The sequence below is a fragment of the Acanthochromis polyacanthus genome, chromosome 17, assembly GCF_021347895.1.
Source record: "Acanthochromis polyacanthus isolate Apoly-LR-REF ecotype Palm Island chromosome 17, KAUST_Apoly_ChrSc, whole genome shotgun sequence".
Lineage (NCBI taxonomy): Eukaryota > Metazoa > Chordata > Actinopteri > Pomacentridae > Acanthochromis > Acanthochromis polyacanthus.
This window is the reverse complement of record NC_067129.1, coordinates 15,610,535-15,893,982: the sequence shown is the minus strand read 5'-3', so window position 1 is coordinate 15,893,982 and position 283,448 is coordinate 15,610,535. Positions and strand designations below refer to the sequence as shown.

The 283,448-nt window shown below is 40.5% G+C and overlaps 8 protein-coding genes across 24 annotated transcripts; 5 read left to right on the top strand and 3 right to left on the bottom strand.

Moving 5' to 3' along the window:
• The first annotated feature begins 10,315 nt into the window (after window positions 1-10,315).
• On the top strand, window positions 10,316-71,050 carry LOC110962532 (cell adhesion molecule DSCAML1-like). 3 transcript variants are annotated; one of them, XM_022210528.2, is made up of 33 exons: window positions 10,477-10,714; window positions 20,912-21,232; window positions 23,593-23,739; window positions 44,436-44,582; window positions 44,674-44,952; window positions 46,118-46,393; window positions 47,418-47,714; window positions 48,227-48,499; window positions 49,154-49,438; window positions 49,584-49,703; window positions 49,805-49,981; window positions 50,535-50,734; window positions 51,636-51,732; window positions 52,846-52,974; window positions 53,063-53,230; window positions 53,361-53,431; window positions 53,698-53,938; window positions 54,868-55,014; window positions 55,664-55,819; window positions 57,584-57,723; window positions 60,738-60,891; window positions 61,421-61,538; window positions 61,643-61,806; window positions 61,917-62,015; window positions 62,321-62,509; window positions 63,766-64,053; window positions 64,153-64,308; window positions 64,444-64,474; window positions 64,578-64,696; window positions 64,796-64,948; window positions 65,632-65,832; window positions 66,453-66,764; window positions 68,012-71,050. In XM_022210528.2, the coding sequence occupies exons 1-33, from the start codon at window positions 10,492-10,494 to the stop codon at window positions 68,443-68,445; spliced, it is 6,312 nt and encodes a 2,103-aa protein (XP_022066220.2). In that variant the 5' UTR covers window positions 10,477-10,491; the 3' UTR covers window positions 68,446-71,050. The 3 variants fall into 3 exon arrangements, with proteins under 3 accessions (XP_051794044.1, XP_022066220.2, XP_022066219.2); XM_022210527.2 differs by having other exon boundaries at window positions 54,868-55,053; XM_051938084.1 differs by lacking the exons at window positions 49,154-49,438; window positions 49,584-49,703; window positions 49,805-49,981; ... (20 more) ...; window positions 66,453-66,764; window positions 68,012-71,050 and having other exon boundaries at window positions 10,316-10,714; window positions 47,418-47,707; window positions 48,227-48,397.
• Window positions 71,051-77,767: 6,717 nt separating this feature from the next.
• Window positions 77,768-88,622, bottom strand: arhgap35b (Rho GTPase activating protein 35b). Its single transcript, XM_022210516.2, has 7 exons — window positions 87,916-88,622; window positions 82,143-86,054; window positions 81,735-81,876; window positions 81,273-81,350; window positions 80,951-81,082; window positions 80,627-80,732; window positions 77,768-80,523 (listed from the first exon to the last, which is right to left on the bottom strand). The coding sequence occupies exons 2-7, from the start codon at window positions 85,860-85,862 to the stop codon at window positions 80,112-80,114; spliced, it is 4,590 nt and encodes a 1,529-aa protein (XP_022066208.1). The 5' UTR covers window positions 85,863-86,054; window positions 87,916-88,622; the 3' UTR covers window positions 77,768-80,111.
• A 3,827-nt stretch (window positions 88,623-92,449) lies between these two features.
• On the top strand, window positions 92,450-107,185 carry myo1ca (myosin Ic, paralog a). Of its 4 annotated transcripts, none has more exons than XM_022210522.2 (33): window positions 92,450-92,584; window positions 94,190-94,421; window positions 97,396-97,554; window positions 97,655-97,770; window positions 97,986-98,184; window positions 98,317-98,397; window positions 98,576-98,755; window positions 98,853-98,951; window positions 99,288-99,401; window positions 99,497-99,568; window positions 99,662-99,781; window positions 99,897-99,979; window positions 100,111-100,216; window positions 100,320-100,400; window positions 100,485-100,576; window positions 100,649-100,743; window positions 100,884-100,930; window positions 101,071-101,151; window positions 101,389-101,494; window positions 102,137-102,254; window positions 102,342-102,455; window positions 102,580-102,656; window positions 103,548-103,616; window positions 103,966-104,050; window positions 104,147-104,306; window positions 104,400-104,483; window positions 104,581-104,674; window positions 104,767-104,822; window positions 104,912-105,047; window positions 105,921-105,991; window positions 106,073-106,170; window positions 106,269-106,368; window positions 106,484-107,185. In XM_022210522.2, exons 2-33 carry the CDS (start codon window positions 94,404-94,406, stop codon window positions 106,508-106,510), a joined length of 3,138 nt encoding a protein of 1,045 aa, XP_022066214.1. In that variant the 5' UTR covers window positions 92,450-92,584; window positions 94,190-94,403; the 3' UTR covers window positions 106,511-107,185. The 4 variants fall into 4 exon arrangements, with proteins under 4 accessions (XP_022066214.1, XP_022066215.1, XP_022066213.1 ...); XM_022210523.2 differs by lacking the exon at window positions 92,450-92,584 and adding an exon at window positions 93,856-94,019; XM_022210521.2 differs by lacking the exon at window positions 92,450-92,584 and having other exon boundaries at window positions 94,026-94,421.
• On the bottom strand, window positions 106,760-109,746 carry LOC110962531 (uncharacterized). The gene is made up of 5 exons (XM_022210525.2): window positions 109,486-109,746; window positions 108,247-108,402; window positions 108,048-108,152; window positions 107,573-107,761; window positions 106,760-107,459 (listed from the first exon to the last, which is right to left on the bottom strand). Exons 2-5 carry the CDS (start codon window positions 108,400-108,402, stop codon window positions 107,265-107,267), a joined length of 645 nt encoding a protein of 214 aa, XP_022066217.1. The 5' UTR covers window positions 109,486-109,746; the 3' UTR covers window positions 106,760-107,264.
• A 9,766-nt stretch (window positions 109,747-119,512) lies between these two features.
• Window positions 119,513-127,652, top strand: epd (ependymin). Of its 6 annotated transcripts, none has more exons than XM_051937445.1 (6): window positions 119,513-119,671; window positions 126,355-126,386; window positions 126,494-126,631; window positions 126,720-126,906; window positions 126,988-127,069; window positions 127,149-127,652. In XM_051937445.1, the coding sequence occupies exons 1-6, from the start codon at window positions 119,593-119,595 to the stop codon at window positions 127,309-127,311; spliced, it is 681 nt and encodes a 226-aa protein (XP_051793405.1). In that variant the 5' UTR covers window positions 119,513-119,592; the 3' UTR covers window positions 127,312-127,652. The 6 variants fall into 6 exon arrangements, with proteins under 6 accessions (XP_051793405.1, XP_051793409.1, XP_051793408.1 ...); XM_051937449.1 differs by lacking the exons at window positions 126,355-126,386; window positions 126,494-126,631; window positions 126,720-126,906 and adding exons at window positions 120,529-120,560; window positions 120,672-120,809; window positions 120,899-121,085 and having other exon boundaries at window positions 119,517-119,671; window positions 127,185-127,652; XM_051937448.1 differs by lacking the exons at window positions 126,355-126,386; window positions 126,494-126,631; window positions 126,720-126,906; window positions 126,988-127,069 and adding exons at window positions 120,529-120,560; window positions 120,672-120,809; window positions 120,899-121,085; window positions 121,170-121,251 and having other exon boundaries at window positions 119,518-119,671; window positions 127,185-127,652.
• Window positions 127,653-131,505: 3,853 nt separating this feature from the next.
• On the top strand, window positions 131,506-154,293 carry stag2a (stromal antigen 2a). Of its 2 annotated transcripts, none has more exons than XM_022188309.2 (34): window positions 131,506-131,730; window positions 136,813-136,939; window positions 137,098-137,176; window positions 137,443-137,601; window positions 137,843-137,939; window positions 138,038-138,114; window positions 138,197-138,401; window positions 138,508-138,659; window positions 141,010-141,083; window positions 141,356-141,479; window positions 142,685-142,783; window positions 142,954-143,033; window positions 143,350-143,457; window positions 144,972-145,080; window positions 145,383-145,500; window positions 145,636-145,739; window positions 145,835-145,927; window positions 146,011-146,100; window positions 146,200-146,403; window positions 146,505-146,575; window positions 146,753-146,840; window positions 147,791-147,871; window positions 148,361-148,453; window positions 148,561-148,735; window positions 148,847-148,986; window positions 149,072-149,173; window positions 149,344-149,492; window positions 149,607-149,735; window positions 149,828-150,036; window positions 150,546-150,777; window positions 150,905-151,015; window positions 151,138-151,264; window positions 151,654-151,731; window positions 152,143-154,293. In XM_022188309.2, exons 2-34 carry the CDS (start codon window positions 136,896-136,898, stop codon window positions 152,164-152,166), a joined length of 3,825 nt encoding a protein of 1,274 aa, XP_022044001.1. In that variant the 5' UTR covers window positions 131,506-131,730; window positions 136,813-136,895; the 3' UTR covers window positions 152,167-154,293. The 2 variants fall into 2 exon arrangements, with proteins under 2 accessions (XP_022044001.1, XP_022043994.1); XM_022188302.2 differs by having other exon boundaries at window positions 137,440-137,601.
• A 527-nt stretch (window positions 154,294-154,820) lies between these two features.
• thoc2 (THO complex 2) lies at window positions 154,821-182,692 on the top strand. The gene is made up of 39 exons (XM_022188318.2): window positions 154,821-154,964; window positions 157,098-157,153; window positions 157,975-158,066; window positions 158,573-158,624; window positions 158,732-158,802; window positions 159,092-159,213; window positions 159,335-159,468; window positions 160,644-160,804; window positions 160,993-161,085; window positions 161,236-161,391; window positions 161,847-162,019; window positions 162,222-162,417; window positions 162,503-162,541; window positions 162,662-162,792; window positions 163,740-163,841; window positions 165,361-165,445; window positions 166,233-166,326; window positions 166,468-166,548; window positions 166,658-166,754; window positions 169,453-169,570; window positions 169,704-169,883; window positions 170,024-170,188; window positions 170,440-170,715; window positions 170,963-171,104; window positions 171,475-171,632; window positions 172,100-172,228; window positions 172,339-172,470; window positions 172,589-172,773; window positions 173,449-173,624; window positions 174,000-174,102; window positions 174,248-174,633; window positions 174,854-174,912; window positions 176,416-176,451; window positions 179,388-179,519; window positions 179,692-179,758; window positions 179,847-179,992; window positions 180,101-180,177; window positions 181,653-181,699; window positions 181,801-182,692. The coding sequence occupies exons 1-38, from the start codon at window positions 154,900-154,902 to the stop codon at window positions 181,678-181,680; spliced, it is 4,695 nt and encodes a 1,564-aa protein (XP_022044010.1). The 5' UTR covers window positions 154,821-154,899; the 3' UTR covers window positions 181,681-181,699; window positions 181,801-182,692.
• Window positions 182,693-186,993: 4,301 nt separating this feature from the next.
• On the bottom strand, window positions 186,994-280,164 carry gria3a (glutamate receptor, ionotropic, AMPA 3a). Of its 6 annotated transcripts, none has more exons than XM_022188326.2 (16): window positions 279,673-280,161; window positions 279,098-279,256; window positions 260,080-260,319; window positions 239,281-239,468; window positions 220,606-220,659; window positions 220,154-220,315; window positions 219,592-219,759; window positions 218,602-218,706; window positions 216,369-216,476; window positions 214,155-214,361; window positions 212,226-212,599; window positions 208,801-208,999; window positions 200,085-200,332; window positions 199,224-199,338; window positions 190,622-190,870; window positions 186,994-188,462 (listed from the first exon to the last, which is right to left on the bottom strand). In XM_022188326.2, the coding sequence occupies exons 1-15, from the start codon at window positions 279,758-279,760 to the stop codon at window positions 190,625-190,627; spliced, it is 2,661 nt and encodes an 886-aa protein (XP_022044018.1). In that variant the 5' UTR covers window positions 279,761-280,161; the 3' UTR covers window positions 186,994-188,462; window positions 190,622-190,624. The 6 variants fall into 6 exon arrangements, 5 of the variants coding, with proteins under 5 accessions (XP_022044018.1, XP_051793672.1, XP_051793674.1 ...); XM_051937712.1 differs by lacking the exon at window positions 199,224-199,338 and adding an exon at window positions 192,039-192,153 and having other exon boundaries at window positions 279,673-280,160; XM_051937714.1 differs by lacking the exons at window positions 199,224-199,338; window positions 279,673-280,161 and adding exons at window positions 192,039-192,153; window positions 279,367-279,476.
• Between the last annotated feature and the right edge of the window lie 3,284 nt (window positions 280,165-283,448).

Here is a 283,448-nt window from a genome sequence, read left to right as displayed (position 1 = left end):
GCTCTTTGGATACAATTCGAACGATCCGTCTCTTCAATTTGTCATCAATTTTCCTCTTGCGGCCACGTCCAGGGAGGTTGGCTACTGTCCCGTGGGTCTTGAACTTCTGAATAATATGAGCCACTGTTGTCACAGGAACTTCAAGCTGTTTAGAGATGGTCTTATAGCCTTTACCTTTAAGATGTTTGTCTATCATTTTTTTTCGGATGTCCTGGGACAATTCTCTCCTTCGCTTTCTGTTGTCCATGTTCAGTGTGGTACACACCTTTTCACCAAACAGCAGGGTGACTACTTGTCTCCCTTTAAATAGGCAGACTGACTGATTATGAGTTTGGAAACACCTGTGATGTCAATTAAATGACACACCTGAGTTAATCATGTCACTCTGGTCAAATAGTTTTCAATCTTTTATAGAGGTACCATCATTTTTGTCCAGGCCTGTTTCATTAGTTTGTTTTTTTAAATAATTATGTTAATCAACAATTCAAAAGTAATGGCTGTTTTTGATTATTTAATTTTCAATAAATTTTTATTTATTGTTACTTTTGTGAGTTTCAAGTGATTTCAGTGAGAATTGTGGGTTTTTCCTTCTTTAACTGAGGGGTACCAACAATTTTGTCCACGTGTGTATGTCTCATTTCTTTTATCCATACTCCAATTGTCTGTTCTTTTAGCTTCGTTTCCATTATGTCACTTTAATAGGACTTGTTGCTCATTTATTCCAACTTTACACTGACGTCGACTGTCAAAGGATGCATCGATGCCCCGCTTTACATGTTTTCTTACATGTTCTCCAAAGAAACTGAGACACCTCTTCCTTTTCTCTCATCTGCTTATTATCTGATTACTGTCAATGAATCAAAAAATAATGACTCAGAATGTTATTAGATATCGATTCATAGGAAAAAGGAAAATATTTACATCACCTCAGTAAAGCAACAAACTGTGAGAAAAAAATGCATGACAAAGAAAAGCATACAAAAGCTAAAACATGAAAATGTCAGCTGGTGGTTTTTGTGCTGGATTGTTTTTGGGAAGCAGCAACTTTTTAGTGTCTCTTTCAGTTGCCTGGCAACTGTAAAGTGGCACCACCACTGCAGGAATTAAACAAACATCATATAGAGTTTTGATTAGTGGCATACGCTGGTAGGTTGATCTCTTTAATTTATGAAGAAAGCAAGTCTGACTACCCAACCATCTTCTGACTCAAGCTTTATTTTTGAGAGACCAGATTGAGAGTTTGCATCAACTTACTCATCTAATTCTCAGTAAAAGAGCAAACAAACTGATTTCCTATTTTCTGGAATTTTTGAGAAAGAAATTGCAGTTTCTAAATGTAAAAAAAAATATTATGGGCAATATACTTTTGTCATATGTGTCTTTGCCATATTCATGTTTTGCTTTAAAGAGAAAATCCAACTTTGAGTGAGAGAATGGATTCTGCTATTTGGGCTGCTGTTGTGACTTTAGAAGCATGAATAGAAAATTAAACCAAATTGTTTAACTGCAATAATTCAATTTTAACTCTAAGAGTGGGTTTTCTCTGAGTGCACAAGACTAAATCCTGTCAGTTATTGTGAGCTGAAAAAGTTTGAATGAGCGTCTCACTGAAGCTTTAGGTGGATGCTGAGACTGTGTCAGCGAGGGCCTTATGATGACAAGCAACTCTATGCAAATCGCAGCAGTATTTTATCCTCTGACAGATTGTCACTTTGCACCTGTGACTTACTGTGACAGTTCTGTAAGCAATACAACAGCAGGAGACGTCCTGGATCAGGGAGTTGTGATGATGGGATGCAGAGTGAATGGGGAACATCCAGAGAGGAGCACCGAGTTGACCGGAGCCCCTGTACTCAGTCCGACCCTGCAGAGCCTGTAGACTCGCCAAGTCATCCTCCACCGCTGCTCTCTGCACACAAATAGACAGCTGCAATGCTCTGGCTCGCTCTCAAATGATGTCCCCATTTTCAACCTCTCATTCATGCATATCAACTCTTGATCTCTTTATTATAGAAACATGGAATCTAATAAAGTTTGGAATAAAATCTATCTTGTCTTCCTGTTTGTATATGAAGAGGTACAACAGTAAGCTCTGACAGCTCTGCCTCCTACTGGGCAGAGGCAGGGAGAATGATAAAAACAGATCACTACAAAGGTGAACTGAAAGATGAAGATACCTGTTTTAAAGAAGCGATCCGCTGATTACATTGATTTACAGTTTTCTAGTTGTGGAAAAAAACCACCCACTCTGTGAAAACTATTATAATTTATTCTGCAACTCTGGAGAAGCTTTACCAAATTTAATAGTTTGGTACATTTAACACATAATATATACAAACTGTAGGCAGAGCTGCTGCTACAACGCCACACTTCCACTATAATCAATGGCTGCACCAAGGTTGAGAGCAGTAACTAAGTGCTCTGCAAATGCAAAAACAGGTCAGTCTCTATTATATTTTTATGCGAGGTGTGTCCACAGAAATGAATTATGGCGGGTCCATTTTTTTTATTCACTAGACAGGACCACACCATCAATTTGAAGCTTGATTGTTCATTGGATGCAAATGAGTGTTATGTTGGTCATGACTGAGTTGATCTGATGCATTGTGAGGGAAGAACTTAGCTTCCAGTAAGAATGAAACAAGGAGTGGACATTTCTAATGTGAGTTAATGTTTCTAATGTTTGATGATTTTATGTAAAGCATCTTTGAGTGTTTTCAAAAGCGCTATGCAAATAGAATGTATTATGATTATTATTATAACCTGAAAATTCTGGCCGAAGTAATTTCTTTTTGGACGTGCTATAATCATTTGTGAAAACATCCCATAAGCAGGAACTCCACATCCAAACAACATGCAAGTGTGATAGTATGTGACTTAAACTACAGTAATGTATAGTGTCAGTGCTAATAATAATATAATATTATTATAATATAGATGGACAGTTGATGTGTTTGTATGTATTTTTTGTTTTAAAAAGCATTTCTTTAATCTTAATATGACGTAAAATAAAAGTTTCACTGTTTAAATATCATAGTTTTTGAATTGGCCCTTGTGATTACCCCCCCCCCCCCCCCCCCCCCCCAAGTAAAATTAATCTGTAACTGAACCAGAGCCACCACAAATGTAACACTTTCACGCTGTTTTTGGATTTTTCTCACCAAAAATTTGCCATGTCTGAGAGGCTGTGAAATAAACTAAATTAATGTGATTAATGAAGCTGTTGCTGTGTCATCCTGCAGATAAGGCTCAGCTGATCTCACATCTAACTGGTAAAAACAAATAAAAACAAACGTCACTGTCTGGAGGTTCCACATGTTTCAGGTCAGAATCTTCACTCCGGTAAAACTGTGGATTTTTACGCACATGATGATGACTTGCAGGATGGAAAAACGTGACATGTGACGTTAGGGGCGGCCTTGGTTAATTGATGACCCGGAAGTCCACCTGTTGTTGTTTATATAAAACAGCTGGATCAGTTGTTCTTCTCTCGCTCACCAAAATGATGCCAGAACAGGACAAAGCCACCTCAGAAGGTGCTGCTGTATAAAAGCTGAATTTACCAGGACGCCGGCTGGAAACGGAGCCTTCTGAGTCTGTTGAATTTCAGTGAAAATCAGCTGGTTTAGGCTGAGTTTGAATTGTTTGTATTTTGGCTTTTAAAAACGTGTTTAAAGCGTCTTCCTGTCTCCAGCAGCCTCAGGCGCACAAACGGACACGACTCTGCTGTTAGCGAATGGATTTAAAACATCACCGGACAGCATGAGGAACCCGAAGTTCCAGAAAACAGGTCAGTAAAAGTGTGCAGGTTGGTGGACAGTTTGGTGGAAAGGTTGTGAAGGTGACCACGTGTGAGTGAGGCCTGCTCAGGTGTGTTGATTGCTTGCGTGTGTCGCGTTCACTTCCAGGTGTAAACGGTTTGATTTTGCTGCGCTTCGAGTTTCTGCAAACTTTTCTGATGTTTTTATTGACTGAACTTATTGAAGTCTGATTTGAAATGGAGTCAGTTTGGAGAGAATCTGGCAACATCACAGCTGTAGTCGATCTGAAACAGCTGAGCTAACCAGAGAGTCTGACAGCAGCTCTGCTAACAAACAAACTTAGCCAGCGTGAAACCTGTTGCAGTGAGGCCTAGTTTTCTTTGGTTTATCGTTTGTTGCTCTGGCCAACTAGTTTATTTTACTACACGTTTTGTTTGTCTGCAGGTTCTTGTCCTTAATCTGAATGTTTCACGGAGGGCTTTGTCCAGTTCTCATTTACAGGCGGATTTCTAAAATGTTCTGAAATGATTTTAAAATTTCTAGTTTAGTGCCTGGAGACGCTGAACTTGAATTGTTTGAATTTCTTAACTTCAAGAACTCAAAAAGCAGCAGGAGAGACGACTCAATTGCTCTAAAGTGGATTTGAGACTTGCTGAAATAGTTTAGTTCCATATTCAGTTCTCAAAATTCCAATGCATTTCTTTTGACCTCTTAAGCCCTGGCCATATTTTCAGAAAAAATTTCTTCGGCCCGCCTGTGGGCCGACCAGGCTTAAAAGGTTAACTAAATGTGACAGACATCCAGGCCAGCAGAGCCATTATGTGCATTTTCAGAGGAACATAATTCAACTTGACATTAAGAGATTCAAATTAAATTCAAGAATGCACATCTAAATTCAGCTTCTTGTTTAAACCTGCTAATTAAAGTCTCCTCTGTAAAATAAGGGACTGGAACATGTCTCATACTGAGGAAATCTGTGTTTTGGTCCTTTTGAAAGTAGATCAATGCTGTTAACATGACTCTAACCTGAGAAAATATTCCAATATTGAACCACCTTCTTTGTCATTTATTTAAATTATGGTTGTTAGAAATAAATAGCACTACAGTTGATCTAATGCCTGCATCATGACTTAGTTTTAGGAGGTGCTATAGAAGCAAAAGTGGATTGACCTGTACTGCTTCTTTTCTGCTTCAACGGGTGCAGAAGCAGAAAAAGGCACCAGCAGAGGACAAGTCATCTTCTGCATTAAAAAGTCTCTTTAAAGTGCTGGCTGTGGAATGAGTGTTGGTGAGGCTCAGAATGTTTGAAGGATGTCGATGAAAACGCCAAGCTTAAACCCCTGTCAAAAGGAGGTCATTTTATGCGCACAAGTTAAGATGTTGCAGAGCAAACAAGTTACAACCAGTTGATGACAATTAAACATCAATATTTAGTTGTTACAGCTTGGATCCAAGTGCAGAGAACATGTTTTAACTGGTACAAACTACATGTGTGGTTGTTTTTCTTTGGATGCAATTTGAGTTGAACTGTAGACGAGGACAGACAAAAGCCAGCTGTAGGGACATGGTGGAGAGTGCTGTTAAATCTGTCCAGATATGGACTGAATTTATCCAGTGTTTTTGCACCAACAGCTGGGCAGCATTTTAGGGTTTTTCCAGGTTGTTGCTGCAGCTCTCATCCATATGCATGCTTATATCAGGATTTTTAAACGGATTCAAAAAGTCTAAACCTCTCGCCTGTCTGCACTGACTCACCAGTGGTTCTTTTTCTGTTTTTCAGGTAGAATCTACAAACTGTGAGCGACTTTGTTTATTATTGGCCACTGTGGCCTCTCCTTTATTTTCCATTTCCTCATTCCATCTCTCAAAGTTAGGACGTGATCAGTGTGCTGTTCTAACTTTTCCCTTCCAGGCCGTTCGTCTCCCCGTAGTTTAGTCATTCGTCCCAACACTTGCGTCGTAGATGATCGATCTCCAGTAAGTCCCGGGTTTACTTCCTTATTTTGCTGGGTTGTCTGTCCTCGGCCGCTGTGCCGACCTGTTCTGTCATTCCAACATGGCCGCCGTGCCGCTTCTTCAGTCCTTCTGTCCATTTCATTCATGTCATGCGTCGTCCAGCATGGCCGCCGCTCCGTAGTTTGAAGCGATGCTGGAGAAGACATTTTATTTCGATTGACACAAAGTGGTATCTGTCTTTAAATGTTGGTTCTGGTGTTGGATTTTATCTTGATCATTCTCTCTCTCCTTCCTGGCCGGTTTGCCAAACAGAACTGTGAAGACCGTCACGTTTAGTTGCTACTATCGTGTTGTACAAATACCCTCAAGTAATATTGGTCCATCTCCTGTCCCAACACTGACTTGTTGGTCCTGCTCCTGTCTGTCTAGCATGACCACAACCTTCTTCGGTTGCCACACCCCTCTCCCTGGCCACCATGTCATTCTAATCTTTCAGTAATTTACCTGATCAGGCCATGATTCATTCATCCTAGCTTCAAGATGACGGTGCTAACCACTGATCCACTGTGCAGCCCTGAGTCAAATCAATTTAACAAATCAAACAAGCTGAAAGATCCAAATATGTCCTGCAACAAAATCCAGTCTGAATTGAATCTCAAAATGAAATATTTCATTTTGGTTGCTGGCTATGACTGGTATTTATATTGTAAGTGACAATTTTATGGTATTTTCTAAGATTCACAAGCGTCATGGTACTTGTGTCCAAACTTATGGCCATGGCTGTACAGTAGATGAGGCTCAGTATCCAACCACTCTGTCTCTGAGTGGTGATCATCTGGTCAACTTATCTTCTATCTTTTGTCATTTTATTTCTATTGCCTGGGGAGTTGATTGGGTTGTAGGAGGGACAAAACCTGACAGTGACAACTTAAAGCTTGGTCCTGCTGAAGTTTAGGTTTATTTTCTGGTGATGAGAACAGCAGCTCCACCTGGGTAACCTCAGACATGTTGAATAATGTTGTCCTACTCATATCTCATCACACTGAACTGAATTACAGCACATAGTCTTATGTTTTTAGTTGACTGTTTTCTAGTTGAATTGGCTATGTAATATTATAGGTTCTTTACCTGTGCTGTTTTAAATGTTGCTCTGTTTGTAAATGTGATTTTTTTTTTTTTTTTTTTTTTTTGTCAATGAAACTGATTTGTTTTGTTGTTGTTTTTTTTTTTTTTGGCTTCCTATGCAAACTTCTGACTTGTCTTTGCTAACAAATGGAAAAATATAGTGCTTGGATAATCATAGCATGACTGTCTGATGGAAATACTGATTTCTGTTGAAGTTCACATTGCAGGTTTGTTAATGTTTAAACTAACTGGGGATGAATAAACCATTTTTGAAACTGAGGGTGTGTGTTTTTTTTTTTTTTTTTTTTTTTTTTAAAACATGGGTAGTGACCATACTTATAGGACATGTGGACATTTTTAAGCATATTTAAAAAAACCTTTTTTTTTTTGACAAGGGAGACATTTGTTAAATGTGATTTGGACTTTATTTTATTAAGGGTGGACATTAAGAACATGAGAACATCCTGAACAATAAGGCCTAAAAGAATTAAGATTGAAAAAATGAGGACTTTTCTGGCACATGCTCAGAAAATGTAGACATTTATGACCGGACAGATCGGCTAAAGAGACCAGAACTGTTTTTAGTTCCAGGCTGTAAACATGTTTGTTTCTGCTGTAAAGCTGGACATCGGAACACGGAGGTCGATGAGAATTGACTTGCTTTAGGAGCCAGTTGTAGTTTCTCACAAGTTCATTTAATTTCCTTCATACGTATATGTTAAAACAATCTTTTGTTGTAGAATGAGGCCTTTATACTATGTGGAGTGATTCCCCCCCCCCCCCCCCCCCTGCTCTCTTTGTGTCAGTTCCTTGATTTCTTCTTCAATTTCCATGATATTACTTGATGGTTACATAATCACTGAATTACTTCATCCTGAAAAGGACTCCAGTGTAAACAATCGCGTCTCACAATACAAACACTAGACACAGCAGTTCATTCTTTAAAGAATATATTCAGACTCAAAGTTTTTCTCTCTTTAAAAAACAAAAAACAACTAAATGGGTGAGCTAGAGGTAGCAGCTGGCATCACGCTTTGGCGCGCAGCGGCCGGATGGAGGATTGTTGTGATTTATCACGTGATCTAGCTCTAAAAGTTTGTCAGAACTTTGCATAGCTTAACTTTGCTGTCCATGCTGTGGTGGATAAAGTCTTTCTCTTTGCCCTCTGAAGTCCGGAGGTTTCTTGTGGAGGAACATAATCAGAACATCTGTAGGTGGAGCAGCAAAGCAAAAGCAAATAGCTGAGGTACTTCTTTGACCCCACAACAGCACACATGGGTGTCTGTGTAGGTTCTCATTCATCCAGGTCATGGTTATTCAAAGTAGTTTAAAAAAATCGACTGGACTTTAAGAAAGTTCCTTGAAGATGTTTCACCTCTCATCCAAGAGAACTGAAGAAGCCTCTTGGATGAGAGGTGAAACGTCTTCAAGGAACTTCTTAAAGTCCAGTGGATTTTTTTTTAACTACTTTGGATGAGCACACATGGGTGGAACAACACCATGTGCTTGTCAGTGAATTACTCTGCAATCAAATAAGCCACACTACTATTTTAGGTAATTATTTTTCTTTATTTTCATTGATCAACATGGCACTCCATCTCTTGGATAAATAAAGGGCTGACATGAGAAGCCTATGATCATGTGATTGGTTGGAACTTTCATGAAAGCTCTTTGGCAAAACATGAATTATCCAGTTCAAATGTGTTGTTTGCCAAAGCAAATGTTTTACAAAAAAGAATACACAATAATTAAATCTTAATTATTTTTTTTTTGCCACATCTACACAACTAATTATACACAATTGTGTATAAAAGTGTCTGGTGTGAGTTTCAGTCACTGCCGGTTTTAATCTGTTGTGCCAGCTCTGCTCACTAGAGGTCGCTCTTATATTTCTGTGAGACAAAGCATCATATATTACATATTTAAGGGATTTACATTTTAAAAAAAGAAAAGAATATATTCCAATTAACATTTGAGGATTTCGATAATTTTTCTTTTTTGGCGTCATTGTCAATGCTATTGCTTCAGAAAAGTGCTGTTGGCTAAGCTTTCCTCAATTTTCCTATGTAATCTACTAACATTGCTTTGAAAAATGACTGCTGCAAACTACCACTTGGTTAATAAAATCCTCAAGCATCTACATCTACGTCTACAAGGTCATATAACACTAATTCACTTGGGAGTGATGTGCAGAAATGGGCCCACGTTGCATGTCTGGTTCAGGATCGACCAGCAGATGTCAGCAGTGACTTGACTGTGCAGCAAAGACCTTAGATCTCAGGTCAGACAAGATCGCAGCAGCTGCAGATCCACTGGAGGCCGGAGAGGAGGTGCTGCTGACCTTTACCTGGGGTAAATTTCAAAGACTGGCAAAGTTTTACTGAGTGAGAGAGTCACAAAGTCATAAACATATATAGAAGTTTGACACTTTTATCTTAATGACAGCTATCGATATCTCAGATTTATGATCTTAAATGGACACAAAATTGTCTTTTCTGCATGTTATAAGGATTTTTACACTTCTGAGCCGCTGATTATAAAATAAATTTTACCTAATTTCATAGCTACAGGTATAGATAATAAATTAAATGGATGGAAAATATGAAACTCTAGCTCTTGTTTATTATCATTTCATTTAGTGGAAAAAATGAAAACCTTCAGTTCATGCCAACCTCTCAGGGCCTGCTGTGTGATGTGTCTGATGTGTTATGAATGAAATACTTAATTTCTGTGCAATAAAATAAAAATCACTTAATGCGATATTTAATGATAGGAACTTTTTTTAAAAAAAAATTTCATTGACAGTCTACTTTATCAGTCAACTTAACCTAAATTTCTGCGCAATTGAATCACTTTATCACCGTTTCTTTTTTCTCTCTTCCTTCTGGGTTTATGCCGAGCAGTTGGGTCTGAAGCGCCTGTAGCAGCAAGAGGATCACTTTTCAGATTCACCACAAGCCTCCTCAGTGACTTTAAATATTCTATGAACTGGGAGTGTCCTGCAACTTGCCTTCCTCCATCCGTTTTACGCTCATGTGGTGGAGCTTTTCGCATCAGAACGGGGTGGAAAGAGGGGCAAACCGGCGATGCACAAAGTTGCTCACAACCCTTTGAAACCTTTTATTACCGGTTTGATTCACCTGCTGTGCTTTACCTGCTGCGTGGAAGTGCCATGTCCCACACCCCGCTACTCCTCTCTATCTGCAGTGCATTTCTGTGCGCAAATGTCTACGCACGTTTCGCGGCTCCGAAAAGACAAAGAGAAACAGTTGTAGCCTACTCTGTCCCGTGGCTCCACGGCCTTGTGATTAAAGCCCAAAACAAGAGGAAAAACAAATGAAAACGTTTTCTTTTTCTGAACAGTCTGAGCGGCTCTTGTAGATCCACATTGCGCAAAGAAACGCGGTCATCAGGGGCGCACAGGTGGGTGCGCTCTCCAAGGTGCCAACAGATCTGTCTGCGCAGCTCCACCGCCCGCAATAGGCACCAATTTTGGAACCAACTGGACCAAAAAAATTTAAAAGAAATGCGCTGTTCGGCTCAAATCAAACCCTCTGCTTTGCTGCTGATTTATCGTTCCGCGGTGTTTGATTAGTGTAGGGTGGGATGGATTTGTATGCGCGGTAGTGTCGGGAGGAGAGGAGGGGACATGGGCGGGGCCGAGGCGCCTCTCATTTCCCCTCCATGCTTAGCGGGGCAGCAGGGCTGGAGAGACCTCCGGGGAGCACAGTCGCCAGTCCAGCACGGAGACCCGCCTGGCCAAAAAAACGCGCCTCACACTTGCCAGGATTGCCAAATATTCCTGAAAAATATACCTGCTATTTATGGCATGTGGCTTGTAACTTTACTCCTGCTGTACTCTCTCCAAGAAGGTAAGAGGAAAAGAGGGGGAAAAAAGAGAGAAAGAAAAGAAATGCCTGGAATATTTCACACCTTGCACACTTTGTGTTTTAGGAGTTGAATGAAAAGTGACAGCGGGATTAATTGGAAGCTTTGCATGATGTGCTTTGCGCTTCTGGTGTGTCATCGAATGTGTTGTGATGGGAAATTGGTTGAAAATGATGCTTCTAATCAAAATGTGCAAGCCTGCATGCGGATGAGCAAGTGGAAATATTTGGAAAGTGGATGCGTAAAAGTGCTTTTTCGTGGATTGTGCACGGGTGTTTGGCGGTTTTGAGCAGCGGAGCCTGAGCCCTGATAGCACGGATTGTTTTCGCATTACCAACTCCAGTTATGAATATGTAAAATGGCTGAATAGGGAGAATGAGGTGCAAATACAGAGGGAGGGTGAGACAGGAATGAAAACATGCATCGGCCTGCAATTACATAAATTGACTGGCAATTTTGGAGCGAATGCCCTCCAAATGCTGCACTCTTGCAAAGTTTTCAGGTGGATGCTTGTGATTTTTCATATCTGGATGCTTTCATTGTGTAGCCTTGTGCTAATTGCAGCTGTTTTGATGGTCTGGATTTGGCACAGGCGCTCGCTTCCACAGAGCTGCTCCTATTTGTGGATGAGATTTTAAGGCTTTTTATTTTTTTCTCCTTCTGACTAATTGTTGCCATTTTAATTTGGATGACCAATAAAAGGCCCCCTTTCTCCCCTCCGCAACGGCCTTATTAGTTTAATAGGTCTACACCCACATAAAGGCCACAATTAGTGTATTCAGATTTGTCCTCCTTATTTAATTCATTTGCTCTTTTGAAAATTTCCTTTTGTCTAATTTTGCTCGTAAATGTAAAAAAAAAAACAAAAACAACAAAACAAGGCGGTTCATTTGTATAAATGGATTCGTTTTTCCCCTCCTTTCTTGTTCAGTATATGCAGCAAATCCCTGACCCTATTGCAAAGTTGATCTTGTGCTATTACAGTGCATTATAATAATCCTGAACAAATCTGCGTCGAAAATAACAGAAATTCAACACTGTCTCCGCACCAGAGCATTTTCTAGGCCTTTGTACGTGCAGCCTGGATGTTCTGCTCAGACATGTGTACATATTGTTTGTCCTGATTAGCACAGGCCCCAGGAAGGTGCAGATTTATTTATTAAGAAAAAAGAAAAAGAAAAAAAAAAGTCTGGGATGTGGTGAATTGGAATATGGCGTTTTACAGACCTAAAACAGGCCATAAAACCCGTTTATTTCTTTAGTTTCTGGTTTTTTCCTCGCATCGGGTTTCATTTCTATCAATTAGCAGGTAGTTAAATATGAGCTGCTTGTGTTTTAAATCCGCTACATTTGTTTGCTGTTGATTTATTGCATTAATTCAACTTGAAAGATCTCTGAGCCTCGATGGGTTTTTTTTTTTTTTTTTTTTGTGGCTTCATATTATTAATATGCGCAAATTTATTTCACCAAATGAGGAACTCCAGGGGCATTTGCACACATTACAGACTTGCCCGGTCATGTTCCGCACTAATAGCGCACCTGGACCCCGCATGGACGTGGCCGCGCGCGTGCGTGGGCTCGTGTTTCTGTGTTTGTGTTGACGGGCGCGCGGAGAAGGGCAAGTGACGGGGGCGCGCGGTCTTGTTGTTAAACGCTTTTGGATGTTCTTTAAAGCTGGAAGTTCATTTATTGTTTGTATTTTTTTGCAAGAAAATTTATTCAAAAAACACAGTAAACAAAATTTCTACTAGAATAATGTTTAAAAATGTTTCTAAATTATATCAGATTATAAAATAGAGCACAGTGCATCTATATTTTTTAGTGATTTGGCATTAAATCCAATTAAAGTAGGATTTTCTTGTTGTTTTCAGTTGCTGATTAGATAGTAAAATCATTTGTTTTCTTCAAGCTGCCATTTCATCCCAAATCAGATTCACAGACTGTATTTGCTATAATAATCACAATCAAGTTTAATATACAGAGGCCTCCTGTAGGCCATTTATCAGCTTGAAATTTAAAATCTAATTAATTACACCACATTTTTAAAAATTCTGTGTATGTAGCTCAAATGGTAAAACTTGTATTTTAATTAGAGGTGCAGCTCCAAACCAAGGTGATCCTTCTCCCTGTTTCCCCCACTGTTCACCCCCCACCCCTACAAATAGAAATATGCAAAATCTCCCCCGCCTCCCCTCCTTCTTCCTCCCCAGTCCAATTCCCTGTGCTTCCTTTGCAAGGCTGCACAATTAAAGCTGCAATCTGAGCTATATGCACCACTCAATGACAGAGCTGTGTGGTCCACAGGGGTGCCAATCATTACTCAGGCAGGGCACAGGCCTTCCATTATTTTAAACAGCTCAAACCTGGTGTTATTTAATTTTTGCATTTGAGAAAACACCCATTTTAAAGAGGGCTGAAGGAGAAAAACTGAGCTTTCAGTGTGACTTTGACATGAATTTGTTCTCTGCAGCAGCCTGGATGCATGATTCTGGTTCTTTTAATTGAAAATTCAGGAACTGATTTCCAGCAAAAATCTAAAATGTTATCCACAGACCTTTTTTAAAATGGAAAATGTCATGGTGATGATTAGTTAGACAGATTCTTACAGTTTTAACTCCCAAAAAGCAGCCGTGAATTATGGTGGCACGAATGTCCTTCACAAATTAGCAAAGAAAAAAATATCTGCAGTCAAATTTGTGGCCAAATGGTGGGTAAAGTGTTCGGTGAGGAGACTGTGAGCGGCAGAAAGGGGCTCATTGCACTTTCAGCTCACCAATAGGACGTCACAGCTCTGTCACTGGCTTCCCTGCTCTCCCATTCGCCCCTTAAATCTATTATAAATCCAAATGAGCTTATGAATAAGAACTGAAAAAACAAAACGGGGAAAAAAAAGAAAAAACGAAGATGCCAACGAGAGTCATCAGCTGTAAGAAATTAACATTTTTTTTTTCACCAGCAAGAAGTCTGTGCAACAACACACTGATGCTAAATTGAGCCAGACCTCCTCCAAATTTTTATTGGATGCCGGAGCTGCACATTTTCAGGAGGAGGGAGTGTTTCAGCAAATGTCAAATCTCTGAAGCAAGTAGTTGTTTTTGTTGGATCTCTCTCTCTCTCTCTCTATCTCCATCTCTCCCTCCCTCCATCGCTTCCTCTCGCAGTAACTCCCCTCCCTCTCTCTCCCTCATCACTAGGCAGAATTAAAGGCTGGGGGAGGGGCAGTTTATGCAGACTGTGCTGGGACTTGTGATCCACAGATTTGATATTCACATTATGAGAGAAACTGGCTGCTTTGATGTGAGGGGGAGCAGGTCCCAGGGGACTGCTGAAGTAGCACACTTTTTTTTTTTTTTACTGACACAGCACAGTCCAGGGGGGGTTGGTGGTGGTGGGTGGTGGGTGGGTGGGGTTGGGGAGCAGATTGTTGGGGACAGGGTGTACAGAACGACAGTGGGTGGGGAACAGCGATACCCCTCCGTTGATTAGATGTAACCTCCGCAACCTCGCCCCCCCGCCGCCCATACTTCTCCACCCACCGACCACCTACTTATGCCAGACCCCTGAGGATTATTCATAAGCTTACACCTAGCCTATCTTTATGCCCCCTCTCCTCCTCCTCTTCCTCCTCCTTCCTATATCTCACCAATATTCAATTCACACCCCGTCTTACTGTGCGTCTCCCTTCCCGGCGCCTCCTCGGCTGCTTTATGTTTCCACGCACAGTTGCAATCCTTGTGCCCTCTTATCAAAAAAAAAAAAAAAAAAGACAACTCGCAACTTTTCAGTCCCCAAAACACCTGAAGGATGAGTGATGGAGAGATGGCAGGCCCAGGAAGGGAGAGAACGTTTGAGAAGCAGGAGAACTGGCTGGAAATGAAGTTGTTTCCAAAATAGCAGGAAGTGAAAGAGAGGTGTCTGACAGATGGCGTAGCTGATGCGCACGTCTCATCTCTCAATCCTACGCTTGACCTTTTGCTATCAAGCAAACATCAACGCAAAGCTGCAAGAATTGTTTTGTCATTAGACGGAAGTGAAAAGATGGTGAGAGAGGAGGAGGGCAGCAGGTGGATGTTCCATGTCTGAGGTTGGGCACAGGGACATCTGGATGTGAGAATGTGTGAATGTGAAACATTGGGGGTTCTGGAGTTTGTTTACCTCCTCATCACAATACAGTTGTGAACCTCAAGTGTGTGTGTGTGAGTGTGTGTGTGTATACACTTCTGTGCACACTCACATCCTGGAGAGGTGTAGATCAGCTGCATTATGCATGATGAAACCTTGCATAGGTTATGACTTCTGCCTCTCTGACATACATATTCATGCGTGGCTCTCTGGCAGGATGTATAAAATAGTGGCTGCGTCTCTGACAGCCTAAGCTGTAGCTCCAGCGGTGCCATCAGCATCCTCCAGCACCTTCCAGCGAGGGCTGCTTTTCTCTCTGGTGCTGTGTCTGAACGAGGCTGATGAAGCCTCCTGGGTGCAGGTGAACTGCAGTAGCAACAACAACACTGAAAACCCCACAGCTTTGGTCAAGACTATCAGGCTGCTGACTGTCCACATGCTGCTGGAGTTTGATCCTCATGGAAATCACTGAGGAAGGGGGTGTCACTGAAATAAACAGGGGCACCAAGTGTGCAGTCAACAGTAGTGTGAAGCTGTTAAAGCCTGCTTGAAGTTGTCTTTGGATTTTCTTTGGTGAATAAGAGTAACTCATTGCCTAAATGATCAGTTGATCACACAGCAAAAAATGTCTGTGGCGTTCTTGATAGCTACGTTGTTGTGGTGCAGAGACATCCTGGCCAGCTTGTAGCTTTCCTATATCATTCCCCTGCTCTCTTTCCCAAAAAGAGACAAAAATGCCAAAAAAAATAGAATAAAATAATCGTTGGCTATTTGGGAGGTAATTTTTCAAAAAGAATAATCTAATTCTCAGTATCCAGTTTCTCTAATACCATGATCTGCAGTTTTCCTTTGTTTTATATTGTCAACAACATGTTTATTGAGTGGATGTACTGAGTTTTAAACTGTTAGCATGACCCGTGATAAACTACAAGAAACTACTGCTGAAGAATTCATTGATTTCAAATCAAACTCGCAGTTTGAAGCAATGCAATTAATGAATTGCTTTGGCTGCAGTTAAAGATACGTATCATGCTGCTCATCAGTCAGGGTTTAAACTGTCAAATCTATGGTTTTATAAATTCACGTTTTCCTTCATGTGTGACAGTCACACTCTTGTTTGTGTCTCATCACATGTAAATCTATTACATAGTGAACCGAAAATTACTTAAATCACAACACAAATCACAATGTGTCAGAAAAAAATGCACTGAGATATTTTCCTCAAATCATTCTGCCCTAGAAGAGCTTAATAAATAATAATATTTGCGATTCACCGCCCAAGAATAATGTGACCTGATGGAACTTTCTTGTAAATTGAGAGCACCAACAATGAGCTGGCATTTATTTAATTGTGCTAACTGTGTTATTTTATCTCTGACAAACAGTCTATTATGAGTTGGATTCAGACAGGAGTAAAAATACCAACCTTTACCTGATGTAAGTTCACTCTGGTGGCCTGTTAGTCTGCTGTTGTGACAGGATATTAACTACTCAACACTCTTTTTGTGGCATTTCACCGATTGTAATAATAAAAAACATCCTGCCCTTTATCTCAATGATGAAGCAGGAGTTTGTAAAACATTACCTGCCAGGTTAATATGCCAAAAAAGAACTTCAGTGACGGTTAATGGGCCCATTAATTAATATTACACATTATTGACAAACCTCTAATTAATCTTGTATTGTTTTAACAAAACTTGAGCTTATACTGAACTGCATGCTACGTTATTTATGTATTTATTTTTAAGGTTATTTATAATTTATTTGATTAGAGGTTGATGGAGATGTTTTTTTCAAGACTACTACTCTTAGTAATTAAATGGATCAATAATAGATATTTTGAGTCAACATGCACTACAATTTAAAATTCAGAATATCTCAAACTCCATCACAAAACTTCACTGAAATGCCTTTGTTTATTTACGATTTACACACGTTTATGTGGGCGGGATTTTTCTTAAAACCTGAGTGACTACGGAAACAGAGAGACGGATGTGTCAGAGCAGAATAGCACATTTTTAAATAAAAAATAAATATATAATATAAATATATTGCTTTTATTTTTAAATAAAAATAAAAGCAATATACCAATAATGTCAAAAATACTGAACACTGGATCTTATAGTTGGCCTGAAATCAGTCAATCTGTCAGACAGATACAAAGCAAAACTGAAAACATCCATTTAACTTAAGTGTCATAGTGAATGTTAACTTGAAACACTTGGCCCTAGAAGGACTTTTATGAGACAAAAATGTTCAAACAATTAGAAAAAGAAAACAAACAGAGCTACCAAAAAAACGGATACCCAAAAATTTCAGTGCAATAGGATGCCCTTTTGTTCAAAAAACATTTCAGTGTGACATTGAACCAGCTGAGGGTCAGCATTGACTGTGGTGATGATGATGCTCCTGTATAAGATAGATTTAAGATTGTCATCAGTTGTGTGTGGAGCAACTGGCCAAAGTGGACCATTCTGCAGTTTTATTTGAGGAAAGTCTTTACGAGCATTAGAAGGATGCAGCCTGTTTACCTGCAGTCTTTATTGTGCACCTCTCTGCTGGTACTTTGCTGACATTTTGTTTTCCTGCCACACAAACCATCGACTGTATGGCGGTTAGCACAGGTGGCAACGTTTCATCTGCTGGTTTTAAATGGAGTGGAAACTGTGCCAGTCCAGCACAAACCAGTGCTGCGCCAGTTGAGCGTTGGAGTGCACCTGGTGTGAAGTGATAATGATGCTGCACCCGACACACCTAAACACACCAAACAGCAGTGTTTTGGTGCGTCAGACACTGACACACGATCCTTACTAAACTGTACACTCAGTCTGTGTACACTTTCTGTGTAGGAAGCTCACTTTTGGAATATATTCCACTGATGCATGTTTGCTCACTTCAGCTGCTTTTTTTTTTGCTAATATTTGAGTCGGCGTGACAAAAAACTGGGGAGTGGTGACTTAGAGGTGCTAAATTTAGATTGTTCAGTGGGTCACTGTTGTTAGGTTAAATTGTTGCATTGTTTTTTCATTCAGTTACAGCTTTCAAGTGCCAGCGCCACCATGGCAACCCGCTTTGTCTTCTCCCAGTATGACTGAGCGCTGAGAGCAGCTTTCCGAGTGTGTGCGTGAATGTGTTTATGTGTGTGTGTGTGTGTGTCAGCTGGGTACATGTGTGTGCATGTTCGCCTGCTTGTGACAGACTCTTGAGTGCTGGGAGTTTGCTCTGATCCCCTTTCTATTCCACTTCCTGCTCCATCAGTCCCAGCGCTCCCCTGCCCCCCCAGTGCCCAGGCCCCCAGGCCATATAATCTACTGTATGAGAGGTCTTCCTGCTGCCCAGCCCCCCAAGCTCTCAGGGTGACCCCCTCACTCCTCTACTTTAGTGCTGTCCCCCCATTGGGAGATTATAGATATTGCAATCTTTAATATGGGCTTTATGCTCAGGGGCCATTATCAGTAATCTGCAGAGGGGAGGGAGTCTGACCTGATTTTTGCAGCCCACCACCGGACTGCCAGACACATTTTCATATACCATCTGTAACATGCTGCCCAGCTTTATCAATCTCCAGACCAGAGGCAGTAGCACTTCTTAAAAAGGAAGCTGGAATTATTGACTGACCCCCCTGCATGGATAAGATCGCTGCGTCTTTCTTCGATCTGTTGCATTGAGCTCAGATCCAGCACTGCTGATGGAGATGATTTGTTCTGCCAGATTTTAGGTGTTAATGTTTATCTGTGAACATCACAAAGAGCTTGAAGTATAGCTTCATTGATGACGATAAAGTGTGAATGTTTGGATGAGCCACTTAAAGAAATGTATCAAATGATCAGAAGCAATGTTTGTTTTCGCTCCTGATTTGGCCTCAATCGTCCAGACGATCTCTTTGCTTTCAGCCTCAAATCTGATGAAGTTTGTGACTGTCTGCAACAATATCAAAACTCAGAACTCACATAGATGTTTTTTTTTTTCTTGTCACAAACTGCTTTGGGTTTGCTGTGAGCGTTATCAACAAAAACAACAACAGGGATGTTTTTCCTCGACGTTACAGTTTGATCACATGATTAGTCCAAAATAATACCATGGTAATGCCGTTATTTACTTAGTGCAGCATAATTGCCATCATAAAGATGGAATTAACAATGTAAAACAGTACCACAACAAGCAATCTAAGTACCAAAACTTGCAAACTGCAGGTTCTGGAGATGAGAGCAATCAGCTGTTGTTGTGACAAAGTGTCACAATGTGAGATAATGTTGTAAAAAGGTATCCTTATCTTCCATTATCTTGCCTCGCTACTTGTCAAATGATTCAGTGCAGTGTTTTAACTCGAGAACTCAATCAGAAAAATCTGTCAGACAACAGATGATCTCGACCACAGAGGCGTCACCGTGGTTTTGATTGGAGTGTCGGTGTCGCTTGTGTTCTTCAGGCTGAAACAATTGATCAATTAGTCACTTGACAGAAAAACAACAAGAAATTCTTGCATAATCTAAGCAGAAATGCCAAGCATTTTCTATTTATAGCCTGAATTTAAAATTGTGATGGGTGTTTTTTCACATCAGAATGATTAAGCAGTTGTTTCAAAATATCAAAATAAAAAGTAGTTGCAGTCCTAGTGTTTATATCCTTAAATATACACTACATTAACTTTACATGTGTTGTCTATATTTCAGTCTTAGCTCATTGTTTTTGTCTCACATTTCAGATATTTCTGCTGAATTCTAAAAAAGAAATGGACACATTTTTTGATCCATTTGAGTCATAGACCTTCAACGTTTTTGTTATTTTCATGAGCTGTTATGTAACTGCACTGAATGATGGACTGCGAACACGTTATGTTGATATGCACTGAATAAGAGTACTAAATTGATAAAAAGATATTAAATAATGAAGCATTAAATCCAAGGTATCTATTATTAGACACCTGATGCCTTGTTTTGAGCCATCAAAAAGGTCATTGATTGTATCTAAATGAATACATAAATTACATTTTTAGTACATACAGTAAATATAATGTCAATAAATCTAAACCTGCAGATTGTACTCGTAAAAATGACATTTATTTTGATTAATTCTAATGAATGAATATTGTCATCACAAGCAACATTTACTGCCAGGGAGTTATAGTGGATAAACAATCTCCATTTTGTGTAAAGAAAACTCTTAGCTCTGCCGGAACAGCCGCTACACTACACTGAGTGCTAATTTGATCCTATTTGGATCAAAATCTTCGCTCTTTTATGATCTTTTAGTGTCTTCAGTGATGTTTTAAAATCTTTTTGTGCTGCATTCAGCTGTAAGAGGGTGAACATGTGGTGGATGGCGACTATAAGATGACATAATTTAGAATCCGTGGTGGTTAACATCTACATCTGTCCATCAGCGGTGCCCCCCCAACAATTTCTCTTCTAATCTTTCCCATAATGACTCCAAATTTGAGACAACCCCCCCCTTTCTCTTTGCTCTCCTCACTCTCCTTTCTCTGCTGGAGGTGTATGTGTTTAATCTGAGTGCCAATGAATTACATTCCTGTGTGTGTTTGTGTTTGTGAGTGTTTGTGAGTGTGTGCGTGCATGTGTGTGTTAAATATGTAAGGAGATTAAATAGACTTAAATCTCTGCGTCTGGCATACAAATTCCAATCACATAACCTATCAGCATGTTCCCTCCCACTCTCACTCTGTTTGTCTTTGTGTGCATAAACTGTATGGAGGTAACAGGCTCCTCCCCCTCCTCCCATCCACCTAAACCATCACAGGCTTTAGCCCAAATCCCTGGCTTTCTGCATCACATGACTGATGTTTGCAGCTGGACATTTGACATACATTTGTTATGATTATTTCACCACACATTTGAAGGACATTCCCACTCTTTCTAACTTTTACCCCCTTACTGTGATGCATATTGCTTTAAATCAATGGCAGTGAAATCCGATTAGCGTCTGTTCAAACTTTCAGGTGTTTACGTTGTGTGTGCAGCAAATAACAGGTGCTCGCTGTTGGCCTTTCACTTCCACCTCAGCCTGTTAAGTGATGAAATGCTGTCTGTTTGTCCCTGCAGTACACAGTGAGGATGTGGGCTCTACCAGGCTGTACTTTGTGAATGCCTCCCTGCAGAGGGTAACCTACTCCAGCTCGGTGGGGGTGTCCCTGCCCTGTCCAGCAGGGGGCACCCCCAGTGCCATACTGCGCTGGTACCTGGCCACCGGCGACGACATCTACGACGTGCCCCACATCCGACATGTGCACGCCAATGGCACCCTGCAGCTGTACCCCTTCTCGCCCTCCGCCTACAACAGCTACATCCATGACAACGACTACTTCTGCACAGCCGAAAACCAGGCCGGCAAGATCCGCAGCCCCAACATCCGCATCAAAGCTGGTGAGTTCAACGGGAAGTTACAAGTAAAAAGAGGAAGCAAAAGGTCAGCGTGGGCTCCAACACGGTTACGTTCGGAGCTAAAAGAGACAGTTGCATAAAGTAGAACAGATGTGATTGGCAGCTGCAAAAAGCCCAACCCACTCACAGAATCACCTGCCCTAAAATAGCCCGCCTCAACCTGAACACAGATTGACCTAGAACAGAGTCTACAGAGAGAACATCTGCATCGCATTCTACATTAGGCCTCGGCCTTTGCTCACACCTAGCTGACTGAGCTGGTGTTGAACCAGTGCACTTTACCTTGACATAACCCCTTCGTCTATGGCACGGCACCATCTGGAAGCACGAAATCTAAAACACAGCTTTTGCAGTGCTTTGAATTACGTATCGCATCCACTGTGATTTTTAGACCAGATCAGATATGGAGGGAAATTGAGACTGTAGGTTTTCTTGGTAAACTGCCTCATCCTCCATGACAGTCCTTCACTTTGTTAAAGGTCAGTACAACAAAGGCCACCAGGAACTTGACAGCCACTTGAATTCTTCTCAAACAATGACTTTCAGAGGTTTGTAAAGGTGTTAAAAGCTGTTTGCTGGCTAGTAGAGGATGCGGTCATAACTGTTAGAAAACTTATCACCATTTTTATGTCAGCTAGAATTTTTACTCGAAAAGTATGCATTGTTTCTGTACATAAAAATATCTCATATCATCTCTCAATAAATACAGATTTGTAGCTAAAAAATCTATATGTATTAATCTCGATTAGAATAAAGGATCCATCAGTAAACACTAGCAGATATTGTAGGTGGTCTATTTTTGGAAATTTTGACCAGAAGCTGCCTCTGTTGCCACCATATTCTCTTTTCTGTCCTCCTTCTCCTCCCTGCTCCCTCGTTCTTCAAACTGTCCTCTTGTGCCAGACTAAATATAGCCACAGCACACTTCTTTAATTATCTCTCATTAACAAACCTAATTGGTGCTTTCCATTGATTAGACCAAGTGAGGCTGCTTTAATACGCGAGACCTCATCTAAAGTAAAATGGTACATCTGGGGTTTTGGGCTCTTCCAGCTCAAGACGAGATTCATGAAGGAGAAGATGAAGCAAAATTTGCCCAATGAAGAGACAGAGCAAAGCACAGCTGGATCAAACTACAGCTGGATTATATTTACACTGCGTCTTCTGTCCCGCCCTCCCCCTTTCCCATCATTCATTCAGGCCAGTGGGTCCCTCCCCCTTCCCTCCTGCCATCAACATCTGTTTTCATATTCTGCCTCCCAACACCGACCTGAACTAATACTCATATTCATTCTAATACTAATACTAGTGCCAAGTTGAGGATTTGAGCCAGGACTCTGAGCTGCATGCCAGCCGGTTCCTGCCTTCATTCCCACATGACCCAAAAGCCCGGCCTCAGGAGCGGAGGGATTAGGATGAACCTAACATCCTGCAGCCAGCGTCCTCTGTCAGGCCCTCCTAGATTTGGCGCACAGGTTACGGTCAGACAGGATGCGGCCGTGGCTTTGTGCTCGGCGTGCCATTGAATGACTGACCGGGGTCACGTTCGGATCTTCGGCTAACAACAACAACGTCAAATTCACATCAGAGGCGGCTTCGTTCTATTCAAAACAGCTCAGCGGATCGGCTTTCTTGTGCTCATCTACTTAAACAAGATGTAAATTTCCGTGCATGTCCTCCCAGGGATGTATGCATGCTGTCATCGTGTCTGTTACCAGGGAAGGGATTCCAAACCAGTTTCTTAGCAACCTTCAGATACGTCCTAGCTTTCATGTGATTTCGCTAATGAGCCCCCTGCTCATTCAACAGAGTGTAAAATATTGCATGAACCTGCATAAACCAAAGCGCCAATAACCCTCCAGTTTGTGCTGCTCGCTCTGAAGTTTCTGTGCAGAACAACAAAACAAAATATTGGGTCCGTGTTTCATGGTGATGTCATGCCAAAGCTAGAAAATAATTTCCATGATTATCCTGCTTAATGGCGGCTTGTGCCATTTATGGTGAGAGCAGGGGCAGGATTAGAAGAGTTCAAACAATACACAAGAGCAGTCCAGCAATGTCCGATGAATAAATGTGGAGCGCGGTGGTAATTGATGAAAGGGTGTTTCGCTCTGGAGTGTTAATGTGTTGTTTTTGATGATGCAAACACGGATTGATTATTGCTTTTGTCCTGGAAGAGGACTAATGCTGCTAGTGTGCTGATAATGTTCACCCTCTGTCAACACATCTTCTGTATGGAAAATGTTCAATTTCACCTTTTATATACAACAAAAATGTGTTCCTCCTTGGTGTAAAATCCCATTAAATGCCACTTAGACCACATGTATGCTGCTTGTGTGTAGTTTTCAGGGAGCCCTACACCGTGCGGGTGGCGGACCAGCGCTCAATGCGGGGCAACGTAGCTGTGTTCAAGTGCCTCATCCCCGCCGCCGTGCAGGAGTATGTCAGCGTTGTGTCCTGGGAGAGAGACACCGTTTCCATCGTCCCAGGTAGGACTTCATACAGTACATGAACGGATTTGGAGCAGTGGACAGTTTGATTGATTTGTTGGGTTTAGGTATGTCTTTATCTTCTGTGTGTGTGTGTATTTGTCTGTGAGGACGGTTGATGCACCGCTGTGTTTGACCGAACTCTTAACTCGTGTCTGCTGTCTGCTCACTGTTCTGGATCACTGATCTGGTCCTCCTCCTCCTCCTCCTCCTCCTCCTCCTCCCCTCCTGCACATATCTTCTTCCTCTCTTATTTTTTTGGACATTTCCTTCTTTCCCTTCTCTGCTTTTGCTGCTGTTCTCCAAATTCCTCCATCTAATGTCAACTCCTGCCTTTAAATGTGCTTGACACGAAGAAAACCAAAGACAGGCTCCTTTTCCAAGTGACTGTTCCACAAATTCTCCTCATCAGATCTATTTCTGTCCATTCCCTGCTTGTCATGCCACCTTGTCCTTGAAGAACAGGGCCACAATTAGAGACACAGGATGTCAATAGGACTGTGCCCCTACATTCATCTTCATTAACCTCATTTGTATGTGAGTGTGTCTGTGTGTGTGCAGCAGACTGAGACGGAGAAATGTCGAGTTTAGTCTTTATGTCTGTTGTCTAGCTCTTTGTTAATGCATTATGTGCTTTTTTATCAGGTGATTCTGTGTTTGAGATGATTGTTTTCTGCATTTAAAACCCTTACAGTAACAATGTAGGGGAGAGGGAAGTGAGATAGAAACAGAAAAACAAACCAAAGGAGGGGAAGCAAGGAGGGTAGTAGGGCAAGAACGGCCTCAGGTCCTGGCAGATGGCGTTTTATATTATATGTATGCAAAACACACAGACACCGTGTTACACATATACATGCACTGTGGTTGCAGTCGTTTATCATTTTTGACATTTAAGTGTATTTTTTAGTTCACTTTTCATGCACAATATTGCAGCATTTTACTGTACTTTGTATTATTTCTTTGACTTCAGTTACAATCTAAACAGAAACGTGTGGCATCAAGCAGCTACACGTTTTGTGTGAATGACAAAACAATGCTTGAATTGCATTTTTATTACTGTAAAACTTTGATTTATATGTAAACAACAATACTTCAGTTTTGGAATTCACTATTAGCACTTACAAAATCACTTTTATTAAAGCCTTATTTTTCCACACAAACGCACAAAAATTGCTCATTTTCATATACATCAATCAACCAGGTGGAAAAAAGTTTCTATATAAGTCATATTTTTTTTGTTTTCTGTGTTGCATTGCTTTCATAATCTCCTTTAACCTTCCCTCTGCTTGACTAATTCACTCTTGAGCTGCTGATGTCGTGTTCAGTTCACAGCGACCTCCTATGATTCCTCAGCATAAACATGATCGAGTTTGGATGTTTCCTCAGCATAAACATGATCGAGTTTGGATGTTTCCAATCCTCAGTGTGTATCTTCACAGTTTCTTTCTGTGGACTGTTTCGGTGTGCGTCGTCGTAAGGCTGCTGTGTGTAATTAGGGGTATATAGGTCAGTTGATGAGCAGTGAGTGTGAGGATCAGATGCTGAACATGATGAGCTGCTCAGTGAACTCAGCTCCGTGCAAACACGAGCACAGTGAACACTCGCAGCGTGGTCGCATCTAACCTTGACCCCCGCCGATCAAAACGGTGACCTCACCATCCTTACAGCCAATCAGTGTCATCTGCAGAACAGATCGTAGAATGTTGTGATCGCACTTTCACATGGATGCACAAAATACATGCAAATCTATGCAGCAGATATGCGCGCTCATACAAACAGTCCTGTATGAAACATCATTGCTGCTGATGTCCTGCTCCTCTGCTTCGCTCTGCCCCAACTTGTCCAGCAAAGGACAGTCTGGATAGATGGAATGAAGATGTGAAAATTAAAATTGATTTTGTGACTGAAAGCTCTACATGCAAGTGAGAGGGTGATTGCATGTATTGCCGATCACAACCTGCTGGGTTTGGCTTCAGAAAGAGTACAGAGGAGATGTGGAGGTTGATATTGAGTGAGTAAATCCACTGTGGACCTCAGGGTGATGAGAGGCTGCAGAGAAACTGGACAGTCATGTTCACAACAGCTTATTTGTGCTGATCTTTACTCTGATCAAACCCCTTTAACTGCGTCCATGGCAGGTACTCTGCCTACAATGTTATCTGCTGTTGTATTGATGAAGTGGGACATTGTCTGCTGAAAGACACTGCAAACCGCGAGTCAAAGCAGTCAGCCATCAGTGCACTCTGTGAATTGAATCTTTGAAACAATCTTTTGTCTCAGAGTTGGCTTTGATTGGCTCGTCGCATGGCTGCAACACAGAAGAAAATAAATCTATTTTCCAGCAATGCAACTCTACGGCCATAAATGTCTGAGATGCTTTTTTCCAAAGTCGAGTTCATCACTCCATTTGCTTTCTTTGTTTATGCCTTGATTGAGCTCTAGCAGAGGTAGGGACCCTTTAAAGTCACCCACCTTCAATGCAGCACTTGTGCCACCACTGACCCGAGGCTGAATCCCTCCATAGTTCCTTCCTATATCTCTCCACTCTAATTTCCCACCAACCGAATGCAAAGTATGAACACACAAGTGACTAAACTGCCCTGTTTCTTTTGAATTAAAAGAGAAAAAATGAATACAAATTGTGTATTTTCACTCCGTTGCTGTGTAGGAGTCACAGTGTGCAGTCTCTGATCAGTAGCACAATCACACACTGGTCTGAAGGTTGAGTCGATGACATAACACAACGCAGTCCTGCCCTTTGAACCCCAACAGGTTCCATTTCATCAAACACACATGTTCCCCATCTGGAGCATCGTATGCGTGAGTGTGTGAGCGTGTTTGTGTTTATGTGCATGTGTGTGTAACTGTCCCCTTGCCTGTCCCACTTTCCCGTTCAGCCAGGACAGTGAGGGGGCTGTAGAGGGGAGGGGTGCAGGCAGACTGACCTATTTCCCTCTCACTTCCCCGTCCCATACCATGCCTGTTGTAGTTAAGCTTTGTGTGTTTGTGTGTGTGTGTGTTTGTGACCCTCATGAGACAATGGAGGCCCGCGAGTCTGAGCAGTGATCTGAAGGAGGAGAGCTGGAGCGGAGACAGAGAGATGGAGGGTTTGTGGACGGGAATAAAAACAACAGTGGGACACAGAGAGGGTTCAGCTTGCAGATCGAGGCCGTCAGTCTAACCAGCAGAAAGCTAATGAGTGGCTCCGATGAATAGAGACTGGACCAGCAGATGGCTGCAGCCACATGGTGGTCGGCAGAAGATGCCCAACCATGCTCCATCTAATCCACCTGCCACACAGTTTGGCCTTGTTTATGTATTTGCACAGTAATTTGATACACATAGGCGTAAAACCCGGAGCTGAAAAGCACAAATAGGAGGGAAAAAATGAAATCAGATAAGCAGGGTCGGTAAACTCTGCTCTTCTACTCTCGTTGTTTCCTATTCAGTCACACTCTAAACTTACGGATGCATATAAAAAAAGTGAGTTTTTGCAGAAAACTGTAAAATAAAGAGTGCACGATCACATCAGTGTATTTGGACCCTGTGTGGTGAATTTAACCTGCGTTTAACCCGCCAGTGCGTAAAACGCTGAGTTATCAGGTCTTAATGCGAGCTTGGATCCTAATGGGAGTCACCAGGTGGCGAGGTCACTTACAGGCTACATTACAGATCAATCCTCTGCCCCTCGGGTCCCTGCTGAGTGTCAGCAGGTTCAGCAAATGCGATGACACGCAGCCAAATACGCACACTCTCACGTTCACATTAACACCTAGAGAGTCACAGATGAGTTGATCAATTTGTAGGATAAGCTAGCTGCAGTAATTATGCTGATTTATGGGTAGAATGACTGACTTTGATGATGTTAAGATGAGCAGCACTCCCTCTTTTCCTATTTCTATATCAACTATTCGAGTGATTGTTTGTGCCATAAATTTATTAATTATGACAGATATATTTAGATCTACTGCTAAAACATATAATTTTCTTCTGTCTTAAAGGTCAACTTAAAGATCTTGTTTTGTCCAGATGACAGTGTGAATATATCGGTGTCTGTATTACATTCCAGAAACTGGAACCAACAAGTTTGGAGGGCTTTTTGCCAGCATGGCTTTCCCTCAGAGGGAAGGGTCACTGCAGCTCAATACAAAGTTGTATAAGGGCAAGAAGGGTCACTGAATGGTTTGATGAGTATGAAAATAAAGTAAATAATATGTTATGGCTTTTGCAGTCAACAGAACTTAACCAACTCGGTCTCACAAAAGTTAGGTTTCTGTACAATTAAACTGCGTTATCATTTACATTTTAGGGGAAAATGACACATTCCTTTCAAGTCCTTGTAATTTACTTTAATGCTTTAGTGTTGCTCCTTCTTAGGCAACTATTAATAATAATATATTTGATGGAGTGGGACTCATCACCCTGGCAACCCACAATATGGAAGAGACGCTTAAAAACACTTTGTGAAAAAGTGATTTTTTTTGTCCAAACCATGATATTATCTTAAATCTTCATCTCACCTTAACTAAACCTTCAACATGTTGCTATCATTGTAAAAGTTTTAATCTAAGTGTGATATTTTCCTAAATCTATACATGAGACTAAATCTAACTACATACTTTTAGTGTCTAAATATAGCTAAATAGAGTGTGAAAATGAAATTTAAGTCTCAGAATAATGTTCCCACATAGGATGAGAGCCCCAAGCTGCTGGATGAGGTTCTGTTGCTGACCATCCTCAATTCCTAACTCCTTACATTCACTTTGTGACTCCTTCAAATTTGAAGCCTTTCCCACTACATCTCAGTCTTACCTTTTTGGGAGAAAATACATTTCTTTTAAAATGTAAATGACAATGCAGTTTAGTTGTACAGCAATGTAATTTTTGGGATATTTTGGGCCGACGGGTTAGACATCACAACAATTGAGGAAAATTCTTATGGAAAAATGATCTTCATCTCTCCAGTCGAGTTAAAAAAAAAAACTAGGGAGCACTTAAGCTGTTCTGACAGTACATGGTGGTCCAAAACCTTAAAAAAAACACTTGATATTGGAGATTAGATTAATGCTAAGCTAAAAATAATTTCTAAAATAATACAGAGAAATGAATTCTCTCAGCATATAGATGTCTCTTAACCCTCTTGTTGTCCTCATTTACAGGCACCAAAAAAAATTGTTTCCTTGTTTGAAAAAATCTAAAAATTTAGCAAAAAAAAAAAAAACTCCCCAAATTTCAAAAAATTTGAAAAATCATGAGGAAGAAATTCCAATAATTCCTTAAAAGTTTCCCTTAAAAATTGTATTTTTAAAAAATCCCCCAAATTTGGCAAGAAATCTGATCTTAAAAAAGAGTAAAAAATCTTTCCAAAAAATCCTAAAATTGTCTAAACTGATTACATACATATATCAGTAAAACATCAAATATTCTCTTTAAGAACATTAAAAAAGTCAACCAAAATCCAGTGAAATTTGCTCCATTTTGGTTGATTTTTTTGTGCATGTTCTTAAGAAACATTTTTAACATTTCTTTTTTCCACCAAAAAATGTTCGAAAATTTCCCAAAAATGTTGAAAATGAGGACATCAGAAGCTTCACTGTGAAAATATATTCATATTTTTTTCCCACATTTTCAAACTTTAAAACGGGTCAATTTGACCAGCAGGATGACACAAGGGTTAAACATAGTTAAATTAGTCACAATATGTTGTGTATATATAGCGCTTCTTTATTACGACTTGCACATCGTACAATTTTTCCTCTCAGTAATTAAAAAGTTAGTGTCATGAGGCTCCACACAGGTGCAGCAGAGAGGTGACAAAGGCACGGAGACCTCATGGAGAGCAGCAGTGTGTTAGGACACCGTGTGTGTGTTTGTAAATCTGTGCTTGTGCACTCGGAGCAGGAATACATTAATGGATACACTTGTCTGGGACACCGCAGACTCATGTAAACACCGGTCTGACACACACACTCACTTCTAGTAAGTACAACCGGTACAAGCCCTCCGACACGCACGCACACGCGGCAACGCAAACGCAACACAATAAAGCCATTTTCAGGTTTTGCATGAAGCCGCCTGAATACGGAGCGCTCATTAAACATTAACTCGGGATACATTAGGGCTGCTGGTGCGCTCCGCTGTGCTGTCCTGTTGTTGTGCTCGGGCTGCCTGGGTGCATCAGGACATTGTGTGACAGAGGAGAGGACGGGGAGCACGTGGCGTCCCCGGGGCTCTTGGAACAGAACCCCATCGACTGTCGCCCTCCGCCCCCCTCCCCTCCATCACCCTTGGGTCGCTCATCATCCCTGTCTCACCTCTCCCTCGTCGGCCCCTGCCTCTGTCCCATGTGGCTCACAGCAGGCCATGAGGCGGGGGTTAGTGGGGGACTGAATCATGCAGATGAAGGTGCTGCTGCTGCTATTATGTACGTACACATGCAAACATATGGCGGCGACACCTAAATCTAACAGTGAGCAGCTTCTTGCACAGTCTCACCGCATAGGAAATGAGCAGAAAAGGTGGTATTCATTCTCTACCATCCAAATCTGCCAAATAACTCGATTCCACTTGGCCTGCAGCTCGCTCACCTCTTCTCGCTTCTTCTCTCACTTTCCCCTGATATTCTTGCCCCTCTCACATTTGCCCCAGTGTGCGCAGAGAGTCGACTGAGAGCGGGGCAGGAACAGATGGGGTGCTGGCAGCCATCTTTTACTCAGTTTGGTTGAGTAGGCACGTGGGTGGGTGTGTTAATTAGCACAAACAAGTGTGTGTGTGTGTGTGTGTGTGTGTGTGTGTGTGTGTGTGTGTGTGTGTGTGTGTGTGTGTGTGTGTGTGTGTGTGTGTGTGTGTGTGTGTGTGTGTGTGCGTGCGTGCGTGTTGTCTGTGTGCGCATGGGTCACAATAGGCATAATTATCTCTGCTTGAGAGGCCCAGTTGTGTGGTGGGAGGGTGGGAGCATAGGGGTGGGGTTGGTGTGGAGAGGCAGAGTTCAACAATGGCCCAACCACAGGCTTTGTGTGCACAGAGCAGAGGGCTGACAAGTGTCGCCTATTATTGACTATTTACACACTGCTACACGCGTCTGCTCACGTGCACTTAACACAGAAATGCACAAACTCCGTCGCCGCCGCCGCTGTCGCCACCCCCCGCCTTCTCCCTCCTGCCTTTTTTTCCTCTTTGTGTCTCCATCAAACGCACACAGGCGCACACACACATGCGTGCAGTATGGGCATGTTTACAGTGCATCAGTGTATCAGTGTCACTCAGTGTAAGAGGGAAGGATGGGAAAGCCCCCGCGAGCACATCACTCTGACAGGAGTCTGGCCACGATCTCACCCTTCAAGCCAGCCAGTGAGAGAGAGCAGAGACACAGAGAGGAGAACGGAGCGAGTTTGGGAAGTTTGGTTCACAGAAGAAAATCACAAGGCTTTAAAGAATGATAGATTATTAAAACTACACTCTTATGTGCAGACTTTAACATAATTCATTTTGGTCTTAGTAGCATGTTGTTTACTATAATAAAGCTGAAAGATGACAATATTGCAACCAGAAATTAATGTAGGGCAAACTGAAATATATAGATTTTTTTCTTTGTAACTTTGCCATTTAAACTTGATTAACCCTCCTGTTGTCCTCATTTGCGGGCACCAGAAAATATTGTTTCCTTGTCTAAAACAAATTCAAAAATTCAGCAAAAAAAAAATTCCACAATTTTTTGGAATATTTGCAAAACCTTCAGGAAGAAATTTCCAATAATTCCTTAAAAGTTTCCCTCAAAAGTTTTATTTAAAAATAAAATCCCCCAAATTTGGCAAGAAAATTCTTGTAAATATTTTCAAAAAATTAATATAAAGCTTTCCAAAAAATCCTAAAAATATCTAAAGTGATTACATGTATGTCAGTAAAACTTCTAATATTTTCTTTAAGAACATTCACAAAAATCAATCAAAATCCAGTGAAATTTGCTGGATTTTGGTTGATTTTTTTTGTGAATGTTCTTAAGAAAAATTTTTAACATTTCTTTTTTTCCACCAAAAAAAGTTCAGAGATTTCCCAAAAATGTTGAAAATGTGGACATCAGAAGTTTCGCTGTGAAATTTTTTTTTCTCCACATTTTCAAACTAAAACGGGTCAATTTTGACCCGCAGGACGACACGAGGGCTAATAGTAAAGGAACTCATATATTATTATTATTGTTATTTTGATTAGGATTACACTTTTCGCAGTCTCACTGTATCGATGATTTTAAACTTGTATAGTATAGTAATATTCATACATTCATGCCATCTTGGTAGCGCCTCCAGTCAGTTATTTGGGTTAACAACAGGTTGCTCTCTAAACGAGTGGAAAAATAGTCATAACTGTAATTTCAATCGTCACTGAGACAAATCTGCAAAACAAATGCTTACAAATTCTGGGACTTTGCCCCAAAATATAATATATTTAAATAACGTTTGTCTCCACAAGTTATTCATCTAGTGCACATATATACGGTTTCATGACATCACACTTGTGTTGGTAAAGCTTTGCTTCCTGAGATAATGAACAGGACATGTGTCATACAACCACAGTCTTTGGTGACCCTGAATTCTTCCATAGATGTCTATTCTGGGTTCTTTGAGTGGCAAGTTCTTCCTCTGTAAAGCCTCTGGTAATGCATCACTCCCAGCACTGGTCATCATCCCGGTAAACTTCACGTAAACTAATTAAACTGGATCAATATGTCAGACAAGAGCTAACATAAGAGAGAAAGCACTGAACAGTGATTTTTTTTAAAGGTAATTCATAGATTTCAGGCCAAACCATACAATTCTACACAATTTTATGCTTTTTTTTTTTACATTTTATTTAATAAAAGTAACTGAGTAGTGTGTCCTCAGTAGCTCTGAAGGATAGCTGTTAATCTGCTCCTCTAACCACATCCAGAGTCATTAATGAAAGTGAAAGCAGGAAGGCTTGTGTCAAGGCTTAGAGCAAAAGAGTCGGAGGGTTTATGTGGCCTGGATTGGGTTAAGAAATAGGATTTAACGTAAAGAGGTTTTACCCCTTTTCTCCTTCTTTCTTCCACTCTTTTGTTTAGGCTAGCGAAAGAGGGATTAGTGAGAGGAGATTACAGAGGGCTCTACTAAGAAATTGTATTTAAGGAAATGCTTATTTACTCAACCGCTCGCAGCAGTGCCAAGAAGTTTGATTCCGATTTCCCCCCTCTTCTTTCCCCCTTCTCTTTCTTTTTTATTTCTGACTTTTTATTGTATGAAAGCAGTGATTTTCTCTAAAATCCAGTAGCTCAATGGTTTAAAGCAAAAAAATTTTAAAACAGATTCAAAGATATTATTACAAATACTAATGTAAATATATAATTCTGACAAAATGCATACTATGTGTAATTATTAACTCTGCTGACACTGAAGGTCAAATCAGATATAAATTAAGCTAAAAATAGACACATTCATGGTGTTATATAAAGCAGTAAATCTCACTTCAGTGACCCTGATGGAGAGATTTCTGTTTAATGATGTTTCTGTGAATGCAGCCGGTCGGTCGGAGGCCATGAGGAGACATGATCGGGGATCAAACGGGATCCCTTGTGGTCATCAGGTGTCATGTTCCTACATGACCTCTCAATCAGACCTATTGATCCGCCGTGCTATTAGCTGTCCAAACACACACAAAGGGCAGATCAACACCGCAGCCTTCATTGACTGTAGTAGGAGGAAAGCAGCTCTGACATGCTGCTGTGGGGACACAAATGTCTGACGGGAGGCCGGTGTGACGTCTGTCAGCTGTTTGTGGATCAGTATGAACATACAAAATGTCACGTGTGAGCAAGTCAATAATTCAGCATTTTTACACCACGTGAGCTGTTTGATCCCTCTGTTTTTCTCTAAAGTCAAGCCCTCTTAAGGCTTTAGTCAGTTGTTGAGGATATAATGTGTATATTCCAGGGATGAAACAAATAACACTCACTGTTTTGAAGGATTAGTATGTTTGGTGTGTTTTATGTAAGTTTATGATTCATTCTAAATGTGATCATAGGATATACAGTCCAGCCCTAGAACTTGCAACAATTTCAAGCTGTATGAAAGAAATTTAGACCAAATACTTCCATTTAAAGAGTTAAAATGCGTCATTAACATCTCTAACACAATGTTTCACTCTCTTCGGCCGCTTGTTTATGCCATTTCCAGGCAGAAGGAACCCATTAATCACATAAAAATTCACAATAAATCAAATTTTGGTTTAACAATATAAATAACTCTGGGCTTGTCTGTATCATAACATATAGCGTGGAACACATCGACTTATGAGTTTAAGTGAAATGTTGCATGTAAGGTACAGAAGCAGCTGACTTCATAATCTATCCATCGATGATGAGTATTTATTTTATCATTATTATTTTAGATTACCTTGAATTACCGACCATGAAAGAGTCCTGAGGAGGCGAGTGTCCATCCATTATCTATACCCACTTGTGTTGTGCAGGTGTGCAGGGAAGCTCAAGCTTATTTTACTAAACTGTGGCCTGGTCAGTGGTTTATCACAGGATAAGACAGACACATACAGAGAACCAAAGCTTTGGATTGTGGGAGAAAATCAGTGCAGATATGAGGAGAAGGTACAAACTCAAATGGTCTGAACTGTGAGCGCAGATGTAGAAAATAAGTTCTGAGAGGCCGTCCAGGCCACTGACTTTTGTTCTTCAGGGTAGCAAAGCTGTGACGTGCCTTACTCTGCTTCTGGCATTCTTACTCTAACCCTAACCAATCTCGCTCCTCACATCTTCTTTCACCGACCAATCAGGTGGCACTTTCCTCATGAATATTCTTGAGTTTTCCCTGACCACCAAAAAGAAAACCTGTGACCAGACTTCTCCTGGCTGCTGGAATCTGCAGACTCAGACTGTACATGTTAACAGAGTAGAAGTACAGTACACTACATGTGTGTGAAATTAAAAGAATCTCCCTCTTGACAAGCTGCACAATTAAACTCTTGCTTGCACAGTGTATATTTAGTCTTGAATTGTGGCTTTTTGTTTACATCAAAATAGTGAGTTGTAGCACTGAACTTTAGCAAATGAATTTAATGTCTAGAGAAGCTGTAAACAAATCACGATTCTCCAGATTTGATATTGCTGCTTCTTGGATGATGACTTCCTTTTTTTAAATTTGGTAAATGGCAGATTTTGATATTTGATGCTTTGATTCTTTGTGTATTTTACTGTAATTTGAAATGATGCTCGAGGTTTCAACTGTCTTTTCTGGTAAGCACTGTAAACAAGCATGTGTGTGTGTGTGTGTGTGTGTGTGTGTGTGTGTGTGTGTGTGTGTGTGTGTGTGTGTGTGTGTGTGTGTGTGTGTGTCCATGCCGGGCAGTGACACTCCTCTGCCACCAGCACTCTAATAGGGAGGGACCAGGCAGCTCACTCAGTGCCGCTAATGCAGCTCACTGCCCCGGGCCATGGGCTAAGCTGGAGTACACTGCATCACACACATGCACACAAGCACACATATGATGGCAGACACACACCATACATCCAACTCTGCCTCTTATCTGCAACTAAATCAAAACAAGGTGGAGGTTGAGGGCTTTCATTTCGCCGTCAGATGTTTACTTTCACTGATGTTATCGAATGATCTGAGTTCTTCACTGTTTAAGCTTTAGTGCACAGACAATTAGCTGTTCGATGGGAGTTAGGGGTAGGTGTTTGGACCACGGTGACACGCTTCTCTATGGTGTGTTGGGATGTGTGTGTGTGTGAATGTGTGTGTGTGTGTGCGTCTCTCGCGGGACTCTCATTATCACTGCTGTCCCAGATGTCACAAAGCACATGAAACACACGTCATGAATAATGGAGTCCTATTTCTACATCTCTCCCCATTTCTCTCCCATCCGCCCACCCTCTTTCCCCTCCATCCCTCGTTCCCTCTGATGCTTCTACTGATGCTTAATCTCCTCGCCGCTGTTTCTATCTGAGATGGTCCATTTAGCTTTATGCAGCATCGTCGGCCTGTCTGGTTAGGATGGCTTTATGGGGGGAACATGGCGCCTCTGCAGCGCTGTGTTGAGTTATATCCACGCAAACGACGCCTTTTTGCATACGATCGGTTTTTATGCCTGTCCCCGGCGGTCCACTCGGGCTCCCCATAGGCCTCTCCGCGACGTCCCCTCCCCCAGTGTTTACTGTTTAAAGTCACACAGGGCAAATTGGGACAGAGCAGCCAGTGGAGCAGAAGAGACATGGTCCCATCGCGGTGGAAACTGGACTCATCCCTCTCTCCGTGTGCCTCCTCCTCCTCCTCACTCCTGTACCTCCAACTTTCCAACATCCTCCTCGTGCAACATGACACAGCGGCAGAGGGGCAGGGCAGGGAGAATATGATTGAAAGATGAGGTAAGCAGTCAGAATTGGTTAGGAAGGAGGACAGCAGTTAGGATTAGACAGTGAAGCGTGGCTTTTTAATGAAAACATGACAGACAGAGCTGCGGCTTCCTCAACATCTCGACCCCTCTCTGCAGAAAAATGAACAAGTGACAAAAGCGGCGAGTTGGAGGGGAAGGTGGGGGAGAGAATCGAACGGCGAGATTCAGATATTGCTCATGCGGCGTTGGTCTTAACTGGCAGGATTGACTCATGCTCCGTCTGAACAGTTTGGTCGTGCTAACAAAGTCTCCTTTATGGAGGGGATGTGGCGGGGTGGGCTCCCGTCGCACAATTAGTTGTTGCACATCAGTTGTGCCAATAAAACCTGCTTTGAATGTGAATTGAAAGGAGTTAAGAGGGCGCCATTGAGAGATGTTAAGTAAGTGTGCGGTGGAATAAAAGACACAAAATTGTATATATTTAATTGGCCGACACCTGCTTCTACTTGGGCTTTTAATGTACACAGCGGAGAGAGGGGAGAGAGCAAAGGGAGGGTGGAGTGGGCTCTCGCTTTGAATACAGATGTAACACCCCTTTTTTGCATAAAGGTTTAAAAGAGAGGAGAACACAGACATGGACTGTTATCTCCTCCTCAGTTTACCCTCCATCTCTCCCTTTATTTTTCTTTACTGTTTTTTCTTCCTTCATCCAGATCCACTCATTCAGTCAATGGTGCCCATCTCCTGCTTTAACACATTCCTCTACTGCAAAACTGGACTACTGCCATTCACTGACTGCACGCTGCTAATTTTAACGCGTAGTTTATTATTTTTTGGTGCCAGCAGGGAAATATTTTTTGTCCTATTTTAAGCCTGGTAGGTGTTTCTTGTGTGTGCGCTCCTAAGCATGTCTGCATTTGTGAGCACCGAGCATATTCCGGCACTGCAGAGAATATCTCCGGAATACGCCGCGTTTTTTTCTTCTTTTCTTTTCTTTCGTCTTCTTTCTGTGACAGTCACAAGTCTTTGATCCGCTCCTCCTCCCCTCTGTCTTCCCATCTTCTTTCAAATTCTTCCCTGCGACTTGCCGTTGAGAGCAGAGGTATATGGTGGAGATGCAGAATGCCGTTTTTCTATACTCAAAATGTTGACGACGGGAAAAAAAACGACTTAAAACCGGCATGTTGCTCATTATTTGCAAAATTAAAATGACAAACAAAGCAGCTGTATTTGTTGTTTTTTGTGTTTTTTGGGGAAACCTAGTGATCAAACTCAACTTTGTCAGCACCCAGGTGGAACAAAATGTTTGCACTCTATCAAGTTTCATCAATTTACTGCTGCTTTCATCGCATACATTCTTAAAATCTGCATTTTTTTGTCATATGTTTCATCTCGGAAGCATTTTTCATTCACTTGTTTCCTCTTTCGAATGATTTACTTGTGGAATAAACTCTGCAAAATGTGACTTCACAAAGACAAATACCCTTTATGGGATTTTCTGTAAGAATCTAGTGCATATTAAAGCCTCAGGAGCTCAGTAGAGTAACACAATGAAAACTCCTTCTCATTTTTCTTCTCAAGCATGAGTCTAAAGACTGTTGTTTGAAGTCAATTTCCATGTAATCTTCTAACCTCAATCTACAGCACTTTAAAGAATAAACATGATGGGCTATGGCCATCTTTCTGACAGTTTGTGGAGGCCTCTGACCCTCAGGTGCATTCCCACATTTGTTCCTTTTGCCATCTTATAGTCTCCATAATGAGCGCTACCCTTCACTTAGCTGGGAAAGCCCCTCAAGGCGAGAAACCACTGCCTTTGACCATCAGCACTGTTGAGTAAGATGAAGACTCCAGGGATCAGATTGTAGTGATCTGCCAGAAGGAAAACAGGGATGAGAGTTCGATAGCTCATTAGCCTTTTCCAAACTGATTAGATATGGGGTCCATATGAAGGATTCCCACAGGAACACTGGTGTTTTTTTCCTTCAAGTTCACACAGTTCTGTTTTTTTTAACTGCACAGGAAAACTTTAGCAGGTGAGTGTCATGAAAGACCTCTTGCTGGGAGGGGAAAATGTCTGTCTCTTTCAATACACTGATTTTGTCCAGATAGTGTTGAGATTTGCCCCTCTGAAGCGTGTAGGTCAGATCACTTCCAACAGCTAAATTTGTCCATATTAGTTTCCAAATTGCCCATAAAAACTGTTATAGATATGCCCCAAGTATTTTCGATGACTTTCTGAGAAATTTGTCTTTATTTTAAGGAACACAACTGCATGAAACCATGTCTAAAGCGAGTAAGCTTCAAATTGAGATGCAGGAAATGGGAAACTTACAGGACAGCGTGTAATGTTGTTAAAATATTTGTGATTGGACACAAAAATACTTGCATCCGAGGAGCTAAATTTAGCAACTTCGCACTGATCCCGCTTTTAAAAAAAATCAGTTTAACAGACTTCTGCGGCCAATTTGCCGATGCGATTTATGCATTCGCACGATGCCGAGGGTTTCACAGCTCCGTCCTTGACTGTTGTAAACACATTGTACTTTAATATTTGCTGAAAGTACACCGAAAATCGTAGCAGGATGGCAGCGAGAAGACCCTAGCAACAGGGAGAGGATGAAGAAAGCGTGAGAGTGGGAGGGAGGGGGAAAGATGCAGAACATCAATAAATAATGGCCCCACTGAGGAGGTGGAAATATGGGCCTCGTTATCTTTGCGCCGACGCCTTCATTTGCATGTGAGAAAATGAGGCTGCTACCAACTCGCACACGCAGCGTGCATACAAACGCACACAGACACACACTTCTGGACCCACATGGGCTACAGTATATCCTATTTATAGACTGTGTCATGCTTTTATTTTTTCCTATTCTCTCTCACACATTTATACTTCCATTATTTCCCCTTTTCTTACCTCCTCTTTGGAATTTGTCATAGCTGCAGGTCGGGTCTGTTGTGTGACTGCGAGGCTGCCGGCATTTTGTTGTATGAAAAAAAATCAAGTGAAAGCAAACCTTTATTGCACAACAGGGGTTTGCGAGAGACATTAATTTGAGTAATGGCCTCTTTTTCTTATATTGCAGAGGATACAGTTGGAGTACAGGCACAGTCACATAGCAGATTCTCAGGGAAACACCGCTAAGCTTTCAGCTAGAGCAGGTGGATTTTTGCTGCCTTGCTCATGGGTCTCTGGATTTAAGTCAGTCAAGTCTGTTGTGGATTTTATGTACAATTTTAAGTGTAAAATTGCACTTGGGAAGTAAATGCAAACATTTAAATAATTTTGGAAAAAGGAAACATTTTTAAGTTGGAAAACAATTTGAGAAGGTGCAGGATAGTTTTTTTGTTTTTACGTATCGTCAAAAATGGGAAATTTTTGTCAAAGATTAAGAGTTGGTCTTCCATACCATTAAGCTTTTGCAAGTCGTCTAGCAGTTAAAAATATTGAGATTAAATTACCTTCCATCTGCATCAGGGAATCATGGACAATTTTACACAGTTTTTTCCCATGAATGCATCTCATTGAGACTGACCCAACTCATACAAGACCCAACAATGTCGCCATCCTCTAGGCGATGCAGCATCTTTCAAAGAGCTTCTTTTCGGGTGAAAGGACTCTTTAAAGAACCGTTTAGAGTTGATATAAATACTTTAACCTCTAAATTGTTCCTTCAGAGCTTTTGTTGGGATTCACAAGTTCTTCCATTTATTTGGTCTCGTGGTCTTTTTGGTTTCTTTGTTAATCAGTGTTTTGTATAAAAACAAAGATACCACTGGGTTTTAATCCCAGATTAAACCATTTCCCCCCTATTTTCACAATATTTCCTAGATATTCTTAGATGTTTAGTAGTATACATGGATGTGCTCAAACTAATGGCAAATTCAGGTTTCTATAAAAATGTTCAGTACTCCATATGTGGAAGGCACAAAAGTTATGCAGCATAAACAACCGTAGCATTTTTTTTGCCTATATGCATGGATTTCTGCGTGCTTTTCTGCAGCCTTGTGTGCATTTAAGTGTGTGAAACTGTGTGTGTGATGCACATAGGCTCTGTTTCTCGTTATCTAGTCAAGTCAGCATGAATAAAAGCTGAGGGAGCACAGTGATTTAGGATTTAGTAATTAATATTTTACTCCGTCTGCCACTCTGCTTAGAGACTGAGAGCAAGAGACAGAGAGAGAAAGTGAGAGAGAGAGAGAGAGAGCGAGAGAGAGGGAGTGAGGAAATGGGTGAGACAGGCGCTAAGAGGGTTCACACAAAAATGTGAAGAGAGCCGACTAAAGATAGACTGATTCTATCACCAAACCACTCAGTAAAGATGGACAGATAGCGAGGGGAATAATGTGATGCGCATTGTGTAATCAGCGTTGTTTCAGAGGCTGCAGATGGGATGAATTCAGTCCTCTGCTGAAGACGGAGACAGAAAGTGTGGCTTTGACAGATCCAGCTGACTCTCTCTCTCCTTCTCTCTCTCTCTCTCTCTCTCTCTCGCTGCCTGTGTCAGAGTGTTGTGACAGGCAAGTCGTTGGTGTTGTGGGAGTAGCAGCCTTAAAGTGCTCATTATCCTGTAAGGCCTCGTTCTGGGGGGCAAACAAAGGCTGCTGTGAAATTGCAGCCTGTGCCTCCTCTCGGGTCATGCCGTATATTCGATGCAAACACATGCACAGTCTATAACTGCTACCTTCAGTATGTGTGCCCTGACAAACACACACCTTGTAGATAAAATATTGATGCTGATAAACACACAGGTGCAGGCAAAGGCAGCCGATGCAGCTGCTGGCCTGTAGTTTGGATGCTAAGAGGCACGAGTTATAATTAATACCTTAACTAACCTCAAGCGTGTCAAACCTTAAGTAACCTTATTATGCGGCGATACAGCCATTTTTACACATGCCAGACTCAGAGTGAGCTGTGAGATAGTTGCGTTTAACAGTACCGTGAAACTGTGTGGATTTATTTATGCATTTTCTTATGAATCAGGAAGCTGGAGTGGTGCATTTAGAGATTGAGGGATCAAACTGATCTTTTAATTGTGTGGAGAAAAGCTGTTTCATCTGTCAGAAAGAGCAGATTGTTGAAAAATGAGGGATGATACTCTGTGTTCCAGGAAGTCACTAAAGTGCTTTTAAAGGACTCCCTTGATTTATGAGATACGTCCAGTGCGGATGTGTCAGGATGGGGCATGTGGGTGTCATGGCATTGTAAATGTTAAAGAAGAAACAAAAAGGAAAAGACACAGTAGATGCATTTCCAAAATGTATTTTCATTTGCATCTTGAAGTATGTATGTTCATATATTTTGCCAAGAAGTTTTTTCCCTCGCTGGAGGTGGTTTTTGACCTTTTCGTATGCACATTCCATCCATACAAGAATCCATCCATTCCTTTTTTTCCCATTTTTTTGGGTACCAGAGGGCTGTGTCACAAGCAACATTTTCCAGTTCCTCCTGTGGGGTTCCAAGGTGTTCCCAGGCCAGATAAGATATATAATCCCTTTGTTTTGGGTCTCCTCTCTAGTTGGATGTGCCTGAAAAACCTCCAAAGGAAGACGCCCAAGAGGCATCTTGATCAGATCCCTTAACCCCTTCAATTGACTCTTTTCGAGGTGAAGGAACATTGTCTTTAGTTCGAGCTTTCTCCGGATGTCCGACCTCCTCACCCTACTTGTAAGGCTGAGCCCAGACATCCTACAGAGGACCCTTAGCTGCTTGTATCTACGATCTCATTCACTACACTGAACTCATGACCATAAACAAGGGTTGAACCATAGAGGGACTGGTAAATCGAGATCTTTGCCTTCAGAGTCAGCTCCACTTTCACCAATACAGTCTATTACAGTGCCTACACCACTGCTGACATTCACCAGTGAATCCGCCATGGGCCTCATGAAGAAGATCTTGATAGTTTAACTCCTTTGTTTGGTGCAACAACTCACCCCAAACCCATTAGTAGTGGTCCACAAGTTTCCACCAAAGAAGCGTGGCCTCAGACTGGAAGGTGCTGACTCTAATCTTGGTTCCTTCACACTAGGGAGATGGGAACAACTTTTTTAAAATAAGTTCAGGTGTGGCGAACATATAACTCACATGACTGGTCAGCTGTTTCCGCTTCTTTCAGTGCCTTCACCTCTAGACAGCATGTCCAGTGCCAGCTTCAGTGAAAGAATCATTACATCTTGCCCAGTTGAAAACAGTTCCTTGAAACTTTTCCATTTTGTCTTGTAGATTGCCAAAACTCGGTTTGTTCTTCTGGAGGTTGGCAAGCAACAAGCTCTTCTCATTAGTCTATTTTGAGGGACCTCCTCTCCTCTGCCTTTGATCAAAAATCAATCTCAGAGTTTCTCTAAAGTGAAGATGTCTCATTTTGTTAAACACCTGTTACCTCGACTCCTCCCTCCTCGCATTTCTTCATTCTCCACTTGTATCCTTGGTGGGAGGGACTAAGACATGAAGAAAAGAACCAACAATGTACAAACTGAGAAATTTGAAGGTGGTGGTTGTTGGTTTTGGTTCCATCTTCTTTCATTTGGTGTATTACTGGCATGCCCAGTGTAGTGTACACCGCCACCTTCTGATGACACGACACCCCCAAGATTATTCATTCACTCCAAAGTAGTTCATGGAAATAAGCCTGGTTGTCATTTTCATTTTGTCATATTTCTGATATTCGCTTCAAATTTACTCAACAATTATATTGAAATAGTTTGTGTTTATGTTAGGTTTGGGTGGTATCCAAATTTTGATACCGTCAAACTTCCTTCACATTTTAACGGGGTATACCGTATTACCGTGACTATTACTGTTACTGGCTTGTGCCTTCACGTTCAGAAACTGAATACTCGCAGCAGTGAGTGGGTGGTTGATTCGGAGATGCGTCCTTAGGTTAGAGGTGTTTCCATCTCTCACGATCACCTTTTGATTGCAGAATTTACAAACTGCTTCATCAGTATTTACCGGCTCTCCTTTCTCGTTTGCCTGGAACCCGAAATACTCCCAAACTGCAGAAGTTGTGTTCTTTTTTGACACCAAGTCACTGCGGGATCTGCCACCTCCCCCCTCTCTCTCTGTCCTCCGCGCTGTCACGTGACGACGTCTCGTTCATAAACTTTATGGAAAGTCTCCAAAAGTAGGCTAAAACATAACTGTTTAAGTGCTACTTGACAGAGAATCAATTTTAGGCATTGAATGACTTTTATTTAATATTTGATCCTTATGTTAACCTTTCCTGCTCAGCTCCCGAGCACGTTCGGGAGCAGGGGGAGGACAGTTCTCCAGGGCCGAAGTTACTGTTGTTACTTTGGGATTAACCCCCTTCACTTCCTCAGCAGTCGTCGAAGGCAAAGACACAGCAGCCCGGCCTGATTGAAGAATACTGCAGCCTTTATTGTAAATTAACAGCGGCTGAACCATGCAGTCGCGCTAACCCAGCAGCTACACATCTCTTCTCTCTTCCTCCCCGAATCGACTGCCGTCTTCCTCGCTCGCGCTGCATTCAGGGTCGCTCGGACATCTCACTCTCCTAGGAGCCTCATAAGGGAGCCACACACTCTCATAACACTTATCTCCTGTATAGGAACATTGCATTTTTTTCATGACGGTATTGGAACCGATACCGCTGCTATTTTTAAACACTGGTGGTATACGGTATTACCGTAATACCACCCAAGCCTAGTTTATGTGCACCTGTATGAAAGAAAGAATACATAATGTTGGCAGCTACACGAAAAGAAATGGGTAAAAGGAGTAGTGCTCATTACAAACTAACTTGTCTCTTCCTCCTACCACTCTTTCTCTGCTTGGTGGGCACAGCATGAAAACTTTGGAATATTTACATAACCACAATTCTTTGAGTATAAAGAAACAAAAGCTCCGAAGGAGAACAGGCAGATCCTGTCACATCCAGGCACACTTGGCCTGCCATTTTGTTAGCACACTTGAACGGAAGAACATTTAGATAGTTTGATGATGAGAGTAGTGTGGTGCATTAGAGTTATACATTGTGTGCGGAGGGAGGCAGTAAATCTGTCTGTGCTCTGTCTATGCGTGGTGGAAGTGACCGCTGTGTGTCCTCCAGGTCTTGAAAGAGTGCCAGGTTTTGGGAAGCAGCATTATTAGGCAGGTATTGCCAACTGTTCAGGCAGCTGTTTGTTCTTGGAACAATACGGTTTTGCAATAAGCACAATGGATGTGTAACAGAGTGATCATCTTAAGGAAGGGTGAAAGCGGGAGGGTGGTGTTTTTGTTTTTTTACTTTATCAAGCCTTTTACTGGATGTTCCTGTCTGTCATCAGGTCTCCTTTGGGAAAAATAATGTTTCTGAATTGGTCTTCCTCAGGTAACAGGTTCTCGCTGACCTCCTTCGGGGCTCTTTACATCTCTGATGTTCAGAAGGAGGACGCCCTCTCCACCTACCGGTGCATCACCAAGCATAAGTACAGCGGCGAGACACGGCAAAGCAACGGAGCGCGGCTCTCTGTCATGGGTGAGCAGCTTGGTGTTTTCAGTTTATTCTTGCTCTTTGTTATGTTTCTCTTTCTGATGACCAAACATTTAACCCAATCTCTGCCCTCCAGACCCCAACGAGTCCTCACCAACCATCCTGGACAGTTTCCAAGCAGGGGAGGTGTATGCAGGCCAGAGTATCGAGCTCCCCTGCATAGCAGGAGGTTACCCTAGCCCTACAGTGCGCTGGCTGAAAGACGGTCGCCCGCTGCCCTCAGATGCCCGCTGGACTCGGCGTTTGACAGGGCTAACCATCAGTGACCTGAGGCAGGAGGACAGCGGCAGCTATGCCTGCGAGGTCACCAACAGTTTTGGCTCAAAGGAGGTGTCTGGACAGCTTCATGTCATAGGTGTGTGGGCACGATTACACACTCACACATCCACCAAGAACCTGACAGACTCCCACGCTGTCTGTTCGGTGAATAAGCCTGGCAGACGGACACATTTAAAGACTCAAATCTTTTTGGTTTCAGGCGCACATATAAGCTGCACCTCGAGTGTGTCTGTATCAAAACATGTGTGTGAGCTGCATGATGCCCCATCATATCAGGCCTCAAATAGAAAGACAGGGTGGTAATTCGCTGAGGCTGATTCCGTAACACAGCTGCCAGCACCGTTCACCATCAGATAGAAGCAGGGTGAGGAAGACAGAGATAAAGACGCGGGGGTCACACAAGGGACTATCAGTCACCCAGACAGTGCTGGAATGACATTATCTACAATGTAATGACAAGATAATAAGAGCGGCGGAGATAAATGCGCATTGTGTAAAGTATACAAAGAAACAAAGGGAGAGAGGCGAGACAGAGGGAGAGAATAGAGAGGCGGTAGGCTTTGCCAGTGGGCACATCATGGCAGCACACTCTGTGACTCTGACAGGGTGAGGGGGGTGGGGGGGTTGGGAGGCACAACGATGCCCCCCAGCATACACCACCAGCTGCCTTATTGCTCACTGACATTTGCACACACACACACACACACACACACACACACACACACACACACACACACACACACACACACACACACACACACACGTACACGCATACTCTGCCTCTCACACACAGACACACTAACACACACAAGTGGACAGAGATGTGAAGAGATATCTCCAGCTGCTTTTTTAATGAGTGCGTCGAACTGATTGAGTCACCGCTGCTGATTGTAGCCGCTCGCTCTTTCTCCCGGCCCCTGTGAATGTAAACAGCTACTGTATGCATGAATCCATGTGTCATGTTTTGAATACAGCTTTAGAATTGTGGAATTACTTAGGAAATGAGAATAATTGGCATCCCTTGACACCTAATTAAAGCTAAAATTTGCTTCTAAATCAGTTAATTAAAATTTTTACTTACAAATCACAATATGTAATTCTTACATTTAGCCATGATACATTTTTGCAAATTGCAATTGTATATCAGTAGAGCTTTACAGTAAATATATACAGCAAATGAATGAAAATTTTACTCCTTTGTTTCGTATTTTTTGTGATTTTTTTCTTCGACCTTTTCTCAGATCCACTACGAGTGACCTTGTCCCCTAAGAATCTGAAAACGGGCATCAGCAGCACACTGTTCTTCACCTGCACTGTGGAGGGTTCTCCAGAATACACCATCACCTGGTACCGGAACACGGAACCCATCGTCCCTGACCAGCACATTTCCATCCAGGGGCAACACAACGACACCCTACAGATCACTGCAGCACAGAAGTTCCACTCTGGAGCCTACCAGTGCTTTGCTTCCCGAAAGGGCCACACTGCTCAGGATTTTTCCATTATTCTGCTAGAGGGTATGTGGACAGAGAGTGTTAGGGGAGTAAATAAGTGCAGTTTTAATTTAAAAAGCTTGAAAAAAATAGTGTTATAGTGGTTGCAGCAAAAAATATTGAATTAAAGCAACTTTTACTGAATTTATGTTCAACCAACAACCTACACTGAGTTGAGAGAATTAGGCATTTTTAATTAATCACTTACTAAATGATTAGCAGCATAAACACAAGTCTTGATTAGTCAGAAAAAGCTGTTCAGGCAAGTTTTTCACATTATTTAAGAAAGTTTTGTGTGCTACGTAGTGAATTTCCATAATTTTTGGTTCTTGCAAAACTTCAGTTTAATGAACACACGATTTTAGGCAAGAAAATTTGGCAAGAAAATTCTTGTAAGTATTTTAAAAGTAGTAAAAATCTTCCCCCAAAAATGCTAAAATTATCTAAAGTGATTCCATATATATCAGTAAAACTTGTAATATTTTCTTTAAGAACATTCACAAAAAAATCACGTTTTTTTGTGAATGTTCTTCAGAAACATTTTAACATTTCTTTTTTCCACCAAAAAATGTTCAGAAATTTCCCAAAAATGTTGAAAATGTGGACATGAGAAGGTTCACTATGGACTTTTTTTTTGTCCCACATTTTAAAACTTTAAAACCGGTCAATTTTGAACTGCAGGACAACATGAGGGTTAAGTTAAATAAGTTTAATTAAGTCAGATAACATAGGCATTTCAGTTTAAACTAGACACAGTATTAAGTTGATACAATTACCAGCATCATTATCCAGGCAATGTTAAATGGTTAATGTAAATCAGTTAATGAGAACTTTTATCTTGCAGTCATGCACTGAATTAAGTGGTGGGATTAGGTCCCTTTAGTGTTGACCTGTATTCTTTGTTTGAATACAGGCAGAAGTATTCAACACAAATCCTTTATCTTGTTAAGTTATTTGTCATAAACACAACTAAAAGCCTATCTAAATCAAAATGTTTAGAATTTTGCTTTATGTCTTTATTTCCACCTCTCTTTCCGTTTCCTTTCAGATGGTACTCCTCGAATTGTGTCTTCCTTCAGTGAGCGGGTGGTGAACCCCGGTGAGCCTTTCTCCCTCATGTGTGCTGCCAAAGGAGCCCCGCCGCCCTCCATCACCTGGACGCTGGACGACGAGCCCGTGGTGCGCGACTCCACCTACAAGACCAGCCAGTACACGCTGTCCGACGGCCTGACCGTGTCGCACGTCAACGTCAGCAGCCCGCTCATTCGGGACGGAGGAGTGTATCGTTGCGTCGCACGCAACTCGGCCGGTAGCGCCGAGTACCAAGCGCGCATAAACGTAAGAGGTGCCTGTCTGCTTTTCAATATAAATGCACTCTACACCTGACTCTACACAAACACACAGGGGTTAGAGAGAGGCACAGATCACTTTACATTTCACACACACACTTCTTTTATCTATCTATCTATCTATCTATCTATCTATCTATCTATCTATCTATCTATCTATCTATCTATCTATCTATCTATCTATCTATCTATCTATCTATCTGTCTATCTGTCTATCTAGAAATATACACACGATCACTTAGATACACAGAATATCTGATTAGGCTAAAATCAACCAATATCCTCATTTAGATTTGAGTAAAGGGGGCATAACTAACCTCCCTCTCCACCTGTCAACTTGCCCCAATCACTCTATCCCTCAACCTTTATCTCTTCACCTCCTGTCTCCGTGGCTGCTCCCTGACTCTGCCATGACCTCCCTCACCTCATCTGCCCCTTTTCTCCGACCTCTGTGTCTCTCTCTCTCTGTCCTCCCTCCATCCCCTCCCTCTCTTCCCCGTGTCTCCAGGTCCACCTCGAATTAGACCCATGCGAGACATCACCGCAGTGGCGGGCAGGAACACCTACATAACATGTCGAGTGATTGGGTACCCGTATTACTCCATCAAGTGGCTGAAGGACGGCATGCAGCTGCCCGATAATCATCGTCAAGTGGTGTTCGAGAACGGCACCCTGAGGCTTACGGACGTGCAGAAGGGTGCGGACGAGGGCACCTACTTGTGCAGCGTGTTGATCCAGCCCCAGGTGTCGATCAACCAGACCGTCCATGTCACTGTTAAAGGTACGCAGGGACAGAAGGTGAAGCTGCCGTAGGAGCAGAGTGAGTTGACCCTGTTTACCAAAAAGCTAACGCAATGGGCATGGCAACAGTGTTTTCTTTGCCTTTTAGAGTGGCTGTGTTGGTAAAAACTGAAAAAAAAAAATGTGGAGAATTTGGAAAAATTATTACCACAATTTCTAGACATCAATGTGCAAAATTGTCGAGTTCAACTTACCAGGATGCTTTCTGACACAGATAGAAGGATGGATTCATGTTTGTGTCTGTATTTTGTTTAGTCTGTGAGCGGGGTAACGATGGCAGCAGGGCAGCTGCAGAGGTGTTTAAGGGTGTGTGCATGTGCCTGCGAGTGAGTGTGTCTCTGATTTAATTAGATGAATAATAATGAAGCCTAGATTAAATCCCCCAGATGTCTCAGCTGTAGTACCCCCACCTCAACCTCCATTACTATGGCAACGGAATGACTTCCCCCTGCCAATTGGACTCTAACCAGAGCAGCTATTATGGGCTGCAGGAGAAGGGGGGTGAAGAGGGGCCCACTGGCCAATGACCTTCTCTCTTTCTCAGCATTGCTCCAGATGGCCACATTGCCACTCTTAAACATCCATTGCTGCTTTTATTCCGCTGATCCTCTGCACTCTTCTCTCTTCCCCTCAGTGCCACCGCTCATCCAGCCCTTCGATATCCCCTCTACCTCAGTGGGGAAGCTCATGTACATTGCCTGTGTGGTGTCATCTGGGGACATGCCCATACGCATCACCTGGCACAAAGACGGCCAGCTCATCGTGCCAGGCTCCGCCTCTGGCGTCGGAATAGAGACCAAAGAGTTCATGAGCTCCCTGCAAATCTCCAAGGTGACACTGAAGCACAATGGAAACTACACCTGCATCGCCAGCAACGCTGCTGCCACCGTCAGCTGGGAAAGACAATTGATTGTTACTGGTGAGGGACTGAGTGGGGAGAGAGTGGCATAGCGACAATAAACTAGGGCATCTCAAATGTGGCCTGTAATGAGCAGGAGCTAAGAATTGCATTTGATTGTTGTTGCTCCTTCCATTTAGGTTAATCACATCTTTTTGTTTCTCAGTGCCGCCACGTTTTGTGGTGCAGCCCAACAACCAGGACTGTATCTATGGTAAAGCTGGAGTTCTCAACTGCTCTGTGGAGGGATACCCACCTCCAAAAGTCATGTGGAAACACGCCAAAGGTAGAATCAGCAAATCATCCGTATAACTTCGCTGTGACAACATCACAGAGATGGAAAAATAAAGACAATGACATGCATATTCTTTGTGTTGTGTCCTGCAGGTGTAGGAAACCCTCAGCAGTACCATCCTGTCCCACTAACTGGACGCATCCAGATCATGTCAAATGGCTCTTTGCTCATTCGACATGTTCTTGAGGACGACCGAGGGTACTACCTCTGTCAGGCCTCCAACGGCGTAGGCTCAGACATCAGTAAAAGCATGATCCTTACTGTCAAGAGTAAGTGTCAATCGTATTCTCTTTGGCATGAACCCTTTTCCTTTCATAGCCACAACTCCTGGATTGTACAGAGATAAATCTTAGCTTTCTGGACAGGAATCAGCTCTTCTAAGATGCACTTTTGCCCCAGGCTAGTGCAGCCTGAACTGAACATATAAAACCTTGTCTCTGTCCTGCACATTCTGAACTGGGGGTGTCTCTGCTATTGATTGATGTGTTCCAGCTGTCGGTCTGTGTGCTCCTGAATGTTTTGTGGGGAAAAGGCCTGATGAATTAGTAATGAAAACAAAACCACAGGAACCCCTCCAATCAATAATCTATGTCTAAGGAGCAGAGGAGACAGTATGGGAAGAAGAGGGAGATAGGGAGGAGATCTGAGACGGCCAGTGGGGCTTGAAGCGTGAAATGAAAATGGAGAATGAAGGGTAGAAATAGAGATGTCTATACATCTGTAATCTATCCTCAGTTTCTAGTACCACATCCCCATTCCCTCATCTCATTATTCCATATCATACTATTGGTCACACTGACACGTGTCTGTGATTCTGCTCAGTTCCTGCCATGATCACCAGCCACCCCAACACCACCATGGCGAGGAAGGGCCAGACCAAGGAGCTGAACTGCACGGCACGGGGCGAGCAGCCTATTATTATCCGCTGGGAGAGAGGGGACACAGTCATCGACGCAGAGAGAAACCCCCGTTACTCCATCACCATCAACAAGAAGGGAGATGAAGTCATCTCCACCCTAAAGGTCAGATACAGAAAACACATCAGAGCGTGAACTCAGCCTAATGCCTTTACACCGAGAGGGATTGTTTGATGCTGTAAAGAGTTGTAAAGATCATATCTTCAGTTGTTTCAGTGTATTTTCCAAAATGTCAGACTATCCTTTTAAAGACCCTCAATGTCAGTTTTTTTTTTTTTACCTCATTACCATGTCCATATGGTGTTTTTTATGTGTTGGAATACACATCATGAGCAGCATAAGCACAAAATGTCATGACTTGGCATTTCCACCCCAAAACTGCAGTGTAAGGATGACAGTTTCAGAAACAAGGATTCGGACTTGTGGAGTTTCATATGTAACAAACCTAAGAAGCCAATCCTGTCTGATTTCAGAGTGGGAGTTTCCATATCATTCCTCTTCTTCAAAATCAATTTGTGGGTCAAACATGTATGACTGAATTACTCCAACATAACAACCCGTTCTGGTGTAGCATGGAGTAGTTTAACAGTGTTTGAGCAGAGGCTGGGGGAGCTGGTGTGCTCCAGCTGCAGTGAGTGGACATGAGAGGGTGAACGGAGAGGCAGGGACTTCATAAATTCACAGATTCTAGAGAAATTCCAGGAAGATACTTCTAAGCTGTTTAAGACAAAAACAGATCATTTTCATTAAAAAGCTTCGAAATATGTAACTACAATACAAGGAGGTGACTTTCTAGAGCATTAAATAACAACCAGTGAGGGACTTTAAAGAAACATCAATGCAGAAAATGATGTAATGTGCATTGTATTAAAAAGAAGTAAAGGAATTGACAGAATGCTTACATGAATGCAGCACTGCAGAAGATTTTGTGACCACTGCTGTGATCCATGTTGTGTATATTTTGTTTCATACCGTAACCTTTTCCTGTTTGTGCTGATGCTTACAGCTGAACCCAGCCGAGCGAGGAGATTCTGTCTTCTTCTCCTGCCACGCCATCAACTCCTATGGAGAGGGTCGAGGACTCATCCAGCTCACTGTGCAAGGTAAAAGACTCTACGCCCTCTTATGGAAATGTGACATTTTAGACTTGCTGTACCTCATGCTTCTATACATCTTAGTAACCTAAACCTGTTATCCTCATTAGTAGTCATCTCTTGTACCATCTATTGGTGGCAATAGCACAATGAATAGTTGGTGTAAAATGCCGGAAATCGTTGTGGAAACATTTTGAAGCCGAGATCAAGACAAAAGTGGAAAAATATTTTAAAATCTGCAAATTTCAAGGTCAGAATGTGTTGTTTCTAATTTAAATGTAAATAGTTAGATGTTGTATTTGAATTTAATCTAGTTATAAGCCATATGAGGGCATCATTTAGCCTAGCCGCGCTAGACCCATGTTCTGAAGGCACAAGGGTCTAGGGAAGCTCGACAGGGAGGGAGGCGGGCTAAAAGGTTGTCTTTCAAATCACTCTGCAGCAATTGGGTAGGTATACAACCAATCAGCGCAACGAATAGGCTGACGTAGTTCCGAGAGCGCCGGCGGATTGTGGCTAAGTCCCATTAGCTTCCCAACCAGCGGAGTCGCGGAGCCAACTGGTATATTAAGGATTTACCATATCCCGTCGGCATAAGTCCCAATACGTCTTTCTTCTCAATGAAACACTTCAGTGCCGTCCTTTGTTTATCTTTCAAGTTGAATTTTAGCTTCAAATCTTTAAGGGCTGTGGCCAAAGCCGAGTCGAAAGATAACTGTTTATTGTGCGCCGGTTGTTTCTGTCAGAATCGTTGTGCCTCTGTCGTCACTTCGTTACGCCCGCCTTCTGACTCTACACTTCATGGTGATTCGTCCGGCCAGTTTTAGGAGAATCCAGCCTCGAGCCTTATGGAGGGTAACTAGACCCACCCTGGCAGAGAATTACATTCGTTGCCGTGGGTTGTCTAGCGCGGCTAGGCTAGGCATCATTTCTTTCGAAACTACTTTTAGCTCATAGGTAATGCTTAGTCCTAATGTTCTCAAATAGCCAAGAGAAACTAAAAATGTGTGCAAAACTCAGCTCGAAGGAGGACACATGATTAAGTCTTATTTATAAGCATCATGATGGTGATAGAATGAGATCTCCAGTGCTGACTTTGGTGATGATCCCCCACAAACACAGAGCCACCAGATCCCCCAGAGCTGGAGGTGAGGGAGGTGAAGGACAGGAGCATGAACCTGCGCTGGATCCAAAGGTTTGACGGCAACAGCATCATCACCAGCTATGACATCGAGTACAAAAACAAGTCAGGTAGGGATTATAAAAGTAACCCAAACCTCGACCCTTAATGTGAGTTTTTTTTCATGCTAAAAATCTAAACTGTGACTATATTTTTCAGACTCTTGGGACCACATGTACACAACCAGGAATATCTCACCAACCAACAATCAGGCAAACATTGTGGAGCTGCACCCGGCCTGCGTTTACAGCATCCGCATGTACTCATACAACAAGATAGGCCGCAGCCTTCCCAGCAAAGAGCTTACCATCAGTACGGAAGAAGCACGTAAGGGATCGATTTCTTCTTTAATTGCCACACTTGCCTGTTTTGTCTTGTCTTGTTTGTTTTTTCTCTCTGCATAGAGCAGAGCTCTGAATATTGATACAATGTCAAATACTCTATCTGACATCAACAGCACCTGACGGGCCGCCGATGGATGTCATCCTCCAGCCAATGACATCCCAGAGCATACGAGTTACATGGAGGGTAAGATCAATACGGTTGATCACAATGTGTATTATCACACAGTCCTTATTTCTGATTAGCATAGGTTTAGTGCACAACACTGGAAAAGACCAGTTGAACTGCAGCCATGTCTGCATAAAGGTATATTCAGCTATTTATATGACAACTAACACATCGAATATCTCTTGTGTATTTTTGGTTCTTACAGACCTTTGAGTTATGCATGACAGTTAGCAGTTTTACTCATACCGAATGCTCTTGTGTTTGGTTTTATTTTTCCTTTCCAGGCTCCGAAGAAGGAGCTGCAGAACGGGGTGATCCGAGGTTATCAGATCGGTTACCGAGAGAACGGTCCAGGTAGCAACGGCCAGTACAGCATAGTGGAGATGAAAGCTACCGGGGACAGCGAGGTTTACACCTTGGACAACCTGAAGAAGTTTGCCCAGTACGGGGTCGTGGTCCAGGCCTTCAACAGGGCCGGGACCGGCCCATCCAGCACTGAGATCAATGCTACCACGCTGGAAGATGGTAAGATGAGATAAAGGAGAGTAGATTCATTCTATTGTGGAAGGGACTGGGGGAAGGCAGGAAAAAATAGAAATGTTAAAAGCCGTGCAATGTATAATATAATATCGTCCAATGCAACAAGAGGATGGAAGACATAAATTAATGCATATAGACGTGTAGACACACATGCTCAAACAAAATGGTAGAAATGAATTTGCAGCACATCCCCCATCATTCTTTCTACTTTAATTAGCACCCTCATTAGGCTGGTAGAGAGCGAGAGATGAACAAGGAACCCCATTACTCTCTAAATGTCTGCCCACTCTACCTCCTGTTTTTCCTTCCTCTCCTTTTCTTTATCCTCCTCTTCTTCTTGCCGGTTCCCCTTCTCATCCTCCTCACCGCTCCTCCATCTATTTAATTTGTTTTTATTTCTTTTACTTTTCAATGAACCTTAGAGGATACCAATGATAGACAGACACCCTGAGTGATGGTAATTGCTAGAGCAGGTAGTCTGAAGCTGCCCCTACAACTGCAATTACCTTAAAGATGAACATTGTCTTCCTTCAGATTTCATCCTGCAGCTCACTCCACCCTCCTCATATGCATATTAACCCCTTAGGTGTAGCTGTTTTGCTATTCATGTTTCTCTCTCGGTGCTTCTCCTTCTCGTTCGCCCCCCTCCACCATCCCTTCTGTCTAAAAGCTGGGAGTGAACAAGGAGCTATTCAGAGCTAATTTGAGCTTATTTGACTGATTTATTTCAGCAGAGATTTCCTGCGGTTTGGGGGTGTTGAGTTATCATTAATTATCAGCGCTTCAGCTGCCATGCCACATCAGTCAGATCGTCTTAGTGAGGATTTTTGACAAGGGGAAGTCATTAAAACAGCTCCAGCGCTCATATATTTGACCCGTGCAGCACTAACACTCCCCCTCTGCTATCTCTCCAGTACCCAGTGAGCCTCCACAGAACGTACGAGCCATCTCGGTGACATCGGACGAGGCGGTGATCACATGGGCAGAGCCTCCACGGCTGACGCTGCACGGTGTGCTGAAAGGCTACCGGGTTGTGTTTTGGTCCCTCTTCCCTGACGGAGGTGGGTGCTGTGGGGGCCAGGCCCAGTGGCCAATGCAGAGTAATTATCACCTATCTCATTCTAAAATTTCACCGACCCACCCTCCCACTCACCTACCTCTCTGTCAGTGCCGTGAGTCAGAACGTGTTAAAGTGTGTCCACACCTTCCTCATAAAGCACTACCTGTTCCCACGTATTTTTGAATTTGTCCGTGCGTTTGTCCTTGTGTCTTTGTACAAGGCAGCATAGATATTTACCAAACTGGTGCTGTGTGAGATTAGAGTCAGCGTGTGTGTGTGTGTGTGTGTTGTTTCTATGTTTGCAATTCTGTCTCCTAAAAATTTTGTTAGCATCCAAATAATCAGCATTTGCTAATTTTTGTTTGTAAAAATACCCAGATAATACTTTTCTTTTAATCAGCAGAAGCAATAACTTACTGTTCAGTGCCAGTGTGTTGTTTTTTTTCTGCTGCTATCAATAAGAAAAGTGTAAAAAAAAAAAAAAAAGACAAAACATAAATGATCTTTAGCTTTACTGTGTTTAGTTTGGGAAACTTTGGCAAAGCAATTTAGTTATCTTTAAATGTCTTTTGTAGGAGACAGAGTTGGTCTGTGTTTTTTGTCCAGATAACCATGAGTGCTCTCTAAAACTAAAGTCTGTCCTCCCTCAGAGTGGGGAGAGATGCAGAATATCACCACCACTCGTGAACAGGTGGAGCTGCGAGGCCTCGAGAAGTTTACCAACTACAGTGTTCAGGTTCTGGCCTACACACAGGCTGGAGATGGAGTCCGCAGTAACGTCCTGTACATCCAAACCCGAGAGGATCGTGAGTATACAGTTTAACGTCTATTTGTCCATGTGCAGAAAAGTGGGCACAGCACCTGAGCAGTGGGTAAAGGGGGTAATTGGGAGGGGAAATGGGAGGGTGGGAGATAAAAAAAGAAAAAAGAAATGAAGGGGTGCTGGGTTGTATCTCAAACCCATGACAAAAGCTCATTTCTGCTGGGAAGCTCCATTAGCAGTGCTAATGAGAATTAAGAGGCTTTGGGTCCACGGCTCGGGGCTGAGGGAGGGCTGGCGGGAGACACGAGAGGAGGAGGAGGAGGAGGAGGAGGAGGCGCTCTCTCGGTGCATATAGCATCCAGGAGTCAGCCATCAGCCGCTGCCTGCATCCTCTCCACCAGCACTCTTGCCATAGGCAGGAGGATTAACTCCTCTTGGATTAGAGAGAATTAATTTTGTGCTTACACCATTGGAGGCGGGATTACAGCCAGATCCATGTCTCTTTATTGAGGAGGGGGAGGGGTCAAGGGGCGGAAGATGGAAAGATAGAAAGGTGATCACACACTTTGTTCTTGACTGACAACAAATAAGGAAAAAATATAATAGAAATGTCAGAGCCGATTTTATTTTTAGCTAATTTAAAGCCAACTGCTCGGCTTTTATTAGCGTATTAGCAGTTTGCTGTGACATCACCTCCTCTGCCACAGTGGCGTATAATGTATTTATGTAAATGTGGTTGTTCACCATTCAGCACCATTGTGCCTCTCTTCCTCATCATCACTTGGGTCGTGCTGGCTATGCGGCAGTCTGTCTGTCTGTCTGTCTGTCTGTCTGTCTGTCTGTCTGTCTGTCTGTCTGTCTGTCTGTCTGGAGTCCTGGGCAGATTTTGGGCACCAGATGGGACTTAACTCTCCCCCCTCTCTCTCTCTCTGCCACTCCTACTTTGACATGGAGGTCCAGTTATGATAATGATGGCTGCCTCCCCTGCTCCTCCCCGCTGCCACCACCACCACCACCAGCCATCATCACTCCCACAGGAGCTGCACCTACCATCCCCGCCTTCCCTCTTTTGAAACCTCCCTTCGTTACATCTATCGTTTTTGACTTTGTGTTGTTTTCCCTCTTTACTCATGTCAAGTGAAGGAGTCTTTGAGGCAAAGTGGTTAAATCAGGGGGCCCCTACGTAAAAGAAAAAAGAAGAATTGGAGGAAGGATTTAGAGGGTTGGGTCCTACACTGTGGCAGTCTTCTTTTGTGGACCCCAGATGAGGCCCACTGTCAGCCTCAAATTATATTTATGGCTGACTATGAATGGGTTTGATAGTGTGAACCCTGTACTGTAAGACCAATGCGACAAAAGCATCATTGTTCACCTTTCACAGGATCCGGCGTCCTGATGCGTTTTTGTAAAGTGTGCGTCTTTTGTTAAACCCCTCTCATGCCATTATCTTGTAATCTGCGAATTAAGTGGTGTCCAGCACCGAGCCGAAGTGGCTAGCAGAGGATCAGACGCTAATGTCTAATCTGGGTTGGAGAGTTAAGAGAATGCTGGGTGTCACAGAGTCAGAACTGCTGACCAGCGTCTGAATGAACATATGTCGCAGCCGTCCACCCAAAGGGAGTTCTTCCAAGTCCTACCAGAGCGGCTTAGCGCGGGATAAGGCTACCAATCTGCAAACAAGCCTGCTCACTTTAATAGGCATCCAACACTCAGCGTGTGCATGCACAAACACACACACACACACACACACACACATCATATATATATGCATGCCCGCCCTGCTGATGTTGCTATGTGCTTTCTCCAGTTCCTGGTCCACCGGCTGGCATCAAGGCGGTTCCCTCCTCTCCGAACAGTGTGGTTGTGTCCTGGTTACCTCCCCACAAACCAAACGGTGTTATCCGCAAGTACACCATCTACTGCTCCAGTCCAGGATCTGGACAGCCAGTAAGTCTTTCCTCTGTGGGTGTGACTCATAGGGGGCCAGTAGAAAACATCAGAGGAGCCTGGGAAGGAAGTGACTAGATAAAATCTAGCGATAGAAATAATTAATTTGTAAGCATGATTATTAATTGCACCTGAAGGTGTGTGTGTGTGTCTGTGTGTCTGTGTGTCTGTGGGTGTGTGTGTGTGTGTGTGTCTGTGTGTGTGTTGTGTGTGTGTGTTTGCGCATGTCTCTCTTTCACTGTGTTTGCACCATCGCTTTATTTCCTGCCCTCCCAGATGAACAGATGAGGTTGTCTTGGCAACGTGATGAGACGTAGATATGCAAATGAGGCAGCGAACAAGCTCACACATGCACACTGCCGCATCAGAAACACTCACACACACACACACACACACACACACACAAACACACACAGGCATCACATTTCAACATTTTCTATTTATACACGTACGTGCGGCATTTCAATTGTGGTTAGATCATGTGCACACAAACACCAGCGCACGGCGAAGTCTGATATCACGCTAGAATCTCACTTTCTTATTATTCACAAATACTCCTCCCTCTCTGTGCATGAGAGCCATGCAAATGAGCACGGGCAGGGAGGAGGGAAGGCAGGGGGAGGAAAAGGAGGTTGAGAGAGAAAAAGAGACACACCATTAGAGGCAGGGAGAGACCGAGGGGAAATGAGGGGAGAAGAGAGGGATGAGGGGGAGAGAGAGAGGGAGAGAGAGACGGGCAGGGTGGAAGGGAGGAGCAGGGGAGGGTATCAGTCACATCGAGATGAGAGTGCTTTTGTCCGTCTTTTCATTATCTCCCTGTATCACTCCCTGGATCACCACAACACCGGCACGATGCTGGAGGAATGTTCGAACCCCCTCCACACACACACACACACACACACACACACACACACACACACACACACACACACATTCAAACGCACACTCAAACACATCCTCCCTCCCTCCCTCCCCCCTCCTCCCCCCTCTGTCCCTCCATCCTCTCCTCTTCACTGAGCTAGGCAGAGAGGGATAGAGGAAAAGAGGGAAAAGCAAATGGTGAAGGAATTGAAGATGAACACTGAGAGATGAGCAGATTAAAGAGATAGAACAGGGGATCATCTTGAGAGACAACAGTGTTGTTGTGCACGAGCTGGCTTGTGTGTTTTTGTGTGTATGCAGGTGCATGTTCTGATGTTTTTTGGAGGAAAACTAGAAACAGTAATAATCAATAATTAATTCAGTGTTTAAATATTCCGTTATAGTTTGTGGAGGTACATTTGCATCAAGTTTTTTTTCAGGCTGGTGGAATTTTCTAGACTGTGTTTTAAAAGTACTCACAATAAAAAAGGGAGAGCAGACGCAATCATGATGCTTAGATTTCTAAAAAATTCGTTTTAACTCTCAAAATACTCAACACAATTAAAAACACTTAACATTTATATTAAAATGATAGTGATAAGCAATTTACTGCCAGCGTAATACTTCCCTTCATGCTTGTTTAAGTCGAGATAGTTGATATTCTGCCCTTGCCTACTTCAGAATTATTCCTGGCAGACGTCTGACTGTATTTATTAAGATGTAACACTATAGTTAATTAAATCAATGAATTCACACACGGTTAATGTGAACACAAAAATCTAAACCATAAAGATGCTAAAAAAACGTCAGTATTTTAAGAAAATAGCAAGATCCTATAATGTGTGAAATATTTCACACAATATCATGAATGACACCGCTAAATAAAAAAACGATTTTGGAACACTGAGAAATAAAAAAAGGTACAAACACAAACGAATGTAACAGACATAAAACCTCTCAGTGGACTGTGAGCTACACTTGTCCTGCAGTGTATCATTTCTGACTTTACTACTTTCATACTTCACGAACGTGACATTTCCTCATGATAGTGATCTATAGACAAGATTTTTTGATTTCTCAATACTGCTAATATATCTTTAACTGCAAGCCTGGACTAGAGAATAATAGTGTGCTTTCCTTTAGTTTTTAATTGTTTGCTGACTTTGACATTTGGATTGTTTGAGTGATTTAATTGTTTTTTTTTATCTGATTCGATTGCTCTTTATTTGTTTATTATGATGTCTGTATTTTAACATGACGTACACTTTTTATTGATGTTTTTATTGCACTGCAGTCACTGGTTGAGAAACAAAATTTTGTTCTCTTGTGTATGAAAATGCATAATGAAAATGACAATAAATCTCTTTTGTCCTTTTTTTGACCTTCTGACGTGTCCTAATAGCAAAAACACGAGTAAATGACATGATCAATGATGTTTCAGTTTTATTTCATAGGGTCCAGTTGTGCCAAACAAAATATTTGCCCGTTCTTTAAGCCTCCGCCTATCTTTTTTAAACCTCCATCTTAAAAATCAAACTTTGTCAGTTACAGCTGAAACACTGTTTCAGGCCAAAATGAGCAATTTCTGGCCCTATGGATATGAAACATAAATGTCCCTATCCTTATAACCCTGCCAGAGTGAGGTCAGAAAAACTAGATGGAAGCAAAAATCAACATTTCTGCTTCCATCTAGTCAAAACTGAATATTCGACAGTGAATATAAACCTTGTAGCAAGGAGTCAGTTATGTTATTGAAGCTGTTTAAAAAATTCTCAGCGGCAGCCCGACCAAAACTGTTGTAAGAGAAATGAAGCACAACAAATGCTGCATCGCTTTCAGTCGCAGCACTACCAGGAGGCCTATTCAGTGAATGTGCCACACTTGGTAACCTTCCAAAAGTGGGACCGGTTCTGTTTTTGTAACAGATACGGCCTGGACCCACTCCACAGTCCTCCAGGGTGGTACCTTTTCCTACTATGACATACATCTTTGTGCTGCTTTTCAGTGCTTTCCCTAAATACAAATTTAAAGCCGACAACTTGTAACATTTCTTCAGTCTGGTCGAGTTTTCAGCACACAAGCTGCCTCCCCACCTGTCATGTTGTTGTGTTGTCAGAGTTTGCTAACATGACATTGCCTGCCCTCTGTCCCAGGCACCCAGCGAGTACGAGGCCAACCCAGAGATGCTCTTCTACCGCATCACGCACCTCACCCGTGGCAAACAATACCACATCTGGGCCGCCGCCGTGACGACTGCCGGCCGAGGCAACATCAGCTCAAAGGTCACGGTGGAGCCTGCTGGGAAAGGTGGGTGCTCGGGGCGAGCCTGTAGCCGAAGAGAAGGGTAAAGAGATTCATGCAAAGGTTATGAGGCAGAGCGCTTTAAAGATGGCTATGAAGCGGCAACATGATCTCTTCCATCGCTCCCCCTCCCTCCGTCTGCGCCCTCTGCTATTGATTGACAGCCGTAGTATTGATTGAGCAGAGGCTATGTTGCAAGAAACGCTGTTGTTAATTATGTGGTGATGAACAGAGCCTATCCAGTAAAATGACCCTTGGGGAGAGAGGTAGCGGGCGAGAATCGATAGAGGGGAGGATCTATGGAAAAAAGATAGACTCAAGCTAAGAGGTTTGAGGAGGGGCAGCGCTAAAACACCACGCTACAGCTGTTTTTTTTTTTATTCCTTCAGCACTAAGTAAAGGCCTTTTCCCTCAGGCAGGCTGGGCAACTCATTCAACAAACAGCAGACTTAAAGTACGAAGAAAGATGGTGTATTTCTTCTCATTTTAGTGCGAGAGTATATGTCAAAGATTTATGTTGCATCTTTGTGTGCAGTCCCAGCTAAGATCCTTTCCTTCGGGGGCACCGTGACCACACCCTGGATGAAAGAGGTGCGTCTGCCCTGCAGCTCGGTGGGAGAACCCGCCCCCACCATTAAATGGACCAAAGACAGGTCAGAGCTCATCATATAGCTTTTATAAGTCAGAGGGGAAAACATAGATCAAATTAACTCATAGAAAGGGTTGTTAACTCTGTAACCTGTCTGCTCTTCATCAGCGAGGACTCTGCCATCCCCGTCACAGCCGACAGTCAGCGGCAGATCTTATCCAACGGCACGCTGGTGCTCCGTTCAGTCAAAGCAGAGGATTCTGGGTACTACACGTGTACGGCCACCAACACTTTAGGCTTTGACACCATCATAGTCAATCTAGTAGTGCAAGGTGAGAAGAAACTGGAGTTTTATCTGAGTGTTGCTCATTTGTTGAGAGTGTGTTTGCTTTGTGGTGTTTGTACTCTCCTGCTGAGTCACTGTCTGTGTGTGTTCATCCAGTTCCTCCTGACCAGCCTCGTCTGACGGTCTCCACCACTTCTACCTCCTCCATCACCCTGGCTTGGATCCCTGGAGACAACGGAGGAAGCTCCATCAGAGGTATTCTTCTGACCGACCTCCCTGTGAGCAGACTGCCCACCTTGCAGCTGCCACGAGAGAACAAATATCATCCACAGATCAGTTTCTGTCTGCTTCCCCCTCCTGCTGTCAGTTGTACTTATGCAGTTGTACAATGAGCTTATGTTTCTGGGTAAAAAAGAAGTCAAACTCCAGCTGACTGGAGCTGAATTGTAGCTGATCGTCGCCCCCTGGTGTCTGAAAGATGCAGCCACACCAAAGTTCCACCAGAATCTTTGATTTTTGTGTAGTTGTGTTTGACGTGAAGTTGTGCTGTGTGACTGCAGGATTCGTGCTGCAGTACTCAGTGGACAACACAGAGGAATGGAGGGACGTGTTCATCAGCTCCAGCGAGCGTTCCTTCAGGTTGGACAATCTCCGCTGTGGAACGTGGTACAAGGTCAAGCTGGCCGCCAAGAACAGCGTGGGCTCAGGACGCATCAGTGAGATCATTGAGGCCAAGACACATGGAAGAGGTGAGGAGTGGAGGCAAAGTATCATTGACAGATTTAACATATGGATATTGATAGTTTTTTTCTATTTCTTAGACTGTTTAAAGACAACACAAATCAAGCCTGCTGTCGTTTGCATATTATGAACACTGAAAACATTGTAAGCAATGTAACGTACATTGAGTTTTTTTTTTTAATTTGATAAGGATGATGCAGTTTAACATAGCGTTAAGCTTATGTGCTGCACTGATAGTTTATAGCTGCCCTTATTTTTTCCCTCTTGTTGCTTGATGGACCTTTACATATGCAGTACTATTAAATTATACATCTTTTATTCTCTCAAAACCACAATACACCACAGATGGAAAACATGATGAAATTTTTATAACAAAATACACTAACTGTGATGTGTAAAGTGGGAAAAAACACAACATTCAGCTAAAAATGTCTGCAGATCTGGGTTGCTTGAATCCAACCCTTATATATTTTTTAATGAATGGATTTTAGTTTGTAATGCGTTCCACAGGTGACAGTCGTTCATGGAGAAAGCTGACAGGCCAAACTGATATCTGTGATGTGATATTTTGCAGTTGCAGTTAAACAAGCTCCTGTTCATTCTGTTACTGTCTTGTCTATGAGAAAAAGATTCTGGGGCTAAAGGGAAGGCTAGTTTGAAAAAATGTAAATGAATGACACTCTTAAAGCTCAGTAGATTTTTCTGGATATGTCAGTGATGCTGCTGAGCAGTCTTTTGTCCAGTGTAGTGTTTTTCATGTGGAGTCAATTTCCTTGAAGTTTTCTATTTATTTGATCCTTTTGAAATTCAAAATCGCATCCCAGAAGAATAAATAAATACAACAGAAAGACACAAAAAGATATTGAGATGTCAAATCAGATAATATGTCGATCTCTGCAACATTCAGAATCAGCAATGCAACAGCTCTAACACTCGCATTAATCAGATTTCTAACGGAACGACTTCTGGTCCATATTTGCTCTTTTGTATATATTTAGTCTATGTTTAATATTCCTTTATATAGTTTGTTTTGATGATGCTAAGATGGAGAGTGCTAACTGATTTTTATTGTTTTTGTAACAGTGACAATAAAGATCTATTCTATTCTGTTCTATTCTTATTTGTTGTTCTCAGTGTTTTTGTGTTTCATGTTTTCAGGAAATAACACACACCCTAATATCTTTTCTGCCTTCTTCTGATATTGCTTTGATATTGCTGCTCTCTTTCTAACCCGCTGCTGTTCTGTGTCTTTGCCTCTCTCCAGAACCGGTGTTCAACAAGGACCAGCCGCTGCTCACCCACATCAACTCCACTCATGCAGGACTCAACCTGCAGGGCTGGACCAGCGGCGGCTGCCCCATCACCGACATGATGCTGGACTTTCGGCCCAAAGGTACCTGGGCCTGGCAGAGCCTCAAGGCCAACTCCACCACTCAGCTCTTCCTCAGCGAGCTGCGCGAAGCCACTTGGTACGAGCTCAAAATGAAGGCCTGCAACAGTGCAGGGTGTGGAAACCAGAGCTCCCAGTTTGCTACCACTGACTACGATGGCAGTAAGTCTATCCTGCTTTTCGATTGTTGTATCTCTTTGGCGTTATCTCTTGCTCTGTGATTGAGTTTTCTGAATTTAACCCATGTTTGACTCTCTTTAGGCACAATCCCTCCCATTAAATCAGCCCGTGGAGAGGGGGATGATGTGAAGAAGCTCTTCTCCATTGGCTCTCCTGTCATCCTGGTTACTCTGGGCGTTGCTTTGCTCTTCATTATCCGCAAGAAACGCAAGGAGAAGAGGCTTAAACGACTTAGAGGTAAGAGAAAGAAAAAGAGAGTTCAGAGAGAAATCAGTGATAGTGTTTAATGGATTAATGTAACACAGAGTGACAAGTTGAAATGATTATCTTCACAGCCGACTGTAATCTAATTAAGATATTGTCTTCTTATAGATGCTAAGAGCCTTGCTGAGATGCTTATCAGGTAAGAGTCAACTAGTGTGAGTGTTATTTCACAGAGGTCAGCCTCATACAGTTTGGAATTTTTGGAATCACATTGACTGTATGCATCATTTGTGTGTGTGTAGCAAGAACAATCGCAGCATAGACACTCCTGTGAAGGGCCCTCCTCAAGGGCCGAGGCTCCATATCGACATCCCTCGAGTTCAGCTGCTCATTGAGGACAAGGAAGGCATCAAACAGATAGGCACGTGGCTGCAAAGCAACACCACTGTCACTCATTATGTCGTTTTTAATGAACATTTCTATCTAACTGGTTTATTTCCTCACATCTCTCCTACAACAGGAGAAGACAAGGCTGCAGTGCCGGTGACGGACACTGAGTTCAGCCAATCCGTGAATCCACAGAACTTCTGCACAGGCGTTTCTCTGCATCACCAAGCTCTCATCCAGAACTCCGGGCCTTTGATTGACATGTCAGACATCCGTCCTGGCACAAGTGAGTTTGTTTCTCTTTTAAAATACGTATTTTTGTAATAAAGTTCACAGCTTTGAATGAATCAGGCGGATAAGACTGAGTGAAAGCTTTGACCTTTTATTGAATTACACCCTGTTTTTATTGACTTTACTTATGCAAACAGAAGCGATGAAGATGATGAAACAATTAAAGACAGTCTTGATAGCTAATATAAGGACTCAAAGCCTCTGTAATGCCAAGCTGTCACTAATGAAAACATTTGTTTGCATAGCGTAAGTCCTGCATAAATACCAAAGTGCCTAACAGAAATTTTCCTTAAAACAATAATTATAACCACAGAAAAAGAACAAATTAAGCAATATCTAAAGGTCAGGTAAAAACATTTGAGGTAGAAGCAGCGGCTGAACAGATGCATCACACGATTGCACTTTAAACTCTCAGTAGATTGTGAGTTATGAAGACACGAAGGCATTTTTACGAAGTTTTTGGATGTGATTATCAAACACTGGCTCAGGAGACTCCAGCAGGCATATATGTGAATCACAAGATAAGACAGGACAAGGCCATTCAGTGACTTAAAAATCACTAAATTAATTTCAAAATAAGTTTCTGTGGCAGACACGTAGCCAATGCATCGATTCAATGCAAAGCGTTCTGTATAAACTGTAACTGACCTGTTCCTTAATCTCTGTTACTTTTCTCAGATCCTGTTTCCAGGAAGAGCATAAAATCAGCTCACAGTTCGAGGAACAGATACTCGAGCCAGTGGACTCTGAGTCGACCGAGTCAGAGCCAGTCGACGGCCTCGGCACGAACTCTGACCTCAGACTGGAGGACGATGGGCTCTCACGGCATCACGGCCACGGAGAGCGACAGCTACAGCGCCAGCCTTTCTCAGGACACAGGTAGGTCAATCCCAGCCACTGACACAATAACACAACTGCTGTGGTACTGCTTTTATGAAAAAAGAACCATTCAAAAGTTTGGGGTCATTTAGAAATGTCCTTATTTTTGAAAGAAAAGCAGTTTTTTTCAATGAAGATAGCATTAAATTGATCTGAAATACAGTCTAGACATTGTTAATGTGGTAAATGACTATTCTAGCTGGAAACGGCTGATTTTTTTAATGGAACATCTACATAGGAGTACAGAGGAACATTTCCAACAACCATCACTCCTGTGTTCTAATGCTACATTGTGTTAGCTAATGGTGTTGAAAGGCTCATTGATGATTAGAAAACTCTTGTGCAGTTATGTTAGCACATGAATAAAAGTGTGAGTTTTCATGGAGAACATGAAATTGTCTGGGTGACTGTAAACTTTTTAACGGGCGTGTACATTCTACATATATTTTTGTCAAATTTAGAAGCACGAAACACAAAACCTTTTGGAAAATCTTTCTCCTAAATATGAGGAATGTTGCAGTGATACCAAAGGTTCTTCGATACATTTTTGATTCAAATGAACCAAAACTTGATGCGTCATGTTTAGAAGTTGTTGACACATGTATATTTTTCCTCTCCAGATAAGGGTCGGAACAGCATGGTGTCCACGGAGAGCGCCTCCTCCACCTACGAGGAGCTGGCCAGGGCCTACGAGCACGCCAAGCTGGAGGAGCACCTGCAGCACGCCAAGTTCACCATCACTGAATGTTTCATCTCCGACAGCTCATCTGACCAAATGACCACGGGCACCAATGACCCGGCGGACAGCATGACCTCCCTCAGCACGCCGTCTGAACCGGGCATTTGCCGCTTCACCGCCTCCCCACCCAAACCGCAGGACTACGACCGTGGCAAAAATGTGGCTGTGCCCATTCCCCACCGCGCCAACAAAAGTAAGCAACCAAAGAACTTATCCTTTTATTTAATTGAACACCTCTGATAAATGTTCTTTTGTTTCAGTTCACATGTAGTACTACAACATTTAGTCCAAGCTGAAACATCCAATAAATATAGCCGATTCCTGCTTCTCTTACCGATATAATGTGTGTCAGCAATAACTTAGACTAAGAGTAACAAGTAAGCCAGTGACTGCTTAAGCAAAAGTAAAGAATTTCATTTACAGTGATTTTAAAATGGCTACAAAAAATGGCCCGAAGCCAAATGCTAGAATGTAAGCCAAAGAGAATACACCAAACAAATACAAACACATAGTGGGGATAAACTGGTGTTAGTGTAGGGATGTGCCACGGAGCAGCTTTCCGTAAACGATAATTTGGCAGATAAACATGTAAACCTCATCTAAAGCCAGGGGATTGCTGTCACTGTGGAGCTGAATCAAGAGATGTTTTATCCCACTCAGTGATTAGAGGTACCTGCAGACAAGAGGCGGGAAAAAGCTAAAGCTACGCAAAGTTTTTTTCATTGCACTGCAAAAACTCAAAATCTTACCAAGTCTGTTTGTCTTATTTTTAGTCAAAATGTCTCATCCCACTTGATTTAAGAGAAATTCACTGAACAGGTGACATTTCAGCAAGATGGAGGGACTTGTTTTAAGACGATGCATCTTAAATATTTTGTTAAGTCAAACAATCTTGACTATCTTGTTTTGAGTTGAATTTTACAAGAAAATTCAAAATAAGTTTAATACATCTCAAATTTGGTTGCATGAAAGGAAAAATCTGTTTTTGAGTGAAGAACTGCTATTTTTTTTTAGCACCACTGGCTTATTTTAAGATACCTAAGCTTGAAAATCCTGGTAAAATATAGCTTGAAATAAGACTTCCCAGTTAATTTTAAGATCTCAATATTTTAGATATCATATCTTATTTCAAGAAATCCTACCAAGCGATTTTTCTCTTGTTCTATTGGCAAATTTTTTCACCTATTTCACAGTAAAAGTTCCTTGAAATAATTTTTTTTTCTTGTTTTGAGATTGGCATTTTTTCCAGTGTGATACCTTTCTCACCATACACGAAGAGTCAGGACAAAACCACCAAGACGTGTGTTGTATATATATATATATATATATATATATATATATATATATATATATGAATAATTTCCCTTTGGGGATTAACAAAGTTGTTGTGTTGTCTATAAATTTGATAACAAGTCCTGACTCCTCTGTTGCCATTCTCAGGTGAATTCTGCAATCTACCCCTCTACATGAAGACAGATCCGTTCTTCCGCAAGCAAGGGGAGCTGCATGACCCCTGCCCGGCTGTGCCACCGCGGGAAGCCTCGATCCGCAGCCTGACGCAGCGGGCGTATCACACCCAGGGCCGCCACAAGACTCTAGACCCTGCCAAGCAGCAGGCCCTGACGCTGGGCCACTCTGGGCTGGGCAGCTTGGGTGCGAGCTCGGGCACCGCCACCTTGCCCCAAAGGACTCTCACCATGCCCAGCTCCAACAATGCAGCAACAGCTTCCACTTCCAGCACGAGCAGCAACCCCACCAACAGTAACAAGGTGGGGGGCTCCAGAGACTCACTGCTCGAGAGCAGCTCCTCTGCACTGGGGAGACTGCAGAAACAGAGTGTGGGGGCCTACTCCAAGTCGTACACGCTGGTGTAGTTGCTTCTCCTGCACAGACTCGAGCTGCTGTCCCACTCCTCAGCCGGCCCAATCTGGCACTCTTCAGTCTGGGCCAGAATGGGCAAGCAGCCATCTTTCTTTAAACCCAACTAATGGTGAACTGCCCAGCATCCTGTCTAATTCTCCTTGGGAAAGGTGTTCTCCCAGACAGAGACCCAGCTAACCCTTACTTTTCATGTCCACGTGGGACTCTATAAAAGAACTACTAACTCCAACTAACAGTTCCAGCCGGCTGGTGCTCAGCTCCGCTCAGTTTTCACAGGAGTTGCACAGCAGAAAACAAAAACGAAAAAAATGAAAAAAAAAAAAACAGGAAGCGATTCTGTGGTCATTTGGAAATACTGACTTTAACCGAGGAGCTGAGAGCTCTATGTTTATGATGATGAAGACTACAATAGCCAGTATGAAGCTGTGTGGCCATCCTGTCTCTCATACGCACACACATACTGTCCTCCATACTTTGAGTATTATTGTCAATTTGCAAGACTTCCAGTTAAGTTCCCTATTCTTACTGTATCTTTCACCCTCTTTGTGTCTCTTAAAGTCCCACATTTATATTGGCAGATTCTCTCTTAAAGGTGATTCCAAAAAAAACAAACAAACATGATTCAGGTTCACTTCCGAGAAGGATGAAACTTCTACCACATTAATGTTCTCCACACATCGCTCTGCAGCTGAACAGTGTCGCAACTTTTACAAATCATGACAACCCAAATGAACCAGCTATAATTTCTCACATTACAAATAGAGAATATTTGGTATTATAAAGAATTTACATATATATTTCTATGTAGGTATATTATTGACATTTAAGTGAAATTATGACAAAGTATAAATTGTATGTACTACAATAGTGTAGTAGTATATGCAGCAATTTAATGACAAATTTTAAGAATGAGACAATCGCTCAATCATGAAATTTAAAAGAAGAGAAATTTAGAAAAGGTTGGACTAAAGAAAGAAAAGTATATATGCGGGATGTTACTGTATGTTACTGTATGTGGGCCGACTAACAGAAGAGTGTATCGCTCTGGTGTGGTCAAAGAGTGGAGCTTTTCCAGATGAGAAGAGCCAGATAGGCAACAGATCACTGGGTGAACAACTGGAAAAAAATCATGATGCAAGGCCTTCAAGGATTTATTATTTACTCATGAAGATGTAGGCTCTTTGGCTTTTTATTCATCTGGTCGTCAGCCTGAGTGGTTCGTAAATACAATAACATTCAGAAACCAAACGAGTGTCTCAGAGGATCCTCAGATAAGTTTTGTGCTGGGAGGAGGTTTGCTGCAAAGTGGCTCCAGACGTCAGTCGTCGTTTCAGTATTAAGGCCTCTGTTTTGTGGCCTGGATGACGGTCACAGACACAGTATTGCATCCTACCGACTTCTCAGTGCCACTCAGCCGATCTTTGCTCTTCAGAGAAACAGAGACAAGTAGCTGAAGGAATCCCAGTCATGATGTGAATGAAGTAAAAAAATAATTTAAGATGTTATATGTCAGGGAGTTCAGTTTTGAAAAATTATATAATGTTCACTCAATTGATATCTTTGTTGTTGTCCTGTCTGAAGTACTGTAAATGTCCCACTTTCTTTGTCTCCACACCCCTCCAGTTTGCGCCAGTGTACATTCACACAAGAACCGATTGGAATGTCTTTCTCAAGCATCTCCATGATAGTGTTTTGTGGTTTATATTTTATTTATCCATTTGCTTTGTTTGCTTGTTTGTTTGTTTTAGGGGAGGGGAATCTGTTGGTCTGTTGATTTCGATTTGTAATATTCATTTTTTGTTTTTTGTTTTTTTTCCATTTGTTTTGGGGTTTTGTCTAAATTTTAGTTCCAGAGGCCAAACAGTACTAAGCTATGTGGCCTGTGGATAAAACTAGTTCAGCCAAGTGAAATCAGGGACTCGTAGCTCTTTTGGTCACACAAACTACTATTGTACTGTGTATATACTGGACTGGAGTCGGTCTGTAAACCTGAATCATTCAGGCTCCCGTCATTTCCCCCGTTCAGATAAATTAAAGTAAAAATTCACCGCCCTAACCATACTAGATCCATCATCTCTACCTTTGTCAGTGTTGTTTATAGATTAAGTCTTGTACATAAAACACAGTTTTGTATGAAGAGCTATTTTCGTCAGAATAAATCAGGGGACACATCAGGGTTGAATGCCCCACTTTCAAAATTGAAATAGTATCAAAATAAAATATTTTACTTCTGAAATGGGCAAAAAACATTTTTCTTTCCCTTTATGTTTTTGATACTAATTTGTTGAATTTTTATTCTTTTTTAAAAGTCTTTTGATGTTGTCATTTGTCCTATTTACTTTTTTATTATCATTATTTTGTATTTTCTTCATCCTCAAAAAAAGTCATTGCATGCTTGCTAAAAGGGAAAAATTGAAGGAAAAAATGTATGAAAATCAAAAACTAAAAAAAAAAAAAAAATGTTGAGGGAATCCCAAACATTTGTTTGAGTTGCTTGTTATAGCAATTGCTTGTGTTCAAAGGTACATTTTCTATGAAAAGAAAGCAAAAACTAAAAAGATCATTCTAACACCTTGTGCAATAAAGCTATCTTTCATACGTCATGGCTTCTGTCATTCTAAACAGGTCTGTTTGAATGTCATTTGAAGATGTTTGAGCTAGCCGTCACATTAAATTAACAGATAAACAACTAAAAAAGTATAGCAGGATAGTAAACAGAAAGTCCCTAAAAGGAGGCAGCAGGATTATTCAGCCAATCAGTGAGAGACATTACATGAAAATGAAAATCAGGCTGTATTATTTTACCTTGTTACATGTATATATGGTGTGTTACTTTTTTGTTTTTTGCTGGAAAACACATCATGAGTGACATAAGCAGCCCACACCATGACTGACATAAGGACAGATTTAGACTTCTGGGGTTTCATATGGAACAAACCTTTCTGTATTATTATTTTTCTTCGGAATCAGTTTGTGGTTGGAACACGAAGGGCTGAATTACTCCAATATTACAACTTGCCATTGCATAGAGTAGTTTTATAGGGTTTGAACAGAGGTGTAGGCGAGCTGGTGTGCAGTACGTGAGGAGGGGTGGGTGGAGAGAAAGACTCCTCAAGACTGGGGATTTGACAAATTTGTGTGTTCTAGAAGAAGCAACGCTGCGAGAACTGCTTTCATGGAGGTGGGGGAATGAATTCTATACATAGCTTTGATACTCAGAGATTAGTTTTTAGGGATTAAATCAATAGCCAGTGAGGGACCTTAATCAAAAATATAAGTATAAATCTGAAAAATAGAGTATATCATTAGAAATACAGTAGCGGCAGTAATGGTCAGCGGATGGGATAGATAGAACATTAAAAACTCAACCTTCACTCCATCTGAAACTGGCAAAACCATGGTGATAAGGAGATGTGGCGATCACATATCAGCATACATGTGAATTTAATAAGGAATTCATGTGTAAATATGTCAGTTATACTATATAACTACGCCCCAGTAACTACATCCCACATACTCCAGCGACTTAGTGTTTTACTTCGGTAAGGTTGCGAGACACAGATTTAACCCTTGTGTCGTCCTAGGGGTCAAAATTGATCCATTTTAAAGTTTGAAATTGTGAGGGGAAAAATATATTTTCACAGTGAAACTTCTGATTTTCTCATTTTCAACATTTTTGTGAAATCTTTGAACATTTTTTGGTGGAAAAAAAGAATTGTTAAAAATTTTTCTGAAGAATATTCACATAAAAATCAATCAAAATCCAGTGAATTTCTAGCCTAGCCGCGCTAGACCCAGCTCTTAAGACACAAGGGTCTAGGAACGCTTGACAGGGAGGGAGGCGAGCTAAAAGGTTGTCTTTCAAATCACTCTGCAGCAATTGGGTAGGTATACAACCAATCAGCGCAACAAATAGGCTGACATAGTTCCTAGAGCGTAATGAATTGGGGTCTATGGAGCAAAAGCTTTTTGGAGCCAACCCTAGCGGACAGTGTGATATTGCAAATTTTTGACACTTCCGGGTGGGCTTCAATTTTGGAGCCAGATGCAACATCCACTTTATATACAGTCTATGGAGCATAGACATGAATCAGATAGATATCTATGGCTGCAGCTCACAGTGAACAGAAGGATTTTATTAGAGGAAGTCATACACAGTCACACAAAGAAACATTAGACCTCACACTGAAACGGAGATACAGCTCTGTGTCTTGGACAGGATTTATTTTCAAAGCTACATGAGTGACGGTAATAATCCATGCCAGAGCAGACCTCATTAGCACTTCCGCTAGGTCGGCTAACTTCCGGTCACTCAGAGATGCTGTTGTCCTAATGTAGCCAGAATATGGATTAATTTGTCATTTGGACTTGACAAAGACGAGAACAAAAATATTCAGAGCAAGTGGAGCAGCTAGCTAACGCTTATCACAGTTCGACTTACATTTTCAAAGACACATTTTTGAAATCATGTAATTTTTCCGTAAAACAAATCACGGCTTTTATTTGTCAGAGAAGCCTGGAAATGTTGTTTATCTGTAATTCCGCTAACTTGACTGAACGTGAACTGCAGTTCCCATTATTTAAACATCACTATGATATATAAATGCAGGACTTCATAGATTTCACTATGCAGACATTTTTATTGATATCCAGTATATTTCAAAGGTATAAACATATTTGATAGAAATATTAGAAATGGATATCTGTTTCCTCATAATAACTGAGTTAATGCCATTAAATGTTCATCAGTGATCTTTAGTGTGAAACTTTTACTTTGCACCTATATTTTCTAAAAATGTTGGTCATTTTAAGGTAAGACATCAAAGGATGGTTTTCTTAGGTAAATGAATTTAAGGTTTAATTGACTGAAATCTTTCAGTCAATGTTGTGTTTCTTTCAATTTGAAATATCTCAATTTAATTAATACAGCTCAGTCAGTTACATTTTATATTGTTAAGAATTCTTATTCAATTTAACACTAGACGCATCAGTTCACTGAGTATTTCAGAGCCTGTTTTTTTCTTTTCAATTATCTCTATTTAAAGTGATATTATTAAAATATAATTGCAATGAAACAGCAGCAACATAAGAAACGACTAAATATATAAAGGAAGTGCAGCTATTTTAATATAAAAAGTTCTATCAGTGTGAACATGATGAAAATGCAGCTGAAGTTAATTTAGCGAAACTACGGATAAGCAACGTTTCCTTTTACTTCCAGAAAAATAAAAGCCTCATATTTGCTATTTTTAAAAAAAAAATCACTAAAAGCAACACTTCCACCAAGTTTGTTTGAGTTGTTGGTATTTATCGTCGGAGCAGCAGCACATTTTCCACAGACAGTTTTACTGTCCGTTGTCTTGTTTTAATCAGTTTTCAGTTCAGTAATTCAGTCCTTCGGCTGATTGGACCAACAGACACTGAAGGACTGGGACAGCTGGTAGGTAATAAATGATAATTTACTGATCGGTGCTGGTTTTAATGAACTTTATGTTCAACTTTAGAGTCAGATGTGTGAGCAGTGAACCCCAGGAGTTGGAGTTGATTTCTCTGTGTGTTGAACATAAAAGAGAGTTAGCATCCAGTGAATATTAGCTTTAATGTGAATTAGCAATGCTAACCGAGCTAGCTGACTAGTGCTAAATAGCAGCTAAATGTAGCATCAAGCTAACAATTTTTGTGTTGTTTCCTGACAGCAGCTGAAGTGTGTTGTGTTCCTGCAATGTGGTTCATTAAGTTCATAAAACTGTGGCTGGTTGATGTTAATGTAATGTTCAGGAAACTTAAATGTGAATAAAACAGTAACGTTAATGTTCTAGCTTTAATTTGACACTAAAACCGGCTCTGATAGTTTTAAATGACTTCAGTTTCATGAATTTTTTGAAAATGGTCTCATTTGTTGTTGTAATGTTGCTGCTGATTCATTAAAACCAGATGATCCGTGTTGAAGACGCGTTTAGTGCTAGTATCAGAAGTACAAGAAGGAAAATGGAAGTTTAGTTCTGCTAACGTCAAAGATTTCTGGAATAAAATAACTAAATGAGTCTTTATCCCTCCAACTTTATTTTACAATAATGAAATAATCAAAGATAAAATATAAATAGAGAAAACCTGAGAGAATAATTTCCTGAGAAGTCCATGAAGGAAAAGCAGCTTTTTATCCTGAAAGATCAGAATCGGCTCCAACATCTGCATCTGACAGCATCAAGTCAACCAGAAAGAAAAGAAAAGTCGTCTTCCTTCTTGTCGCTGTAAAAAGTCACTCCATCCTCGCCGACTTCAACACCTCTTCATGACAACTTGTTCTGCCTCCGACCTGGTGGAAACTCGAGAAAACTCGTCGACTTGGATTTTCGAAGAACTCTCCTTAAAACTTGTGACCATGAGTCTTGATTTCACATTTAGACCATCCATCTGAGTTCTTCTCAGACTTCACCTGTCAGTTCTTTAGAAATCCTGACCAAACTTTGATTCTCTTCACTCAAGAGTAAAGTTTGTGGAGATCAAAAGGTACCATTAGTTACACAGAACTGCAGACTCTTTCTAACCTGCTCAAACTCTTGGTACAGGACCTCACCACACGGGTCAAGAAGGTTTCCTTCTCATTTCTACTCTGAAGCTCACCTTCTCCTGCTTAAACTGCTGACAAATGTTTCTGCTGCTCTAAAGTCTGGTCTCCTGAACTTCCTAAAAACTCTCAAAGTCTCTTCTGCTGCAGGTTGTTTTGTAGAACTGTCACAGAAAACCTAACTAAACCACATGGAGGGGGCCTCAAGATAGTCGTCCAAATGAAACCGTACAAAAACCAAACTAGCACAACCCAAACGCTAAAGTCTCCTGAAGCCTACCAGAGAACCTCTTTAAACAGAGAATCGGGACAGGAACTCTTTACCTTCTGGACAACCAACGTTGGTTCATAAACAAGAATACAGAATGTGTCTGACCAAAAACCTCTAAAGACTCACTACAGCCAAGATAAAGACACAACTCAGCTGCACCAAATCCACTAATCACTGCACACATTAGCACCATGTGCTAACTGTGACTAAAGAACCACATTTACCAAGAGAACTATTCAGTAAAGCCCTAAAACTCACCAAGAAACACATTAAAGTCAATTTTGCTGCTGGAAGCTGCAAACCAACGCCTAAAGAACAAACTAAAGCAACGGAGTCAAACCCGGATCAATGAAGAGAAGCAGAGGAAATGTTTGACTGCAGACAAATGAAGCAGGAAGACACTGAGCTGCTCAGGTGTTCCTGATAACACCAAGCAGCCACCTGGACAGCCAATAGGAACACAGCTTACTGGAAGTCCAGAGGGCTGGGTTAGTGAAATAAATTTAGTTTACTTCACTAAAGTTGAAGCATAATAACACCCTGGACACAGAGATCGTCCCAATGTCTGACCACAAGGAGGAGGAGGAGACTCACATCCTCATTGTGGAGGGCTTCCTGCTTTACACCTACAGGCCTTTGATCGATGTGCTAAACCAACGTTACTTTATTTCCATCCCATGTGAAGAATGCAAAAAGAGGAGGTGCTCTCGGAAGTCCACTGTGCCAGACCCCCCCCGGGCTGTTCGATGGCCACATCTGGCCCATGGACCTGCAACACAGGAACATCTGCTCACTGTGAAAGATTATTGAGAGCAGCTTTTTGTGATTTCTGTGCAGAACACTATGATGTTTGCTGAGCTGTGCACTATTAAATGACTTAAAAATATGGAATATTGTTACTGTTTATTATTGTTCTCAGGTTTACTATTAAATGTATAGAGCACTGCTTACTGTATTTTGTTGTATTTTAAAATTGACATTATGCACAGAACTTTTCAGATTATTTTACCACAGATCAAGGGTACAGATTGTTGTTGTTCACTGTGTATTGGGTAGTACTCATTTTGGTTTAGACTGATTATTATACATAACCCTATGATGTTTATGGTTTACAGCTGAGAACTACTTGCTAAAAGTACAGAATATTATTTCTTATTTTAGGTGTGATAATTGTCAGTAAACATTCTAAGAACTGGAAATTGACAGGGTTGAATACAGTGCTGTTCTTGTACAATATTTGTCACTTAATTGCCCTCAGGATTCTGTCATTGAGCTTACTAGTTTTACATAACAGGCAGATGTTGCAGCTAATGATGCTGTAATTCACATAAATGAGGAAACAAGTCCATCATAATTTGAATGTTAACAGTCCAAAATGAAAAGGTCATATACAGCTTTCCTATTGGGTTAAAAGAGCCAAAAAAACAACATGAAAAATACTTTGTAAAAGCGAGAGGTCGGTAGCAGATTTCATTTTTTCTTATAACTTTTCGGTGCCCCCTCAAAAAATATCTGTTGTACCCTCGTGTGCCCCCCACTAAAATTAATCTGGATCCGCCCCTGTCCACAGCACGAGCAAGGTTGAACTTCAGGTGTAAAATCGATAGACTGCCCATTTAAATGCTGTAACTTAATGTAAAGAATGGACAGGAAAGGGGGCACTTCCATGATAATCCACTGCAATTATTAAGCTCTACAGCTAAGCAGCCACAAGATGGCATCATTGCATTATCATGCCGGACCCCCTCCACAGAGGTTAACAGATACTGTGACGAAAGTATTCTCCCAAAAGAGTGCAGTCACTCATGACGGATATGCTGTGAATAATTGATGTTTTTCAGAGTCACATGCACCAGTGCTTAAATACTATAGCTCCTACAGTGGAGGTATTTCTGCATGCCTGTTGTGCAGAATTAGTTTGTTTGTTATTAAGGATGCTTCACACAACCTTTGACCCAGATCATCTTCACAGACAACAAGTCATGTTTGGGTAGAGATGATTTGGTACTATTTGAATTTGATACAGCAAAGAGCAGCAGTGACAGATGTATGTTCGTGCCTTGCCGTGCTTGTTTACCAAGCTGTCAGTTTGGGGAATACTAATAATAGGAAGCCACATGCCACTGTTACAGCTAAAACATGGATAATAACAGCTTCATGTGTCATCAGTTGGCAGCAGGGTGTGCAAGGGCGTTTCAAGAACTGCCCTACCTTCCGTTTTTACACAATAATGACATTTTAACTAGCAAAAAGGGATGCTTGATATTTTTAATTCCTTGGGTACCATTGTTGTGAAAATATTAATCAAAGTGCCATTGTGTTTCTCCGCAAATTGCAATCAAAAAACCCAGTTTTAACAATGCAGTTCCAATCTCGTTTCAAACTTGCCAACAATGAATCGATCTACTTCTGAAACTGGAAAAAAAAAAGATTAATGAAAGACACATACCCACATACACCACAACGAAGCTGAGGACAATTTTACAAGATTTAATTTATTAACTATTATACAGTTCACATAAGGCCTTCATCTTCAAACACTATTCTCAGTCAGACAAATTCCATGGTTTGCTCCTGGTGCACAGTACATAAACTTTCACGTTTCAGCTATTTCACTTTAGTATTGGTTTTTGTTCTAATTTCATGTTTTAAAACAGGGAGAGGCTTTCATCCATCTCCCTTGGTGTGTCGTTTGTTTTTTTTTTAAATCATGCACTAAACTTAAGTGGCCTTGAACCATTCACAAAAATTGTAAAAATGGACTTTCAATCATTGAAATACACACTAGAAATGTTTTCTACCATTCACTAAAGGGTGGTGTTCCCCAACATACAAATAAACAACCATTATAGAGTAGTATGCACTCACTTTTTGCTCACTGAATGGCAGATTTGCCGAGGTCGTGTCAGAGGTCAAGTGATGCAGTAACATTATATTCTTCCAGGAATCGTGTCATAATGGGACAGTTGCTTAGTTGGTTCGGTGCCAGTGTAAACGTTACAGCTTCTGAGCAGTTTGAGAAGAGCCCTCATTTCAGCTCATAAAACGACTGGCTTCCGACAGCATTACGATTCCAATAGTACCAGTAATTGACGATCCCAAATACTAATACAACCAATGATCTGACTTTTCCGGTCATTGTTGCACCCAAGAACCGTAACAGAGCCACAGTCCTCCAGAACTCGTAAGCACGGTTGTCCATTTTTTCCTCATCTCCACTGAAAAGACAGTACTTCCTCTCAAAAGTTTAATGGTTAAAGTTACCATGCCTTCATTGACAGTGCTACCACTGAAAATGTGCTGCTTGTTTTCAAAGAAAAGGGACAATATGCCAGCACAAAACTAAGTAACTAGAGCAGGTAAACGGCTGCAGGTGCTTCCTGAATGTGTCCATCCACAAATGTTTCACTTCTACTGGTCATTGTATCGTATAGCAGGACTAGCAGTAACAGTGCGTTGAGAATACTAAACCTTCTGAGTTAAAGGTCCTTAATATTACATGAATACAAAGAGCTTGGTTTGATAGACAGCCACAGCAACACATCCAGCAACCTATCATGTTTCAAGCGTTTGGTTTCCATGGGCACCAGATGGTAATGTAAATTTGTGTTACGGTATGACTAGGTTACACATTCAAAATGGCAACATTTCTCCTTCACTTTACTGATGGCAAGCAAAGTCTTCTCTGATATTACAATGGCCTAATTAAACCAAAGTCCCTAAACATCCACTCTGATCAACCGACAGCTAGAAAGAGGACAAACAAAACCATTTTTCACATGGCTGGATGAATGAGGAACACGAGTCGATTCAGACTTCCCATTAACCCACAATGGGACGCCTAGATCCACCTGAAAGACGGCAAGTTTTTACAAAAGGATCTTGTTTTACAAGCCTGCACTGATGCCACACGAAACCACTAAACAAACAACATGGACAGTTAATCAATGTGGCATTTCTTCATATTTAACACTACACTATCAAAAAGTGCTTCAGATAAGTTTGTGGATAAAAAACAAGTTTGATGTAAACAAAGTTTGATCTGCCAGAGCTCTGTAGAGGCAATGGGTATGGCTGTTTGAGCTGTGAAATTAAAAACACACAAGAAAACAGTATGTCAAAAAACCCTTTCGAGGGGAAAAAAAAAACAACAACAGTGATCATTAAAGTGCATCCCTGGATGTGTTACCCCCCGTCCCTTCCCTTCCCTCCCCATGCTGACCCGCTCAGGTAGAGCCGATGAGAGAAACCCAAAAGGCAGACACAGAGGAACCTCTGCTATATGGAGCAAACTGCTGCCCAAAGGACCTACAGAGGACCAGTCTATAAATCCAGTGGCAGTACTTTGAAGAGAAAAAAAACTAAGAGTTTTACACGTAATAAAAACATGGTGGCCACAAATCATTTCTTCCAGCTTGGCGTAGAGGTTTTCTATTTCTTGGTAGTGTAGGATAAGTGGTGGCTGTTGACAGACGACAGGCTTGCTGTGACGGTGACCCTGTCCTCCACTTCTGATCTGACATCCAATTCCAGGCGATCAGAGGTTCAGAGGGCAGAGGACGCTTCACTGATAATGGTAGCCTGCCTCGATGCACACAAGTATGAACACAAACGGCAGGTTGGGGTAGTTTCTCAGACACTTTCTGTCTCCTGTCTTCATAACCTAGGTTGTCCATGATCAAAAATGTGGTGTGCAAGTGCACATGTATTTTTTTTTTTCCTGTTGTCGCCGTCGTTTTCTTTCTTTTTTTTTTTTCTTTTTTTAGTGTGTTGGTGATAAGGTCCAGCATCATCATGGGCACACATGGTTTCATTGTCTCTCACAGTGTCTCTTGTTCAGCAGGGGAATGGTGGGAGTGGGGGTGTTGGTGGAGGGGAGGGAGCAGAGACTGCAGGGGAGACTGGGGTGTGGTGGGAGGGGACTGCTGCAGTGGGCTGAAGTGTGCGGTGGTGTGGGGCGGGGAGGAGCGGTAACAAGAGTAGGCAGAGCTCCCGCTGAGGGTGGTGGTGGGTGAGGCAGGGAGGCCTGCTAGGCCGGTGGGGGAGTCGAGGAGGGGTTGGTTGTAGAAGAAGAATGCACACTGGTGGATGAAGGTCTCAATGATTGTCTGGTAGGTGCGTGTGGCAGTCAGAGCATCCATAGTGGAGAAGTCTGGCCTCATGAGGGTGGGCCAGAAACAGATGGACAAGTTTTCACTGGTCATCAAGTTCAACCTGCTCAGCTGGCTCACCCTGCGAGAACACACAGAGCCACAGCATTTTATTCATGAGCATCATACAGTGGGGAGACAACAGACGACTATCAAGAGATCTGAATACTAGACAGAGAACTTACTTGTGTAAGTGGCTCACTACATATTTGAAGACATCGTAATTCTCCCTGGGGAACCTCCTCAGGACATCCTTCATGGTATACAGCCTCTGTTCTCTGTCATTGATTTCTGCACAGAGGATTGTCTTCATTAAAACTGATCACCACCCAGTAATTTCAAGCTACAATGTATCTGCATACTATTATTACAATTGTTCTTGTGAAGACTAAAACACTTAAACAGAGCAAAGCAGGTCTGCTAAAACCTTCCCAGCCCTCTCTCCTCTTAAAGAAATAATCTTTCTATGTTCTAGTGAAGACCCTCCCAGCCCAGCAGTGTTTGCTTACTGAAAGCATCCAGTAGATCCACCTGCAGAGCACAAGGCACCAGGGGCTCAGGCAGCTCAGAGAAGAAGCTTTTGAGGCCTCCAGCCACAGTGTTTATGGAGAAGTCTTTTTCCACCAGGTCTAATCCATGGTCTACACAAAGACAATGACAGAGTCAAAGGATCGAGGAGGAAAACAAGCCCAACAGTAGCAGCTGTCATCAGGACTGAGCAATTAGTCGCATGTCACTTTCCTTTGGCAACTCTCTGTTTATGTTTTGATTAGACAGTCACATAATTACATGTCAAACAGCTGGTTCAAACAAGCGCAATGAGCAACTCACCCTGTTCAAACTGCCTCTGCATGCTTTCCATCTCTGACTTGTTGCCGCTTACACGGTACAAACCCTCTGTATTCAGGCCTGAGGGGAAAAGAGCGCAGTAGAGAAAAAGGGGAAGACGTGGGTGGGGAGTCACAGTGGGAACCAAGAAAAGCACAAACACTTCATTAGCCACTTTGCAAACAGACATGACGATACAGAAGCTGGCAGTTTCTGGGGGAGTACTTAACTTAATACACCCTTGATTTACTTTCTCATTGGATTGCAGTCATGAGCAGGTGCACAGGTTTGGAGTTTAGTAATAGTAGTAGTTTGGATCACTGATCAATACCATTGAGCTCAAAAAACATATTAAGCTCTTGTGAATACTGGCAGCATTGTCTGTATTTCTCTGTTAATTTTGCACACATCAAATAGAGCATAACAATGATGGTTAAAAAGAGATTAGAAAACAAAATATCTTACCCGTTGTCTCAATGAAGCGGACACACTTCTCGATGAAGAGTGGGATGGGTCTATCTGGGGATACTACATTCACGAGAGGGACCCCAAAGTAGTTACTCTCCAAAGGCTTGGGAATAGCTGGACGGGGTTTTGGTCTTGTTTTCTGTAAAAAGACAGAAGACTTGGTGACTTAAATGAATAAATGAGTTGCTGCTAAGTTGCACTCCATTGAACATCTAACAAAATGTGTTAACCATAAGCTGTAAAAGTTGCAATTATCACAGTTCAAACAAGCTCACACAGCTATGAATTCAAATATGTTATGCCACCTGTGATAGTGCTGTATAGAACAGTCATTTTGTTGGCACTGATACAACAGAGACAAATCAAAGGAAATATTGAAATAGAAAAAGTTGGTATTCTACAAACCTTGGCTGTTCGTCGCAGGCTCTTTAGAATGTTCCTCTTTTTCGGGTCCTCACTCTCTTCGTTAACAAGACTTTCGCCTTTCAGGGTGCCAAAGTCATCCTCTTTGGACTTTGGAAGAGCTCCCATCTCATCATCGCTGCCTATGAAGCTCGTGCGAAAGCTGCTGAACTTGCCCAGCCGTTTAGAGCGGTCACGATAAAGCCGAGGCTTCACCCCGACTGCAGAGAACTTCCTCCTTCGCTCCAGAGAGCTGCTGTCTGCTTCGCTGTCGGAGCCGTTTCCATTAGAGTGCATCCTGTTAGAGTTGCGTATGGTGATGATTTTGCCTTGTGTGCTGTCATGTGGCACTGAGTAGATGATCTCTTCATTGCTGGGGCGGGGTTTGGAGACAGCATCAATGGGTTCAGCATAATCTGAGGGATCATAGCCCACATCCCCACCAGGGACCCAGGTAACAGCGGAGGGCAGGGAGCGACGGTGGCCTAGTGTATCCATATATGGGTTACGGCTCACCTTCCTGAAATCAAAAGTGACACCCGGCTTAACTCTCACTTGAGGGGGTACTTTGTTGTTGAGCTTGTTCTCAAAGTCCCTGATATCAGAGATGACAGAGATGTCACTGGAATCTAAGTCAGGCAGGTTGAAGCCCCCACTGTGGGAGGTGAGCGTGCCATCATAGTATGGCGGTGACGGCTCTACGTCATCTTCTGAATCCAGGAACATGGTGACGGGGCTGGGAGAGCTGCAGCGTGGCGAGTACACGTTTTCGTTGGTGCACGCTTCGGCAACATTATCGTACATGTGCGTGGCCTCCACAATGTTGCGCTTCTCTACCACCTCCATCAGAAAAGAATGGAACATTTCTATCCTGTGCAGGCCTCCCACCACCCCCCCAGAACCACAGACCACACTATTAAAACGACCCTCAATCTCATGGGCGAGTTCCTCCCCCTGGATCAGCTGCTCACAGGCATAGTCACTGTCAGTGAGCTCTGCCTGGCTATCTCCCACTGCCAGCAGCTGGATCGGGATGATGTCCTGAACCTCACACAAGAACGCACACAGGGTCTCGAGGGAGGCTTTTCGGGATACCGAGTACACAGCGATGTAGCCGTGTACTAACCTGCTCTTCCGCAGAGTGAAAGAGGCGTGATACGAGAGCAAAGAGAGCTCTATAGCCAGCTTGTGTCCACCAACTGTCTGCTCCAGCAACACAGAGGTGCCACTATTGGACATGGGCCTGCAGTGCTGATGCATTAGGAAAGGGGAAAGGAGCTGCTCAATGTCATAGGAGTCTCCACACATTAAGCACATGACAATGCGAAGGTCTGCCTCTGGGACTGGCTGATGAGGTGAGTCTCGGAGACCTAGAGGCTCAGGCAGGAGAGGAGGGGAGCTGCTACTAAAAGATGTGCTCCTCCTAATATCCAGAAGGCCCCTCAGCACCTGGTTAATTTGGCTCTCATTGACATTATGGCCGTAGCCCACACCAGGGGAGGCAGGGTCTAAAAAGCTACACTGCAGTCTCCTTGCAACCTGCTGTCCCTGTGTTATTAGGTTTAAGGCAGTGTCTCCTCCTATGTCAACGTACGATCCTACGCCTCTTTTAGTGACTAACAGCAGTGACGTCGGCAGTTGTGCCAGCTGGCTATCCCTTCGACCTAGAGTTGATTCCCTAAGTCGCTCAAGGCTTTCAATCACATAGGAGAGGGACTCTTTTGAATTATACAGACACAGACATCCATGTGGGGTGAAAGTTGGAGTGTGGAAGGAATTTACTGGAAGACGTACATTTCCCTCAATAGGCCGCAGCGTCAGTTCATACATCTTCCCATCTAACACATACCAGTCGTCGTTTGTGCAGAGAGCCCTAATCTCATTGGCAAATTCTCTGGCCAGTCCATCCTTCCCCAGTATGACAAGGTTAATTCTGTCAGCCTTGGTGTCCCCAAAATGAGCTTTCACATCAAAGAAGGGGTAGCACGTGGGGAAACGTGAAGCTAAGAGGTGTTCGATCTTGGAGTCACCACAGTGAGGACTGCTAGGGCAGGTCTCCTTGGTGGGGTGATAGACAAAGTGGATATGTTTTAATACCAGAGCATCTCTTTCAGCAGGAAGCTTTTGTAGCGCCTTGAACCTCTGCTCCTCTCCCAGAACCTCCTGAATTGCCCCCATCTTCTCCTTGCTTGGCTTGGCATCTACTTCAAGCTCATAAAAAAGCTCAGAGTACTCCAGCAAAAGCTCCTGGAAGTCTTCTTTAGCACGATCAATGATCTCCTTCTGATGCCGGTTGTACAGGTCCAAGTACTCTGGTTCCTCGAGCCACTGGTAGAACTCTTCATTCATGATGAAGCTGCGGGCCTCTTCCCAAGGTTTACCAGGGGTGACAAAGGGGGATGAAGCCAACTTCTGCTTAAACTCCTGTCTCATCTCTGCCCGTCTGCACTCATTACGCAGATGTTCCAGATGGGCATTAAATAGTTCTTCTGCTTCAGCAGTCTCCAGTAGATCTGAGGGGATTCGCTCATCTTCCATGTTATCGATGTGAGATGTGTCCTCCCATGGCGAGTCCTCCAGAACAACAAACCAGTGGGCAAAGTGCTGCTTGGACTCCAGTACTTTCTGCACCCCAGACCAGCTCAGCTGATCTATCTCATCCAGGTCAGGCACCAAAGAACTAAGTGCTAAGGGAAGAGTGCTTAAGTATATTTTACGACGCCTTTCAATATGTTCCTGCTTCAGACGGTAGACATGCTGTTGAAAAAGCTTCTTACACTTAGCCGTTCCCTCCAAGAACACATATTCTTTGTACTCTGGGGAGGTGTTCATGCGTCGGCTGGTGTTTAACCAGGTTTCATTGTGATTCTTTACTATACGGTTGATTAGCCATTCATAGCGATCCTTGGCAGAAGCTATCTGCTGGCTCTGGAGTTTCAGCGCCTCAAAGTAAGGAATGATCTTGGGCTTTCCTCTGCTCTTATCAATAAGCTGAACCAAAGTAAGGAAGGCCAGATCCACATTTATGTTTGAGCGTGCAGATGTCTCAACTACTGGTAGACTCTTTTTTGTGATAGCAAAGGTATGTGCATCCTTGATGTAACGCTCAACTCCTTCATCACATTTGGTGAGGACCAGCACAATGGGTTTCTTAGTCTTGCTAAGCTGACCATACAGGTTTGTGACGAATTTCAGCTGGTCATCGAAGTTACGGTTCATGCCCCGGCTCACATCAACACAAAGCAGGAAGCCGTCTACCTGCAGCTTGCCCTCTGGCATTTGTTTTTGCTCAAAGTCTTGCTCCAGACCCAGCTGATCTGTACAGAAGTACATGAGCTTCTCTGCTGAGGCCAGCTTGGTCGCGGCTGCCCGTTTGATGTACGGCTGCATAGCAGTGCTACGGTGTGGCTGAAACGTCTGGTCATCAATAAATTCAGTTTGCTCCACAACATGCATCCTGCATTCGGGCCCCTCATCCAGAACCCGGGACACCTCCCCCCAAAACAGAAAGTGATCATTATTAACCACTCGACCCCCAAAGTCACTGGTGCTTAACACTGACGTGTGATCCAGGTAGAAGTCATCAGCACTGGGTCGCACAAACCTATTACACAAGCAGGACTTGCCAACCCCACATTGGCCCTTCTCTTTCTCTGTTCCTGACAAACCCACCACAATGAGGTTGTAAATGGGCGATCGTGCATCTTGCTTTTTTGCCATCATATCCTCTTGACACTCATCCTGCCATAAACAGGCACTGTATAAAGGAGTTCACTTGAATGTTTGTCCATAAAGTTGCTGATCCACAGAGGAGATCAGATTTCTCTTTCTTCTGCAGGGCTTCAGTTATAATAAATAGCAGTGCAGTGATATGAGCAGAGGGTTCTTTCATTCATTCCTTGTATGAATCAGATCCTGTCAAAAAATAAAGAAAAAAAAGAAATCAGACAAATAAAACAAAAAAAATACATTTTGAATCAAAGCGGAAAGAACAAAAAAGGAAAACCAATAGTACAGCCAGTGCCAGACCTTAGGACGTATCAAGAAACTACATACAGAAATAGATCCAGAAACATATTAATAAGCTATTTTATGTGGTTAAAGGATTACTAGGACATTAATAAGGTTTTAATACATACATTCTTCTTAAACATTTAGTGATCTGTTATAATAGTGGATTGCAAAAAGGATAAGAGGCACATTTCAGTACATTTTGTGCTCATTCTCTTTGTTAAACAGATTAAACTGAAGGAATGGGCCCTTTCTATGGTAAAGGCTATGAATAATGTTTAAGACCAACCAATATTGACTCTTTGATTGTGAGACTATGGCCTTGTTTATGTTTCAAGTATTACATTTTGCCAGAAGCAATTAATGGTGATTCATGTGAAATCACTGCATTAATATATCACTACATACATGAATTCATGATCAAACATTGTAGTTTCAGCCACTACCAATGCATAATGACAACAGAATGACAAGAACACCTATGACATTTGGTCATTATATCTCCTGGGAGGGAATATAGAATTAAGTAGCAATGTAGTTGTGGCCACAGTGAAGTAAACACAGATTTTTTTTTTTTTTTTACAAGTCTCATTAAAGTGACAGCTAGATGTATTGTCCATTCTGGGTTTGCAGCTATTATTCTGTCTGTAATTTAATCTTGTTATTATTTTCTCAAATGATAATCATCCCGTTCTCTGGGCCCAAGGTGACAAATTCAAGGAGGCTGAACCAGCCAGCTCCTGATGATTTTTTTTAGTTAAATCTTATCTCACTTTGTTTATCAAAATTGCTGAGTAATCTTTCATTGATTGATTATACATTTCAGCATTGGCCCACTGATGTCAAGAAGTCCAAAAATACGAAACATTCATCTCAGGAGAAACACGTTGGGAGTGGTGGTCTTTAAATGACAGCTGAGCAGTGACAAGCATTAAAATGACTATGTTATAGGCACCTCGGTCTCCATTTTTCAGCCTAAATGCAACAGCAGCTATCAGCTACATGCTCATGGGCAAAATGAAAGAAGATCTTATGAACAGAGAGCACGTCACATGTACAATCAATACCAAGGGACGCTGAACTTCCCCGCCCTGCTAATACTTTCATTTTTATAGCACTGATTAATGCTCCCATTATTACAGCATTGATGCAATTCTGATATAACAGTGAGCTCATAAGTGCAAAAAAAGAATATGACCAACTGCAGAATCTCACTTATGTGTAATAAAAATCCCCTGGAGTCAAGCATGCTGCCAAAACAGATGATTTATGGGGTTCTAATGAAATGATTAACCTGTCACATGAAGTGATCAAACGGCTCTAGTGGGGTCAAAACCAACCATGGGCAGTCCACAGGGCTCAGCTGAGCTAGGCCTTTTATATACCCACATGAACAGACAAGTTCTTTGCAGATAAAAACAACCAAAGTGCCTCATCAGAACAGCCCACCCAAAACCCACCTTCAATCAACTGCGTCCACATAACCTACTTACTTAGATAAGATTTCGTAAGGTTGTGTGTTGTGCACAGGATTAACAGTGAACATGGGCTGTAGGGTGCACAGTGAGGGGCTGACCACGCCAGGCCTGCTGTCTACATAATGAAAACGCAGCGCCCAGACCTGGGATAGCCTACCTTCTCCACACCGACAGGCTCTCTTTAAAGGGATATTTATTTACCCAGCTGTCCGGGGTGTAGCTCCCGACAGCTTCGCAAGGAAATCGCCAATAAAAATCAGAGTGAGAGAGCACGTAGAGACACATACCATCGCATTTCTCCCTTTCTCCTCTTGCATCTGTCAGGCCAGCTCTTGCCGCAGCCCTCGCCGCCTGATGTGCATAAGCAAAAGCCGCAGAATACACTCAGGGTCGTATCTATTCACAGATAAAACTGATATCACCACGATCAGTGCGATGGGGTCATTGGACTTAAATATCCACCACCCATGTCTGGATTCTCGTGTTTTGCATCACAGTTATCGCTGCAATTACAACACGGGGAAGGAAGGAATAAATATCCCGAACAATAGAGGAATCCAATTATGGTCCTTGCAAGGCGGGTTTCCACATGCGAAATAAAGGCGTTTAAAGACCTGCTTCTGTCGTCTTCTGCTCGTTTTCACCACGTTGCTTTTTCAATAATTATTCTGTCCATTGTTGTGCCCACATAATGCTGGGCCGGCCGGGCACACGAGACAACGGTGAGTTTGTTGCAATCTCCGCCGTGTTTCGGTAGAAATGTGGCCCTGCTGCCACCGAAAACTGCTCATGTCCCGATCAATTTAGCAGCAGATTGCGCGTGTGAAAGTGGTATTTTCTGTCAGCTTTCCCGATAATGGCGGCGGCCTTCCTCCCCGGACCTAGTTCTCCTCTTCTTTTCTTTGGGAAAAGGGAGCTGTGGAGACAGAAGCGGCGGAGAGAGGGACTCACCCAGCGGCGCCCTCACACAACTGCAGCAGGTCGGCTCTCTGTTGCTAGCTCAGCCTGCAGCCGCTGCGGAGCTCGTTACTCGAAAGTAATCGATTTCTCACCATTCAGCCCCTATTTCACAAGTATTGCAGCAGGTATTTGTTCAACACTCGCCCTAAACTAGCCACTCCTTCCTTAAATACTATATTTTTCGTCCAAAATGGCAAAAAGCGCGTTTGTATCCTGCAAGCGACCGTTAAGAAGTGGTTTAATAGTAGCTAACTACCGTTACTCTAACTTGTATGAGTAGTGCCGCTCCTGTTAGCTTTGTAGTGCAATAGTGTACAAATGCTGTAGCTTGTATATTTTAACGTTAACTCGGAGCTTTTAGGACTACAGAGACAATTTTCACTTGGATACCTCAGCTGTACGTAAAGTTAAAACCTTGTTATGTAACGTTTACCTGTAGATAACCATGTTACACGTTGGTGCTGGTTAGTTTGTGTATATTTTTTTACATTTTAGTGTTTTTACTTTTAATAATACACTCTACGTCATTTAGCTAGAAAGCTTATAGTTTTAAAAATAGCATTTAAACTGCTCTGATTTTTGGCATTTAACTTACAGGGGTTAACTACACATTAGCCACTTTTCTTTAAGTTTAGCTAACATTAGCTAAAACTAACGTTCAAGTATCTCCCAACGGAGTTGAACTGGCAAAGTTGAGGCAAACTTTCAGGAAAAGATAGGATTAAATATGAGTCGACTTTCCTGTACTGCCAACAAATCCCTCTCCATCCTTTCAGGTCCATCTGCTTTGCTGATATTGAGATTCTACGTCCCCAAAACCTCACCTAGCTCCTCATTAGCCACTAAAACAGTTCACTTTGTTTAGAGTAAATGATTGGAGCTAATTACATTTTTTCAAAAACATTATTCATTTAACTGCAGCATCATTTGGAAACTGTACCTATTAAATGCAACACAACCAAGCTGCAGGATAAGTTAGGCAAACCACAGCTACACACTAAGCATCGACATCAAACAACAAATGTGTTTTTACTGTAGATGTAAGTTAGGAAAATGCATAAAAACAACATTCAATACAGTGGATACAGTATGTATCATATTACAAACCGTTGTCACTATCTCACAAACAGATGGGACTAAAGGACCCTTGAGAGTTTCCCAAAGATCCAAAGCAAAATGGACAGAGAGAGAAAAGGAAAATCACTTCAGTAGAATTAGTACTGGCAAACACTTAAAGCAAGTCCCTATAGTCTACTGTATATATATGTGTGTGTGTGTGTGTGTGTGTGTGTGTGTGTGTGTGTGTGGGCATAAGCTGGTCTGTACAGGTTCACACAGCAGCTCCTCTACTTTAGACAGGGGCTGGCATCAGTCATCAACATCATATCTGATTACTTTTGGCAGACTATTAACTTTAGCGTTGCCGCCTCCTAGTGGATTTACAAGCTGCAAGCTGCCTGACCTTTTGTATTGCATTTGCAGTGAAAGCTTCATGCGGTCGCAGTTTTTACTCTACATGAACGTTATTATTTTTTTGCAAGTCAGCCTTGTAATGAATTATATAGTCACCTGCAAGAGTCACACCCAGCTGCACTATTAATCGAAATTGCAGCCACCACCAGGCTGCTTCTGGAGGAAGACATGGGAAATTGACATGTTCAGTTTGATTATTAGGTGAGACCAGGTAGGCATTTTTGTATGTACTGTATGTATGTGTTTGTGGTGTATTACTGATATCCATTGCATTTAAAAGCATGGATGGGCATGGATGCATTCAGTTGTTTGTGCTGCATTTCAATTAAAACTTTGCTCAGCAGTGTTGGCAGAAATATTGAGTTTCTTTGAGGATATAAACTAGAGTTCTGAACTTTTAGAAGGGTTTTAGGATTACCCTGCAATAATCTGGACTGTTATATGGTGAAAATGTGAATCCTTTTCATCAAATTCATTAGGAACGAAATGTCAAGGTAATCCACCTCTTTTGCTAATATTTTAGGAGCCAGTCAAGTGTAATTGATATTGCGACCACTAGGCAGAGCCCTAAACCTTCCTTATAATCCAGAACATCAAGAGGAGTTGGTACAGAGATAAACTTGTGCTTGTTATTTTCCCAGTGATCATGCAAGGGACATTGCTACACTCAAACTTCTTCCTCGTATTGGCTTTTCCTGTTATTATGAACAGTAAACAGTTTGCATACTCTAGACTACTCCATCCCCAATATATATTAAATATTGGGCATTTTGTTTCTGGATTGCTGCAAGTTTATGTACAATTGTGTTTCCATGGCATGTTGATTCATGGGGTTTTGTTTTACACCCTGGTCATTTTATGAAGTAGCCTTTGTGGTGTAACAGGGATCTGGGGGATGAGAGGTGGCAGAGGTGAGAATGGGGTGAAAGGGACAGCAGATGGGTGCTGAAGGAGCTCGGCACAGATGGACATTAGGTGTCTCTACCAATAAAATAACAAACAGAAAAGTTAGGTAACACAAGCAGCGTTCCAATAGTCTTCCTTTTTTAGTCAGCTTCATAATAGCTCTGCCCTAGAGTATGAAAAATGCAACATTAAGTGAAAAAGACAGGAGGGAACGAGAGCATTTAGATGAGCTGGATGTGTGCTAAAGATTGTGTTTGATACCACCTATTTAATTTATTTGGTCACGTAAGAAGTCAGGGGTGTATGTGTTTGTGCATAAGTGTGTGTGACAGAGACACACAGAGAGAGAAGTGGAAGAAAGAAGGAAGAGAAACAACCAATTTTTTCACTCCACGCAAATAAGTTGCCATTCCTCTATGATTCATTGTTTAATTTAATAAGAATACCATTGCCATTTAAATACAAAATGAGACAAAAAATATTGTGTATGCACACGAAGGCAGCTCATGACAAGAAAGCTATGCTGGGTTCTCTGGATTTCTTCCATGTTATGTCAGATGTTCAGAATTAGATTTGAGTTTATAATGTGATTATCTGAAACTGAACTCCAGGCTGCTGCGAAAAAGACATTTTTGATAGAGAGGAGAGACATGCTTGCTGCTTTTCAGATACTTATTAAAATGAAATTGCAACAAAACAGTAGTTTTTTTTAAATCAATGTTTTGGTACTGAGTTACGCAGAAGTATGTGTGGGGACAGTTGAGGTGAACAGTAAATGGGTGTGCCCTGTATGTGAGAAGTTATTTTTAATCAGTCAATTCAGTTGTGCCAAATATAATTTAGTCACTTAGATTCCAGTTTATCAAACATGGCGTTACCTGCATCTGTAAATGAATACTATACAAGTGTGGGAAGTATACCAAAAAAAATAGAAAGGTATGTTTTAGATTAGCATAAAGTACCAAGCAATGCTTATGAAGGAAGATCCAGAACATCAGGAAACAGCTAGGAAGGAAGTGCTTCTTACAGGAACTGCTAAACAAAGATAGGAACAATGATTGAAAAACAACTCAGCTGGAAAATAACACATCTTAGGTGATGAGGATGGACTTTATAATGAAACTGTAGTTTCTGGCTAAATGACTTAGGTATCTTTTTGAGTTTGCTGGCAGGATGGTTCGTGCTAGATGTGTGCAGAGCAGGAAAACCACATGTGTTAGGAGAGTACCCTCATGTTTTCCACGTGCAAGTGGTTTCACATTCTGTATAAGAATGCTGCTAGAACTCTATTTGGTGCGTACTCTGTCTAAGATGATTGTGTTTGTACAGTATGAAAACATTAAATGGACTTTTTCATGGCTCCAAGGGAGTAGTTGGGAGTTAAAACACACTCAAACAGGCCCAGTTTTTGGAGACTTCGGTTTCAATGACACCTTTATGATTGACAAATATGTAATGGATTCTGAAAAGATTCTGGTCACTTTCAGGGATTTTTATCTTGCTGTGGTGGAGGAGCTTTATGGTCATGCGGTCTTCCTCGCCGTTTGTTCCAAGTGATAGTCCAGAGTAAAGTCAAGACCCAAATGATGAAGGAGACCAGAGTGTGAAGCAGCACAGGTGAGCATCTGAGCCCGGTGCACACATATGGTGCTCCTGAGAAAATCAATTCCTTACTCAACATACTCACTTTTAATTAGCAACAATAAATACAATTTTGAAGCAGGCATTAGTTTTCACACGATATCTCAGAAGCATTTGCAAAGAAAATGGCTGTACATCAGATAGTATAATCTACAAATCACATAACCACTCTTCCTGAATATTTCCGCATTGCACTGTTTCGCTTTGATAGAGAAACACAACAATACCCTCCTTTCTGCTCTAATTAGTATGTGGCAGCTAAATGATTAACTGTCATTTCATTGTTCAAGCTTGTTTTGATTTTTGCACTCAGTGTAAAGTTGACTTGCAGTGACTGATCATTTGAGGTAATGCGAGTGAATAGACATACAATTGAGGGAGAATGCAATGAAAGAATGGAGCAACAAAGGAGGCATGGAGGCTCGATTTTCAAAGAGAAAAGTTGTAAGAGAATGTGAGGTAATCATGACAGGACTGCTTCCTTATATAGGTAAAGGCAGTGCACCAAAGCAAGGTTTTGAGCAGCATGGTGTAAGATCCTTTAAATATTTTACCTACTTGTGCACATTCATTATATGTTGGCAAGAGCAGTAGGGAGGGTGTGGCATGGAGACTTTTTTTCTCCTCACTTTAAACTCTACTGATCAGCCAGAGAGCGAGAAAGAAACTTTCTCCATCTGTGTAGCATTATTCAGATTCCTCAGTGCTGGATATTTGATGATGCTGGCACGGGAAAGTAAGCGAGGCGTGGAGACACAGTGAAGGAAAATAAAGTACGAGGACAGATGAAGGGGAAGTGAAGCCAGAGGAGGGTGCTGTTCCATCAGAAAGGTGATGTGGCCTTAAATGCACTCCCCAAAAATGCAGAGAGTGGGAAGGAACATAATAAAAGCAGAATCTGAAAACCCATGCTTGCACACAGGACTTCTGTTAAATTCCTGTGTAAAAAGTCAGAATTCGTTGCATTATGACTGTTGCCGTGGAAACCAAACACATGGGGAATATAAAACTTCAGACAAAAATCACATTTGCAGAGCGATATTGCAACGATGGCGTAAGTTATTTCGTCAACAGTGGAAGGCAGCCACAAGGAGACAGGCAGTCTTGCTGGTGAAACACTTCCATAACTCACATCCCATGTGAATCTGTCTCGGCTTGTGGGAGAAAAAGGGAGGGAGCAAATGAAACAGGGAGGGAAGAAAAAGAAAGAAAGAATGCACTGAGATCTCATCATGTGATTTCTGTTTTTTTGCCATTTTTTATAGCTGCAGAATGATTACATGTTTGTAGTTTGGGGATCTTAGCAACTCTTTCCAAACCCTCTCTGCTCTCTATTTCCCTGGCTCTTTTTTTTTCCTCATTATCCAACAGCATACTTTCCCTTGACTTTTTTTTTCTTTCAGTGTGACGTGTGAGTGGAGTTCCTGCCCTTGTTTCATGCAGTATAGTTGAGAGGGACGGAGAAGGATTTGTGGATAGGCGGTCATCTACTTTGACCTGTCTTAGGGAAGATGAATTGAAAGTATAAACAAGAGGAGCTGTTGGTGGTTTGGCCTTAGTGAATGTGCTTTGTCCTGACAGGAGAGTGAAGCGAGGAGGAAGAAAGACGTGGAGAAAGAGACCGAGGCTGAGAGAAAGTGACTGAGGGGATAGAAGTCAAGTTGGCGAATTGCGTTGCCCATGGGCAAAGGTGGAGGAGAACCTGCAGCTGAGAAATCTGTTTGACACGGGAGGAGGAGCGCCAGCCTGAAGGGGAACCACCAGTTCAGCCTTCTTCCAGCAACAACAGGACAGGATGAGGTACCAAGGCAGGGTAAGCTCAGTGCCATGATGCTCTTTGCCGTGTTTTCATGTTTAGTGCTGTTCACTGACTTGTGTTTGTGCATCGTCTGTACTTGCACAGTAAAGCATTAGACCCGATCAACCATTTCACTGTCTCATCCATGGAGACACCAGAGAGGGAAAAGCAAAACAGAACAATGAGTCACTCGGAGGTATTTCTTTCCTGTCTATGAGTCAGTGTGTATTTTGGGTTTTGTTTAAGCCTAAACTCAAGCTGCCCAAAAAGGTTAAGTTTGGTATTTTTCCACCATATTCATTACTGGCAAATGAGAGGTAGGGAGCCAGCTGTGGTACCAGAGCAGCTCGCCTTGGGACAGAGTGGTGGGGCATGCCTTATAAGGAAGACAAGCCGAATGTGGTGGGCCCAGCAGAGCTTAGTAATAAAGTCAAGAGCCAAGTCCCACTATTACCTCCTCTCTGGCTGTCACTGCTGCTGCACCTACAAAAACCTGCAGATTTCACCAATACTCAGAGTCACATCCCACATTAAGCACTCGAGCACCGTCAGCAAGATCAGACTCACTCACGAAGAAGCAGACCTCTGGTGAGTTCAGGAAAACAAAGCTGAACAGATTATGTTCTGTTCTGGTTTAATCTCCACCCCAAACCCCTGGCCCTTAATGGTCTTTGCTACAGTGTCTTCACAGAAATGGTTTGCACAGAAAGAGTGTTTCTATGTTTTGGAAGCTAAGCAGTGTATTGGGTGAGGCTTCTCATCACTAAGGGTGATTTACTATCACATGTTATGTTAATACAATTCCTTGAGTAAAAGTAAAAAGTAAAACTCATGATTGGTAAGTGAAAGAGGTTTTTGAGTTACAACAACATTTTGTTGCCTCTATTTGTAACACTGCAAAAAAGCCTAAAATGCATTTGAAGGCTTAAGGGTAAGGTTTAAAGATGGACACTACACAGCAGCTACTGTACATCACAGATGAGCTCACATGGTAGGAGATCTGAGGAAGATGGAATGAAAGCTTCAGGCCAAATGTGTCTGCTAAAGTTCAGAGCCAGGTACTTCTGGCTTGTGTCATCCACCAAGGAAGGCTGATGTGTATGCTGAACACTCTGAGGTGTTTTTAAATTCCACCTTGAGCTACCAGACGTTATATGTGATAAGCTGCTTCTGCACGCACTCATTAAAGCAAAACAAAAACAATCGTAAATATGCTTGCACAATTCATGTCGCTAAATGGACTGAGCAATCCTCTGCGACCAGTGCTGCTTATAGCTGCATGTCATTTTATTTCCACAAACCATCAAAGAAGAATTAAAAATGTCATAATTGGCTGCAGCTTCCAAAGCAGGATAAGGATGATTTTATGTTTGCATTGCTTGTTTTTTTTTCATCACATGGATATCACAACTGAAAGCCTGAATCAAAGTATGCAAAAACATTTTGTGGCATCCAGTGAAGGTCTGCCCTAACTCTGACCCTTACATGCCGTACATATATCCTCTGGAAAATCTGACTGTAAACTGTAATTACTATCTGTAGGAAGGCCACCTGCAAGCGGGAGCACAATACTCTTAGGTGAAGCAGAGAGGAGGGGCTGCAGTAGTAGTGTCCGGTGACTTTCCTTTGCGCTCACTTCTTGGCTGTCTTCCACTGTTGTCCTCTTGTTTTTTTAAGGGCTTTCCTGCATCATGCGTTCAGAGATAATGACCTTTTAGCGGCATTAACCAGCCAAATGAGACCCTTGAGAGGCTCTTGCATTCAAGAAAAACAGAAGTCCTGTGGAAGTCTAGTCCCTTTGTTCCACTTTCTACTTGTTTTTTTTTTTTTATGAATGTGAAACACAAGGGCTTCTCTTATGAGTCTTTGATACTGAAGATAGAGCACTGCTAGTTTAGCTGGGGTGTAGTGCACTTATTACACGCTGAATCTATGCCTGGATATTTGTCATCAGTAAGTAACGACTACTGACATTTTTATCTCTTTGTCTGCATGTATGCATGCCCGTTCATGGGTAATATCTCGCTTTAGGGCATATGTGAGGATTTCACTACGCCGACTGCTAATTCTTTCCTGTCTACACGATGATGTTTGCCATCACAGTGGGGTTGACATGTACACACATCTTACCTGTGGCATTGGTTAAACCCTGTCTAGTGATGTAGATGTGTGTGTACTGTAGATACATCATAATACACTATTGCACTTTCACATAATAGAGGAGTCTATCCTGTCTGTTTATCATTTAGACTCCTTAAATGTCTTCATTGTTTAATCTTGGCAAGGTTCAGTGGAACTGTTCTTACTTTGTGTGTTTACAGAGGGCTGTTTTTGGTGTTATGGTCAGTCTTGAGTCATTTGCAGCGATATTTGGAGAGTATTTTTTAAATACTTACTGTTTCTCTATAACTTGATTCTTCTTCATAAAATTCTATGTGGCAAATATGGTAATCTAGAGCGTCAGATGTTGATTTTGTTCATAACTGGTTGAATGTAGCGTGCCATATGTGAAATGGGAATAGCTCTTTTGTGCCCCCTGCTTGTCAAAAAGGTGTAATTACATTTACAGGATGGTTATTAGAAGGAACCGAAACCAGTTTTTAAATATGAATCACAGCACAATGCTGGACAAATCACATTCACCCATTCACTCTTATTTATAGTATTAGCAGGTAGATGGAAAACATTTATGTAAGTCTGCTGTGTCCCCTCTTCTCCTTCTTGAATGTGTCAGATCAATTTGTATAATAGTATAGGGTCTTAAAGTTAATATTTAAATGAGCCAGGTAAATTTGTATTAAATAAAACATTTAGTATTATATGTTGGATATTATCAGACCAGACGCATACTTCGTATTGTAGGGTCTTATATTTAAATTTGTCAGGTAACTTTATAATGTTATTCTAATTTTTCTACCGTAAAGCCCTTCAGCTTGCTTGTTGTTTTAAATCTGAAATCTAAATAACAGTGACTTGATTCTTTCTGTAGGAGGTGGATATTGAAGGCAGAGTACGCCTGGTGATGGAGAGTGCTCTGACTGCCCGGGACAGGGTCGGGGTGCAGGACTTTGTCTTGCTGGAGAACTACAACAGTGAGGCAGCCTTCATAGAGAACCTTCGGCGACGCTTCAGAGAAAACCTCATCTATGTAATGAAGCCAGTTTTCTTCATATGTTTTCTAACATTTTAGCTGGTGTGGTGTGACATAATTTGACCTGGGTGTCTGTTCTCCAAATGTTTTGGCTCAGACATATATTGGCTCCGTGTTGGTGTCAGTGAACCCTTACAAAGAGTTGGAGATTTACTCCAAGCAGCAGATGGAACGTTACAGAGGGGTCAGCTTCTATGAAATATCGCCTCACATGTGAGTCACTCCATAATCCTCAGACATTTCTGATTCATGTTTTACTTGCTTTATGTATAGTGTCGGAGTGGTGATTTATATGAAATTATACAGTTTGTGGAGAATTTTGATTTTGCAGTGTTTACAAATGACAGAAGTGCACTTGTGTTTCTGTAACCCCACTTCAATACCATGCTTCAACTGTACGCTGATGCTGCTCTGTTGTTTTTCTTCAGCTACGCACTGTCAGACAACACTTACCGGGCTATGCGGACCGAGAGAAAGGACCAATGTATTCTCATATCAGGCGAGAGTGGAGCAGGTAAAACAGAGGCCTCCAAGAAGATCCTCCTCTACTATGCTGTCACCTGCCCCACTAATGATCACATGGCTATCCTTGGTGACCGCCTGCTGCAGTCTAACCCTGTTCTGGAGGTTTGTCTTTTCAAATTGAACAGCTAGTGTTCACAATACATGTTTACTCTTGATTGTGTGATTTTATTATTACATTGTTTCTTTCAATTTTGCTTCCTCCCTCTAATTTTTTGGCTCTTCTCCCTTGCAAAGGCATTTGGCAACGCCAAAACACTGAGGAATGACAACTCCAGCCGCTTTGGGAAATACATGGACGTCCAGTTTGACTTCAGGGTAAACACTTCCTTCTTGGCTTCTTTATTGTAAACAGAAATCACAAGTGTGCAAACCACACTGATAACACCATATTTAGTAGCGTTATATATCGGATAGCAGCTCCAAAACTTAAACCTCTACAATCATAAAACTGCTTTTTTTATTTGTTCTCATATTTTTGTGCTTTCTTTCCAAGGGGACACCAGTGGGCGGTCACATCCTGAACTACCTGCTGGAGAAATCCCGTGTGGTCCACCAGAACCATGGTGAAAGAAACTTCCACATCTTCTATCAGCTTCTGGATGGAGGGGACGATGACCTGCTCATCACGCTGGACCTGGAAAGAAACCCTCAGAATTACCGCTATCTGGTCAAGGTAGGTGTGGTGCAGTTTGATTGATGGCTTGTTTACAAAACCAGGTCTATTAAATTCTATCATCATTTGTGGTGTAATTGTTAATTGTCTTGTTCAGGGCAATTGTCCCAGAGTCAGTTCCATTAGTGACAAGAATAATTGGAAAGTTGTGATGAAGGCCCTGCCTGTTATTGGCTTCACAGAGGAAGAAGTGCAGGTCAGTAACAATTACAGCGTTGACAGACAGTTGCCCTTATGCAGGCTGCAGTGTTGCTGTTTTGTTTTTCACTCATGCTCTATGGTTGACCACATTTACCACATTTAAGTAGAACAATTTACACTGTAGAGTCGCTGGCGTGAATCCAAGAGTAATGTTCTGATGGCATCCAGTACACTGGGGAAAGTATTTTCAGCCATGTTCAGTCCACTGTTCATTATGTTACAGTTTTTAAACATTTCAAACGTTACATTTATTATTCTTATACAAGCTTTGAAAAACAGACAGTTCATCTACGAGGTTGTTGTCAGCTGTTTGTCCTGTGTCTGACCGCAGAAATTGCTGAATATCATCGCCAGTGTTCTCCATCTGGGAAACACTCAGTTTGGGGAAGGCGAGGAAGGAGAAACTTATATCACCACTGAGACCCAGACGTCAAATCTTGCGAAGGTCAGAACTGTCCCATCAGTATTACTGGGTGTTCAGATATGCACAAACACTCGCAGAACAGCGTCACCGAGAACAGATGTGTTGTTGTTTTGCAGCTGCTGGGTGTTGATGGCTCAGCCCTCAGGGAGGCACTCACTCACAAGAAACTCACTGCCAAAGGAGAGGAGGTGATTGTCTGCTTGTCTTTACTCCACTTCCAGTTCTTTGATATGTGTTGTGTTGATTTTCATTCGTGTCATGCTTGTGTTTGTGTGTTGCAGATGATCAGCCCACTAAATTACGAGCAGGCAGTGTCTGCCCGTGACGCCTTGGCCAAGGCCGTGTATGGTCGGACTTTCACTTGGTTGGTGGAGAAGATCAACCAGTCTCTGGCTCTGAAGGTGCAGCAACAGCTCTCATAGCTTTGGAACGACAGTACAGAATTTCCATTATCATGTTGAAGGGCTGTTTTGTGCTTTAGCATTGATTGCGTGATGTGTGCTTAATGCTATGCAGGAAGAAATCTACCCCAGCAGCAAAGGCTCCTCGGTTATAGGGCTTCTAGATATCTACGGCTTTGAGGTCCTACAGCAGAACAGGTATGAGTCACATAATTTGTCCTTTTCTATTCCACTTTAATCTGCTTTTTTGCACCGTGTATGAGCCAAATTTGTTGTCAGTTGCATCCTCGATCGTCTTGTCTTGTAAATTTCTTTTCTTCTCTCTACAGTTTTGAGCAGTTCTGCATCAACTATTGCAATGAGAAACTCCAGCAGCTGTTTATTGAGCTCACCCTCAGATCTGAGCAGGAGGAGTATGAGACAGAGGGCATCACAGTGAGTCCATTTGTTGGTTGGGTTCTCAAAACAAATAAGTTTAATATATGAATTGATATTTGTATTTTCATGTGGACATAACATTGTTGTCCTTTAAATGTAGTGGGAGACAGTGCAATACTTTGATAACAAGATCATTTGTGACCTGATAGAGGAGAAGCACAAAGGCATCATTTCCATCCTGGTGTGTATAACAACTGCTGTCTACATGATGTTATATGTCCCCCCGTCTCGGTTTTCTAAGTGCAGTTCCGTGGCTGTCTTTCAGGATGAGGAGTGTCTCAGACCGGGGGAGACTTGTGATGTCTCCTTTTTGGAGAAATTGGAGGACACAGTGGGCAGCCATCCCCATTTTATCACGTAAGGATCGTGTAGTATGAAATACTTTTTTGGCCGGAGTATGTTCGTCATCTGTATGTGTGCATCTTTCAGGCACAAGTTGGCGAATGGAAAAACTCGCAGGGTAGTAAGTAGGGAGGAGTTCAGGCTGCTACATTATGCAGGAGAGGTCAACTACAATGTCAATGGTAAGCTGTAGTTCATTAGCAGATCAATCAGTAGAGTATTTTTCTTCATGCACTGGGGCTTGCATTTCTTTTTGAAAGGTGACATTTATTGCAGAACATAGCCCACAACCCACTGATTCCTCTGTGACAAACTGTTTCAGGTTTCCTGGACAAGAACAATGATTTGCTGAACAGGAACCTGAAAGAGGTGAGGATAATGAAAATGGACACGACAAAGCCTCACTGCAACCTTTAAAAACCACTATGTTTATTAGCATTGCTTGAGTGAAGAGGAAGAGAGGAGTGTGATCTGTTGACATGTGGTTGTGTGGTTTGGTCACTGTTCAGGTCATGTGCCAGTCAGACAACCAGATCCTAAGTCACTGCTTCCGCAGAGAGGAAGTGATAGACCAGAAACGGCCAGAGATGGTGAGGACCATTCTCACTTTTTCTCCATGCCTCTGTTAATTAATTTAATTTTATTTTTTTTACATATTTTTGATCATTTTTTATGTGTAGGTTAAAACCAAAAATGTTTCTGTTGTTTAAAGAGAGTGACAAAAAACACACTTATGAGACTTCTCTTTCTTTTTCTCTTTAAAAATTGTCACATAGGCATAAATATGCAAAGATTTTCCCATATATGTCCTTTCATTTGTCTTTTAGGCTGCAACTCAGTTTAAAAACAGCCTGATGAAACTTATGGAGATCCTCATGTCTAAGGAGCCATCTTACGTGCGCTGTATCAAACCAAATGATGCCAAGCAACCAGGTACACTTACACATTTTGTTACATGAGCTGTGAGATATTGTCCACATCTGAAATATGGCCACATAGCTGACTTAGGGTGAATGCAAGGCACAAACTGGACAGGTCACCAGTCTATCACAGGACTACATAGAGACAAACAACCAAACACACTCACATTCACACCTATGAACAATTTAGAATCCCCAATTAACTTCAGCATGTCTTTGGACTGTGGAAGGACGCCCTGTGAGAACCCGCACAGGCACAGGGAGAACATGCAAACCACACAGAAAGACTTCATGCCAAGATTCGAACTCAGGCTTTTTGAGCTGTGGGGTGACTGTTATTCTTTCTCTTTATACTGCTGTGGATAACTGCTGCAGATGTGTCACAATAAAAGCCTCTAAATCATTTCAGTGTTAATGATTAGGGAGCAAATTAACACATGGATATGATCAGAAAACAAATTCCATCACTAAATTCTAAATAAAGGACTTACAACAGAAGGAAAATTAAAGGCAGGTCTGTGATAATTAATATAGCATGAATGATAACCTGGTTGTTTTTTTTTTTATGTAAAGTAAATGAAACCCTCATTCACTTATTGCATGTAATTAGTCTATAATTAGTGTATCGTATGTGTTTCATACACTTTGCCTGCAGGAAGGTTTGATGAAGTCCTGGTCAGACACCAGGTGAAGTACCTGGGTCTAATGGAAAATCTACGGGTCAGGAGAGCTGGTTTTGCGTATCGTCGTCACTTTGAAGCCTTCCTACAGAGGTGATTGACCCACTCTGTCATTTGTTTACATCCACTGTTCATTATGTTCAGCCCTCTGTCATTATAATTACGTGCAAATGACCTTAGGTATAAGCCTCTGTGTCCTGAGACGTGGCCCAACTGGCACGGCAGACTCGTAGACGGTGTGTCGACGCTGGTCAACCACCTGGGCTACAAAGCAGAAGAGTACAAGCTGGGCAGGTAATTTGTTGTTGGAAACAGAGTGTCAGCAGGGATTTTATGTCCACTACCTCTAGATGTGTGCATAAGATTCTTAAGTGGCATCACCTTTGTGTTGATTAGACCTGTTTTCTACTTCCTGCAGATCAAAAATCTTCATCCGTTTCCCAAAAACTCTCTTCACCACTGAAGATGCTCTCGAAGCAAAAAAGCCAGAGATCGGTACGTAACAGTGGCCAGGATTGTAAAGATACGTGTATATTAGGAAAGACAAATCTAAGGGAAGACAGTGAGATGTTGAGGCTGTCAGAGAAGTGATAATTCACTGGAAAAAATGCCCCTCTCAAAACAAAAAAAACTTATTTCAAGGAACTTTTACCTTGAAATAAGTGAAAAATCTGCCTATAAAACAAGTGGAAAATGGCTTGGTAGGATTTCTTGAATAAGACGTGATATTTAGAATATTGAGATGTTAAAATTGCCTTGGAAAACTTATTTTAAGCTCTATTTTACTGGGATTGTCAAGCTTAGGTGTCTTGAAATAAGCCAGATATGCTTAAAAAATAGCAATTTTTTTCTCAAAAATAGATTTTTGTTTTAATGTAACCTCCTAATTTGAGATGTATTAAACTTATTTTGAATTTTCTTGTAAAACATATATATATATATATATATATATATATATATATATATATATATATATATATATATATATATATAAAATGTAATTATTTTAATTATATATTATAATATATAATATATAATTTTTTGACTTAGCAAAATATTTAAGCTACATTGTCTTAAAACAAGTCCCTCCATCTTGCTGAAATTTCACTTGTTAAGTGAATTTATCTTAAATGAAACGGGATAAGATGTTTTGACTAAAAATAAGACAAATAGACTTGGTAAGATTTTGAGTTTTTGCAGTGTTCATTTGTTTTTTGGGGGTTATAAGTTCAGAATCCGGATCTGACATATCTAATCAGCGTGATGACTCTTAGGCTGAACGATGGATCAGTTCTTGTGCTGGAGACTTCAAAATCAGGACTTGTGGAAGAATTGTGAAAGAAAAATGCATGAATTCACCTTTCTTCTTTTTTGTTTGTGTTGCAGCATTGACCCTGCAGACATCATGGAGAGGCTATAGGGAGAGAGCCAAGTACCAACGCATCAGACATGCAGGTAAGAGCACCTCCTGCTGCCAACTATCTCACTGCTTGCAGTCTGAAATAAATAATTATGTTGGTGTACATATTTTAGATATGGTAAAATGTTGATGAATTTGAATTTACTTCTCTTACATGTTGATTTTGAATTTCTTACATTGTATTAAGACTCTCTGCTTTGTTCATTTATGTACATGTGGGCCTATTCTTCTATGAAATATGTGCATTTTGCTTTATTTCACTTTCCCAACATTTCTTTTTGGGCCTAGTGAACTGTGCTATACTAACCTTGGGATGTTTTTATTTGGCTGAGTGTAACATTTTTCTCGGTGTTAATATATGCATGTGTGTGTATCAATGTGTAGTGATAGTGATCCAGTCGGGGTGGCGAGGGATGAAAGCACGCAGGAGAGCTAAAAGGCGTCGTCAGGCTGCTGAATTAATACGCAGGTTCTTGAGTGACACTTTCTTACTGTTTACTTCTGTATCTAATTTTAATTTTGCACTTGTTGTAAATATCCTTCCTTGTTTCTGTCTTTTTGTCAGGTTCATAAAAGGCTTCATCTACCGTCATGAGGAATACTGTCCTGAGAATGAGTATTTCCTGGATCATGTACGCTACTCCTTCCTCAAGAACCTGCGACAAAAGCTGCCCAAGAGCGTTTTGGACAAAAGCTGGCCAACACCTCCTCCCTCTCTGGTCGAGGTACAAACAACTCATACACAGAAATATAACAAGTAGAGATCTGCAGAGTTACAAATGGATATCCTGCTTTGTCAATTCCATGGTTTCCTGCAGGCCTCTGAGCACCTACGCAGGCTGCACATGCGGAACATGGTCATCAAGTATTGCAGGAGGGTCCAGCCTGAATGGAAGAAGCAGGTACGCTGGCTACAGAAGCTTTACCTGCACTTGCTTTTTGGATAAAAAATAATGCTGACAATGTTTTCGTCTTGCTTGGGTTTTGTCAACCCTCTAGATGATGCAGAAGGTTGTGGCCAGCGAGATCTTCAAGGACCAGAAAGACAGTTATCCACAGAGCGTTGGAAGGCTGTTTTTGGACTCCAGGCTTGGTACATGTTCATACATGCATGCATTAGTTTTGTTTCTCATTAACACTTCAGACTAGGAAACATTCACAGGGGCTTTCCTTTGCTTTGTACAGAACGGGAGCAAATCAATCTCAAGGTCGTCCAGACTCTTGGCAGTGACAAAGTGCAGGTTGGATTAATTTGGGATGTTTTTTTAAAACACGATTCTAACACTAATGAATGCTGCCTCATAGTAATGCATGTCTTTGTTCTTCTCAGTACGGTGTTTCAGTCACAAAGTACGACAGGAGGGGTTTCAAGCCTCGCCCTCGCCAGCTGCTGCTCACCAACACCTTTGCTGTGCTGGTGGACAGGACCAAGATCAAGCAGAGGATTGACTACGCAGCTCTGAGAGGTAAAAACCCCAGTGGTTCTGCAAAGACCGGACATCTTTTTTATTTTCCGTAGAGCCTTGCACCTAAGAACAACAAAGAACACCAAACAATCAACACCACTAACAACGTGGCTGCTGTCTGAAGTAATGAACAACTGTAAAAATTCCTGTTTGAATTAGTGCTATGATGAAGGGAAAAGTAAACATGTATTGATAAAGAGTCAGGTTTTGCTGCTTACTGATCCAACAGAAAGCTACTGTACCAGCTGAATATCAGTTTGGAAGCCTTTCAAATTTGCAGCAAGTAAATGCCTGTCAGAGGTTCACTCTTGTTTTGTCTCAGTTTCTGTCTCCTGTTTTGCCGTCTTTCCCTCTAAAGACAATGGGAATTTTCCTCTTTAACCAGGTAGAATTTCCACAGTTACTCTGTTTTGTTTTTTTACCATAAACTTTACTATAAGACTTCATTTTTTTCGGAGTTTAGTGAAAGAAAGACTTGAAAGGAACTAGTCTAAATCTCAGTGGTGTTCCTGTATCACCTACATTATGCTTCATAATAATAACTTACAGTAAAAACATGGTCTGTTGCCACTTGAATTTAAATTGAGTGAGTAATGTCCTTGAATTCTTTGGCCTCCAGCAGTCATGAGACTCTCAATCACGGTACCTTTTCTGTGCTCTTCAGCAGAAATATCCATGGCAACCAAGTGGTGATTGTGTCGAAAGTTGTCTCCATTGACAACCATTTGTAAAAAGAGCAGATCAGGGACTTGACTGCATCATTTATTGGCTGTTACAGTGTTTCAGACCCTCACTGCCTCAAACCACCAAAATTTTAATTGTGGCTTTGTTATTTTGTTCTGTGAGTACAAGCCAAGTTTTCTCTTGAAACAGGTATCTCTGTGGGCTCTCTCAGCGATGGGATGTTTGTTCTCCACATGCCCACTGAGGACAATAAACAGAAGGTACAGTACAACACAGCAGTCGTAGCTGTTTACAAGTGCACAGCCATGCGGCTAGTCTAAATCCAGCTGTGTCTTCCTCAGGGCGACGCGGTGCTGCACTGCAGCCATGTGATCGAGGTGGTGACAAAACTAGCCATGATGGCCAACAAGACCAGCTACGTCAACATCAACCCGGGCAGGTGAGTTTCTGCCTGACTGCTTCTTTGTGTGTTGTTGTCGCCAACCGAGCTCATTCTCTTCTCCTCTGTTTGTTTGTTATCTCTCGTGTGGCACGCAGCATTCGGTTCACTGTGGCTCGAGGCAAGGAAGGAATAATTGATTTCATCAGGGGTTCAGAGCTGAAGGTGGCCAAAGGCAAACGAGGACATCTGCTAGTGGTGAGTCAGCGGCTGTTCCGATATCATGTGGGGAGCCTGCAGGGAGGGAGGGAGTGTTTTGATATCAAAAGCAGTTCGGCCAGCTGACTGTGTTCAATCTGATTTCAATCTTCAGACCGCCCCACGGACCAACGCTACATGAAGAAACAGAAAACAGCAACCAGAGAGACAGTAATCCTTTTAGCTGAATGAAGGATTGCTGCTCAGAAGTATGTTATTTGGTAGTTTGCAGCTGACAGAATGCTACCACAGCATAGAGGAAATGCTCAACAGAAGCAAGATTCATGATTGATTTGTATGCTGTACATCTGCATTATAACACAAATGTCTTCAATGTTGCAGTAACTATTTATAACCGAGGACAAAAAGTCAAAACGTGAAGGCTTCACAGTTCCAAATGCTTCATCTCTTTATTGTAAAACATACACAACAATATTTATCTGTCAAATATAAAATGTCTTCTGTAAAACACTGTATCTCTATATTGCAAGAGAAGTAAAACAAACCACTCTGATATAAATAGCAAATAGCATGATAAATAAATATTTCAATAAATAGTACATATATCTTTGGAAAGTCCAGTAGATTGAGGGTGTGGGTGGGGAAAAAGAGGATGTTGGCAAGTATTCTGTCCGCTTTTTTTCTAATTTACAGTTAGAGCTCAGACAGAAACTCTGGGAAATACCCAAGAATACCCTCAAATATACAGTAGTACAACATGTAAAAAAGCAGACTCACTAAACTGAAAACCTTCATGGAAAGTGTTGACAACGCCGCTAAAGCACTGATTAAACAGTTATTCTACATTTCTCTCCAATTCTGCGTGTCACTTCTGCTTTTTCTTCCTTTTTTTCTGTTTCTGTGCAAGCGTGTGCTGTCTGTTTTCCACTACTGAGTCATGAGCGTGTTTTCGAAGCCAGCAGAAGAAAGTCTCTTGCCAGCTTGGTGAGGTAAAGGTCTAGATGCCTCAGAATGATGTAACCCTCCACTCGGCTGTGCCATAACTTTGTGGAGCTGCTCTCTGGGTTTGAGGGAGTTTGCTGCTGTGTAGCAGATACTGGCTTACTCCAGGAGCTGTTCATGCGTCTCATCTGGAGAAGAAACAAAAACAGACGTTATCAAAGCAATTTCGGTGTCACTTGCTGCAAAGTGTGTGTGTTCTAGAGAAAGGGGGACAACATGTGAGTAAGAAGACAGTGAATACCTGACTGCTGACTTGGTTCATCAGATCCCTTAAGTCCAGCTGAATGTGCTTGATACTCTGAGGTAAAGTGGTTTGGGTCGCCTGCACCACCATCTGCTCTTTCTCCTCCTCCAGCTGTTTTCTCTTCCACTCCAGCTTATCCCAGAAGGCTTGCATGTCGCAGAAAGCACAATGCAATCGGTCCCAGTCCTGATGGCACAACAAGAGACAGCCACATGATTACATAATGAAAATGTTGCACAACCCCCCCGTGTCTCTACTTGAAGGCCTGACAGGGGAAATCCACTTCAAATGTTTAAAAGTTTTACATTCTGCAAGAGCAGGCTTTCTGACAGTGTCATCAGACACTCACCATGATGGAAAAAAACAATCTAAACAAAGAATTTCACAGAAAACTTTGAGTGTTTTTTACAGAATAACAAACAGGAAGGAATTTCCTCTGAAATTGTTTTGAAACTCATAGACAAATACTAACCGTCAGCTGTAGCCACCCATAGAAGTCTGTGGAAAGTGAAGGCAGATCCTTTAGCTGTCGGCTTCCTCTCACAAAATTCTCCATATCCCCCAACTGCTGCTCTTTCTTTTAGAATAAAGGAAACAATAAGTTGTAAATACCTAGTGCAGGATGTGTTCAACCCCTACTGGAAGAGCAAGAAGCAATATTTACTACTCACGTATTTCTTCAGCACCTCCTGCACACGGGTTCGGGTGGACCGTGTCAGACGAAACGAGTTGTTGTATTTATTCCTTTGGCGAACTGGCGCAGGAGCAGAATCCACACAGTTCAGTACGCAAGAAAGGAGGATGAGAGCCAGCCACCAAACAGTCATCTGAAGAGAGAAGGGGCCAGAGATACGAGGGATAAATCTTCTATTTACAGATCACTACCTTGTTTCACTGCAATCTGTGTGTGAGATTTTAAACTGTATTTGCTTTTAAAGAGCAGAGCTTGCAGCTGCTTTCAAGTATAAATGGCTGAAGCTGTAAAAAAAATGAAGTTGACCCAGAGTATTGCCACAATATTCCAGTCATTTAGGTCACTTACAGAAACTGTCACTTCCCACACTTAATGTCTGTAAAAAGGGCATTAATAGAACTGACAGGAATTCCACACCACATCTCTGATCTCCTGTCACATGCCATCCAAACACATCCGATTTTTCTTTTGGAATTCAGTAACGCTGTAGTTCTGTCTGCTTACACATGTTTCAAAACAGTAGTGTTTTGATTCCTCTCACCAGTTTCACAGTGGAAGGAAGCAACTATTTCCACCACCGTCTCCTTTTTTAAGGCCTCGTACACAAAAATATGTATCAATAGTGCTGAGTCCCAATCCCCTGACTACAGATTTACAGACTGGTCCAGCAGAACACTTTGTAGCTGGTCTCTTGAACGTGTTCAGTTTCTTTCTTTCAGGTTCCCTGGCTCTGTCGAGATTCATCGGTAGGAAAAAGAACCATTGCTTCCTTTTCATTTTCGTCATTTATTCCAGTTGCATCATATGTTGTTGGTGAAACAGCGTTCCTGCTGAGCTGGCATGTTTGTCATTCACCAGAAGAATCACAGTGTTATCAGTGTTGCCTCACACTTTATTTACCTTTAAAAGCTCGTGCAGATTAACAACACAAAGAAAACTGAACCAGCACTAGTTATGAAAACTAAGTTAAAAACTAAGTTTGTGTAAATCGAATAAACATGAAAAAAAGACACGATGCTTCCATAGACAGACAGACAGACAGACAGACAGACAGACAGACAGACAGACAGACAGACAGACAGACAGACAGACAGACAGACAGACAGACAGATAGATAGATAGATAGATAGATAGATAGATAGATAGATAGATAGATGTAAAGACCTGAACCATTAAACTCGTGTCTAAAGTGTCAGTATCTTTAAAGATGTCTTACCTTGAAGGAGCAGTGAACTCGAGTCTAAGCAAGATATCTTCATGGTTCAGTGAGGCTCACATACTCTATATATATTTGGTCTTGCTTTCAGTTTCAAGCAGATCTGGAGTTTTTTCCCTTCTCTCTCTTACTCGCTGTGTTTCGGCATCTTGTGGTAGACAAAATGATTCACAAGAAGTGAGGAAGTTAGTCTAAAAAAAAAACCTAAAATGGTAAATGATTCATTCCTTATAGATAATATTCAAGTTTTCAGGAAAATGTACAGAGTAGTTATTCTTTCTCTTTTTTCCCTTTTGGTTCATCATCATTTGACAATACGCAATAAACAGTTTCTACCTACACTGTATTTTTTATGCCTTTGGGCTTTAAATGTATGTGCATGGTTGTGTACATTTAAAGGTAAATGTCACATACAGAGATAAAGAGAGAAAAAATCTTCATCAGTTTGAACTATAACAGCTTCATTTTTTTATGTGAAAGTTATGTGACACTGGAATTTATACACACTGATGAATTTACAGCAATGTATTGTGTCACCTGTAATTTAAAAATAAATGATTCCTGCAAAGTTTCATCACATGATCATGCAATCATGGCAGTGAAAGCGGAGAGCTGTTTTCTTTTTTGCAAGAATCTGTGAAGTTTGGACTTGACTGTGCATTTTAAGGGAATCTTTCCCGAGTCTCATGATTTAGACGACTAATGATTGAGGCAGTTTCACTGAATCGCACAAGCAAAGAGATAAACAAGCAAATCAGCCCTTGTCATCATGACTATTGTCTCTGCCACCATCATCAGTGGAAATATGAGGGTTTTGTAATTTCCAGTAGTTGCGAAGCGAGGCACTCTGCTGAAAGTGTTTGACATCTGAAGTGTATATATTTAATAACAGTCAATGTTGGCTTTTTCCTATAATAAATGAATGAATGGAAATAAAAACCCTGCTTTACTTAAATGTAGTTAAACTGGGACTGACATCCTTTCCAAAATTCAAAGGAGTGACTGTTTAATAGCAGATAAGATAAGATAAGATAAGATAAGATAAGATAAGATAAGATAAGATAAGATAAGATAAGATAAGATAAGATAAGATCAGATCAGATCAGATCAGATCAGATCAGATCAGATAAACTTTATTAATCCCACAGTGGGGAAAGTTCACCGTTACAGCAGCTCCAAGAAGACAAAATAGTATAAAGGCAGTACAGAATAAATTAGAAACACACAGATAGATAGATAGATAGATAGATAGATAGATAGATAGATAGATAGATAGATAGATAGATAGATACTGTATTAATCCCAATATTTCAATGTTTCTTGTATAAAACTGTTCTGCAACATTTCTATTTGAACATATTTTATTGTGATTCTACTCCTTGTACTCAGTATGCGCCTTAAATCAACTGGAACTGAGGTTTTGACATCCGAACAGATATTTTTATTTTTTTTATTTCTATTTTCAATTTTGTCTGTTTAAAATTCTCTTTTCAATATCTTTGACAATAACCTTTTTCTTCATGAATTTTGTTATTCTTATTATTGAAGTGTATTAGTAATAAGCAGCACTTAAATAAGTAATGATGATAATAAACCACACTTTATTATAGACAATTATTAGAATTTTAATGCAATATGTGCAGCCTTATATTAGCCTATTGAACTTTAGGGTTTGTTTAAATGTGTTCTTCAAATAAAGAACACAATAATGATTAATGATTTCATTATTAATATTACTAGCATTTATATACATTTAATCTCTACAATGAGCCTTAAATGTTAAGTTTTAATCAATCAGATCCTGTTCCCTTTCCCTCTTTCAAATAAGAAAATTCTGAACATCAGCCACAGCATGAAAACCACCGACAGGCAAAGTGTGTCAGAGTGATCATCTGGTTAAAGTACAATGTCCCGCTGGGATCTCAAGCTTTAGGTCGTGATGTTCATGTCGCAGACTTATCAGCTCCAGATAAAGATCTCAGTCCCGCTGAGCTTTACTGGGTTGTGCCAGAGCAAACCTGATCCATAAGGCCCCAGAGGTCTCATTTTCCAGACCCGACAGGAAGGAGCTGGTATCGTAGCTCGAAGGGAGAATTGTGTGATGTTCGGCGGGTGGTTTTTATGTTGTGGCTGATTGGGGTCATTTTGGTCGTCCTCGTGGTTAGGAGAAGAGTTTTCTCTTCCATAAAATTGTACAACTGTGCAGGGGTTGATCAGTTATTTGGTGGTAAATTCCCAACCAAACATCCATCCAGTGCATCATTTTGGAAGTTACCCAGCATTCAATGAGGAATGAAAACTGGGGAATCTTCTGTCCTCATGGTGAAATCTAAACAAAATACTGTATTTTATCATGTACATGCCATTAAAGATGAGTCTTTTTTTTTCAGGTGTAATCTACAGTTCGTTTTATTCTACAAGACTGGTTTGTATTTGTGTCTTCAGCACTGCTGGGTTAAACAATAAAAAGGCATCTGGTCTTGTTGCTTATCCATCCATCTATTCTCCATACACCGCTTTATCCACACTAGGTTTGCGGGGGGTGCTGGAGCCTATCCCAGGGCTACATATACAGACAGACAATCACACTCACATTCACGTCTTGTTGCTTATTCAGTTTCTAATTATGTTTTCTATACACAGCATTTAAATGGCATGCACCTAAGTGATCTGTTGTTAGAACTCATGGCTTGTTTCTCACTGGGGCTTTTTTTAGGCTTCACTTCTCCGGACTTGTTTGATTACAAATGCATGAAGTGATTGGTTTAGATGTGCCAATTCATTCCATCTGATTGGAGGCCTGCTCTGAACTTTAAAGAAATTAAGAGTTCAAAAACACTGAAAATAGATTCAATGAATATTTTTTGATTTATTAATGTGTTTCATTTTTAACAACAATATTAAACCTGAATATCATCCCGTTTTTGGGGTATTCTAGTGGGATTAGCTTATTTTCATCTTCTGTCTCTATGCCCACAGCAGCTGGTACATGCCTGAAATTAACTAATGAAGTAATTTTAAAAGCTAAGCATTATTTCTATTAAGAAAATATGTTTAAAAAATTATGTTTCATTGTTTTAGTATTTGGAGGAATGTTCTTATATTTCCTTCAGACAATAGTGAAAGTGACAAGAGCATGTTATGCAGGTGAGACTGCAGTTAAATTTAATGATACTCATTTTTCAGTGTCACTTTCTGAAGTTAAAAACTGCCAAATTGTTGACACTACATTTGAAAACAACGCTCTGGGAACTTACATTACAATCAGGTTTTTGCCTATGACTAAATCTTTTTGTGAAATTTCCTCTAATTAAAGTCCAAAAGAACTGATTACAAAATATCAAAAAACCTGAATAAAATACTGGAAAATTCTTCATCACTGGAAACAGTACCAACTGGAGGTTTCAGCCTACCGCTTTGTGGTGTGGCAGTTTCACTTTGGCATGTTCGTTTGCTGGACCGCTGTGAAGTCTAGACGGTTGCTTTCTGCTGCACTGCTGGATGCACAGCTGTGGCCATAGGTCACTGTTATTGTAGGTGTGCTGCAGTAACAATAAATATTCACGAGGGTTCAAAGCTCACTCTGTCTGCAGACATTTAGCCCAAGAAGCTTGAATAACAGCCCACGTTAACCTATAGGCCATTTGTGTTCATGTGACTTCATCCTTGTAGGGTTTTTATGGATAGAATATTCAGTTGTGAAAGAGCAACTGTGTAAGATAAACATGTGTAGGACTTTGGTGTGTTGTAATTTTTAAATGTAATTCAATGATGTAATTCATTTCAAATTATTTTATTTCATTCATATTAAACATACCAGCTGTTTGCAGAAACAAGGAAGCGAATATGTGGAAGAGATTTCTTTTTTACAAGTTCCTGTCAGCATTTCTGATCAACTAGGGACTTTCAGAGAGTTACTGGGACAGCCTGGAAAAAGAAAAGAAAATATACAGTCTAACATAGAAGGAACAAATGCTGCTAGTATTTTTGCAACATCATCTAATACAGTGACTTCTGTTGGAGGTCAAGAACAGAATGGTACGGGTCATTCTGGCCTTTATGTCTTTAAAACATGCTTGAAGATCGAACACTTACATTTATCTGACTTCACAGATAAATATAGCTGTGTGTCTTCTGCACATCAATGGAAATTTATCTAGTAATTCCTAATAATATTGGCTAAAGAAAGCCTATATAAAGTGGAAGAGGGCCAACACAGAACTCTGTGGAACTCCATGATGAAAATTTGTGTCCGCAAAAGTTTTTTTTAATGAACTAAGTGGAATCTATAGATATCTTTATATAAATATGAATAAAAAATAGCCTTGTACAGTTCACTCAGTGACATATTCCAGCTGCCGTAATAAAATGAAGTGATTGGGGGACTCAAATGCAGCTCTGAGATCTTGCAGGATGGGGTAGAGTTGTTGTCGATGGCTTTAGATCTTGGTCCAAGATGAAAGATGAATGTGTCCCGTAAGCATTGGTATTAGGCCCTGTCATTTACTTTATGCATTACTAATAACCACCTGACTGTGTGTGGTCATGGTTCAGCTGGTGCAGCAGGTTGTCCACTAATTGCAAAGTTTGGAGTTTGATCCTCAGCCAACCCTTGCTCAATGGATGAAAGAGAAGTGCATTGTAAAGTGCTTTATAGAATGTTAGGGTTAAACGATGTTGTGTCTAACTACTTTAGCAACTGCGGATTCTTTTTATGATGACTAAAATGTTTGCCAGCTAACACAAACCGGGACCTCTCCAGCTAATCCACAGTCTACAGTCTGCTTAGACCAGGGGTGTCAAACTCATTTTAGTTCAGGGGCCACATTCAGCCCAATTTGATCTTAAGCGGGCCGGACCAAAATCAGAACATAATAACCTAGAAATCACCACAACTCAAAGTTTTCCCTTTGTTTTAGTGCAAAAAAGTACATTCTGAAAAGGTTCATACTTAATGAAATTTTTTTTTACAAAACATTATGAACAACCTGAAATTTGTAAGAAAAATAAATTCAATTTCAACAACATTATGCCTCAGTTTATCATTTACACATTACAACTTACAGATTGGGCTGCACAGTGCTGTAGTGGTTAGCACTTTCGCCTTGCAGCAAGAAGATCCTCGGTTCAAACCCGGGGTGGGCCTGGGATCTTTCTGCATGGAGTTTGTATGTTCTTCCTGTGCATGCGTGGGTTTCCTCTGGGTACTCCGGCTTCCTCCCACAGTCCAAAAGCATGCTGAGGTTAATTGGTTACTCTAAATTGCCCGTAGGTGTGAATGTGAGTGTGATTGTTTGTCTGTATATGTAGTCATGTGACAGACTGGCAACCTGTCCAGGGTGTCCCCTGCCTTCACCCGAGTCAGCTGGGATAGACTCCAGCGACCCTAGTGAGGATAAAGCGATGTATAGAGGATGGATGATAAGGCAAAAACAAGACAAAATATTACTAAAATTAGACACAGAAGGACCCAAAAAATGAGCAATCTAGTATTTTATTTTATGATAAAAACAACTTGTCATGGTGATCTATATCTATATAGGTTTATTTCGAACTTGGATCAAAATAAAAACAATACATACATATATGCATAATTTATACATATACAACAAAATAAAATAAAATTGTAGCTATGACAGCATTTTTTTTTGTACTACCAATAATCAATTTCATAACCAGATTTTGTTCGAAAAAGGGTGTAGGAAGAAGTAAAAGAACTTATCTAGTCCCACCCCTTATTCCTTATCAAAATGCATCACTAAATTCACCCGGAAACACTGTTCAGGTCATGGCCAGTCATTAGTTAACAGCAATTATCGGAATTATTTTGAATTTATTGTTTCACAAATTTACAATTTGCGGTTAATGTCCATCCATCCATTCTCTATACACCACTTTATCCTCACTAGGGTCGCGGGGGCATATCCCAGCTGACTCGGGTGAAGGCAGGGGACACCCTGGACAGGTCACCAGTCTGTCACAGGGCTACATATACAGACAAACAATCACACTCACAGGCAATCCAGAGCAACCAATTGACCTCAGAAGATTTTTGGACTGTGGAAGGAAACCGGAGTGCCCGGAGAAAACCCACGCATGCACAGGGAGAACATGCAAACTCCATGCAGAAAGATCCCAGGCCCACCCGGGGGTTTGAACCTGGGATCTTCTTGCTGCAAGGCAAAAGTTCTCAACCACTACAGGACTGTGCAGCCCTTTGCAGTGAATGTATTCTTTGTGATTTTTACACTTTGCAAAGTCATCCTGCGGGCTGAATTGGACTCTCTGGAGGGCTGGTTTTGGTCCACGGCCGCACGTTTGACACACCTGGCTGAGACGTTTCCCTTCATTCAAAGCTTGAGTTACAATAAAACAAAGTCAGAGATCATCACTGACAAGAAGAAGTAAAAGAATTTAAACAACAAAGCTTCTCCATCCCACCTTAACTCAGTGAGTTTAGTGTGAACAACCATGACACCAGCTCACAAAACTTTAATAACTAGAAAAGCACTCGGAGAGCGCATACCTCCGCCATGCCGTTTGTCTGTCCGTCTGTGTGTGTGTGTGTGTGTGTGTGTGTGTGTGTGTGTGTGTGTGTGTGTGTGTGTGTGTGTGTCTGTCTGTCTGTTTGTCTGTTAACAGCATAACTCAAAAAGTCATGGACGGATTTTCACCATTTTTTTTTTTTTCTCTGTCCAATTGAGAGATGGCCTGGTGGCCATCTCTCAATTGTCCTTCGACCTTCAAAAGATTCCTGGATCCAGACGGTGATCCGGATCACCTCCAAAATCTAATCGATTCTTACTCTTGCTCTTCCAGACATCCTGTAAAAATTTGGTGAAAATCCGTCCATGACTTTTTGAGTTATGCTGTTAACAGACAAACAGACAGACAGACAGACACACACACACACACACACACACACACACACACACACACACACAGACGGACAGACAGACAAACTCCGGTGATTACATAACCTCCTGGCGGAGGTAATGACGTTTGGTACAAACAGATATGAACGATTTTAAAGTTGCACTAATGTCTCTGAGGATATTTATGAATGACTGCTTCGTGTGTCTTCTTGCTTGTTGTCGTGCTCTCTTCTATTGTAAAGAGATCTTGATCTCAGTGAAACTTTCTGAATGACTAAAGCTTAACTTGCTCCCTAATTATGCTTTGACTGATACCAAGATGCTATAATTAAATATATAAAAAAGGAGTAGCTAGAAAAAAAGGGCCTAAAGCCAGCTACTTGCACTTGAAAAGATAAAATGATAAGCACTTGTAGAAACTGAAAGACAATAAACTGGTGTGTGGGTGAAGTTCCTAAACAAGCTGACTTCCTCTAGAAAAAGAAAATGCTGAGCTCCGGTTGAACTGGCATGACGTGGTCAGCTGTGGGAAAGCAGTACATACAGAGAAGGGCTTCCCTCATTCTCATTATCCCCTCCTCCTTCCCTGCATACAGTAATGTCGAGAGTTTTGTGGTTATAGGGATCCCTTCAGGTTGTGTTATAAATTTCCACTACATTCCATTTTCAATTTTGAGCCTTTTTTTAGAAAAAAAAACAACAGCATCCTATACTGCCCTGTAAGTCAGTTCTCTTATCCAGTTTATAATAAATGAAGTGCATTTTAAATCACGTGTTTTTAACTAAAATGGCGCTGGGTCATTTAGGTATTTTCCAAAGCAAATATATATAGAACTGCAGCTAAAGTAGAAACAGCAATCAGTGAATCACGCATAATAGATTTAGTAAAGATTTAAGAAGTACAACGTTTATTGACTGTCTTCTTTTAGCATGCTCATTTATTTGAAGAAGTCAAATCAGATTCAGAGTTAAAGATACTTAATTTACTAAACTGGGGAATGTTGAAAGAAAGAAAGAAAGAAAGAAAGAAAGAAAGAAAGAAAGAAAGAAAGAAAGAAAGAAAGAAAGAAAGAAAGAAACATCATTCATTTTGCATATAAAAGATAAAGACAATCATAAAGGATCATGTGGTTAAGGCAAACCAACACTCCAACATTTAAGATTTAACATCATTCTAAAATTACTGAACAACATTTTGAAGTTCAGTGCTGTGGATAAAAACAGCTTTCTGATGTAAATATATTGTAATATTTCTAATATGTGTGTGTGTCTATGTATGCGTGTGTAAATCCCAACCATATATACATATAGGATTGATCCACTGTTGGACAGGTTGTTTGTCCAAAACAACAAAAGACAGCTGCACCAAGTGAAGTTGTAACAACAACACATTTCTGGCCTGGCTTATGCAGTTGATGCGGTCTAAACACCCCAGGCTTCTATTTAGCTTGGATCCTTTTTGTAAAAGAGTGACAGAGTGTTTTTCACTTGGTCGTGTCCAGTTTTCACTGCTGACCAACTCATTTCAGTCTGTCATGCGCGTCTGTGCTGATCATTTTAAAATGTGTTAGGTCTGTAGTGCTTAGTAAGAAACCAAGCATGTCTGTTTGTCGATGTCTTCTGTGTCTTTTATGTTTTTAAACGCCACAGTTTACAATGTGTCAAGTGTAAAATGTTAGTCTTGTGCACTGTTTCAGGACTCCTGTTGGAAGGACTGCACAGTTTCTCATTTCTTGGAAAAATCTACACTTCATTACAGAAGAAACAGAGCATCCCAGTAGCTCAACTGGTTGCGTGGGAGGCTTATGCTAGAGGGGCTGTGGTCCCTGAAGCAGAGGTTGTAAGTTTGAATCCAGCCAAGAATTCCTTGCTTCAGTTCCTACCATGTTCTTCTCTCCATTGTCCTCTGTAATAAAGGCAAACAATACATTTCTCAATATATATATTACCATGGTGATTTATTTAATGGCAGGCTCTTTCGTAGGCTTTTTTTTTTTTTTTGCCTTAATGAGTGAGCACCAGTCAGGAGAGGATTTAGTCCTTTTCCCATAGCAAAAAAGATTTTTATCAATTAACTAGCCAATACATTGCTAAAGTAACCCTTAAATGCTGTTAATTGTAATTAAGGCCTGATAAAAATATAAAATTCTCATGAAGTCACTTGAAAGGTTATGACATTTGTCATTTAGATAATTAAGCTTCAAACACTGATGAAAGCTGAGTAATAAAAAAAAACAAGGTGACTATGATATTAGTTGCTACACAAAGGCAAGCAGTAATATTGTATTAAGGCTGATTCTGAAGAACAAAAATGATACAGAACATCTCAAGTTGACAGAACTAGATCCTTCAGTTTGTTACATATTAAACCCTGGATTCATGTGTGTATATATAACTTTTTTTTTTTTGAAAAGCAGATTTTCGCTTGAGGGACATCAGTTTAGTCTTGTGCAAGTTTGGGTGAAATTACAAGTTACTGAATACAAATTACATGCCAAGTTCTGTAAAGAATAACAGTCCAATGGATTGAAAAAAGTAATTTACTTTAAACAGTTTTGATTTTGGTTCAGAATCAAACACAGAGAGAATTAGATTCTGGTCTTCATTCTGACTAAGAAAAAAATATATTCAATTTTACATTTGGTTTTCTTGTAATTGTAAAGTTAGAGCCTCATGAACTTAAATAATTTCAGGATTGCATCATGTGTGCTCCTTTGGCTTCCCAGCCACTAATGAGGAAGGCTTTTTTAAAGGTCAGAACGACACCTTAAAAGTCAATCCTCTTATTGCGGAACAGAGAGTCTTAGTCAATGACAGGTTTCACTTTGTGACAGATACAGGCTGATTCTCTGACTGGTCTCACCTCAAGTTTACCTCACCCAAACTGAAGCACAGGCCTGCAAACCTTTTGACCACGTCTGCCTTGATTAACCTCCTTCTCGCTTCACCTCTTGTTTGCAAAATCGGCCTTTGACAGTATGGTGCAGGCATCATAAGACAGCTGCATCACCACAAAAAATAGGTTTGTCGGGAACAAGTCCTCGATGGGGTCAACACTTGCAGAGACAGGGCCTGAAATGTTTACACAGCTTGAAGAGTTAAGCAAGAGCTGTTGTTCCTGCTATTCGCTGGTCCTATAAAAGCAGCTGCAACTTCACCTACGGCCAGATGCGCTTATGGTTGCTTTGTGCCATCTTTGATATCATTTTGTGACTCCCTTCGGACCAGGAAAATGTATGCAGCTGTCATCCTATTGGTCTTCATGTGCCTGACTGCCACTACTCATGCAGATCATCATCATCACCCCTGTCGTAAGAATTTGTTGTTCCACTACATTTATTCTTTTTTTGGGGTCTGATTTAATTTTTTCCATGTGTTCTGCATTTTTAAAGATGTGCTTGTTGAGTCAGTACAGTAAACAAATTTTACATTTAAACATATTAAATATATTAAATTTATAATTTGATCAGTCTGTGGTGGCAAGCCCCATCTTCTTTGCTGTGATGTGCTGAGGTGGAGGAATCAAGGCAAAGGATGCCAACAGACTGACTAAACTGATCAGAAAAGTCCAGTCTGTTGTTGGCTGTCAGTTGGTCGCCCTGGAGGAGGTGGGGGAGCAGAGGATGCTGACCAAACTGCTGACCATCATGGACAACGCCTCCCAACCCCTCCGTAAAACTGTGGACAAACCAAGCAGCTTCAGCAACAGACTGATACAACCCCGCTGCTCCAAGGAGCGGTACAGGAGGTCATTCATCCCCACAGCAATAAGACTTTTCAGTGTGTCTGTGTCTGGCAGATCACAAAAGGACTTCATCACTTTGCCTGCTAATGAAACCACTTTACATACCAGACACTACATTCTAAATGTCATTCATTACATTTGTGAACTCATCTGCACCTGCTTATGTCATTGGCACATTTCCTTATTGCTCTTGTATATTCTGTTGATTTTTATCTAAATTGCATTTTCTATATTTTTGTCATATTTTATTTTATCTCGCCTTCATTTTATCCCTTACCCTAATATTCTGTGTTGTCTTATTGTTTACTCATGTACTGAATGTCTGTTTGCTGTAACAACTTAATTTCCCTCCAGGGATCAATAAATTCAGTCTAAATGTTAATGTCTATACTGACCTGTCTAACTGACATTGATCTCTTTCAGATGCACCCAACATGACAGGATTCATGACTGTGGTGAGTCTTTTTTTTTTGTCATTCAAGACTAACTCTTCATGAAATCCCCTTAAATCATTTTAAAACACTAAGTGAAAACCTCTCTGTTTCTCTTTGAATGTGTGAAACCAGATGAACCTAAAGGGTGAAGTGAGAGCAATCGGTGCATTCACGTATGATTCAACGGCAAAGAAACTACGCTTCAGATCAAATGAGAGCACCCCCATCAACACTTCACTGCATCTGGACCTGCTGGTGTTTTTTGAAGAGGTAACTCATTTCTGCTTTTTCTGAAAAGAAAGCGTCACTCAAAGCCATTTTCGTATCCTGACATGTGTATCTGTGTCTGCATCTTACAGGGGATACTCTATGAGATTGACAGCAAAAACCAGAGCTGTGAGAAGAAAAAACTGCAATGCAACCTGCACCCTCTAGATATTCCCGATGACGCCACATTCATGGCTACCATGACTTTTGGGAGTCCATCCGTTGAAGGAGAGGGAATAAAACTCAACCTGTGGACAGGGTCAATGAGAGACACCAAAGGTGGGAGAGACACAATGAAAATGATACGCAAACCTTTTTGTGATGTGGTTCTTATTATAAGTTGAATGCTCTCCTTTTTTTCAGGCAAATATACAATGTCTGCATCCATGGGATGTTTGCCTCTCAGCGCCCTCTATTACACTGGATCCACAACATTCTTTTTCAGGTTTTTATTTTCCCACTGTTTTATATTGGATACACAGACACAGAATGTAATGAATGCTCTGAAGTAATCTCCATGTCATTTTTGTATCTCTTCCTCACAGCCACGTGGACATTGAAAGCGAGATCAAGGAACCTGAGCTCCTCCTGGTACCTTCTTTTTGTCAGGGACTCTCTGTGGAGGAGACACCAGAGGGGACAGTAAACAGTTTCCTCAGTGAATTCATGTAGAAGACGCCTGAGCAGCAGAAAATTATACCCCGATCCAAGCATGGCCAGCCACAACGACAGACTTTTCTCTCTTCACGTCACTCAAGTTTTTAACTTGTGACACTGCACTGCCTCACATCTGTTTCCATCACATCTTCCTTATTGCATCCTTATGAAGATATGGCTTTGAACAGCTCATATAAATGTACACATACATTTGGATGTATAAAAACAAAACAAAAAAATGGAACATAGATTATAGAATTAGACATAATCACTCACAGTCGGTGACTTTTCAAGTTGGTACTGCCTACAAAACCTGTAAGATATGATTAAAGGAATAATAAAATGTCAAAGCTGTCAAAAGTTTCTTTCTTTCACTCCATGATTATTTCTTTGTGATGTTATGGAACTTTTGGATGAGAAAATTATGGAGCAAATCATTTCGGAACTGTTTGGAAAGTTGAACCAACTGGAGGGCAAAAACTAGATGTTGAAACTGATGCTCCACTAATTTAACATGAAACATCACCCCAAACTACTGCTGCTTTGTACAAAATTATTATTGGCGTAAATCCACTCTGAAGAAGAATGATGATATAGAGAATTCCACTCTGCAAGATGACAGGATTGGTTCTTTAGGTTTGTTACAGATGAAACCTGGGAAATCTCAGTCCAAGTTTTTGAGGCTGACATTAGTCCACTTGTAGTTTTAAGGTGGAAAAGCTCAGGAATGGTGTTGACAGCTTATTTCAATCATAGTGCATCTTTTTGCACATAAAAAATGTCATATGGACAAATTAACAAGGTTAAAACTTGATTTCCAACTCAGTCTTGTGCAGTGATTGGTCAAATTGATTTGAAATGTAATCAGTTACTGTATGCAAATTACATGGCATTAACAAAAAACTAGCTACATTATCTATTGGCTTACAAAAAAATAGCATAATTTAATTTTAATAGCTTTGGATCGTTCAAACTCAAATACAAGACAAATTGACCGTCTACTAAAACAGATGGACACAGTCACAAAAGTGTGAGGTCCACCATTATACGTTTTTGTCTGTGCTTATCTGTAAAGACTTCAGTGCAAATAAAATGCATTTTGTGTTTTATTCCATATTTACCGTCGCTCAAATCAAATGGCCTGCACCAAACACAACAACATGTGTGATGTTATTTCATGTAATCCTTGACATGCAACAATTGCACATTTTTTGAAATCTAATCTGAGGTGAATATAGTAAATTTTGTATTTTGAATGTCAGTGCCAATAACCCAACCCTGTTCTTGTGTCATTTTTGACTGGTAGCACTGAGATTATTGCCATCCCCAATAGTTGCATTAATATGAGTATTTTCTTTTGAGGGTCAGTTTATCATGTGAGGCTTGGTCACAACAGTGTCAAGGCTGCCATGAGACTGCAGTAACACTTCCAGTACAAAGCGCTCAGCAACCAAAGTGCATCAACAAAAAGCAGATAATGAGAAACAGTCAATGAGCTGTCATCTTCAGTGCACTCTAGTGGTTGAGAAACTGCAACACTCTTTTCTCAGTGCAAATAAAAATCCTTCTAATTATTATGTTTATTCTTGCTGTCAGTTTCCTTTCTGATACATAGGAGCTGACAATATTAGTAAAATTCTTTAGGATATAATCAGCAACATATCAGTTCTATATCATGTTGTAGTATAGTTCTACTTGCACTGATTATCGATAATCAGTGAATCAAGTGTGTTGCTGCAGGCCAGCAGGGCTTTGAAGCGTGGGCTGAGACAGCAGTTAGGTTTATCCAAGTGACAGGAAAGAACGAGGATATTAGTCACAATTTCTGCTGAAGTGATCAGTGTAGAACAGTTTTGATGTCATGGGTTATGTCTGAGAGAACCTGAAACTAAAGAATTAAATGTGTTTGTGTTTATAGGCAAATATTGAGGCCTCTGACATCAGCAGCATTTGATGTGTTGCAAATGTGGCAAGCCAAGATTCAAGTTTTTTTGCTATTTTGAAATGCCAAAATAGGTAAAATAGCATAGAATAAAGAAATACTGCAGTAATAATGCTAACCTGATTCTAAGCGTGACAACCAAAGTTCACTCTGCAGAATATCAGCACTCTAAAGTGCTTCATTTCTTCTGTAGAAATTACTTAATGAAGGATGAAGAAAGGGGGGATTTTTCTGCCCACCTGAAAATACGCCCACATGATCACAGTCTGAAAAAACATACTCCATTCATATTTGCAGCTTCACCACACAAAATCTGCACTAGTTTCTTCCAACTTGATTTCTACTAGTAGCTCAAATCTGGTTATTAAATTTAATTTTAGCACATATAGGCTTTCAGTTTGGACTTGGACTTGACCAATTCAGTGCCCATTTACAAACACTGAGTCTAAGTGTTGGTGTAAGAGGTGTTATTTGACGATGAGGCACTGTCCACAGACAACACTCTAGACAGGTTTAAGGCAGAGCATAGCGTCAGCACAGAAACGTGTCAGCCACAGTGGCGGTCAGCTCACACAGGTGCACATGGTAAGGGGGCCCACATCGTGCAAGGGTGCTTTGATACACCTGCTTCAACAGTGCCATGTGAGAGACTGTTTCCTTTGGTAGGCCACATTGTGCAGAAAAAAAGGTCAGCTCCGACATCTGAAAATGTTAACAAGCTTGTCTGTTTGAGCAGCTGGTTAAAAGAGAAGTAACCTTTGTGAAGTGTTTGGCTGAAGTCATGTAGCATAAGATAACATTGTTTTCAGTGATATTATTCAGCAAAGAGTGTAAAAACAGTTTGTTCAGTTTGTCTCTTCCAAGCCATTATGCCATTCAGTTTCATTGCCTTGTTCACTGTAGCATTCATTTGGGTCAGATGTTACTTTGCAAACATTTTACAGCCAGTACATTACCTTTGTAACAGGCATTACTTTGTAGCTATTCTGGTAATTAATTCTGAAGTTTATTATGTTGGGGCAATACTAAAACCCTACTTCAGACTTTTTTTACTCTGCAAATTGAGAGTCTAATTTAGGGTCGCAGGAGCCTATCCCAGCTGACTCGGGTGAAGGCAGGGGACACCCTGGACAGGTCGCCAGTCTGTCACAGGGCTACATATACAGAGTGCCCGGAGAAAACCCACGCATGCACAGGCAGAACATGCAAACTCCATGCAGAAAGATCCCAGGCCCAGGCCGGGATTTGAACCGGGATCTTCTTACTGCAAGGTGAAAGTGCTAACCACTACACTGTGCAGCCCTCTAATTTAGGGATGAAGCTGAAATGTTTTAATAAAATTAAAAAAATCTGATCCCTCCAAGCAGTTTGTCAAGCATTTTTTTTTCCAAAATACAAATGAATAATAGTATTTGTAACTTGTGATTAATCATGATTGATCACTACACATTACTGTGACTAATTCACTTCATTTTGTTAATCTATTGATAGCACTAACTGAGGTATAAAAATATCAAATTCTTGTAAAGCCGCTTGAAACGCACACTTGTCATTTAGACAATTTAGCTTCAAACACTGATGAAAGCTGATTGATAAAAAAAAAAAAACAAGGTGACTATGATATTAGTTGCAAAAATATTCTACGCTACACAAAGACAAGCTGTATCATTGTAGTAAGGCTGATGCTGAACTCATTCTGAAGAACAAAAATGATACAGAGAACCCCAACCTGAAAGTTGATAGAACTGGTTCCTTCAGTTTGTTTCATACGAAACCCTGGATCCATGCTTTGAGACTATCATCGGTACACTTCAGCTTCAAGGTGGAAATGATCAGACATGCTGTTGGAATGTAAAGGACATGGTAAAGTACATGAAAAAGTAGATTTTCACTTGAGAGAGATCAATTTAGTCTTGTGCAGGTTTGGCCCAAAATACAAGATACTGAATACAAATTACATGTCAAGTTCTGTAATGAATAACACAGTCCATTGATTTGCAAAAAAAGTAACCTAACTCAGACAGTTTTTATTTTATTTCAGAATCAAACACAGAAAGAATTAGATTCCAGTCTTCATTCTGACTAAGAGAAAATTACAATAAATTTGGTTTTCTTGTAATTGTACAATTAGAGCCTCATGAATTTAAATAATTTCAGGATTGCATCATGTGTGCTCCTTTGGCTTCCCAGCCACTAATGAGGAAGGCTTTTTTAAAGGTCAGAACGACACCTTAAAAGTCAATCCTCTTATTGCGGAACAGAGAGTCTTAGTCAATGACAGGTTTCACTTTGTGACAGATACAGGCTGATTCTCTGACTGGTCTCACCTCAAGTTTACCTCACCCAAACTGAAGCACAGGCCTGCAAACCTTTTGACCACGTCTGCCTTGATTAACCTCCTTCTCGCTTCACCTCTTGTTTGCAAAATCGGCCTTTGACAGTATGGTGCAGGCATCATAAGACAGCTGCATCACCACAAAAAATAGGTTTGTCGGGAACAAGTCCTCGATGGGGTCAACACTTGCAGAGACAGGGCCTGAAATGTTTACACAGCTTGAAGAGTTAAGCAAGAGCTGTTGTTCCTGCTATTCGCTGGTCCTATAAAAGCAGCTGCAACTTCACCTACGGCCAGATGCGCTTATGGTTGCTTTGTGCCATCTTTAATATCATTTTGTGACTCCCTTCGGACCAGGAAAATGTATGCAGCTGTCATCCTATTGGTCTTCATGTGCCTGACTGCCACTACTCATGCAGATCATCATCATCACCCCTGTCGTAAGAATTTGTTGTTCCACTACATTTATTCTTTTTTTGGGGTCTGATTTAATTTTTTCCATGTGTTCTGCATTTTTAAAGATGTGCTTGTTGAGTCAGTACAGTAAACAAATCTATGGTTAGGCTATTACATTTAAATGTATTTAATGTCTAACTGACATTGATCTCTTTCAGATGCACCCAACATGACAGGATTCATGACTGTGGTGAGTCTTTTTTGTCATTCAAGACTAACTGTTCATGAAATCCCCTTAAATCATTTTAAAATACTAAGTGAAAACCTCTCTGTTTCTCTTTGAACGTGTAAATCCAGACAAACTTAAAGGGTGAAGTGAGAGCAATCGGTGCATTCACGTATGATTCAACGGCAAAGAAACTACGCTTCAGATCAAATGAGAGCACCCCCATCAACACTTCACTGCATCTGGACCTGCTGGTGTTTTTTGAAGAGGTAACTCATTTCTTCCTTTCTGAAAAGAAAGCGTCACTCAAAGCCATTTTTGTATCCTGACATGTGTATCTGTGTCTGCATCTTACAGGGGATACTCTATGAGATTGACAGCAAAAACCAGAGCTGTGAGAAGAAAAAACTGCAATGCAACCTGCACCCTCTAGATATTCCTGATGACGCCACATTCATGGCTACCATGACTTTTGGGAGTCCATCCGTTGAAGGAGAGGGAATAAAACTCAACCTGTGGACAGGGTCAATGAGAGACACCAAAGGTGGGAGAGACACAATGAAAATGATACGCAAACCTTTTTGTGATGTGGTTCTTATTATAAGTTGAATGTTCTTTTCTTCAGGCAAATATACAATGAGTACAACCATGGGATGTTTGCCTCTGAGTGCCCTCTATTACACTGGGTCCACAACATTCTGTATCAGGTTTTTATTTTTCACTGCTTTTAACAGCTGATATTACCGATCAGATACACAGACACAGAATGTAATGAATGCTCTGAAGTAATCTCCATGTCATTTTTGTATCACTTCCTCACAGCCACGTGGACATTGAAAGCGAGATCAAGGAACCTGAGCTCCTCCTGGTACCTTCCTTTTGTCAGGGACTCTCTGTGGAGGAGACACCAGAGGGGACAGTAAACAGTTTCCTCAGTGAGTTCATGTAGAAGACGCCTGAGCAGCAGAAAATTATACCCCGATCCAAGCATGGCCAGCCACAACGATAGACTTTTCTCTCCTTTTCACGTCATTCCAGTTTTCAACTTGTGACACTGCACTGCCTCACATCTGTTTCCATCACATCTTCCTTATTACATCCTTATGAAGATATGGCTTTGAACAGGTCATATAAATGTACACATACATTTGGATGTATATAAACAAAACAAAAAAACAAAAGATGCAATATTGTAGAATTAGACATAATCACTAACAGTCGGTGACTTTTCAAGTTGGTACTGCCTACAAAACCTGTAAGATATGATTAAAGGAATAATAAAATGTCAAAGCTGTCAAAAGTTTCTTTCTTCCATCCATGATTATTTCTTTGTGATGTTGTGGAACATTTGGATGAGAAAATTATGGAGCAAATCATTTCAGAACTGTTTGGAAAGTTGAACCAACTGGAGGGCAAAAACTAGATGTTGAGCTTGAAACTGATGCTCCACTAATTTAACTGCTCAGTCATGGTGTATTCAATTTACACAAACTTAGTTTTTAACTTAGTTTTCATAAATAGTGCTGGTTCAGTTTTCTTTGTGTTGTTAATCTGAACTGAATTAGCTTTTAATGGCAACATGAGGCAACAATAATAACACTGTGATTCTTCTGGTGAATGACAAACATGCCAACTCAGCAAGAACATTGTTTCCCCAACAACATGTGATGCAACTGGAATAAATGACGAAAATGAAAATGAAAAGGAAGCTATGGTTCTTTTTCGCACTGACAAATCTCAACAGAGACAGGAAACCTGAAAGAAACTGAATGCATTCAAGAGACCAGCTACACAGTGCTCTGCTGGACCAGTCTGTAAATCTGTAGTTAGGAGATCAGGACTCAACAGTTTACACAGGCATTTTTGTGTGCAAGACCCTAAAAAAGGAGATGGTGGTGCAAATATTTGATCTATCTATCTATCTATCTATCTATCTATCTATCTATCTATCTATCTATCTATCTATCTATCTATCTATCTATCTATCTATCTATCATCTATCATCTATCTATCTATCTATCATCTATCATCTATCATCTATCTATCTATCTATCTATCTATCTATCTATCTATCTATCTATCTATCTATCTATCCATCCATCCATCCATCCATCCATCCATCCATCCATCCATCCATCCATCCATCCATCCATCCATCTATCTATCTATCTATCTATCTATCTATCTATCTATCTATCTATCTATCTATCTATCTATCTATCTATCTGTCTGTCTGTCTGTCTGTCTGTCTGTCTATCTATCTATCTATCTGCTTTATACCAACAATATAATTTTTTTTCGAGCTCATATGTTGATTATGCACCAATTCTGCAAAATAATACAGAGTGAATTTAACAAGAGGTCGACTTGATGTTAACCTTAAAATTGACTGACCGAGTAAATCCATATGGAAAGTTTGACCTTTTACTGATTCACTTCACTAAAGGACTGATTGTGTGGAAATGTTAACAGAGCATTTATTCCTGCTGTCATACACCTTGTGGGTCAGCCACAGTGTGTAACAGCAAAGAGTTCTATTCTGTAAAATGTGCCATAATTCTACTTGCACTGATTATCAACAATCAGTGAATCAGTGTGTCACTGCCAGCCAGCAGCTGCAAAGCTTCCGCTGAGACAGCAGTTAGGTTTATTAGGCTGACAGGAAAGGAGTGAGGATATTAGTCAGAATTTCTACAGAAGTGATGACATGTTGATGTTAGGTTGTCGAGTTACATCTGTGACAACCTAAAATCAAAGCTCTACCTACTGTTCTTTACCATGCACCTGTGCTTCTTAGATGCTTCTAAGGCCTTTGACCGAATCAACCACTGCAAGCTGTTTGAAAAGCTCCAACAACGTAAAATTCCTGATTTTTTAATTCGGGTCTTACACTTTTGGTACACGCACCAAACAGTGCAGGTCAGATGGGGAAGCGCAATCTCTGAGCCTTTTCATGTGACCAATGGAGTGAGGCAGGGTGGGATCTTGTCCCCTATGCTTTTTAACCTCTACATGGATGATCTCTCTGTGAGGTTAAATAACTGTAAAACTGGTTGCATGGTGGGGGAGAGACTTTTGAACCACCTACTCTATGCAGATGACTTGGTCATCATGTCCCCCTATTCTGCTGGCCTGCAGCAACTGCTCAAGGTCTGCTCAGAGTATGGTGAGCAGTGTGACATAATGTTTAATTCTAAAAAGAGTGTGGTGATGGTTGTGAGGGCTCAAGAGCAGAGTAAAGCTGTTTTTCCTACATTCTATCTGGCAGGAGAGGAGCTTTCTGTGGTGGAAAAGGTAAAATACCTTGGTCATATCATCAGGAACGACCTGTCTGATGATGATGATATTCAAAGTATTGTAAATTGTATGCACAAGCTAATATACTCCTTAGAAAATTTGGATCGTGTGCACGTAATGTTAAAGTTGCTTTGTTTAAAGCCTTTTGCACACCACTTTATACTGCCCATTTGTGGTGTGGCTACACAAAAGCCAAATTTAAAAAGTTGCATGTGGCATACAATGATGCCTTTAGGCTTTTAATGAAGGTCCCTTGGTGGACCAGTGCAAGCCAGTTGTTTGTGCATAATAATGTCAGAACACTGAATGTTGTTATTAGAAATTTTATTTTTAAGTTCTCTAAGCGACTCATGGATTCTGATAATAAAGTTATTCAAGCCTTTGTCAAACCTGGGCAGAGCAGTGTCCGGTACACTTCTGTGCTCTGGAGACACTGGAGAGACTGTTTATATAGTTTACATGTGTAGTGTTTTTTGTTTGTTTGTTTGTTTGTTTTTAAATTTGTATTTGTATGTAATTTTATGGACCATTTTGAGTCTGGAATAAAGATTATGATGATGATGAGTTATTATCTGTGGGTTAAACATGTTTGTATATATCTATAGGCAACTTTTGAGGCCTCTGATATCTGCTGAATTTGATGTGAAAATAGCAAATGGAGGCTTTAGTTCCACATTTCAGGTGCTATGGACCTTCATAGGACAATATATTGTCATTTTATGTGCAAAATAACAAGTCGCCTCCATGTTGTCTTCATGTTGAAATTTAACAACATAAGAGGTTTATATTGTCTTACTGAATGTTCCAGTACAACACTGAACAGAGAAACTGATAATTCAACACATATCACAATAAATCTTATGCTTTTTGAAACACATCATGGCACGGGGTGCAACAACAAGACAAGTACAACAGGATATCAATGCTGTGTGAAAAGCAACAAAAGAAAACAATACAAAAGAGTCATTTTTGCTGAATGGATATTTCACATTTGCAGAAAAGGAGTTCTACAAAGGTCATCTCAGTGTCTCTGTTGGTCCAAATGTCAAGTTTGTGTTGTCTGCACTTCTTCATAATCACTGGAGCTGGGGTGGGTGACAGAACATGTACTAATGGCATATGGACTGATATCATCAGATGGAGACCTCTTCAGCGATGCTGCTGCCCCACTAGGGTGCATAAACCTTCCCCTGACATCCTGTTCTCTTCAGCCACCACTTACTGTCATATACACAGGCTGTCTGACAACAGGTCAGGGCCTGAGAGTTGGTGAAATGTCAACACAAGACTGTATTTTTTTCATTTCATTTTGTAGAAATATGAATACATCCACACATAGATATGTACTTTTACTGGAACTTTGTGGGACCCCAATAGTTGTTGGAAAATTTAGCACTTCTTTCATTTTCAGGAGCCAGTAATTTTAAAAAGGCCCCTGATGGACAGATACAATCACTGGGATGTACTGAAAACAATTTTATCTGTGTCCTTACCAGGTTTCATGAAATATAACCCCCATAGAGTCATATTTCTTAACATTAAACCTTTATAGTGACTTCTGAGGTAATACGTTCTAGAACATGAAAATACAAAGAAATCCCAGATCTGGAAACATATGAAATTCTCAAAAATTACTTAAAACATTTTAGAGAATTTGATTTGAGGTTCGAAATAAGAAATTAGTTAACTTTGTACTAAATCTGCGGCTGTGGAGCTACAGTGCTATGTGAAAAGACTCGGCCTGAGGCTGGATGTAGAAGCTGCAGGTCAACACAGTGACTCTCCGCCACGCTGTGATGGCAGCAGGAGAGACCAGGGCTGATTGCTCTCTGCTGCAGGACTCTGAACCGCCGACAGGTGGTGTGTGTGCTGCATGCATAACAACGAAAACATACTGTACCCTGCTATATTAGCCACCAAGGAGCTTCCTAACGTTAGCTAGCAAATAAAACTATTATTTTTGAGAGTTGGGAAGTGACAGTTCGTGCAGAGAATTGACGAAAGCATCCTCTGTGTAAAGACCGCAACGTTTGGAATATTTGGTTTCAGTCCGTCTTTGAATTAAAACGAGGTAAGTTGTAAAATGGCGGATAGCTAACGTTAACATCCAGGGAGTTTGTCATTGATGCTGCTTTACGGGCAGCCGACCAGGAATTTGAGACCAGTGTCACCAAGAATCATTAACGCAAAAACGACTTCATCAAAATAATTTAAAAATATCTTGAATAATACTTGTGACATGTGGTTTCAGCAGGTGTGAAGTATGCTAGTGGTCATGTTAGCCAACTACAGCTAACGGCAATGCAAGAGAAGCTAGCAACTAATGTGACGCTGAAAATGTATGAAACAAAAAAGTGAATATGAGTCATAACAATCGTAGTTCGGTAATAATGAGCTAATTAAAGAGATTGTGTAAAGGTATCCAACTAGACAGAGCGGTAACGCATCGGTCTAACATCATATCTCAGTCAGATTAGCACGCATTAGCCTGAGAGCTGCTCGGCCGTCGTAGCAGAGACGGTACGTCAGGAAGAGATGAGAGTGAACAGGAGTCAGCAGCCTCTCAAACATCTGTGACTGCTTGTAGTTCGGAAGTCTACAACTGCGCCTGTCACAATTTTGTTTGAGACTGTAGGTGACATTGGAGTTTATTATGACACTGACCTGTCATAAATACTTGGAATTATGCTACATGACTTTTCAAAAGAAGTAACTAACGTGATATTGACGTTCTCAGTCCAGTGTTCCCCTTTATGGAGCTCAGAATGAGAAGTCAGGCCCTGCGTGTAAAAAAAACAAAAAAAAACAAGCCTGTTTCTAGTAGATTTTATTGGCTGGGAATGCCAGTTACAGCAAACACATCCTCATAGTTTTTTCGCTTAAAATAACACAAAGTTGCACTGAAGCTATCAAGCAGTTGCATCTACACACCTTAAAGTTATTTGCTTAACTGAATTATATAACTTAGAAATTACGAATTATATCACATTCCTGTACTAAACCTTGAGTAGCTGTACTTCAGCAGAAAACAATCTCTACCTATCATGTTTGTGGGTGTAATCTCTACAGACAGACTGTCCTGCAGGGTCAGGTGGAGTAGTTTGTTCTGCAGTAAGCATGAAAACACTTTTTTTTTTTTTTTTTTTGCAAAATCAACTATCTTTAAGTGAATTATGTGTCTAAATGTTTATCAGTGTGTTGAACTGAAGGCATTAAATATCACTATTCTGTTACAAATAAGCCTTTAACCTTCTGTACATTTGTCTTTAATTTAAATGGCATTGTGATTAAACTAGAACTCAACCATATGTCTCATGGATAGTAAGGTTACTACTGTCTATTTACTGTGGACCCAGAAAATTCATTACTGTATTCTTGTCTCCAGCTTCATGAGCTTCTTAAACTAGAGAAGCACTCAGAGAGCACAGTACTCCACCAAGGCTGTTCTTTTCCCCATATGGCATTGTCACAAATGCAGCATTTGTTTATTAGTTATTGATATTCAGAAATCACGGTACTATAGAATCAAAACAAAATGATGTTGTGCTGAGCACAGGCGTGTGTTACGTGTATGCACGGTTATCGAATCGTGTGACCCCACAATTTAATCAGTTGTTCCTCGTATCGTTTCTGAGGGATACGTCCCAACAAGTCTGCAACGGTCAATGTGTAGTACAACAGGCAGCTGATGTAGTGTTCACTTGTTGTCATAGTTACAGTGACACTGTGCTGCTATCTCGCAATGATACAGAAATCTTAAATCCTTGGATCCAGACTATAAATCACATCACTGCCAATATCTAACCACTTGATCCTTGTGTCATTTCTGACTTTCCCTGAAAATTTTATCCAAATCCATTTGTCAGTTTTTGAATAAACAGACAGACAAACCAATGTCAGTTATGAAAGACGTACTCCATTCATATTTGCAATTTCACCACGCAAAATGTGCTCTAGTTTCTTTAAGCTTGCTTTCTACTAGTAGCTCATATCTGGTTCTTGAACTTCATTTTCGGCTGCATACACTTTCAATTTTGACTTGGACTTGACCAATGCAGTGCTCATTTACAAACACTGAGTCTAAGTGTAAGAGGTGTTAGTTTGGATGGATCCTTAACATTTGCTACTAGAGTCCAAATTGATGCCAAGAGGCTACTTTACTCAGATTACCAGTCCGTAAACCTGACAGTTTAACAGTAATGTAAAACTGTGTTCTGTGTTGTCAGAGTTTTCCCTGCATAGAGGAATTTTTGGTGCCTTTTGTCAAGAAGGAAACACAAGCTCATTCCTTTACTGTGCGGCAATAAATGATGCTTGCTGACGTGCATAGTCACCGCCATAAAGCCCTTTCTGAACCGCGAAACATCCTAGTAATATAAAAGTACAGTATGAAAATACCGTAAAGATCGCAAATCGTTGGTATTTTTGTTCGGTGAATGACAAACTGTTATTAAACTGTCATAACTGGTATTGATCATCATAATGTTCATCAGCTAATTGTTGAATTATGTCAGTACTATGCAGGAATATAACATAGAAAACTAAAATCTTTAACAGGATGACAAAAAATATTATAAAAGGTGTTATTTTTGTTTTAAACTGTGCACTTTGGCAGCGTAAAATAACCGCTTTACAAGCTTAGAATTATCTCTACTATTAAAGATAACGACAAGGTCTGTGAGTTCTCGGTTTGTAAAATAGAGAGTGGAAGTGAGTCATTGTGATGACCAAGGAAAGTTTGTAACGAAAGTGTGGCTGGTTGGCTAACTGAGAACAATAATTACAGAATGGGTATGCTACAAAAAATTCTCTTTCATTAAACTATTAGCTATATTAATCAGTAAATTTTTTTATTCACAGAATTTCATAAGATATTTAGATAGTTTGTTTTGTTTATTGGCATTTTGTCCAAACAAGGGAAGAGCTGAAAAGATGTGAAAAGCTGGAACTAGGATGTGTGAGATTAACAACTGCCTTAAACAAATGCCCCCAGATATTAAAGTTACTTGTGATTAATTTTCTATCTATGCAACTAGTTTTACAGCTGCTTTTTTGACAGACCAGCATTACTAATAACCTCAACTCAGTTTCTGAATTCAAACATGTCCCAGTAGGCCCTGCAATGTGACACAGGGCGCATGTACGATACCAGGACTCTGAAATCAAATCGATCAGTCTTTGTGTAGCACTTTTCAGACAGGTTAGTGTTGTTCAAAGTGCTTTACAGATGGCTGAAAAGCTGATAATAACACAGAACAGATGCAGACTGCAATAGAATTAAATAAAAACTAGAAAGAAAGATTAAAAAGACAGGACCAAAATTCTAATAATGAGATTACAAAGTAGCTAAATTGTATTAATTGTGTTATTAACATGTTTCAAGCTTTGCAAATTAAAGTGCACCCTTTTCATCTGTTTGGCTTTAAGAATAGTTATGCACAATACTGACACTGAAAAACTGCACATTGCACATAGAGTCCTATTTTGAGTATAAATGCAACAAAGCCATAATGCTAGAAAGAGACGAGTTAATGAGCAGTGTTTACTGTTTGTATCAGGGGAATGAGTCACTAAAAAAGATTTTTTTTTCTGAGCAGCTAAACTGCTGCCATGCAATAAATGGGACCTGCTGCCTCAGTGTTTAAAAGAGTATTCAGGGATTTCTTGTGCTCACAGACGCTTGACTCATTCATAAACTGCAGTGCCTTGTTATCACGGTTGTTGATGTGAATTTAGAAGAGCTGCTGCAAATGCTGTGCTATTGTCCAGGATTTTATCAAACACGGTATCTCTGCATGTTTGTTATCATCATGGCATGCTGGCAGGCTCACTGGGTTGTTCAAATGGGACTAGGAAGGCCAGTACATCTTAGTTCCCTTTCACATTTGTGTAACATTTGATCAGATTCTAGCTATACTCTGGATAATGATATCGATGCATGGTTCTGTACTACTACATGTCTTATTAGAGATCCCTTCTGCTCAACTTTTTTAATTTGTATGCATATCCATATGGTGTTTTTGTTATGTTAGAAGACATATCATGGGAATTAAGCAGTCAGAGTCATGGCTGTTTCCACCTTGAAGCTGCAGTGTGTCAATACATGACAATTTCAAAAGCACAGATTCAGACTCCCAGCGTTTTATACGTAACAAACCTAGGAAACCAAACCTGTTAACTTGGGACTTTCTGTTTCACTTCAGAATTCATTTTTAGTTCAGACATGTATGGAGGAATTACTCCACTATCACATCTTGCATTGTGTAGCATAGGATAATAGTACAGTGTGAGCTGGTGTGCTTGAACTGCAGCAGCAGAGGAGTGGGTAGAAAGAGAGGCAGGAAGGAAGCAGTGTTGGAGTTACATCCAAGCTATTTTAAGGCAGGAAGGACTGTTCTTTTGGATAACGCTTCTAACTATTAAACTTTGATACATAGAGATGAGTTTTAAGGTTTAATCAATGGAAAGAGAGAGAGTTGAAAATACGTTCCCATAGTCTCGATTGTACCTGCTCTTTAATTGGTCCCAGTATACCATTTAGTTAGGTGGGTCTTTCCAGCAGACAGTCTACATCCCAGAGAAGCAATTCTGCTCTATGGGCTCTTTTTTTCTTACAGATGAGATAATATTATTGCCACTGCTGTACATGTTGTCGGGCAGACGTGACTTATGAGCGTGAAGCCGAGATAGGAGAACACTCAAACTGATGTGTTTTTTTTTTTCTTCAGAATGTAGTCTTGCTGTGCATTGCTCTTCCCCAATTCAATTCAGTTTCAATAAAAAAAAATTAAAACATGTAGAGCAGTTGAATCAACAAATAAATAATTTAAGGTACAGGTGTATTAAATATGAATACTTACAGCACCATAAATGCTATAGATGTCTGATTACTACTGATTATTGTGATCAGATTTGGATTGTAAGGCTAATTCGCCTGCATTCTGATCCCACTGTGATGTTAATGCATTTACAACACACACACTAATCCGGACAGTTTATCTGGGTACCGATTGTCTCCTGTAAATTAGGTATTAAGGCCTTATCTACTCGCTCTCACATCACAAACAAATATGCTTGCTTTATCCCTTGGTATTATACTAGGTCTTCAGCTGAACCCTACATAAGATTGTTGTCATTTATCTTTTTTTTTCAGGTGTTTCTGAAGAGATACCTTCTTGTTTGGGGTCCGGAGCAGTAGAAGCACCTACTCCAGCAGATCCAAAAAATGTTAAAGAAATGATAGCAGCGCAGGATTTGCACACAGAGTTTCAGTTTCCCCAGTAAGCAGTGTGTTGCAGAAATGTGTTGATAAATTGAACATCCCTTTAAATGTTTTTTCTTTGTGTTTGTCTTTGTTTGCTATAATGTTACCCAGTGACCATGATTGTTATGTGTGAATTCCGTTTCGTGGTTGTAATGCTTTTTGTGTTACGTGCAGAGAGGCAGAATCTCAGTTGTCTTCAGATACTGATCTTGAGGATCCTGATGGCAAAAATGCCAGGACAGCGAAAGGCATGGTATGTTTCTCGTTTTTTACACATGCACATGTGAAGTCAGGGTCACAGCATGCATTGGATGAAAGTCAGGGAATTCACAGGGCTAACACAGAGTAGAAACAGTGTGACGTCATAAAGCAGCCGTGCTAATGCTGTTTCACTGTCTATTTGAGCTGTCTGTAATGTGATTTAGTTCCACACTGTGACAGAAGATACTCAGTTCAGACACACATTTATACAAACACAGTCCAATTTTTATCCTCCACTGAACGTCTTCCCCCCAGCAGGCAGCCAAGAAAGGGAAGAAGGCGCTTGGAGAGAGGGCCAAAGGTGGGGGAGCAGGGAGGGTTGCTGGTGCTGGCTGGGTGAATGGTCACCATCAGGAGAATGGGATGGAGAATATGACCCTATTTGAGGTGGTTAAAATGGGAAAGAGTGCCACACAGGTGGGTTCAACAGTCTTGTCTTGTGCTTTCGTCTCATTTTCATCCCGTTGCTTTGTAATTCTCAAATATTTACACTGGTGTGGTGCCTGTGGTTTGCAGTTTCTGGACAATCAGCAGTGTCAACAGTGCTTTTGGGACACCCTTCTTTTCTCTTGAAATGAAGTTTTTCAAATTTGTAAATGAGCTTAATGTATTAAGAAATGATGTGGTAAAAGTGTGTGGTTACGTGTTTATTTTCTAGTCTGTTGTTGATGACTGGATCGAGGCATACAAACACGACAGGGACATTGCTCTCTTGGACTTAATCAACTTCTTCATTCAGTGCTCTGGCTGTAAAGGTAGCTATCTGACATGATGTGTCTAAATACGGGCAACTGTGGTGCCTAAAATCAAATTAACGTGCTGAAATTTGCTGCCATTGTGATTGTTCACACAGGTGCTGTGAGTGGAGAGATGTTCAGAAATATGCAGAACTCTGAAATCATCCGAAAAATGACAGAGGAGTTTGATGAGGTGATGCAGGCTGTGTCAATGAGCATATCTTAATTTTATAAAGAAGACATATTCTAAATATCTCTCTGCTCTGATCAAACAGGACAGCGGTGACTATCCATTAACTCTCTCAGGACCACAGTGGAAGAAGTTCCGGATAAGCTTCTGTGACTTCATTGCAGTTCTGGTGCGGCAGTGTCAGTACAGCATCATTTATGATGAGTATATGATGGACACGGTCATCTCACTACTCACCGGCCTGTCTGACTCACAGGTCAGAGCATTTAGACATACAAGCACACTAGCAGGTCAGTTTTAATGTGGTATTCTACATTTCTGCTCCTCGCATATCTGTACATTGTTACCGTTTAGAAGCTGTTGTTCATTCTGGGTTGTATGTGCTGTTTTTTCCAGCCATGAAGTTGATGACAGCCTTGGTGAACGTCGCTCTGAACCTGAGCATCAATATGGATAACACACAGAGACAGTATGAGGCAGAGAGGAACAAGGTCATTGCAAAAAGAGCCAATGATAGGCTGGAGCTCCTGTTACAGAAGCGTAAAGAGGTGAGAGGAATAAATGATGAGCTGTCATAACACTTGCAAGTACATTTTGACATTAGCCATGTCTTTGTACAGTTATCAAGAAAATACCAAGCAAACATTTGCAATATTACAAAACAAAAGAAATAAATTAGACTTTCTTTCATTAACTGATTTGAAATAAATGAACTAGGCTGGGTAGTGTCATTAAAAGTTGACTACATAGGCTACATCACGCATGGCTGTAATAAACAGATAAGAAGAAGCCCGAAACAAAACCAGTAGTTGTCCATCTACTAAAAGACCTTGAAGAAGAGAAAGAAGTCAGAGAAAAATGGAGAGAAGGCTTCAAGAAATGTTTTCCATCAGGCTAATTGTAAATATTAGCCATGTTTCATGCTGTCTGGAAGCAAAGAATATGAAAGAAGCAGAAGCAGCTGATCAGTCATGAGTTAAACATGTGCTACATCAAAACGTTTGATATGTGTCATCATTTTTCCATCACCCATTATGCACATTTACTCTTTTTTGGAGAAAAAATGCATGTTAGCTTGCATTGAGCATCTTTTAAATTACTTAATTTTGGTATCCATTCAGATGAACTTTGTACTGGTTGCGTATAAAACTGATATAAATATATACTACAACCTAAGCAAGCAATTACTTGAACAAACATATTTGTTCTCACATGACATGTATGAGTTCTTGAAGAGAATTTGTGGCATTCACCAATTTATAGTTATTTAAACTCCTCCACAAGGCAGACATCATGTCTTCATTTGCAATCATTTGTTGTTTAAATGGGAAACCCAAATTTTAATTATTTTTTTTTAACCTTGTTACTTTATTTTTATATGTCAGCACAGTTGCGAGAACATTCTCTCACTCGGCCAGCTGCCTCGGGGTTTTCATGCCAGCAGTGTAACATCCCCTCCTCTACGCTTATTATTCTCTCATCTAATATCTCAGTGTCACATTAGTCTTAGTGCTTGACTGACACAATCAGATGTCATGTGAAATCATTGTAATTAGTGCATCATTGCTCTGATAGCGCGTCACTCGCAGCCGTCCTGTTAATATTTTCAGCTTATTTCATGTCGTCTGATTTGACTATGCTGACAGTGGTGAATTTTTCATTCATTCATTCAAACTTTATTCAGAGAGATCATTGAGGGTTGATGCTTTTCTTCACTGGCATTAAGTCACTTTACAAAAGCAAGGATAAAAAAAAAGGACAATAAACAAAGAAGACATATGCAAACAGTAAACAGGTGTTACCACACTTGGTTAGATGAAAATATGAACATTCTTTGTATAAGGAGGATTTTTTTTTTCCAAAAATTTATTAAAATGTAAATTCACGTACAGTAATACAAGAAACCCCAAACTTATCAAGTAAAGTAGACAATCGGTATCTAAATGAAGTCACTGAAGTCTGAAATACAATTTTGTAGAACACCTACAAGTACAGCTTTGAGTTTTAATAATCAAATTTTGAAAAACATTAGTGTATTAACTGTAAAAGGTAATATTAAGTTTGCACTGCATGTTTTGAAATTCTTCTTTTTAATCTCTGGAAACATTTTTGTGAAGGAAACAATTGGCCTTAAATGGCAACTTGAAAGGAGTCAAATATTCAACTAATTACATCTGACAGTGTACCTCCTCCTGAACAGATGGCACAGCTCAGGTTGAAATGAGAGGTTTACTACACATTTGCTCAGTTAGGAGACTCTGGTGAAATTTGACTAGGTGCACTTGTATGATTTAAGTGTCGCAGAATTAAAAAAGAGGATGAGATACTAAAATGTAACTACTTCACATATGTACAACATACTTTTATGGGATAAGGCTGGTAATCCTCTAGACTTTTCTAAGATCTCAGATTTTTTCTTCTTTCTTCATCTGCAAATACCATGAAAAGACAAAAACTAACAATTAATTTATGCTCCTTATTTATTATCTGTTTCACCGCAGTTTCTTCAAGCTTATTTCACAAAACATTTTTCTCAACAACTGTTGAAGTCATCACATTTGTTTTGGACACATTTTAATTTGAGTCAGTCCCACATATCCAGTCTACTGTAGATGCTCACTAGTGTGCACCTTTAAGACATTTTTAAAGATCAGAAGAAACTAATGGGGTTTCCAAGACATTGTTACCTGGAATTAATTAAAAAAAAATTCTTCAGAATAAGAAAACTATGGAACAGTTTTAAACTTACCCTTTAATATTACTAAAAAAGACTTCCAACAAAGCTTTCGAACAAAACCCCCCTGAAACCCATAGTGGTGATTTGAGAGTGGCAGAAGAGGGGGATTTGTTTTCTGTCATTTTCCAACAAATGATTTGAAGTATCGCTTTGTGTTTCAGCTTCAAGAAAATCAAGATGAAATTGAAAACATGATGAACGCAATTTTCAAAGGAGTGTTTGTTCACAGATATCGGTAAGTGAGTCCTTGATAGACTTCACACTGCATGTTGAGTGTAAGATTTCAAGATGAGCCTCTAATCACACTTTGGTCTTGCCACAAGGTGAAGAGGCCTCTCAGTGTTCATTTATGGCATTTTGGTTCCCTCTGGTGGTCAAATGTTGTCAACATCAAAAAGTCCATATGCTATTTAGTTTGAAATGGAAAATCTTTAGGCGGTTCTCTGAACAACGGATCATGTTATTAGCCTAATGACTGAGTTAAATCCATTTTCTTGTGTTTGCCAGGGATGCAATTGCTGAAATCCGAGCTATTTGTATTGAGGAGATCGGCATGTGGATGAAGTTGTACAGTGACGCCTTCCTCAATGACAGTTACTTGAAGTACGTTGGCTGGACAATGCATGACAAGGTGGGCTAACAGATAAAACAGTTTGATGTGTATGCAGAAATTTAACTTAAACATGTTTCTGAGAGCCCCTAATAATGCAAGGAGGTGTATACAGCCGTGCACTAGAAGAAATGATACTCTCAGAACTGAAGGAGGATTTTAAAATCACCAGAATAGGTAAACAATACAAACAAGCATCAGCCTAATACAAATTGCAGTACGTGGTAGGAAGTTTGTTGAAAGCATTTTGGAGAACTTGCACAATTCTTCTGTTCTTTTATTATGGTCATAGGCTGCAGGACTTCTTGTTCTTCTAATCTGTTAACATGGTTGATTAAAGTCTGTATGTTTGGAGTCATTTGGATCCTGCTACAGAGTGAAGCAGATGCCTCCCTGATAGTAGTGCATGATGGATAAGAATCTGCCTCTACTGCTGAGTATTTAGGAGAACCCTAATTCTGACAAAATTTACAACTCCACTTGCAGAAATAAATCCCCAAACCTTAAAGGAAACGCCACCATGTTGCACTGTTCTCTAAAATTGCTTAACCTTGTAGCGCTCTCCACCCTTTTGGCTGACAAACTGAACTCTATTAAGGTCAAGTATTTCAAATTCTGACGCTCTCCAGAGCATCTGCTGCCATTTTTTGCATTTCAAGCCTTTTTTGTGCATAAGCGAGCTGCTTGGCTTTATTTCCACACTACTCTTCAATAAAATCACTCCTTGGCAGGCTTATCCAGACTGTTGATTAGTGTGCCAGGTTTTTTTAAGCTTGTGTCGCTGTTGGACACCTTCCCGTTCACACAAAAGTCAGCTTGATATATCAGTCTGCTGCTCTCAATTTTCTTGTCTGACTGCTGTATGTTAAACACCTGTCTGCTGCAAAATATCTCCTGGGTTGTCATCTTGTGCCTTGATGCTGTCATCATTGTTGCCATGGTGTCAGATTATTGGATAAAACTGTCACTTTTTATTGACAGCTGTCCCCCATTGCTGCACAGCTGTTTCAACTAACACTATACAAATATGCCAGACATTCCTATATTCAGGATATTACCTAATGTGACATACTAATGCAGAAGATATAAAACAACATTAAATATTGCCATGTTTTGTCTATAGAGGTGGATAATAATTAACCTGTTTAATTAAGGCAGTGGAAAACTATCGCTTGGGTTCTGACATTCTGATGTAAATATCTTTTGCATTTCTGCTCGGAATCCAGCAAGGGGAGGTACGGCTAAAGTGCCTGACTGCCCTGCAAGGCCTGTACTACAACAGAGAACTCAGCCCTCGACTCGAGCTCTTCACAAGTCGCTTCAAGGTGAGCCAGCAGCTGCATCACTTTGAATTCTTTGAAGTGTACATAGGTTTCCCTTGGGGTTTCTTTACATGCAGACAGCTGAAGAGTAAATGATGTAATTTTGATGCCATTATACCTGCATCTAATGCTGTGTAGATCAAATCTGAAACATGTACTTACTCCTCTGACAGGATCGCATTGTTTCTATGACTCTGGATAAGGAATATGATGTTGCAGTGCAAGCCATTAAACTTCTGACACTTGTCTTGCAGTGAGTAACCTCTTCTCTTCTTTAGTGGAACATTCTGCATCTCATCTGAAATCATATTCTGAATAATAATAGTCAACACAATTTACATGAATTATTGGTCCAACAATGTAATTTAGGGCTCACAGATGTTGTCTTTAAAATTCTGTATTATTTTCTTAGATTTTTTAACATGCTTTCTTCCTGTTGCTACAAGCTTCTATGAGATATTTGGTGCAAACTAATAGTAATAAGTCTAATTCCTAATGTTCATCTTTGTCAATCCCAAATTCATTAAACTGGCCTTTATCAGTGAGACTGTTCACATTTGATGTAACAGGAGCAGTGATGAGGTTCTGACAGCAGAGGACTGTGAGAGTGTATATCATCTGGTTTACTCAGCACACCGACCCATCGCTGTTTCAGCAGGAGAGTTTCTGTTTAAGAAGTAAGTGTTTTATTGAGGGTGTAAAACTTCATTAGGACTGGGCCGCTACTGAAAGTGAAGATGATTTATCCAACATATTATATGGTTTTACGGCCAGTAGTAGCTGTGACAGAATCACTGCACAGATTAGCTTCTCACTCAGTCTGGTTGAGGTTGAGTTGTGTGCCACATTCATGGGAAACACTGTAAACTTAAAGAGGAGTAAGGACCTAAAGGAATATTCTACACCTCATCTACTCTGCTACATGGTATTGAACTCTGTATGCTTGGAAGGTGGCTCTGAAATGTTTGGAGTTTGTTTCTTTGTGGAAGATGGCAGCTGTTGTCAGTTTCATATAATATAACGGCAGTTGTATTGGAGTGCTGGAGTGACTGTTTTAGAAGATAAAAAAAAGTGTAAAGTAATATGCCGGTGTGTTGGCCAATTTAGCTATTAAATTAATTACAATGAATGAAGAAACGACAAGAAAAATGCGTAAAGCGGGTGTCTAAGCATATCTAAACTAGAAAAGCACTCAGAGAGCCGAGTTTTCCGCCAAGGCTGTTCATTCCTCTATATGGCATTGTCAGAGATGCAGCATTTTTTTTTCGAAATGCAGCATTTGTTTATTAGTTATTGATAACCAGAAATCATGGCAGTGTATAATGTAGCCATGTAATATAGATGTACCAACAGATAAAATGACCTTGCACTGAGCACAGGCGTGTGTTATGCATGTACGTTTTGTACAGAGACCGAATCATGTGACCTAAATATGTAGTGGGCAATGGGAATTGATGGGACTCGGAAACACCCCTACAATTTAATCAGTTGCTCCTTGTATCATTTCCAATAGATATGTCCCCATAAGTCTACAACAGTCGATGTGTAGTAGGATCGTAATGATGTGTTCATCAGCAGATAGCTGATGTAGTGATTACCTGTAGTCATAATTACAGTGATGCTGTGCTGTTATCTCACAGTGATTCAAAAATCTTAAACAAATCCGTGGATCCAGACTATAATCCACATTATTGCCAAAATCTAATGAGGTGATCCTTGTGTCTTTTCTGACCTTCCCTGAAAATTTGATCTAAATCTGTTAGTCTGTTTTTGAGTATTGTTGTGAACAGACAGACAAAAGACAACAATCGTCATGTAACTTCGCCATGTTCCTTGACGGAATAATAATTTATATTTAGACCACCAAAGCATACGTGTTATGTACAAGTAATTATTTAGTTACACGGTAACTTCACTATGACACGCACCATACGCACACAACATTGCCATCTCTAAACGTTTCACGTACATTTGTATTGTGTTTGTGCATTATGAATTTGGCAAACAGCAATCAAGAAACACAAACTGGAAAATCCTGTGAAACCACAACATGTAGTACTGTTTGACGCTCAGTGCTTGTCCCTTTTTGTGACTTTCCCAAAGTTACATGTAAAAATAAAAAAAGTAAAAATTCTGTTTCACCTTCTTTCACAAACTATTTTTAACAGCCTTTTTATTGTGCTATTTGAAGGCTCTTCAGCCACCGAGGTCCTGATGAGGATGGATTACCCAGGAGGGGCAGGCAGAGCCTCAATGGCAGCCTTATCAAGACTACTGTCTTCTTCTTCTTGGAGAGTGAGGTGACCAGGACTTCACACTAACCCTTTGCTCATCTTGATAGAAATATTCTTAATAACTTAATTCATTAGATCTTTAGAGTCTTTAGAAGTAAAATAGTTATTATGACTAATTTTCCTTTGGGATTAGATTTAATAAGTACAAACGTAATTGGCCATTGCGACACAATTTCTTTATGACAAAGAATAAAACATTGTGAAGAATTTATACAATCAAATGCTAGATTTATACTAGCTAAGGGATGTGCCTTGTTTCATTAGGCTTTTATTTTATTCAGTTCCATTCTACATTTGATGTTTTACAGCTGCATGAACATGGAGCCTACTTGGTAGACAGCCTGTGGGAGTGCGCGTCAGAGCTGCTAAAAGATTGGGAGACGATGATCAGCTTGTTGCTGGATGAACCCATGCCAGGAGAAGAGGGTAAGAGACCACTGCCCTAGATAGTACAGGCTGAAATTTTTAGGTGAAGTTTAAAAGGAAAATGAATTTAGTTGCCAAGGTGTCATTTTATTTCTCTACTTGTTTCTCTGATTAGTACTCTTATGTATATTTTAGCTCTGACTGATCGGCAGGAGACAGCTTTGGTTGAGCTTATGCTCTGTGCCATTCGGCAGGCGTGTGAATGCCACCCTCCAGTAGGCAGAGGCACAGGGAAGAGGGTGAGTGTCAGGTTTTCATGCTTCACATAGAGAGGATTAACTTCTAAAATGGTTTTATGTTGTTAATGTGGTTGGGGGTTTTGTGCACGGAAAAGGTCCTGACTGCAAAGGAGAAGAAAACACAGCTGGATGATCGGACACGGATCACAGAGATGTTTGCGGTTGCATTGCCTCTGTTACTGGCAAAGGTAAATACTCGTGTTCTCCTCCTGTTTAGACGAGTTTGATTCCTAACTACTCCACCTAACTGCTTTCTCTTTTCTTGCCATAGTACTGTGTTGATATCGATAAGGTGACCAACTTACTGCAAATACCAAAGTACTTCGATCTCGACATCTACACAACTGGCCGTTTAGAAAAGGTTTGTCGGTTTTGACCTTTTCAAACATTTTTATACAATTTTAAATTTAAATTGTGTATCATAGGCAGTGGCAGTGAAACAGTGTTGTCTTCCATTTAGCATTTGGATGCCTTGTTACGACAAATCTGGGAGGTTGTGGATAAGCACACAGACACTGAGGTCCTGGAGGCCTGCTCAACCACCTACCACTATCTCTGCAACGAGGAGTTCACCATCTTCAACCGCGTAGACATCGCCCGCTCCCAGCTTCTCGATGAGCTTGTAGACAAGTTCAATAGACTCCTGGAGGACTTCCTTCAAGAGGTAGGTGCTGCAAGATGTTTGTTTTTTTGGGGTTGTTTTAAAGAATGTCAAGTCAGGGATAAATGTTCATGATTTGACCAGTTTGATCTCTTGTTTGTCAGTGTGAAGAGCCAGATGAGGATGATGCCTACCAAATTCTGTCTACACTGAAGAAGATCAGTGCTTTCCACAAGTAAAAAAAATCACAAGTTTGTTTTTATGGTTTCCATACATTACTTGTTGAAGGCAGAGACACATCTAGTCACTTCCGGTCATACTGTTTGGCGTTTAGGGTATATGTTTTGGTTTCCTATTGTAGCATGAATGCATATTGTATAGTCATTTGCTTTGATTGATTTTCTGCTTTCAGTGCACATGATCTCTCTAAGTGGGATCTCTTCACCAGCAACTACAGGCTCCTGAACACAGGTCTGCAGAACGGGGATATGCCTGAACAGGTATTACAGCCCTAACAGTAGAGTTGTCCCTGAACTTGTCAATAATATTCCTAAAATAATAAACCAGCGTGTAGTTTATCAGTGTCTTTACATTTACTTAAGTGACCATGAAGGTTAACTAAGTTGCAATTGTTAGTTGGGATTGTAAGAAGAAAAACACTGACCATGTCTGTGGATAAACAGTTTCTGATAGTTTTTTATTTGGATTAAATCTGACATATACTCTAGACAGGATGTTATCAGAAAGGTCTGACTGAAAATTATACTGGCCTCTAGAATAATAAATCATGGCTCAACATTTGACTACCAAATCCAGTTCCATTTATGCTGTGAGGACGACTTACGGTCTGTTTGTCTCTCTGTGTTCGAGCCCTGCGCAAATGTGTATTTTGTACTTCCACCCACACCTGCAAACATTCTGACCATTTCCGCCCACACAATAAACATTTCCACTGAATTTGTGTCTTTTGATGTTGTGTCTCCCGTCCTGCGGGGAACACACATTATGTTACTGTGAAGTATTGAAAGATGATACCTGTTGCATCAACCCAAAGGTGGCAGATTTGTGCTGGTCCTTTTCAACTTCACCCACAGTTTATTGCTCACTCCCACCTGCAGAAAAGTTAAAACCGCCCACTCCTGCAAGATTCGCGTTAGGTCGTGTGGCCAATCTCAGTGTAGTTCTCTACTCCATACTCACAATATTCAGCAACCAGCATCTTCTATCACTCCTACAGTTATAAAAAGAAGCCAAGCTTTTACAATAAAGCGAGAAGTAACCAATCAGTCTTGTTTCTTTCGTGCTCAATGTATACTTGACTTTGCAGTAACCATGTTTGCAAAGTGTATGTAAACCTGTGCAGTTACCAAATCAGTCAAGTCCATGTGAAGACTCTGACGATGTAAAACATTGTGGCTCATCTGATCTGCTTTATTTTTTTTCCATTCAGATTGTGATTCATGCAATGCAGTGCACACATTACATCATCCTGTGGCATCTAGCGAAGGTCTCCGATGGCAGTTCAATAAAGGTACTGATCATGAAGCATTCTGAGATATTTAGCATAAAAGCTGGAATAAGTAAATGTATGAAAATGTGATGTAAATATGAGATCAGTTGAACATTTCTGTGGATACATATGTGATATAAATATTTTACTACAGTATCTCAATTTGAAAGTCTCCACTTCATTCCATGTATGTTATCACAGTAAATAACTGCGAGTTGTTACAGTTATTACATTATTACACCAGCCACATGGAGTTTTAAGGTACCAGCTGTACACCTTCTATTTTATCATACAACAATGTTTTAAGAAAGCTACCATTAGAATAGTTCAGTAGTTTCAGAAAGTAATAAATCTCTCAACTTGAACAGGAATTTTCAACAAATTTTGCTCAATTATTTTTACATTTACGTAAATCTCTCAGTACTTGTATAATCCTAACTGTTTGTCAGTTAATTTAAAAGCATTGTACTGTACACTTACAGGACTGTCTAACTGAACATTTCCTTTTAGGGCGATATGGTGACCCTGAGAAAGCAAATGAGAGCTTTTTGCTTAATGTGTCAGCGTTACATAAACAGTATCAACACCGCAGTCAAAGAGCAGGTGAGATTATGATCCATCAGATTTTTCTTTTGTTCCTGGCTTTGATTCATTTTCTTTCTTTCTTGCTTAGTGTTTTCATAAATGCTTATGTTGTGTGTTTATTCCAGGCCTTCACCATACTTTGTGATCTGCTGCTCATCTTCAGCCACCAAATTATGTCTTCAGGCCGGGAACATCTGGAGTCTCTGGTCTACATGCCAGACTCCTCTTTGCAGGCAGAGCTGCTCAACTTCATCTTGGATCAAGTTTTCATTGATCAGGATGATGACAACAACAGCACAGGCAAGAATCAATTACCCAACTTCGTATTAACCCACCACATGTAGGTTTAAAGATGAGAAATAGTAACTCAGCATTTATTGTTTTAATATTTGTATTTTGTGTATTTTTCAGATGGACAGCAAGATGATGAAGCCAGTAAAATCGAGGCTTTGCACAAGCGAAGAAACCTTCTCGCTGCCTATTGCAAGTTAATCATTTACAATGTTGTGGAGATGAACACTGGAGCAGACATATTTAAACAGTACATGAGGGTAAGTCTAAATCCTTTTTGCAATTATAAAGAATTCCTACAGTTCTGCTGTTTTTGTTGACAACATTTCTTGTCTTTTTACCCAGTACTACAACGATTATGGTGATATCATCAAGGAGACCATGAGCAAAACAAGACAAATCGACAAAATACAGTGTGCGAAGACACTCATATTGAGCCTGCAAAATGTAAGATTCTTGACCCGGATGGGGACTCCACAGACTACATAATAACATAAAACTAAATTAGGGTTCAGTGACACACATTCCTGCAGATCACAGTTACATTAAGTCTAGACCTCTCAGTTGGTCAATAAACAAAGGTGCTAAAAGTCTATATCTGTTGTTACCTTTTGCAGTTATTCAACGAGATGTTGTCTGAACTTGGCTTCAATTTTGATCGCTCATCGTCAGCCTTCTGTGGCATAAAGGAGCTGGCCCGACGCTTCTCACTGACTTTTGGCTTGGATCAGCTGAAGACAAGGGAAGCTATTGCCATGTTGCACAAGTGAGTAACTGTCCTCAGTCAAAACTTTGTCATTTACATCTCTGCATGCAACACAGCTCCTAAAATGACATTTGTACTTGAATGAGCAAAGTTTTTTGTTTGTTTTTACTTTAGGGATGGAATTGAATTTGCCTTTAAAGAGCCTAGTCCTCAAGGAGAAGGGAGTCCACCTCTGAACTTAGCATTCTTGGATATTCTGAGCGAGTTCTCAAGCAAACTCATCCGACAGGACAAGAGGACAGTGTAAGTTTGAGGCATAATGTGTAATGTGAGCGTGGACCTCATGAGGAACTCTGAAAGGGCTCTAGGAGTGACTGCCATTCCAACTTTTTCAGGCACATGTACTTGGAGCGATTCATGACATTTCAGATGGCCCTGCAGAGAGAGGACTGCTGGCTCCCCCTCATCTCATACAGGAATTCACTGCAGGCTGGAGGGGACGATGACACCATGTCTGTAATCAGTGGAATCAGCAGTCGAGGGTCCACTGTCAGGAGTAAGAAGTCCAAGCCAGCCACTGCTAGCAAAAGAAAACTGCCTGAAGGTGAGCACTTCTGACCTTATCATGCTTTGACAAACCGAGATTTGCTTTAGGTACCGTAGGAACTGATCTGTGATGTAACTGATCAAAACAGTTTCAGGCTAGTTTGGTCATATTGAAATGGACACACTGATAGGTGTACACCATGAATGACAAGGGAGCTTGTTTAATGTATTTTGTGCCCTCAGACCCGTTTTAAATACGTAGTTTTACCAGTTTGCTGTGTAAAGTTGCTGAAAGTGGGTTTGTAGTTTGCAAATACATAGACTCGAATTTAGAAATGTTGCGTCTTCCCCCCCCCCCCACTCTCTTTTCCACTCTTCAATTATCACACAACCATCTATATCAGTCAGTAGGGGACATACATTCTCTCATGAATCTCCTCTACAAACTCCTTTATGATACTTATATGCCATCCATTTTCAGTGTAGTAATAACTAAAAAACACTGTTATGGCTGCTGCATGTATTCAGAAAAATTCAGGAAGTGTAATGAATAATTTTGTCCTGCAGAAGAGAACAGCTGCAGCAGTAGTGATGCAGTTTGGATGAACCGTGAGCAGAATGTACAGATGCCAGTGATGATGCATTCTCCTCACCTCACTTCAACTGTGCTGAGGGATCCGAAGAAGATGAGGCCAGAGGACAGCTACACCTTCACCATGCCAGCAGAGCAGCATCCCATTCAGGCTTTGCCTTCTCAGCAACAGCCCCACCATCAACACCAAGCTGCCATTGATTACAAGTACAAAAGCCTTTCGACATTGCCATACTTTTCAGTAATATATGTAAATGTGGTTTACAGTATGTAGTGCTACTTCTGTTAAATTATGAATATTGTGAACTCATATGTACTGAATCCTTTCCTACAGCACCCAGGTCACTTGGATGTTGACACAGAGGCAACAAGCTGAGGCCCGTCAGCAGCAGGAGCGGGTTAGCATGCACTATGCCAAGATGAGGAACCACATGCAGCAGGCAATGTAAGATGACACATGCCTTCAGAGCACACTGATACATTTTAACAGTTACTTTAATCGTTTTTGACAGAACAGTCAGTGAAAAAGTACAGTCTGCTGACAAGTTTCTTTTGTGCACTCTACAGTCGTCGCGGTTCTGGACTCATGGAGGATGACGAGGAGCCAATAGTGGAGGATGTGATGATGTCATCAGAGGACCGCTTGGAGGACATCAATGAGGGCATGGATTTCGACACAATGGACATTGATTTGGTAATTTAAGAAATGTTCATCTGAATTGTGCTAATATATAAAATGCCAACAGACCGTTCCTTCTAGAAATATTTCAAGTGAATGTAAAAACCACAGTATTTTTAAAGGTTAGTAAAAGTATAGCTTTATGACCCAAAACAAGAGCAACAGAAGATATTAATTTGATGATTGAAATGCGATGTATGAAAATATTATCACATTTCAACAAACTTAATTTGAGTTATTGCTTCCTTGTGGGGGCAATTTTAAGAATCTGCACATGAGTAAAAGTACAGGATTATGCCCTGTCTGGGTAAACTGTCCACATTTTTCTCTGCATCTGTCCTCAGTGTACAAATGCAAATATCATTTTTATGCTGCACGGTGCTGACTGAGCTGTTACTTTTCAGCCGGCATCAAAGAATCGCAGAGAAAGAACCGAACTAAAGCCAGACTACTTTGATCCATCTTCCATCATGGATGATTCGGTAAGCATATTCCACTTCTTAAAATACCTCTACATATATATTGGTGATAATAGTGAACATCATCTGTTATCCATACAGTCAGATAAGATAGCAAATTGAACGAATGCTTCATTAAAATCAGTCTTTTGAGTATCACATGCTCACCTCCCATCAGAGGGTAAAAGATGGCTCTGGAATGTTATTAGCCTTCTACATCATGGAGAACAGCTGAGATTTTGCTCAAGCACATTTTGCACTACTTCTCTCTCAATCTTGGATTAATTAGTCTGAATGTTGTACTGTTTAAACAAAAACAGGAGTCCCAAATGCTGACTGAAAATGGAAATGACAGTGGATACTGACTTAAACTGCTGCTTGTTTTTTTCTTGTATGTTAGATTATGGCTTTCTGATTTATGTTTTTTGTCTTTAGGTTCTCAATGTTTCAATGTTTTAACGTGAATCGGATAGAGGACAATTCGACATCATACTCCTTGGAGGATGAAATGACTGTTCTCTGTGAAAATCAGAATGGAGTGAAATGGACTACCACAAATGGCGTGTGAGACACCAATGTTTGCCTCTCTAACACTTTGTCAAAACTTAGAGGGAGAGCTTGAGCTTGAATTTGAATTTTCTTCTGCTGTTTTCGCACACTGGACTTTTGTCACGCTGCAGGTTGTCCAGTTGTCCTACAAACAACGTGGCTTGAGCTTTCACTAAGCAGGACCTTCTTGAAGTCAACGTGTGAAGCTGTTTGGGTTTATAAAAATGCCAGTGCAGATTTTGTGTGGCAGTTGCATGGTGATGGGACAATAACAGGCCAAAATTCAAATAAATAATATATACCTTTAAACTTTTTCATTCAGTAGACAAAAAATGTCTAATGTAAATACATAGTGGCCAATATACAGGAGGGGTGAACACAATTTCATGAACATCAGACGAATAATAATAGCCTTACAACACATTACTACTTTGATGATGCTTGTAGTGTTCAGTTGTTGTTGAACACTACAATGACACTGCACTTTGTCACAGAGGTGTTATTCAACTCAATGGTAATTTTACAGCCATACTTTTAGAAATTATCATAGGCTAAAATCAACACCTCTCTGATGCAATCTAAACACAAACTGAACATTATATGCTCTCATAAAGGCAGAATCTATTATGCAGTATTGGCTACTGCGTTCAATTGTAAAGGTGTCGGTGAGATTGCGTTCACCTGCTGTACTTTTAAACTGTAGATTTTGGCATGGCATGTAGCCATATATCCAAACATGTACACAGTAAAGTATAATGTGAACCGGCGTGTCATACTGTTCAAAGGCCTTGCCACAAATGATATACAGCATTCTCAGATTTCTTTGTGATGGTATTTTTTAGAAATATGTGTTCTGCTTTTATACCTTATAGATAACTTTGATTTATAGATATTTTGTAATGACAATCAAATGTAAATTAATGGTTTCTAATCATGTTATTTCACATAGATACTTAAATAATCCTTTTTAATGGAAATTATTATGTTACTGTAGATATGGCCAGCTGTTTGTATTTTCCTTTCATCTCTATAATGAATGGGTGCAAAAGTAATGCATTGCTAAAATGTAGTAATTTGGCAAATTGATGGCTGCATCTAAAATTATTTTTAATATTGGAAGCATCACAGTGTCATAAAAGTTCGACTCAACCTTAAACATGTAATCTCTTCTATATCTAGACATTTTTCCCACTGTATAGTATCTAATAATATCTAATAACAGACATGCTATGATTGCAGTCTTTAAAAGACAGGAGTTGAAAATGGTAAGAAAGATGTGTATTGTTTGTTTTTTCCAGGTTGCAGGTGTGCAAGTTTTTTGTTTTTCAAAAAGCCAAATTATTTGGTTTACCACTGTTGCGTGTGTAAGAATTATAGAATTATTCCAAATTACAAAGATTCAGAATCGTTAGTCAGCTATGATAGTATCAGAGCTGTATATTATACAGTTACAAATGTGTAATATATTGTGAATCGGTGCTTATTTTATATTTGCAGTTTCTTTATGTGTGAAATTTTAGGGAATGGTTAAGGAAAAAGAATGTAAGTCTTTGACATTAGCCTACCAGTTCGCATGTATGGATACAGTACTTTGTTTTGTTTGTTTTTCAATGAGTTGTTGCGGTATTTCTTTTCCTCTGTGTATTGGCCTGGTTGGCAAATTGTGACTTTATGAAAGACAGTGTATTCATATTGTAGCTAGAAACAAATCCCTACTTTTCTCAGAATGTCACTATAAACTGGAGAAACAGATAATTTGATTTTGACCATTGCTACATACTAACTATTCATGTCAGGCAAATTAGAAAATACATCTTACAATTGCCTGTAAATTTACATTGATCATTTCATTTCTTTTTCTGTTTTGCGTTGAACTGCTGAAAATGTGCATACATCTGTATGTTTATACATATTTAAATATTTGCGTATATTAAATTTGTGTTTTTATTCTATTTACAAAGTGCCCATTGCATCCTTTAATATTTGTATTTATGTCTGGAGATGTAACATGAACAGAATAAACCCTCTACAACTGTGTGATGATTTTAATGCCAAGGCTATAACCCATACTTAGATATTAGGTGAAATGATTGAAAGTTTGAAGGTAACTCTTATTATGATTAACAATGTTTACCCTTTTTATGAGCTTCAGTTAAAAGCAGCTGGACTTCTCTTTTTGACTCCTGTAGATGTTTTAGCTGTGAAATTATGACCTGGGTGGCTACAGAGTGTTTATCCTTTTTTTCTCTGTTATAATATCTATTAACACATCTCTGTTAGAACAAATTGTCCAACTAAACAGGGTGGTCAAGATTAAACCAAACTGCACTGGGGATTGTGGAAATCACGCTACTATAGTTTGCTCATTGAGATTGCAACAAAGTAGTTAGTTTTGAATAATATTGTTTAATGGACGTTGTTGAATTTGTTAAACTGGTGAACTAAATGATTTCCTTAGCTGCCATTTAATAGTTATCCCCATAGCACGGTGCCACCACCTCTCTAGGAACGCAGAGTTCCGTGTTAAGACTGAGTCAGCCCTCTCTGTCCCACCATGCAACAGTGAGCTAGCGGTGGCTAACCACCACATTTGACCCTGTGTGTGCCATAATGAACTAGACATCCGGGCTGTGTGTATGGAAGATGGCGACACTTATCCTCCCTGGTGAATGGATCAAAAACTGGGAAAAATCTGGAAAACACGAGTTGTGAGTAGATCTGAAATCACCAGCGTTATGTTTTCTATTCGTGTGCCGGTTGCTTACTGATAAAATATATTTATGAAATACGTAGCTAGCATTAAAATATAAGGCCGGTCTTTCAGGTGTGTTTGCTATAGCTAACAGGCAGTAACGGTAGCATGCTAAAAACAGCTCAAGTGGCTTACAAACGTTCACACCCGCCACTGTCCTAACAAATTTGTATATCGTGTAATTGCGGCTTTATGTTAATTCAGCTGGTTTGTTGCGCTTTTCGGAAATGAGGCATTAAATAATTACATTTAACACCGCCTCGCTAGCTAACGTTACCTGCTTGTTAGCAATCCGGCTAGCTAACGCTCTCACTACATCCTCCGTTAATTTGTAAACACGATGGCTCTTGAAGCTAAGCTAGCTAGCATCCATGTAGCTGATTCTTCTGTTGCAACGTACTAGCCAGCTTGTAAAGTGGAGTAAAATTAGTGCTAACGTTCAGGTGATTAGTCACGGTTAATTTGCAACAGACAACAGTTCAGCATTTGACGAGAAACGCCTTCTTAGTCATTCTTGTATAACATTAACAGTAAATATTCATGTGGAGGGAAACAACGGGTCTTGGCGTTGTAGCAAGTTAGCTTTAACGTTAGCTACAGTAACTGCGGTGTCGAATGCCTTGTCGAACGTTGTATTACCTATGTATGTATGGAAGCATGAAATTAATAGCGTTTATTGATTCACTTCGATTAAACGTCTCCTGGAATGATACTGTAGTCACACCGTTAGCCTCACTGTTAGCTTAGCTACAGCTAACGTCATATCGTGTTAGCTGACAATACCTTAACCTATGTGTTTGCGCAAGTTAACAGTCAACGGCAGGTATCGACAGCTGACTGTTTGACAGGGGTTATCACTAACGTTATGCTTCGTTACACTGTTGTGTACTGTGTGCTATGCGATGAAATTTCGACAGCAAGCACCAGCTTAATCAGACGTTACGTTGTCAAACCCGGTAATCTCGGTAGCATCGCAGGATCCTCTGACAACATCTTGGAATCAATACATCAATATATCGGGCTGCTGTCTGTACTTAAAATCGTTGCGTGAATCACAATTTCACTAATTTTCTTGAGCACTGCCATCACGTACAGGCGGAGACACAATAGGCTCATCCACAGCACTAGCTGTGGCTCAAGGCCTTGCATATTTAGGGAAGGCCTGCAGTGAGGTGCACCAGCTCTGACTCCTATTCTACTAGCTTGTGTCTAAAGCTGATAGCATTTTATCAGAAAATTCTGTCAGATAGTTGCAAGGAGCCGGTAACTGGTCTACCGAACTAAAATGTTCCAACTGACAGCTAAATGCTGTCCATTATACGTGTATTATGCGTATTAGGTAGCCCAGTGGGATGCCATCCTGTGAAGTGACATCTATGTGGCAGAGAACAAATGAAAAGGCAATTTACATGTGACAATAATCAAAGTGTCACGCTGCTATTACACAGCTAATGATTTTAGGTGAAATGGTGTCTCTCTTTCACAGACTACCTAATGTTACTATAGATATGTAGTGCTGTCTTTGCATGATATGTCAGTTGTGGAATTAACAGCCAGCGAGGCCACGGTGTTAAGTCAATTTAGTCCTGGACCTTGATGTTTGAAGGGATGAAAATGGCAGCCTCACCATGTGTGACCTTAGGGCCCCGACAGACCAGGGTGTCAGCTTGCTGCAATCACACTGCATCGTTGGCACTAGCGACCTCTTATCACCAACCACTAAGCTGATTGAGTACTTTGAATCGGTGGCAGAACCGTCACTTTGAGTGTTCTGGTGTGGTCACTTACAAGTTTGAATAAAAGACTTTTCAGGTGGCACAAAGTGATTGTCAGTCTGCCTTTGTTAGGGCTACTTCTTTATGGCTTTAGAATATAGCTGCTGTCTTTCTCTTTGAAATGTTTCATTTTACCAAAGATTTGAAGATGGTAAGGTTTTGGCATAGTGTTAGATGGAAGTGATCCAGATGGTACCATGATATTTGTATGCAAGCAATACACCCACTGTGTTTTGCATAGTTTATCGTGAATGGTGGTTTGTTTATTTAGCTGTGTAAGGCTGCTGGATAAATTATGCCTCTTTATTTTATAGCGTACAACTCTGCAAAGAACTTACAGAGAAAACCGATCATGGAAGTGAAATTAGAGGTAAGCTGGTATCACCTTTCTCCCATTAACATACTTTTTATGTGTGTGTCTGTCAATGTATTTAAGCTTCCCTGTCACACACAAATAGATGTCCATCTTGGGAATTGTTGTAGTTTGAAAACAGCTGTGTATGAGAGTGAAGAGTTTTAAAATGAAGCACTCTGGTTAGATCAAAATGGATATGTTCGTAGCTAAACACATGAAGTCTAATTTTGTGCAAGAACCAACATGTTAAATAACCTTTAATTACAGTAACAAATGCCACCAAAAGACCTGGTTCCTGGTCTGTACTTCCTGGCACTGTCTTGTTTCCTTTGACATATAGTGTATTTTTATTCTCAAACTTATCAAAGTATTGCACACCATTGATGAAGTGTTTGTAATATAACTGCTTAGTGAAGCCTATTCACAATGTCTTGCACTTCAGTGTAAGTGGTTCTTGAATGTCACAATAACTTTATTGAAAAACAGTTATCTTGAATATGAATCCAAATTATCTGATCAAAGATACAACCAGAATTCTACTGCAGTGTCAAAAGATTTTATATTGGATTTCAAATGTGGAGTGGGGAAAAACTGGTACGTTCAGTTTTACAAAGCTGAAATAGTCTCATCCACTTATGTCAGACTTTCATTGTTGCTTATGGTGCCTCTTCTAGGTACTTTCTTTCTTGTATCCCGTTCTTTGTTTAGCTTAAGATGTATGCCTTGTACAGGCCAATTTTTGAATAAGCTTCCACAATTTATATTAATCAGTATTTTCCTGTCCGTTCTCTTCTTTCAGTTTTTGATAACTTGTGTCTTCTCTGTTTTCCCTGCAGACATACAGGCTGCCTTATATGAGCTTTGCTGGCAAGTTGTACAAGGAAATCTGAAGTTGGATCTTGTCGCCAGCGTCCTTGGGGACATGATGGTACAAGTGCTTTTGTTTACTTGTTTGCTCATTTTACTTGAGGGTTAAACAATATTAAAATGACAGTGTAAACATTCAGAGATTTTCTCTCTTTCCTTTCCATCATGCCAGGTGTCTAAGCAGTACCTCTTTTTTTTTTTTCCGGCACACGATGGGTTCAGTATTCCTCTGTTATTATATTTCTGTGAAATTTTGGCCCAAGGAGCGTGCTGTGCTCAATCGCTGTACACTCGATGTGAATGTAGCGTTTACACTGAAGATATAATGGCTTTAATAGTGTGTTTTAATGCGCAATATACTGAACATTCTGTGATAGAAAGGCTACTGGCATTGAAATGCTGGATAACATTGGTTTGGAAATCCAGAAATTTTTATGAGTTCAGTAAAAATACACAGTTTAAGCTGATCCTGACTGAGACAGATATGTGATTTAGGTGTTTTTGCCCTACCAAATATGCCAACAGTGGTTTTTCCCCGGCTTAAACTTTCACTTCTCTTGTTTTCAGGAACTCCGAGATGACATGCCATCAATTTTAGCAGATGTGTTCAGTATACTAGGTAATTTGGGGTTATTGAATAAAAGCATAATAAACTGTATGATGATAATAGCTGTGTGTGTTTACTAAAATTGACATACCCATGTTTTGTTTTGTTTTTTTCTACAGATTTAGAGACTGGTGCACTGGAAGAAAAAAACAAGCGTGACCATTACACACAGTTGGTGGGAGCGTGTTTGGTAAAGGCATTTTTTGTATTTTAACATCAAATTATTTTTTGCAGCTGACAGAAAAAATATTCTTGTATACAATTAAGAATGATGGCTGATACAAAGGCTGCTTCAAGATTGTTTGTGACATCAAAGCACAAGAGGCTTGTATGACTTAGCATTTAATTCAATTCTTTGTCCCAGTTATGCTGGTTCTTATTTCTTTTTGTTGTAGTTTATTAGGATTTGCCCACACTGATTTATATGTCATTTTGATGTCTGTATTTAAGTACTAAAATGAAATGTTCTTTTGTTTCAGTTTTTTGTTCCAGAGGCCATCCTGAAAGAAAGACTGGATCCAGAAACCCTTGAATCCCTTGGACTTATAAAACAAGCCCATCAGTTTAATCAGAAGATTGTAAAAATCAAGACTAAACTATTGTAAGTAGAGGGCACAGTTTAGTAGATTAGCAGTCGTACATAACCGGATAATGTGAGTTATGTTTACTCATTGTGCTTTGTAATGAATATCCCATATTTGTGTAATATTGTACCATTTCAGTTACAAGCAGCAAAAGTTTAACTTGCTAAGGGAGGAGAATGAAGGCTACGCCAAGCTAATTACTGAGCTTGGCCAAGACCTGTCTGGCAACATCACCAGCCACGTCGTCCTGGAGAGCATCAAGTCCCTCATAGGTACAAAAAAACCCATTTTCAGGGACACCACATTCAGTGTCAAGTATGTTGTGTGTGTGTGTTTTTTTTTTTCTAATCTCTTAGAGCTTCACACTAGAGGTTTTCAAGGATGTGCAACAACCCTACACTCGACACTTGCGCCAGGACCCGTATGGGTTTAGGTCCACTCTTATTTTATGAAGTCGGATCTGGGTCAGTCCTGTCCTATCACTAGAAGTTTTGGATCTTCTTCACATTATTCCCAATACTCACCTTGAGGCGAGAAGACCAGGCTGGGATCAGACATCGCTGATTGTTAAGGAAGTGCTTCTCTGTGTATTGTAACTTGCACATAGTATCATTAGAATGAGACTGTGTAGTCTTGGAAATAAGGTGAAATAAAACTCTGCCAGTTTTACCTGCAAGGGGATAGATGGTCAGAGAGCAGAGGTCACTCTTGTCTGCGAGGGCACTGATGACACTATATTGGCAATGCTAATGTTAGCATCTGTGGTGACAGATAGTGCTAAAGTTCAAAAGCCTAAACTGTTGAAGTTGGTTGAAGTTACCTTTATTAAGCTACATACTACAACAAAACTCCAAAGCTGATTTTGAATGCATTGCGTTTGTCATCTATCACCATAATGGCAAGTGAGCTTTTAAGATGAAATAACAAGGATATTAGTGAAGTTGTTTCGATCAGCAAGAAGAATAACAGAAAACCTGGATTGTGTTTTAGCAACTTTTTTGTCCATAATGATATAATACATGTCATAGCCTGGCACAAGGGAAAAGGATACTAATGTTACAATAGATAAGACACAAAGTGTTGTTTTTACAACTTGTTAACAACAATCAGCTGTGAAATAGTGCATTTTGGATCTCTGTCTACTAGCCAGGTTTGGGTCTGGGATTTCCGAAATTCTGCTTTTCTGTTCGGGTCCAGTTTGGTTTGATTTGCGGGTTTGACAGTACTGTGTTCTTTGATTTGAGCATACGTTTTTGGACCCGCAAAGAGCTGTGATTCACACCAAGCAATGCTGGTTATGTCATCCAGATTCAGACCAAGATGTAGTCAGATTGCAGACTGAGTATCTCTTCTTTTTTAAGGCCCTTGGAACTCTTTCTTTAAAGGTGTTAGCCTTGTGTTATATAAATTCAGTTTCCCACATAATGCCTTTTTCTTTTGTGTTTAGGATGTTTCAACTTGGATCCTAACCGTGTGTTGGACATAATCTTGGAGGTATATGAGAGTCGATCTGACCAAGATGAGTTCTTCCTGTCCCTCATCAAGTCCTACATGTGTGAGCCACTCACACTGTGCCACATTCTGGGCTTTAAGTTCAAATTCTACCAGGTATGAAAATCAAGAATGGGTAATCAAAGGAATCGACATGCAGAATATGTCCATCAATATACTAACAGACCTAAAAGTTATTGTGTACTAATATTTTAAAATGACTCCCAGGAGTTCTGTAATGTGTTTTTGTAAATACAACTCCAAGAACTGAACACTTGTCTTTTCTATATTTTGTCTTAATTCAGGAGCCTAATGAGGAAACGCCCAAGTCACTTTACCACATTGCTGCTGCTCTGCTTCACCATAACCTGATAGAGCTGGAGGATCTCTACGTACATGTAAGGATGGGAACTGCAAGTCCCGCTAATTAGTTAAAAGATCACTATTCAGTTTAATTTTGCAGGTTCTTTGCTCATGCCAGTCAGAATTTGTAGTGCACCACTAAAGATAACGGCTGTAACGTATATTGTTCTTCTGTGCCATTCCAGCTTATGCCACTAGATGCCACCATCATAGAGGAACACAAACGAGATATCTCAGAGGCCAAGCAGATTGCTCGCAAGCTGGTTATGGTTGTGTTGCCCTCAGAGAAAAATGAAGACAAAGAAAAGGAGAAAGAAAAGGAAGAGGAGAAGAATGAGAGGGTATTCAAGCATTTGCTCTCACAATGTTGACATTTAAGTATAAGCCTGTAAGAAATGCTCTTTGTATGAATAGCTGAGTAGAGCCAGATGATGAAGAGATTTGCAAGTGATAGAAACAAAGATGTGTAGCAGAATTGGAAAGAAGTGTCACAGTGTGTCCACTTCTGAAGCCTTTATTGTCTCACCTGAAGTCAGGTTATTATTGTTAGCATAGTGCAGATTGTTATTAAAGATTCACATGTGTACACATTACATCGAAAAGTTGGGGTTTTAATAAGGTAATAAAATGTAAGGTAAAATGATGCAGATATATAATATGTACCGGTCTCACCTAAGTGTGTGACAGCCGCTCTGCTTACTGATTTTGTCACTGCTTTTTTCTAGCTACATTAATATTAGTGAACTTTATTTAATAATACGCTGACATTCAGTGCTTCTGTTTTTTTTGCTCACAGCCACCTGATAACCAGAAGCTCGGTCTGTTGGAGGCGCTGCTTAGGATTGGAGACTGGCACCACGCCCAGAGCATTATGGACCAGATGCCTTCCTTCTATGCTACTTCTCACAAGGCCATTGCACTGGCGCTTTGCCAGCTTGTCCACCTGACTGTGGAGCCTCTGTACAGAAGGTGCTAATTTTCATGTTTCACTTACTGCCCGCCATGTGTAGTCAGACCTGAAACCGTGCACAAGCACCTCTTATTTCACAGTTTGAACTATTCTGGATTCCAGCAGTTCACACATTGAAGTCCAGCATAGAATGGGAAATTAATTACTAATTAAAAGAATAGGAAAAAAACCCTTTTTGTCATACTGCTGTGTTCCTAATAGGGCTGGCGTTCCAAAAGGGGCTAGGGGTTGTGTAATGCATCCACTGAGGAACAAGCGGGCCCCTCGACCTGCAGAGAACTTTGAGGACCTACGCAGGGACACATTCAGCATGCTCTGCTACTTAGGCCCTCATCTCTCCCATGACCCGATCCTCTTTGCCAAAATTGTGCGTCTGGGCAAGGCCTTCATGAAAGAGGTACAAAACTAACCATAATATTATGACATTAGCAGCACGGCTTTAATCTTAGTCTGACTTTTATTTGCTGTTTTTTCCTTCTCAGTACCAAAGTGATGGCAGACCTGATGTCAAAGACAAAATGGTAAGTATAAAACCAAATGCCTTGGTAACTATAAAACTGCGCTGAGCTGTATTTCAGAGTGTGAAAACTAAATATGTGACTTAGAGAAACTTAATAATTCTGAATCTGTGCTCATTGCAGGATACATTGTTGAGTTGCTTCTTGAGCATTGCAGACCAGGTGCTACTCCCCTCTCTCTCGCTGATGGAGTGTAATGCTTGCATGTCTGAGGAACTCTGGGGTCTCTTCAAGCTCTTTCCCTACCAGCACAGGTGAAATACACACACAGACTCACTCACTTGCATCACCTCCTACATGTTGTGCTGTGTAATTGAATTGTCGGGTGGTGAACCCTTAGGCATCGCTCCTGGATGGTGTTTACTAGCTGGCAAGTAAAGAGTGTCCCACAAAATCAGACTCAGTTCTTCAAACCACGCTCAATTGAGCAAAGTGAATTCAGTGTTTTTCTATGCATACCATTTTTCTGCTCCCGTTCAATGCAAGATTTTTATTTTTAGAAACTTTGATTGGACATTGTGGCACGCCTCTGATGAGCAATGACACTTCACATCCCCAAAGGTTTTGTTCATTTTTGGTTGTCTGTGTCAGTTTGTCACAGCTAATAAAACAACTTCCTAGGATACTGAAGATAGTTGCACTTTGTGGATTATTTCACTGTATTCTTCACTAAACTGTGTTGACATTGTGAAAGGGAAGATTTGATGTAAGCTGAAAATGGACAAGCCTTGCAGTTCATTAATGTGCCAGTCTATTGTACGGAGATAGCTCTTTGTGTTGAGTTTGTGGGTGTATCTTAAGGGCTTTTAAAATTATTCCTACAAATATGACATGTTGAAAATTGCTTAATTAGGGTATTTTTCAAATGTAAGTAAAGAAAAATGATGTAGAAATTCACCCTTAGCTAATTGTCACACATGCAGCAGAACAGCAGTTTAACATAATGCTAGACAGGAGGTGGATATTTTACTATTCATGACCTGCTCTGAATAACAAGCTTGGCAAGTTGACATGTTTTGTTTATGTTAAAAGTGTTTCCCTAAAGCCTGCTGTCCAAGTTTGGATTTTTGCGGCTATTAAATTGTGCATTCTTGTTCGCCTTCATATGTCCTACTCAGCCAATGCTGCCAATGTTTTCAGTGCTGCATAGCTAAACCTTCTGTTTAACCGGGCTTCCTCTGTTCTATCTGTGCTCTCTAAGGTACCGGTTATATGGCCAATGGAAGAATGAGACGTATTCCAGCCATCCGCTGTTGGTTAAAGTCAAAGCTCAGACTGTGGAAAGGGCCAAATACATAATGAAGTAAGTCACTCTGTAAAACATAATGTACTGTCTTTCTGCAGGCATCTGTTTTATTGTACTTTTGGTTAATCTCTCCTCTATAATTGAAACAGTAAATCCCCTTTCAGACATGCAGTTGGCTCTGTTGATCTAAAGGCAACAGAACACGTTGGTTTTGTGTCTGAATGCCTCTTTCCTGTTAAAGGTGTGCTAGCAATCTTAACATGTCAGACCAAGGAACCTTTCTGTATCACTTTCAACATTGCACAAGTATGAACTGCAGCCTGTCACAGTAACAAATAGACATGCACTTTCATCAGTACTTTGGGTTTGTAAAGCAATTTAGGGAAGGCTGCTTCCTCAGTTCAGCACCAAAAATATCACAGAGAGAGTCTTGATTCTGAGTTTATTAAATTCCTGCAGTGTGAAACAGCAGCAGGATCCATATCTCTGACACTGGTTGGTTTGTCTGAATGAGAGAGGAGATGACCTATGTATGTCTGAAAGACAGAATGCCTTCAAACCAGTGTATTGATGTTATTGATTTGATTGCAGTTTAAAATTTGTACATACAGATTTTACCATCTGTTTCTGAAACATTCTGTTCTGCAGACTTGCTTTTTTTTTTTTTTTTAAAGAACAGTAAACCTTGCGTGAACTGGGAGCCCTTCCCTTTCATTCAGCTTGAGTCTTCATTTATCTGGGATATTTCCACCTTTTCACAGTCCTATAGTCTTTTCTGTTAGAATGATACTGCTCTAATTACCCTGAAAAGCACATAACCCTACCCTTATCTGTAGTACCTTAGTCCTGAGGGTGAGGAGCTTCAGATAATCTAACATTTCAGACGATAACATCAGAATTTAACACGGCACACTATCAGCAGGGATTCACCACCATCAGCACAACAAGGCCACTTTGTTTTTTCAGCCTACAGCTGCTCTGTTATCGAATGACCGACTTAATTTGCTGTTCCACCCTGCTTAATCTAAACTTATAAAGAATAAATTTCAGAAAGTGTCTCTACTGTTTTACTCTTATATCTGGTAATACTATTGATATTTTTCCAATATTCATATATGATATTAAAATCAAAAGAGCAAGTAGCAGTTTTTAAGACTATTAAGTATGTATATTTCAATTGCAAGTCTTAAAATAATTGTGAACTTAATCCGTTGCTCATTAGGATTAAATTAAGGAGATTGTATAAAATCATGCAGAGGTATGTTTTCGTTTTCCTACCTATCTCAAGTTAAGCTTTTATGAAAAGACGGTTTACTGTGACAATCTTGAACAGCACAGGGATTTAAAAGGGGACTTAGTGTTTTTGGGGAAGTTATTATTCTGCTTCGCTATTGAAAAAAAATCAATGACACTTCTTTTGTCTTAAGCTGACAACCATAAGAGCATTTTCCAACTGCTGTGAAGCTTACAGAAGTGACAGTCTTTGCTTCCAGCACTCTTTGTATTCTTTGTATCGTCTTTTTATATCGTGTTTTTTAATCTGCTGTTTCCTGTCTTGTGCTTTTTCTCTCCTTAGGCGGTTGACCAAAGAGAATGTGAAACAATCTGGAAGACAGATTGGCAAGCTTAGCCATAGCAATCCCACCATCCTCTTTGATTATGTAAGTATAGCTTGCTCTAATTATTTTTGTCATTAAAAGTATAGAAATATATATTTTTAAGTCAAACTCTAATCTATATTAACACCCTTAAGCTAATGTCCTACTTGCCAAATCTGCAGTTACATGAGGTTCTGCTTGGGTCCGAGTGTCATACGTTTTGTCATAATATGATGTATGTGATGCAGAGATGTCCATCTATCCTCTAAATTCTGGTCAGTCCGTGTAGCCACTACGCTACTAGAGCACCAGCTGCACATAAGCCGTAAAAACCAAAATGGGCCACTTTGATCTGATGTGTAGTGTGCATACATAGAATATATACAATATATGTTGATTTATTGCCCATGTACAGAATTACGACTCTTAAATTGATGAGGAAGTAATATAAAATAACTGCATGTTTGTGGTGTGCGCATCTGCAGTGCAGTAAATCCAAGGCCTTACATCTAAACGTTTTGCTCTGTGTCTGTTTTTAACAATTTTCAGCTCCACCTGTGTCTCACTGTCCTGTGCAGCTCTGTAAAATGCAATTACAATATGGACGTTGCGTACAAGAATATTTCATCTGTGGCATGTACTTCATTAGTTTCACCAGACACGACTCTTATAATAGAGTTCACGCCCCAGATTGGTGGATGCTGAAATGCTGATGCACTTATACTCTAAATATGACTTGCACAGACTGGTTCTCTCGTTTGTATTAAGGAGGTGTCAGCAGCTCAGGTATAATCTGTGTCCTCTAGAGTTGGTAATAATCTATTTTCTCCCCTGTCATGATGTTTTCCAGATGCTGTCTCAGATCCAATGGTACGACAACCTTATCGTCCCAGTGGTGGACTCCTTGAAGTACCTTACATCCCTCAACTACGATGTCTTGGCCTGTATCCTACACACTTTGCTCTTATGCAGTCAGCACACAACAGATGTGTGTCTGTGTGTGTATCTATGTGTGTGTTATTGGAGGAAATGGACTGTGTAAAGGAGCTGTCTGTCTTTGTTGTTCCACTTGACTCTGTCTTCAGATTGCATCATTGAGGCTCTTGCCAACCCTGAGAAGGAAAAGATGAAGCACGATGACACCACCATCTCCTCCTGGCTTCAGAGTATGTGGCTTCACAGTTAGCCACATCATTCATTTGCATGCAAAAGGAGAGAAACTGTTTGATGTTTTAATGAGTATCTAACATACACCTGTTCCTCTTGTCATCTAAGGCCTGGCAAGTCTGTGTGGAGCCGTGTTCAGAAAATATCCAATTGAGTTGGCTGGCCTCCTTCAATATGTCACCAATCAGCTAAAAGCAGGGAAGAGGTAAGAAGCTCCAAAGAGTGTGGTAGAAAAAACATCATATGATGAGTCTGCAGGATATGCTGAGTCCAAGTATGCCATTGAGTTAGCCTAGCCGTGCTAGACAACCCACAGCAACAAATTTAATTCTCTGCCAGGGTGGGTCTAGTTACCCTCCATAAGGCTCGAGGTTGGATGCTCCTAAAACTGGCCGGACGAATCACCATGAAGTGTAGAGTCAGAAGGCGGGCGTAACTAAGTGATGACAGAGGCGCGACGATTCTGACAGAAACAACCGGAAACAACTAGCCTAGCCACGCTAGATAACCCACGGCAACGAATTTAATTCTCTGCCAGGGTCGACAACAAAAACGACAACAGTCGTTGAGCTCCATTAGCACCGACTCTGAATAATCTTTCTGTTAACATGTCTGTAATATACTTGAGCTTCACCCATTGACTGTATAAATAAGGCTTCACCGAACTTCCGCATCCTCTGATTTCCGGCCCTCTAGGAACTACGTCAGCCTATTCGTTGCGTTGATTGGTTGTATACCTACCCAATTGCTGCCAAGTGATTTGAAAGACAACCTTTTAGCCCGCCTCCCTCCCTGTCGAGAGTTCCTAGACCCTTGTGTCTTTAGACCTGGGTCTAGCGTGGCTAGGCTACCATTGAGTCTTAATTCTTTATTATCGCTTGGTTAGCCTTGAGGTTTACTGTTTATATTACAGTAAATATCACTGATTAAAATTTTGAACCGTCCATCTCAAATATAATGGCGTGCAGACTCATACTCACAAACACCAGTATACACACGTGGACAAAATTGTTGGTACCCCTCAGTTAAAGAAGGAAAAACCCACAATTCTCACTGAAATCACTTGAAACTCACAAAAGTAACAATAAATAAAAATTTATTGAAAATTAAATAATCAAAAACAGCCATTACTTTTGAATTGTTGATTAACATAATTATTTAAAAAAACAAACTAATGAAACAGGCCTGGACAAAAATGATGGTACCTCTATAAAAGATTGAAAACTATTTGACCAGAGTGACATGATTAACTCAGGTGTGTCATTTAATTGACATCACAGGTGTTTCCAAACTCATAATCAGTCAGTCTGCCTATTTAAAGGGAGACAAGTAGTCACCCTGCTGTTTGGTGAAAAGGTGTGTACCACACTGAACATGGACAACAGAAAGCGAAGGAGAGAATTGTCCCAGGACATCCGAAAAAAATGATAGACAAACATCTTAAAGGTAAAGGCTATAAGACCATCTCTAAACAGCTTGAAGTTCCTGTGACAACAGTGGCTCATATTATTCAGAAGTTCAAGACCCACGGGACAGTAGCCAACCTCCCTGGACGTGGCCGCAAGAGGAAAATTGATGACAAATTGAAGAGACGGATCGTTGGAATTGTATCCAAAGAGCCCAGAGCAACCTCCAAAGAAATTAAAGGTGAACTCCAAGGCCAAGGTACATCAGTGTCAGATCGCACCATTCGTCGTTATTTGAGCCAAAGTGGACTTCATGGGAGACGACCAAGGAGGACACCACTGCTGAAAAAAACTCATAAAAAAGCCAGACTGGAATTTGCAAAAATGCATGTTGACAAGCCACAAAGCTTCTGGGAGAATGTCCTTTGGACAGATGAGACCAAACTGGAGCTTTTTGGTAAGGCACATCAACTCTATGTTCATAGACTCAAAAACCAAGCATACGAAGAAAAGAACACTGTCCCTACGGTGAAACATGGAGGAGGCTCAGTAATGTTTTGGGGCTGCTTTGCTGCATCTGGCACAGGGTGTCTTGAAAGTGTGCAAGGTACGATGAAATCTGAAGACTATCAAGGCATTCTGGAGAGAAATGTGCTGCCTAGTGTCAGAAAGCTTGGTCTCAGTCGCAGGTCATGGGTCTTCCAACAGGACAACGATCCAAAACACACAGCCAAAAACACCCAAGAATGGCTGAGAGAAAAGCGTTGGACTATTCTAAAGTTGCCTTCTGTGAGCCCAGATCTGAATCCCATTGAACATATGTGGAAGGAGCTGAAACATGCCATTTGGAGAAGACACCCATCAAACCTGAGACAACTGGAGCTGTTTGCTCATGAGGAGTGGGCCAAAATACCTGTTGACAGCTGCAGAACGCTCATTGACAAATACAGAAATCGTTTAATTGCAGTGATTGCCTCAAAAGGTTGTGCAACAAAATATTAAGTTATGGGTACCATCATTTTTGTCCAGCCCTATTTCATTAGTTCGTTTTTTTAAATAATTATGTTAATCAACAATTCAAAAGTAATGGCTGATTTTGATTATTTAATTTTCAATAAATTTTTATTTATTGTTACTTTTGTGAGTTTCAAGTGATTTCAGTGAGAATTGTGGGTTTTTCCTTCTTTAACTGAGGGGTACCAACAATTTTGTCCACGTGTGTAACTATCCAAACATCAGAGAAAGTGTACACACAATATATTTTGATTTCAAATATTTAATTAGACAATAAATATTAAGACACCCGATGTCTTTTGGGGAAAAAGACTGAATGACAGTATTTTAATAGTAGGACACACAAACATCTTGAAAATACAATGTCATAAAATTGTTTTAAAAAGATATTAAGCTTCTGCAATCTACGCTTATTTTTAAACGTGTATTGGTTCTGTGTTCTCAGCTTCTCAGTTGCCTGTTTTGCTCCTTTTCTTTCTTCAGTTTTGATCTGCTCATCCTGAAAGAGGTGGTACAGAAAATGGCTGGCATTGAAATCACAGATGAGATGACCTCAGAACAGTTAGAGGCCATGACAGGAGGGGAGCAGCTCAAAGCAGAGGTATTCTGTACAAATAGACTCAAGTACAGTTCTTACTTCCTAATGCATTCTTGTGATCTGTATGACTAGTGTACAGAACTGTGCTGCACATGAGTTCAAGCCCCTGTCATCATGAATGTGACATGGTTTTCAGGGTGGGTACTTCGGCCAAATCAGGAACACAAAAAAATCATCGCAGCGTCTGAAGGATGCGTTGCTGGACCACGAACTAGCCCTGCCATTGTGTCTACTCATGGCTCAGCAGCGAAATGGTGTGGTTTTCTTGGAAGGTGGAGAGAAACACCTAAAACTTGTTGGTCATCTCTATGACCAGGTATGTAGCTTTTAAGGTAGATGTTGGCATGTGCTTGCATTTTCCACCTTCATAGTAACTGTGATTGAAACTATTTACTAAATGCCTCCTAACAACAATTCTCTGGGACCCTGCTGACATAATTGCTTGTCTTCTTGCAGTGCCATGACACATTGGTGCAGTTTGGGGGCTTTTTGGCCTCCAACCTCAGCACAGAAGACTACATCAAGCGTGTTCCCTCCATCGACATCCTTTGTAACCAGTTCCACACTCCACATGATGCTGCATTCTTCCTGTCTCGGCCAATGTACGCCCATCAGATTTTAGTAAGTGACTTCCTCTCCGTTTTTCTTCTAAAGATGCCTCTGAACTGTGTTAATGTCTGTCATTTGAACAAAAATGCATAAAAGTAGGCTTTAAAATGATAGAGTAGTAGATTTTAAAAAATCTCTTTTCTGTTTTTACATCATTTTACTATAATATCTAACAATACATTTTAGAATTACAAGAAAAACAAAGTATTGCTGTGGGAGAAGTAACATTTTTTGAGCTTTAACTGTATGCCCTCTATTTACAGTCTAAGTACGATGAACTTAAAAAGGCAGAAAAAGGAAACCGGCAGCAGCAGAAGGTACACAAGTATGTGGCGGCCTGTGAACAGGTGATGACACCAGTGCATGAGGCTGTGGTATCCCTGCATCAAGCCAGGGTCTGGGATGATCTCCGCCCGCAGTTCTACGCCACATTCTGGTCCCTCACCATGTACGACTTGGCCGTTCCACACTCAGCCTACGAGCGCGAAGTCAACAAGCTCAAGGTCCAGATCAAGGCCATCGAGGAGAACCCTGAGATCGTAAGTAGTTGGTTGGCAGCTATCGGCACACATCTGCAACGGCTTTTACGTTTTACACTGAGCTGATGCAGTTGTGTTGCTTGGCTTACGGTATTTGCAGCAGTTAAAAGAACAGCTGATACAAAGGAGTGCAAGAATATTGAGACTGAGATCTTATAAGAGAGAAGTGCCTATAAAATGAGTATTATAGCTTATTGTCTGTGTGTATTTCTTATGTGACTATTGTTGTGGTTTCCTTTTAATGTAGCCCTTAAATAAGAAAAAGAAGGAGAAGGAACGCTGCACCGCCCTGCAGGAAAAACTACAGGAGGAGGAGAAGAAACAGCTGGAGCACGTCCAAAGAGTTTTACACCGCCTCAAACTGGAGAAAGACAACTGGTTGTTGGCCAGTAAGTATCCTAATGTTTTGTCACTGTTGATGTATTTAACGCAGCGTGTGCACAGCCTTCTAAAATGCTTTGAAGTCTGAGAGAAGAAGACTGCATTTAAGTGTAAAAGACCTTTAAGACACAATGCAGATTTGCGTTTTTTTGCAATAATTGCAAAGTCTGATGTCTCCTAAATGAACATACAGCAACTCCTTGGATAGAGGGAAGTTTTCAGAGGTACATAACAGATTATTAATGTAGTTAAAGGGGACTTTCAGACAAAGCTGATAAGGTCATAGCGATGATCACAGAATCAATACAGAAGGTATGTCTAATGTTCATTGTCCTTTCCATCTTTGTTACTAATCCAGCTTTAAATGCTTTTTGGCAGAGTCCACAAAGAACGAGACCATAACAAAGTTCCTGCAGCTCTGTCTGTTCCCTCGCTGCATCTTCTCTTCCATCGATGCTGTGTACTGTGCCCGCTTTGTGGAGCTGGTTCACCAGCAGAAGACGCCCAACTTCTGCACCCTCCTGTGCTATGACAGGGTAAGACTTGCATAAATATACACTTAGGATGATGATAATTAACCACATCTTTACAACAGTCTTCTTCACCCTATAAAAGTGCTTTAGAGAGAAAAATACTAAATATTAATAATGTGATTAATGAAGGAGGTGAATGTAGGCTGCAGTTTTGCCCACTCAGCATTACAGAAAAAGTAGAAATATCCATTAAAATAACTAGACGAAATGTAAATGTCGAAAATACACTGAGTGGTTCAATGGCCGCTCAAGTGCACCATCAAATTAAAGCAGGATTCTTAATAACTTCTGGCCCGTTCAGACCATTTATGTAAAATTCAGTTAGACCACGGTTAAGTGCAGCTCTGAAATATTGAGCATAAAAGCTTTGATGTACTACTTTGTTAAATTAAGTAGACTTTTCCATATTCCAAATATTTACTTTCCGCTTTGTTGTTTAAATAAAAGTACTCCATTGTGTCTCTCGGTAGGTGTTCTCTGCTATCATTTACACTGTGGCCAGCTGTACAGAGAATGAGTCTCACCGCTACGGACGCTTCCTGTGCTGCATGTTGGAGACGGTGACCCGCTGGCACAGTGACCGTGCAACCTATGAGAAGGTGAGCGGTTCAACCCCATCTCTACACCTGCAACCTTTGTTTATTGTGACATTTTCTAATGTAAAATGAGCTGGATATGAATCCGTCTCTACTTATTTTATTGATCACAGGAGTGCGTCAATTACCCCGGCTTCCTGACCATCTTCAGAGCCACAGGCTTTGATGGCGGAAACAAAGCTGATCAACTAGATTACGAAAACTTCAGACATGTGGTGCATAAATGGCACTACATGTTGACGAAAGTGAGCTGCCCTTCTGTATCATTATTGTTCTTGAAAATTCTGTCTACGTTCTTATAGCCAGCGTTTTGACAGTCGTATATTTGTCCATAATTATGTCTTCTTCTTTTGTTCCAACCAGGCTTCAGTTCACTGCCTGGAAACAGGAGATTACACCCACATCCGGAACATTCTAATCGTGCTCACCAAGATCCTGCCCTGTTACCCAAAGGTCCTGAACCTAGGCCAAGCGCTGGAGTGCCGTGTTCACAAGATCTGCCTTGAGGAGAAGGATAAGAGGCCAGACCTCTATGCCTTAGCAATGGGGTAACACAGCATTGTGTGCTGCTCAGCTCTGTGTGGAGCATACACTTAACATCTCTAATATGAAGTTTGGTAATAACATGGGAAGAAGAGTTATCTGTTCCCACACGTAGGAGTGGCAGGTGGTGACTGTAGCCCAGATGTTTCAGTGATATGAAAAGAGATGGTTAGACAGGCTGTTAATAACAGTTTGCAAGATGGTTGGTGTATTATATTTTTGGCTCCAGAGTAGAGAGGGTTGTTCTCAGGTGTCTAATTGAGCCTTTGAGTGTTACTCTTGTGACTCTTTACAGGAATAATCTAGTGTAGCCTCCATAAATCGATAGAATGTGGGATTCCTAATGCAGTATGAAGTCATTCAAGTTACAGAGCAAGTTCACTTCCTCTTGTTTTACAAATGCAAAATAGCACACACATTGGACGTCTGATAGGAACAAATTCATTTCACTGTAAACTTTCTACTTACATGGACACTAATCCACACAAGTGTCAATGCTTGTGTTTAGGAATGTTTACGATCAGACAAGTTTACAAGTGTTTGTTAGTAGGGAAATACTGTGCTGGAAAAGCTCAATTACATATTTTCCTCTCGCTAAGAGTTAAGTCTTTGCACCGTGTGACACTCTTTTTTTTGGCTGTTGTATCTGCTTTTTGCAAACCCCTTTATGCGTCTTACAGTTATTCAGGCCGGTTGAAAAGCCAGAAGGTGCACATGGTTCCTGAGAACGAGTTTCACCACAAGGAGCAGCCAGCGCGCAGTGCCACACCCGCCAGTCAACAGAACGGCCCCGGCAGCACGGGCAAGCCTGCCACCAGCACCAGCAAGACAGAGGAGGGGACGTCAGAGGATGGCGGTGAGTGGCTTACAGACACGACTAGCCAGTTTTGAGCAGTGACTCAGCAGTTTCATTCACTTCACAAGGAAGGAACCAGGTGTTCAGCTTTAGTCTTGTCTCCACAGTGTCATAGCCTCTCCTGAATGTTTCAAACTTTATTATGTTTTCTGTAGTCTGAGAAGAATTTAAACACTTATGTTTGTGTTGTTGTTGTTGTGATTGAATCTGCTGTTTTGTTTTCCCACTGAAACTGGAACAAAACTACAAATAGTAGATTCAGTTTGTGACGGTATTTGTATGTTGCTGTTGAAACTTGTGTTGCACTCCAATTATGCATGTCAGTAGTTTTAATAAATCATGTGCTCAAACACTCCTTGGTCTGTTTATATCCAGATCGGGGCAAGGATAAATCTCAGGGGACCGCAAAGCCAGTGAACAAAGCCAACAGTGCAGCAGCCAAAGTGACCACCAGCAACGGGAATGGTGCTCTCAACAGGTAAGAGTATCAAGACCTGCTTTGGCACTGTGATGGCTTCAACTAAATTTAAAAAAAAAAAACAGTGTGGGTTATTGTGCAGTACAAGTGTTAAAATCAGCAGAATGTTATTGAAACATTTTTGAATAAATTTGTCCCTCTGCAGCACCAAAGCTGTTAAAGAGCGGGACGACAAAGAGAAGAGCGGGAAGGAGAAAAAAGAGAAAAAGGAAAAGACACCAGGCAGCACTCCTGAGACAAAGGCGGAGAACCGTCGGGAGAAGCAGAGAGACGAGAGAGCAGGGAAGGAAGAGCGGGTGGCACGTGAGGGTAAGGAGAAGACCCCCAAGGCAGACAGGGAGAAAGTGAAACCAGACGAGAAGAGCAGCAAAGACGACAAGGCCAAAGCCGGCAACGGGGAGCCAATGGAACCGTCCAGAGAGCGCGATGCCATCAAGGAGTCCAAGAGCAAGGAGAAAGGAGACAGGAGTGCTGTGGCTGGGTCCCTCAAGTCACCAGTTCCCAGATCAGAGTCAGCTGAATCTGAGAGGGGTAAGAAGCCTGTTCCTCCCACGGCTCTTAAAATGTTAGCTGCATCTTGACAACACTGGCAGACCTCACACAATGTCTATAAAAGTTTACAACTGTATATCCAGCTCGGACAAAATTGAAACTCATTATTTTCTCATCCCCCTGTATTGTTTATGGAGAATTTTGTTAAAGGCTGGGTGCACAAATTATTTACACAGGTTCTTCTTTTCTGGATCTGCAGATCACAAAAGACGAAAGCTCGACAGTCACTCTTCCCCGTCCCACTCCTCGTCTGTTAAGGTTAGTATGGCTTGAGGAAGGCTGTGCCCGTTTCTTCTCTATCTGCCGGAGCATTCCCTGCCGTTGCACATTCCAGCAGCCCTGAAGATCATCAAGGAGAGCGGTCGTTCATGCAGGCATTGCATCTGGATATCCCAACCATAACCATGGGAGTTGGAAAGCATTCCATGGACATCAGCATAATATTTTGCAGAATGGGGAGACCTCCCCTCAAAGACTTAACCAAGAGAATATTGTGTATATTGAGTATTTTCATATTGAAATATTTACCTATTTTCATATTAATGAAAGCAGTCAGTGTGCCTTGGGAAGAAAGAAGTTTTTTAAGCATTTCTATATTCCGTGTGGAGTTTTTGCTTTTTTGAGAATAATATTCACCTGAAGTAAAATGGCTTGCCAAATCAAGAGCTCTCCAAAGGCAAAGTTTGTTTTGATTTTTCGCTGTGAGCAGTGTTTTGCTACTTGAAATGGTGCCCAAGATTTTTTTCCCCTCGTTTTTGTGAGCTGCGAAGATTCCCTGGTTTAAAGTGATGTAAAGTAATCTCCCGTCAACGTCCCCGGATGCTGCACAGAGATGGAAGGTGTCCAGCAAACCACTCTACTCTATGAGTGCCTCTCTGCCACGGCTGAGTCATCGGTCCCTCTTCTGTCTACGCTTGTTCAAACGGCCTGCATGCAGCCTTCACGTCACGAGATGCGTATCCAGTCAGTCCCGCCGGCCCCCTGCAACGCTGTCCCTCCAACTACCAGACATCAGCATCTACAGTCGTACTACCTCCTGGCAAGCATTGAGTGGAAAATCAGAGCCACCAGCAACAGAGATCGACGGAGAAAATGAATGTTGCAGTTTTGAATCAGCCAAAAATGCAGAGGAAAATAAGCCTGCCCCTACAAAGAGAGAGTGAGAGAGAGAGAGAGTGGGCGAAGCCTGAATCGTCTGGAGCGTTGCCCAAACCACTGGAAGCTTGTGATAGGTCTTTATTTTACCCTTCCACCAGAGAAATAGGCTCCATGTGTCTTATCCATTCCTGAACTGTAAGTGACAGCAACAGTTACCTATATAGGGATGCAGTCAAGCACATAAGAATTGAGTGATTTGTCTTATATATACACACACACACACATACATGTTATTTACAGCACTTGCACTTTAAACATATTGAAATACCAGCTGCGCTGTAGGACTTCTATATTATGCTGTCTGAAATTGCAGACATGTCTGTAGTAATGAGACTAGCAGTTATTTCATATATGCTCAGGGTTTTTCTATTTTAAGTATTGACATTCCAGATGTTGAGCCTATGAACTCTCCTCTATGTAATAACCTTGTCAAAGCCTTAGTCCTTAAAGGTCAGAGGTCAAGGGAGAAGTATGCTGTTGGTCCGGCCAGCCCCGACTCCCCACCCCCCACCCCTTCTTCCAACTCTCTACTGCTGTCTGACAACCTCCTCCCAATCCCCCACCCCCTCCCAGCTCATCTGTCATCTCCATTCATCCTTACAGGACAATAGCATCGAACCCAAGGAGGCCACATCCAAGGTTTGAACTGATTCTGATACTTATCCCTTCTCTTAGACTGTCTGCTGTCTTTGTTCAGCTGTCCAAAATGTCTAAAACAGCTGCTGACATGAAAGAAATCATGTTAGATGACATGTGATTGTGTCAACCCATGCACATTTGTATTTTCACATCCTAATAAGGAAAACTGTTGTTGATAGTAATCATCAAAGCTACATTATTGTTGTTTTTGCCACTTAATGGCAGCGAATTCAGTAAAAAATTCTACATCTGACATTACCCAGTATCACCTTTGGAAAGTTGTGGGAAATATTTTTGCAATTGCCTTTTTACACAACTTTCCTCTATCATTTAGATTGATGTTTCTGACCACCTCACAATAGTGTTTATCAGTTTTTGAGAAGATACCTCTTAGGCTGTAAGATTCTCCCCAGTTTTTTCTAGCTAGTTGTTCAGTCCTGGGTCTGTGTTTTGATGCAGAGCAGGTCAGTCATGGCTGCTGCTGGAAGCTTAGTTGAAGAGAGCATAGTATGCAGAATGTAAAGCCCAAAACAATTTGTTAAAGAGCCTAAGCGGCTCTCTAAATCTGTGGAGGACTGCAGTGAGGTGATAATTCTCAGTGCAAGCAACCTCTTTCACGTTCCTTGTAGTAATGGAGGATTTGTACCATATAAAAATTGCAGCCTTCATGCCAGGGATAGTAGCAGCCACTTGAAAACACTCAGCAGCCTCATTCCATGATTCATCCCATCATAGAATAATATTTAGTCAATTAATGACAAATTGTGCACAACAAAAATCTTCATAACCAATATAGACACAAATTAATTTAGAAAAATACACAGAGGTGTAGCATGGACACTAAACAGGGTCTTGGTGTCTTTTTGAAGTTTGTCACATCAAGCAAACACATTGGCTGTAATTAGGTTTTCAGATGAACAGAAAAATGTAAATACATCAAATTACAAACCTACATGTCTACAAAAACACTTAATTGTTATTCTCCATCTTCAAGCAAATGTTTAGTTAAGGCAGCAATGACTTGTTTTTCTGTGAATCCTCATTTACATTACTATTACAGTGTAATAGAGTCTTGTTATAAATTCTACCCTCACAAAGAAAGTTTGGAGAACTCTGTTGTAAAGGTTGTGGCCAAGCTGAGCGCGTACTGTAAGGGCGTTGTTTTAGGAGCAGATGTGTGGAGAAAGTGTCTTTTTACTGACTACACCTGCAGTAAACGTACAGCGTAGTGTCATGGAAAAGCAAGGCGGTCAGCTTTCATCTTGAGATTGCACAGCACTGGAAAACTTAATGCCAGGGTGTGTGAAATATGAGTACATGAAGTAAAGTATAAAAGCTACTTATACTAAGCAATCTTCACATGGTAGCTAATGGCAAATATCTGCTGCTGATCGAGACTGAAGAGGATCATCTCCTGCATATATCAATAGATGTTTGATTACTTATTTCTGTGTTAAAGGCCTGTGCACAATTTGCATAAAACATAAATAAAGGCCTGGTCTGGTTTTTACGTTTGCAAGGCAAATGTCCGTGACACATTTGCACCACCTTTGCACTGCTCACACCTCATCCAGCCACTTTCAGTGATTATAATGTAATAATAGTGTTGCAGCATCTTCTCCATGAACAATCCACTGAAGTTCTGCCTTCAGTACAGCCATGGGAGTCTGCAGTTTGAGAGGCTGCTGAATTGGATTGTATGAGTGACTGCAGACTAAATAAAAAACTTAACTCTGCTAGACTGATAAGACAATAAAATATAAAGTCCTTGCAGGTTGGATCTATTAAAACAGCTAAAATCTCTGATTTCTACTGAGCATCCTGTTCTAATTCTAAACATCACAGGCACTGACTAGCATGTGGACCGTATGTCATGTTAGCCACCACATATAGCCCCTATTTAGTGTTTGAAACCATATACAAGCATTTAATGAATGATTTCTAACATTATTTTATAATAAATAATAGTTGTCCACCATTGAAAAGACATTTGTCATCATTACTGTACATTGTCGGCTCTAATTTGATCTGTTGCCTTCATACGTGTGTTCTGCTGTATTGTCATTATCCTTCATTCATTATTCATTTCATGTCCATACAAAAAAAACACTTGTAGCTCCTTCCAATTAAATTCTAGTGTGTTTTGAGCGGTTTAATTCATTGATTAATATTTATATTGTAAATAGAAGGAGCTGTTGATGCATTTTTGAAACGGACTGCACTTTATGTAGTACCGTGTTTAATTAAAGAGCCGTTGACTGTGTATGTTGGTATCTGTGTAACTTCACAGTGATCTAATGAATGAACTTCAGACTGCAGTCTGTCGGCTCCATCAGTTCTAGTTACAAAAACACCAAGGCACTTTGCTGCTTTTTCTTCCTTTTATCAGTCCTTCAGGTTGTTGCATTTTTTTGTTGTTGTTATCAGTTGTGATAGATTTGTTTTTCTCAGTTACACGGTCTCCTCTTTGTTCCTCGCACTGACAGGCAGCTCCACCTCAATCTAAATGGCAGATTTCAGCCACAAACCCATTAACTGACATAAGAGGAGTAAATATAAGGCAGTCCAGTCCAGCACCACCACTCAGTAGGATATTAGTAACAAACATGAAATGTATTCATCATCTTTTTAACAGTTTCAACTGAAAATGTGAACGCTTCATGAGTAGAATTTATGGCAGAGCGGTTGTACTGGATTGCATTAGATTTCAAAAGCACCTGATGGAGTGGCCATTGACTGTAAAAAAAAAAAAAAAGATCAGTATGTGGAATTGTTTAGATCAGTGTGAGGTGACAGAATATTTCAGTCTTTTTTTCTTTTTTTCGGCCATTGTGGCTTATTCACTGGTAACAAAGATTAGTAGTGACATTAACACATGAGACTATGTTAAACTGTTTCCTATTTCTCGTTCTCTTCATATGTAAATGTTCTTGCAGCACCACATCAACTTCAATTCAGTTGCCCGGTCCAAGAGCAGAGAGAGGGAGCCGGAGAAGAAAGATTCAGAGAACACACAAGGCCGATCCAAAGAGAAGAAGGAAGAAAAGGATCGCAAAGACAGGAAGAGAGTCAGTATCGCATCGACGCCAGTAAAAATGGGTTTTTGGAAAAGTTGGTGCTCAGATTAGTTGGACAAGAAGGAATCGCTGAAGTATTTTCATACATTGATGTTTTTGTAGATGATCTGTTACAAAATGATCAGGATGTTTTCTGTGTTAATTGATGATGTTCCTCTTTTAGGACCACACTGTCAATGACCACGAGACAAGCCAAGAATCTAAACGCAGAAAGGATGAGAATGGAACCAGTGAGTATTTTCTTTTCTTGGCAAATGTGAAGTAGCTGTCAGCCTAACATCATAAAAATACTAAATTAGGTAAATATTGTCCTTCCAGATTCCTCCAAAAACAGCAAGAGCACAAGTCCTTCCTGCGACTCCCCACTGTCCGCTGAAAAGGAGAAGAGCAAAAGATCCAAATCATCCAGTAAAGAGAAGGCCGAGTCTGTGAAACCTGAACGAACGTCCTCTGGAGGCAAAAAGGTCAGATGACCTTTTCATCCTCGAACACTGATCTCTCCGTAGATTCTATCTATAAATATTCATGCATTCCTATTTCCATCACTAATGATCGGTTTTGTTCTGCTCCAGGAGTCCAGACACGATAAAGAGAAGTCTGAAAAGAAAGAAAAAAGGGACAGCAGCGGAGGAAAGGAAGAGAAAAAGCAATATCCTTAAATGTTGTACGACGCCTAAGTCATAGCTGTGGTTATTTTGTATTGTTTATTGTGGAGATTTTAGTATTTTAAGGCATGGAGTCTTTGTAATCTGCAGTCCTTTTGATTCGCTGCTTTTTTTCAACCACTGAATCACAACCAAAGCATCCCGGGTTATCTGCTTTGCTTAAGTCCTTATTTCGGGTCATCTCTGGCTGAGTTTGCTTGTTGTGAAATTAGGCAAACTTTAGTGCATTAGTGTTTCAGTGTATCTTCAGTGCAGCTGCTCACAGCACTAAATTAGTTTTCCATTATGCGAGAATTACTTCCATTTTTATCTCTCGTGTGTCGCTAAACACACTCTGATCCAATAAATGTTGTGGCAGATGCCATATTGCTCCGAGAAGCCAGCCAACAGGACTTGCTTGTAAACATAATTAGCAAGCTAATCCTCATCCTATAACCATTTGACTTGTCTAATTTGAACATTTAACTGTTGGCTCATTTCTGGCCTCGATAGCTGCAGTCCCCCACTGATACAGCGCGCCAATCTAAACTGATCATGTGCTCTTCAGTTTGGGCCTCATAATTCCAAACAGCCGTATTATCCCGGTCCCTTTTTGCTCATTCAGTCATTACACACTGGCACTCCAAAAAAAGACGTGTATTATTTGGAGATCTTTACACGAGCCTTACAGCAAACCCTTTAAAACAGCAGTGTCAACCTCCGTCTAGTCCAGGGGCCACATTCAGCCCAATTTGATGTCAAGGGAGCCGGAGCAGTAAAATCATAACATAGTAACCTATAAATAATGACAACTCCAAATTTTCCAAGATCCAGAGCATTTTACTTTATGATCAAGCGACAAAAGTCAGATAAAAAAGACAAAAACAAGGCAAATTAATTACAAAAATGAGACACAAAATGGCAAAAACGAGAAACAAAATAACCAAAAATGCAAAAATTGACACAAAGCAAAAAAGAGACGAAAAAATTGACAAAAAAGTTGCAAAGTGACAAAAAATGGACAAACGGCAAAAACGAGACAGTAAAATCACACAAATGACACAAATGAGAAAAAAAAACAAATGACACAAAAAAGGAAACCAAAACGACAAAAACATGAGACAAATGACAAAAACCAAGACAAAATAATAACAAAAATGAGGCACAAAAGAACAATGAACAAGCTAGTATTTTACTATATGATCAACACAACTTGTCATGGTCTAGTAATTATTTTAAATTTATAGTTTTACTAATTTACAATCCGCATTCAATGTCTTCTCTGTAATTTTTACACTTTGAGGGCCGGTTTTGGGCCGAATGTTTGACACCGCTGCTCTAAAACCAGTTAGACGATGAAAACAAAGCAGGAAGGCAGTGTAATCTGCAATATGACAAGCTGATGTTTTTGACAATCAGTAATTTAGTGCTCAGCAGCACTTCAGTTGGATTAATTCAGCATTTCCCTTAACCGTCACACTCATAAATCCTCTGACAAGCACAGATAATGTGCACTAATCAGTGAAGGTAAGACGCATTCAGCCTCTGTGGAAGCAGCTCTCGAGCAAACATGCAAAGTGTCTAATGCATTTTCTGTCCTCTGCTTTGATCCACGTGTGCCGCCACAGAGCTGGAGAAGCTTTTATCTGCAAGACATCTGCAACTCCATCTGTACTCTTGTTAACTTGTACTCTTATTTCTGCCTGTTTTTTGTTTTTCTGTAAACTTGTAAACTCCCATCCCAAGCATCCATAGCTGTAGTTATCTTAAGATCACTTTATTTTTCCATTTCAAACTACAGTAAGCCAGCTGAAATAGGTTCCTTTTTTTTGTTGTTTCTTTTTTTTATTATTATTATTCAATATGGGCACAACGTGCTGCCGTAATCACAGTGTTATTATTCTTCTAAGTAGAAATGTGGTTACTGTATGAAATGATCTCTTCGTAGCATCTGGTCATGGATTCAATAATCTCATGCTTGAAAATATGTATTTTTTTTGTACGTCGTCAGGCTTTGCTTTTGGCTCGTTTTATTGGAGTTAACATGCTTTCCGTACTCACTTACCTCATATCCTTTTGAGATATTTAGATACTTTTTATTATTTATCTCCACCTTTTAATCCGAGTAAGACATTAGGTGTAAGTGAGGGAAAATTAAACAAAGGACCAGTTTGTATATTGTGTACAATAATAAAGAGGGTAACATGAAATTCACATCATGTTATTTCTTTTTTTTTTCTTTCTTTTGATGTCCCATACAGTTCTTTTGTGATTTTTGTGTTAATGAGGTTTTTACATAATTTATAAAAATGTCAGTTCAACCTTGATTCAACTGTAGAATTGTAAAGTAAAATCACACAAACGAAATTCTGACATTCTGTACTCCAAATGCAACTGTTTCGAAATGACTTTTGGAGATTTTATCTGCTGTACTCAATGAGTGTAAGCTTTTTTTTTTTTATAAAAACAACAAAAAAACAAAACCCAATAAATAATAGTTTTCCTAGTGTGTCACTTTGATATTGTCTCCTACATTGCTTTCTTTCGCACAAACACAAAGGTTCTGGACGGTAGAAACCCCGAGCTTTAGACTGTCTTTGTGTCCTTAGCAGGGGCGGATCCAGATTAATTTTAGTTGGGGGGGCACAGGGCGGTACAACAGATATTTTGGGGGGGGGCACCAAAAAGTTGTAAGAACAAATGAAAGCTGCTACCGACCTCTCGCTTTTACAAAGTATTTTTCATGTTTGTTTTTTTTTGGCTCTTTTAACCCAATAGGAAAGCTGTATATGACCTTTTCATTTTGGACTGTTAACATTCAAATTATGATGGACTTGTTTCCTCATTTATGTGAATTACAGCATCAGTAGCTGCAACATCTGCCTGTTATGTAAAACTAGTAAGCTCAATGACAGAATCCTGAGGGCAATTAAGTGACAAATATTGTGCAAGAACAGCACTGTATTCAACCCTGTCAATTTCCACTTCTTAGAATGCTTACTGACATTTACCACACCTAAAATAAGAAATAATATTCTGTACTTTTAGCAACTAGTTCTCAGCTGTAAACCAGAAACATCATAGGGTTCTGTATACTAATCAGTCTAAATCAAAATGAGTACTACCCAATACACAGTGAACAACAACAATCTATCCTTGATCTGTGGTAAAATAATCTGAAATGTTCTGTGCAGTAATGTAAATTTTAAAATACAGTAAGTAGCATTCTGTACATTTAATAGTAAACCTGAGAACAAAAATAAACAGTAATATTCTATATTCTTAAGTCATTTGCATAGAAATCACAAAAAGCTGCTCTCAGTAATCTTGCACAGTGAGCAGATGTTCTTGTGTTGCAGGTCTGTGGGCCAGACGTGGCCATCGAACAGGGCGGGGGGGGTCTGGCACCATGGACTTCCTAGAGTATGGAGCCATACTAGAGCACCTCCCCTTTTTGCATTCTTCATATGGGATAGAAATAAAGTAACGTTCGTTTAGCACGTCCATCAAAGGCCTGTAGGTGTAAAGCAGGAAGCCCTCCACAATGAGGATGTGAGTCTCCTCCTCCTCTACCCCCACTGCCCCCCTACTCCCCCACTGCCCACCACACCTTCCCCCGCCCAACAAGTTTTTCGAAAATCCGAGTCTCGACAACAGCAAGTTTCTCGAGTTTCCACCAGGTCGGAGGAAGAACAAGTTGTCAAGAAGAGGTGTTGAAGTCGGCGAGGATGGAGTGACTTTTTACAGTGACCAGAAGGAAGACGACTAGAAGAGCAGGTCTATAACCAGCATCCCTAAAATCCATGGAGTCGGCTCCAGAGAAATGAAGGGAGGTCAACTTTTATCAACCTCCATCCAGATGTTCAACTTGATATCTTTACTTTGAGATTTTTAGCACCACAAACCTTTAGTATCACACTTTATCATTTATTAGGACTTTAATGGAATCCACCAGCAGATTTAGTTTTTGTTGAGCAACTTTATTCTTGTCGTCGTGGGACTGCAGGATTTAAAACTGAAGAGTTCATTTGCAAAAACAGATGTCAGTTTTGATAAATTTTCAGAAAACTTTTTTTATTGTTTTCTTGAGATAATATCAATCAAACTGAAGTTGAGTGGATTTGACTCAGTAGAAAATATGACAAAATAGAGAAAAAATAAATTATTAGTGTTATTATCTTAAGTAAACAATAAAAAGAGTTTTCTGAAAACGGAGTTACCTATTTTTGCAAATGAACTCTTCAACTATTCCTTTTATTTTGTCTCATGTTTATTAGTTTTAGTGGAGAAAGTTATTTTTATTGTCAGTTGGTCTCGTAAAAACCAAATAAATTGGATAAGTCAAGAGGTTTAAATTTTTTACTTTGTCCCCGTAATTGGCGTTCTATAAATATAATTGAATTTAAATTGTATTTATCTTGTAATGTTGGAGGAATTCAGCCATATATGTTGGAAAACACATTTTCTTTGTCCATTAATCTGTTGATTGTTTTCTCCAGTAACTCATTTCTTGTTTTGGTTTATAAAATGTCAAACCCAAATATATTCAGTCTGTCATAAAAACCAAAAAGATTTACATTCATGATGCAGGTATCAGGCAGTTTTTCACTTTTTATCTTAGTTTAGTCAGAAAGATAGTTGATAATGTGTGAATTGTTGCAGTTTGTAAGCCGTAAAAGATTTTAATCTTTGGGGCCGAGTGTCAGAAAACATTTAGAAACCAACATCAACAAAACACTCAACAAAGATTTAAACATCATTAAAGGAAAATCCAACTTTTGCACGACAATGTCTAATTAAAGGACATTTATTTCCAACGTAAATGTGTGATATTTATCCTCTGGAGCTTCTCTTCACATCGTCTTCTACCTAGACTGGTTTGGTTGGGAGCATGTGCAACAAACATTTGAAAAACTGCACTTTAACATCAATGAATGACACTGAAGTTTAATCTCTACATAAATGAGTCTGAGTCTGGATGTGCTGCTCTGTCATTAACTCCTAAGTTTAGGGAAAGTTCAAACAAAAGAGGACAGTTCAGATAAGACTTAAGACTGAGCTTATTTTGAAGAAATATCTCAGACTTTCTGAACTTCAGCACCTCTAGCAAGATATTTTAACAACAAGCAACTCAAGAGATCCAGAAGTTGGAGAGAGTTAGCTTCAGCTGAGCCAAACAACATGTGGGACGCTAACCTAGCAAACATTTCAGACTTTTCTCTGTGAATTCTGAGAAATCATTTCCTATTTAATGTCAGAGCTACACATCTGAACTCAGTCTCATTAAAACAGACTCTAATTCAGTGTCATCCATCCATATTAAAGTGCAGTTACCCAAAATGTTTGTTGCATAAGCTCCAACAAAACCTGTCCAGGTAGAAGGCAACTTTGAAGTGGAAGATTCCAAGCATATTTATAGAAGGGGGAACCGGACTGTACTAAGTGTGGTCGAGTATAGAGGGGTGTTTTGTGGGTTTTTAAGGCTGATAATGATTATTAGTGAGACATTTGGAGTAGATATTCATTTGCAGTAAATGAAAGTATTTAAATCTTGGAGTTAAACTTAGAAGAACACAAACTCTAACAGAAAACTTTGTTGATACGTTTTTGTTTACAGATGTTAAGTTAAAGGAGTTTTATTTGTGACGTATAACCAATCAAATCACTCCAGAAGACAGCACGACTACAGCTAGATAAAGGTTCAGAGCCAAAGTAGTGCCATTTTTAAAAAGATTTATTACCGTAAATCGGTAAAAACTAAAATACTGATAATCAGTAAATCAGTCAGCCCACAATTACTACAATTCTACAATGTATGTCTCTTTCCTTTGACTTATTTGTACAATATACGATGTACATGATGGCATTTTTTGTTCGATGCAGTCTCGGTGATGACGTTTCATGAGTACGTGGGAACCAAGTACGGACAGTTAGGGCCACAGTCTTCTTACCGCAAAGGTACAAAGCTGCTCGTCTTCTCCTCTGGAATCGGGAAATGTCTTCAAAGCTTCTTCAAATCCAAACGAAATACAATCAAAGGATCAAACTAACGTCATTGGTGCATTCAAGTGCAGTCGGACAACAAAGTTGCGTTCAAAGCGTCGGAAATCGGAGTATCAGTAATGTAAATTTCCAACGAAAAATTTGGGGGGCACACGGGGTGGCCAATCCCCAATCAGATCACACACTGTCCCAAAATTGGCTCGTTTTAAAGTTTGAAAATATGGGAAAAAAACATATTTTCACAGTGAAACATCTGATTTCCACATTTTCAACATTTTTGGGAAATCTTTGAACTTTTTTTTGGTGGAAAAAAAATGTTGAAAATTAACATTCACAGAAAAATCAATCATTATTAGATTTTGGTTTATTTTTCTGTAAATGTTCTTAAAGAAAATAGAAGTTTTACTGATAAACATGTAATCACTTTAGATATTTTTAGTATTTTTGGGGGAAGATTTTTAAATTATTTTTGAAAATATTTACAAGAATTTTCTGGCCAAATTTGCATTTGTTTTTAAAATAAAACTTTTTAGGGACATTTTTAAGGAATTATTGGAATTTTCTTCCTGAGGGTTTTGCAAATTTTGAGAATTTTTTTTGATGATTTTTTTTTCTGACAAGGAAACAGTATTTTTTTTTTGGTGCCCGTAAATGAAGAACACAGGAGGGTTAATTTTCCCCTGGTTGCCATTGACTAAGTCCTATTCTGTGTTCTCTACAGCTGCTTTTCTGATATCCGCTTTTGGTCCCATTTCCACACAAACACTGAAACGTATATTGATATTTACACTTAAAGTCAAAAAATAAAATCCCAAACATGAATATAAACCTGTTTTTATTAAGGAAATGTAATAAAATCCTTTGTACATGGCCTCTCCACAGAGGTTCATTGTGTCCATACATGCAACTCTCATGGTTGAGGTACTGTGACAAATGAAAAACTAAAGCCAAACTGGATCCAATGTCGGACCCTTAACTAAACCAGGGTCCCATTTCGAGTTGCAGTTTGGTAAAACTATCACCAAATTCACATGCACTTCATCAGGGGAGAAAAGGATGAGAGAGAGTCTGGTATACTAAACAAATGTAGGCGCACATGGTTTTGTAGCGTTTGTAGGTTTTTTTCCTCCAGTTTATAAAAAGTTCACTTATACAAACAGACAAATGTTTCATTCGTTGCTCTTTCCTCAATGTACAGCTCACCTTCTGCATAATGCATAGACACAGAAAGCTCATCACAACCAAAGAAGCTATGGTGTGTTATCATTTACCGAAAAATGTCGAGAATCACAGCTGCAGATACTGCACTTACATGAGAACAGCTTCTAAGTGTGTACAAAGTGTAAACCATAAGCTCAGTTAAACCATTTGAGTATTCTGTTACATAAAAAGGGCTCACTTTCCTAGTCTCTAAAGTATTTATAATTATTTTGATTCCAACAATATGGCACTAAGTGATTTAAAGCGGACCTCATTTCAATAAAAAGAAATTACTTCTTTTCAGATAGTGGCAGTTGAAACAAATGCAGTCTCACATGGTTGATTGAAAACAAGCATCTAAGTGAATACAGTCAGCTGTAAATGATGTCAGCAGGCTTTGAAAACAACACCACCTAAGCTGCTTCTGATGACCACTAGTTTCATATTATCAATATTTTCCAAGTAAAAACTGGGGTACAATGTGGTCACTTTATTCGATGCTTAACCCTAGTGACTGATGCTTGTCCTATATTCTGACACTGAAAATATTCTTATAGTAAAACAAGAAAATGACTTTACTTCACTAAATATAACATTTATCCAACTTAAGATTTCACCACAAAAATATGTCTGTAAAGGATTCAAATGACTTAATAGGTACTCCAAGATTTTGATTGCAAATCATGGCTTTTTTTTCTTCTTCTTCAAAATAGAAAACAACTGAAATTACAACAGTTCATCTAATTGTCATATGAAGCAATGTTTTGCCCTAGTTCAACAGATTTTTAGTTGTTTTTTTTTCAAGTGAATTAAATTTTATTTGCATTGCCATGACGCCGAAATGCTCCATAAGGCACTACGAGAGGCAAATCCCATGTTTCCAGAAGCAAAAGTCCTGTTGCGTCATTGCCCCCTGTTAGTGTGACGGGTTTCTAACCCAAAATGAGCACTTGTTGACTGGTAGGCTTGAGTCCAAGCTGATGACAAAAGAAGGCTGCTGCCTCCAGGATGCCAACCTCGGAGTGTCGGGGTCACACAGAGTGGCAGTTTCCATCCAGACGCACCAGTGGGAATAGACACATTTCACCTGTGCAGAGCAAGAGACCCAAATAATAAAAAAAACTGTACATATTTATAGGCTATATGTGTGTCTTTGTGTGTCATTTAACCCTTGTGTCATCCTGTGGGTCAAAATTGACCCATTTTGAAGTTTGAACATGTGGAAAAAAAATAATAAAAATTTCACAGTGAAACTTCTGATGTCCACACTGTCAACATTTTTGGGAAAACTTTAGACATTTTTTGGTGGTAAAAAAAGAAATGCTAAACATGTTTCTTAAGAACATTCACCAAAAAAAGTTGATTTTTATGTGAATGTTTTTAAAGAAAAATATTTTAAGTTTTATTAATATATATGTAATCACTTTAGATATTTTTAGATATTTTTGGAAGATTTTTACTTTATTTTTTAAAATATTTACAAGAACTTTCTTGCCAAATTTGGGAGATTTTGTTAAAATAAAACTTTTAAGGGAAACCTTTAAAGGAATCATGGGAATTTTCTTCCTGAAGGTTTTGCAAATTTTCGGAAATGTGGGGATTTTTTTTTGCTGAATTTTGGGATTTTTTTTTAGACAAGGAAACAATTTTGTTGGTGCCTGTAAATGAAGACAACAGGAGGGTTAACTAACTGAGAGTTCACTCATTAAACACTGTTTATTAAAAAAAAAAAACTATCTGGTAAGCAGAATTCCCAGAACGCATTGTTTGAAGTTACAACTCTTGTAGTTTAAGAAAACAGACATGGTGGAAACTTGCTGTGCATCTTTGTTAAATTATAGTCGTTTCTTTTAAAAAATAAATAAATAATTCTAACCATGACAAAGATAACCTAGGAACATTTTCTTGTCCTCATAAAGGCCTGAGCTCTCTAGTTTTGATTTCACTTATGTGACTCACGCATTAAATGACTAAAAGCAGTCGTCTCTGAACATATAACTGTTTCTGAGTAGATGATTAACATATAAATAAATCATCTAATATGAGCTCACAACTTAGTTTATGCCACTCTGCAATTTGCTCATAAAACTAGCAACAAAGACTGCATTAGCAGGTTAGAAGGATGGTGATGGCTTTAACCACGGGCCTTCCACTGAGGAGACTGGACTCACTTCATGCATTCGTTTTCAGTCATATTTAATCAGTGTGTGCTTTTGCTTACAATATAAAACAACTCGGTTAAGTTTAGCTTCGGTTCAAGGAAAGATCATGTTTTGTGTCAAAATGGATTCTTCCGAACACTACCCATGAAGCTTTCCAAGGTTGCCAAGGTGACGAATCCACCGCAAGAATAGCTCCTTAAATAACACAACCATCTGACAGCCTTTCAGCCTTGTTGGTGGAAAAGATGTTTTGTGCCGTGGACCAGGATCTGCAACTGCCTGTGAGTGCATTGTGGGAGGATTTGTGAAGTGAAAAATTAACTAAAAACAAACACAGGTTGATTCATGACGCGTTAAAGACAAACAGCAACATATTTATAGCGTGTCTGTTTTCTTTAAACTACAAAACTCTCAAACATTGCATGCCGGGAAATCAAAACTTACATGTTCTGAAAATGAAAACCAACATATTTTAGGTTCAGTTGACTTCAAGTGAATGATATTTACATTATTCCAATGATTGAACCATCATGTTAAAGTTTGAAAATGTGGGAAAAAAATGTATTTTCACAGTGAAACTTCTCAGGTCCACATTTTCAACATTCTTGGGAAATCTTTCAACATTTTTTGGTGGAAAAAAAGAAACGTTAAAAATGTTTCTTTAAGAACATTCACACAAAAAAATCAACCAAAATTCAGCGAAATTCACTGAATTTTGTTTGATTCCTTTGTGAATATTTTCTTAAAGAAAATATTAAAAGTTTTACTAATATATATGTAATCACTTTAAAAAAAATTTACTCTTTTTTGGGGATTTTTACTCTTTTTTTGAAAACATTTACAAAAATTTTCTTGCCAAATTTGGGGGATTTTTTTAAAAGTAAAACTTTTAAGGAATTATTGGAATTTTCTTCCTGAATGTTTTACAAATTTTCTGAAATTTTGGGAATTTATTTTTTTTTGCAGAATTTTTTTCAGACAAGGAAACAACATTGTTTGATGCCTATAAATGAAGACAACAAAAGGGTTAGAAAAGAGTTAATTTCACAACCATGCAGCATTAATGCAAGATTAACAGACCTACCCTCTAGATTTTTACACTCTCTGTTCCGTACACGTTGTAGCCTTCACGGTACGTGGCAAAATTCTGGGTGTTTGCAGGAGGGGCTGGCTTAAAGTTTTGGGCATTCTTTGCCAGCTTCAGTCTTTTGGTTTCTTGCCGTGACTTATAGCAGAACTCTATCAAAGCCACGGTCATAGCCAGGCCAAGCCCTCCCACCAGAATATAGAAGACTCCTGCCACGTTGCTCAGGCTTAGTGCACTTGTCTTGTCCTGGGGGAGGTAAAGACCGCCGTTAAGACTCTTCAACTGGCACTCTGAGGCTGACCTCTTACACACCCCACACAAAGCCTACATGTACATCCTGCTGCTCTAGCGCTAGTCAGTAACTTTGAGGAGGTTTGCTAAATGCGTCTACAAAACCCTCTGAGGTAAAAGTTGCTTAATTTAGCCTAGAAAGTGAGAAAAGAATTGGAACAACTTAAATGTGTCTAAGTCCTCCTCTCCAGTTATCTGTACTCTACAGAGCTGGGAAGGTGAATGTAGAGAGACTTGCTATCTGTCCTGCTCCGTGGTCTCTTTACGAGGCCACGTCTAGAGGAAGGCGGTCGTGGTCGTACAGGTCATAAAGATCAAACCCTCAATCCACTATCATAGCTGCTCAACTTAGCCTTCAAAACACTGCATCTGTACAATCAAAGTGGCAAGCTGTGGAAGGCGAACTGAACCATTTTGCTGCTATTAAAAGCCAAACAGTAATATTGAAATTCATTTATGTGAGTTTTACCATTTGCATATCAACCCAGGGGGACATTTTAAAGTCCTGCAGGCTGTAAATGCTATTTTTTATTCCAAGAAAAGCCTGCTAGCTGGCATATAGACTTTACATGAATTAAAAATGTAAATACAGTGTGTTCCTTACTCTGACGCTCCATCTATGAGATATGACTATTAAATACCATTTGACCACTTGGTGCTCAGATGGTATTTAAAGGTCAGTTTGGACCGTCGGAATAAGGACGCCGCTGGGAAAACGCACACCAAGAATTGCTCATACAAATGAATAAGACCACCGATAAACTAAATTTCAATAGAGGTTTGGGTGGAAAATAGCAGTATAATGGTTTCAATTCAATGATTCAACTTTTCAGAATTTTATGGTATGGGTAAAAAATCGTGTGATTCATGCTGCAAATTTTTAAAAAATCGAGTATCATCTGCATACAATGAATTAATGTAATGAGTCATGGTCAAAGTGTGAATAAATTACAGTATGTGTTGCTTTTAATGTCTTCTACGTGTTGCTCTGAGGGCAAAACAAAGTATTCTGCTATATCATGTCATGATGTCTGGGAGAAATGTATGCTTTGGATGTTTGCATATGAACAGTTAGGTCAAAATGCATTTTGCAATCAGTATAAAAAGACCTGCAGCGACTGACCTTACTTCCAGAGTCCTTGGTTCCACATTCACCCTTATCGTACCACCATTTGTTTTTCAGCTTGTCTAAGATGCCTTGTTCACTGAGTTTCAATACTGCAAGGTTTACAGGAGTTCTTCACGTGGGAAATAACATAAATAACATTGTATTATGTTATTTTATGTTATTCAACTGTTTTAAACTACTTTATACTGTACAAAGCGATAGAGTAGGGTCCTGGCCAACATATCACAGATAGCAAGCAACACTACAGTATATATGTATAAATATATGACTTTCATGATCCATGACTACCCTAGCATGCCAGACCCCACCTGTATCGCTTTGAGTAATCGGCACACACTGATCACAAGGAGAGAAGAGATTTGAACTTGCAGAATAAAGCAGCTGCTGCATAGCTTTCAGAGAATGAAAGGAAACAGAGGCAGTAATTGCTGAGGGCACGTTATAGTTTTCTCTTTTGTGTTTTTTTTTCTTTTGCTATGGGCAGCCTTTTTGATGTTAAGCAAGGTGGATCTAACAGGAACCCTTTCCTGACTAACAGACAGACACAGCAGTCCAATTTCATTAGCAGCTACTAGAGGCTAATGTCTCGCAAAGCCACCCCTTTAAACGCAGAGCGGCCCACATGTGTATCAATCAAGTGAGATTATAAAGACATCAGGAAGTGACTTTTGGTTTAGATTGCTTTTCTGTACAGTCACACTCTTATCATGGTTGTCTGTTGCTCTGCAGACACACATGAAGACAAGAATATACGACTGTTAGAGTCTCTAAAGACTTTTTGACTGAAACAAATTCCCGGAGGCAGAGTCATAATTTGAGGGGGGTGTTTGTTTTGCAGAGACATTATGCTCAATTTCCTTGACTGATAGATTTCCAGGCTTGTTTCCTTTCAGAAAAAATGATCAGTGTTTGTAATTCAACATCATTAAATATATTGTATTCACCACTGTGGTTTTGTTCTTTGTTGGTTTGCCAAATAGGAAATCCTGTTGTGTGGTAACACATCGGAACTAAAAGAAAAGGAAAGGGATAGGTGATCCGTAGTCCTGGTTTCCAGTCAGAGCTCTTTGAAAGGTAAAGTTCTGGTTATCAAATGCAAACTAAAATCGACTCACAGCTCACGTCTACACCAACACACCTCAGTTTTACTTCTTTTTGCAGTTTTCCTGGCAGGGATTTACAGGAGTGAACTTTACATTTATTAAATGACTGCTACATGAAGTTTCTAATTTTATTATTTGGACAATGACACATTTTGGATGCTTCTTGTGGTGCATTTAGAGACACTGAGAGGATGAATTGCAAATAAAAAAAAAACATAAGAAAAATGAGGCAGTTTTATCCAAATTGACAAATTTGCATAATAGTTCCGCTGAAGGGCGCCGCATTCATCACTATATAAAGCACTTTTTTGAAGATCATTACTGTCGAGCATCTTGTGACTCATCTTGTGGTTTTATAAATCTCACTATAACACCAAGAGAGCAACCTACAAAACCTCAGCTCAGCCGGATAATAGTCATACCTTACAGTTTCCATTTAAAAATCCTCTGATTGACACACTGCTGCTCGTTGCTGCCTCTGACCTCTGACCTCCCTGAACGGAAAACTAATTTACTGGACTTGAGTCTCTTTCTGTTGGAGGCTTTTCTTATCACTGTTGCCAAGTGCTGCTCAGGGGGAATCACTGGGTTTCTCTCTGTAATGTAACACTGTAAGTTCCTGACCTCACTGTGTGAAGTGTCCTGAGATGGGTTAGTTGTGAATTACAGCTGCAGAAATACAAGCGAACTGAAAAAAACAACATGTAAACTACTTGTTTTTATACATGTTATTCTCCTGAACTGTAACAGCATAAATATCGTCACTCGATCACATAAGAATCAGCTGGTTTTACCTGTTGTGTCTGGTTAATATCTACTCTGTCCTGTAGCATTGTGGGAAGGCATTTCTACTGACTTGCTTTTTCTGTTTGCTATGAATTATATATCTATTTTTTTTCCAGGCATCTAAAAAAAAAAAGAAAACACTGCATTGCAACAATTGCTGGTCATCAGATAAAGGCCCTCGAACACACCACCAGGTGGTGACCACGGACTTTTAAATAATATAGCACTGTCCAGGGTCACAGTTTAGAAACACTACGATATTTCTCTGTAACTAAAATATTAAATAAAAGAGAATTTCATCCAGATGTGTAATTTTCTGAAACATAACAGAAGCAGCCGGAAATTTCCAGATTTTGCTGATCATTTTAGTGTGTGTGACTTTAACCCTCCTGTTGTCCTCATTTACGGGCACCAAAAAAACCTGAAAAAATCCAAAAATTCAGCAAAAAAAATTACCCAAATTTGTGAAAATTTGCAAAACCTTCAGGAAGAAAATTCCAATAATTCTTTAAAAGTTTTATTTTTTTAAAAAAATCCCCCAAATTTGGCAAGAAAATTTTTGTCAACATTTTCAAAAAAATAAGTGAAAATCTTCCAAAAAAATCCTAAAAATAAAGTGATTACATATATGTCAGTAAAGCTTTTAATATTTTCTTTAACAACATCCACAAAAATATCAAACAAAATCCAGCGAATTAGATTTTTTTGTGAATGTTCCCAAGAAAAAATTATTTTTCCCACCAAGAAATGTTCAAAGATTTCCCAAAAATGTTGAAAATGTGGACATCAGAAGTTTGACTGTAAAAATGTTTTTTTCCCCACATTTTCAAACTTTAAAACGCGTCACTTTTGACCTGCAGGACGACACGAGGGTTAAATGCGTTTAGTAAGATTTTCCATCTAGAGTTAAAACAGGATATTGCAGATAAATGAGTGTCATCATCATTGCTGGAGACTGAAGAAGAATCAAAAGGACATCAGAGGTGAAAAACAGCACCAGCTCTCAGTGGGGTTTAAACAGGAAAAAGAACACTGCATGCTTCCCTTCAGAGCCCTGAAGCAGCTCCACTTTGTAATTGGTTTGTCCCAGAGACACAACATTACAGCACTAGAGGAGTTTTTACTGAATTGCTGGCTGCAGTTTGGCGTGTGCTGGTGAATAACTGTCATTTACTGTCAAAGAGAAAAACACCGTGAGCTGTCCCAAACCTCTGAAGTAATAGCGTCTCACAGCTCCTCTGAGAGCGAACTCAAACAGATAAAAAGGGTGATTTATCAGGCCTGGACTGACTCACATTTACAACAAACTGAGAGAATTTCGGCAATAAACGGCTCGCATTAAGGCAAAAACAAAGAATGATGACAACACGCTGCTGCTGCTGCTCAGTGTGTTTCTACAGCACTGTTTCACCAACAGTAAACCGACAGGAGCAAATACGAGTCGTTTTAGCGCTGAAACTGAACTGTTGGCTGAGTTAATGTCTCCAGCTGAGCAAAACCTACAGATTATTCTGGGCAGTGAGTCACACACAGCGTTTATGCACCGATGTATCTGTCAAGAAAACTTAACTTCAGCCTGATTTTCTACAGTTTTTTATAGCTTTTACAACAACACTGCACCATTTAGTCCCACGATTAGAATTCATGAGCAACACGACATTTATAAATAAGTCAGTAGAAGTGTGCAGCTCTACAGACGTCTCAAGTGTTTTTATTGTGCAGCATTTGACACTAATTTCATTTTTTCTCGTGAATTTTTTGTCATTCATTACTTGTTTATAAATTAGCCTCTACTGATGTAGGTCCACAGGTGGAGTTACAGTTAATAAATATATTTTTAAACTTAAACACGCTCCCAACTATACTGTAGCATGTAATAACTATAGACTGCCTATGTGTGTTAAACTTGATATCCATTATTAACAAAGTTTACAGGACTTTCTGTGCATGGAAATCAGACAACCAACCTACACATTATATTACTGACATTACACACCTAATTTCCTCTTTGACATCACATCCTTTATGCTATAACTCTGATCCTTATTTTTACCTGTCTGCTATAATTCTTACCAGCTTACTATACTATTATATTATATATATACACATATTATATACATAAATACACATTACTTTATAGCTAACAATGTTATTGCAAAATCTGTGAAAAAATTTGAACAAAAAATGTTGCTATTATTCAAATTCATTTAACTTTGTTAGTCTGTTTTGTATCTCCATTTTTGGAAACTTAATGAAACTGAAAATACAGATGAAAGAGGTGGAGTCTGTAACTGAACTGTAGGTTGGTCCTATGTTGGAGGTTTAACCAGACAGCGACAGATGCTGGATTATTTACAGTACTATCATATGTGTAATATTATTAACACAACACCAAAGATACATTTTTTCACCTCTTAAGACCTGAGCTTTGGTTGGGCTTGCATTGTAGATTTATTCTAGTTATTTGGGATAAGAAGTAACCAATAAATATAATAACTGGATAATATCTAATGTCTGATTATTACATTTATTATATTTAATTGAATTTATATTATTCCATTTATATTATTATTGTTGTTGTTATTTTATTATTATAATTGACATTTTTTATTATCATTATTATGAACAATACGCTCATCGATATGGGTATATACAGACATCCCTTCTGCACTAAATCTATGTAATTAAAACTCATTCGGTCGTTTTTTCTTGCCTCAAGCTTCAAATTTTAACATTAACTTTATCACACAGTGTGAAAACCAGCAGGAAATTTAAATGTGTGTTTTACTCTGTGCCATACATATCTATGCAGGCTTCTCAGTACGTAGCTCACCTCGTCTGTATTCTACTCGTTCACCTGCTGCCTTTTCCACGTTTATCTCTAATAATGCACCCACAAGAAGGCAATTTTTAGAAATGGAAAAACAGAATATTACCCCAAATAATAATCACCAGTCTACTATACAATATTTCACACCAGCGACAGAAACCTCTCTCTTCTTTCTCTTTCTCTCCGATGACTGTCTGACTATGCAAAGCCTCATTAATTATGCATCCAGTTGGAGAATCGGATTTCATTCACATCTCTGAATATCTGACAAATTTTCTTGCTGGAAACAGAAACATGCATGCTAAAATAATCTAAAATAATAGACTACTTTGACTCTCTTGGCTCCTCAGAGGACAAGGGTGATTGTTTTTCTCCCCTTTCTTTCTTTTTAATTCTGTTAAATGTGTCTCTGACAGTATGAAGTGTCATTTCCATTTTATCAAACCTTTGAAAGAGAAGTCTACTAATTATTTCTTCCACAAATGGTAAATACCATCTTCTGGTAAAAATGAAAGGAGTCCAACCCTCTGATTAAGTGTGGGGGTGGACAGAATATCATGAACACCTGTGCAATCTATTGCAATGCAATACATCAGCGAGTGCTGTAAATCTTACATTTGGGAAGCTTAATAATTCATTTTGTTCAGTTTTTGCATGGAGGCAGAATCAAAGAGGGGGGGGGAATTTTGGCAGTATTACCTAACATCTCCTTGGAATTATAAGCTTCGCAAAGGAAGCATTTATTCTTGTATTGGATTGGATGCACAGGCGTTCCTCTTACTGTGTCCACTCCCTGCTTCCTCTGAGTTAAGTCACTTTACCTTTCAGTCTGTCTGCAAAACAGGAGCACAGGAAGGAGAAAATAAAAGGGGCCAAAAAACATTCAAGATCGCACAGAATAACGTGAAACATTCATGCAAAAAACTGACTCAAAATCACAAACTGTATGATGTCAAAAGAACCCACAAGGACGTAAACGTTAAAATCATCCAGCTTTGGTTAGTGCGGACACCTGTAAACAGCTGTAGATATGTACTTTCTGTGGTTTAAATGAGCATATCTGATTATAAAACGTGAAAATATGTATTGGTCTGTTGTGTATATATGTGCTAAATGAATGTTATATTTTCTCAGTGGTCGTTACATACAATATATTTGCATCTCATTGGTAAATTACCCACACAGGCTTTTCTGAAAGTGAAATAAGGACAAAGAAACGTGGCAGTCACATGTGATACTGTGGCACTGATCGTCTACTCTCTTTCTAGCCGGGCCTGAAGGGATCGAGGCAATTTGCCAGCGAGAGGAGACGGCTCCTTCGTGTTATCCCTCTGGTAGTATCCATACCCTGCTCACTCAGGGTTGGATGACTAGAGTCAATAACAGCGAAGTTGGCCTGGCCTCTTCTCCAACAGTAAGTGTACTGGTGTCATGATGCAAGCTGAAGAGCAGAGGCAGAGATGGATCCAGAGTCGGGCTCTGACTACGCCCTGGTGTCTGAAACACAACATCAGGGGCCTCATTTATAGAGAGTTTGTACAACAGATTTGATTGAAGAATAAAATCCTCATCAGTGTCAATATTGTATCAACGCTGATGTGGAAAGAGTGTGAGTAAGAATCTAATATTATACTAGAACATGTGCACAGTATGTTAAAGCAAAAGAGGCTTTAAAATAATAAGTAGTGAAGCTTTTCATCTATAATTTAATCTCTCAATCACTTATTTGCATGTCAACCTTTTGCAAACATCTTAAGTGAGTAGGAAGATTCAAATCAAATCCTCTTGTACAAATGGAGCCCCTGGTCATATCTTACACTCTACTACTGCAGGGTTTTACCAGGTCATGGAAAGACTTTGACTGGCCTTGGATCAAGACCAACCAAAGGTTTTCTGTCAGTCGTACGCTGGATTTCGGTGAGAAGGATGTTGGACAAAAAAAGTTTGGACCGTTAGTTGTCACTCTGTCATTAGAATTCTCACGTTTGCCTGCGATGCTTAGTCCCCTCAAGACAACGCTGTTCCCCGTGCCTGCCCTAACGCCCAGGCGGCAGATTGGAGAGTGCATGTATCGATCAACTCGGAGATTACACCGCTCCTTCTGGCATTAGTTTGAATGCCACTCATGAACACAAAAAGCTTCCAATTTGGCCTGTGCATATGGAAAACAGAGGAAGGTTTCTGTCTTTCATAGCCACAAGCCAAACAACTACTCTATCACAAGTTTAACTCCTGCATTTTCCACGTCTGTATCTCGTTGCTGTATCTGACATCATTGGGCTTTTTTCTCCTCCATTAGCCAAGTAAAGGGTTCCCAGTTGATCACAGTTGCGGAATAAAAATGGCAAAAAATATTCAACCTGTAAACAGGCGATAGGCCCCAGAGTCTAGAGTCAGTGACGACAGCCTTGCCGATTACTCTGTTCTAGGATACCCGACTTTGGTGACATTGAGGCTGACCTTAGAGTCACCTCCCCCGCTGCCGCACTCTCCCTTGTCGTACCACCATTTGTTTTTCAATTTGTCCAAGAGGCCTTGCTCATTCAGTTTTAACACTGCCAGGTTAACAGCATTTCTTGAAACGATAAAACATAACTTGTAAGAAAATGAACAGGTCCGTGAGAAATCTAATATAGAATATTAGTAAAAATAGAGATAAATATCAATGGTTCATATAGGGGGAGCACGGGAGGGACAAATTGGTAAAAAATTTCACTGGTGTAGAAGGGTGAGAAGCATTTTTACAGCAAAGAAAATGTTAAATATTAGAGAGGTGGCATGGAGGGTTACATTGCTCGTAACTGAAGTGTGCGGGATGGGGACATTCTGTCATTGTTGAATTAGAAATAAGAACATCCAGCATGCAGCTTAACATTCATCACAACTGACAGACCAGCATTTGAACTAGCAAATAAACTAACGAAATATTTCAGTGTTGAATTAGAGGCAATGCAGAAAGGGCACCACGGAAACCAGGAGGGAGGAGGAGGAGAGGTTCAGGGGGAAAACAAACAAGGCTGGGGAAGGTGACGGTGCACATCAACATTCAAATGGACACACTGAATGTGACTAATATACCAATAACCTCAAGAGAAAGAAAGAGGAAAATAACAGACACAAACCAGATAGGACAGAACAGAACAAAATAATGGCAAAATGTGTTGATTCAGTTCAGAGAACTCATAATACTGTTCATTCAGCGATGCACTCAGAAAAAAGGAAGAATTAAGGAGTGAGGAAGAAGAGAATGACAAAAGGAGACATCAGGGTAGGTGGAATACTATAACAACATGGAGGATATTGTTATATTATCCCACCCACCTTAATGCAGAGCCTTTCGGTGTGGCCACACCATAGCCCTTAGAGTCGAGGTTGCCGCCCACTTTCATGGTGTCGCATGGCTTCCGTTGCTCTATGTACTCGTTCATTGTGGATTCGAGAAGAAAGGCAAACTTGCCCTTCGACTTTCGTACCCGGGAAACCCCGTCTGGTGTTGTCTTGGCAAACACTGAGGGTTCAGCGGATTTCATGTATGACCACATTTTCTCATAAACTGCTATTTTGGAGCGCTGCATTCAGGGAACAGAGAGAGAAGACAGAGACAGTTTAGTTGATGCACATTACTGGCAGACAGAAACACATTCATACAGAGGAGCTGTGGGTTTGGATTAAAAGAGCAGTTAGACATTCACAGGAAAACACAGTTACTGCCTTATTGAGAGCTACACGAGAACATCGAAACAACTTTGTGCAGTAAGAGTTTAGAGCTGGAGCCAGAAGGCAGCGAGCGTAGGGAGTGTACAGAAACGATTGAGAGGATGGAACAAGCTGAATCCTGTAGTTGATTTTTTTTACCTTCTCATTACTTCCTAAAAACCCACCACCCGATACATATACATTCTGTTTTGGGATGAAAAGCAGCTATTGAAAAAATCATTACTGCCACTAAATAAGAATATATCGGGATTAGACATATTTTGAAGAGATCATAATAAATCAGTAGTGACTTCAAACACTGTCTCTTTTTCAAATTTGATTTTGCAAAGTTTTATTTATTAATTTAGTTTTAGAGCGGCTTAAAAGGCTGAAGTCCACCCACCTTCTTAAAAAGTATGTAAGTGGCAGCCATGATAAATGCTGCTTAAAATGTCTAAATGCTAAGAAAAGGTGCTTCAATGCTTCTTTTGTTGTGTCCTTGTGTAGGATAAACACAAGGATCCATCCTTTACAGCCGTATATTGGTTCTTAAGCTATTACGCACAGGCTTATCATCAGAATAAGCATATTAAGCATAACAGAGAAGAATAGAAGAGATATTTTTAGCTGTATGACGTTTTTAATTCAATGTGGTTGAAACTTAAAAATGATATGTGTGGTAGTAGATTTGTAGAATTAAAATTTTATGCCTGTGTTGCATAAATTTACTGATTTTTTTGCTGATTTTTTCTTTTACGGGAAATCATGTTGATAAAAATGAGTGAACAGGAGTGTGAAGACCATTTCATTTTTATTCCTTTCCTTAATTTAGTTCCATCCATGTATGTCTGTTTTTATATATGATACAACACAGGAGGAATGCACAGGGAAAACTATCTAAGATGTACTTTTAGTCATCCATCAACAAGATCTACCATCACAATCTTACAGCATGGCGGTCGTCTTTTCCTATATCCTCAGGAATTTTCATTTAAATCCTTTAAATCAGGGAAAATCCACAACCCTGCTTCTACATTAAGGTCAATAGTCCATCCACCAGCATCTCTAAATGTCTCCATTTACCACAATATATTTCATTTGTTTGAAATATAATTTGGCAATGTGTAATGAAACTGTAACGTTTATGCTAAGATAGCGTTCTCACAGCTGAAGTTGTATCAATATTTTCATGTAACTCTCAGCAAAATAAAGAGTATATTTCCCTAAATTCCTAACTGTTAATTTGAAGTAGGAAGTATGAGCCTCGTGGTTCCAATGACAAACGTCCCAGCAGGTGAATCTTTGCACCTGCTGTGACATCAGACATTAGGGGCGTGGCCAGAAAGTCCAATACGTCTGAACATTTCAGCACAGAGTGAGCTGACAGCTTTACGCCTCCTGTCCAGAGTGGATTTACCCTTTAAATGCACACAGTGCAGCAGAGGTAGTGGGCTTTTTGCCAGCAGCCTGAAGTCTGACAACCTGGCAGCTCAGCAGAAGTAAACTGCAGGCCGTGTTTAGTATCAATATTAATAGAGAGACGTGACCTTCTCCTCCTCCTCAGTTTATGCTTCGACCAGCAGGGCGCAGCTGGCGGCACAATCACCACGGTTTAGATTGTTTTTAAAAATCAATCCATTTACACATCAGTACACTTTTCACTTGAGAGTACTGTGCTTATGTAACTTTTACATTTGTGCATTTGTAAAGATCTGTTGTGCTGCAGCTTCAAATAAGTACTGAAGAGAAAACAGAAATACACATGATATGCTGATATCAGCTGGAAAAGGAAGGAAAACATTCCACTGTCGGTTCTCCACTGAATATTTCAGTGCAAATACTTCTCATGCATGTGGCATATGTGAACCAGGAACAATTGTTGTTTTAGCTAGGTTATAGCAATTCACGTTTTTAAGAGATTATTGTTGCTAAATGTGTTAATATACACTCACCAGCCATGTTTTAGGTACACCTGTCAAATCTAATGCAATTTAATTCAACAACTCAGCCATAAATTCTACTTTTACGAGAGCAAGCAACGTTCCTCTACCCTAAATATTAAATGATGGAGTAATGAAACATCTTTCATGTTATCTATATTAACTACCACCCACTGTGACGTTAATAATAAATATAAAGCTGATTGCTTACCTTCTTGACAACGTCACCAGAAATTGTAAATTTAGAGTAGAACTGAAAATTAGAATAGATTTCACATGTGTCTAATAAAATGACCAGTGAGTGTATATCTGTTATATATCATGGTATATGTAATGCAGTATGTGCTACACTATTATAGTAAAGCGATGGAAGAATTCCAACCAGCTGCTATTTGCGTTATTCAAATATATCATCTATGTGTGTCATTTCTCACTCTCAGTATTTGAGGTCAGTCTCTCCAACCCAGTTATGTATAACGTTATATAACATGATAATATGGTCTAATTATGCGACATGTTTTTGTCTGTCTTGGTTTTTAGCGTCTTGGGAGCAAATTAACACAAGAAGTGTTTTCACTTTAACACGTTATCTTTTGAATTAATGTGGTTTGTAGATACATAAATCACACTCGCACACAAGCAGATTTGCCATCAGTCCGCCTGCTTCTTATCTTCTCACACGCATCTTTCTCAAAATCCCAAACAGCAGCGAGAGTGAGGCCTGTGTAGGTCTCTTTTATGCACATCATTCCTTAAAAGCAGCTGACAAATCAGCAGGTTGTCGTCCTAATTATTGCACAGAAATCCGTTCCAGCAGAGCCAATTATTCATGAATCCACATGACAACAAGCTAAATATCATTTTAAATAGTTTGCGTTATTTGCCGTTTGACAGGGCATACAACTCCTTTTGTAATGTGGCTGCCTTCAACACATCTGACCTGCTTACTCGGAGACTGACAGCTTCACCTCTGTGGCCCAGTCAGCTGCCAGCTGGAGCGGCTACAGACATGCACAGCACAGCGCTGCTCTGACACTCAGTATGCTGCTAAAAATGGCCAGCGAGAGGCTGATCGCCGGTCACCAGGGAGCGGGAGTACACAGCTGTCTACAATAGAGGGGGAAAATAGAGAGGCTGCATTAAACTGGACTAATGTGACCTTCTGTGAGCGTGGAGAGGGAAAGAAGCGCCTCAGAGGGAACTTTGGGTTGAAAGTTTCCCCTATTTATACATGTGACAGTCAGCTTCATAATCTGGCAAACCAGAAGAAGAAGAAATGTCACAACTCATTCCATCATACATTCATGACGCCACTTCCAGAGCTGGAATTGGAAAGCGTTTTTGTAAATATAACATTATTCTACGCTGCTTCATGTATTACATCTCTAATTATTTGAGCTGTTTTTGTAAACTGTGTATTTGATATAGAGGAACAAAGCCTGTGTGACTGGTTTTATCCAGAATGTATGTTCAGCAGTTGTGTGAGTCACGCCTGCATCACATCTGGTAGGTGAACATAAATGAAAACATCGGACTAAACTGACAAACTATGTCAGCTCAGTGTTGCGTACGACAACATAAATAATTCACCAGAGATGTAATGGATTGTGGGCTCGGGCTAGTAAGTGAATCATTCTTGACATATGCACGATTTCAGTTCAGTGGAGTGTTCATATAAACACTCTTAACATGACAATAATAGCTGATGACAGGCCTTGGCCATGGTGTGAAAAACAGCAATTCTTTTCTGGGTTACATGAAGATGCACGCTTGTCAGGAGCAGCCTGGTCAGCTGTGTTGAAATCTGTGTAACTCCTCATGCTGTCAGACTGATTTATCACCGAGGAATCTTCTCACTACAGCAGTCATGGCTTAGCAAATACAAATTATTCAACTAATTATTCTCAATTAGCCGGTGTAAACACAACAGTGATGGCGTGACAAGCCGGGTCGTGTCCTCTGGCCAGCGAGGAACCTTTGGGTTCATCCATCCTGGAAATAAACTGGTTCTTCTTCCAGCTACCAGTTTATCTGTCAGCAGCTGACGGAAGCTGCGAGTGATTCATGGTCCTGTGTGTGTCTGTCACGCTGTCATCTCAAAAACAGAGACAACAGGCCAAACAAAGCCTGTGCACTCTTTCTGCTGTTTTGTATTTATCAGCATGCAATATCTACTTACGCGCATGGCTAAGTATGTAATTATAACTCATTTACTGTATGTTCATGATCACTAGAAACTAATAAAGCAACTAAACAGGAGCATGGCTCATTTAGCAGCATCTCTGTTATTAAAATCAGCCCTAACTCTCTGCAAAATCTCTACATTTCAGCTCTCTTCCGCCCCATGTTGTGTTTTTGTTCTAACTTCTGACATTACTCACTCTAATAGCATCACTGTGCAACACACAATCAAATGCCACAAGTTATTATTAGCCTCAGCTGTTTGTTGGGGGTTATGTAAATGCAGGAAATTACTAAATTATTATAAATTGAATCTTTTGAGGCAAGTTCAGAAACAGTTATATGCTGCAGTTCATCACAAGTTTTTGCATTCAGGAACGAACTTATAAGGAATTAGATTTCTTGATTAGATTTAGATGAGATTGTTGATGCCACTCTCAAGTGTGTAGCTTAGTATGAAGCTAGATTAGTTTTGCACAAGTGGAATAAGGGGAAACGGATAACCTGTCATTGTTCAAACAAAATCAGCCAAGCAGCACATTTAAAGCGAAGTAATGAACACTTTATATTTAGTTTAATTTAGACACAAACAGAAATGCAGAACATTTGATGTTTTGTAGGTAAAAAGCTTCTGCCGATTTGCAAAAATCACAACTTGTTTTCATATTTCTGTTGGAAAAAAAAATGGATTTTTTTTCTTCACCTTTTCTCATAAAAGCTAAGCTAACCACCTAGCTGGTTATACCAACCGAGCACTACTTCAATGTTAATTTTAGCAGAAATCGGGACAATATTTGCCTTGAACGTCTTTTCTTGAGTATACAACATCAACATGCCACATAACTGTTTAGTCACTGTGTTAATTTATTCAACTGTAGGTTGACAGTGGTAGACTATTGCTTAGTGTGAAGGTAAAAAGCAGTCTACGCAAAAATGGAAACTGTCATAAATATGGAAATATATGGGTTGTATGATGCCAACAATAAGCTTGCATGACATCATAATGGCAGCAGATCCATAAATTAATGTAAAACAAGAATTATGTGCAAGTGTTTAGCTTCGACTGGTCTCTTCCCTTCCAATATTAGCAGTATAAGGCTGTCATTTTTTTTCAGCAACAGCTATTTAAGCGGTTTAGGATTCAGGTTTGTAATAACAAGTGTTCTGATCCCCACTCAGAGCATCATTTTTCTTATTGCTCCCTCGTGTTAGACCGTTTTTGTTGTTGTTGGGCGGCCTCCAAAATGACAAAAGGCCATTATCTGCACATTAGAGGCTGAACATTTGCATTATTACAAATCCCAGTGAAATGTGGTCTAAATGTGAACGTTCAATCATCATCTTCAGATAAAAGAAAGAAAAAAAAGTTCATATTTCAACCTGTTCTGCATGTCTGTCTACCAGTGGCAGTCTTTTCAGCAGAAAAATGCTCACTGGGTATCTTCATGTTTAACATACAAACATGAAAGTGGACGACAACAGCGGGCCTGCATGTCACATTAGCAGAAAGTAATAATGCATGTACCTAATGTCTGGAATAACAGAGGTGCAAAGTTCAAATCTATTTTAACTATCACTTAATGGCTTTCCGTGCATTTTAAATCCTTACTCAAGACCAGAAAAAATGCAATATAACAAAAGTGCATGTCATAAAAATTACCATGTTAGCTATGATCATATATTGCGTGTTCTAAAGCGGCTGTATGATCTGGATTGAGTGATACCTCGTCTTCGATGATCCCTGTAAAAGGCATTTACAGCTCCTATTAATCATTATCTTTTAATCACCAGATTTCAATAACCACTGCTCAGTTCTGCTCCCCTGCACTGACATTTTCAGTTTGTGGGAAGAAAGGCCGGTAATTTGTCACTCAAGATGAAGCCACTACATGTCTGTCAATTATCTCCTCGGGAGCACCTTTGATAAATCGCATCCTGCCAAATACATCATGGATTTGGAGCATCTACAGAGTGGAACTGCTGCTTATGGAGCTGCATTTAATGCGATGATTCACCAGGACGCCTCTAACAGATTCAATTTAATACATTTGTGGGGGAAAAAAGCATCTAACGGACGAGTGTATGCGGTGTTTTTAAAGCTACTGTATGTGCCAATCGACTACAATATCTTCTTTACTGCGTCATCTCTTTTATAATGTTAAGGATTAAAGTGTCTGTTTTGATAGAGTATTACTGCTTGCAAACCAATATCTAACTTGAATAGTAACTTGAATGTTTAAACAACATGACCATTGGAGTGTCCTGATCAGCATCACATCTGCTGTGTGTCATTCCAGGCATAATAGGGCGTTCTCCTACAATATTAGTTTGTGCTATTACACTTTAATATTACACTGTTAAAGAAGGCACATCTAAAATGTTTGAAACCAGATCTTCTAGCATAATTGTCAGCCAACCATCTACTTTAATTTGAATTCAGCTTGTTGTATTCTTCTACTCTTCAGACACTTACGTAAGTTCTATAAGTGCATGTAATGTTTTACAGCACTGCAGTGCAAGGTACAGATGGCCTCCTCATCACTAATCATAGCAATGGCTGCATTTCACTGCTTTCAGACCTCAGTTCAGTTTGGCACAGCAGACCACTCTGCTTGAACGCCTTCATAAGTTGGTTGGGGTCACACAATCATTACACTTGGTTACATTTCCCTTCAGAGTTAAATGTGCTAAACAAGAAACAGAATCCATCATCCCAAAGGTAAACTCAAGCATGCGTGCGTTTTATGCATGGATGCCTTTGATTCGATCATGCTCGGACTGACTGTCCTAACAAAAAGTCCCGTCCTGACAGCAGCAGACAACCAAACCCAGCAGACAGAAACACGCTGTATTCATGCTGTTTGTAAATCTCAGAAGAGATTGTAAGATGTGATTTTATGTCTGTCTGAGACCAGTGCAAAGTGTCTTCCAGATCACTCCCAAGGCCTAAAGGAGAGCTGGGTCTGTATTTATCAAATGTCTGAGGCTCACTGCGAGCAATCACACCAAGAGAACGACTGGGACTAAAAATAGAAGCAGCTCAGAGCTGGACATTCGATGTGAATGACATTTCCATTTCCGAGGAATAGGGCGTCCTTCTGTGAGATTGCAGTTTTGTGACAGTGGCCCGCAAATTGGAATTATAATGACATCTTCTAGTTCTTCTTCAAAGTTTTTTCTTAAGTTTCAAACACAAAGACAGAACTGATAGTCAGACTGAGCTGTCATTTCATTTTACTTCATTGTGTGTGAATCGCTGAGCAAATCAGAGATCTGGGCAGCCGTTCAGAGGCTGAGACAGAACTACAGCAACGCAATTTGATGCAGAGCTCAAAAATGATAAATATATTAATAGAAACGCAGGCTTACACAACACTTTACCTGCTGCTAAATCATCAACACTAATTAGTCAGAGTTATTAGTGTTTTTAACTCTGCAGCCTTATCGATGTTTTATCGTCAGACACTTGTGCCTTTGTGACTTTGATGAGGACATTTGGCCTCATGCTTCAGCAGCACTTTTGTGTAGCAGAAATAGAAATGAATCTGCATATTAGCAGAGACGCAGTGAGACTAATCAAAGTTTGGTTTATGACTCTACAGATGGTCAGATGAGGGAGCATAATTGTCCCAGTTTCATAGATGAATTATTCCTGTTGCCAAAAATCTGGAATAAAAAAAAAGCTTTATATTTTGTTGGAGAAAACCAAAGTTATTTTGTGGACAAAATGGATTTGCAAACAGGCTAACAGCGTCCCTTTCGAAGCCTAATACCATAATTTAGCTGTGATAGTCACAGGCGGACTGATGCTCTGCTCTGAGAAAATATGAGCTCATCTCAGCAGTGTCTTTTAAATCACTTAACAAAACAAATGCATGTAATTTCCTATTAGCTGTTTACTCCTTAAGACATACTTAAATCCCTTTTATAAAACACAGCACTGCACTGTTTGTGATGAAATAAATTAATCAAATTCAGTTGCAGAACATTTGGTTTGGTTTCGAGATTTTAGAAGTGCTGTATAAAGAAAAAAATCCAGTTATGGACCTCCTTTTTATTGATTATTCATTCGATTTATTACCTGGCAGGAAATAAATCAAACTGCACAGTAAAACTCCAGAGAATTATTTGGCTCTGTGCTTTTGGCCAGCATAGTGTTGGAAGGAGGTCTCGTTATGTGGTGTAGCGACAGGATGGTGACAGTCAACTGAGACACTTACCCTAAAGAACTCCTTAGTGGAGCCTGAGTCTAACGTCCCATAGGCGATCTCTGTCTGTTTGGCTAGATCCTCGGCGCTCTCGATTGGAGAGACCATCCTCTCCACGGTGAGGAAGGCAGCCAGGTTGGCTGTGTAGGAAGAGATGATGATGAGGGTGAAGAACCACCACACTCCTCCAACGATACGACCCGACAAAGACCTGGAAGAAGGAAAAAGAGCAAACACAGACGCATGAGAGTGCTCAAATATACATACGAGAGAGGCAGGGATCATTTTCCATTTCATCTCCAGTGTTTCAAACAATATCAGCTGAGAGGTTTAGTGCTTTAATATAAGGAAATTAATTTTTTTTAAAGAAATCCTCCAGTTAATCCTTTAAATGATGAGAACTACAAACGTATCCGCATGCCTCTGGTGATCACATACTTGCATAAATGAATTTAATGGAAGTCTCATTAACTCAATATAGCTGCCTATACAGCTGATTAAATCTTTGAAAGCAATAATAAGCCTCATTAACTCAATCTAACGGTGTCCACATTTAGTGTTGGAACTAATTCAGGTGAGCAGCCATCCCAGTTAGCCCAGCTCAACAGCAGCCTGAATCCAGCAGCCTGCATGCCAGACCTGAGCCGGCCCAGAATCTGTCTGGCTCCTAGTTCTGTTATGTTGTGTATATTTGTCTTCTTGTGTTGAAAGAAAGCAGGTGCTAGTCTTTAATTAAACATTACTAAGCCACTGTAAGCATTTCTTGTGCCAGGAAGTAAGATGTTCTGCTTGCAGGTGATGTTGCTTGAAAGAGCCCATATTATGCATATTTGCATCCCCAAAATTTTAATGTTTAAGGTCTATTAGCAAATCCTTACATGTGTTAATATTGAAAAAACTTTCATATTGTACATTTCTGCAGCAGGCCTTACTCTCTGACTGAAACGTTTCATTTTAGCTTCTGTCTCTTTAAGACCCAGTTGGCTCTGATTGGTCTGTTGGGCTCATAAAAGTAATGCAAAGTTGTTTACAAACCATAATGCTAGATATCTGAGTGTGGGTAGGGTTGTAGTCCTTGCAGTAGTCCTGCAAGGAAGCTGTACATTCTTTGTTTTGGAGCTGCTAGACAGGCATTATGCAAATATGTTACATGATGAGGTAAATAAGTAATGGAAGCAAAGGTCTGACTTCAAATGAAGCCTTTTTGGCAGGTGAGGAGCCGTGCTTTCTGTGGAAGAGAATAACTCCCTTTGGCATGGACTTTGGGATTTGTAAGCTTGCAGATCTTTTACAACTACAGATAAAAACTTTGAAACACTAGAGGAAAGAGTAGATCTCAAAAAGCATAATATGGGCTCTTTAAAGCTACAGTCAGTGTCTGAAGATGAACACCGACATTTGTAAAGTGTTTGATCTAGTTCAGAAGGTAATGCTCTCCACTACAGTGTTAGACCAGAGAGAATAGAACTCATCGTAAGTGAAAGCAGCGTAGGACTCTGTTATTGAAATCAGGGTGTGATGAGCCTAAGTGCTTCATCATTCTCCCATCATGCTCGCTGGTCTTTTCTTCCCAAATCCATTCTTCACAGCTTTCACATCAGTGCAAAGGTTCTGACTTCAAATCCATGCCTTACAGTTCAACCCCGGGTTCATATTTTTTAAATTTGACCGTTCTCTCTGTCTGGCGTCGTCCCCCACTTCCACACACATGCTGAATGTGCTGCTTTTGGATGAACTCACATTTTAAACAAGGATCCACTTCATTTGAGTCTCTGCATTGCAGATGTACTGCTCTGGATTTCTCCTACTACACTGTTTTCATAGCTTATTTGTAAATTTATTTTGTCCTTGTGGTGTGTACAAGTTGGAGATATTTTGTTTGCCATTCAGAGCTTCACTCAAATCCTACAGGGTTGGTGCTTCACCATCAAAGTTACAGAAAGGCTGTTTTTCTAGGCAGATTTTGTTAATATTATCTATATTAAAAAATAGGCTTGTAATTGGGATAATTCTTAAAAATAGCTTCACATTAAGGTCAATTTCCCTACATAGATGAGCTGGTGTAAACATGGTTGAGCCAGAGGCAAAGTTGTAGCCATAAAAATGCACTAGAGGCTACAGAAGGTGTGATTAAAGTATGGAAATAAGAGAATGCATTTCCTCCTCTGGTGATTATCGTGGCCCGGAAACTGATGGTCTGTGTCAGGGCTATGGAGAACTGTTTAGCAAAAATTATAGAATCAGCAGTTTCCATTTTGAAACTGCATGTACTTTGGAGCCATAATAAGATCCCCCATTTGCCGCTTAATTGATTTTTTCTTTTTTCACTGATTCGCCGCAGAATGAGAAAGTTACAGATTCCAGCATTGAAGAAGCTGCTTCCTCTGTGCTTCTTCCTTGTACTGACTCAAGTTATGCTCCTGCAGCGTCAGAACTGCAGATGCAGCAAACATCTGTCTTTATACCAATCTGCTACTAGATTAATTTACCATACTGACATCCCTCTGAGCAGTGAAAATATTTACATGCCGTTGATGTCAACCACATAAAAACAGATTGAATTTGACTTAAAACTTATGTTGGACAAGCAGCTCAGCATTTTAGAAACACTCATCCACTTTAACTTAACTGAGTAACAGTGCTATTATCTATAATATTAAATTTCCCTGTACATGATCGTGTATTCTAAATGTGTGCATTATTTGACACACTTTGAGATGTTCCTTACAAAATCTGAAAGTCAAAAATCCCATCAATACAAACCAACATTTTTCCAGTGGTACATCAGTAACCATTCTATTCATTATCATAGAAATCCGTGAAAACTCCTCCTCATGTGTCTTCAATCCAAAGTCGAACAAGATCAGATGTCAATAAGAAGCAAGAGCAAGAATCCTTGGAGAAGAGGTCAGGGACACCACAACAGTGCTGAGCGAAGAGATGGATGGATGGATGGATGAATAGAGGGGATGACTGGATGGTCATTGTATTGGAAAAATGCATAATGTAGCCATGGTGCTGATGGTCTTTCCTCACAAAATACATTATATGCGCCAAGTTGATGACCGTAAAATGGGACATGCAGCAAAAACACGGTAGCCCTCCAAGAATCCCGAGGAATCCAAGCCACTGAGTGAAATGTAATGACCCCAGTGCATTTTACAGCCCTCAGCATGGTGGATATAAGTTATTTTGTGGATGCAAAGCATCACTGCCAGCATGCAGCTTCAAAGCAAATGGAGGCCCAGCACAGGGAGGCTCGGAAACAGAAATGGGAGCAAAGTGCAGTGAAGTGGAGCATGAGGTTGGGTGGACAGCAAAGCTCAAAATAACCTATATGCACCATTGCAGGGTGGAAATGCATGTATGGGACTATAAAATGCAGAGAGATGATGAGGACATCTGAGAGGTGGTGGAAAATGAACACAACAACCAACCTTGGTGAGATATCGCATCCTTGCTGCATGAAGGCACCCAGGGAGAACCACAGGCTATTAAAAATCCCAAAGTCGTTGGGCGGGTCAGGAGGGCTCTGAGGGTCTTTGGCCTCATCGTTCTCGTCCAGATGCCACTCGTAAGGGCTGAAACGGCTCACCAGGAAGAGCACCACACTCACGCCGATATAGGCAAAAACTATACACATCCAAATCTCATAGGCCAGTGGGTCCAGGAAGGAGAACACCCCAGGTTTGGATTTTTGAGGCTTCTTAATCATAATGGAGATGCCCAAGCTCATGAAGGGCTTAGAGAAGTCTATCACTTCCTCCCGCACCAATGTTATAGTTAGCGGAGCCACAGCTATGTCAGCTCTCTGTGAAAATGGGAACAGGCACACTGGGAGTTAGTCTTACAGAAGACACCATAAATAACCAACCAAAGCGTTAAATATTGATTTAATAAAGGAAATATTGATAAACCCTAAACCAAACCAAAGTCAGCTCAACAATACAGTACATTCATGGAATAAAGTGATTGGACACGGTGGAATGCAGCGGCTTAGTACATACTCAATAGGAGACCTGAGATAAAGCCAGTGAGAGGGAATCTGCCATTTGAAAATGAGTCACTCAGCATTCGTGTTGGTTAATGTCTTTGTCTCGGTCCAAATCTCCTCCATGAATCAAGCGGAGGGTTGGAAGACAGAGGTGGAGGAGCTTATGCAAGCAGTTCATGAAATGTGAATCAGACTGTTAAATTCACCTCCAACAGATCCTCTGCAATGCCTTACAGGCTTATCAATTAGTACGAGAGACTGCAGCGGCGAGAAATCTGCAGCGACTGGAGTTAAAATTGTGAAATGTTCAACACAGAGGATTCATATAAGGTTAGGGAGAGTCTCAGCCAAAAGCAGCTGTCCATTATTCATTCTTGTTCGAATCCTTTTACATCTGAGCGGCTCATTAGTAGCAACACAAATTCAGTGTTGATTCACAAACACAGCAGAGGCCTTGTCATGGCCGTTTCAATTACTACAGAGGTCATCTGTGCCTGTCGAAGCTATTAATACTGGTGTAGTCATAACAGCAGAGATAACACAGGAGACTGAGATTCCTGCACCGAAGCAGATCTTTTTACATTCCAGTCTGCCGTGTGAGATTTTTTTATAACATTATTCATTCAGCAGCTCAGGTCTCATAAAAGATGCAAATCATCTTGTTAAAGCCAGTTCAAGTGTGAGTGATCCACGAGACGCATGGTTAAAACCAGTCAGGTTGATTTTACAGTTGAAGAAGGGCTTTCCAAAACCCACTCAGAAAAAAAATGTATCCCCTTTTTCTGTGTTTCAAATTTAATGCAGGTATTTTTGCTTGTACTGTCAGGTGTAACTCTTCTTCACACAGGTGACGTCAGAGGAGTGTTATCTAACGAGGCTCCTTTGCCACCTTTAACAAGGACAAAAGCTTTCACATTCCTCTGAACTTTTCAGTTAGGGGGAAAGCGAGTTTTATAAAACTTAAATTGACCATGAACAGAGTAAATCTGACAAAATTGGATGTTTTACATGGCAATAGCACTGCAACTAACAAAGATTTTCACTGTCATTTAATATGATGATTATTTTCTTGATTAATTAATTAGTTGTTGGCCAGTAAAATGTTAGAAAATTATTGATTGGTGTTTTCCAAAGTCCAAAATGTTTTATTTTGTCCACAAGATATCCAGTTTAATGCCATAGTGGAGGAAAAAAACTAGAAAACATTCAAATTTAAGTGGTGGGAATCAGAGAATTTAGACTTTTTTTCTTAAAAAGTTACTCAAACCACTTAATTTTTGATCTAACATGAACTGAGTGAGTTTTACAAAACCCCTCCCTGTGGTTATGAAGTGTAAAACAATAAGAGCCACACAGACGGACTGACACTTACCCCATAAACCAGTTCACCCACCATCCCGTTCCACGTCTTGGTCTCTGGATCTCTGGCTCCGTATTTCCCATCTGGCACTACTGACAATTTATATTTTATCCCCACATGTTTTGCAATTTCAGAAGCTAAATCGACACAGTAGCCTTCATATCTGTCATTCCCATCCAGCTGCATATAGTTTTTCTTGTACATCACATATGGAGCTTCCTGTTAATTAGACATAATTTTGAGTTTACAGTGAAAAAAAGCACATATCAACAGTGGACAGACCTCGTGGGGTCACACGAGATCTTGCTTAATGCCGTAGCATGCACACATGCAGGGGTGACAAACGCACACACACACACACACACACACACACACACACACACACACACACACACACACACACACACACACACACACACACACACACACACACACACACACACACACACACACACACACACACACACACACACACACACACAGGTGAGGGGAACATTTAGACAAACACAGGTTAAACACATCTAAAGGCACATTACTGCTGGGACTCTAAAAAGCGGGCCGTCTGCACTAACAGGAGAAGCAAAGCGTCTGATACATTTAAAGGAGGCAAAGCAGGATGTCGGGGCTCCCTCATGCTAAACCTCGTCCAAAACCTTAATCTGTTGAAATGGGAAATAGGCGGGGGGTTGCATGTGCTTTGCATCAGCGTGGCACAGGGGGCAGGACAAGCTGAATGGAGCACTTTTCCAGTTCATAAAGTAAACGTCAGCGACAGCAGGGAAATTAAAAGACATCAGAAAAACGTGGAGATTAATTCTTTCACCCAACAATTAAGTTAAAGACAAAAAGTGTGAGCCACATCAGAAGAGTAGCTGCATGACGAAATCAAATTTCACACTGATTCAATTTGCTTTTCATTTGTTCCATCGTGACAATAAAATAATCTGCTTTTTGCTTTGATTATGTTTTTTAGAGTAATACACATCACCTCTGGGCCTTGGATTCCAATAAATCCCTTATAAATCCTCTAAAATGTCAAACATGTTTGCCATTAAAGATGAACTAAAGTCACCTTGGAGATAACCAGCAATGCTGTTTTACTTTTAGTTTTTATCAGATGGCACATACATGTTTTCAGAGGTTATTTCACTTAATAATGCAACAAATGCCATTTCTTCCACATCTTCAGAGGAGACTGTTGTCTTTTACTGATGTGACGCTTTTACATTATCCAACAGTTTTACTCCTTCACTGTTCAAACTAGAGCTTCTCTTCCACTCTGCGGTCATGTACAATGTTACAGAAGACAAAATGAAAGAATCACACCCCATAATAACAGGGCAGCCTTTCATTAAATATGGTATTTTCTTTCATGTCATGAAAAGTAACTAAAGCAACATGAAGTTAATGAGATGGCTGTGATGCGTCTAAAATAATAAGTCTGTTTGTTTAAATCAAAGGCATGCCTGGCAGATAGAAAACAATGCGATGACACTACTCTTCTGTTTCTCTCCCTTAACTCTAAACACTGTCTGCTTATGATAATGAGTTTCCAGACACTGAAATGACAATGTATGACTACTGCATTCTGAATTTGCCTAAGATGCAAACATCATAAGCAAAGTCAGAAGGAAGGAGGAGCCATGGTTTTAAATGTAAGATAAGGCGCACCTTATCTTACATTTAAAAATGGCTGATGATCACCAAACTGCACCTGCTGGCTGGAACTAGTCTGACTAGCGCTGTTGCTAACCCTGAGTCTTTTAGAGAAAAGTTAAAGTAAAATTGGACACTGGATAAACAGCCAAAGGTTGCAGCCGTTGGTTGTTTATGTCCTCTTTGTATGCAGATCATTTCATGTCTCCAGTGAGACGCAGCGTCGCTGACAGATTACTTAATGAGAGGGAAACATTTTTACTTACGTATGCACTGAATGTGAATACGATGGTGTCTATCTCTATAGTCATTATTACCAAAGCCGTTATTGTGATGTCACTACTACGACAGCCCACTGTAATATAAAAAAACCAAAATGCTTTGGCACCCACACGGATACAGTTGAAACACTCTTTGTGAATCGACTGTTTCAACATGTAGTGAGTGGATGGAAAGCAACTCAAAATAAAATAATTCTACCCTCCCAGGACAGATTGCAACAATGGACACCTTGACCTTGAGTGGCAGAAATCTTAAGGTGAAACACTTAAAACCTGTTTGAGAGTGTACCATAATAGTAGTGACCACAATTGTTCGGTTTTCCACAGAAGAGGACTCGTTGGTGACCTGCTGATCCATTATATATACAAATTTTTCGTACTCATTCCAGTAGCCGATCTGAAAACAACACAAAGGTTCAGAGTCATTACAAGAAGCAGAAAGACATCGTTACAGTAGAGCCTCCAAGTGCGAGCGAGTTGGTCGGCTCTATCTGTACCACTGGAGACGGAGCCTTATATATGATTTAATAAAAAGCTTGTAGTGGTGCTTCTCACTTCACCTGGGCTACACTTCAGCAGAGTAGGAGTAATCTATTCCTGGCTCAGCAAATGCTCTCTTACATAACAAGAAAGCAGCACCAGTAGAGCACTGGAAGAGTGATAAGATTAATACCAGAAAGACAAACCTAATAGTCTAAATATGCCTTATCTAGCCAGTGCAGTCGGTTTTTACAGTTCTATTAATATTACAAATAAAGACACACGGCATAATCTAAGACAAAACAAACACTGGCCTGTGTCTGCTCAACCTGAGATGATTCCAGTAGCATGTTTTATTTTCTGCTACACTCAAATTTGATTCAGTCAAGAAGAAGAAGAAGTCTCCCATTTCACAACACACAGTACTCACTTTGTTGCCACTGCAGATTGTCTCACACTGACTTTGGACGTGGGTGCCGCTCTGATGTGTGCTGTCTTGTAAGCTGAGCTATGTGGACATTATGGGGCCACTCCCTTTTGGTGCCAGCTTTATTTTGTACTTCAGGGTCATGGAGCTACTGTAGCCCAGCCAAAGAGGGTGTGATATGGAGGAGTGTGTACATTTAGACCGCACTGTTTTTTAGCCTTTGGCTTTCCCAATTATCCAAATCTCAATCACCACAGCATCACAGAGCACAAGAGCCACAGCATCTGGAGACACATCAGTGGCTTAAAATTCAAAAAGTTACTTCATTTTGCTGTCAGGAATCATTGTGTCAAGTTAAATTTTAAATGCTAATTGGTTTTTAATGTAAGGACATGTCAGACGTGACCTTTCAGCCTCGGTTAAGGGTTGACAGGTTTGTTTGTGAACAGCATTTGCTCTGGTGACTGGAGCTTACACGCTAATAAGGGCATAGGCAGAGTTTTTTCAGTGGTATTGAAGATAAGGTCTTAATCATTCAGCATCTAAACTAACAAACACTGACAAGCGCTGCAGCTGACAAGTTAACTCGCTAAATGGCTTTTCCAAGCGAGTGCACTTCCTCCCAGTAGACGCTTGTTTGCTACCTCTTTGAGCAAGCCAAGGCACCAGAGAAGACATGTGTCCGTGCTTGTAGGCAAAATGGACACACTGTAGCTGAATGCTAATGTGCACTGCAGCTCTCTGCTCGTAGCTGTTTTCTGTCTGTGTCAAAAGCAATTTGAAATCAAATGTTTTTATTGGCTTTTCTCCCTTCTGAATACAATTTTTTTTTCAAGAGAGAAGATGAGAGGGGATGTGGTTTTACAGAGTCGATCTCTATGTTGTAGCATAGAACATGCAACAAACATGCAATCTTATCTTTAAGTTGCACTTTTATGCTACAGTAGCAGGAACAAGTAGATAAAACCAGAGCTAAAAATCTGTCTACAAGTTCACTGTAATAATGGTCTAAAGAGCCATTCAAATAATTTTCTAAAGGAAAATGCTGAAAACTGAACTGAGTTTAAAAAATTTACATTTAAATGTCAAAACAAATATGACTACATCACATATATATAATAAAGATATAATCTTACAAAGCCAGTCCACGTGTTTTGCTGGATGTTGTCAGCCAAATCTTTTGCACACAAGCCTGTCATTGATTTTAAAGTTCTAAACGTATCACAGGTCTTATGGAAAGGCTAATCAACTCTAATGTATTTCTCAGTAGGATGAGGCATGTCGTTGTCATCCTAAAAATGTGTCGAATGGCCCATCTTCCATCTGGAGGCCTCGGCTGATTCTCAGTGGATATTTTCTCATATGATTTGGGTTGGATTTGCAAGACTGGGCTACTGGCAGCTTCTATCCAAATCAGAATCAATCCTAACTCATGTACTGCCAGTATACCAAGAGAAAGCAAAGCCCTCAACGCATAGCTGGTGAAAACTTGTCTGTGTTTATGTAACAGGAGTCGAAGTGCTGCTATCTACATCATATGCTAATCCTGTAAAGAGCATTTAATTACACACGAGTTAAATTGTGAAAGATGTTTGAAGGCTGTGTGCTCACATACCCTCCTGGGGCCTCCAGTCTTCATCTCGTACACATCAATTGTGTAATTAGATCGTCGACCAAATGTGTCAAACTGGATGTTTCCTGTCATACCTTGTACTTGGACCTGCCAGGCACCGAGAAAAGGAAGATAACACTTGTTCCTGACATACAGCTGAGCAAACTCCATGTCAAAATATGCAGTAAATGGTCTTGATTTATGGTGCCCAGTGTTCTCTACTGCAGAAACATGTTTTTATAATTCCAGTTTACTGGCAGACAAATGTGAGGTCTGATAACTAGTCGATTCAGATCACTATGAGGGGGAGGAGGAAGGGGCATAATTACAGAAAAATACAGTTCTAATATTATGTACACTTCTGTTCAAAAGTTTGGGATGTCTTAGAAATGTCCTTTTTTTAAAAAGAACATTTTTTTCAATGAAGATATCATTAAATTAATCAGAAATACAATCTAGACATTGTTAATGTGATAAATTATTATTCTAGCTGGAAATGGCTGATATTTAATGGAATATCTACATAGGGGTACAGAGGAACATTTCCAGCAACCATCACTCCTGTGTTCTAATGCTACATTGTGTTAGCTAATGGTGTTGAAAGGCTAACTGATGATTAAAAAACCCTCATGTAATTATGTTAGCAGATGAATAAAAGTGTGAGCATGAAAATTCCTGGGTGACCCCAAACTTTTGAACGGAAGTGTATGAAATGAAATACAGTGTTAGATTGATAACATGTTACAACACTTGTCCAGGAAGCTCTAAAAAAAATGGGATTCACACAAATGAGTTTCTACTCAGTAACAGCTAATGAGGACGCTATCTGTGGTTTGTAGAGATTTGGGTTAGTGTTTAGTGATCTTTTAAGAAGAGAAAAAAATAGAAAAAGCTAAACGAAAATCAAAAACCGAGTGCAAATTGAGGTAAAGCCAAGACGGGACTATGAATTAAATTAAAAAACGGCATGACAGTGAAGGCCCTCAGCCCTACCATTTTGAGAGCTCTCTCTATGTCGATGCCTTGGCTCCAGGGCACTGCTGGGTTGGCGAGGCAGTCGCCTGCACTCCCCCTGCGAGACACGTCCACCCGCTGGCGCCGAAGATACCGGAAGGCCTCCGCAATCACGAGGATGGCATCGTGGGTCAGAGCTGATGTGTACTGTGACACAAGAAAGTGCAGTGACGCACCAGTGACATCAAACACTGAGCTGAACTGAACTGCCATGAAAGCAAGATTATTATCCCTGCAGCATATGCACAAGGAGAACAGCGCCAATGATATATAAAGCAAGAAAAGCAAAGCCTCGCTTTTATGATTGACATAAAAATTGCACCATTATGAAGGGCCTATCTGTTCAAGGACAAGCAGGTGACAAGTTATTTAAGCAATGTCTTCGCTGAAGGAATTTAGAGTGACATATTTTCTGTGGTTTCAGGGACCAGAGTTACTACCTTAAAACTTGGAAGAAAAGCAGCGGGGGAGGTGTTGGAGGGGGGTTGCGTCTTTGAAGATGTTAAATAAAATGCAGCATCGGCAGCTATGCCTCACTGACCTTCAGTGGAGTGTTTTTCGCTTCTGGAAATTCTCTTTCATCCAGGCGCTCCCAGCGCTGGAGGAACTGCTGGACGATGGGGCTGTCTGGGCTGATGATCTGGAAGCCTGTGATGTTGGCTCCACCAGAAAACACTCTGTCCAGGCTCATGTTGGAAAAACCCTGAGAGCAAAGAGCACAACTTGATGGTGGCGGAGCGAGAGATCATTAGCGATGAAGAAAATACATTTAAAAAACTGCTGGTCTTGTCCATCATGAGCTTATTTCTTACTTCAGTTTACTTGCCACACTAAGTTGTATGTCTATCAGAACTACATATTAAGTTTGACTATACTGCTGAGCTACATCTACTGAGAGTGTTGCACTTCATTGCGTCACACTGAGCACTGCTGTTCTGTTTTTTTTTTTGTTTTTTTTACTGTGTTGTGTTGTTTAATGTTGTGAGCTCTCACCAGGTTGGCGAGGATATAGTGGTATCCTCTGGTGTTTTTTCCCGAGGTCACCACCTACAATTTGCAGGAGAAGACACACACTGAGTCACATTCACATCTCATAACACTGAGAACATTTAGAGAGCCGAGATTCAGAAATGACAAAGACCTTCAATTTCGGAATAGTTGGCAGCAAGAAAAAGGGAGAAAAAAAAGAAAGAAGAAAATTTTAGAGTGACATTTGCAAGGGCAAGAGGGAGTATGTGAGCGCATTTGTACATTTGTGTGTGTTTGTATGAGACGCACACAGAGAGGGGAGAGACGGTGATGACAGTGCTTGTTCCTTTCCATTAACTTCAACATGTAAAATAAGGTCAAGGCTCTGGCAAACCTCCCTCACTCTTTCTGCAGCTGCCTGTGCTCCACAGTCTGCCTCTTCCTGCTCCGCCTGTCTCAGTCGCACACTAGACTTAATTAAACCCAAAACGTTGTGCAGCACCTGTCGGAGGCAGCAGACACACAGAGAGCTGCACATGCTGATTTCTTTAAACTTCTTCACCAGCCAAGCCTCTCTATCTCTCCCTCACTCTTTCCCCTCTACTCTCTCTCGCTACATCTCCCTCGATTCTGATTCTCCATCGCACCAAGCTTCAAAAAGATACTGTGGGGGTGGAGAGTTGTTTTTTTCCCTGTCTTTTCACTTTCTACACTCCTCCACAGTTTTGATAAGTATACTCAGCCACTGAAATCATCTAAATGTTAAACGTCCAGAGTGATAGTGATATCGCATTTGAGTGACTTTATAAAGGACCTGAATGCAGATGAGAAATTTGACAAGGACAAGCATCCCTGTGGTGTATTTTTCGCGCTACCTACATATTTTCCTGTTAAGTCTGACTTGCAATCATGTAACACTCGTCCACTTTCACACTCTGCGGCTCGTATCTGCATGCAGTGTCACAACTGTGTTTTCATTCACACCTCTGCATTTTAAAAACCCCGTGTTTAATCCTGCCTTAACATCTCATATTAATCTCTGGAGAGAGAAAGTCATTGATGCTGCAAGGCCGACCTCCGGCAAGCTTCTAACTCTGAGCAATTTCTGCAATAAATTCAATTACTTCTGTTGGAAATGCAAAAATGATTTCATTGTGTTCAACATTTTACGCCCCCGACAAAGACACTCAAAGTGCCACATCATGCATTTCCCTCATACGCCAAAATTCTTAGAGGCTTTTCTGCTCGTTGTTTTCCAAATTGTCTCAAATAGCTTTTCATTTGCTATTCCTCCATGTGAGAAGGAGCCGCAGTGACCCAAGTGTAGCGAGCGCCTAATGAAGCTGCAGTGCCTGGAGTGCCTGGCTACAACTCTCGTTTGTCACACACTCATTCAGACTTCACAGTTCTATATGAGCCTCTCGTCTGCACGGAAAGGAAAAAGAAACATTTATGAATTCAGTTACTGTGGAAGGGGTCTCAACTGCCCTTAATGACTGAAACATCATTTAGCTGCTAGAGAATAATCAGCGGTAAACATTTATTGCTTACTGGAGCTGGGATTATGCACAGGGACACAAAAACTAATAACTACAGATCTAAAAGTTATAATGAAGGCAAAGTACTTTGAAAGCAGTTCATATGTTTCATATTTTAATTTTACGAAACTGCAGTTTAGTGTTGAATGCTACGAGCTTCTACAGACATGATTTAAGTACTTAACTTGTAATGGAAAGCCAACGTAGAATGTACAGTAGAAGCAAGTACACCCCTGTACAAATTCACTTCAATGTCTAATGATTCAAAGTAGCAACATCTCTCAATAGCTGCATTACTGAACAATCATGAACGGATACTAAAGAAAGACTACACAGTAATGGAAAAAAGTATTAGGCCACCCTTGTTTTCTTCAATTTCTTGTTCATGTCAATTCCTGGTACCACTAAAGATATATTATCTGAAAAGTACAATGAATACGACAAAAGTGTAGCTCATTCCATAATACTTTATGTTCTATTTGACATGCTGAAGCTTAATTGTATTCCCAGGGTATATAAGAGGCCATTTCATGTCATCAGCAGCACTACACATTCAAAGGCCTACAGTAGTTTCCTGCTTACATTCAAGCCATAGCACAACTCAGAAGTTGTCAGCTCTCACATAATGCCTAAAACAAAGGAATTATGTGAAGCCACGAAGGCAGCCATCTTGACACTACTGGAAACTAGCATGAGTGAGAGACAGGTAGCGAAAAACCTGAAGATCTCCAAGACAGTCGTTCATTACACCAAGAAAAAACAAGCCAAACATGGTACTACCAAACTGCTAGCTCGTAAATGGACAGCTGCTAAACGTCTTTCTACCCCACAAGATGACCGTCACTCATCCGTTCCTGTGTCAGGAATAGTCATCAGACCTCCAGGGACCTTAAAAATGAGTGGGCACTGTGGAGAAATGTGACTTGTTCCGCAAGGACAGTTGGAAACCGACTTCTTGAAGCTGGTCTGACGTCACACAGGGCATGGAAGAAGCCCTTCATCAATGAAAGGCAGGGGCAAACCCGGTTACTCTTTGCTTGGGATCACCAGGATAGGACTGTTGATGATTGGGCTAAGGTTCTCTTCAGTGATGAATCCAAAATCATCAAACACAAAATGAAGAACCACAAGCCCAAAAACAAATCAAATTTGTTTGAATTTGTGCAACAGCAATGGGCTGCTGTGACAGCAGAACAATGTCAGAAGCTGGTGGAGAGCATGCCAAGATGCAAAAACAATGGTTATGCAAACAAGAATTAACTCCTGTGTGTATCATGGGACTAAAACAGACACAAAAGAAAATGTGGAATGCCAAAACGCACTATTTTGGGCAGTGCCACAGAAAGTGATGTAAGAACTGAACAGACTTTGGCTGTTATTTAGATCAGTGGTTCTCAACCCTATTCCTCAGGACCCACTGTCCTGCATATTTTAGATGCTTCCCTGCTCCAACACACCTGACTCAAATGATCAGCTCGTCATCAGGCTTCTGCAGAGGCTTGCTGACGAGCTGATCATTTGAATCAGGTGTGTTGGAGCAGGGAAACATCTAAAACATGCAGGACATGGGGTCCTGAGGAACAGGGTTGAGAACCACTGATCTAGAAAACCATGGAAAATTATTAGATATCAGCTCTTAAATTAAACTGTTATGACCTATTTTTGTTGTTATCATTATATTTGTCCAAACAAATGTACCTTTAGTTGTACCATTCAATTTTTTTTCCATGACCGTATTCTCAATGCTCAAACTAAATATGACAAGAGCGAACGTCATCCAACAAAAATGTAGTCAGCGAAACATCATAATGGTTTTAAAATGATCTTTGAATGCTTGAAGTTATTTTTGGACCTGTGGGCTGCATCTGTCTGCATATCTTTATCATGAGTCCACATGATCAAGAATTTTCAGAGAAATAAAAACAAAAGCTCTGTGTGAGACTTGAGGTGACCAAATGAAAATCATTTGAAAAACAGTTAGGCGGTAATCGTGAGGTACAGAATCAGTCATGGTGCCACTAATCAGAGCTGCAGTGGTCGGTCTCTGAAGCTGAGGCCTTGAACAGTGCACAACTTGCACAGTTGTTTCAGACCTGGCACAAAGGTAATCAGTGTAAATGATTAAAAGTTGACCGACTGACCTTTTATTGTAACCTATTGTTTTTTTATGGTGACCTATTCTCTCTGTATTGTGACCTATTGTCATATGTTTTCTTATATGTTTCACTGCTTTTATTGTGACTTATTGTGTTATGTATCACTGCTACGTCTTTCTTTTCTTAGGGACAGCGGATGTAAATTAGCATTGTGCTATAATCCGGCTGAATAAATGGGCGTTCATTAATGTGCACTGTCCCTATCAAATAAAGAAATAAAAATTTTAAAAAAGCAAACGTGTCTGTGACAGCTCAGACAATGTGAAAAACATCGTACAACACTACCCTCTATAGGCGGCATCCCTGAAAATAACCCCTGCTTACGATTCTCCAAAGAACAAGAAGAAGCAAGATGAATGTTGGGAGCACCTGTTTGGTCAGATGACGGTCAGTATGTCCAGTATGTTTTGTGTGAAACCGGTCAGCACTACCACAGTGAATGCACAGTCCTGACAGAGAAAAGCAGAGGTGGGAGTCTGATAAAAAGGAGCTGCATGAGAGTAAAAAGGTGTTCACGGAAAGGACATTTATAGATGCACCATGAAAGTCTGTGGATATAATAAAATATTGGCTGACTAGATGACTCCCAGTCTACAGAGGCTTGGCAGAAGAGGAATATTCCAGCATGACAATTATCTTAAGCGCACTGCCAAAAACACATGAGTTTCTAAAGAAGAACAAAGTGAACGCTATGATCTGGCCAAGTATGTCTCCTGACTTGAATCCAATAGAACCCCTTTGGAGTATTTGAAAGAGAAAGGTAGAGCAACCCAACCTCTCCAGCAAAGAACACCTGAAAAAAAAAGTCTCTGAAGAAAGGTAGAACTGTGTGGACACTGGGATCCTCCATGCTGAGAAGTACAGCACCGACAAAATGAAAGATCTGAATCTCAGTAATGAAAGATATACAAGGTTTAATGGACTGATCTACTACTGTGGGGTTTGTGTTTTTATTACAGAAAAGTTTTTAAATTTACACAGGAGCAAATATCCTACTATTCAAGTTATAAGTAATTTTATACTGTGAAATGTTACAATTTTGAATCATTCCACTTTGCACAGGAGTGTACTCGCTTCTGTTACTATACTTTGTACATGTTGTCTCTTAGTCAACAAATGCTGATGGCTCTATATACTTCTAGGAGCATTTGTTTGGTAGATTTATCACTTGGCTTTTGTATCAAACAAGTACGTCTTTTCAAAACAAACAATGTTTAGACTTGCATGAAAAAAAAGAAACGTCCCCTGACAGCTGCACAGGGTAGTCATTGAACTGGCAGCGAGCCCAGAGAAAGACAGCTATTTGAAAGTTGAGAAATCACTCAGAACACTTGCAGTTTCCTTTCTGTTATAAATCAGCTGAAGGGATGATTCTGGGATGTAGCTCCTGTTTGATCTTGCTGGTATTTAACTGTCATTCATGGCTCCGGCAAGGACAAACTAGTCAAACCCTGACTGATACACAGTTTAGGACTAAAGAACAGAAGTCAATTTTCTCTACCAAAGACCTAAAAAAAACTAAGATAAAATGCTTTAAAATCTTCAGTTTCGACCACATTATTTTGCTTAAATTCAAATTTATAAACTTAAACAGCAGAACATAAAATGAATTCAGTCTTCATAACTCCTGTTGTTTAAAATTGTGCTGATTTTTCTTAATTCGATCAGTACAATTTAAGTATTATTTGTGGTAACGAGGTCACAGAGTGCAAAGCAGTCTGTGTAACACTACAGTAGATCAGACTTGCTCATCTGAGGTTTGGTGCAGCGACGCAACAGATGTTCCCCAGTGATCACAATGATGAAGTCTACCATTATTTGTGTGCCTGAATCCGGCTTTGTTAAATGATGCTATCAATATTAACAGTTAGTCAAAATTTTCAATAAAATCATATTGATGATAATAGTAATGGTTATTTGTATAAATAATGAAGTAATTTCCTGCAGTGTTTCACTTCAAGTTCTCAGATACTGTTTACAAAGAAATGTTCATCAATCCCTGTTTTCAGTTTTTTTGTGTGTCACTACATTACTACTCCTGAAGTTCTTGTGAGTGATGTTTTCTATTTGGTTTTCTGTAGGATATGCTCCCTCCTCTGTTGGCAGTGCAGCTTTGGGGAAAAAAAGAAGCATCTGGGCATAACAAATATTTTTAGGATCCTGATGCTCCAGTTTCATGGTCCCCTGGGATAATCGCTTTCTGTGACTATGTGAAACCACCGGAAACCTGGAAGAGGTCAGGCACTACCGTCGCTTAGAGAACGACACATTTATTGTCACAGGACTCATACCTTCCTCTCTGTCAAAATCCATTTCTCACAAAAAAAGCCACTTCAAACAGCTCAGGGAAAAGAAGACCAAAAGCCAGAAACCAAGAGGGGGAGAGGAGGGGCGGGGGGGGGAGAGAGACCTGCAGCAACGATTGTTCTCACTGGCTTCTAAATTTTTAATGCTCATTGAATGGAAAAGATAGTCTAGGTGCCATGACCTCGCACCTGTTTTCTGCAGGTAGTGTTTTCATCTGGCAGCAGCCCAAGGCCTTTTAGATCTGTGTTGAGTCCAGCCAGCAGGGATGAATCACAATCTGAAAGTTTAGTTGAGCTTGATTATGGGCTCAGAACATGGCATGCTCTGACTGAAAAAACAACATCTGGTATATATTATTTTACTTAAAAGTATTGTTGCAGAGTTTTGACCACTGGTAGCGATGTAGAGCAGTACTTACACTACCGTTCAAAAGTTTGTGATGACGCAGACAATTTCATGTCTTCCGCACTTTCATTCATGTGCTAACATAATTGCACAAGGGTTTTCTAATCATCAATTAGCCTTTCAACACCATTAGCTAACACAATGTAGCATTGGAGCACAGGAGTGATGGTTGCTGGAAATGTTCCTCTGTACCCCTATGCAGATATTCCATTAAAAATCACCCATTTCCAGCTAGAATAGTCATTTACCACATTAACAATGTCTACACTGTATGTCTAATTAGTTTAATGATATTTTCATTGGAAAAAAAAACGTTTTTCTTTAAAAAATAAAGACATTTCTAAGTGACCCCAAACTTTTGAACAAAAGTGTACATGACTAACACAATGCACATGTCTGCCAAGTGCCAACGTCCAGAGTTGAAAAATGAAGTCAACATGAAGCAGCAAAAACTGCCGTTCTCTAAACGGCCAACTGAGGCTGAATCCAATAGGGAGTCAATCCCAATAGGGCTCTATGTTATAATGCTAAACTGTACAGCAGAAATAAACATGTATACAACCTGGTAAAAAAAACAACATTTTTTGTCTCTACAGCAAATCCCCCATTCAATTTCTCTATAACTCAACCATTTAAATTTTATCAAGGCTGAAAGGTAATCATTAAATTCATAATTTATATATAAGCGTGGCTGCTATGAGTGACAAGTGGGTGCCGTCACAAGACACTCCGTGACCCGGAGATGTTTGCATGTCCCGCTTCAGCCCCATTTATGTTTCATCCTTCTTAATGTACAGTCAGAGGTTTCGTGCTCTTCTCCTGATTGACAGCTGGTGTCGGTAACGGAGGTGTTGCTTTGAGCACGTCAGTAAGAGGAGGACTGCAAGACGGCACACATTTCTTTGTCAACAATCCAGATTTGAAAATAGTTTTTCTTGAACTGGGAGTGCAAATATTTTATGAGGAAACACTGCACATTAACTACATTTTTTAGAGCTCAAGGACACATGGAATTGCTTTTGACGATCAAAAGTGAATGAAGAAATAGCGATGTGTTTTTAAAAATAAACTCCACAGTGTGCTTTCAGTAGAATAGAATATTTGAATTTTGGGACATTCTACTTCACTTTCATACCAAGAGCGAGATGAGAAGATCAAAACTAATTTCATGATGGTTAACGTAACTTAGCATACAGCCTGAGAGGAAGGGGAAACAGTCTGGCACGCAGCTTGCAAATTCATATGTCTCATTTCAGATAAAGTTTTTTATTTTTTAGCTCTTTGTCGTTGTGCTCAACTAAGCTAAACAGCTGCTGGCATAACCTTCATATCTGTCAGACCAACAGACAGAGCAATATTGATCTTTACACCTAACTGGCATCAAAACAGCAAACTATTCCTTTTCGTTTACACCCTACCCACAACTACTCTCCATTATTTAAACCAACAGTATAATACTGGTACATCAGCCACATGTCTATCTGCAAATATGAGCTGAGTTTTTGTTCAAAATAAAACACAATGCATCATTTTCCAGCCTCCGCCAGTGCATTACAATCAAATAAATCATAGCTAGGAGACAAATAAGCCCGGCACACAGACTCATGTTACATCTACACATTAGTATTCACCTCCTTTTCGAGGACACAATCAGAAATGCGGGTCCGTCTCACTGCACTGTGAAGGAGGCAAACTGTGACTCCAGAACACAGAGGGAGGGAGAAGAGATAGCAGTTGTTTCAGGTCTCAATTATCTTTATTTGTCTGTCCTCTGGGCTCCTCCTGTTCACCTGTCTGGATGAGCTGGACTCTGCTACGCTGTCTGAAGCCAGCCTGAGCCGGACCGAGCTGCAGGACCATCAGCCTAAATATTCCCGGGGGAATTGACTCTAATTAAGCAGGCTGGAGCCACAGTCCTGTGCAGAGCTGGATGCCTGCCCAAGTGCCTTCAAGAGGATTTGACTCCCTTCGCACTGATGGAGGCTTCTCTTTGTTATAGTAATTTGTCATCTGCCTTCTTCAGAACTGGAACGGGCATCCTGAAGTTGATAACTGTCCTTTTACACCAGTCAACTAATTATTGTTACGCTACTCGAGGCAGGGCAAAATGTGAGGAGGGATTTAGCTGTCAAAGAGACTGACTAAAGAGAGAAAACACTGAGGATGAAGGACATGGCAGCGTATCAGTGAAACATTGCTCCAAATGGTTCAGTAAAACCTCAACACAGAGCTGAATCTTTGATCAGAAAGTAGTTGTGTCACAAAGTGAAACCTGTGCATTTTATACACATATATGGAACAATATATTGTCCTGATCATTTAATAAATGAAATCAGCACAAAACAGGCACTTAAATTTGCTTTTTTTTTGCCATCCTTCCCCCTCAAACTGTGTGCTTTCTGATGGTTTAAGCTCCTGAGTCTTCCATTTGTAGTAGCCATCAGCGACACACTTCTAAATTTCACACAGTCCTCTCATTGAGTGCCAGTTTCGACAAAATAAGAAATTCGTATGAAGTTGTAATGTTCTCACTATCCTTGTTGCAGTTGTCCACCTGCCAACTCTCCCACTTGCAGGCGTTTGATGTTGTTTTTCATTTGGGTTGCTTTTAACTCAGCCTTCTCTGGGGCCTCCTTTGGATGCCTGGTCTACAAAGAGGTCTATACAAAAACTTCCTCTGTTACAGCCAGTGTTTTCCTTTTTCAGAAGCACTGTTGTCTTTCTACAGCCAAAGTTAAGGGAAAGAGTGTGAATGTCTGAGAAGAACAGATAGTTCTCTGGCTGTGGTGCATTTGTAGGGCACTATCGTTCAAGCGAGGGCATCACACATAAACTTTTCATGCCGTTCTTTCATAGTGTTCTTTGTAGCTCAAGTTGAGCTATCACGCTGTATGCAGTCTATGGTAAAGCAAGGACAGCTTAGGAAAAAAAAGGAAAATGCAAAGGTCTAGGTGTCTGTAGTCCCTAATATGTCTGCACCATTATTTCTTATTTTAGTTTAGGCTCAAGTTATCAGATTAAAACTGTCATTTTCCTCCCTGCTTAGTTCTGTTTTTTCGAAAAAAAAAAATCACAGCCTTATCTCCAAAAAATATGTTCCTGTACAACAAAATTGCTTTCTAAATCCGATTTTGTGGAGAACATATTTCATGATGTATCACAAATCCATTTCTAATCAATGTGTGTCACTGTTTTCAGCCAGCCAATCATACACTAGATGAGGTGGGTTTTGTCCCCCTGGAAACTCAAAATTCAAACATGTTCTTAGTGGTTTGTATTTCAACCCAAACCATGATTTTTTTTTTTTCTTAAAGCTGTCTTACTTTTAAAGTGAACACAGTTTTACTACATCATACCAGACTTGGAGAAAACCTGTTTGTTTCATAACACAATTCAGAATGCTGTTTAGATACACAATAATGTGATTTTGGAGATACAAGACTGAAATCCAGTAAAAACTGTCTAAACAGTTGCTAAAGAGTTCAGTTTCATTGTGGGCAACGCTTACATTTAACATATCTCACCAGCTAGCACACTGTGTATCTTTACAGCAATATTAATGTTCATGTCCTAAAACATCCAAAACATTTTTTTAGCTTCTTTTTTTTGGTTTTAAACTGCATTGTTCAGTACTTCTTCTCTCTTTCCTTATTAATGCATTGCAAACCAGTCACCAACTGTCTCCCAGCTGCCTTCCTCCTCCAATGTGTACACATTCCTCAACAGTAGGGCTGAATTATATGCAAAAAAATAATTCATATTGTGATCATTTTGACAGATATTTCAATTGCATATTGAATCATAATTTCAGTGCCAAAAGTTGTGCATTTTATTTAGACAAGAATAAAGCAAAGTATAAAATATTACTGCTGCATGTTATCTTGTCATAAGAAAAAATTATGTATATGTTGATGTGTTTCTGTAGCACCACAATGCTTTATTTATAATGGTATATTGTGATGCGTTATAACTTTAAAAAAAGCAACTGTCCATTGTGCGATTTTCATAATAATACAATAAATTGTTCAGCATTACTCTCCAGCGTTAGAGTTGATAAAAACAGTGTTGGTTATTTTAAAAATGTCCATGATTCAGATTTAATTTTCATACAACAACAAACTCTCCAAATCTGTCTCCATCACACCCTTTACAAATGAGAGCTGCTAAAAAATGGGCTGTTATCATCATACATCATTACCGTACATATGAGCCAGTAGGGATGCTCTCTACATTCCAGTCAGCTCAGTAGGCTCATTATCACAACATTTAATGAAGATTCCTTATTACCTCATTAAGACCATGGAGTCACAATTTAGCACTTAATACGAGGAACGAAAGTATCATGTTGGGAAGATGCAGGTGTAAGTCAGAGATATGATTCCGAGTCCTGTTTTGGACCATAATTGCAGTTTTATCTTTTAACTTGTATCTGTTTACAATGTACTTTTACGTGCTTGTGTTTTCAGTCAATGTTTGGGCATCAAAATGTCTTAGCTAAGAGTGGGCACTGAGAACACTCTGTTTGGTTTAGAAAATGATCACGGTTTGCGTTAAAATACATTCTGTCACTATGCATGCCACGCGACCAGGGTGACAACTCCACTGGAGACTGTGCATGTGACCCTTTTTATATGACTGCAAAAAGCTGCTGAAATTATCGAGAGGTGACTTTCCGTTTGTCTCTGATTAGAATGGATGCGAGCACTCCTACAGAGTCTAGTACAGGGGTGTCAAACTCATTTTGGTCCAGAGGCCGCATACGGCCTAATTTGATCTCAAAGGGGCCGGACCAGTAAACTTACAGCATAATTACCAAGAAGTAACAATAAGTCTAAGTTTTTCCCACGTTTTAGTGCAAAGGAGAACAAGTATATTAGAAAAATCTTTATATGTAATGAACTGTCCGTTTAAAAATTAAATTGGAAACAACCATCACTGTGTTGCTTTCACAGCAGCTTGACTTCGTGCTTTCGCTCTGGTGAAAAACGTCTGCTGAGATGTCAGATTCTTCTTTAACTTTTCCACTTTCTGTAGCTTTTGGTCTGCATGCAAGTTTTTCAGCTTGTCCTGATGTTTTGTCTCAAAGTGCCATCTTAGATTAAATTCCTTAATTACAGCCGCATTAGCTCCACAAATAAGACACACGGCTTTACCGGCAATGTCAACATACATACACTCAGCCTCCCATCGCTTTGAAAGGCTCTGTTTTCAGAATCAACTTTTCGTTTCGCCATTGTTAAGGGCTAGCTGTGACGTTACAATAGGGTTACAGACAATAACAGATGCTGCAGCTGTTGCGCTGCATTATGGGATCTGTAGTTTGTGTGTTATCAGCGCTTCATATCGTCGGGCCATTAATAACAATAATAATAAATCTATGTAAAATGATCTTGCAGGCCAGATATACACACGTGGACAAAATTGTTGGTACCCCTCAGTTAAAGAAGGAAAAACCCACAATTCTCACTGAAATCACTTGAAACTCACAAAAGTAACAATAAATAAAAATTTATTGAAAATTAAATAATCAAAATCAGCCATCACTTTTGAATTGTTGATTAACATAATTATTTAAAAAAAACAAACTAATGAAATAGGGCTGGACAAAAATGATGGTACCCATAACTTAATATTTTGTTGCACAACCTTTTGAGGCAATCACTGCAATTAAACGATTTCTGTATTTGTCAATGAGCGTTCTGCAGCTGTCAACAGGTATTTTGGCCCACTCCTCATGAGCAAACAGCTCCAGTTGTCTCAGGTTTGATGGGTGTCTTCTCCAAATGGCATGTTTCAGCTCCTTCCACATATGTTCAATGGGATTCAGATCTGGGCTCATAGAAGGCCACTTTAGAATAGTCCAACGCTTTTTTCTCAGCCATTCTTGGGTGTTTTTGGCTGTGTGTTTTGGATCGTTGTCCTGTTGGAAGACCCATGACCTGCGACTGAGACCAAGCTTTCTGACACTAGGCAGCACATTTCTCTCCAGAATGCCTTGATAGTCTTCAGATTTCATCGTACCTTGCACACTTTCAAGACACCCTGTGCCAGATGCAGCAAAGCAGCCCCAAAACATTACTGAGCCTCCTCCATGTTTCACCGTAGGGACAGTGTTCTTTTCTTCGTATGCTTGGTTTTTGAGTCTATGAACATAGAGTTGATGTGCCTTACCAAAAAGCTCCAGTTTGGTCTCATCTGTCCAAAGGACATTCTCCCAGAAGCTTTGTGGCTTGTCAACATGCATTTTTGCAAATTCCAGTCTGGCTTTTTTATGAGTTTTTTTCAGCAGTGGTGTCCTCCTTGGTCGTCTCCCATGAAGTCCACTTTGGCTCAAACAACGACGAATGGTGTGATCTGACACTGATGTACCTTGGCCTTGGAGTTCACCTTTAATTTCTTTGGAGGTTGCTCTGGGCTCTTTGGATTCAATTCCAACGATCCGTCTCTTCAATTTGTCATCAATTTTCCTCTTGCGGCCACGTCCAGGGAGGTTGGCTACTGTCCCGTGGGTCTTGAACTTCTGAATAATATGAGCCACTGTTGTCACAGGAACTTCAAGCTGTTTAGAGATGGTCTTATAGCCTTTACCTTTAAGATGTTTGTCTATCATTTTTTTTCGGATGTCCTGGGACAATTCTCTCCTTCGCTTTCTGTTGTCCATGTTCAGTGTGGTACACACCTTTTCACCAAACAGCAGGGTGACTACTTGTCTCCCTTTAAATAGGCAGACTGACTGATTATGAGTTTGGAAACACCTGTGATGTCAATTAAATGACACACCTGAGTTAATCATGTCACTCTGGTCAAATAGTTTTCAATCTTTTATAGAGGTACCATCATTTTTGTCCAGGCCTGTTTCATTAGTTTGTTTTTTTAAATAATTATGTTAATCAACAATTCAAAAGTAATGGCTGTTTTTGATTATTTAATTTTCAATAAATTTTTATTTATTGTTACTTTTGTGAGTTTCAAGTGATTTCAGTGAGAATTGTGGGTTTTTCCTTCTTTAACTGAGGGGTACCAACAATTTTGTCCACGTGTGTATTTGTATTAGGGGCTGGATATGGCCCGCGTGCCTCGAGTCTGACACATGTGCGCTACTGTGTGTAATTATTTCTTTTAAGAGTTTTTCAGCTCATGTGTCACCTCGAAGTTGAAAACCAGATTGGGATTTCATTCTATGTTGTAATTGAAGGTGTGGCTGCTTGTAGCTTTTAGTTTTGATGTTTGAATGTTATTCTTGTTTAAATTTGAGTAGGACTGTCTTGATTCCCCAGGCCAATATTGATGATGTATGCTGATACGGGACATTTACTAGAGTAATATCTTCCAGATCAGCAGTCCACAATCACTCATGGTCAAAGTTGTGATCACAGTGTGATTAACTTGTCCAATCATTCAATCATAGAATTACCCAAATACACATTTGTGTTGCCCAACAACTAGCATGGCAACACGGGTTGATCAGTCTGAAATATCTCAACAATTACAGGATGGATTGCTGTGAGATGTGGGGCACAGATTCAAAGTCCTCAGAAGATAAACTCTAAGCACTGTGGCTACTTTCTGACTTTGCATGTTCCATCATTAGCAGGTCAGAATTTCAGCTACATTGATTATCACAATTAAAACCAATGCCAAGCAAAGCAATTAACAAAACTGCAGCTCTCAGGATTATATAACATCCACACATGTAATCTCAGCCAATTACAGTCTCAAGTTTCACTATCCTACTCACTGGGTGTGGAATTCCAGTGCACCTCTGGGTGTTCAGCACTTCTTCTATTTCCCTGCACAGCACCAGACAGGGAGACTCACACTACATGGCTCAATTCCCACAAGCTCTCTGCCTTTCCAGTCTCTCTGTCTTCTTTTTTTTTTCCTGACTGTGACTCTTTCTCTGTCTGTCCGCGGTGCCGGAGGAGGCTGAAGGTGATGGGTCCTCACTGCGAGCGATAACAAATCCACTGTGCTTCTATTATTGATGAGAAGCCTTAAAGGTGTTTATCACTCCGTCTTTACTTTACTGAAGGGATGAGCGAAGTGATGCTTTTAAGGGTGGTAAGAGAGGCGGCAGAGGACCAAACACTCCCACAGCACATTTATCAACAAATAAAACCTGCAACAACTGAAACTGTGCTGATGAAGGAGGCCAACAGGAATAACTGAGTGACGGATGCCTGCATAGATATTCATCACTAATGTACCGGCTGTAGGTTTCAAAAAGATTAGATTTTTCTGATGATTATGTCTCACTGATTAAAAAATAAATCATGTCCAGAACGGTTGTTTCCTGATGCCTGAGTGATCTCGCTTGTGTTTGCTCACTCCTGCCTTTGTGAGAGATCTTCCCTCAGGCTAGGAGGGTAGGCTATTTATAGTAGGCTCATTGTTGTTGCTGTTATGGGACAGTGTGTCCTACTTACGCTGGGAGCTGATATTACATTAAAGCAAGTGTTGATGTCACAGCTCGCATAAGGAATCGTTCTCAAGAGACTCGGGCGTGTCTTGCTGCTCTCGAGCATCTGGAGGGACGCTTGTCTGACGGATGCCGCCTACGAGGCCACGATTCACATTAATCCTCCACAGAAAAGAGATAATGATTGGATCAGCCTGATGTGACACAGACTCACCAGCATTAAGTGATTGGATAACTTTAATCTAATATGGAGGCAATTTGAGAACATTTGAAGAAATCCTCTTTATCAATGTGAACAGCAGGGAAAAGCAAACTTCTCTTAATTAATGAAAATGTTCCGTGCTGTCACTAAAAATATTTCCCCGCGTCAGAGGAAATGAAGACGGATCTGCAGTGAAGGTCAGAGTAAAACTCGTAAGGCCGCCAGTAATGAAGATCATTATGTAGAGGGCAGAAGCCTTTGTACGCAAATATCTGAGCACAGAACAGAAGGTTAAGATGTGCAGAGGATTAATGGTTGAGATGAGCTCGCACACGCACGCAATCACACAGAAAACACGCCACACTTGTGGGCTTAATGGTTTTTGTGGCACATTACTCTGCTGTGCAGCTGTGTGCAGTGCAAGAGCTGCAACAAGCCAAACTTTTAGTCGTGGAATCGGTCACAGTTTGTCCTCATACCTAAACAGCAACATTCATCATTTGTCAGTGAACACAAAAGCAAACCAAATGACTTTCAAACACAGACTCATATGAGCACTTTTGAATCCCTCTACTGTTTTTGAAAGGTTTGGTTAAATTTAGATAATCAAAACTACTCTGGTGTAGTTTACACTGATGTGAATATTTTCCTCCGTCATCCACAAACAAATGGGTCCAGGTCACTCAAACAGTGATTGTTTCCAACACCTTCTAAAGGCCAGAATTAAAAAAACATTGGTTTATGTCTATGTGTGTAGAGTTTGTAAAACAGTGATGGCACAACTCAGTTCACGCATCCCCACTGTTGCTGTGTGTAATGAACTTATGCAATAACAACAACAACTGTGGACATATGCCAGTTTTACTATTGGTTAGTACTAGCAAATAGGAGTTTAAATATTATCTTGCATTGTTTAAAGCAGGGTTGTCAAACTCGTCTTAGTTCAGGGGCCACTTTCAGCCCAGTTTGATCTCAAGTGGGCCAGACCAGAAAATCATAACACAATAACCTACAAATAACCACAACTCCATTTTTTTTGTTTTAGTGCAAAAACAAAAGCACATTCTGAAGAAGTTCACATTTAAGGAATTATCTTTCTACAAAACAATATGCACAACCTCAATTTTCTTTTTTTGAAAAGTAAAATTTTAACAATATTATGACTCAGTTTTATGTAACTTCCAGATTACAGCAGACCTACAAAGACAAGAAACATTTAGTCTCAGGTATCTGGAACTGAACAATACAGTATTTTACTTTATGAACAAAAGAAAAATCAGGCAAAAAAAATACAAAAAACAACAAAAGAATACAAAATATTCCAAACAATGAATAAAGCGAAACACAAAATGACAAAAACAAGACAAAAAAAACCCACAAGTGAGACAAAAGGGAAACACAAAACAACAAAAATATCAAACAAATGTCAAAAGTCAGACAAAAAACATCAAAAACAACACATAATATGAGAAAAATGAGACGCAAAATGACAAAAGCAGTCTAGTATTTTACTTTATGATCAAATCAACTTGTCATGGTCTTGAAATTACTTTAAATTTACAGTTTTATAAATTTCCAATCTGCAGTTAATGTCTTCTCTGTAATTTTTACAAATTCCAAAGTCATCCCATGGGTCAGATTGGAGCCTCTGGCGGGCCGGTTTTGGCCCGCAGGCCGCATGTTTGACACCCCTGGTTTAAAGTGTACAGAAATGATAAAATGGCAAAATCTTTTTCTCTGGTATTTAACACGTCATTAGTGTAGTCCCAACATACTTATCACAGCGTTTTGTCCTGCGCATGGACATATTTTGTTAAACACTGATTGTGTAGATTTGAATTTTCTTTTAAAACTGAGTGGTAAATGGTTATCTAGAAAAATATACAGATTAGCGAGGACAGCCTCACTTACTCTAAGACTGGAAAAAGATAAACTTCACGGTTAAAAAAAGTACTGAATGCTGCTAAGAGACAAGATGTGAAGTAGACGTGCAGTTTCCTTTGGTAAACCCTCATGCTTTGTTCGGCCGATCATCCACCCCGAGCTCTTCCCAAGAACTTTAAGCAGCAGTACAACATTGTCACGCTATTTCTACTTTCACTTCTAGGAACGCAGAACAGTAATAACTTGTGCACTATGTCCACAACACAGTGCTTATGATAATATATATATAAAGATAGTAGGGGTCGACTGATGTGTTTTTTTCAGGACCGACTTCAATACCGAGAGGAGGATAAAGGAGGATCAAGGATCAGATAACCGATATGTGGAATACATTTGTATTAAAAATGAAAATGTTACCATAGAAATCTAGATTAACACAAACTCCTACAAAAACACATTTCAAATGCTTTTGTTTAGTTATGTTTCACAAATGATGAATTAAAAAACAACTTTCAGACACGTAAACCTACTTGGACACGCACTTGGACAGCTGGTGTAGCAGTTGTTATTATACTACTTTCATAGTTTGCTTGGAGCATTTTGTTCCAAACACGCACAGCAGATCAGCATCTACATATTCCATGCATTGACACTACTGTCCAAGCACCCTAGTTGCTGTGCAGACTGTCTGCGTTGATACAAACTTTAACCTGTAAGCAGATGTCCTTGAAATGGTTGTCGTGGGGTCCTGTGTACTTTGGAAAATGGCAACAATTACATCAAACAGACTTCAGTGTACACACAAGGAAAGTAGCCTAAAAGCAGCTGCTTAAGAGCTCAAGAAAAACTAAGAAACTCAGAAAAAAATCTGGAAAATGCTCAATATTAGCTCTGATATTCAACAAGGCCTCATGAAGGGACTGGAATGCTGAAAGCTATTAAGTTTCAAATCATAATGGCGTAATTTGACAAAAGTAGTCAAAAGCTATTTAGTATTAATGCAATCTTCATTTTGAGGGACTAAAGTCAGGACGAGGATAGTCATAAGAAAAACAGTTATCAACATATTATTCAAATAAAAGTCACAGCTTGAACCTAGAAGCACTCTAACTGCACATGTTTTGAGAAAGAGCACACTTCAAAATTCATTAGAAAGAAATTATGTGCTGACATGTGCAACACGGCTTCCAATCCTCCAAATGAACACTAATGATCTTCTGATTAAGCAGGCAAATTCCCAGCAACCCCCATTTAGTACCTTTTTAACGATAAAGTATCCTCTACAGTGGAGCCACTGTGAGCAGCACGCATTAGCAAACACTAAATCTGAATCAAGATGCATGTGGGAAAACTGTCGCTGATGATCACCTTGGAAACAAGGATGAGGAGGCTGTTTAATTCCCCCATGTGAATCAAGGTCAGGTGACCTCAAACAACATGCGCACACACACACACATACCGACAGCAACTAACAAACCTGAATTAAATGTACCCGCCTCGCCTGTTGTCACACTTTCTAAATGAGAAGGTTGAGATCTGAGGCAGTTGTGATGCACTCCGAGTTGTTCGGGTAAAAGCAACAAAGGAATGACAAGTGGGGAGCAGAGCGAGACGGGAGAACGGGAGAGTGGCTTATTTTACTGAGTTTGTGTGATGAGATAGTGTCCAAGGCAGAAAGGGACGAACAGACGGTTTGTTTACTACTTTAGACACAAGGAGAATCTCAAGGCTGCAGCAAGGATATTTTAAAATCATAATAATCTGGTGGTGTGTGTGTTGACTCAATACCTGCTCCAGTATGGCGTTGATCCTGTCCACCTCGCAATCGATGAGAAAGCGTTTCTCCTGCCGGCGATCCATCTCCTCGATGATGCGTCTGTACTCCGTGGGGTCCACGATGTTCCCCACAGAGCGAGCTGTCACCTGCCAGTTATTGGCTACAGCCGACTCCATGATGGCCTGGAGGATTGCAAAACCTGTGGGAGCAGAGGGAGGAAGAGCTCCATCACACGACTGTCTTCTTGGATTTCAGAGCACACAAGCAGGAAAATGTGCAAAGAATCCAAACTGAGGTGAAACAAAAAAAGAGCTGCGAGGAGTATTCTATTTCTATTGACAAACTCATAATGCATTGTTAACCTGTTTAACAATATATTCTCTTGAAAGAACTGCTTGAAGACATGTAATGGGGCAAAAAAAATGCCTACAGCAAGTAAACAAAGACTGGTGATGTGCAGCAAAGTGGTTTCAGAATAAAACAGGTCTCCATTGGGATGTTATCCACTGTGTCCCCACACAATGAAATATGAATAGCTGTTAGAGTAGATGGACAGGAGTAAATAGCTCTGATTTTTCAGTCTCAATCCAGACAAATACTTAACACAGTCTAAGAAAATGGAGGTTTAAAGTACCTACGATGAGATGAGTCTTTCCTCCACAATGCTTGGGACCTCTATTTTCTTACTGCACATAAATTAAGCAGACTTTCTCTTGCAATTATGCATTTCCAGAATTTATTTTGTATACATTACTGCTGTCAGATACAAGATTAATGGTGCTCCTCTAATATTCATATTTTAGGGATGGCTGCCAAACTTTCAGGCTTTAAGAAATATTGGATTCAGGAGTGAAGATGAGCCGAAACAAAGAGGTTCTACCAAAGCTGCAGCACCTAGAACAAAGACTGAGGTTGTTGCAGAGCATAATTAACAAATGATTAACTTGGAAATGGCTCAGTGTCCCATGTTGCCCGAGCAGCGTGTTACACGAGGTCACCGCACTCATCTCTTCCCTGCCTGAGTGACAAATTTAAGGCTCGAGTCAACACGAAACACAACAATAAGACATGTCGCGTGCACTACAGCAAACGCAGTGAAATGGACTGCAACAGAAGCAGATCAGAGAGCACAATTGGTGTAACTCGATGTTGTGTTCACTTTGCAGAGCTCACCGTGCCGTGGGATGAATCAGTAGAAGAGGCATGTGAAAGGAAGGAGCTGAGCTAACAGTAACCCGGCTGAGCAGCGACACTGAAAAGCCACTTTACTCCGGCGGGGGGCTTCGAATGGTTGCCCCGGCAGTTTACTAAAGGGGGTTACGGAATTTATGGTCAGCAGTCACGACGGGACACAAAAGGAGCTTCTAAATCAGCTGCAAAGAAACATCAGTGACTGAAAATAAATGTTGAATTTGCTTTGGAGCTGTATTTACTTTGCCTCTAGGGAAACAAATCAGAGTTATGACTGGAAAATTAGCTAGAGTAGAAATCAGCATATTATCTTCTCTTCAGAGGCACAACGTTGTCATTTTAATGCCAAAAGAAAGTAAAAAACTTGTGCACCTTCAATCAGAAGTTTAGTTTTCTATGAATATTATTAGAGTGGCACTGGTAAATCTGAATATATGGTTATATATAGTCAGGTTAAAGGAGGTGAAGGTGAACTGTTTTACACAAGATCATTAGGACTCCAACGCTACATAACCATTACTAGCTGGGCTGACTGAAGTGAAGAGACAGCAAATGGGTCACTGCTGCAGGCAAGAAGCCGAGCTGGCTTTGTAAAGGTTTCAAAGAGTCCGACATTGGTCAGTCTCTGTACTGAAACAGCAGACATCAAACTGACCTTGTTTAAGTTTTCAAATGTCAATAATCCCTTCATGGCTTAAATGACAAGTCGTAATATTGGACTAATTCGGTCATATGTTTGAATTGGAAGGGGATTCGGAAGAGTGATCATACAGAACCTGTAAGGCGACAGGATTAGCTCCTTAAGTTTCCTGGCTGCCTGTGTTCTGTGTTCCAGTTTCATGATGGAAAATCTCAGCCATGATGTTGAGCTCTTATTTTTCCCATAATGTCTCTTCCAGCATATTTAAAAAAAAAAAAAAAAAAAAAAAAAAAAAACACCATATGGTCATATTAACAAGATTAAAAAGAATAAACAGTAGCTCTGTTAATAAAAGTTCAAAGCTTGAGCCTAAAATCCCTCAAGAATCTCACAGAATATAATTCAAATCAGAGCAGTGAGATCCAAATCCTGCTCATTTTATACTGCATATATTTGGCTGCTAGACAAAATGATCAGCATTAAAAAAGCATCATGTAGGAGGACAAGTGACCCTTGAAAATGTCAAGCAGAAAAAGATTAATAAAACAAAAAAAACAAAAAAAAAAAAACAGCTGAACGATAAACAGCTCCAAAGACAGAAAAGTACAGATATCTGCAACATAAATCAGAAATAAATTTGCATATTTATCTCAAGGACAGACATGTAGAGCGGTGGGGAGAATGCAACATCATTACGTGCTGTATTGGGTCATAACTAACGGACAGGAAAAACTGGGCTGTTTTAGCACAGAGTCGACACACTGCAGCTGACTGGACTAAATGAGAGGCATCACATGCTGTGTTACCCTTTTCTCCCAAGAGCACGGATAAAACTGCTGATTCCATAAAATAATAGATATGATTGCTGAATAAGCCCGTGTATAATGTGTTTATATAAATACAGCAGAGCTTCTCTACAGGCAGCATGTTAAAAGAAAAGTGCTTCTCACTCTGTATCTGTTATGAATACTGGTAGAGCTCAAGTGCAGGAAACAACAGACAGGTTCTTTTATGAATGGATTTAATGTTCTTCTAAAGAAAACTACAAGTCCCAAAATGGGAGAGTTACAGGAAATGATTTGTCAACAAAGGTAGCGCCAACTAGAGGTTTAGCGAACTAAACAATGCAAAACTCTTTAGCTAAAAAGTCTCTCAATGCGTGAATAACAGCAAACACTAACTAGCCTGGTTTCAAGTTCAGTTTCTCAAAGTAACTCAGATAGAAGTTGACAAATTAATCATTCAATCTTAACCATCTCTTACAGGTGCTTAGCTCAAACTACAATCGGTCTCCCTCAGTTGCTATTCACGGATCTTAAAAATACCAATTAGCTTCTACAGACAAGACAGTTAGTCTTTCTCAGTACTTAACAACTAGAAGGACTGGATGCTCAGACTGGGTTCCAGGGCATGATGGTAAACCACAATCGGCCAGCGGTCCGTGTGGTAGCTGGTGCTGGTTAACCGTCTGTGTGTAGACAGGACACCGGTACTGGAACGCTCCAGCTGAGCCTCCGCAATCCAACAATGAACAAAGAAAAACAGATGATCTGTAATGCAGCAGAGACGGGAGCGGCTGAGCCGGAGAAGGAATGGTGGTGGCTATTGCTTAGCTACGATCCGGCACAGAGAAGTGAGCAGCGTCTGCTTATAAAGGAGGTGGTGAAGATCTGCTGAACATCTCCAGCTGCACCCCACGCCCACTGATCATGATTGCGGATCGAGAACACCTGTAGCCACTCCTGCCTGCCGAGCCAAGCCTAATTAAGAGGGAGAGAAAAAACACATACAAAACAAAACCACAGAACACTGCTTAACTAGAACCAGCTGCTGCTGGCCTGACAGTATCACACTCAAGTGAAGCTCCACCTCCCTGCAGCACCAACCAGAATACTTTACTGTCATGGCTGCTTTAGTATGTTTTCTTAAATTACACAGAAATGTGTATGTCAGAGCTCATGAATACTTTAGACTATGGTTAGATGTGTTACACGTTCCCCATGCATTATTTGTAAAGGTAGAAGTATTATAAAGGGAAGACAGCAGTGTGGAAAGCCTGGCAGCCCTTAGACTGTTGAACATCATCTTTTAATATTGAAGATCCCCATTTCCTGAATTATTGACTTGTTTTTGCTATTAGAGCTGAATTTTAAAGCCTCCTCCAATGAAACATGTTTCACTTATTGTTACTTAACGTTGATGTTTGACCTTCACTGTGCAGAAAGATGAATGCGCAGAGTCTGACATGAGAACTCTGTTTTTACATTTATTATTCATCCAAAGAGGGAAAGTTTCTTTGCTTTCGATTAAATCTGAGTTGAAGACGCAGGCGGCGACAGGATTTTGTGACATCATGACTAGTTTGGAGGACAATCGCAGCTCAAACTCTTCGAACCTTTGAATTTTTATGATTTTTAACAGAGGGAACTCAATTTTTCAGGTGGGAAAACACGCTCACACACAAATTATCATTCCAAGCAGAGAGTTTTTAAAGCTGGAGCTTGGGCCTTTTACATATAAATGAATGTTGGTGACACTGAAGCCCTTTGCTAAATGAGTTCATACAATGTTGATTAATCCTACCAGTGCCTGTCTGTAATTCACAGTAAGCCAGAGTTATGAGTCTGTTGTCTGTGGTGACATCTCTGTGCTTTACCAGTTTAACCAGCAATGATTGGTTTGCCAGAGCTGTGGAGTGGAATGATGGAGATGTACTGGGCTACAGGAGCTATGACGGAGCCTAAGGCACAAAAACCTAGGAAGCGTCCAAGAAAAGTTTCTGATGCTGCAGATAAAAAAAGACATTTAGCATTCAGAGGAAGGATTATAGTCTTAAAAGCGAAGCAATCGATGGCGAGGCATACATCACAAGAACATGTCGGCAGTGTTTGTATAATCACTCTCAGCGCCTGAGGCCGTTCTGCACTGCAGGTTTAAATGTCTAAGAACATGGCTGGAGGGAATGCTAAATGATTCCATAAACTTTTAAAATGCATGAAGAAACTAAACTGTGGACACTGCAGCCGCCCGAATCTGCAATCTCTACAGGACATCACCTAAAAAACAGCACAGCCGAGTCTCAGCCAGCTACATGCGGAGGATGTGGGGCTGCTCTCGGCTTGTTTTCTTATATATTCAGAGGGAGGTGCAGCAGACAGTACCTGATGAGAATAAATCTCAACTTACTTTTTTGCACTACTAACAACTGAGCTCCTCTTGCTGGTAAAATCCTTTAGTTGTATTGAAATATACAAGGATTTTAAAGATCTGCAAAGTCAGAAACATTGTGATAATACAGGACAAAAACTCAAGATGTGCATGTCCTCAGGGACTTTGGATTTTTTTTTAAGGATTGTAATAATTTATTTACTTATTTGTTTGGTTGGTTTTATTTTGTTCTTTTGAGAAATAGATCTTACAAGTGTTGTCCTGTCCTGTCTTGCTTTTTATAAAGCTTTTTTTTAAGCATTTTCTTCCTTTTTTCATTTTACTATTGGTATGTTGTATTCCTGTTTTCTATCTTGCTTTTTTTTGCAGATAATTTGTTGTTGTCTGTCTTACAGTATGCCCTCCTTGAGTCCACTTGGAAGGTTGTTTTGCTATGAATGATATAAATATATTTACTAAGATTGCATCCCAAAGCCTGCAAAGGGCCATGAAACCTCTGTTCATAAGCCAGGTGTGCTTCAACTTCAAATATATATCAAACAAATCAAAGCAGAGGAAATATAATATTCACTGTATATAACTAATGGCATACTTAATGCACTTGTGTATTCCAGATACATGGAAACACTAGCCACTGTAAATAAATACTGAAGTTACTGGACTTGTCATGATACAAAAAATACCTACAACTACATTTTCTATAAGGCATATTATTGTCTTATTAGCCAGTAGCGGAGCTTTTAGATGCGTCTTCATCATTCATGGGCAGAATAAAAATATGCCACTGCTTGTGTTGGGTGACGCTCACCTGTCCTTCTGCTGGATGAGCATCATTTAATCAAACCTGTAAAATAAAAACAAGCTCGTGTTTGTGGCAAAAAAAGAACTAGCTGTTCTCAACTGTCTCATCCATAACCCTTACTAATGGACATGTGGGTTGACGTGTTCCCAAAAGAGCTCCTGAGTATGCGGATCACGGCAACTCGGCTGACATGTCCGCTGTCCCTTCGCCTGCTGGTGACCTTCACAGTGAAGTGCTCGGCAGAGAGCGCTCAGATCAGGTATGGCCTTTAAAGACAAGCGGCTCTCACAGGGCGCCACTCAGGAGTCCGAAAGACGCAAAGGAGATGTGTGTCCACGTGTGACACATTCGCTTAGGAATTCAAAAAGGGTGTGATGTCTTGCTGTATTGTGAGGAGCCCGATGATTGATAAGAAACCGCTGAGCTGACCTCAGTCTGGGCTCCACTCTGTCATCATCTCGACTTCATCGGGTCAAACATGCAGGAACATGTGCTTCCTTATCAGCTTAAATATATCAAAAGCAGAATCCAGCGCATGATATCGGTGGTGGCAGAAGGGAAATGAAAAGGCAGCGGCGGAGTGTCAGCTCTCCTCCCAGTATCCCGACACATGGCACTGAACACCATAAGCTGGGATGTGCATGACATTTTGAAACGTGTTAGCAACTGCTTAAGAAAAAGGATTTGGGGGATTTACAAACGACTCCCTTGAGAGTTTTATTTTTGTTCTTTTTCTCATGCGAAACTAAGCTGGATATTTGGGCTTTAAACATTTCTATGAGCCGGTCGATGTTAAGCTATTGAGTACACGTACAATTAAAGATATGTGGAAATAAAAGATAAGTCTAGACAGAAGGAATTAACTGAATGTGACGTTCAATGTGCTTCAACAACCGCAATGCAAATGTGGAATCTGAATATCAAAGGACACGCAAGTCTCTCGGTGAGTATTAGCATTGGCGTGATTTATCAGTCGGCGCACAAATGACAGAGTTTTGGTTGACTTTGTAAACAGATGGTACATTTTACAACAGCCAGCAGGCAGGACAACCATCAAGGACATTTTACAGAGTCAATTATTCAGCCCCGACCTGAGGAATAATACATATTCAAAATCAGCAGCATATTGTCACACAGCTAAATATAGCACCAAAAAAACTATTCATCTCACACAAGTGCAATGTTTTACAAAAACAACCTTGACGCCAGGGAAAATTAGACTCAGTTAAGTGTGCACTGGTGCTAAATTTCCGAGTACAGGAATGTTAAGAAGGACTCAGGAACAAAATACTCTCCAGATACCGCTGACATATTTATTCAGCCTTTTTAGCTGTAATTTTTATCGTGGCAGTGGGCAGAGACATAAATGTGGATAAATAGAGGAGAGGGAAAACATGCAGTAAATGATCCGCATCCAGGAATCAAACCATTGACTCGCTTCTGAGAGCATCTGCACTCCAACCAATCAGCTGACGGACTGCTGCTCTCCAGGACTTTTACCTTCTGTTCTAATTTACTGTTGTAGTTTCACAGACTACACATGTGCTGGACATTTCAGTCTTGGTGAGCACGTAACAGCTTTCAGCAAACAAAGCTAATGAGGAAAATGAGCATGATATGTGAGCCATATATTTCACTCTCAGAAGTGGAGGAGACCTAAACAGAGCAACTTATGTTGAATACATTTGTTAAGTGTCTGATGCTGATGTTGCAGTGTACAAAAATGAGCACTGATTAGGCAACTGTTGTTAAACAAAATAATTTCTAATAGTGCGGCAATTTATAATTATTTTTGTTGTCAATTAATCTGTTGATCAAACAATTAGCTGTTTGGTCTATAAAATGTCAGAAAATCGTGAAAAACATCAGTCACTGTTCTCCAAAGCCCAAGACAACCACAACCCAGAGAAAATATTCACATTTAAGACACTGGAATCAATGTATTTAGACTTAATTTATTTAAAAACGACTGTAAAAAATTGTTGGCGAGCCATCTGATAATTGACAACTAAACAATAGATTGTTGGGGCTCTAGTTTCAAGGTTTTTTATTTTTTATCTCCATTGACCACCAGCTAGGGCTATGTTATCGAGGTTATAATTGACATTTTAGATGACAGATGCCCTCAAGCGAAAATCTAATTTTTAACTTTGTCCATATGGAGATTTTTACAGGCTACAAAACATATCATGGGCAAAAAATGAATTTCCACTTTGAAGCTACTGTGTACTGAAGACATTCTAAGAAACACAAATTAAGACTTCTAGGGTTTTATAAACTACTAACATGTATGACTCAATTACTCCAATATTACAACTTGCCAGTGTGAACAGAGGAGTACTGCAGAGTTTGAGCAGAACCGTAGGTGAGCTGGTGTGCTTGAGTTCTATTCAGCAGCAGCAGACTTACATGTGAGCCATTTTAAGGCAGGAATGGACTATTTTCATAAAGGAAATTTGTAAATATGTAACTTTGAGACACAGAAATTAGTTTTTGGGATTGAATGAGTGACTGCAGAGGGACTATAACAATAGGACCACTATGACATGAATGGAGTCACAAGATATGGACCATATTAGCATCTCTCAGCTCATTCACTGTCACTGTTCTCATCAGAGTTGTTCCCAACCACAGCCAGTAGCTCTGATAAATCCACTACCAGCCCAACACCAAACAGCACCAAGGTGCCTCAGTCTTGTACTGTAAATATTGAAAATCAAGAATATCTTACATTAGTCACCAAACAAACACAAAAAGGACACACAGTAGTTGCTTGTAAAGAACAAAAGGTAAGAAAAATCTTCCACTTATAACTGCAGCATATGTTTCCTCTGACAGTTTACTCTTTCATCAGTTCACAACTGAGATCAGTTATTGGTTGCTACTTAAAGAGAAAGAAAAAAGGACAACAGTTATCCTGAAGAGATCAGTGGTGACATGAGCCAGACCTGCCACATGGAAAAAATGTTTTAATGCCATGCAAATGAGCATGGCATTTAGTGTGCAAAAACTAATCCAAATCAGGTCAAGCAGCAAATTAATGGCCTGATATATAGCATGAAGTGGCCAGACGCTACTAGAAACCTTGTACATAACAACACAAATATATGTTGTTCCAAAAAAGCTGTTACAAATGTCAGACTCTTTTTTAGCCGCTACGCTATAAGCACAGCACTGATATTATGTTCCCGGCTGTGTTCCTGCTCAAGTCCACAAACACAGAAATTGCTAAACACACTTTACTTTGAAGTTTGTCCACAAATTGTACCCAAAGAAATGCCTAAAGATGACGCCAATTGTTCAGCACAAAGCGGAGCTGGCCTGCATGTGGGATTCTCTTCAATATATGAGCTTAGTAGCCCACACAGCACTGCCCAGGAGATCAGTATGTACTCCTCTGATATGGTGTTCTCTGCAGCTCAGAGGATTGGTTATATAGAGCATAGCACTGCTGGGTTCAACTGTGAGCATTTTGGGAACAGCATTTTTGGAATAAAGCCTCTTTTAACTGGAAAATTATACTATTTCTTCTTTAACAAATCACTTGATTTTGAAATCCTGGAGGAAAAATACTTGAGAAAATGTGGAATGCAACTTTTACCAAGAGATTTATTTCATCTGTGCCTGACTGAGATGAGAGAAAGTGAGTGAGTGAGGCTCTGCTGGCACCTGGCCGTCTGTTTCTCCATGTCTGTCTTGGGCAGCGGCTCGCATGACGGCTGAGCGTGGTGTGCAGTCTCAACTGTGACTCAGTCGTCCCTCCCCCTCCCTGGAGAAGGTGACCTCTTTAAAATTCTCTTGCAGGCATCTGAACTGCGCCGTTGTCATGGGATGCCCAAAGCTGAGCGCGACACCAAAGGGGAACGCAGACAAAGCCACTGAAGCTACTTCAGAGAAATCTCCCAAAAATCTCAAAGCTTAATACGTGGCTCCACAAAGAAGACTGTTTTCAGCGGGCAATACTCACAGAGCCAGTGAAATAAAAAGGATTAAAGCGGCCAAATGACAGTAAAAGGACACTTTTGAGCACAATTAGCCTAACAACGCCTACTCCAAATGCAGTCCAATGTAGATAACAGCTCCCTGTTCCAAATTAGCTGAACTGCAGAGAACCCTGCACCCCCACACCACCCACTCCTGCCAAATCTCCGATCAGAGCTAATCAAACAGATCACTTCTTATCTAATGACAGCTGCAAAGTTGCTAACAGAATGTGAAGCATTTCTCCTCCTGTTTCCTTTCATCTTTTATGTAAGTTTAATTCCCGTTTTATTAAATAATTCATTCACTTTCGTCGCACATGAAGATGAATTGGATTCTTAAGTCGCATACACATAAGAAAATAAACAGCCAGACAGAGTGGCAGACTAATACAAACAGAGAGAGCACAGATATTTGTATTTCAGCCACATACAAAGACATAGATGGCTCTCACCCATCAGAGAGAGCTGCACTAACTGCCTGTTCTTTCTCTCCTATGCTATAAAAAATAATAAAAAAACGCCCTCCCATCTTTTAAGCAAATAAAAATGGCGCTTTCTCATGGGCAAACAGGGAAGCGCACACATCACATCAATCTCTTTCATAATGCAAAAAGACTACTGTTGTAATGGCCTTGCGTTATCCTGAAAGCAAGCGTCCTGAAATAGATGAGAGCCATTTGAGCAACACAGAGACAAGAGTCGAGGCATAAACAGAGCAGCGCCTAATAAAGCAGAAGGGCTCTCTATTAGTCACCTGGTTTCATATTCGGCCATGCAAAGTGCTGAGCTTAAAGCAGATTAGACGTGACAACCTGGATGTGACAGCAAAAAGATGGGAGGGGGCTGCAAATTTGATAAAGTAAAAAGCATTCGGTGCCTCTGACAGCGCGTCTGACATTGCTTGGCCCTCTGTGCCATTTGCTTGTTTTCTGACACACGGAGAAGCACACAGGCTTTGCTGACTCCTCTGTTCCTCCCCTCACTCTTCGTCTCCGTATTTGTCTTTTCCATTCATTTCGAAGATGCGGCTGCTTCTTTCGCCTGCGAGCAGCTGTGACAACAGTGTCGGGCCGCGCGGAGAGGAAAATCTTTACTTTAGCCGAAATAAACCCCGGGCTCCTGCACTGCTCACCCTGTTTACTCCCAGAGTCGGCAGGAGCGAGCAGACAATAAGAGCAGGATAAGTGGAATCACACCTGGTGTTAAAGGAATCGATTTCTCTGTGTTTTTTTAAGTGGCAGCATTATGAGTCAAGAGGTAGGGGGGAAGTGAGCACTGATTATATATTGCTATTAGTAACTGATACGGAAAATAGGATTGATCAAGCTGCAGGCTGCTTATTGACATTTCTTTGCATTTCAAGGCGTCTAATAATTTCAAGTGCCTCCATACTGTATGCAAGTCAAGTGGCTACACCTTGGTGCAAAATCACTGTAAGGAATATGATACAAAATTGCATCACCTTACAAGCTACTAAGCTTAACAGCAGCATATTTGATCTTATGTCAAATTAAAAATCAAAAATTTGGATTTAATATATTAAAAACACAGAGAACATAGTAAAAATTCCATCAAACAAGTCAGTATATATTTCATTACTGTATTTTATTTTTTAATACTTTTTTTGTTTACCATTAATTTTGATGACCGATTCAATCCTCATAAACATGGAGGATAACAGAGTTGCACAAAATGCTAGTGAAATGTTCAGTTTTTGTTTTTTTGTTTGTTTGTTTTTTGTGCTGGGGGATCTGTGCTGCTCTACCTTCCTCTCTAAACCAGCCAAAAGCAGATGGATTCAAGTCAGGTGACATACTTGGCCAGGTCATCGTTTTCCCTATTTTCTTCTCCAGAAACTCTTGAGTGATTTTGGCAGTGTGCTTTGGATCGTTATCATACTGGAATATTTCTCTTCTGCCAAGCTTCTGCAGCCTGGGGAGTCGTCTAGTCAGCCAGCATTTAAATATATGTAGCATAATCGCACGCATTCATGGTTCCAACTATCCCCATCGGCTGTTACACTCATGTAGCCCCAGATCATCACACTCCCACCTCTGTTCCTCACTGTCAGGACTATGCATTCACTGTGGCTGTCAGGTCAGGTTAATGCTAAACAAGCTGGAGCAAATCTGAGCTGAACAAACGTATCTTGATCTCATCTGAGTAAATAATCTATTCCCAATATTAATCAGGCTTCTTTTCATGTTCTTATAATAAGCAAGTGTTTTCACTTGCTAGCAGGTTAAACCATGTCCTCTGCACTGTCTGAGCTGTCACAGAAACGGGGTTACTACTACACTGACTCACTAGATGTAGGTAGGTTGCTGTTATAAGCTTCACATTGGTTTCGTATTTCACACAGCTTTCTCCCTCCCCCTCCACTATCTATGTGGTACCATGTAAAAAATTCTCTACCACATTGAAAATTACAAATTTGCAAAGGATTAGGATGGTGCATTAGGACAGCCTTGGACAGCTAGTTTGTTTTCAGTGAATTATCCATTTTAATGTCTGTTCTCACCGATATACATGCAAGTTTTCCATCAGAATAAAATTCCCCATCACTATTTTGAAAGAACATGCTGCTGTATTCTTTGGTTAGTGCCACCCCAAACAACTGTGATGGGTTTAAAGAAATACGAACAAGCAAGTATGTTTTCCCTCCCATAGCAGAATGATTGTAAGGTGCTGCAGAACGGTCTGACTATGTGAGATTACGCTGCAATGATTCACAGAATTTGTCTGAAGAATTTGAGAGGTGATGCATTGTAGAGAATTATTGAGAAATTATACAATGTTGAATCATTTCACATTTAAGTGATATCACATTTAGTGTGTACTCACTCCTGCTATGTTCATGCATGTGTACAGTTAAGGCATTATAACCTGGCAATTCTCTGCTACACTGCTGGTGCACTCATGCTAGGATAGTTAGGCTTCCTCCACCACCTCCAAACCACCAACATTCTCTTTTGTCACTCTCCCTCAAACAGGAGAGCTTTTCCAAAAGCCCTTTTCAAAAAAGAAACCCCGGATTTACATTATATAACCACTTGACTTGAGGTAGGTGTCTGTGTCTGAAAAAAGAATGCTTCAATTGATTTTCCAGAAAATTTACTATATCAAAATGAAACAGTATCATGGTTTAAAACAACACATACACATTTTTAACAGAAGATACCTTGACTAATCACACAAGGTGCAGGTGTAAATAATAAAATGAAGTCTATTTCAGGGTCCTGGTATTGTGCATGCCTGCTTAGTATCACATTAATATGACGTTGCATAAAGCTTGTACTTTTTCCACTATGACAAATCAAAATGTGTGGTGTAAAAAATAAACTATTCAGTGACTTATGGTGTCGTGTATGGAGACACCTGCAGGCATCTAATTTTCTAATTTGTCACACATTTGTACGATAGCCCAAGAACAGTATAAAATATAGCAGGAAATGAAGCATGCAAGAGGAATGGATAAAAAACAAAGTTAGAAATGGAGAACAGTGAGGGGAGCAGGAACTGTCCGTGGTGCTGAAACAATGATCGCAGCACTGAGACGAGCTCTTTTGTATCCAAACAAGTTACACTGAAACAGAGACCGCTTTAAGCAAACTACCTGAAATATGTGTGAATGAACACAGAGCAGAAAGTGATCTCAAAATGATCTTTTATCCACACTTGCCATTTCAGCGGTTCATGCCTGCTGGTTTGATGCTGTAATGACTTTGTTCACATATCTTGGCAGACTGAGCAGGTGATGCGGCGATGCTCACAGAGAACTATTTGTAATGAAACCAAGCGTTGCAACTCCCCTTTTCAAGCTAAGAACAAAGATTTACAAAGTGATGCAACTGTTTAAAGTTACGTAATGTCTTTCTGAAGGTTGCTGTAGCTGCTAGTGGGTTACAGTCTCTGCAATGCAAACCCGTCTGCCAGTCTGTTCAGCAGAGAAGACGTCTCTTTATATTTTAAATGAAGAACGTTCACAGCAAAAGGCTGCATCTGTGCTTCCAAATTTAACCACGCTGAAGTGCAGAAGCAACACATTTTTATAGATTCTCTTCATAAACAGGTGAACTCCAGCAAAGGTTGGGTATTCTGAATAAATAATTCACATACACATGATTCTGTGGATATAATGGGCTCGATGCTGCGGTACGGAGCAGAGAGTCTGCAGCTCTCAAGTCGTTTGATGCTGTTTTCAAGCCGCACTGCCTCTGCATGCGTGGATGTGCATGGATCAATTGGTGCCATTTTGGGCGTCTGGCAGAGCGGATTGAGTGCTTGATAACAGAGGAGGTTTGGTTCATGCAGAAACATTCAGAGACAGCCAACGCCTCAGCTGTATCTTCTCAGTGAATGCACAACGCCCTTTGAGGTTTTCACCAATGAGGTCAGCACACAATAGACACACACACACACACACACACACACACACACACACACACACACACACACACACACACACACACACACACACACACACACACACACACACATGCAGCATCCAAACTGCCTTTCCAAACACACTCCAGTCGCAAATGTAAATCTAAAGGCAATCCGATTCTCACTGAGAGCCTCAAATTTATTCAACACACTCTCAGAGAGGATTCTCAAAACCATGAAGTCAAATAAATGTGCTCTCTGTGACAAAACAAGAAAAAAATGCTCGTGCTCAGTTTTGAAAGTTTATCAAATTTGACACAGTCCTATCTAACCTTGCATTTTTTTTCCTGAAGTGCCAGCCTTATGCCTTCTCATCTGCATCACTTCATTTGTTGGGAGTTCTTTGAAACCTTCCTACTCCACTATTCTGTTACATGTGCACCCCAGCTACGTTATCCTTTTGCTCTGTGCATGTTCACTACGAGCCCTAACAGAGTCCTTGAATGAGGGGAAGAAAACAGTCCCGTTGAAGAAGAAGAGCTTGATGGATGAATCTCTGCCTCTGTCCCAATATTAGGGCCTGAGAGGAAAACAGTGTTTACCCACAAAGGGGGTCAAGGTCTTCCGAAATGTGTCCATCTCAAAGTGAGGCTGCAGTAAAGGTGTTCATGGAGCGGAACAGCTGCTTGGTGCCATTCGCTCTCTCTCTCTCCCTCATTCTTTGTTAATGGGCCCGTGTGCCTAACTGCTGAGTGCGGCTCTTTAGCAGCGAGCAATTAATCAGATGTTTCCTCGCGGAGACGAAACCGACCAGACATTGAGCAGCGGGGCAGTGTGATTACACATCGAATGCAAATTCTCCACCAACCCCAGTGTCCCATTTGTCACAGCAGCGGGAGAATCAGGAAAAAGCTGCATTTCAGGCTGTTAAATTGTACTCCTTCACTTTGATGGCAACCAAGAGAAATTAAGATCTAGTTTACATTATGTAGAGTTCATGAATCAGGAGGACTACAGTAGACAGTGAGCACTAAACTGCACAATAAGTGTACATTAAGTCGAGCGCTGCACTTAAAATATAGTTTTGAGGTAATTTACCTGAGCACTTCCCCTTCATGTTCAGTACATTTCAGATGGAAATACAATACTCTTCTATGGCTACATCCCCCGCTGTAAATCTTGTTCTTCTACCTTGTTAGTGTGCTCATATAGAGTTTTTTATGCGCTGGAAGGCACATTAAGAGCAAAAAAGCAGTCAGTGGCTGAACATTTCCACCTTGAAACTGTAGAGAATAAAATGAATGTCTCAAACACACAAATTCAGACTTCCAATTCTGTCAGCTGGCAGGATGAGGCTTTCTGTATAATTTTCCCTCTTTGGAACCGATTTCTGGTTCAAACATGTATGGCTGAATTAGTCCAATACTGCATCTTGCCATTGTGTGAAGCAGTTTAACCCCTTGATGCCTGAATTTATTTACAATTAAATAAAGAGCATTTATTGTGTTCTCTTGCTTTCCAGCTGATGCTAAAATAAGTGATGATGTTAATTTATCTATTACACATAGAATAGATGCATAATAATAATAACAGATACACAATAATTAGGTCCTATTCTGACCGGTCCTACCAGAAACCAGTGCTTGCAAAAGGTTCCGAGGTACATATTGAATCTGCACAAACCAGTATTAGGGTAATGGATATGCTATCTCGGCAGCAGTCTGAATGAAAGTGGATTGCTGCAAATTCGTGACAACAGGCGTCAAGGGTTTAACAGTGTGTAGGTGAGCTGGTGTGCTTGAGCTGCAGTGAGTGGGGAGGGACACATGACACACACCAAGGAATTGTGGTAGAGTTATGTGACGATCGGCTTACGTTTGTCTGTGCGCTACATTATTCAAAAAGGTAACAATAGATTTGGATGTAATTTTCAGGGAAAGTCAGAAGTGACACAAGCTGTTCTGCTCCATGAACACTGCAGCCTCATGATATCATTAGATTTTGGCAGTGATGCAACATATAGTCTGGATGCACAGATTTGTTAAAAGTTTCTGTATCATTGCGAGGTAGCAGCACGGCGTCACTGTAACTACGGCTGTGTCCGAAATCGCATACTAACGTACTACTCATACTAAATGTGACGTCAAAATAAGTATGTAGTGCGTTCACATTGGATAGTATGAATAGATTGAGTACGCGAGAAATACCCGGATGTATACTATATCCGGAAAAATTTTAAGTATGCGCGGTGACCACACTAGTCATACTCAACCGCCCCATAATGCTTTGCGAGCTATCCACCAAAATGCAAGCCTCCGCGGGATATGTGGCCGGACCGCGGCGATTTTTATTGTATTTTATGTGGTTAAGTAGTCATCCTAATCACCCCACAGATTTGAGAAATAGACGTTTTCTGACCAACGTTTTAAATTTGTCAGACGCCTCACAACGTGCTACTGAATGCTAGCAGCTAGTTGCAGCAGCTCGCTTTGCATACAGAACAAGTAGCAGCTACCTCGAGTAGCCTGCAGCTACAACTGAAACGATTCGCATAATCTGGCTAATAACTGCATGAGGAGTGCCGGCTTGAAATTGCCACATTAATTATGCGACTGTTAGCGTAAAATCGACCTGAAGCCGGCATTCAGCCAAGATATTTGATAGCCGTACTTCCGGTTTTTGTCGTCGGAGGTTTGAAATGCATTATGGGAAACAGAGAAGTATACTACAGTGTGAACGGTCGGCATTCTAATCATACTACGTAGTATACAGTATATACTCATTGAGAATGTAGTATGTAGTACGTTGGTATGCGATTTCGGACACAGCCTACGACAAGAAGTGAACACTACATCAGCTGCCTGCTTACGATCACATGGTTGCTACTACAAATCGACTACAAATCGAGGTTTGAGTGTGCAGAGCGAAGGTGACGGGAAGGTCGGTGTTGTTGGAGGAGGTCAGAGAGGTAAGAAGGGGCCAGGCTATGGAGGGACTTGTACGTGAGGAGGAGGAGTTTGAAATGGATAAGGTATTGAACCGGGAGCCAGTGAAGCTGTTTGAGGATGGGGGTGATGTGCTCCCTGGAGCGGGTGTGAGTAAGAAGGCGAGCAGCAGAATTCTGGATATATTGTAATTTTTGCAGTTGAGTGGAGGGAAGACCAAAGAGAAGGCTATTGCAGTAGTCAAGTCTGGAGGTAATGAAAGCATGAATAAGTATTTCAGCAGCGGTGAGGGAGAGTGAGGGGCGGAGACCTGCAATGTTGCGGAGGTGAAAGAAAGACGTTTTGGTGACATGCTTGATGTGTGATTGGAAGGAGAGGGTGGATGGTGGATGATGATGCCGGGGTTGCTGGTAAAGAATCTGAATGCTTCTACAACCACTTAACCGGCACTGAGCAGCGTTAGGAAATTGATTAATAACTCTCCGTTGCTGCTTTTGTCAGGATACCTTGAGGTCACTGTGGAGAGGACGAACACGACGGTGCAACCTGTAATTCAACACAGCCTTCTATGTGAATATCAAATGGAGAACATGCTGTGCTTTGCTTAAGTTTATCTTTTGTGATCCTAATATCCTGCGGAAATGTTTGATTTTATGTGAAGGTCACTAGAAAACTGCAGCTAAAGGAATTTAGACAGTGACTCAGTGATTTCTTCTTGAATGGAAGCAGGTATTAAAACTACAAAACACATTTCACGCACAAAAGATTCTTTGAAATACAATTTTTTCGTTGATCACAGAGAGACAGAGTGATATGACAGATTAATTAGGACAATTTTGTAAAATGCCATAGCTTTGACAGAGATCATTGTGCTAAAAAGCCACCTTGGTAGCCTCTTTCTAAAATATTTGAGCGGTATATGCAATTAGCTGAACATGAAAAAACCTAGTGAGGACCTTTCCTCATCTGCCAGCTGGTAATGCCCAGATGTTCTTCAGTTCAAGAGGTCTTTTCTGCCAGCAGCCATTAGTCTATTTAATGAGGACATTCCATAGCCGGTACATCTCGGATAAATAGGTGATGGTGCACTGCAGCAGCTAAACATGTATTTAATGACCCATGTGTGCTGAAGTGTAAAATGTGTTTTTTCTTCTTTGTTTTGCTTCCGTGGCTTCCTCAGTTTCGCTTTTGTTTATCAAGCAATCGATTCTCCAGATGCGACGTGGGCTGCATGAAACAGTGAGAGACTCCTGTCAGAAGTAGCAGTGAGGAGCAAACTCCGCTCATTGTTTCATATTTATCGTGAATATGTCAGTTAGCTTAAATAGTTCAGATCAGCGCAACGCTGTCAGAGGAAGACATCTCCAACATGAAAGCGAAGCTGAACCTATTTGATGTCGACACCATTTTAAATTCCGAAATTAAATGTGAACTTCATGCATGGCTACATTAAGTGATAACTCTGTGGGCATTTTATTTTCCATTACAGTCAAAATCCCATCATACAGATTCAGTTTTGATGAGTAGTTATGCCTTCAAGCTACAATATAAAAAATCTCTCTCATGCGGTGTGATGAAGGGGAGACCATAGTCCACTTCCCAGAGCTCTGGAGAGGATTCAGTCTCATTTTAATGATTTTTCCGATATGACACTGACTTTAAGATGTCTTTGCTTTTGTTCTGATAAAAGGCTCTGTCTTGTTCAGGGACACACATTACACATATCACTGTAAAAATGCCTCCGCAGCATTTTACTGTCACATCGCCTCACAAACTATCAACAGTCACTCACATCACTCGAGAGCCCCCTGCTAGTCCCTCTCAGGCCCTAAATAGAGCCCTCTTCCTATAATGAAGATTAAACTGACATTTGGATGAGTGGCGGCGACAGACCTCCAGAGCCTTGAAGGAGCGGGATGGGACTTCCAGCCAAAGTGGGACGGCTAACTAGCCTCTCAGCAAACACAAGCTGTGCAGCATGTGGGAATCCATCCTAAACTACAGTGTTTACACTGTGTCACACTGAGGAAATGGGCACGGCAATACAGATGGTGGCCCATCAGCCTCGGCGCAGCAAGTGAACAAGGCCAGCGAAGTCAAGCTGAGCTCTAAGGGCCACATCAGGAGACACTTCTGAGGAGGTGGAGTTCACCGAGGACAGGCAATAAACTCGTTAATCATTTTGTCTGCGCTACGCCAGACAACCAATTATCAGCTTCTGCTATCTGCCGCGGAGACACGGTAGCCAGATCAATAAAACCCAGGTTTCCCCCTGATGTTAGAGCAGTAACCGCTTCCTTGTGAGGCCAAACATGACGCTGAACATATACATCACAACTGTGGAGGTGCTGCTGTTCAGAAAGGTCAGACAGACACATACAGCGCCCTCCATAATTATTGACACCCCTGGTTAAGATGTGTTGAAAGCCTTAAAATAAATTACATTTTTATTGCAGAAGCATACTCTCACACTGAAAATTGTAGAAAAATGTATTATAGGAAAATATTAGGTGCTGTTTTGTTGGCAAAAGGGGGTTGTCCAAAGTATTAACATCAGGGTGCTAATAATTGTGGCACACATGATTTGATGTAAAAGAATTATTTCTTAATGTGTGATTTTTTTTCCCTACTGAATAAATGCACTTGAATTAAAGGCTGGATTTTCCTCTTTTTTTCATTGTGGTCCTATATTATTTAGAAAAAAAATGAACTTATTAGAAGTCAAAGAACACATCTTAACCAGGGGTGCCAATAATTATGGAGGGCGCTGTATGTAAGTGTTTTTGAATATTTTAAAAATGCACAAAATGGCTGTATGAGAACAGAGTCATTAGTGAGCAGCAGATTAGGCAGCTGAACTGGAGATGTATAAAGTGAGGCAGGGGGAAGTGAAAAAGGAGTACACTTGTCCTAGAAAATGCTCTATGTCAGTTTAAAAATACTTGGAATGCGCAGGTCTGAACAGTTTGGCACATTTAGGAGCAGCAAGTGCAGCCAGAAAAAAGCATCTCTAATGCATGACCATTTAAACATGTCTGGCACAACATCACACGGTGTATGTTCGCTGCTAGTCTGTGACCGGCTTGTGGTTCAGTTTATAAAAGATAAACTGTTGGCTGTTTCTTCACTCCTCCAGATGCTGACCCTCGGAGGACCCAAGTCTGTAAATAGTTGGCCCACATGAGGGGAGCGGGAGGCCACAAAACACATGCAGAAGTTGGAGGATATTGTGCGCTGTCTTTTATATAATCCAATTAGAACTAAAAGATAATCAGAAAGTGACGAGGATTAGAGACTCAGGCGGCTGCAGTCGCACTACTGCAGCGGATAAGCAGCACCTGTGAATGACTCATTTCTCCGAAGCTGGGGACTATTGAGGGCCTCCGTAAGCAGGATTCAGCCACATAGTGAAGTAATTTAGGATCATTACTGACATAGATTAAAATGTATCAGACTACTTAGAATGAGGCTTGGGGATAAGGGATTTACATATTAAAGACCGATCGTATACACGGTTTAATAACACATCTGCATGAGCAGGGCTTCGAATGCCAATTACTTTTTTTCTTTTTTTACACTTTCCTCCAGCAATGAGATGATCTGCTGCTGCTGCTGCTTCTCATCTGTCACTCCTGAACAGTGGCGTGTGACGTTTGCATAGCGTGAGTGTGTTTTCCCCAGATGGCCGCTCTCACCTCTGTCAGTGTCGTAAAGGTAGACGAACTTCTCCCACTTGTAATGGTCCAGCAGACTGAGAACAGCTCCTCGCAGGCCGGGCCTCATCTGGATGACAAACTGCACGTCAGCATCGATGGGGAAGCTGGGCGTAATGAAGGAGGTGTGCAGCGCCCCGCAGAAGGAGGTCAGCGTGTTCATGGACTTCCTGTCGTAGAAGCCGAAGATGGCGTAAACTCCTCGGGAGAACTGGGAGCAGACTGGGGGCAGAACAGAGAGCAGGTTCAGGTCACGGACAGAAGCAAAAGATTTATGATAAGCTCCACCCTAATTCAGGAAAGATGTCAATAAACACAGCAAAGTGGCCTTTGGAACAAGTTTAAGGTCAAATTTAGTAACATACTGCGAGCTAAAGCTGCTGAGTCCGCTAATAACCAGCGTGGGAGTCCAAACTTTCATGTAAGGTTGAGGTGGGAGTAGAATTCATGATGGCATTAATCTTGCAAAGTGAAGCAGCAGCTCTCTGAATAAATGGGAGCCATGTGGAATGTCTGCTCCCCATGGCCATGGTCTGCTGCCCGGTGCCCTTCACTTCTCCTTCCTGTAAATGCAACCGCTTGGGCAATCAACTAGAAATAATGGAGAAGTTAGTCTATTGGCCACATATCTTAATGGACAAATACCCTGAAACACGAGCATGCAAATGTTGAAGCGCTGGGCTGTGCTGCAGTATAAAAGATTTATAACAAGCCCTGTCTGCTGCCATCTGTGGGCCCATGGAAATGAGCCGCAGCCATAAACACCCAAAAGACATTTGGTCTTACAAGGTGTTAACTACAGTATTTTATTTTATTTGTATGCAATAAATGGCTTTAATGACACCAAACAGGGCTGAATTGAGGACATGACCCCTGCCCTCATGTTTTAGGAATTAACTGAAGCGATGCTCTCGTAATTCTGACCCTCTGCTGCATATAAATCACAATACTGCTCAGTATCACCAATAAATGTCCAATGAGTGCCTTAGTGATTGGATTTAATGAGATGTCTGTTTATTAGAACCAGCAGTAGAAAAAACTTATGAATTTCTAGTAACATTTTAATTAGTGTATGAAATAAGAGTTTAAATAGTCAGTTATTACTTAAACTATGTGTCGGTTCTGAGCCTTAACATTTCAATTAGTGAGGTTATTAAGTATTATATTCTAAGGTCTCAACCTTAATATTCAAAGTTACACAAGTAAATTTACATAAAAAATAAATAATACCATAGTATTTTCACCGTAAAATTGAAACCCGATAGGTAAATTTGTAAACACCAGTGTCATTGTTCTTTCAGTGACTGCTGTTTAATTGTGACAATTTTTGTCCAATTAAAAACAAAAAATATACACATTACAGGATGAATAATTAATCTACCATTTGTAATTCTGTGACTTTTGCTGTTCAAATGCTGCAAGATCTGACTTAAAGTGATCATTGTGACTTTGGACAGTGAGCATTCAGGCTGCTCCTGTGCAAAACAATCAAGAAATTAAAAGAACATTGATCATGTTCGTGCAAAGATGAGGACTTTGTGAATCTTGCAAAGCCAAATATGTCCATAGTTGTTGACCGAGTGTGTGGGAAAACTATAGGAAATGATACAGGCATCTTCTGGGGCTTTATAGGGTTAAATTAATATGTCCTCAGTAATTTGCATTTCCTTGAAAACTAAATAGTTCTAGGGGACAAAGGCACATTTGTAGGTCTGTATCTTTTTTTATTCCTCTACTTGCATATCTGTGCATGCTTTATAGTTCAAAAAGCGCCTTATTTCCTTTCAACTTCATGCAGCCCCTTATTTCAGTCTCTGTGTATCTCTTTAAACTTCCTTCCAATGAATCCTCTCTGTTCTTACTGGGAAGCTTCACACTTATTTTACTCTTTCATTACTCAAAATGTCAACTGCTTAAATACATCCGAACACGCTGAAGTCCAACTCTGATCCGAAATGTGAGAGTGGACAATGCCAGCAACCCACTGGACAACCTTAGCAACAACCTTAGCAACAAAGGATATGTGACAGATGGCTTTATGTGGGCACGAACAAACGGTCTGATGTCAGTTCAGTGGGGAAGTGGAGGTAACAAAGGGAGGGTCGAAACTTTGACCGTGCAAGTCCAGCATCGACTTCTGAATGAAAACAGTCAAATATCATCCAATTAAATTGTTATTTTTTTCTAAATTGAAGATAATGTATTGCAGAAAAGCAGCTGGTGGCCTTATCCATTCATCAGAATTCATGCTTCACACTGCATTAATTCATACTTTGCTTATCGGTAAGAGGTTTTGACCTCTAGTAGGGACATGGAGCAGTTTATTTATGAGGTCACTGTTTGGTTTGTCTCATCATGCACAAAGACACATATAATTGGGGTATGTGGGTGACACGATACAGCTTCCTGTCCCCAGATTGTCTGATCCTGTCAATAGATTAGTGAAGCACAGGGAGCTGCAGCAATGTACAAGCAAAGGGAAAAAAGAAAAACTGTGAGCTAGCAATAGAACATGTGATTAGAATGTTCAAAACACTCATCTAAAACATTATCTTGCTAACTTTTGAGGAACATATTTGAGGGAATTTTACACTAGTAGTGAGAAACTGTATGTTACTTTCGATATACCGTGTTCAAAACAAAAAAGATGCACACATTTTGAACATTTATGACTGCAATCACAGGAAAATGATTTCACAGTTCTGTGATTTCCTAATGTGGTCTGTTGGAGTTCAGTGCTGTATGTTTTTCAACATTTGCCTCTGTTCAACTTGACTTTTCCATTAAGACAACCTTTCAGTCACCCACACATACTTGGTGACTCGGTTTCTGTCATCTTTATCTCTGTGTTTTTATCATCTCTCCTTCCCTTCATTTCCGCAGCCTTCGGCTGAACTCAGCACACACATCAGATATGTGTCTTTAAAGACCAGAGTAAAATTCTTTTAAATACAAAACAAACACAGACATCTACAGAAATGAAAGGCCTGATGCTATAATCAAAAATCTTCTTCTGCACCATTGTTTAATAGGAAAATGAAATGAGAAGGAAAATTGTTAAAAATCACCTCAAGGACTCATCAGCAGTTAAGTAAAACTCCCACTTAACAAGTGGAAAAATGTCAGCGCAAATCATTTCCTTTTGGATTCAGCATGTTTCACAGTTGCTCTTTTCAGGACAACATTATTTATCAGCAAAGAGATCCTCCTCAAATTACAGTCACATTTTTTCTCACAATATTCAGCCCATGTTACCCGCAGAAAAAAGAAGGCTGACATAAAATTAACTCCTCTTAGCTTGTGCGACATCATCCAATTCTATTCACAAAATAGCAGCAATATCTTTTGTTTGTCAAGGTTAAACCGACAGCCTGTTCTCCTAAAGGACTAATGAAATCATATATTTGGGCTCACGAAGCAGTAAGCAGTAGCCAACTACAGTAAATTCCTCTGATCATGGTCAGAAATGATAGGGATCATTTACTTCATTGCAGAGAAGTGGAGCTGTTTTTCTGCCCAGTGCATTTCTGTTTAGAATACTAACGCAGGCTTTCTATGCATGATTAATATCCAACTGGAAAAATTCACCTCTCTTCATTCTTCCATCTTATTCATCACCTAACAAACACCCACATCTGCCTGCCATTGTTGTCAGTAGCTCGCTCTCTCCTCTTCTCCCTCACCCTCTGTCCCTCTACTTCTCTTCAACTCTCACCACCTCGTCAAACTTAACAGGTAGATGCAGCAGCTCCAGCAGCTCCAGCAGCACCAGCGCTGTCATATGTCTTCTCTGGGCTTTGTAGCTTTGAGGGTCTCTGCTGCAGACAGCAGGGGAGACTGAGTCTGTCATAAAACTCGCTGATAGAGGGATGAACCTGAGTGTGCACAGCAGAGCTGAGCCTACAAACTGACTTCTTTAAGCTCTATAGCCGAGCAGAAATAGAGGTGAACTGCAGCTCTCGCCTGAAAAAGCAAACACCAGACGCAGAGAAGAAATCGAACTTTATGCAAATCAGAAAGCGAGAAAGCAGAATCGGACGGAGGAGGACTCACACTGAGATGAGGAGGTGAACTTTCTTGGACAGTCGCTGTATGAGCTGTGAGGTTTGAGAGGATTGGATGCTGCTTTTGGAAAAGCGAGGGCAACAGTTTTGCTTTTTTGTGACGATAACAAATAACCTGTTTATGTATGTACTGCTGCCTGGTGGGAAGTTATTTTTCCGCTGTCTAAGAGCTGCGCCTGCAGCAGTACTGGAAGAGAGGAGAGCAGCAGGGCTTCAGTTTGTTTTCCAGAGGGAGAGGAAGACAAATTTGGTCTCACCCACGTGGGGATACCTGTCCTGCCTTGTGCCGGGGTCACACATTTAGCAAGTGACGAAGGCAGAGGACACAACACAACATGCAGCAGCACAAACTAAAACTGGAGTCACTGCATGTATTCACCATCATTAGTTAACATCAAGAAAAGTTGAAGAATGTGCACTGATGAAGCAGACAGTGTGAATAAAAGGACATATTTTATGACAGTCCATCCAATAGCTGTGCAGCCGTTCACCTAAAACGGCTACAATAGCCCTAGAGGAAAAGTCAGAGGATTACCAAGGTTATTGGAATTCATCATATTGGATCCATGAATTTCTGCAGAAAATTTGGGGCCACTCCAGTAGATGTGCAATATGTGTTTTTTCAGCTATACTTAATGGAGTCGAGCTGACCCTGGCCTTAATAGCCATAAGTTGCCATAAGCAACCAAGGCCATAAAGATATAATCGACCGAGCTGTAATACAGGAGCTCTGTGTTATAACTTAGAGAACGTGACCTTGGGAAAGTATTGCATGAAATATACAATGAGACTTGGAACATGATTTAATGTTCAGGACTTGGTATCCAATACTATCTTCATGCATCTACAGATAGGTGTTAGCATATCTTTATTTGGACAGGTAGAAGTCTTGTTTGTGTACAAATACACCCTGCAAGGAAGAAAAGCTTTAGGACTGGGTGGTATAACACACTTAACTTGCACTGATCATCCATATTCTTCTTGATATCTAGCTTTATTAAATGCTTCTGGCTCTCCTGAAATTTGGCTCACAAGATTTCCATCACAGGCACCACAGAAAGCTGTACACAATTTCACAGCAATCTACTGAATCGCTGTTCAGACTGCTCCGTCTGGACCAAAGTGGTCGATCAACCAACTGGCCGGCATTACCACGCCACTATCATGGCTAAAAATGGAGACACTGATGACTTCTCTATTTCACTGTGTTCTGTGTCGATCAGATACTTTAAAAGACAGAGGGTGAATCAGAAGCTCTCAAGCCTACAATAAGAGAAGTCAACCCATGTCAGCTACAAATTAGTACTTCAGTGCATTAAAACTGCTGTTGTAGCTATTGAGTCTCTATTGAATGCAATACATTATGCTGTCTACATGTGTGTCTATACAATCTTTACTTCAAATCTCATCATGTCAAATTCTGCAAGTAGGTCTTTAAATCATAAGTCTAAACACACACTCATTTTTACAACATTTCTATTTTAAACATCCTGTCTATCAACTCTTAAATTTACAGGAAGAGTTATGTGCTGTAACCTCTTCATGAAGTAAAACTGTGAGAAGAACTACAAACCACTATAAAGCAGGTGGGATCCATTTCCCCTCACGTAAGCTCAAACTTAAGTCGCTTCACTGGGCTATGACTTATTCTTGTCAAAGCAACAACACTGATAGTATTTTGTAAATGTTATATTACAGTACAGCTGCAGGTTACCTCAAAAGGAGAGAAAATGTTGAGTCACAAACAGGGAGGAAACATAATAAGTGCTGTGAGGAATTGGAACTAAACTAAAAGCTATCAAGATCTCTTTCCACTTATATTTTAAAGGAGAACATAAAACGAGCCGGACAGAGGACGCCAACAAATCTCGGAAATGTGCTGACTGACAGACACTCAGTGAATTCAGGACAAGCTGGACACTAAGCTGAAGAGCAAACAGCCAACATCCCTTTGTGTTATTCCAGGTAACATGTTTCCTTTGCATTCTGCCAGCAGCTGTGAGATGTGTCCACTGGACCTGGTGTAAAGGGATTTTGTTGGAGTATTTTTCTCAGTCTGTATCTGACAAACGAGTGAGGTATTTCGACACATTGTCAGGATCAACAACAGTTGTATTAATGTTACCATCAGAGTTCAAAAAGTTCCCCAAGAACCAGTTTTAACCTTCAGTAATTCTGTTTTTGCTTTTATAGTCATGGAGACCATCAGTTTCTCCCAGAATGCACGAGTCAACAGAGACCAAATAAAAGAGTACAATAACTTTCTTTGTGGTATTTATACACATGAATAATACATTTTTCTGCAGATTCCTCATAGTAATCTGCAACCCTGTTATGCAGCAGCAGTTATTGCAATGTGTTAGGATTAAAATCCTAAATAATTTCCAACAGTGTAAGTTAGATTTTATGCTTTTTACCAAATATTCGCCAAAGTGTGACATTTTAATGCACCATTGTTCACAAGCACAAAACAACAAAAGAAAAATAACTCTATATGAAAGGTGTCACTTGAAAGACATGGAAAGGCTGAAAAGTCTGCAGTCCAGATTTCTTCAGAACTGGTGGCAAGAATAAGGTAGTTTTGGACACATCATATATAAAGACAAGTCTAAAATATTTAGCATCACTTAAGGCCTAAACTCTAAGTGAAACCACAAGTCTTTGACGGAACTATAGACCAGTCCTGCATAGCTGCACAGCTCCCTGCTCTATCCATGACTGTCTCCTTTCAAAACATAAAACAAGACGGCATTTGATTAGACTTCTGGTGACATCCTTAAATCCTCCTGTAACTTCCTCAAGAAGCCATTACACTGTCTGACCTTTCAGAATGCTGCAAATCAAAAGATTTTGTTCCTTTCCATTAGGACATCTCAGTCCTTCAAGCCTTTTTGAGCAAAGCTACAACATAATAGTCACAGTGTAGGACACATCAGATGGGAAAATTCAGCATCCAATGTTTCACTTTGAAGACAGGGTGCTATTCCATCTAAATAATGGGAGGTTAGTGTCACATCAGCTTAATCCGTACAAAAGCAAGAAATTGTAATAGCAACAACCCCTTAAGACAACAAAGGCTACATCCACACTAATACATTTTTATTTTGAAATGTAGAACTTCTGCTATATTTACGCATACTGTTCCCAGTACTCCACAGATTTAGGAACAACAAGACGACATGATCATCAATATCCCCCGCCACATGTGATGTCTATGAGTCTATATCCAAAATAGTGATCAAGGGCCATAACTCTGTTAAATATTATTGCACAGGTCTCATTTTCGAACTTGATCAAGGTGTCCATGGTGTGAAGGTACACACCAAATTTCGTAATCCTAGCTGTAATAGCTTCCGAGAAAAGCTGTCCCCTTCATCTCGGACAGACAGACGGACGGACGGACGAAGGGAAGCACGGACGGACGGAGGGAGGGAAGCACGGACGGACGGACGGACGGACGGACGGAGGCCAAACCTATATCCCCCTTTTCCACTTCGTGGAGGCAGGGGATAATAAAACTTTAGGAAATGCCCCATTTTAGTTTGAAAATTCTGGAAGAAAACAAAGACACCAGCGGTGAATTCAGTATAGGGTAGATAACAACTTAAAGGCACTGCTGACCTTGTTGACTATTCTAGCAGCTGTTGTGCAGTTAAGGAAGTCTGTACTCTTACTTTTGCCTGTTGTTCTTTTCTACAACCAAGCAACCAACACCTTGCTTCATGTTTACACCAGCACCCACATGCTCAGTGTATATACATTTTCATGTGTTTATGCATTTGCAGATGTGTAGGCATGCACCGACATTGTTTCTGAAAAGGAGCTAAAATTTCCATCTGCATGATGATTGTTTTTACTGTTGAAACTTCATATTAAAAGAAAAACATATTAGTGTGGATGTAGCCATAGTAGCCTAACAGACAGTCTGCCGTGTTGTAGAATACAATATGTAGCTCTGATTAGTTCCACATAATGTATAACGTGATGTGCAATAATTTGGTCAAACTGAAATGTCTTAGTACTTTTTGGATTTCAAGAAAAACATATTAATTTTGGCATCCGTGGTCCCCAGAGGTGGGTGGCACAGTGCAACAGTGGTGAGTAATTTTGCATCACAGCAAGAAGGTTCTGGGTTTGAACTTGCTCGGAAGCTTGTGTGGAGTTTGCACGTTCTCCCTGTGCCTGCATGGGTTTTCTCTATGTGCTCCAGCTTCCCCTCACTGTCCAGAGACATGAATGGCTGTGTGATTGATGATTCTACATAGGTGCGAGTGTGCATGCTTATCTTGTCCCTTTATGTTATGGAGTGTAGACCTGTCCATAGTGTACTCTGCTGCTCGCCAAATGTCAGCCGGGAAAGGCTCCAGTCCCCTGTGACCCTCTATAGGAGAAAGTGGGTATAGCTGATAGATGGATGCTCCCCAAAGGAACAAGAATGTCCTAATGACTTTGGCGATCCCCTCACTTTTCCTCAAGTGACATCACGAGATTAATCTTTGTGGGTTTGAATGAAATATCTCAGTGGATGAGTCGACCTTTTCCACTGCAAGAAAAGAACAGGTGGCAACATTTCACTGAGACGACGTCCTGCTATTGTACATGTTGGTTCGCTGTTCAAACTGTCATGATTTTTTGGGACACTTCACAGCACTGAGTCTTCATCAGTGTTATCAGTTCTACCTGTGACTTTACTTCTGTGTTGAGCCAAAATGCCAAGAAATCTGCAAAAGCCATTCAAGTCCTCCTCAGGATGAACTGTAATAACTGACCTTTTTATGTATAATTTCTCCTGCACTTAATGAGCAAATACCTACTAAACTAATGGCATTTCTATTAGACTAGTTTAACCTTAGTGTTGAGTGCTATTTAGCCAATGTTACCATACAAAAAGCTAAACTAAGGTGATGATCATAGAAAATCATGGACAGCAAACCTTCATAACATCACCCACAGGTTTCCCCAAGGAACGGTTTTGAAACTGAATGGGGAGATTCAGCCGTAACTAACACTGTCTGACTCCTAATCCAAATGTGGCCAAAGAGATGAAGTGTGAGTGAAGCTAAGGTGTTTCACACAAACATCTTTGAGACATGGACTGGCCTCCCACTTGTCAAAGCAGCCACACCCTCAAAAACTCCTAATGTGATGTCTGACTACCATTTACACAGGTGAGTCAAGTAAATGTTTACCCTCAATACAGTTATCATGAATGGAGAAAAAAACCATAGAGACTGAAAATATTTTGTCTACCAGGCTGTAAGAACACGTTTTTCTGCGGTAAAGTTGAACATTTAACATGAGGGTCTATTGGTACTGACTCAATTTTGGTGCCAACCTCAAGTGTCTATTTGAGGAACGGCAGTTTTTGGCAATTTGGTTTCACTTTTCAGTCCCAAAGGTTGTCAGATATGTACAATATTTAACCTGTTTACCCTCCGCATGTTTATTTTAATAGCTGTTGTGCCTAAGCACAGCATCACAGAGCCATTATCTTGTCTAGACTTTCTGTCTTCTTAGTGTCAATCAAAATAAAATGTAAATTTCAATTTGGCTACAGCAGCTCAGTTCGTACACATTCTTACACACACAGTACTTCAAATTTGTGATGTTAAACTGCTGTATGCAATAATTCAAGTGTGTGAGCTTTTTAAAAACAATTTTACAGCATCTCATCTGTTCTGAGTTTAAAAAGCTGCAATGAAAGACCTGTGTGGACCTGCTGGTTCAATTTGACCATAACAGCAAATGTTTGTTTTAGTGGAAAATCTGACAGAAGGCAGAGTGCACACAGTTAAATGATTTCTGTGTTATGACATTTAAGTGTTTCCCATTTTTATCCACATTACAGTTTGCATTGTTGCGCAATTTGTCTCAGTTGACCAACCACATAGAAAGCAGAGGGCATGTACGGACTGACGGCTGAGTAGGTGTTTCTCCTCCGGCAGTGTTGTTGTATGCTGGCTGGAATTCCCTCTTCTCTACAGATTGCAGCTTTGTAAAAGCGCACTTTTTCTTCCAGTGGGTTACCCCCTGCAGATACTTATTATACACAAAGAGTGGGGCAATACTCGCTGGATTAGTCCTAATCCGAGAAATACAACTGCTTTCAGCCCACATTCTAAAACGACATGACAGAAAGAAACATACAGCAGCGATACACAGATGTGGCCTGTGGCTACTTTTATTATATGAAATATGTATTATATGAAAGAATACGCGAATATTTCACTGTATCATGGTGAAAGCGCTGTTAACCCTCCACCTACACATTCTTTGCATGCACTGCTACAGCATCATCCAAGGACCACTAATACAAGAGATGGAGTGATGCAACACGCTCAGATTAAACAGGTTTCAATGCTGCATATCAAAAAATGTGTGGTCAACAGGGAGTGTTATTTAAATCCATACAATAAATGTACTGTATGGATTAAAAGTAATAATTCAACAACTCTTTTTACAATTTATCAGCTCAAGCCATCTGGGTCTTAGAACTGTAAAACATTATGTCTTTCTATGAACAGATAGCCTGAAGAAAGTGTCAAATATGAATAATAAACTAATGAGGCATGAACAATTTCTTATTTAAAAAAAAGAAAACGTAGCAGTGATGTGATTTTGCTGTTGTACATTCAAGAATGAACTCTGATACAACTTTTCCAAATTTATGAAAGCAGCTCCTCTAAATTATTCACTGCCCTGGTGGCATCTTTGGTTTTCTTTTACATTATTCTGTGTATTCACAGCTTGTAGTCCTTGAATAATCCCAGGTAACATCTAGTGAACAGCAGCAGAGATTTCAGAGGCAGCCACGCTGAAGGACGTTGTGTAAGACTGCAACAAACTGCTGCAGCATCACTGTAGCTTGTCAGTAGTGATCACCGTCGCTCTGTTACAGCGCTGACATGTAAGCACATTCTGATGCACAGGATGAAAGACTAACTGCACATCTCCAGTGGCTTGCCCCCGAAGCTATTCAGTACTATTCTGCCATTTCACAGCATTATGACCAGCCATGGTTGAGCGGCTCAGTGTGAAGAAAACAAGGAATAAGATTCCTTCTTGCCATCGCTCTGAGCTTGCTTAGCAAAATACATGCAGGTTTTTGCACTTGACTGACAGTTATGTCTTCAGTCAACAGGTATTTAAATGCTTTGATTGCCGTTAAGACCATTTATTTAGCATCAGTACTCCCTTGTTAAAAGAAACCCAAAGCATTTATGCTGCATGATGGCTCATGGGTCATATCTTACCCCACAGCAATGGACCCTAAAAGCTCTTATTAAATCCAGGGTCAAATAATCTATTCACGAGTGAAAGCATTGCTCAGAAACAGCATTGTGTGACTCTGGTTAGATAAAATTATATTGTAAAGCTCTTACGTATTTACGATGCTTCCCAATGAAAATGCCATGACAAATCTGAGGATGAGTACTTGTCAGTTCGGTGCAGGTCATCCAAACTGACAGGACTCTGGCTGCAGTAGCAGCGACTCAGATATTTTTATCAGTGCATCGTGATAAAAGGACACGCTTTTGGGTAAGTGTCTCTTTCTGTTCAAGGGCTCCTAAATCCAGAGAATCCCTTTAAAAGTTTTCTAATGCAAACATGTGATCGGCCAAGTATCGAAGAAGAGGTAGAGAATATGTTTCTCATGCCGAGGAAGCTTTCATAATTGAATTAAGACTTTCACAATGTAGCTTTGAAGCCAGGAGTGGACTGTTTAGCCCTCTGATGACCTCACTGCGATGTTAAGAAGTGGTTCCAATAATCATTTATTCTTTGTACACGCATTTATTATTCCAGCCAGAGTGTGGATTAAGATAGAAACTATTATGAAGAACATTTTCCCTCAGGCCAAACAATTTGACAACCTTATGCCTGATGCTCATGCATCATTCATGACTTGCTGGTTTAAATGAGGTCTCAGAGTTAAGATGAATCCAAAGTTGTTATTCATTGTTTGGTTACATTCCAGAGCGTTTGTTTTGCTATAGCAAATGCAACAAAAAAATTATGTAAAGCACTGCCAAATTGACATTTACTTTTAGATATTACAGTATGTTCAAATGCTCTAATGATCCAACTAATAAAAAAATCCTCTGATGAGCAATTTGTTTTCTTCCAGTAACCTTACAGCTGTATTCTGTATTAAAGGAATTGTTCCACATATTGGGAGATATACTTATTTGCTTTCTCGCCGAGAGGATAAACTTTTTGATGAGACAAACTTTATTGTTCATGCAATTAATATGAAACTACTGCCAGTAGGTATTCAGTGCAGCTTAACAGAAAGGCTGGTAGTGGAGGGAAACAGCTAGCTCCACCCCATCACTCCATGGTACCAGACAGTACTTCTAAAGCTCACTATTTAATATGTTTCTACCAGTGGTGTAGTGGTCCCTGGAGAAGTGGGTATACTCTTAATTTTCACCTTTTTTTTAATTAGTCCAGAAAAACGCCCTGTTTTAGAAACAGTGACACAGAAGACTACTCTATTCAATTTATTCAGTCATTTCTACTTGCCCACTATTATAAAATTATCATGACTTGATTAGGAGCAGTTTGTAGTTATTACTGGTCACACAAGCAAACTGGATTAATGTAACATATATTCATCATGAGGCAAACATGGTGTTTCAGTTACTTTTGAACATTTATTTAAATAAAATACTTCAAATATGAAGTTGACAGTACATCCTTGTTCATATTTCATCATGAATAAAACCTCAATATTATTTTAGGTCGAATCTTAAACTACCTGTCCCCATTCTTGTGTTTTTACTTACTTTAAAATCAACTACCAGCCTAGAGGTTTTCCCACATTATCCCAATCTAGCTAGCTTCAGACTTACGTTAGAATAACGTTAGCCTTTCTAAACGTTAGTCAGGCTCGGCCCGACACTCAGTTTAACCCGTTGCGCTTCAGTGTCCCGCCCGCGGTACACTTTGAGATCTGCATAAGCAATTTGCTAAATGTCTGAAACTGCAAACGCGGTTATACAAACACTATACGCCGATGGAAAGCTTAGATTCTCATGAATCCGCCGGTATAAACCACTTTCAGATGTGATTACCACAGCGGGTAATATAAACACATTTGTCCGACAAACAACGAATATCCATCCATCCGTTCTCTGTACACGGCTTCAACGTACACAGTGCGACTCACATTTCCGGGTTCATTATTACACACAGATGAAAATATTCCACAAAAAACGGCCATAATCCAACCTTGGACATCCAAACGACACAAGCCAGTAAACTATTTTGTCCAAAACATGTCTTGAAGACGGTATATGATCCACGAATAGGTCATTTTCGAGGAAATGCACCTCACGATGCGCGTCCAATATTCCCTGTATTTCTCGTCATATTTTTATTTACAAATAGAATATTAGCGATTTTTTTGTACTGAAAATGGCTGGAATTGACTGCAGCTTTAACCACTGGCGACAAAATATCCTCTCCTTGAAATGTGCAGTCATGTTGCCAGTATTTTAAAACAATGATTCATTTGGAAACCACCTTAAAACTTACCTGAGAATTATATCGTTCATGAAAGTAGGTTCGCTCGATACGTGTCACTCACTTGAAAGGTGTTTATTCTGACTTTCTCGCATTTCCGCGCATCTTTCAAGCAGACCTGTCAATCAACTGGAGTGCCACAGAGGTGTTAGCAAAATTTTCCTCTGTATGACCCGCCCTACTCTGCCTCTGATTGGCTCATCCCTAAAGTTAACCAATCGAATCAGTGAAGGTAGCATGTACCAGCCAATTACAGGCAGAGGAGGGTTGTTCATGGCTTTATCATCCTTAAGCAAAAGAGGGCTACCTGGCACACAGATATTACTGAATGATGCGCACCAGGGAGCATTAGAAGTGGGTATACGCAATGCTAACTGAAAAATAAGTGGGTATACGCCGCATACCGCCGTATACCCTGGACTACACCACTGGTTTCTACTGTTAGCCAGGCAAGCTGTGAAGATGCTGTAGAGAGGGAATGTCCCTAGTCAGAATGTAAAACCACAATATGTTTAGGTTTTTGTAATGATTAACAAAGAAGAAATATATATTTCCCGTCTTCGTGCTAAGCTACACTGTAGCATCATATTTACTAGTCACAGTGGCAGGTCATTCCAGATGTGCTTCTCCCTAGGAACATTTTCCAGTTCCTCCTGAGGAGATGCTGAGGCATTCCCGGGTCAGATGAGATATGTAATTTCTCCAGCAATTTTTGGGTCTACCACAGACATGAGGGGTCACAGTTGCTGGGCGTATGAGACTCAGCAGTGTCATGACAGACAACTGGCAGGTGCTCTTTAACAGGAATCACTACACAGGCTTCACCCTCCTACAGCTACACAAACACCGGCTGCACCTGATTGGATGAACACTTTACTCCGAGGCTGCCTGCTCCTGGATTTTAAAATGGACCAACACGGTAAACAACAGCTTTCTCTTTTCCTCAACAAAAACAGTTCACCAAAATGTCTTTCTAAAAATCGTGTGAAAACCAAACAGCTGCCGAATCTGTCTTCATTTCAGATCGATAAGGGTAACGAGAAAAGTTTTTCTAAAATTTGAAGATGCAATGAGTCCTGCTCATTTCCATAAAGCAGCCTTGACTTTATGGAGAAGAGGAGCAGGCAACCTGACGGCCTGTCTGTCAAAACACATTGTGACACTACCAGTATGCATTCTACAGCTGCTTACGTAGACAATGAATGAGAAGCGTTCAAGTGACGAATCCAGTGGACGCATAACATGAGGCTGCTTGTATTTTCATCTTTCGGTCACTACCCAGAGCTCATGACCACAGGTGAGAGTTGGAACGTAGATTGAGATAGACTGCTGTGTCTTCTGACTCAGCTCCCTCTTCACCGCGACGGTCCGTTACAACACCGGCATTACTGCTGACGCTGCACCAGTCCGCCTGTCCATCTCACGCTCCATTTTACCATCACTTGTGAACAAGATCCCGGGATACTAAAACCCCTTCGCTTTGGGCAGCAACTCAACCCCAAGTCAACACAAGAAGTTGAAAAAGCACATTTCCCAAAATTGTGAACTGCTCCTTTAAATAATATACTGAACACCTCATACTATTGCAAACATTCAGTACACACAGGCAACTATGAACAATGACTTTCACACCAAGAGAAGGTGATCCTTTCACTTTTTGATACAGCTCATTTGCACAAAAAAAAAAAAACAAACACTCACATTAAAAGTTGAATGTGTGCCACCACTTCTCTATCCACTGCTACCATTTTTACTATGAAAATAACAATGCAAACAAATAATAGTAATAACTAATTACTATTACTAATTACTATTGGCCACTAATTTTACAGCTTTGATCACATATGCACCGTTATCTCATATCATTAAAGTTGCATGCATAGTTTTTCACAAGCCAAACGTGCATATAAACATTGCAAAAATGAAAAAAAAAGTCCAAATACGGCACTGCTGATGAGTAAAAGTATTCACCACAGTGTTAACAATGCAGAAGAAAAAGAAGAAGAAGAGCAGAAGGAGGAGGAGGAGGAGGAGGAGATCTGGCTGCATGAACTGGTCTGTGCTGCATTAGTGGGACTGTCCGTTGCCTACACACTGAAGTGCTCTAACATTAGCCTCTGTCTGAGCAGCATCACACCAGTTGAGTCATAGCAGAGGGAGGATAAGCAGCTATAAGAAACACTTTAATGAGCAGCTCTGTGTAATATTGACATTTTTTCAAATCAAAGTTTTCTTCAAAGTGCACTCGAAAAAATCTACAGGCTGGGCTTTCAAGGATTTCAGGGAGGAATAGTACACATGGATGCACAATCGATCAGAAATCCCAAATCATTTACGTGCATTTCACGTGAATTATTCCAAATTAGAGAAAGGCTAAACAAGCTTTAAGTAATTATACGTTAAGTAAAGGCTTGCCTGTTGCTACATCCACAAACTATAATCCCACATGCACTTGGTTCAACTCGTCCCTGATTACCAGCTCTGCCTCTGCTGTCTCTCCCCGCCCTGACCTCAGTCTTAATGGATACAACCTTCCCATTTCTGCATTTATGCACACAATCAGTCCTGGCCCGCGGCAAGGTGTCACATCAATACATCCTGCAGCTTCACTCCAGCCACAAATTGGTGAGATAATAAACACAACGGCACAGTGAAGTTCTCTTTGTCGGAATCAATTCAATCAAGTCGCAACAGCTAGGAATTATCTGCTGCAAATGTATCTTGGGTTGTTTGCTGGTTTGTTTGTTCACTTTCATTTTCTGCAAAGCAAAGTGTCAAAAGTGAAGATTCAGCGTCTTTCACCGGAGGAAGTTGGAGAATCTGCCATATATTAGTAGAGAGGGACTGAGACAGAGAAAATGAAAGCTTGGTGGGGATTGATTTTTCCATACTGGAGAACAAACTGGAGCCACACACATACGCAACTGCTGGACTATGGCCTTCCACCTATTGATCCTCACTGCCAATAACACAGTCATTTGCCATCAGGGATTTGTAACAGTCATTATATACCGACCCAGCTGGAGGACAGCATCGTTGTCCTGCTTTATTCCAGTCACAATCTATACAACTAACACAACAAATGAGCTCTGAGCAAAAAGTAATTACTCCCATCCTTTTTTTATTCTCCCTATTGTTGGTTTCATACTAAAGAGGGAGTTAGGCAGAAAATCCCAAAGATCACAAGCAATAAGCAGATTTAAAATCTCAGTCATCCTAACACTTGCTAATATTATCAAAATTGATGATGTGAGCTGTGGGAAAGCACAGCGATGACTAATCTGTAGTTCTTGCCAGAATAGAAATGTGTCAAATCCTCATCATCACATTCATTTGCTACATCACCACCTGCCAGGCGAGCAGGGCATTATGCAATGAAGACTACTATAATAAGAATTGTGTAGTTTGGTGCATTTTGAAGCCATCCCTTTATCAGAAAATGGCCTGGCTGGTCTGCATAATGAGCTGCTCACTGGTCTCTTTCAGCTGGAGAGCACCGAGCTTAGCTTGCATCAGCTTATCTCGCTGAAATTAATCCTCCTGATTATTGTGTTTTACCTCTTATCCTTTACAGAAAACCCTTGAGCTTCTTTCAAAAACAATGGATGCAGGTTTAGTCAGTTCTGGCTGTGGACAAACTCTGTAGTTAGTGCGGTAGCCCTGATCTGGACAAGCCAAGCATGTAATTTTCAGCTACTTCCTCGGCATTTACTGCTGAAGTGCCCTTGAGCTGAGCACTGACCCCACAGCTGTTTCATTGTAATTATCCAACAGCCGACAGTGCAAGGTTGTAGTCCAACTGGGTAGCGTCAAGGTGTGAGCGTGTGAATGCGTGTGGACCTGCAACTTCTGCCCAAAAGCCGCGAGCAAGCTAGAAGTTGGCGAGTTCTGCTGCGCTCACCAACAGCTGCATGACCTCAACAGCATTCTTTTAAGGAAAGCTGAGACACAGTTGTGCAGTGGTGTTCAAATTCTTCTTTTTTTAGCCTCATTCTCACTTCATTAGGTTACACCACCATCTCTGCAGCAGCTGACAGAGTTTTGAGAACTGCAGCTGATCCTCAAGTGTGAAGTGTGAAGTGCAGTTGGTAGGAAGAAAGATAACAAATTAATTCTCCAGGCACAACTTGGTGCCCTCCATGGCAGCTGAGGGATTGGTAGACCAATTATGAAGCTATTTCACTCTCCACGGCACGTCCTATCAAGTCCATCATGTTTGTGGGGATGACTACATGAATCACAGCAGGATACAGTTGATACAGTAGACTATGTATCCATCAGAGGTGTAGCTGTAAGAATCTGCCGCCAGTAGGGCCTAATGTGATATTTCAAAGCTTTATCAAAAAGGACTGAAACTCATACTGCACACACACTGAGGTGGACATATAGGTTACTATGACAGCCCTTCAAAGTGGCATTTAGGAGAAAGGGAGATCAAATGCAACAGTTTGAGCGACATATCAAGCATAACCCACATCAATACAACTTTCAATTTACACCTAAGTGGCTGTACAGACAATAATAGAGCTGGACAGCAGGTCAGAAAAGGAATGTGCTTATGCATATTGCATTTTTGATGACAAAAGTGTGCTTCAAAATAAAAAGAAAATAGAAAGCGCATATTATTTTTCATTTGATAACAGCAACGCTTTCTTTTCTTTAATCTGCATCTTGATAAATGTGCCAAAAAAATGCTAAATGTGTGACACAAAGTGCCAGTGACAGCTCCTCATTCAAATACAAAGGACAGCTGGGATACTCAATAAATGCGGCTTATCATTTTGGGTTTGTTTTCCTCAATTTCTGGCAATAGCGACTCCCATTACTGTTGCTCTGTTTGGATGCGTTTGTATTCTTTGATAAATTATTAATATCACCCCATTTCGATCATTTTCACACCGTCCCTATTGTAAAGCCTTTAGCTGATATAACAACCGGACATTTCAAGCCCCGTTATCAAAGTGCTGCTCGTCAGCTTCTCCGGAATTACTGAATTACGCTGTTTACAAAATCACTGTGTTTGGCCAATTAGAGGCCATCAAGCTCTACCATCCAGCTGGTGAATTCTGGATGCCACTACCGAGGAGTCTGAGCATTAGGCCAGAGACTTGGCAGGTGGCTGCGTTGTTTTGTATTTTTAAGAGCATCCATTTCACTCAAACTACAATTTCAGCTCGTAAACATCTGTGTAATTTTTGAATTGGTCTGCCAATGAGACAATTAAAGCCAAACTGATTTTACATTCTGTGTGCCTCGATGTGTGTGTGTTTGGACTGACTTGAACACCAGCCCAGAACTCGCAGCACTTTTGCAGCACTTTTGGGTACAATTTGACAAATAAATCTGAGGTTTCTTGTTGCTCTTCTGCAGAGGAAATAAAACAGGATGTATGGTGTGGAAGTACTCACAGGCATGGGTGACAGAGAAACTGTTGGAGGACTCCAGGTTGTCAACATTATAATTGAGGTGGAAGGGTTTCTCTGTCACATTCTGGTTGGTGTTGTACAGCTGGACAGCAAACCTGAAGGCGCTGTGCTCCTGCACCGTGGAGCGCATGAACAGTCCACCTACAGGAAAGAAAATGTCACATACAACAGCGCTCTAATTAGTCCATTCCCAGCATGCACAACACTGCACATATTCCATCTCCACTTCCCATGATAGAGGTATCACTTACTTAGAGCGTGACTGCAATGACACACAATTACGCATCAAATGACAGCTGCATACTTTGAGAGAGCGAGCCCAAAATGTGTAAGCATCCCACTCAACAAGGCACTGCAGATACTGAAAGTCGCGTTTTGACAATTTGGATCAACTCTGTTTTTCACCACAACCGCCCACAGAGCCGCGCAAAAGCCTACAACATTCAAGCTTTTATGAGGGAGCGAAGTTGGCAAAGAATTACGCAAAATAGTCCGACCTGACTGAGACGTGTCCTATTTAGACTGAACAAAGACGCTGGCTATCCCATTGAACTTACCAATGTTGATTTGGTTTGGAAAGCCAGCCAGCGAGTCGTCCAGAAAATTCGCCAAAACAAGGACCGTCGCTAATGCGCGATGCCACATTTTTCTCCGAGAAGTGCGATCAACTCCTGGCGCGGATGTGACAGAGGAGCGGCAGGGAGAACCATGTACACGGGCTTGGACGCAAAGAAATCCACAAGATGCGGCGGGTCTCTCTCTCTCCCTCCCTCTATCTCTCTCTCTCTCTTTCTTTCTCACTCACTGTGTGCACCCACGTTGAATTTGTGCCAGCGCAACTGCAGCGCCAGCCCTCTACTGCTGCTGCTGGAAACCTAAAGCCAGTGTTTTATCTCAAAGATGGTGGTGGAGGAGGCAAGAGGAGGAGGAGGAGGAGGAGAGGGAAAGCGGAGCTCCTTTTGGTGGATAAAGACCATTGAAATGGGCCAGAGAGAGTGAAAGAGAGAAGGAGGGAGGGAGTGAGAGATGGTGGGGAGGAAGGGAGAGAGGGAGTGAAGGGGGGGCGTTTATCAAACTTGGTCTGACGTTGAATTATAATAAGAGCAGCCTCCCGTCTTCCTCCTCACGTCACTGCAGAGTTGGTGTGTGTGTATGTGTGTGTGTGTGCGTGTGCGTGCCTGCGCGCGCGCGTGTGTGTGTGTGGTGCAAAGGCAGAGCAGCAGCATGCACTCAGTGTGGACCAACAGGAGATATTGCTGACTTGTATGCATGCATGTTATGTTCACTGTGTGTGTGTGTGTGGAGGCCATGTAAGGATGCTGTCTGTCTGTGTCTGTCTGTCTGTCTGTCTGTCCGTCCAGTCTGTTGTGTTCATGTGTGTAGGAGCCACTAAAGCAACAGCAGCAGCAGTCCTGCACACTAGCAGCATAAGCCCAGTCTGTCGCTTGCAGGTGTCTGAGTACAGAAACTGTAACCGTGGTCGCTAATGCTCTGATTTATCGCTGTTTAATCACTGGCTGCCAAGTGGCCTAACTAATGCTATATATTAGAATCCTAATTGACTTACTTCTGCTAGTCATTCGGATTCACACTCTTTTTTTTCCGTCTTGGCAACATGAGTAGTTGAGGCAGGAGGTCCAGAAGCAACAACCAGATTTGTGGGAGGTGGTCAAAATGTGGGTTCCTTCTGATGAAATCTTGTGTGAAAAATCTTCTCTAAATTTCCCAAATCATCGATGTTTTTAATTCATTACTGAGGATGAGGGTGAATTATCCCACTAATGTCGTTTTCAAACAGACTTCTGCACAAAGTAGCTGTATTTTCCCCCATTTAGCAAAAGATTCACCCACAAATGCAACCTGCAAGATTTTTAGGGCTGTTTATACAGCTTTGGAAATAATTACTAGACCACCTGCTGTTTTCGTCTTACAGGCTTTCACCACTGACAATGTTGTTGGAAATTTATTGAGGCGGTTAATCAATTGCAGCATCTTCTAAAAGACATGAAAAAGAATCTCATAGTAATACTTCATGCAGCGAGTTGTGTTAAAAATATGAAATACTGGAGCTGCAAATGAATCCAAATTTCACACAAGATGGACGGAATAATTTCTGGACTCACCGTTAAGTCAACAGATGATTCAAACTATTTTACTGCTTAAAAGAAAAGAATTGCAAGACAACAAGAAGGCATCTTTTTCTTAATACAGAGAGATTCAGTGGAAGAGTCCGTGTAAATCTGCTTGGAATCTGCAAAATAGCAGCCGCTACAATCTAAATGGGAAAAAATGCAGTTTGGCTTCATGAAAAATTTGAATGGAAGATGCAGAAAACAGTAGTTTATTAATCATTCCTGGATCTGTATTTCTTGGGATTATAGTTTAACTCTTGGCAGATTTAAGCATTAATTTTATAATAAGCTAAACATTAAATGTGAAACATTTGGAGGTACATTGATGATTGCTACTACATAGAGTTTTGGTTTGCTAACACTCAGCACAATATCGAAAATTGTCACTCAGTAAAATGATGTTTGGTATTCAAGCTTTCCCTGTAACGTGAGAAATGTGGATGAAGTTCATTCAGACCTGCAGCCACTCCCTGTTTAAGATTTCTCATCTTACAGCTTCTCGTTTTGAGAACCATTTGATGAAAGCCTGTCTCATACATCAGTCACATAAAATAGATGTCTGAAGAGTTTTTTTGTCCAAGACACTAAAATCAATAATAACTTTAATTATTTAGCACCTTTGTTAAACAAAGTTTCACAGTGCTACAAAAGGTAGACATTAAAATAAAACACAAACTACCTAATGCCTGGAACTACCTACAACAATGCAAAGAATTAAAAATAAACAGAAGACCTGAGGACTGTTTTTTAAGCAGTGTTGTACAAGAAGACACTGACTGACTGAGTTTCTCTCCATTCAATAGCTTCAGGGCATGAAGACTGGATCACTTCTAGTGATAAGATTCAGGAACAGTTAGAAGGTTCCTGTATGAAGATCTCAAACAGCAATCAGGCTTAGAGATCACAAATGTAAGTTGGCTCTTGGCTGTATAAGGCTTTAAAAACAAGCCTTAAAATCAATCGTTAAACTAACTGAAGTCCAGAAAGAATCGGAGCAACGTGGTCACTTCTACTGGAACAAGTTAAAAGTCGAGCAGCAGCATTTTTGGATTAACTGAAGACTGTGAATGTTTCTCTTAGTGATACCAGAGTAAAGTGTTTTGCAGTGATTGCGTCTGGAGGTGATGAATGCATGAATGACCTTTTCTTAACCTGAAAAAGAAAGAGAGGATCTGACCTGAGAGATCAGTCTAAGCTGAATGAAACAAGACTGCATGACCTTTGTCACCTGAGCATTAAAAGAGAGACATGAATCGAAAACCACTCCGGGATTTCAGGCCTCTTGTTTAACTTTGGCGGCTAATGGAGTGAAACCAGACGTGAAATGATCAGTTTTGTTTCCAGAAGTACAAGCAGTGACGGTGAGGAAATTTTTGGTCTTTTAGCATTTAATTTCAGTCATGACAGAAAACACTTATCAGCATATTAACAATGTATATCTGAGTGCACATTACGCACACACTATTGTGTATCAAGGCTCCATTTGATAGTCTAAAGAAAGCACTGCGCTAGCTAGAAGGACTCTGACTCACAGAATACTAAATATGATAAGATGCCTGAAGTTTGCATCATTATTAAATGTCATACAGTTGGCTTTTTGTCCTTTAAACTGTCTGTATCTCACGCAGACAGCAAAATATTAACAAGCAAAGGATCAGTGCAGACAAATCTTTGAGCTTGCAGAGAACCAGCATGTTTGTGGTTTAACACAGTCCATCCAATTACTACACCATCAGCATTGCAAAGGGGTTACTCTCTCCCTCGGCATCAGAGTCGCATGACAGGAATGGGGATCCTGAACAAAGTGGAGCAGTTTCATCAGAGCAGCGTGCAGTCATCTCCATCACTTCACACGTTGATAGCCAGGTAATCTCAGGCCTTAAAAGTTAATAATGTCAACAAACCTGCAGCTAATCTGTTGCAGTAATGAAAGCTGCTGTTCTACTAAAGCAGTTGTGCTTGATTTGGAATAAACTCCACTAAGTTGATGTTATTCCTTTGGCTTTTTTTTTTTTTACGGCTTCTCATTTAGAGCTACCACAGCTCTATTTACGCCCATCGAGATCAATAGTCTGCAATGTCTGCAGCCTGGGCTAAATGCAGCACACAGGGTTTTACCGAACAACCCCACCAGAGTAAACATCTAAACAGCTGTCTTTTAGGTTTACAGGTGATTTTCAGTCTTTGGATTTCAGTACTTT

Coding starts and splice junctions, on each gene's coding strand:
- LOC110962532 (XM_022210527.2), top strand. CDS start 10,492: ATGGGCGGGGCCGAGGCGCCTCTCATTTCCCCTCCATGCTTAGCGGGG. Junction 62,510..63,765: donor GGCCAAGACACATGGAAGAG/GTGAGGAGTGGA, acceptor GCCTCTCTCCAG/AACCGGTGTTCAACAAGGAC. Junction 64,054..64,152: donor TACCACTGACTACGATGGCA/GTAAGTCTATCC, acceptor GACTCTCTTTAG/GCACAATCCCTCCCATTAAA.
- arhgap35b (XM_022210516.2), bottom strand. CDS start 85,862: ATGATGGCAAAAAAGCAAGATGCACGATCGCCCATTTACAACCTCATT. Junction 81,083..81,272: donor GCAGAGGCAGTTTGAACAGG/GTGAGTTGCTCA, acceptor GTCTTTGTGTAG/ACCATGGATTAGACCTGGTG. Junction 80,524..80,626: donor GTAGTGAGCCACTTACACAA/GTAAGTTCTCTG, acceptor GTGTTCTCGCAG/GGTGAGCCAGCTGAGCAGGT.
- myo1ca (XM_022210520.2), top strand. CDS start 96,339: ATGCCTGGATATTTGTCATCA. Junction 98,398..98,575: donor ACGTCCAGTTTGACTTCAGG/GTAAACACTTCC, acceptor TTTCTTTCCAAG/GGGACACCAGTGGGCGGTCA. Junction 102,657..103,547: donor AGCAAAAAAGCCAGAGATCG/GTACGTAACAGT, acceptor TTTGTGTTGCAG/CATTGACCCTGCAGACATCA.
- LOC110962531 (XM_022210525.2), bottom strand. CDS start 108,402: ATGACTGTTTGGTGGCTGGCTCTCATCCTCCTTTCTTGCGTACTGAAC. Junction 108,153..108,246: donor AGGAGGTGCTGAAGAAATAC/GTGAGTAGTAAA, acceptor TTATTCTAAAAG/AAAGAGCAGCAGTTGGGGGA. Junction 107,460..107,572: donor TGAACCAAGTCAGCAGTCAG/GTATTCACTGTC, acceptor TTTCTTCTCCAG/ATGAGACGCATGAACAGCTC.
- epd (XM_051937445.1), top strand. CDS start 119,593: ATGTATGCAGCTGTCATCCTATTGGTCTTCATGTGCCTGACTGCCACT. Junction 119,672..126,354: donor TCATCATCATCACCCCTGTC/GTAAGAATTTGT, acceptor GATCTCTTTCAG/ATGCACCCAACATGACAGGA. Junction 126,907..126,987: donor GTCAATGAGAGACACCAAAG/GTGGGAGAGACA, acceptor TCTTTTCTTCAG/GCAAATATACAATGAGTACA.
- stag2a (XM_022188302.2), top strand. CDS start 136,896: ATGATAGCAGCGCAGGATTTGCACACAGAGTTTCAGTTTCCCCA. Junction 146,576..146,752: donor AAGATCAGTGCTTTCCACAA/GTAAAAAAAATC, acceptor TTCTGCTTTCAG/TGCACATGATCTCTCTAAGT. Junction 150,037..150,545: donor CAAAAGAAAACTGCCTGAAG/GTGAGCACTTCT, acceptor TTTGTCCTGCAG/AAGAGAACAGCTGCAGCAGT.
- thoc2 (XM_022188318.2), top strand. CDS start 154,900: ATGGCGACACTTATCCTCCCTGGTGAATGGATCAAAAACTGGGAAAAA. Junction 160,805..160,992: donor TTAAGTTCAAATTCTACCAG/GTATGAAAATCA, acceptor GTCTTAATTCAG/GAGCCTAATGAGGAAACGCC. Junction 172,229..172,338: donor ACCGTGCAACCTATGAGAAG/GTGAGCGGTTCA, acceptor TATTGATCACAG/GAGTGCGTCAATTACCCCGG.
- gria3a (XM_022188326.2), bottom strand. CDS start 279,760: ATGTGGCATCGCGCATTAGCGACGGTCCTTGTTTTGGCGAATTTTCTG. Junction 239,469..260,079: donor CCTTTACGACACTGACAGAG/GTGAGAGCGGCC, acceptor CTGCTCCCACAG/GTTTTGCAATCCTCCAGGCC. Junction 220,660..239,280: donor TCAACGCCATACTGGAGCAG/GTATTGAGTCAA, acceptor TGCAAATTGTAG/GTGGTGACCTCGGGAAAAAA.